We start from the raw sequence: 243,793 nt of genomic DNA, 5'->3' as shown, positions 1-243,793 counted from the left end.
ACGTAAACAACTCCGATAAACCGATGGCTTAAGTATAAATCGTACTGTTTTTTTTGCCCTATACTGATATTTACTGTCAGCCTTTGTTCTTATCTATAATAATATAACAAGGAGATAACAAAGAGAAAATATTATTTTGTTGGTTTGTACCATAAAGGCTGCGAAAAACACTGTTGGAAATTAACACTCTTCCCGAGTAATATAAGACATATACGTATATATTTTATCCTATTATGTGCAGTAGTTCCCACGTGACGCTGGTGACACCGCGGGAAATCGGCTAGTCTACAATAATATTAAACACATGTAATTTGATCGTAATAATTACTAAAATGACTAATTCTGCTGTAAGTATTAATATCAAAGCCTCGTTTGGGTTTAAATAAATCGCTCCTGCTTATACCTGGCGCCATACACGATAAACAAAGCGAACGGCCGACAGGCAATCGGTCCACGACGAACAACCGAGGAGATAAAAACCGTTTGGTAGCCCATCGACCTGGTTCAGTCAACAGCCAACCACCGTCGCGAGTCGTGATGTGAACAATGCACATGACCAAAGTTCCCAGTTTATTCCTAGTGCTATTGTGTTGTAAACTTAGTGCGTCCATCAAGGTCCCAATCGATTGGGATGAGAGTGCAAAAAGTGAAGTGAAAGACAATCGAAATGAGGAACCACCGGTGGGTCCCTTACGGGCTACGAGTCCCCACGTCACGAGACAACCTAGTAAGAAAATCAAAGTTGAGTATTTTGAATATCCTGCCGAGAAACCTATGTTCGCTTCCGACATAGCAGAATTTCATGGAGTCCAGAACCCTAAACAACATTATAAGTCGTATCCTATCGTCCCGTATACCTTAAAACAGAAACCTGTTTTCGGTGTTCATCAAATGCTTGTTAAAAGCACACCAGTTTTTGACCAATTTCAAGATTATGTACACCAAAATGAAGAATTAAAATTCAAAAACTATTTAAAACCTACAGCAATTAACTATGAAGTGTTTCATCCATACACAGCAGAAATGCCAGCATTGAAAGCAATATATAAGGATCCAGTGCTTATGAAAATAAAAGACGATTTGCAAGGCGCTAAAAAAAGGTTGCAAGCCTATGAAGAAGAAACTGCAAAACCTAATATTGCAGAAGATGAATATTTAGAGACACCGGAGGAAACAGACGTCAAACTATTACCACAAAAAAATATACCGGTGCAATACGAGATTCACAAGCCTGAAAGACGACCGCTATATTACAAACTTCCATATCGAGATGCTACTAGGGAACATGTACTTAACCAAAGATTAAAACACCCTTTCAATCAGTTTGCAAAAGTAAGACCTCTCCACTACCATCCCGTAAAGAATCACATAAATCAATTGAGACAGCAACATGCTTTAAAATACGATGACGAACGCAATGAGTATCCACAAGTAACAAAATCTGAAAACTTCGGTGAACCACCCGAAGGTTATGACATCTACGAAAAGGGCAAACAGAAATACACGCAACTTCGAGATAATCTCGACGAATCTGTCAACAGGATTGTACAACAAAATCGAGAAAAAACTTTCCAAAACTTAGAACTCCAAAAACCAGAGCCTGAAAGTGAGGATGAGCCAGATGAGTTTATACCTGTTAAGAATTATGCTCAAGTGAGAAAAACTGAAACTTATAGGCATTTGCCCAAACAAGCTGCTTATGATGATGCTGAAACTTACGAGGAAATCAGGAATGCTCCTAGACTTAGAGAGGCTGTGAAAAGTACTAAAGCGCAAACGGTGTATAGTGAAGAGGGATATGAAGACTCAGCTTACGATCACGCTGGGGAACAAAAACATGCTTCCGATCATGAAGGTCACGGTGGTTTTCTTAAAGAACATCAAAACAGCGGTGGATTATACAAAATTCCATCTGTCTCTCAAAAATACAAAGATGGCGCAGGATCAGAGTTCAGGGATAATGTGGAACACGGAAAAAAGTGGAAAAACGATAATGAGGATACTGATGAAGAAATAGAGGAAGAAGACTATTCTGAAGATGATCAAGAAGAGAATGTTGATGCGCATATACGCGAGCGTCATGGTCCTGAACTAGGTAATCGAAACAAAAGGCAACACGCCTCTGAAGCTGATGTTGATGATAACAGGGATATTAATAGTAAGAACAGTGCTGATCAGGATAACAGCAATGGTGATAATAGTGACGACAGTGATAACGGTAGTGATAAGGACAGTGAAAATCAAAAGATCAAACAAGCCAGCGCACCACTTCCACAAGAAAATTCTACTAACGACCAACACGAAGTCGGTAAGAGAGAAATCAATTTTAAAGTACCAGAAATAAATATAAATTCAACGTTATCATTTGAAAATGATATGATGAAACTTTTAAAAGTAATAGAAGGACCAAAAAAGGAGAATATCCAAGAAAAATATCCCTATTACAATAAACGTTTAAAAGGCATTAATAAAAATTCTCCTCTTAGGTATGCAGAAAATTTGAAATTCATTCCGAAAAAATCTGACGGAGGAACTGAATTTTATGATTCTCGGTCTAAAATAGAATGTTCCGAAGTAGATGAAGAAGTGGATCCAATACCTGAAAAATTAAAAAATGGCGAAAACCCTACAGACGAAGATGAAGATGAAAATGAGGACGATGATAAAAAATCTGATACAAAATCAGGAAAAAGCGATGATATTGCAAAAAAACAACCCCGTTTAAAAGGTCTAGGGGATAAAATTGACTGCTTTAAAGCCAAATATTTTGGAGAAAATCCTTTAGATAGTCCGTTTTTCCAAGAGGAAAAAATTGCTAATCCAAAACCAATTTTGAAACCTCGCCTCCCTACATACAAAATTGGTAAAGTAAAAGGAGACACTCAACTTTCAGGTCAAGAATCCAAATTAAATCATGTTATTAATCCATCTGAAAAAATCCAAAACATTGAAAAAACCGATATTTTTGTACTCTTGGATAAAATAAGGAGTAAGCGGGTAAACAAAACAGACGATAATTCGAAAGATTCCTCAAAGACACCTCAAAGCGGCATAACTGAAGATGATAAAAATTCTAATGTTTACACCGATATATTGAAAAACATTCAACATTCACTTGCACACTTAAACAATAGCAAAGATAGTTCTAATACGACCTACGACTTCTTCCAAAATGAGGAAGAAGTTACAACGTTGCCTCCTAAATTAAGGAAGAAAAGGGCGACACCTTTTGTTTATGAACCATATAAAATTATAAGGGACAGCCAGGTTCAAGACTCAAAGAAAACTACAACAACTAGTAATATTAGTCCCTTAATAAAGCAATTGCAGTCCAGTAAAGTTGCGGAACGAGTTTCTCGATCAAACAAAGATGATAAACAAGCTAAACAAAAATCGAATAGCCGCACGTACGTAGATATCGGCAAAAAAGATAGAGCCAAACCTGCTCGAAACGAAAATGAACCTTCTGATGCAACTTTTATCGATGTTAGTGTAGATAATCGTAGAGGCGAACCGAAATACGAACTAAGGCCTAGTAATCACAAACCAGAATATACACCTGTAGAAAATAAACGGTCGATGTCAGCAGATGCATATAAATCACAAACAACCACAGAAAAAAAGAAAGAAACGACTACTCAAAAACCTTTAAGAGGTAGACAGCGTTTCAGGATAACTCAAACTACTGCAGCCCCTTACTATGATGTTACTCAATTCATACCTAAAACCAGGGATATCCAAAACGTTGCTGCTTCAAATTCTGTTAAGAAAACAAGTGTTGCGCCTGAGAAAGCAGATGACCTAGCACATACTGAAGATTACTCAGGTGAAGATTATGACGACGAGGACGAAGAAGAAGATGATGAAGAAGACATTACAGTTACAATACCAACTACTACAACCACAACCACAACAACAACAACAACAACTCCCAAACCATCATTCAGAAGAAGAACAAAAATAGAAAGAACTAAAGAGAAAACTGCAACTGAAAAAGAACCGGAACACACCACTGAAATGCAACGCCTAAAGTTAGTAACTAGATTCCGTAACTATAAACCTGAAGAACATACTGAAGCTCAAGAAGTAAAACTACGACCTCAAATTAAGCATGATGAAATCACTGTACCTAAATACACAGAAAAGAAGAAGAAAACTCAAACCAGCACCTTAGTAACTGACACAAAGAAATATGGTGAAGATGATCAAGATGATATGAAAAAAGAAGTAGATGCTTTAATTGGAATAAAGCAAAATATGGACGAGTATATGCCAATGTATGAAAAGGAAAACCACACAAATCGATCCAAAAAGTATAAAAAAAGTGAAATGGAAGAAGATTATGAAAATGATAATGACAATGATAATGATCGTGGTAATGATAACGATGATGACGATGAAGAAGAGACTGATGAAGATTATGAGCGTGAAATAGATGATGAGGATGAAGATGATTTCGAGGAAGATGAAAATGACGATGAAGAAGACCAAAAGCACAAAAAACCTGAAATAGTTACACTACAAAGTACCACACCAGAACCTACGAAACGAACACTGATCAGAACAACTGACGCTCCTCCATCTACGACTTCAACACCCGTTCGAACTACCACAACAGTTAGAACCACAACTCCTGTTAGTCCATCGCGCCGTGTAATGTTAGGTCACAGGCCAATCATAACCAGGAAAAAGATTGAAATTCACAATGAGTTGCCAGTCAATAAGTCTTCTCCACATGTAACACAATTTAAAGAGGATATCAAAGAAGTGGAAATAATAAAAGAAATACCAATGACAAAACAGAAACATGATACCAATATTATGTCCGTATTAGACTTATATAAAGATGAAGAATTAGCAAAAGCCATTAATAATTTAGGAGATGTTGAAATATTCAGAGAAAACTTAGATATTGATGGAGGTCCGAAACACGGTGGTAACTATAGAAAAGCTACAAAAGAAGACTTACGACTGCTTAAACCCACAGAAAGTAGTACAGATGCAGAGACCTCTCAGAGTAAGAGCACAAAACACGTTGAATTAGAAGATTACCGACCTACAAGACTGCACGGAGGCAACTTAAAATCACTGAGCGATATAAATCGCTCAACAACCAGTGGCCGAAGCTCTAAACTCGTAGAATTGAGTGAACCTCCAACAAGAGGTATGCATGGCGGCAATCTAAAATATGAAACTAAAAGACGTGGTAACAGAAAGAGCGAGAAATTAATAGAAATTGATGACGAACATGACGAAGATCATTCGTCACAACAAGACGATGGTTACAAACCTCATAATGCTGGAAGGGAAAAACTTCATGGTGGAAATTACAAAAGTGCTAAATTAGTAACGCCACAAGATACTGATGATGATATTAGAGTAAAAAGTTTATCGAAAACTACCAGGGGTAGTGCCGCTGAACTTTTGAACAGTTTTGCTCAAGCCGTGCCCATACTAACGTCTACGCCCGGTTACATTCTAGATCCCAGTAAAAGAATGTACTACTATGTCGATAAATAACTATTCTGAATTTTAACTTGCAATCCGTCCATAGAACAAAAGATGACAATCTAAGTTGCTTTGAAACTGTTTCGTAGGATGTTGAAATTAGTGATACCTAATATCTAAATTCAGTGATACATTGGTTAAAAAATGTGTTCGCTATTCATTTGAAATTTTTTGTAGTTGCAATTTATAGACAAATACATGAAGCAAGTTTATATAACTTTATTACTTAATGGGCCGTAGGAAATTGAATTGTTATAATGTAATTGTAATCAGTGTGTTATGAACGGCCATTCATTGATTGATTGCTGCAGAGTTTGTATGTGTTAATTTTATGCTCACAATGTTTTTGATCCATTTATTTAATTTAGTATATTGTAAGAAACGACGTTTGTATAAGTGGCAAGTCTACCCAGTTAAACTATTGCACTTCTGTTTATTGTCAACTAAAAATAATAGAATTTTAAATTGTATTTAAAATCCTTTTCAAACTTTTGTAATTGCATTGTATAAATAGATATTTTATGTAATTAATTAGTTTAGGTCACAATCGCGGGTAAAATATAAGCAAAACTAAATTATTGTTATAGTGTCGTAAGATGGCGATCGGATATTTTCGAAAGTAATTAGTCTATTGTAATAGAAAGTGCCACATTACGTATCGACTAGAGTCGAAAGCGATCGATTGAATTATCAAAATCTATATTATTCGCTATTGTTAACTGTACTGTGATAGATGTAATTGTTAATGTTTTTATAACGAAGAGAACTTATTTATAAACCTGTTAATTTTATAAATAAAGTTTGCTCTAAAATTGAATTTGTTTTTTTTTTCTCATATCTAGATATACTGCCATAAATCATGTTTCAGTTCAAGTCACCATACTGTACACATTAATCGAGAAATTAGTCGTTTCTCTCAGAAGGTAAGAGCACTAGTTCAAATTGTTACCAAAGCGACTCAGTTTTCAAATACGAACCAGTTACAAGTATTGGCAAACACACGGAATCGATTTCCGCAGACCATTTTAGCGCATTTGTTAGCAACCTGACCAGTGAACTACTTGGAACTCGCCACAACTAATTTTCGAACATGACAAATTATGAAATAGCCAATAATGCATTGGGTAAATGTTCTATTAAAGTTATTATCACACAATGAGCTGTTTGAGTGCACATCTGGGTTAGGTGGGGTGTCCCAACACACTTTTTGTCCAAGTGTTACAGAAGCTGTGAAACAAGTGAGATATCTTCACGTAGATCGTTCAACTTTGGCGCGGCTTTCACTTTTGAAGCCACTTAACTGGATCAGTTCGGTTAAATGTTTTGTTAACTTTAATCTTTATAAAAGTTTATGACTTGCGTTCTAAGAGATTTTAGATCTTACTGGAGCATCCAAGAGTAAAACAAAAAAAAAACGCGACAGTAAAGTACTTTTAATTTTTTATTCATAGGCAAGTCTTTGAAAACTTAAAACTAACATAAAAAACTTAACCTATAAATAATCTTAACATAAATTAAATAAATTACAAAATAATAATTTAACAATAAATATTAACAATTTACATTGTAACTTTGTTTTGGTTTCGTTCGATAATGAAAGTTTACAATATTGCGGAACTTAGGCTAGTCTACATCTAAATGGGGAATAAGACAAGCAGTCGAGACCGATAACGTGTTGAATGGCTGATGCAATCTTAATACTCCCCTTAGGGAGCATGGTATTGTAAGCGATACCTTCAAAGATATAAGATAGTAGGCACACGGTGAATTCACAAAGATCAAGATAAAACAAAACTATTCCATTCTAGAAAGTTCATGATTCTTATCAATATGATAATCTCTCTTTTAAAAACTTCGCATTGATCAGACAAACTTGCAGTATCAAACATTACATCAGCAGAAAAATCGTCTCAATTGCTCGTTCTAACTTAATTAATTCAAATGATACTCTACATAACTCATTAATTAGAACATGAATAATTGCATCATTTACACTTCATTCAACTATTCATTATACTGATAAGATCACCGTAATTAATATTTACAATGTTACATCATTTTATTTATGTTTTTCTTCTACCGCTCATGTTTATTTGGCTATCTCGAGAGGGAGGGTGATTGATAGGTTTCCATTCAGATTCTGCACTCGGTATAAAGCTAGGTTCAATGTCCTCTCTATCTATAGACTCATCAGTTTCAATTTCTTTGTCTTCATCAAAGAAGTCTATTATTGGATGATAGTTGTAGTTAATACGTTTACCATTAGCTGTAAATTGCTGTTCATTATTATTAATAGGTTCTCTTGCTTTGTGGACCGTTGTACTCTTTTCTGTTGTGTGTGCTGTAAGCTTTGGAGTAATGGTAACTCTTGGCTTCTGAGTGTTTACTGATGTTGCTTGTCCAATATCTGGTTCCTCATAATCGTTGATTTCTTCTACTGTATCTGCACTACTGTTTGGGTATGATTCGACAGTTTGGGACCCTGATGACACTAGGTCGTCCGGTCCTCCAGATATCTTCTTTCTAATAGGTCTGCGTGTTGGTAAACTGGTCCTGCCCGGCGTATTTCTTTTGAACTGGCTGCCAGGCAATTTGAATTTAGGCGATGAGTCTTTGATAAAGTTGAATGATGACCCGGCCGATGGTGTTGGTGGTTCCAGGTAACTGGGTAAAGTGACTTCATCAAAGTTTGTTGAAGTTGGGTTTCTAGCAGAGGGTGGTCGTTTGACATGCCTCACAGAGCTAGCTTGGTTAAAAGAGTCTGGGAAATATGAATTTCCATACGAGTCAATGGGATTTGGAGGCACCGAGTCCTCGTTGTCGTTTTGTTTGCTGAAAGGACTACCAGATATTAAATTGTGATTATCCGTAAATGGAGGGAAGGATTCGAGAGGTTTCTTGTGAGTGAAAGGAGGCGCTTTTATTTTTGGTTTCTGTATAGTTGACTGGACGTTTTCAAATGCATGATTTCCAGTCTCTGAAGACAAATCTTCCCCAGGGAAGTGTTCTGAGGAGGTTTCATGGAGTCTGTGGCCGAGCGGCGGGAATGACACGCTGTAGCCTTCAATGTGACAGGAACAGCATGTTGGTACCTGAAATGATAAGTATATTTTAATATTAAGCCTCTGAATGGTATTTACGATCAGTCAGAGGATGTTGCAAGTATTCTAAGATACTACAAAGAGCTACTTAGACTTCCAAAAGTTGATAGTTTGTGTACCTTGAAAATATCCATGTGAAGACCATTTTGCTGATCCCAAGTGAGCAGCCGATGATAGTTATAAACTTGGACGCATTTCGACTTGAAGTTGTCCGTCAAGTACGTGCATGATTCCTTCGGTTTCCTACAATGTGCCAAATTAAATTTACCAATAACGAATACAATGAGACCGTAATTTTTATTATATTCTTAAAGCAATCACTAGAAATCTGCCCAAATAATAAACCTAGACTGTCAAGTGATTCTTACAAAATGGTTTACTTTGTCAGACTTAAATTGCATGTCGTAAACGGCTATACTAATATTGATTACAATCTAGAGCTAAATAACTATATTCTTGCAAGATGTCGACTTGTTGCTGAAATAATTGACATCCGCTTGGTTATTTTGATTTATAGTTTTGTAAGTGTAATTTAATAACAGCCTTTGATCATAATATTGCATAACAAACTAATGGTTTTTAATATTGATGAAATAACTCTGCATGTTTGGACTTCATTATTATATCAGTGTTTTTTTTTTGTGTCTGGCAATCAATGCATCATTTATATCTATTTATTTTTTTAAAGCTTACTTGCTCAAACTGCAATGATTAAGATATATCCATATCTGCGTTAGTGTGGACCCTCACAGACTTGTTATAACTAGAATTCAACCATGTTCCATATCCTTAATTTGTCCTTTAAGGGTTGACTCCTTCTAATCGTCGGACGTAATAAGCTTTTTCAAAAACCATGCGGCTACTCTCAGTCCCCCTAAAGTTTTGTTCTATCAGTACGCTACTTACAAACACTTCTCCAGCCTCAACGTCTGCGTATGTTCGCCTGTGTTCACGATGTACTTCCACTGCCCTGAGGTGGCTCTGGCACGCTGTGGTCGAGCATACTTCACGGTGCTGGGGCACATGAACCCTGCTTCACCGGCTCCGGCAAAGTCACGGTTGGCTGTGTCCCCTCGTCTGATTGGTAGAGAAATAGGAGTATTATACGTAAGTGTGTTTGATAAAACTACATTGTAACTAAATATCGTCCCGACTTAGTGACTTTTCGCTCTACGGGGATGATAGGCTATTACAGTTATGGATTTGGCAGCCAATTTGTCATAATCTTAAATTTTACCAAAAAATCACATTTGGTTTAACTTGTGTTAAGAGAAAGCCAGATTTGAATATGTTTCCTCTAAGCCTAATTGTAGAAGTTTGAAAGTTGATACAACGTTAAGACAGATATAATCCTAAAATATCACAAGCCAGCTTTTGATTACTAAACCCAAAAACTGAACAAGGAAAGTAATATTAGGTTCACTTTAGTATCCTTCATTTAGGGGATAAATAAACTCATTTTTTTATTACCTGTTAGAAACAAGATAATGCTGTTCATTGTATTTGGCTTCTTGTGCCGCAGTGACTCCATCAATGACTCCTTCTCCTGGATCCTTGTAGTCAGCGAGCAGTGCTGCTGCAGCTGCCTTGTTGCGTCTTATTGATTGCACGATTGCTTCACTGGAATAGGATTTAGATATTTTGTTACTATCGAAAAACCATTCTTCATATTCATATAGGAAGACAATTAGCCAAAATAGAATGGTAGAATAGTCTAGTCGTATGTTACAGGATAGTAGAAGTATTAGTTTTAAATTAAGTTCGAGGAGTAGTATTTTGGTAGGATGTGTTTCAACTTTCAAGGGCAAAGTCTTTAAGTACACCAACTTGTATACAGCGAAATATAGTATTACTTAGATGATAAATAATAAATTAAAAAACAAATCACAAGATTAAACAGTTAGTCTCCCTCAGAATCCGTTATGCAAATCCATCTTCAAGGTTGATTCGTTCCGATTCGATAGCAGACTCAAGACCGCAAACGAAATTGAATATCAAAGAAAAACAAAAGAGCATCTCTACTATTATTACGTAAAATTTACTCATTATGTAAACAGAAAAACATGTGTTCAAAAGTGAATAGATAATCGGCGAACATTACTTTTTGGTGAAGACAATGAAGACATTAAAATGTCATAACAGTATCGAGCCAGTGTAATTTGAGTACAAATAGATCACATACGAAAAACAAACAATAGAATAGTAGATAATTATGAAGCCCTTACAAATGTATCTAAACTGATGAGAAAAGCTGATAAGGATATAAACAGTAATGAGGGAGATCTGCCTGAAGCAAATGACGATAAAATGCTCATAATGAAAACAAGAGATTTAGACTTTTCAGTAAATCACACCACATACACAAAAGAAACGGTCACGCATATCGTTTAGCGAAATTCACATGACATTCGCAAACCGACTAACCCGCGAGAATCACTTTCGCTAGCACATTACTCTTGCTTTCTATACAATCCTGGTTATACAACGAAATATCAGTGGTCAAAAAACCTGTTTCGAGAAAATTTTCGGCGCCTACGATCTTTTGAGCTGATGGATTTTTGATTTTATGTCATTCTGAGTGATGGAATGGATCCTGTTTTAAGATTTCTCTAGAACTGCGCCAATTATTGTCTTATTTATAGAGTGACATGAAGCATACATGTTATTACGTAAGTAAATTCAAGTACAGCATTAGAAGTTACAAGGAAATCTCCAAACATCAAAATTATTTTGTTTTTCTTTTTTCTTATCTGAATCACGTATTTCAATTTTTCATAAAAAATTTTTTGTTAATGTGAGATACATAAACATCAACTGATAAGTTGCCAAAAGATTTCGCAGCCTTCTTTAAATTCTTTACTTACGTTGGATAATCTTCAGAATGCAGACATAAGGTATTGGTAAACAGTTCACATTTATTTGGATCTGCAGCAGACGTAGGTAACTTTCTTGCAGGTATTGGTCTTCTCTTAGGTAAAGACTGTGGAGTGGGTGAGGCTGGCTCAGGAGTTGTGCGACGAATCAAAGATGGGGGCTTCGGTTGGTAAGTACCACGACGGAATGCAGAACCTAGAATTAAGAAATAAGCAATCTTGAAACTTTGTTGTAGAGAAAATATGAATGAAAATGTTTTTGAAAATGACCTAAAAATCTACTCTCTTCTGATAATGTTACAACATTAAGCCCAAGTGGTTTATAAGTACAAGTTGCGTGACGCGAGACGAGTTCAAAGATCAGACCAATTTTCTGACGAATCACGTCTTGCGCAATGTAACACGTTGGTAAAAAGTTAATTTCCTTTTTTATTTTCACATTCTTTTGCTTTTTCGTCATTCGGATATTTGTTGGTTATATCATTGACTTGATTTGTGACAACTTGGTCAGCTATATTTGATACGAAATCGGGTTTGTCAAGTTTATTATAAACATCTTTGTCCTACATCCTACGACTAAACAGTGTCAGTGTTGTTTTAACTGTTTCAAAGAGAAACTTGGTAACTTGATATCTCACCTTTCCTATCGGTGTATCTATTCAACGCTCTCAGCTTCTCAGCTACTGGCAAGTCTTGGGCTAGCGTCTGGTTGGTAGACTCTGCCGTCAGGTCCAAGGTCACATTGTCTGACCTTGACACGCTTGATGATGTAGTCCTTGTCACTGATATTGAAGTTGTAGGTTCGGGGGTCGTAGTGGATGATGTTGTTATATTCCGCTGAAATAGAGGTTGATAATAGAATTAATTTCAATTTTGGGGAGTATTACTATGATAGTTTAGTAGGATAGTTTGTGAATATTAGTTCTATTTGTGCTGCAACTTATTGCTCTTAAGAATTTGTGTAATTTTAAGACAATGTTGGTCGGTTGATTGTACGATATCTTATAAATTGATTAACCTGAAAAGTTTATTCTTGCAGTAACTGTATTCATTGTACTGTTTGATGAAAATCGAACGAATTTTTATTAACCACTTTACTTACATCATCATTTTTATTCGTAACATTACTATCTTTTTGTATTGTGGTCTTAATTCTCCTATTTAAATCTCCAGTGTATTTGTTAGTGTGATTCCTCGGGAATATCCTACGATTCCTTATAGGTTGGGGTTCGGTTCCCATGTCAAACGGTTCATCATCTAATTCCGAGGCTTCTGTAAATGATCGTCTGAGTAACTGTGGTTTGGCTGGTTCATAAGGCAGTCGGACTTCCCTTGGTTCCTTCCCTGATCTGACAGCTCTTCGTATTAAATTGGCCATGTCTAACAGTATTGGGAGCATAAGGTCTGTTGTGTTGTCACTGTTACTGAACATTGATCTCACCTGGAAACAGCAAAATGTTTTTATGTATTTTTTTGTGAATTTTGACTTTGTTTACAATTAGTAATGGAAGAATTCAAGTATGAATGAAATGAGAAATAATGACAACTTTGATCAAGTATTAAGGTAAAAGAAACAAAACAGCAGACCAAGGAAAGAACCGAATGACAATAAATTGAAAAAAGATATGTGTTAAGTGTAGTAAGAATCGTAGGAATACTACGAAGTGTAAGTATAAATAGTACGTAAAAATTATAACACAAATAATTGTATTATCTAAGAGTAATACCAGTTCAGTTAATGAACAAAGTATTCTAAAACTGAATAGGTACAACAAACTGAAATTCCCATATTAAAATCAAAACAAACCATTTGACATTGCAGCTGATTATTTTATGTCTAATTGTTTAGGTCACACTGTTGTACGCTACAACGTGGTAGCTGCATTTAAGGCCTTACAATGGCCATTTCACGGCCATGAGAAGACCTAGTTCCAGTTTTGTGGGATACTCATTCTTTTGAGATACCTATCATGTGCATTATGGCTTAGATTGTTTGATAGTGTAACAGTGGCTTGTACGAGAATGGGATTTAGAGATACTTTTCTGTTACTTATTTTTTGTTGTTTTTTTATCCGACTGTCAAGAAGGTTTAGATGTGTTGTTATTTGCTGTGGATACTCGATCTTAAAATAGATCAAAGTTTGTAAAATATACAACTCTGCAGAAAGTAAACGTTCGGTTCGAAAATAACATCGCATATAAAATGCAGGACTAATTAAGGTGACATTTTATGTAAAGACAGGCAAGAAGAGTACCGCCGGTACCCAAGAGAAACCGCGGGAAATAGCTGGTCCTATATAAATCTGTCTTGCAACTATATTGCTTACCTACGCTGATCTTAATACACTTTAATTTACAATCTCCGATCAAAAGCGATAAAATCGTTTGTGGTTTTAATAAATTAATTATTAACGATTGAACTAAATGCAAAGTTTATGTTTAATGATTCGCATAATGTGAACAAAAAAAAATTATCGTCACCTTTATTGCCAATAATTAAAATCACTTTCCCCACAAATATCCAGGTAATTGCGATTTGCACTGCATTTCATGGAGATTGCTTTGGACAGCAATTTTTTTATAAATTATTTACATAAGATTTTAAAATCTCTGCTCATACAATAATGATTTATGGCGTTTATTAATATACATATTAACCTAATGAATGTGTATCTTATCTCAGCTGAATCCGGTTAGACTGAAAGCCGACCCCAACATAGTTTGGGAAAAAGGCTCGGAGGATGATGATGAATGTGTATCTGACAGGCGCTTCTTGTCTTAAAAAACTTAGGCTATAATTTCTGTGTTTAAAACTCAAATGCGTCTTATTATTTTGCCTGTTCTCACTCAGAAAATTTATAGTAATTTCCGACTTTTTTAAATTTCGTCCTTCACCGTTATTTTTACAGATACTTATATAGACAGTACATGCATTGAATGCAGCATAAAACATTATACAATTATTATTTAAATAAACGATACATCATCCTACATCAAACAACATACTTAGGTACGATAGTTCACTACATTTAACCTTTACAAACATAAAAACCAGTAAACTACACTGCTACAGATACAACACCATAGAGCGAAAGTTTTGACGTAAGTGACGTAAGCTGATCGAAAACGAAAGTCATCGGACATTGAGAGATAGCTCGATGTGTCCACTGGACACTATTACGATTGTTATTTCACTGTAGATATTATATGGTTTTATTTTAATGTGTCTATGTGTTTTTTATGCTGTAGAAATAGCGCATTGACTTCTTGCATGTACCTAGTAAAGGAGGTGTTGTTCATGTAGTTGATTGCCAGTTTTTGTGCGTCCAACTTTTTGAAACCGTGCAACCTTGTGAACCGTTGGACTGCTATTCATCTTTCATCATTATCATCATCTTTGATCATCTTGATATTTGATGATTTTGATCTTTGATCATGATCTTTGGAAACAAATTGTGTGGTAGTAATGCAATCTTTTATTAGAACATAGCTGTGTGAACCTCACCCTTATGAGACTGAACGCCAAAAAGAGTGGTCAGAATACCAAACGACCGAAAAATTAAAAAATTGTCTGACCCAAGAATTTTACTCACGGCCTTAAAACGAAAGAGTTGGTTCCTCAAAAAGGTAATTTATCAGCAAGTGCCAAACCTTGACATAGAAGAAAACAAACAATGATATCCGACAGGAACCACGAGACATGCAAACATACAGACACGATTTCCTGACTATATGGCACGCGACCGTGGTTCCGACACGCATCACCGTATGATAATCACTAGTTTATATACATGATAATATTGTGGGTCGAAGACATTTTACTTGGCTTTTCCAAGTAAAAAACCATACCTTGAATCCGAAAAAAAATTGAACGAAATTAAAGAACGCTTAAACAAGCAAGATATTTGTACAGTCAGAGAAATTAGCTACTCTCCCTACATGTATTAACGCAATGAGGTCTGTAAAGATTACCTATAAGCAATCAACCAATTCTAGTACCCACACCCACAGATAACAGATTCTACCGTGAACGCATAGCAAATAATTTAATGTAGTAAGGTTTATCAAAGTGTGACAAAACCAATCAATCAGTTTTTACTGAACTAAGGTCGGTCGATACACCATCTCGGCGAATATCGATTTGTCTGGAAATTATTGTTGCGTCACTGCACGGGTTCTCAGGTCAGTTATCGTAAAAGCCTCACTAAATCAATATTTGCGATGTAGAACTCATAGTAAATATATAAAAAATAGTAACGTTTGGTTGATATACTTAAATAGTAACCTTTAGTTAATACAAGAGCTTGTGCAAAATTCTTCACATGATATTCACATATTTTCTACCACGCCTTTGACCTCGAAAATATTTTCGCGACAAAAGTGAAAACTACAATTAGTGCCCGCATGCCTCATTATACAGTCATCACAAGTCCTCATGTTTGTTTTAGACATTCCCATATAATTTGTTTTAGTGTAACAAAGTGGAAAGAAAGCTTAATAAAAACAGAATTCCTTCTTTGTGGCACGGAGTAGGAAATAAAGTAAAAATGGTACTATGACAATTGACTTATGAATAGAATAGAATTTTTTTATTTTGATTTTTATGAGCACTTACGTACCTGCTAGGCTAGCCCTTTAGCTATGTAGTAACTTGTGTAATTTAAATTAATTTAATTTCATTAAAGATAATATTATATACCTAGAACTCATCCTATAAGGAGGAGAAAGAAAACCGAAGGGTGTGTGATGAAACTCTACTGAAAATATACCTTGGACTGATCAGAATTACAGCCAGGCTTTTCATTATCCGGATGTATGAAGATTTTCTTCTTCAATGTAGGGGAAACAGCAGGGAACAGGCAATTGATAAACATACAATTTTATTTCTTTTGCCCCTTTATAGAGTTAGTCTTTTTGCACCGCTTGTAATAACGACTGCAAGTGAATGTATAATTGCTAAGAGATTTCCTGTGGAAAGCAACGTTACAATGGCGTTAGCCCATGTAAGTATTGATTGTATTGAATGATTATATTGTCAAGTATACAATCATGAACAGTTGCAAAAACAATAATTTCCCTTTTGCAAAATGAGTATAAACTAATCAACAAATATTTTTCGATTTTTATGATTGTTTGCTTGCATCGTTAAGGCTCTAAAGTTGAAATTGCTTTTTTATTCACTATCGGAAACTTAAACTATCCGCATGGCCTATATTTTATGTGGTACTGGAATTAATTTCCACGAGAAGCGGAAAATTTATCTTATTACTGTTCAATGGTTTCTTTCAATTTAATTACAAAAGTTACTTTATAACTATTTCATTTTAACAGCTATCTACACTCATATCGGTGTATAAATCAGCCACCATTATAACCATAAGATGTCCTCAATATTTTCTACATCTCGCGGCACAAAGATGCAGTTTCTGCTACATATTCATAGACAAACGTTAGAATACTTGAGAGCCACTCAAGTGCATCGGATCGGATGCCGAGCTGCGCCCGCGCCGATTTGAAAGCGCTGCACTGTTTTTGATAAATTAATCATTGTCAGACAAGGATAAGATTAGAACATTTTTGTTGAATATCTGTTGTTTTTCATCACAGTTATTTTCTTAGTTTCGTGTTCACTCTCTCGTTGTAATGTATTTTAGTTTGTCTCGGATTTTGGATATGATAAACTAACAACAATTAGTCAAAGTAAATGCTATCTTCAAACTTATATCATAACTGCCTTGTCTATCACAGGAAGAGGAAAATAAAATCCATATTAAATTATTACCTACTATTTATTACCAGTTAAAACGTTTATACCAAATAAACTTGGTCTCAGTGAAAGTCTGACGTTTAAATGACCAACATTACGTTAGTTACCTCATAAGTATGTGATAGACTTGACATTTAGTTACGTTGTTTAATGATATTCTAACTGTGACCTATGTTGGCCTCGCTCGGGGGCAATTTCAAGATACCTTTTCCTGTACAATCTTTGAGTACTAAGAGAGAGTGTGTAACCTACTCACTATATACTTAGGTACACAAATATGTTTACTATATACGTAATAGCAGTACACTTTGATAGCTAAGGAAGGAACACTTTTGCTTTCATAATTGAACAGTATGTAAGGAGAGCAGTACTGAAAGATACTGTTAAAGCAAGCCATGTAAACAAATAAGTATATATTAGGTTTTAAACAAACCATTTTAATTCATTCTTCATCAAAAATTCTGCCATTGACCCACTTTGTATGTCAAACTTTAATCAATTAAGTCCTGCAAGGGCATCAACATGACACATTTAATCAATCTATCGAAACGGAATAGAGAAAAGAAAGAATTACGGAGAAGATAAAAAGGACCCATGCGAATATAATAGGCAAGATTTATCTGGACGTAATTTTCTTTTCAATACCAGGAAAATTGCAGGCAACAACCAGCTCAAAATAAACGGACCGCCACCACCACAGTAACACTAAAGATTTCTTTACAAAAGGGTCTCAAACAAACCAGTTCACGACTCAATCGCTTCACGGTACAATTAGTAAATAAAAGAAAATGGCGACACACAATGTTGACACCTGCCGTTTGATAATTGTGTGGACAATTGATTTTAGTATTACAGCACTTTGCAAGAAATCAGGTATTTAGCGAAATTTGGCTCGTGACCCCAGAATTCTGAGAGGTCTTTGTAGATAAATTGCTGAAAGAACTTGAAGTTGAAGTTAACTGATTTTATATTTAACAAAGAAAACTATCTTCTCTTCTCTATATGAGAAGGGATCTGTGCCCTGCAGTGGGACAAACAAGGCTGATAATAGTGATGAAATCAATGACCCATAAGATTAACAAGTATGGCTTGTTTTGAAAACCATAGTTTTCAAAATAGATTATAATGTATGGTAAAAGCTATTTCATCAAGCTATTCAGCTAAAAAAACATCATTAATTTAGACAACATCTCTTAATTAAAACAAAGAAAGTATTTTACAACAATGAAGACAACTCATACACTACGACGCTGCGTGAAAATTACACTGCACCACAAAAAAAATGACCCAGTTCCGTTATATTGGAGATCGAATGAAATCTCTTTATGAACGATTACGATACTTTAGCAAGAACAATGAGATAGCATGTTTGTAAGTATAATAGTAATTAATCGATCGGTAAAAAGTTAACAAGTGAAATGGGTAATACTTCATCAGAAACTACAAAGTTTCATATACATTTTTCTTTCGATTTTAAGTAGTTGTTTTATTTATTTGTGTGACACTCAATGCTTTGAAGTAGTTTCACGGTGGTGATTTAGAAAAAAAAGAGTTTGGTTTTTTCATTAATCATAGAAGAAGACACAATGACAAGAAATAGCGTGGATTAACCACGTTATTTAAGGAAGCATATGTAACGCACCACTATTATGAAAAGATTATGAAATGAAAGATTCAATGCAGTTTATGCAGATAAGTTGCATAAAGATAATATAATTAATTACGTAAGCTTGCATCTACTATCAAAGCGTCTGCATAGCAGAAAGTTTCGCAATCCAATCAAAATATTAATAATATTTCCAAAACAATACTTCCGTGAATCAAACAAATTGCAAATTACTTAAGCCACAAAACCGCGTGCTTAATATTTATTTACTTTCGTTTACATAGTTCTGCGGAATTTTCGGTTTTACAAGCCAGAATGCAATTCTGCTATACCATTCTAAAAGAATTTGGATAATCTACGTTTTATATTTACACTTTTGAGTTTTAAATCATGAACCAAAGCATTTTTTTTCATTAAAAACAAATGAAACTCGATTTTACTACGACTTCACAGACACACCAGGAAAATCAATCGCAGCAAACGCATATCCGCAAAAACATCGCTTGAACGCAGTATGTCTATACAATTAGTTTTAGACATAACGTTGGTTCACAAGACGCAATTACAACACGCTTGCACCAGAGAAACGGAAAAGTAAAAACTTAATAATTGTGCGAACCAATTCTCTCACCGTATTGTGTCGTAAATAATAATGTGGAGCATTTTTGTTTGGCCGCGAGTGTATTGCCGGGGAAACGGTTAAAGTTCCTGCACATTGAAGACTTTTAGTCGGCCGAAAGTTGCCTCGATGGTTGGAAAAAATCGTGAATTCAATCAATGTTTTTAATCGGTCTGATACCGGCTAAATACCTGATCGTTGTTATGTGCGTATTACCATTCATTTTCATACCGATTTATGCACCGAACAAACTGTCGGCCGATTTAAAGTTTGCAGTGTGTGCAGTTACTCGTAGACTTTTGAACAACTATGTAAAACAATGGTGTAACTTTGGCAAAAAGTAGTGTTTAATTAAATGCAGTTCTGTTGAACTGTATGGCTTGTTATCTTAATAAACGTGGTGTTTTCTTGTGAGAGCGATATGATGCTTCGTAGCTTGTTAAGCGGCTTTTAGATACATTGTTTAGGGTAAAACTTCCTTGTATTAATAGAGAAATCACGGGCGGTTTAAACTGTGGCTATCATCTGAAAGTTATCGAGGTACTCAAATTTCCAAAAGGAACGTTATTTATGGAGAAATTGTTTAACGAATAAGTTTTTAATGATACTTAGAACGTTAACACATTAGCAGATTTTCCTAGCGACATCTCCCGGTTTGTACGGGCAGTATCACTCATGTACGCTTAACATTACCACCGAGACAACATATTTTTCCCGCTCAGAAGGTCACTCGTATACCTACGAGCAACAAAAATCCGTAAGTCCGAAAGCGCTGTCATCCATAAGTAACAATTACAAAAAATATCGAAAAATACAAATTAGGGGGCATCTAAGTCTCCCCAACGTTGTCATGACAACATCAACCCAAACATCCCAGTTATCTGGGAAAGTCCATTGACAAGAACATCGACATACAGTGACAAGCCAGAATGGGCGATAAACAGGTGAATGGGCCGTGCCGTGTCAACACTAATGATATGGGCACTTTCTTCTGACTATATGGGCAAATATTACTTTCAGTTGCTACTTTATGCGAAGTTTTGTTTGTTTGTGAAATGTAGGAGAAATGGGTCAACGTTCTTACTCTATGCAAATGTTATATAGGTGAATAGTTTGTATGTATGTCTGTTTGTTTGCTTACATAGAGTTTGCAGAAAGTAATGGTCCTATTTGAGAAAATATTATGTTAGGTTAGCCCATTTATCGAGGGTGGCTGAAGGCATTCGTTCCCACCAGACACAAGTGAAACGGCTAAGGGAGGATAGAAATAAATGATACATAGTCATCCATCTACGCATGGTTTACCTTACCATGGAAGATATACCCGTTGCACTGTTAAGTTTTACTGAGCTAATTATGGTGTAAATGTAACGAATGTAGCAATATATTACTATGAATTTTTATATGTTCAAATAGCAGTGGATTTACGGTTGTCTTCGAAGAACTTAGTACTAAACCTAACTGGGCTAGTAATATTAAGTCCAAATTAAAAGCCTATTGAGATGAAGATAGGAAGATAGTGGGTACAACAGTAGCCTACAAGCTTCTGAATGCTTTAATAGATTTTGATACTCATCTAAATCACCCTGTTCGTGGGATACTTATCATATTGTAAAGCTAAACAATAAAAGATTTTCTCAAACGATAGATTTGTAATGTTTTGGTCAATGACATGAAATGGACTTCACCTCAAAAATGGTTAGATAATAATTACGATTGTTACGTTATGATCGGACTAGATACAAAAATATATGAACTATGCTAATGCATTGGAAACATGCATAAACTCTAAACTGTATAATGTTAGTATTAGTTCTAATTTATAGTATTTTTGACATCGAGGAGGAAATGAGATTGTAATTAATTTGCATATTTCTTATTTCTTAGCTAACCACTTTTATTTGCAACATCATGTAAACAGAAATACAAAACAAAATTACTTAACTAAAGGCAATGATTTCTCTAAATAACAACTTCACTGATATGAAATGGCTATGCTACAATTTATTAACTTTAAAGACTGCAAAGTCCACAGATCACATCAAGTAGATCAATATAGCACAGAGTAAGATCAAAAGACTCAATAATACCTCAGACTTTTCATAATTCCCAGATCTTCGATACTCTAAAATCAACCTTAACCAGTTTACACAATGTTCATTCTCACCTGTGCAAGATTCAGCGGTGCTCTCCCAGGCGGCGTACTGACTTGACTCGTCACTAGCGAAGCTAGTGCCACTCTCTGGTTCCCTGACATCGCTCTGATAATGGGCAGGATCTGAGCAAACTTGCCCACATGGTCCTTCCTCTCCAAGGCTTTAATCACCGCATCCTTTATCATACCATCCTTAGCCCTTATCTTATGAGAAGACTTATAATTCTTCACTAAAGTTCTTCTTGGTGAACTTTCATATTCTTCCAAGACATCTGTAGACCTGTCTTCGAAAGAATCCAGGTTGTATTGCGGTCTGTGTGAGTTCGTCACTCCAGTCGGCTTCACTATCCTAACAGGCGGTTTCACTACAGTCTGGTACTGCCTCGACTCTTGAGCAATCATCACTTCATCTGGATCACTGAATTCGAAGTCTCTCAAATCATCTTCAGCTTTCATACGCGTTACAAGTGCAACTACAAGAAGTAATCTTATAAGCCGCGCCATTTTTTGTATTTTAAAAAATTAATTAATTATAAGTTATTTAATAGTTAATTATAGTTTCATTAACACTTTACACGAACACATTGTTTTTTTGTCAGTTTTCGTGTTTTGCACAGCGATGCGCGCACACTACTCTCCGCGGTTCGGCGTCAAATGGGCGCAAACGCATGGTCCGCACACACGCACACAGACGTACTCTCTCATCTCGTATTTACAGGTGTCGGATAATACCGGAACTGACTTTCACCGCGGTGGGTCGTCTCTGGTCATCTGATAAGTCTCTCTTATCATCGCACAAAGGATTATTCGGTATTCGTACTACAATTACAGATTATGTCTGTCATTTTCACCTTTTCATTGGTGGTTTATTAGGTAACATAATAACAGTTTGTTGAGTTTTTTGTTCGTTAATACATTGGTAATGATGACAATGCAAATATTAGTGTGTTCAAGCTTTCACAGATCGGAAGTTATATTGTTACGAAAGCTATCGATTGGTCTATTGTTACTCAGAAAATTATCCCAGTGAATTCATGTCAGAGTAACTTCTACCATAACTCAGTGGTATAAAGTTCAATTTTCAGTGCACAGTGGTATGCAAAATAAGTTGGTCATAATTAGATAATAGTTAAAATATTCATCAAGAGATATTTAATACGTAAGATTATAGTTATGAGAAGTATAATAAGTTACCTATTTCATTACATTACTTCAAGTAATATCTAAGTAAGTGAAAGCGTTTATATTTAACCCTGAAAATGATGTTAGAAGATCAGATTTAACACATCCAACCTCAAGATTTTCCCAAACCATTCGTTTTTAGTGTTAAAAAATCATTTTACAGTTTGTAGTTTTAACAGTTTATAGTTTGTAGTGAGTAATGAACATAAATTATAAATAACGGGCAAATTATAGGGAGATAATATTATGAGAATTGCTTCGCTCTGTTTGTTTGCGTGCAGACTGTTAACAGAGTAACTGTGAGCTACGATTACCTAGTATTGACTTGATTTCAACTCGAAGACCTACTACAGTTAAACTGAACTATTAGTCTGTACATACACCGGAAAGTTTATACAATACATCCCCGAAATATTGTGCACCTCCTCTAAATTTGTCATTATAAAACTGCAAAGTTTATTTGATCGCGATAATCTCATTAACGACTGGTCCAATTGGAATACATCATTAATTGCTAGATAGCCTATTTATCGAGTAAGATATAGGCTACATTAAAACTGAATTCCTGAAGTATTTTACGCAGACACTGGCAGTCGAAAAATACTGCCTCCAAAACATGCAAATATTTCTTGCGATGTTTCTTTAGCAGAAGATCAAAACCGCAGGAATGACTAGTAAATTCATTTCACAATAGCTATCTAATACCTTGTACATGTTTAGCACAATATTGTCTCCGCTATAAGGAAAGAAGGAAACAATTGCAGTATTAGTGCTTGCGGTGTGGCGCGCTTGTTACTTTCTTTGTGATTGAAGCTTTGTTGTGCGTAACTGAATGCGATTTATACAGGGGAAGGAATTATTCGCAATTTTTTCCTTGTTTCTTCCTAGTATCTTTTCATTCTTATTTGAAATCATACCGTCGCATCTGGGATTGGTGGCCAGAGAGATCTTTCATATGAACCTTGACTTTTTCCTAAGTATGTTTTGGCCAGCTTCCATTAATCAGCAATTGAGTTGATATCACTGTATTTATCATAGAGCCTATCTAACATTTTCAACCCAATTACCGGACAGATACTTAATTCTTCTTATGTCATTAAGTCCTTACGTCTGTTAGTAAAACAGTTGACGCCTAAAGATGTTCCATCCATTACGCGCTGCGAGACGAGAGCAGACAAGTTCTCAATTTTTTAGTCAGGCGCTTGGACCTAATTGATATCTAGGCAATCTAAACCATCAACAGGTAACCTACTTGTTGCCTGTATAATAACTATGTATATACTTTTAATCATGTTCGACAATTTTACAAATTAACGAAAGATAAACGCGTTTTAGGTAATGATCAGAGAATTATCACTTTTCCATTCGCCGTTATAATGTTTCAGTTATAACATTTATTTAAGTAGGAACTCTAAAAAATATTAATGTTTTAAAATTGAAATAGGTAGTATTTCCCCGTCATCCTGTATATCATCCTGTATAACAAAGGACATCAAACAAACGCGTTAAGCAACGCTGCGTCTGCGCAGGTTGCGGTCGAACGAAAGTACAAGACGATTACACTTGCGTGCAATATCATTACCGCAGCATAGACAAACGTTTGACTATCTGCTGCACGATGGTAGTAACCACGGAGGAAGGAAAGATGAGTGGAGATGCCATAAGGAAGGTAGGACTTGTACCTTCTTGTAGGTCAAGTAACGTAACGTAGTCGTGAAAGTACTCGAAAAATTTGGTCTTGATGGGTTGGTGATTTTATTTTGAAAATAATGGGCGGGTTTAATAGATGGCGTTTAAGAGCTGTCACGTATATAGAACATGTACTAGGAGCTAGTAAGGTTCCTCGTCCTCGAATACAGACATTTTGGCGCGCTACTAGAAGATTTTGCGTTATGAGAAATCAACTAGTTTGTTCTCCATGGTAGCGCCCATTGTTAATGTCTACGTGCAGTGGGATGGGTGAGGTGGTCCTTATAAATGCACTGAGGTGTACTTTCCCTTTTAGAACTGCTTTAAGGTATTTTTGGGCTGTCGTAGTGGCAGAGGAGAATATTGTTAGAGAATCAGGGATTTTGACATGGAGGTACCTATGAAATCAACATTCTGGATTAAGGAACGAGATGATCAAATTCAATGTATTTCTTCAGTGTCAATTATTTTCTTAAATTTACTCGAATGTTATCTACCCATGAAATAACCTTGTAGTTCGGAGAGCTAACGAGATATCCATATAATATTAAGGTTGTCTCCTTTGCATACCTAATAAATGTCTGAACATCTAGGATCTGCTGATTGCGATAATCTACTGCTCCATAATAATATTTTAAAGAATTAAGCATGGTTGCCTATTTGTTTATATATAAACATAAATGTATACATATGTATCTCTATAAAGGCAACTTCCTGAAAGTGCATGTATTTATTAAATCAGTTCATTAGTTGCATAGCTTTTAACGAACTAGCACTCAGGTAAAGGTAAAGGATAGTTTAAAAATAAATGTCATTTTAAATTTTTCAATACATTTTAATATTTATTTATAATAAAATAATTCTTTTTAAAACTTAAAATACAATCAGATCTTACTAAAACCAATACTATCATACAATCATACAATTTTTGAGACTAGACAGCAATTATCTGGAATAGAGAAACATAGATAAAACTGTGAGTAAATAACATAAAATATAACATGTTATATAACACTCGGTATATGTATAAACTCTGATATTTACAAGCTCTCTTCAATTTATGTAGCACCATTGTGATCCAACTATAAAACTCTTGATACTTGTTTTAAAGAAATCCAAAAATATACTTTATCTAAATAAACCCTTGAAATATTACTGGATATAGGAATCTATCCTATTTATAAATAAAAATCATATTATTTACTTCCTTGTGATCTACACATATTTTTACAATATCTGAATAAACTTACACATGCAAAGACTTCATGTCTTTAGAAAAGGTTTTTAAAATCAATATTTTGGAATGTTTTTGAGTTAAAACAAGTTTAATGAAGCCTGTATCAAATGCGGGGTCTGCATACCTATAAACCTAACACAATCATATTCAACATACAAAACAGTTATTTATTTACAAAATAATTCATATGAAAACCACGGCATACATTAATATAAAAATACTGTTATAAATTAACAAAATTATTTACAATTTCATATAAACATAGTTGTCAAGTTACGTAATTTCAGTAAGTATGAAATTCAAACTTGTTATGTCATGTTTCCACACTAGTGCAAAATTACAGTGTTTTGTCAAATCAGTGCTAATGTTTGGCGAATTAAGCCTAATATAAACACACTAATTAATTACATTTCAGTCAAGTTTTACTGAATAAGTAGGACTGTGACATTTTGTAGGCACAACTTAGCCTTCTTAGCTCGAAACACAAGAATCTTCACATTGCACTATATCAAGTATCAAAACTAAGAAATCGTTCTATTCTAGACTGTATAAAAAAATAAAGCTATCATCATTTACTTACTCCTGACTTAACACAATCGCAAATCGTATACAGTATCCATATACATAGCCAAAGCGATTATCGTCTCTCACTTTAACTTACTACCAACAAGGCTAAGTTATGCCTTCACTCTCCTCTCATCATATTTTCGTCACGTGACAGAGTTGTCCCCATTGGTGGAGCTTTTGAAATACGAATTCCAATATCTCACTACCTCCGCCTAGGTGACGTTTAAATGTCACATTCGAATTCCGAAACCCTCTTATTTCTGCCATCAGGTGCCATTTGGAAGTGGTTGTCCCTATCCCTAGTCCCAACTCTCGGGAAGCCATTAAAGCTGTTCCTACTGACTAACGGGTTCTCCCTCTCCCGTTCTCTCTCTCGATGGAAACTGGAAGTGGAAAGCTTCCCGTCCTTACGTTCGGTGAAGTTCGTGTCGGTGAAATTTTCTTTGGGGAAATTCCTTTCGTTGAATTCGCCGTCGGAGAAGTTTCTGTCGTTGAAGGGAACGTCCCTGATGCCGAAGCCTCCCATGCGTGGAGTGCCTATGCCGAACTTGTTGCGGAGCTCCTCGTCACGGAAGTTGAAGGCGCGGTTCTCGAACTTGGCAGGACCGGTGGTGAGTCTAGAATATAGTAACATCATTAAGCACTATGCTTTATACATCCTTGTTTAGTATAAGTTGTTGTTTAGATTACAATATTAGGTTACATATGTAATGGTGTAAGTAAATAACGGTCTTAAAAACCATCATTCACCAACACCACCACTCAACTCACTCTCTAAAGCAGCGCCTCTCCCGATCATACTCCGCCGACAGGCCTTCATCGTCATTAATAATGGCTGACGGATCACTGTAGACGGAGGACTCTTGGTAGAAGGAGTCGAGATCGACATAGTTCCCCTCGCTGGGCTCGTTGTGGAGTAGCGTGGCGAGGGTCGCCTTGAGGGCGGCGAAGGTGGGGCGCTGTGCAGGGTCGGCGTGCCAGCAGGCGTGCATGGCGCGGTACAGAGCCGGCGCGCAGTGCGGCGGCCGCTCCAGCCGATAGCCCTCCGTCACTGCGCCCAGCACCTCGCGCCCTGACATCGCCGCGTATGGCGTCGAACCTGGGAGTATAGAGGACATGGTTGTAGTGCATGATTGTGAATTTATATTAGTGTATTAGTATTTTGTTTAGTCATATTTAGTCGACGAATAGGGGACACGAATGAATGGTCAATTTAACCGACTTAAGAAAAGAAGAAAAGTGTCAGTTTAGCCTATGTAATCACGCACAATTATTTCCCGTTAAGCCAAATCGATTTTATGCCTTTTTCAGCATAGGTATCGCTTGTCAGATTCGGAAAAAGGTATTATGAGAGGCAGTAACTTTTTAATGGTAACATTAAAGTATATGGAGAATTCCGACTCTGTTGTTTATTGTGACTAAGTACTATAAAAAAAGTCAATGCGAAAATTCTTTTCAATCTTTAAAACATAAATCTAAGTCAAAATTTGCAACCATTGACTTAGAAATTATACCAAAGACTGGGGAGCCTAAATTAAAACTACAGAATGGAAACTCACCAAGCGTTACAATCTCCCACAGCAGTATCCCGAAGGCCCAGACATCAGTGTGATGACTGCACACACTATACAGCAGTGCTTCGGGCGCCATCCACCGCACGGGCAGCGCGGCGCGAGGCGCGCGGGCGGGGGCGCCGGCTGCGGCCGAGCGAGACATGCCGAAGTCGGCGATCTTGCACAGCTTGTTGTGGTCTACTAGGACGTTACGGGCTGCTAGGTCGCGGTGCACGATCTGGATAATATAAGGACTTTTTAGGGACCTGCCTTTGGCTTTGCAAGGCAGAATTAAAGGTTATCTGCATTACAGAAAAATTGGACCAGTGCGATTAACGTGTTATGCATAGGATGGTCGTTGCAACATAACTTGGCATGTGTATTAAATAAGATGATAATGACAACGATAGCGCACATAATGATGACAAACACGACGGTAAAGAACATTATGATGGTAAATGATAAAGATAATAACAATGGCGACGATGGTGATGATCTTATTTACTGCGGCAAAGAGTAGTCATACCCTAGTCAAAGTGTACACAAATAAAAACGAAACTCACCCCTTTGGACGCAATATAATCCATCCCCCTGGCCACGCAGTAGGCGAATACAGTAAGATCTCTGGACGTCAACGCTCCACTGCCACTGAAGCGGTCAGGCCTCGACCGTCGCTCGCGCAGGTACGTCAGCAGCTTGCCGCACATCACGTACTCCATTATCAGGAGATAGGGCTCTGAAAACAACCGCAAATTATGGTAACTTTTGTGTTAAATGGAGAGATTTAAATGTTTGAGCAACGAATGAGGAGCTAGAATAGGCCTAAATAGGCTCCCAGGTCAAAAGATCAAACTTTATATAAGTTTGTTGTTTTTATACATCGCTGGTGCGAAGGTTACAAGAATTCTTTTATGAACTGAACAAAATGTATTACCCTCCTGCTCAAAATGTTCAATGTTGAAATTTGCCTCAACAATATAGGCATGTAATTATTAAAGATACATACCTACATATTTATAACTCAATGCCTTGTTGAAAACTTGCTTACTTTATTGAGCTACATTTAATAAATATCTTCAAAGACTAGATCTAAAATACTTAAAAATTACCTTGTTCTGTGCAACAGGCAAGTAACGTCACAACGTTAGGATGTGTTCCTATCTTCTGCATAATGTATATTTCGTGCAGCAATTCTTGTTTCTCTTTCTGTGAGGCAGTTTCTTTGATGCTCTTAACTGCTACCAGCCGAGTAAGACCATCATGGCCATTTAAGTCGTCTGCTTCTGCTTTCCATACCTGAAAAGAAAAGGATGAATATACTTTCTAGTTTTACCTTATGACTTCATTTTTAATCTAAAGGCCTTGCAATCTGATAATATCGTACCTGTCCAAAGTTTCCTTGGCCAAGCAAAGTCTGAAGTCGTAGTTTATTTCTTGGGAACTCCCATTTCTGATCAGGCTTCGTCGGTGTCGGCAGCGGAGGCCTAGCTACAGGCGTAATAGGAGACTCCTTCTTGATATCTCCATCTTCGAAGTAACCCTCGTACTCCGTATCTATTTCTTTGGTCTTCTTATTTAATATACTTCTAAGAACGAAAGCTACTATTGCTGCTACTGGTAAAAATCCTAAACCAGCCAACACGTACGATGCTGTGTATGTCTTTTCTGCTTCAATGACCACTTCCTCATTTTGTGATGAAGGGTCTTCGATTTCTTCACCATCAGTTCTATTAACAGTCTTGTGACTTTTGTTTGTAGTGCTTGGCACAAACACTGGTTTGGAACTTGATTCTGATGATGTTCGTGAAGTCACTACAAATGTTTTGAACGATGGTGTTGTAGCTGGAGCCAAAGTTGATGTGTAAGCGCTGGAATAAGCTGCTGTTGATTGTGTGGTGGGTACTGAGGATTCTATAGTCTTCTCAGTAGGCGGTAGCGTCGGTACTGGAGTCGTAGTTGTTGTCGTCGTAGTAGTAGTCGTAGGTCGCCTTCTCCTATGTTTGTTAGTTCTCGTCGAATTCGTCGCGTTCTCAATATTTCTCTGTCGGAATAAACTCGCTAATCTGTCGGATATCTTCGACTCAGTTTCATTTCTGACAAACGTTTGATTCTTGCTTGATAATTCACTGGCTACAGGAGACGCTGTGACAGGGCTAGAATTTGGATTTTCTGTAGTGGTCGTTCTTATTCGAATTATATGTTTAGGCCTGAAGCTTGTAGGTGGTACTGTAATAGTTTCTGTATCATTAATAAGAATAGCTTTCGGTATGGTACCATTATTTGTGTCAGGAATATCAGCAATGGTGCTGTTGTCTTCGTCTTTTAGAGCACCATCTGTTTTATTAGATCCTTTCATAGATGAAGTTATTGATACTGATGTTACTACCGCTGTATAAACTGAAGTCGATGCCTTTTCAGTCGTTGTAGCATTTATTACTAGAGTGGTAAGCACTGGAGTAAGTTCAGTACTCGCAGCTGTTACTCTGAGTGGCCGCCTTCGTATATTAGAGTAGTTTCTTGTAAAGTTCCTAGGTGCGGGAACACTTGTTTTGTTTGATATGCTATCTCTCGTTGAATTATTAACTGTTGGTTTAGGTGGTATATTATTGGTTGTGGTGCTGTTAGTTTTATTGCCATCTTTACTTTTGTCAATGATGCTAGGCGTTGAATATGGAATGATTGGTTCAGTAACATTCAATTGCGCAACATTCTGTGGTTTCGTTGTCGTTGGTACTGTAGTTGAAAATTTTCTATATGCATTAACTAACCCGACGTGTCGTGCAGGGGCAGGCCCTTTTACTGTGTTTCTAATTTTATTTTTCTCGATAAAATTTTTAACGACAGAAACATCCATATCTTCATTAATTTCTTCTTCATCTACGCTGGTATTCTTATATTTTTCTGTGGCTGAATACCTAGAATTGAATTTTCTTTTCTCCAATGGAGCTACAATAAAATTTACTGATTTGGTCGATGCCGATAATGTTGGTGAGTTGGTTAAGTTATCGCTTATGGCTTGTCCTCCCAATTTTTGACCAAAATATTTGAATGGTGCCATTTCTTCAACGGGTAACTCAGTTTCAAGTGGTCTAAAATGATTGTAAATCTCATCCGTCATAAATAGAGTACGATTTTCTTTTTCATTCTCTACTTTTACTAACTTTGTGCTCTTACTGTCAGTGCTGTTGGCTATTACGTTGGTTTCAGATTTTTCTTCTGATTCCGTTTGAATTGTTTTGACCGACGTTTCTTCTTTGGATATTTCGCTGGTTTGTGTTGTAGTTTCAACCTTAGTACTATTGTCTTTAGCATCACTGACCGACCCATTAATATTTGTGTTCTGTGTCACATTTTCTGGGTCTGAATAATTAAGTAAATACAGGCCATGGTTCGATTCGTCGACTTGGAATTCTTCTTCAGGGTCTAATTCAATATCTTTGTCAAGGTTTTCAAATTTTTCAGGTGGGACATAAACTATGCTACTTGCAGTTACCTCAACTCGTTCAGGTATTGTTACAGACTTATTGATTCCCTCTCGTCTTCGGTTATTTATAAACCCACCTCTACTTTTATTATCTTGGAACACCCTGGGTACGAAGATGTGTCGTATTTCATGTGGCTTTACTTCTTGTCTGATTTCCTTCGATCCGTCGGAAGCCACAAGTTTGATTGTGGGTGCTGGTTCGTTGCTCGAGTTGTCAAACGTTATCCTCTTCACTGTAGAGCTGTTTGAGTCTCGAACTTCTAACTGGGCAAATGTAGTGTTGGATCTGAAACGCAAAATAAGGAAAATGTAAGTATGTACCTACGTTTAATGTTACGATACAATCCTATGAAATGTAATTTGAAAATCTTTTCATAATTTATCTAAAGCATAACTGAAATAACAATCTCTCTTAAATTTTTTTAAAATAATATAGTTTTTTTTTTTCAAATCATATAGCCTTAATACATCTAATACAAAACCGTCCACATTTGTGCGAACATTCATCAATCTGCCATTCTGATTCTAGCCTTATACAGACTAAACTAACCCACTTCTCAGTCCCTTCACCTAGAGACAATACATACTTGTTAGCCTTATGTGCTAATGACGATAGCGTATTGATATGCGTCGCCAGTCTTTCGTTGAGAAGCTGTCGCCTTCTCGCAGCGAGTAATGAGAGTAGTTGCGAATCCCTTGTGGCGTTTGCACTGCTTTGCGTCGTCGTTCGCCGACCACCACCTGCAATGGATACGGAATTTTGCATTAGTGTCGTGTTTGGAGTTTTTGATTGGAAAGTAGGTTCATTTTGTTAGGGGGCAATTAAAAGGGTGCTGTTTTAATCTAGATTTAATTACATCACAATGGATTCCTGATTCTTGAGAAGACGTCTTTCATACCTTTGAAATTCAGGAAGAGAACAACGATCATAGTTTCATGAGTTAAAACAACAGAACATAAAACAATACATAATTTCCTAAAAAACTAAACAACAGCCTATCAACAACAATATCCTAAAACCTTCATCACTATATGATTACATCAAGCCATCAAGCGACATCCGACCACAATTACTGATGACCATAAACGACAGATCGCATGATGACCACAATACAAATAATTGCATGTAATCAACTGCCTTTGGGACGGCAAACCTTCACCTACTAACTAAGACTTGCAATCTAGAGGAAGAAAACGATTTAGAAATTAAAAATGACAATATGTCATTTGAGGGCTAACACTGTGAATATGAAATATGACATTGACCCTTTTCAATTAAAAAAAAACCCTTTTCAAAGAACTCTGAACATTTCTCACTGATCAATCTCGCTGAATCCATTTAAGACTCTTGAAACATGAAGTTTTCTTAAACCATGAACCAGAACTTCCAAAACCACGTTCGGTTTTCTTTTTTTGAAATTCTCAAGAACACAGTCGAAACCGAACAGTACAGTTAAAATTGTAATATATAGCTCCATTGGAATCCATAGAATATGAAAACGCAACTAACAATAGGTGTGCATCAACAGAAGGTATTGTAGATGCAGTGCAACCGATTGTGAATGTAAGTACCTAAGTACACTCGCATTCCGCTAATCATGTTTTGCAAGAAGCTCTGGAGAGCTATTTGCCTTTGGAGGATAAAAGCATTGCGATCTCTATGATATTTTCAACAACATCTATTTTTTATCGTTAAAATCTACTTGTTTGCCTCTAATAGACTCCTATAATTGGTCAATATTGACATAACTCTCTTATTAAGGACTAACTTAGTTTTTATGATAATCAGCTAGAAAACGTAGATTTTTATTGCATCTTTCTAACAATTTAATTCATATTGTATCAGTTAATATGCTTAGTGTTGGGAAGACACACTAAATATGTCTTTACATTATAATTTACTTAACCTCTCTACCTTATTCCTCTTTTTCAAGCACTGTTCTCCTTCAAAGACCCTGCCAAAGCTCTCACGTACGTTCTTCAAAAGCCCCATTGTGCTAAGTACACATGTTCGTCAATGTCATCACCAGCATTAAGCCTACTCTCACGGCGCGCGCATTAAGACAATAAGTGTAACGTAACACATCGGACCTTGACACGGCGGGGAGAAAGTATCGTGTGTGATCCGCTTTAGGGTGATTGTTTGTATTTGTATTGTGGACTGGTTCAGATAGTGGTAATTTAGGTATCGGTTCATAACTAAGAGAAGTCTGTTTTTTTTCCAAGATTCTTGTCTGAGTAAGGTCTTGGATCAGAACTTATTGGGCAAAAATCTAGTGCTAGATCTAATAGTCGTCCTGGCGAAGCATGGGAGTTGAGTTATGCTTTTACTAGTTATATCTACATATATCTTTACCTACACCGCCGATATAATTATGATCTATTTTCGTGTAAGGTATAAGAAAAGCTTAGATTTCACTCTAAGTAAAGATAGGCAGATCGTTTAATTTAGACAAAGCATATCCACTAGCCTACCTCAATAAGTTGGCTATAAAATCCTGAAAGTTTTTTAAATCGGTCTAGCAGTTTCGAGATCAGCGCGATCAAACAAGCAATAAAACCAACTCTTCAGCTTCATAATTAAATAGTATAGATTCACGTTGACCTCATCGTTCAATAATTTTCAATGGAAACATAACATTTCTTATCTGTTTGTTATTGATTGACGTAAAAAGCTGAGCGCAGTGCGAACGAGTTTAACTGACCACACGCTAGAGAAACCGTTCGGGTAATTACTGAGCAGTTATTGATAAATTATCAATCTATTTTATGAGCAGTAATGTAGACAATGATGTCGGATTTAACCCTCTGCAACTGACGTGGTCAAATTTTTACAATTCAACTGAGGTGGTAGTACATGAGACACCACTTCAACTGCAAATATTTTTGTAAAATTAAACTATACAGCTAACTTATTGACATTTATTAAATTTATAGCCTATTTTAAATGTTAAATTAACTTGGAATAAAAAAAACAAAACGTACTTTCAAAATTAAACAACTTTTATTTACTTATGTCAAATCAGTCTGAAAAATTCTACTTAATCATTTATTAACTAAAAAAAGTAACAAAATCAACTTTTTCAAATTTACATTACATATTTTAAAAGTTCACAATAATATGAATCAGTGTTGAAAAAATGAGATACATTCGTTGGTCAAATTATAAACTAGAGTGATTCAAAGTCACACCTTTTTTTGGCAATTATCACACAGTGGCTTAGAGAACTGAAGGCAAATTGGCTTCGAACAATCACAGCAACGATACTTAGTTTGTCTTTTTATTTAAGTTGGAAAAATATTAAAAAAAAAAATTGTCACTCAGTGGAACAAATCGAACTGCCGGAGATGGAGGGACCCCCCATCCATGCCTAAAACTCTTCTTCACGTGAAATGGCGTCATCTTCATCGCGTTCGGTTTCAGGCTCGAAACTTGGATCTACATCTTTATCATCAATATCTCTACCTCTTCTCTACCTCTACCGAACACTCAAGGCATCGTAACTTTCCTGTTACATTTAGTTCAATATTTCCCCTTCATGACTCTGGAGAGTTCCAGCCGATGTTCTTTTACGAGCAGAAGTCCCTGGTTTAGGGTTGTTGCTTGAGATGTCCATCTCAAAACTTGTTAGGTACGTAACACTAGTTAGCTTGGTATTCAAGTTAATTGATTAGTAATTAAAGTATTAATGTAATATTTATGAAAATTGGAAAATAACACGAAATAATGAATCACTTAAACTAGTTTACTGATGTGGTAGTTTAGGAGACACTAAGAAGATATAACTATTTGACTGAGGTGGTAGTCTCGTGGAAACTTACTTTGACGCTGACGTGGTAGTCCCGTGGACACTTTTCTTCCTCCACGCTAAAATAAGCTCACTGTGACCACCTCCCGCACACTGACCGACGCGCGAGCCCTTTATAGGAAGGTACTCAAAGAGCTGGCGCACGAATTTGAAAAATGACGGCAAAAAACTATATTTTGTATTTTGCGGTGTCTGTGGGACTACTACGTCAGCTGCAGAGGGTTAATAGTGAATCGTAGAAATAGATATATTGCAATTTTTTCTAACATTTATATAGTATCTAAATGCTTATGGTATAAAATTTACTACATAGCTTTACCGATTGCAAACCAAAAGGTTTATAAATAAACAAAGCAGTACAATAAACATATCGCGCATATTTATAAAATAATAATAAAAAAATAACAAAAGCAAAGAACCCAATAAAATGCATTAACACACCACTTGCATAAGGTTATGTAAACATCGTGCGAACACGCGGGTTTGCCCGTAATCTCACGGTTTTTCAGACACACGTTCTTTAGTTTACTTGTTTCTGTCACGATAGTGTGTGGTACAAGTTACAAGTCATAAGCTTGAAGCGGTAATTACTATTTACTAGCTACGTATCCATCTTAAAATTTTTGATATTATAGAAAAAAACATTAAGATCGACTATAGTATCGGGTCACTATTTTGTCATGACAATTTCCTCCGTTTTCTCAATGGGTCCCAGCTGTCATTTGAACATCTTCGACAGTTGTTATGGGCAGTCAGAAGCTAGAAAGCCTGACATTCAATCTTACGAAGCGGTATCGGGTTGCCTAGGTACATGGATTGAGACCGTCAGATAGGCGTTTCCTTTAAAATACTGGAACTCAGCTATACCTACTGAAAACAGACTCCAAAATATTCGGGAAAAAGTTAGGCTGAACCGCGAATTTCCTCCTCCTCATACCATATGCTATAGATAGGATAACGGTGCAACTCCGATCCGTTGGCAGACCGGTTCCCTGCGGTCGCAGCTACCGTACACCTATTAGTTGCGAAGCCATTGCGTAACAGTGGACTACTGGAAATGTAGGAAATGTGGTATGTTTATGGTTGTGGAAAGGTGCTTAGAAGTCAATACAATAGCAGTCCTTTTGGTAGAAGCACAGTAACAGCCCTTTTTGGTAGAAGGGACATCAACAAATGATTTCCCTTCCGATGTACCTACAGTATCAATCTTTCACTAACTAAAAGCCATCTTCCCTTTTGGAGAAACTAAGAAGAAGAAGCTAAAGCTAAGATTCATCTTTTTCTGAAGAATTTCATTTCGAAGCACAGTAGGTGCTAAATTCACATGTGGCTCTTTTGGAAGTGTATTGAATTTTGAAGTCTACTATGTGAGAATTTGGACCCCACCAACCTTCGTAGGCAGAGTCAATTGCAACACCTGTATTACACAAATGTAATACTCGCATAAAATTAACACTAATCCTATACAATTACTTTCAAATGACTACATTAAAGTGTCAAAGAAAGTGTTACAATAATCACAGATTACTGAGACCGAGTTATAATATCGCAGTTGGATTACAATATAATCAAACAATTAAACTCAATGGCTAATGATTTCCACTAACACGCGATGTCTAACGTAACTTTAGTGTGTCAAGGTTCTAGTAGTGGAAACAATTAATTACTGATAACAGTTAGGTTATAATTTTAATTTTAATTGCGATGAGGTTTTTAATTAGGTAGATTATTAATATTTTTAAAGAGCTTAGTTTATTTGCTCGTCGGTGTAACTCTTTCTGAAAGGGTCCTTGCCAGTTGTCCGTTTCTTTGGGTTCTAAGAAAGAAGTGTAACCCCTACTAAACGCAACCTATTCTGATTTTGGCTTTGCCTTTATTTCCCAAAACGTCTTGCAAAATCTGAGAAATTTTATGACCATTTACTGTATGTCATCATCTGCCTAACGTTTTCCTAGTAGTCCTGCTAGTCTTAACCGATCCAGATACACCACTGTTTTACAAGGAGCTTCTGCCTTTCTGACCTCCCCAAAGCAATCTCTCTAGGTAAGACTGATTGTCAGACATACTGGCTTTTGACAACCCGTAACGACTTCCAAAGATGTGCAAATGACACTTCAATATCTCAAGAACCCTTACCTACACAGGCCTAAATGCCAAAAGACCACAAACAACAACGAAGTATTGGCTAAACCCCGTTCTAAGATCTAATAGTTTCACAATGAGTTCGCAGACTGGTACCTACTCATAGGGTCCGAGGCTGGGAAAATTTACCTTTCGTAACGTAGCGCTAAAATGTTGCTTTCGTATTGATCTGTGAAATGTAAGAAGTACTTCGTTTTAAATACGTGCGTATTGTAATTAAGTTGCTGTTTGGTAAGTACCTAATATATGTTTTTTTTTTGTTTCTTTTCAAACAACGATCACAAAGATCAGGAATCATGATGACATTTCATATGCTCGCTATTTCGCAGCTTATCTTATATATTTGACCCAAGAATGCACGTTATCATCTGTCTAGCGTTTTCCTAGTAGTCCTGCTAGTCTAAACCGATCCAGATACATTATTATTACCCTCGTATTCCCCTTAAACTTAAGGGGAAAATTTACAAGAGTATGGTCAGGCCTGCTGTCTTGTATGGATCAGAGTGCTGGCCCACAAAAGCGACGAATGAAAGACAATTGCATGCGGCAGAGATGAGAATGTTAAGAGGTATGTGTGGAGTTACGCGAATGGATAGAGTGAGGAATGAGTATATAAGAGGAAGTTTGAAAGTAGCGCCGGTATCAGAAAAACTGCGTGGAAACCGGCTGTCGTGGTATGGGCATGTGATGCGGAGGGATGAGAGTCATGTTGTGAGGAAGGTGATGAGTATGAACGTGGACGGATATAGTGGAAGAGGAAGACCAAAGAAACGATGGATGGATTGTGTGAAAGTAGATATGGTAAGAAAGAATGTTACTTGTGAGATGACGGCAGATAGAAGAGTATGGAAGAAGAAAACATGCTGCGCCGACCCCAAATAAAATTGGGATAAGGGCAGGAGGATGATGATGATGATGATGAATGCACGTTCATAAATCTTTGTATACTTAACCAAAAAATAACATCATAAAATAAACTATAACCATACCAATAAGTTCCAAAATTAATCAACACCAAAATGACACTACCTACTTCCAAATTCTTGCATCTCCAAAATTGGTAAAGCAACATTTTAGCGCTCCATATAAGTTGGTCAGTTAGCTCGTCTAACGTAGAATCCTAGTTATGTGCCTTTCTAGTCCACTCTAGTTTACCTATGCCAAATGTCTAAAGTGTATGGTCAACCACTTTAATGTCCTAATCAGATCGAACGGTTCTATTTTGAGCTAGGATAGATTTATAGCCTAACAGTTCTGAATGTGACTGTTTCTGATCTCTTACAACTGAAATTCATACTTAGAGGTATATCATTGATCATAAAATTAACGGTACTTATATTGTGTATATTAACACGAACTACTCCCCCGTGGGAACCACTGAACGTAACCGGATAAAAGTTTGTCTATAGACTTTATCATTAAGTGGGGTATGTGACACCGAAATATTTTTCTTAAGGCGAGGAATTGGTCAACAATAATTCCATAACCGGCACGCGCATCTAAGGCGCCAAAAGGGGTCGGAGCGTCTGAGCGGGGCGAGGATAACAATACGCGCGCTAGCTTATAACTAAAAGTCGTAAGCGGTAAAATGGTTTTGTAATTTTATTATTTAGAAATGATAATTTGATAAAAATTCCTTCTACAATTTTAAAGAGTAAGTATATACTCAACTACTAAAAAAGTTAAGCGGTCCCGTTGGCCCATAATATGTGAATCTCTTTTTAAAAAGAGGTATGTTTGATATATTTTTCTCTGTTATAAAAGTTACCTAATCATGTTTCTATTTCTAACAAAATAAGGTTTATATCATGAACTTTTAGGTAACCAAGTTGTATTTTGATCCGTTTTGTATTTACTGAGAAAAATTGAGATTCTTGGCGCCAAAAATTCCAATTCGTCCTCTTAAGTCGGACCAGTAGTTCCGCATAGAGAATCAACCAAAACCTCTAGAGCTGTTCACCTCATAAGGTATAATAACATGGGATTTAATCACTATTGCCGTAATACAGGATGTACTAAAGGTTTTATTGGCAAATAGCATGACTGTTTCATTAAGATAATGTTAATTCTAAACCCGCTTAACTTCCTCTGCATCCTTCATCCTTCCTTTGATTTCTACGGTTTCTCTTCAGCTTCAGAAATATATATTTACCATTGTGAAACTTAGGAACCATAATGAATAATTGTTAATTTTACATCCTGTGAATTAAAATAGAATAAGTTTTTAAAAACAGAAACACAGCTTGAAATGAAAAAAATATTGCAAATTAATTTTCGTACCTCTGAAGAACTCCTTGAGCATATTTCTATCACAGATTAGAAAAACAAACTTTAGCTTAGATATTTGCAAGTCTCCCAAAATTAGGTAAGATTTCGTTATCCCTCTAAGGGCTGATTTTTCAAGAGCCAGATAAAACGTCAAGTAGCTAACTGATCAATAACTTTATCTGATTCTTTAACGAACCAATAAAGAGTTTCAATTTTTCAAAGCATAGTTACCAGTCAGTTTACTACCTGACCTTTTTTTGTGACTAGCTTCACACTACATCTGTGTGAGCGAGACGCGCTTATGAACATTTACAGATCTAAGAAAGAGACAAACAATTTTCAACTTAATGACAGCGGTTGTCACATTTTAGAGGGAATCATAACATAACCTTAAACTTTGACGACTCGTCTTCGTGTTAATATTTATTTTCCGTTCGAATTTATTGTTTGCTTTTTGTGTGTTGTGTGTAATCATGGAAAATATCGTAAAACGTGAACGTTCCACGAATTTTAACAAAAGCGAAATAAGATTATTGACTGAATTGGTGGCAAAACACCGTACTATAATTGAAAATAAGCAGACAGACGCCGTAACCAATAAAGAAAAGGAAGCAGCGTGGATAAAAATCAGTTCATTATTTAATGCGGCTACGGGATTTACAGCGAGGAGTACCAAGAGCCTGAAGCTTAAATATGAAGGCATAAAAAAGGAAACCAAAAAAACATTGGCCAAACATCGGCAAGAGCTGTACAAAACTGGTGGCGGGCCCTCTTCAGCCCCAGAGGTTACAGATATACAGGAGAGGGTTATCGCGATATGTTCGAATATCAATGGGCTGGATGCTCGAAATGACAGCGACAAAATTCCAGGTATGAAGTCAAATATTTTAAAATATTTTTGTTGATGTTACCATGGGAATTGATATAGTGTTTATGAAAACAAAAGTAATAACGCACTACATTTATCTTTAGCATCTTTCTAAGCAGTTTGTGTATTGTTGTTTTTTTCAGAACCTTTAGAACTGGAAGAGACTGCTAAAGTTGACCCGCTATCGTTGCCACTGCAATCATTAGAAAATAATTTAGTAATTGTACCATGTGATGACGATATTCCGTGTACTTTAGGTAAAATATCTAATTCAATAATAATAAATAACTTTAGAAAATAACTAAACATGTGCTGTAATTAATCTCTGGCTGCAGAATGGAAAAGAATAAATGTTTGATTTTTACTCATATCCTTGATAGATTTATGATCACATGATGGCCACTGATTTTTTTACAGAATGTTCAACCTATATATATTTATTTAATGTAAAATGAAAAACAAGGACCTGAATATATTTTTTTGTTTTAGATCAAGAAGAGTTTTGCCCGCAACAGGATTTAAAGGAGAAAGTTAACAGTGAAATTGGAAATGGTATTTTAATTTATTGAAAAAAAAGTACATAGTATAATAGTGTAATAAAATATAATAGTAAATTAATTTGTTTTCAGACAAGGCCTTTGATGACTTTCAATCTATAGAGATACAGGATATGGAAGTGGATCAAACTGAAAAAGGTATGTCTTTATCAATTTTCCAGTTCATTTATTTACATTGTATAAAATAACATTAATTAAAACTTATCATTATTTTCAGAGAATAAGTGGTCTTCATGGAAGCCAAAGGCTTTAAAACTAAGATTAGTCCATACTTGAAAAGTAATCAAAAAATTACTAAAGTTGGAGTGACTGCAAAACTGGACCATTTAACTGAATCTCGCTTAGAGCTAGTGAAGCTCCAGAAGGAAATTGCCATAAAAGAGCATGAGTTTGTCAAACAGGCACACTTATTAAAAATGCAGAACCTGCATAATGATGAAAGAAGGAAGCAGGAAATGCATGAAGTACTATTAAGTAAGCTCCGTACTGGTGTAAATTATGGAACAAGTCCTTTAGAAATAATAAATAAAGATTTATAAAATGTTTTTTTTTCATTTACCTATTCAACAAAACAAGGATCTCTTTAGTCTTTGACCATTTTTATTGTAATGTGTGTGTTTAGTTCCAATAAATTAATTTTTTATCACTACAAACCCAGACTGTTAAATTCTAATAATCCTATTCAAAAGCAGTGAATACCTCACCACAAATTATTTGATTATAACAATATGATTACTGTAAAGTGGAGGTATAATAAAAGAACACATTGTAGTTATAAAATTGTGTTTATTAATATATCATTACTAGTTGATTAGACTTTCAAAATATTCTAACATAGAGTCCCTTGTACTATTGTGTTGGTGTCCTGGCTGGTCAGCAATGAGAGTTTCAAATTGTGGTTGTTGTGGTATGTGGACTTCAGGATCCACAGGTGGTTCGCTTTCATTTCTAATTCTTGCAAGATTATGTAAAATTGCTGTTGCTACAATAATGTCTTGAGCGAGAGGGATTCGGCACCGCATTCCTATACTTAACACAGGAAATCTCCTTTTCCAAACCCCGAAACATCTCTCAATTACATTTCGAGTACGAATATGAGACTCATTATATAGTCTTTCGGCTTCTGTTCGAGGATCACTTAACGGAGTTAGTAAATAATGATTTAAGAAATAACCACTGTCACCTAGGACCAGTCCATTCTGAAATCTATTAGTATCAAACTGAAACTTTGCTGCAGAGTTTGAGAATATCAAACTGTCATGTGTTGAACCTGGCCATCGTGTTACTATATCTTCAAATTTTAAGTCGCTAGTACACATAGCTTGCACATTCAATGAGAAGAAACCTTTTCGATTTCTGTAGTCTTCTGCAGTATTGCCACCTGGTGAAATTATCTTGATGTGAGTACAATCCAATGCCGCTATAACCCTCGGAAATCGGGCAATATTAAAAAATCCTTCCTGTACTAATAATATTTCTTCTCTGTTAGCTGGCAATGTAACAAATTCCTGGCGAAGAGAGGCAATTGCTTCAGTAACTTTTCTTATAATTTTGCTCGCAGTTGAGTTGTGTATTCCAGCAAAATCACCTATCGTAATGTAGAAACTACCACACGCATAGAACCGCAAAGTCAGAAGTAATTGTTGTAAAGCTGGAACAGAATTGTTTCTGAAAAATAAAAAAATAATATATAGGTATCTTTCAATGTTACCTAGATCGTAGTCAATATACAAAAATCTCGTTTTTATTATTTATATAGAAAATAATTCTTACCTGTTTGTTACGTTGGCGATTTTACTTTCAATGAGGGTTAATAAAAATTGCACAGTACTTTTTTCGAGACGAAATCTCCTATGAAATTTCTTATCATCCCATAGAGACATATTATCAGGTCTCTCTCTAATAACTCTTTCTCTTCTCTCTGACTCTAAATAATTTAGCACTATATCATCTTCCTCGATTGTTTCGTCGTCGATAGAATCAAAAATATCCATTATTTTATAATTTAGGAAGCAAGAACACAAGTATAACCTACAAAAACGAACGCGCGTGATTGCAGAAATGACAAAATATCTGAGTTATCTGACCGTTAGCGCGCTACCTGGCCCGTAAAGGGCCAGATAAATTTATCGGCTGGATAGAGAGTTTACCTGACCGTTAGGGCCTATCTGTCAATTGAAAAATTGAGATTCTCGCTAACTGTGGAATAAACCTTATCTTTCCCTTTATCTGACCATTGAAAAATCGGCCCTTAAAAACTGATAAAAAGTAGGCGTGCCTACTAATGAAACGAACCACGCAACATTGGGCCAACACTTGGCTCCAACTCAGCCCAACATATTGGGTACATATTCCCAGCATAATTGTTCGCGAGTTCTCACAGAAGTTACACTGCATTGCATACCTTTTTCCTCGGTTTGGCAAAAACCTCGCAATATATACCATTGCATATAATACGCATTGTGTGCACAAAGAAACTTATTACAATTATATTTGGTAATGTGTGGTATGCCTTAATTGTTATCATTGCAATTGAGTGTTACAAACTTTTTGCTTCGAAATCTGGTTGGAGAAATTGTGGGAACAATGTTAGAAAAGTACAAGAAAGTGATGTATTTGTGACACATAGGAATTTTAATTAATTACTTGTGCGTAAGCAACAGTCACACGGGTCGGTAGATCATGCATAAGGTTTACCTTTCAAGCTTAGATCATTGAGCTTTGCAGCAAATTAATGGTCTTTTGAATATGATGATTTATTTTTTAATATATCTCCAACAGACACTGCTTGGTGCAATAAAAACGCTGTTGATAAAGAAAAATTTTAAAACAGATTTCCTATTTTTCGGTACTTAACAAAATACTAACTTCTTGAAAGCCTGCAAGTCACAAGTAGAGCGTACTGCAACTCACACAGAAAAGCACACACACACATACAAACCATGTCTATAGTGCGTAGAGTAAAGAATAAAACGCACTATAATAGAGAAGTAAGTACCTATTCTAGCTTACAATCGCACGGTAGTAGGTGGTCTGTTCGCACCGTTAAACTAGGGAAGGGAAAGCATCGATAGAAATTAGCAATGTAATTGTCGATATATTTAGTTTGCCTTTAAATGGGCAACCAATAATTAAACAATTAACTTTCTTTTGTAGTAATTTTCTGATATAAAGTAATTAAAACTGGCCTTTTATGGTGGCCAGGTGAAAATACAAAACCATTTAATTTTTAGGTGGACTTTAAAGTGGTTTTCCAGATTAATCTTCGATATTATTTATTTATTTATTTAAGGACAACCTTACATAATTACATTTTGTAGATTAGCCTTAATTAAAGGCTGCCACGGTATGCATTAAATTCAAATCTCTCTTTTTATATGTTGGTCTATCAATTTCCAAAAATAAACTATTAAAACCGTGTTGAACAAGCAATGCTAGAAATAAAGAAAGAAAAACTAATTCAAAATCTATTTGTATGGAGTTTCTTGCCAGCTCTACTCCATGCGGCCAACTTTTTGGAACCGTGCAACTAGACATTTCATAGGTAGGATTTTGCGCTGAATCTCAACTATTCATTAATCAAATTGATACAACGAGCGGCTACATAATATTTTTCACTATTTTATCGATATGACAATTTCACATCTCTATTAGCACCTGCATCTACCCGCGAGCAGTGACCGGCAATGGGGTCGCGTATGCACCCAGTCCACCGTCTGCGCGTACGCATATGTGCAAACATTACTGTCACTTTATAATGTGGCTTGGATTTAGTTTATTGTATTAGAGTTATAGTTTCTTTGAGTTATGAGGTTGGTTTAGAAAATTGAAATATGGAAATATTTATCGTAAAAGTCGTATTATAAGCAGCATGGTTTATTACTTAAGTTTAGTGCAATAGGTACTATTAAATGTTGCGTTAAAACATGATAACTAAGTTTGATAGAAACTTCTTAAGCATCTTTGTATAGATACTGAGTTATCTACTAACACTTGGCAGCATCGGGCTAGAAATTGATCCCGCAATGTGATTGGGATAAAAGATACGCACTTACTCATGTAAATAAAATGTAAATACTTAGTGTTGCCCCACATACCACTTTCTATTGTCTCAAATTCATTCTAAATTATTTGCTATGTTTTGTAGCGACAAATCGCCAAGGACATTTTGAATTCTTCAAACTTCTTACATCAAAAATAACTAATCTAATGTCATTCAAACCAGTATCCAATCTCTTTAGCGAAAACAGGACGCCATTAAGAGTTGCGCCACGAATCTCAGGCAAACCACATAGCATGAAATTAAAAATTTACAAAAGGCCACTCGATTCGGCCTGGATTCGCAGGTTGAAACTCAGTCTAGTGCTAAGTTTAGCTAATATTGCGATATTCGTTTGAGGAAAGGCTGTTTTCTATTTTCAGTAGAGGGATTTAGGGCTTAAGGCTCTAGATATAGCAAGGACGGTCATAGGTTATTATTTATCTAGGTGTGGGCAGAAGTTCCCCCGGGACGCGGGTAAAAGCTCTGGCGAAAGCTAGTAAAGTATATTTGGAGTCCTATGGCTGCGGTAAAAATAAATTACCATAACAAAAGTCGAAATCTTTTTAGCTTAATTAAAACCTCACTTAAAATAAAAAAAATTGATAGAAAAATGGCACATAAAAAATCTTTACCACTGAGATGTAACAAATAAAATCAAAGGAGAAATAAAAAAATAATTGACATACCGATCCAATTGCCATTTAATTCTCCAGCAATAATCGATATAGATTCCATTTTGTATCCACAATGGGTTGGAAATAGTTTAATTCTTAGATAATCCATTATTAACCTCATTTTCAAATTCTTCAATAGCCGAGAATGTGATTGAATTGTATTGACCATTAGTGTTATGTATTCCAGCGGCCATTTTGATAGCCTTTTGTGAAGCTCGCTGTTCAGTAATTAGAGTTATGTAAATAGTATTTTATATAAGTCTAGCTTAGTTTTTTTCGTCTTTTGTTGAGTAGACGTGAAAGCGTAACTATTATGTGTATGTTGTTATAATAGTGTTTAACTTCTTCGGTATAATTACTACGTTATTATAAAAATAAGTAGTACCTAGACGGCTAGTGTTTTAAAGAATTAGGCATCAAATAATTTCACTCAATATTGCGCTTTGCTATAATATCAATATTCCATCTGTGTTAATATTATAACAGGGTAGGGGTTTTTAAAGGCTATTTGTACACATAATTACTTGAGCAGCAGTTCCAAAATTTCTCACTGGTGAAAAGCTGCATTCTCCCAGAGTTTGTTTTCCTTTCATAGAACACGAGCGACTACGCGGGCATAAACTAACATGCTGCAAACTTAAATCATTATAATTAACCAAGTCTAGCTCACGTTAAGTTCGTGCAAATTGCCGTGAAGCGACCGAGCCGATTACTGGCGAAAGTCGAATAATTAATCATTGTTCTAGATTTTATCTTTATTAATTGGAAGTGGTTTAGAACAGGTAACAGTTTACTTTGTTGGTAATATTACTCAATAATATATGAGGTAAAGTTTTCTTGTAAGTGGGGAAAAGAATTAACAGTCATTAGTTATGCCATAATTCTGGTTTCGGGCAAATAAGGAAACATTTTAAATTTACAATGTAGGCTTCTTAGGACGAATAAATTATAAATTTTATACGGCAATTTTTTTTCACGTGTATCTAATTTGGACATAACATTTCCTCAACTTGATCTATCCATTGACCAAAGTATTTTTGCCTTATTATGTAGATCTTTGTTCTAACTTTCCGCAAACAAAAATATTGAAGTTGTATTTCCCCAGCATCGGTATTTTACCAAGCCCCTTTGATCTTTCAAATAACATTATAATAATACATCTCTCAATATATAAATCCAACATTAACATAGCATTGTATGTCGTAACACATAATGTATGTAAATACTCAGGCTTTATTCCCCAGCCTACAAACTGCCTATTGATACATGCGCGCGCGCAGCATAACAACACTTTAACATTATAATCTAGTGCAGGGAAAAATGGACAGTTCTCAGAAAAGCTACATTCATAAATGTTTGTTGTTTTCCTCGTCTGTGATTGAAATAGATATCAATGTATCTTTTTGTAACGCAGAAACTTACAAAAAAAAACTACAGAAAAAAATTGAGAATGTGTTGGGTTTTTAATGAAATCGTCCGCCTAAGTTTTACTTTGAGCGTCGTTTGAATCTTTTACTTCGTTTCATATTGGGTCAAATAATACTTTTATAAGATCATCTTGATAATCAAAGTAACTTTATCTCTTCATTATTAAGTTGTATAGATAGTATAGATAATGCAAGATACTTTAACCTAACTATGCAACTATAAGATGTATGCACATTTTGCATGGCGTGCGTGCATAACAGTGACCTCAACAAATAACTATTTAAGTATTTACCGATCGTGCACTCGTGAACTAAACAAGACCCGCTATAAATACGGATGCTGGAATTCTACCTAACAGTTCAGAGTACGACAAAATAGTTTACGAGGTCCATGATGTCAGATTTTAGATATGACCACAGGAATAGCTGAAACCTTATGTCATGGTGTTTGATTTATTAGACGATTGGTTATTGGTCAGGAGAAATATACATAAGAGATATAAGACGTCACTGATATTATTGAAGCTACATCATCAGACTTCTATCTGGATGTAAGTTAAGACTTCACAACAAACCCTAGAAAAAACTGAGGCAATTTAGATGAGATTTAGCATGGACACAGATATCTGTGATCTACAGAAAAATTATAGTCAGAAAGATCGTTTACATCAAATAGGTGAAAGTGCATCTTCAGTACTCACCAGAAACCGCGGAAAATATCTAGTCACCACAACAGTAATGGTTGATTATGATTACAATCATTACCTCAAACTCATTTTGAAAGCTCATGACGTAATAAACAATGGTGGTCTATCTAATTGTATCTAAGCTTTCATCGTTGCGGATACGTAAGACAATTAGAGAGCTAGACTGATTAATTAACTAAACTAAATTGATAATTCCATCTTCATTAAGTTTCGCGCGATGTAGCAGTCTTAAAATATTATATTCCTTCTGGTTACCTCTAAAAGAGAATTCAATTACCCATCTATCTGTTTCTTTGCTTACCAGAAATTGAACTTTAATAGCATTACTTAATTACGGCTAATGCTCAAATTCTATCTCTAAGTAAATCAACAGATCAAGATATATAAGCAGAACAACAGATAGATTTTTTATTGAAATCCACCATAAGACAGATTCAGGAAGACTGTGACTTGATCCATTAACCATCGTCGTAACTGCTCACTTCATCCATCTTTGACCGATATCCCCCATCGCAATACCAAGGAGTTCCAACAATTTTATCGCCTGCAATCCCAGTATCATTAACAACATAAATTAAGTTGAACTAACAAATAAATTAGGCTTCAGACAATTAAATTGCTTCTACAATCGCAAGTTGGAGTCGTGCCTTATCTGGCTTTAGTTCACCTGTTGGTTGAACGCCTACTGATATTGTACGAAGGAATTTGTTGTGCCTATTATTGTGTAATAGTATATTACTGAACGATATTTTACTTAGACATTCACAGTATTTAGTGAACCATGAACCTCCATTTCACATTTCTATGTCAAATTGTTGGTGAGTAGTAAATTCTTGGAGATAAATGAATGAATCATTCAAAGACAAAGTCAAAAAATTTCAATTTTTATCAGCGGTAGTGATCATCAACATCTGTTTAAGTAGGAGGTTCAAATCTTTTCTAGAACCATTTGCAGCATACCTAATAAGACTCCGAACAATTGACCAGACGCGAACGAAGACTATGATAACAATGAGACGAAGCTTTACACAATCCATCTAGTGCAAGATAATGCTATGTCAGAAAATACAAAGAAACCTTAGGTACTTCACCAATAATAAAAAAGACCAAAATGATGGAATTCATTCTAAAACACTTGAAACGGCTACAAAAGTAGAATCTTCTGATGACTGTCATTTGGCATTACCTGAAACAAAAGAAATTATCATAAATAAACAACACAAGCAACAGGAGAAAGTGTACACTAGAAGCCATACAGAGACAGTCATAACATTTTACTTAAATAGAAGTGTATGAATGAGTGGCGTACTTTCCCGACGAAAGTTGTCGTCTAGAATATTTGCTAAATGATGTCGTAAGTATGAGGTAATATTTATATTTGGTAAGCTGCGGTTATGAGAATTAGCTTCATAAGTGCTAGTTACGTTATGATGCAGAAGTTTGTGTATATTATCCGCGTTCCTTGCTGCAAGGAATCTTATGATAGGATTCTTTACTTAAATGTTAACGAAAACCAGAATGCGCTTGATGTAGTACCTGCTTTTGATAAAGACAGGCTGATATTCATAGTTGGTAAATTGGAGGCATTTAATAAAGCTATTTATATTACAGTGTATACGATGAATACCGGCTCTAAAATCCTTACCCTCTATAACGTAGCTGCAATTAATTAAACAAAAGAAGCTAGTAGTTACACACAAATTACCTTTGCCCCAAACACGCCTATGAACGCAATCCATTTATCAGATATTACCAAAGCAGTAGGACGTGACATTTAGCTCCCAACACAGGCCCGCCCCTACAATAATTAACGATTACCAATATTGATATTGCACCTACTAATAATTATTTAATTTTAGATGCATATGATGATAGTAATAAATGTGAAACAATAGGTGCTCTTGCTAAATGTCATGTTAGTTAACATTTCAATGATAGTAGGTGTGATGTTTTTGACATTTCTAACTTTGAAGCTAAAATAAATATTGTTTAAAGAATAAGAAAGGTAGATAAAGGTCCTTGAAAATACAGATCCTAATTATACAAAGCCTAACATTAGGATAGGTACAGAAAACTTAAGTTTAACTGAGGATAAAGCTTACTATCAATTGCAGCAATTATTGTTTCTGTTAAGACTTTAACAGCTGCTTCAGACAACACCGATCCATCTTCATGGGCAAATATATATAAATGAAACCTTATACAAACATGTGAATATTTCTTACAGATTGAAATCTAGACGTCTTTGATTTATTACACCTCATCTTTTTTCAATCTGTGTACAAAACATGAGTTTTTCAACACATGGCTATGTAGTATCATTATTCATTTCTATGTGATTGTTATCTCATGGATATTGTCTTCCATAATGTTTAACATAATTGATACTACTTCAATAATATGTTCCATAAAAACCATATTTGGTATTGATGAAGCAACAATAGATAATGTACCATATCTATGACACGTTTACGATGCATATACAGCCATTAAATTCCATATTCGGATTTCGTAGTAAGCTACAAACCTTTTAGAGTACGGTCCCATCCTAGATAAGAAAAGTCAACGGCGGGAAGCAATCATCTAGTAAAGACCAACACGTATCCCGCCCTTTACAAAGTAGCTCACGTCCGCCTATCAGATAAAGTTCAATCAATCCCTTCAAATTTTAGTCAAGGATTATAGAACGTGTAATCAGAATAAGTATAGTGGTATCCTGTATTATAAGGAATATCACCATATCCATATGTGACCAGAACATAAGCGATAGCAAGCCAAATTTGTTAATTTAAAAGCTCTAATAAGCTTTGGAATACTTTCAAAAGTCAGCGAGACCTCTTTTGAGAGTAATTTTCATTGTATGTTATAGAAATGAACAAAATCATTAAAATAAATCATAATATCATCATAATATGAGTTAAAAGACACCCATTGACAGAGAGCAGGGAATTTATCAATTCTGACTAAAGATTTATTAGGTGATAAAGATTCAACTAACAATAAGCATTTCCTCATGCCACAAACTCATAACGTTAAACATATTGTTAATGTTAACACCTAAATGACATGCGCATAATATCGTAGTTATATTCAAGGTATTTCTCTAATAAATCATAATGACCATTGGTGATTGGGGAATAACAGTAGATAATGATTTAAGAGCTGTATGTATGGGTGGTAACGGAAGTGCAAAGTTTAAACAAATTATTATTGTAGTAATAGGTGTTATAGCAGACTTAGTAGATGATGGTAATAATGAGGAAGCAAATAATGTGGCTGCAAAGGCCTGAGAAAATTTTATATATCTCCAAAGCAAGGGCGGTCGGGGAAAACAACTATAAATTTTCTGCTAATGTAACATTTCATCTATTTAAATTACGTTAAAAAGAATCCTTGAAAGCATGTGTTAATGATTGAACTACTTATTGATGAAATGGAACCATTACTTAACCTTCTTAACAAGGTGATTAAAATTAATGACCAGCCTCAAAAAAATGGTGTAAAAGCGCCTGAAGCTACAATCAAGGAACTACTTAGTGATCACAGCAATGATTTGTCTGAATCATAAAGGATGGTTGGCTTGAAAGCGCTAATTTCAAGAACTCTTGATTCGATTTGAAAAAATCTCAGTCTCCTTTGTAAATGGGCTATCATCATCATTTACCAAAGCAATGGGCACATAAATATTTTCCTACAGTTCTCACGGACGAAACCACGAGCGGAAGCTAGTCCCATATAATTATCTACCAACTGATTGCTAATTGATTTCATCAAGCATTGGTAATGAGATTATCTCAACATGATCTACAAACATTAGAACATTAAGTTAAGGCCGTTTGGAATTTACGCGCGAGTGAATTTGATGATTGATTCGTTATGATCATGCCCTTACTGGTTTTGATAACGATGATGAAGATGAGCTAAAATATTGGTCTTTATCTGTATAAATATACAGGGTTATAGGTAAAACACTAACAACCTCTCAGGACCATATTACTAATATCATAAACTAAAACTTTTGTTCTATGACTTTTACGGCCAGTTTCTTCATCAAAAGTTAAAGTTAAAGTAATGTCTAAAGTTAAAGTAACGGTCAAATTCGTTTTTTCAAGGCTAAAATGACAGCAAAATTCATAGAAAAATTTAATTTAACCGTTACTTTAACTTTAGACATTACTTTGACTTTTACTTTGGCTTTAACTTTTGATGAAGAAACTGGCTGTTAATAATTCTCAGATTTTAGTTCATCAAAATTTTCACACAAAAATTAAAATATTTAAAGTGTACGTTCTAAAAGTTACGAAGTCTATGCGAAGCACAGTAAACAGTAGTACAAAAGACAGCGGAGGGAAGCAGGGAGCGGGGCTCTAGCGTTTGACCTATTTACGAGCGGCCGTCAGTCGTTTTTATGCGCCCGCGTCGCATCATACGTGTCCTTGTAGGGAAATTCGGTGGTGCGAATTTAATTATCTTTACAGTATGGCGTATCGATATTCAAATTTCGAGTACACGGAAATGGTGCGAACGCTGGCTAAGTGTGATGACAATGTTTCGGAAGCCTGTCGCCAATACGCCATACGATTCCCAAACATCCCTACACCTAGCTGAGTAACAATGCTAGCCGCCACACAGCGGTTACGAGATTACGGGCAATTCCGGCATGCCATCATGGATCTTGCATTCATTCTGATAATCTCGACTCGTCCGCACACTCTAAGGTCGACTAATAGTGCAGTCATTGAAGCATTATTGCTACGATTTTTTTTACTGTGAACCGATTTGCATGAAATTTTGGAATTAGGTTCATCTTACCCTTAACTTCAAAAGTGAATATGATTTGAACTCCGCCACCCCCCCTGGGGGTGGTTGCCACCCCTTCTTTGGGGTGAATATTTTTTTTGCAAAATAACCTCGGATATCGATAGAAGACCTAATTTTAAGCAAAAGTTGTCTTTAAAGTTTAAAAAAAAATCCAATACTTTTCAAGTTATTGGCAATTGAAAATTCGCAATTCTTTCACGTTTTTCATCGGTTTTTTGCAAATATCTCCAAAAATATAAGTTTTATCGAAAATGTATGAAGAACAAAATTGTAGCAGGTAAAACAACGAACAATTTGTTTTTTTTATAAAATGTCCTAAGTGCAATATTAAGCTAGATATTAAAGATCAAAGCCGTTTTTTATTTTGTCTGAAATTTAATCGTTGTGTTCAATGCCATGTAGCGGCAAGCAGATGCATTTTATACATTCTAATACAAATGGGTTTTGTAGTGCTTTAAATAAGCTTTAAGATGAGCACTATTAAAAGTCTTTTGCACGTAAAATAACTGAGCTGTATTGCAAATAAGGGGAGCATCTTATATTTTTTCTTTTAAATCAATGGGTTTCATAAGTGCCATTTCCACCAAAATTAAAATTAATCGTATTCCGCCTAGGATTAACTTTATTATGAAGTGTTTGATAGATAGTATCAGTTTGGCTGCTTCAGGACAGATATTTTTCAAAAAAGTCACGATTAACGAAAAGAACAAAATTTCTAATTAAAGAAAAACCCACTTGTTTTTCATAATATCTCAAAAATTACGACAGATACGTATAAAAGTGTACTGATAAAAAAATTAGGTATTTTTCTGACAAACAATTTGGTTTGTTTGTTTTTTCTGTCAAACAAAAATTGACGGAGATATGATTGTTTAAAGAGCGCGTGGCAGCGCAATCACAGCCTCTCTTAAGCCCTTTAACTCTTCACCGTTTTAGAAAAAAGTTCTTTACTATATATTGCAATGATGGATGTTGTAGCTCTCTTAATTACTTTTACAGTGGTTTTTTATAAATTGTGATAGCATGAAAATTGAAGGAGTTACGGTCAAAAACTTGTCATATTTTTTTCTACTTAGTAACTGAAAACTTCGGAGTGTCAATATTTGGAGCAATGTGAAAGTAGGCAGTATAATAAAGAGTCACAACTATTGTAATGTGTATATATGTCACCGGAAAATAATAAAACTCGTAAATTGATCAACTTACTAAAATAATAGATGGCATAAACTACGTCGATTAAATTTCAGACAAAATAAAAAAGGGCTTTGATCTTTAATATCTAGCTTAATATCGCACTTAGAACACTTTATAAAAAAACAGATTGTTCGTTGTTTTACCTGCTACAATTTTGTTCTTTATACATTTTCGATAAAACGTATATTTTTGGAGATATTTGCAAAAAACCGATGAAAAACGTGAAAGAATTGCGAATTTTCAATTGCCAATAACTTGAAAAGTATTGGATTTTTTTTTAAACTTTAAAGACAACTTTTGCTTAAAATTAGGTCTTCTATCGATATCCGAGGTTATTTTGCAAAAAAAATATTCACCCCAAAGAAGGGGTGGCAACCACCCCCAGGGGGGGTGGCGGAGTTCAAATCATATTCACTTTTGAAGTTAAGGGTAAGATGAACCTAATTCCAAAATTTCATGCAAATCGGTTCACAGTAAAAAAATTCGGAGGTTAGACCGTATTTTTCGCTTCAATGACTGCACTATAATCACTCGACTGGTCTCGATCGGGCCTTTTGTTGGTGAAGAAATGATAGGGGCGTGCTTATCACTATAACAAAATAGAGTTGAAATGTGTTAGATAGACCAATGAAATCTTGTAGGTTTGTTTTTGGCAAATGTATTATGTTTTATAAAAAGTCATAGAACAAAAGTTGTAGTTTATGACGTTAGTAATACAGTCCTGCAAGGTTGTTAGTGATTTACCAATAACCCTGTATAAATCAGCTGTATTATTCAATGTAAAACTGAAGAAAATGTAGAACCGGTTTTCCTGTTTAAGTACTCCCCTAATGTACTCTCCTTATGTACTCGCCCTATATACTTCCTTATAAAGCTCCCTATGTACTCCCTTATCCTTACATATATTATATACTTCCTCCTTATATACTTCCATATATACTCCATATATACTTCATATATGTACTTCCATATATACCTCCTTATGTACTCCCTTATATACTCCCTTATATACTTCCATATATACCTCCTTATATACTTCCTTATATATATATCCTTATATACTTCTCTTATTATTACATATATGCTCCATATACTTCCTTATGTTTTCCTCTTATGTTCCTTTTATACCTCCTTAATGAAATTAAATCAAGATCAAGCATGATCCCAATAAAATATTTTTACAATACAACTTTATCTTAAATCTACTACCATACACCTACTGTACTCCCCCCTCTTACACTATACCCTCCTTATGTACTTCCATATATACCTCCTTATATACTTCCTTATATACTCCCTTATATACTTCCTTATCTACTTCCATATATACCTCCTTATATACTTCCTTATGTAATCCCCTTATGTACTTCTCTTGTGTACTACCCTTATATGCTCCCCTTATATACTTCCTTATGTTTTCCTCTTATGTTTTTCCTTTTATACCTCCTTAATGAAATTAAATCAAGATCAAAATATGATTATTGACAAGCCAATAAAATATGTTTACTTCTACAATTTACAATACAACTTTATCGTACTGCTTATATAAGTAACAAAAATACAAATAAAACCTCTTTCTCACGGCTATTAAGATTTATATCAAAATTGTGTCCATTCAATTGTATTGGTAAATAGCATAAAAAATGTTCTGTTCATTTATTTGGATATCAGCCGCGGCTGGTTTTTTTTATAGTAAACAAGCCGAATTGAACTGGCTAGTAAATCACAGATACCCATGAGTATTTTTTTTTGCTTCTTTATAACTTTGTAGTAAACAAGACGACTATTTAAATATACACATACGAAGTACATGCAGGCAGAAAAATAGGGAATTTATAGAAACACGTAGAGACATCAATACAGAGAAATTGCAATGAGACAGACTCGTTGTGATGTGAAGAAGATGGTGACATGTCATGTCAACGCTGCTTAGTAACTAAAGAAATAATAGCCTTCGCTCATAAATTCTTTCTCAAGAAGCTTTCCCACTATGTTATTTGTGATCAATTAATCACTGTAAACCAATTAACCGATGCAATTAAATATCTCACACGCCCCAATTATGATTCCAGTCATTTATCAGAAGCGTAACATGCCTCCAGGCTGTGTCGGATACGCAAAAGATATAAATCTTTTATCCGTCATTAATTCCGGCAGGTTGGCAATATGTAAGCAATAAACTTTAGTACACAATTGTTAATTTCTTAAGCTGCAGCTTTAAAGTGATTTAAGTGGGCTCTGCGAATATTAAATCAGGATAAAGGCCTTTGCTTCACCGACCCTTTGCATGGTGGAATTGATTTCATGAATGAACCAACTTCAATGTCATTGTCATTTCGTCCCATCATTATTGAAAAGGGAGATTCCGCCGGTTTTGTTGCGATCTTGCCATCTATAAGCACCTTCTCTTTGTAAACTTAAAATACGCGAAATATTCAGTTAATTATCTACTCCTATTTTAACAATAATTATCAGCGTAGCTTGGGGTTTTGCAATTAGTCCTATCAATCCCACGGCATTTTATAACTTGATCCATTGTTTGTTTATAACTTCATTAATAAAGCACAGTCATTATTAAGCTATTCTTTTAAATACCAATTTAAATTAGGCTTATTGTTTGGAAGAATTCAAGTCACGAAGATGAACTTCTGAATGATAAAATTTAATAATAGTGTATGTCATTGAACTTCAATTGATGCGCCTATAATGGATCTTTTAATTATAATGAATCTTTAGCTATAGTTAAAGGTCAGTTCAATAAATTACGGCTGATTAAGGCCTAACAATGGAACTGTACGTTGTATTGCAATCAATCAATTTATTTCCTGACAAAATTATAGCAGCGAAGCTTATATGATCACTGATTATTCTTTCGATACATTCGTATTTAAAATATGCAACGTTAATAAATCTGTAGGTACTTCATACTTAATCAATTCTAGATGAGATGTAATAAAATATTACAGATTTCCTTTCAACTAACTTTGATATAAAACTGTATTATCTTTTCTTTCAATGAGTCTTAGCTTTTCTCTATAGAACATGGTAGTAACCAGTGTACTCGTAGAATCAGTTAACCTTTTCTTATTTGTTTATGTAAATAAAAACTATTTAACTTTAAAAATGTTTATGTATGTAGGCACTTTATATTATACAGAATTATCCAGTATTCACATGATGACCAAGTTAATCGCCACGCGGACATCAAGGCTGAGTCAATTTTATAACAAAGTCGGCTCCCTTTGTTGTCGTTACTGATTATATACTATTGTCGCGGTTATTAAAAACAGAACCGTTCATAGTAATTGAATATAATAGTATGTTATTTTTGTTATAAGCTTTGTTGAGGATTGTTCATACAATTGATTATTTTCTGAATTATTTATTTATGTTTTAGTCAATATTTTTGGACCTCTAATGTAGTATCTAGCTTCTGCCGAAGTTTCAATGAACTACTTTTCGTGCTACGTGAAAACAAGCCTATAATATGTTGTCTTGGCGAACAAGCAAAACTAATTTATGTTTAAAAAAAAACATAAATCCGCTGAAAATATGAAAAAAGAACACTTATGTAACTAACTGTTTCCTATAATTTACTCAATTACAGCAATGACAACATTCGTCTTTCATATTGTTATTCAACAATACGAGTAGGAACTAAAAATAAAAAATAACAAAAGCAGTTGCAAGTTAATTTAGCAATTACCATCATCGCTGACATTAATCAAGCAGTATTTCTGTCACAAACAGACAAACAGACGTCACATCATGTTAGTATGTGCATAATAATCGCAATTATTATTTATTATCACATTATTATTTATTATTACACACACTATTGTGATTTACGGAAATGGACAATTGGTCACGCGATCCTTTTTCTGTAATATTTCCGATGTTTTGACGTTTTGTAAAGTGACATGTAGATAATTTAGTTTTTCCACGGTTTGAAAAACTACCCATTTGGAAATGGTAGGCACTATACCTGCCAAAACTACAAAAAAAATAATACTTATAATTTTTCGAAAGTGATATTTACTTTTTGAAAGGACATTGTTCCGGCTCCATACATGTTCTGCCTAAGAACCGTTCGAATGGAAAGTGACTTCTATACACTCTTAAAATTATATGGAATCCTATGAAATAAGTTTTCACGAACGGACACTTCAGGAAACTAAAATAATTACGAAAAAAGTTAATAATTTGAGGGTCTAAATAAAAAATAACCAAGCTTGCGTGAAATATCAGAGTAGTATTATATTATCAAACTACACTATACAAAATATCAACAATACTATGTACAGCTCTATATGTTCTCTTCAAGATCTAGGAAAGACTACTTTACTAGATACTAGGAAAAGAGATAGTACCTAGTCAAGTTTAAGATAATTCTTTGACAATGATCATTTTATAAAGTTGCATTTTCTGTCTGTCCCTATGAATGCTTTAGATCTTTAAAACTACGCAATGGATTTGGGTGCGATTTTTTTTAATAGATAGAGTAGGTCAAGAGGGAGGTTTACACCAAGGTTTTACATTGCCACCGTGCGAAGACGGGGCGTGTGACTAGTTTTCATAAATGCTTAGGTTTGTGATAAAACGCATAAGTATCCAAAATGGAAGAGTTCCATTCACCACAATTCATAAAATATCGATATTATTACGATGGAGAATTATTTATTTAAATGATTGTTACTACTTTTATATTAGACAGTTACCTAGCTATCTACATGCCATAAGGCGGGAATCGAACCCGCGGTCTATTACCAAGACGGCACAGATCATACTAAAAATGTCATTACCACACAAAATAATTTAACAGTTAAAGTAAGGTTTACCAATAACAATGAAAGAGGTTTTCGAGGACGTGCAATAAAAACAATATTTATATTCAATTAAAGGTTTTTAATCATCAATATTTCTCAATAATATATTATCTAAGAACTGAGCAGGGGGTTCAATTGAATTTTGGTATTTCGCCCAGCTTAAATACCAGATAATAGTTATTATGTGGGCACAACAGCCCACTGTTCTACGCCCAACGATACAATTGCAACAGTAATGCCTGATGGCAGGAGCTTCTAACAAAGTACACAATTGCGTCCAACAGTGCATTGCATCTTATGCTCGACTGCTTCAGACTAACACGTCGTCCATACAAGGTCATGAGCTTAAAGGCTCGAGCAGACCGGATGCGTATGCGTAACCACGCGCGTAGTCACGCGCGTAGTTACGGCGTAACCATGAGTTGTAATGTATGGAAATGTATGAGACAGGCCACACCGCTTGCGTAATGACGGGCGTGTCTACGTTACGCAAGCGGTGTGGCCTGTCTCATACATTTCCATACATTACAACTCATGGTTACGCCGTAACTACGCGCGTGACTACGCGCGTGGTTACGCATACGCATCCGGTCTGCTCGAGCCTTTAACCTGTAATAAATAAATACAGTAAAACATTAGTAAATGTCAAGTAACTTGCAATTGTGGCAATTGATTTGAAAACTATTCAAATATTCTTATCAAAATTAGAAAAACACTTTCGTAGACCACTTACCATACGGGGAACAGTCCATTGTTGTATGCAACGAAGTATATCTTCGTTTTCTAATGCCAAAGAACCTCCAGCAGATCCACAATTTATACAATATACTATATTCTCCATCCATTGTTGTTATTATAATACAACTAAATTCGATCACAGACAGAGCAATATCCGAAAATGCCAGGAAAATCCAGTCCTTTACACACAGCCGAGTCTACCAAGTACGCAATCTAATCGGAGTCCGTAATCAAGCCAAAGTTGTTAGAATAAAACCATGAAACGCATAGAAAATCACAAAAAAAAAACGTTAGTCGCAAAGCAATCAAACTGACTTCTGGCAAACTGACTGAAGTACACCAGTGTTGCCAATTACGAAAACTATAATCCTACTCGAATGCCAAGCTAGAAATTCGCGATTTCGCTTAAAACATATAGAATACTAGTTTTTTTTCTAGCTAGTCAGTTTAGGTATTTAAATGAATAAAGTGTTACCAACTAATTTTAATAACCGACTTCGGAAAGGAGGTCCTCAGTTCGATCCGTATTTACCGAAATCGCGAAAACTTCCGAAACTGGCAGCACTGGCTAACGGAAACATTTTATAAGGCATCAATAATTGTGACCCAACTTTTTATTTGGAATTTATTTATTTGAAGTGTCCGTGGAAAACTAAAATATGTTTCAAACAATATAAAAATAAATGAAAATTATAGTATAATTTATATTCACATCGGTTCTTAGGCCAAAATTGGACAATGTCCTTTATAAAATAATATGAAGGGATTACAATATATGTATAATTTACGCATACAAAAATAAAATTATGCAACTCCATATTTCAATGCAATTTAATATCAAAAACACGTACAGCAAATAAAATGAAATCGCCTTCAAAATTGAAAGTACATAAAATTACACAGTAAACGCAAAAACAGATAAACAGTAGTTACACTAAAACTATAATAAATAAATTATAGTATGCGTATGTCTGTTCATTGTATGCACAGTGGTCATTACATAGTCAAAGTGTTAAATTATATACAAGAGGTGTAGTTATGACTTTTTGGTTCTAAGTTTTGTAATCTTAATCTTATATGTGATGAGATTACAGATCGTAGATACAGATTTTGATGAATATAATTAAATTTAACATGGTAGCCTTTCTTGCGTTCTTTCGACCTTGGTTTTATTACTGGCCATGGTTCCAGTTTCATTTCAGTTACATTTTCTAAATATTCGTACACACTTTGATAGCTCGTCTCTAATCTTTGAAACGAGTATAGTATTAGATTACTAGTCATATTTTTGGGAGTTAGATTATTTTTTAATTATGCAAAGTATCTGCTGTTTTTTAAATAGCGAAATTCCCCGCGCGTTGAACTCTTTTGTATGAAACCACGCTCGTGCCCGCTTAAGGCAATTTCAGGTTTAACGCTTAGATACGTATATTTGAAAAGTACACTTTTCAGTTAGCCCATGTCCATCCACATACTAAACCGGCATACAATCCAGATATTTCTCACACACACTATCACATATGAACATCAGTTTCCATAGCTGACAATAGCAGGACTTAATGAGTGCGTTGTCTTGTGAGAACTGATCGAGGATAAGCTGTCTGACTGTCCATTGTGGATTGTAAGCTGCTTGAAGAATTTGTGTTATACATAGTAATTCGTTTTATGATGCGTGGTGGTTTATGATTGTTGCTAGTTTTAGAACTCAAAGTTTTCTTCTCGAAAAGGATTGTTATTTACCGCAGCCTTGGTTCATACAGGGCTTAAGATGAACTTTAGTCAGTAAGAGTCTGACACCCCTCACGCTGCACCCACAGCTAGAGGGGTCATTTGATAATGCACTACCAAAAAAACGTTAATTATTATCATATTTTTGTAGGTAAACCTGATTTTGGAATTCTTCGGAAATGCAAACGCACCAACCATTTTTGCGAACGTAATATTTTCTCAGTCTAACTTGACATCTTAAAATCTATGCTAAAAACTGCTTACAAAATAAAATAGCAATTTATTTAACTGACAGCAACAAAGAATAGAGATCAAAATCTGCAACAGCAGTGCGTAAGTTACTCAACAATTGTATAAAAACAATACAGTTTTAATCTTTGTATCTCACTAGCTAAGCCGCGCGGTTTCACCCAACAGTAGATGCCCCTACGCCGAATCACCAGGGTTTCACTAGCCCCTAATTTAATATAGAGTATGATTTAATAAGAGGATAAAACAGATACAAACGATACAGAAGATACAAACTTGATAAAAAAGAATCTTTTTACGGCCAATTTCATCATAATCATTAAACTGTAAATTATTTATTACATTGGAAATCATTTTAATAGATTTGAATATGAAATTTTCCGACTAAAAGGAAGCAAAAAGCTTGCTCGAAGGATTAGCACGTACAAACAAACAAACAAAATCTTCATAATTTTACACAGATATCAGAATGTTTAGAGCAGTCGACCTCACCTCGACCCGATCTAACAATACTAAGTGAAGTTAGGCCAGTATCGCGCCATCTAGATGTTAACCAAATTATATAAGTTATTCAACAGTTCACATAAACTATGTAATGAAACAAATGTCGAAGTAGCCTTGTTTGTTGTAAAACAAGTTACATTAGAAGTAAAACTAAACTAAAATAATATTATGTATATGTATTAAAGCACAAATTACGTAATCTTACGCCTACGTCTTTAGTCGATTATACTCTCTAACGTAATTGGCTGTAAAAAAGTCTAGTTTTATCCCCCTACAGAACCTGTGTCCAATGAAGTTAATTTCAAGCAACTAAGTCAAAGTTTTCATTTCAAATAGATCTACAACAGATGCCTAAGCGCATTTTGTATTTAGACTTCTCGTGATATAGCCAATAGTCACATTTGAAGTTAGTACTAAGCTAGTTGCAAAATGAAACTCAGAAATAATAGTTACCTTTAAGTATTACAGCCAATAATTATTTGTTAAAAAAATAACCAGCCTCATTATCTTACGTCCGAGATAATCATAATCTCAGTTTAACCTACTATCAAACAAAGAAGTATCGCTAACCTTGCGTTACTGACAGACAAAGCTATGAATACATAAACATGCAACCGCCTCTATTTACATACACTGCAGGCCAAATAAAAAGGAGCAGCGCTCTTGAAGAGATTATACATTTGAGGCACACACGCTGTTGACACGCATGTAATACCTAAGCACCTTTTCAAAAAATATCATTCGATACATATAGGTATACCTTTTTATAATGTGTTATGTTACCCATTTACTACACGAACCTAACTAACTTATTATGAAAATGTGTAAATTAAAAATGCAATTAGTTTTCAATGTATTTGGAATTTACCTGTATAAAATTGACAAGTGAAATTAAAATACTGATCCAAAATTGAATATTTTCAACAATTATTAGAAAAGAAATTGAACATTTGTCAAAATTGAACATTTTGGATTCGTATTTTACAGCTAAGTACTAAAAATGTCAATCACATATCGAATTACCCACGGAACTTGGGATATTTTCCCCTTTATTATTTTTGTAAATGTGAAAGTCTGATAATAAATACTTCTACTATTTAAACATAAATATTGTATGTATCTATCAGTAGGATATTAGGCACTAAACTGTACACTCTCAGCCCAAAAAAATGTCGCCTAACAGCTAAACATCAACAGCACTACAACCAAATCTACAATCTCCCTAAGCATAGGCTTACAGCATATGCAAATAAACTGTCACACAGATTGAAATGTCGATTATCAGCAGCGGTCGACATTGAGAACTGAACGAACACACATGATCGATCATTTTGATATACTGTACACCCTATTATATGGTAATTCTGAAGTATGTTGTATGATATTGTTGGATTGTATGATAGGAAGGTGATGAAAGAACAATTTAGAGAAACAAGTTGAAGTATATGATGATAACATGTGTAAAAAGCATTGGGTGATGATGAGATACAAAAAAAAATAAGAGCGCGCTCTAAAAATTTAGTCGGTCGATAGCCGATTTTGCTCATAAATCTGTATGAAGATGAATGGATGCAAACACGTAACAAGATTAAGTATTTGTTCGTTATTAGGCCGACTAAAAACTGATTGAATTCACGATTTTCAAAAAAAAATCCTACCAAGAGCCTATTAAATAGTCTGTAGTATGCACGCAGGCTAAATGGTTTGCGCTTTTATAATAGCCTGAAACGAAAAGCTTTAAATTTCGCTGATAGAAATTCATTCAGAACCGTTTCTTTATTGCGTACCTATATAATTTAACTTACTACTTCTGAAAAGGTCTGAAAAATTTGCAAAATAATGTACCCACTTAAGGATTCCTTGTCCGAAAAATGCCAAATTTGAATTCAATATCTAAGATCTTATATTCTCATACATTACTCAAGTTTATAAAGTTAGTAATCTTCATTAATCTTATTACAAACCGTAATAATTCCGTAACACCAGATCATTGCGTAGCCTTAATACTAAAAGGCCCATATTAATAACTATCGGACATTAACGACCTCCGATGAATAGTTTCAATGAGCTTAACCTGTAAATGGTGAGAGCAATATTATTTGAACGTTGCTCAAGTTGTTACGATATTCAAATGTTATTACTAGCTGTGAACATTCATTTGCCTAGCCTTTTCCCAAATAAATATGTTGGGGCCAGCTTCCAGTGTGACTGGATGCAGCTGAGTACCAGTGTTTTACAAGGAGCGACTTTCTATCTGACCTCCTCAACCCGGGCAAGCCAGTACTCCTAGGTAAGATTGGTTGTCCTACTTTCTGGCCTACCCGTAAATACTGCCAAAGATGTTTAAATGAAAGCCGGAACCAAGTTCCGTGCCTTCTGCAACACGGAAGAATTTGTTATGACAAGATGGTCACCTATCCGCGAACTGACAGCGTCAAGCGTTGTCTCACTTTTGTGATTAATCTATCCGGGTGGCTTCGATCTATCCACGAGCTCAAGTTGTTATAATATTCAAATGGTGTGTTTAACAAGCTGTGAACAGTATTATGGTAATATTGTATGTACTATAACAAGTGGTAAGATTTGGGCGGAGTGTTATGATATATTGATGACATGACAATACCTTTATATTGTGTACTTATAAGCCCTTTGTATAGAAGATACCAGTGTAACATGGATTAGTGATCAAGGTTGGTATAGTGGCCTTGAACATTGCTACGGATAGGAATCTATGGGATTTTTGGCTTATTGTGTTCATGGGATTTTGCGCTTCAGTTGATAAGCATTTATTAAATAATGTGCTGGTTGAATAAATAGGTAGGTGCTTAAGAGGACGAATTGGAATTTTTGGCGCCAAGGATGTCAATTTTTCTCAGTAAATACAAAACGGATCAAAATACAACTTGCTTACCTGAAAGTTCATGATATAAACCTTATTTTGTTAGTTGTAGAAACATGATTAGGTAACTTTTATAACAGAGAAAAATATATCAAACATACCTCTTTTTAAAAAGAGATTCACATATTATGGGCAAACGGGACCGATTAAAGCCTCTTAACTTTTTTAGTAGTTGAGTATATACATACTCTTTAAAATTGTAGAAGGATTTTTTATCAAATTATCATTTCTAAATAATAAAATTACAAAACCATTTTGTCGCTTACGACTTTTAGTTATAAGCTAGCGCGCGTATTGTTATCCTCGCCCCGCTCAGACGCTCCGACCCCTTTTGGCGCCTTAGATGCGCGTGCCGGTTATGGAATTATTGTTGACCAATTCCTCGCCTTAATGAAGTTCTCTTGCGTAATTGATGGAAACGAATTATACAGTTTAATTACTTAACAAAAAACTTGAAACATTTTATTTGTAAAAGTTATTTTATAATTTAAAAAAGGAAGGAAACATACACCCATGTAATCCCACATAAATATAACTCATGTCACATAATATCTCCATTAAGAAACAAGTTGTAATTAAACTTACATAACATAAATCATATAATTTTGTAACATTATGTAAACAGATCAAATGGTCTCGGTACATCTTAAACCTGATACATAAAACTTACTAATTGGTCAACTTACAATTAAAAATACCACACCTCTTTATAAAGTAGGTTGCCATTAATATTAGCAAGTTTTTTTATTGCGCTAAGCACATAAAATACAAACACCCAATTGAGTCTTTTTTAGGAAGACGTTTAAAAACTACCGATCCTATTTGAAAAGTTATTTCTTTTGAGTGGTCAATAGACTAATTATCGAGAAAGGATTAGGCTACCTTTATATAAGTCATTCATCATTTCCCGAGCCTTTTTCCAACTATGATGGGGTCGGCTTCAAGACTAACCGGATGCCGCTGAGTACCAGTGCTTTCGAAGTAATTCCCACGGGACGCTGGCGAAACACTGTCGGAAATTTGTGTTTAATATACCTAATTAGCAATTTGATTATACCCAGAGATCGACATTTTACTGATACTTATTTTACCTATATAGATAAGTGAGTTCCGAATACGCAATGTAAGACAGAAGTAATGTACTAAGTAATTAGCATACTGGTTGAACTTTAAGTTCTGTATTGAGATAGTTAGCTACTGGACGTTGAATTTCAATTCAAATTAGCTGTTTTATAGGTCAACATCCTCAAAACTGTGTCAGTAGGTCGAAGTTTTGAGATAGTTTATGTAAAGAAGTTAATTACTTTGCGAATAAAATACGTACTTAAAAAGACTATCTTAATACCCAAAGAATATTGATTGTTTTAATGCGTATACGCCGGACCCAGCCCGTTGGTAAATAGGTACGTTCTAAAAACCGATCGGGTAATCCTACTAATATTATAAACGCGAAAGTTTGTATGTATGGATGTATGGGTGTTTGTTACTCTTTCACGCAAAAACTACTGAATGGATTTTAATGAAACTTTACAATAATATAGCTTATACATCAGAATAACACATAGGCTACAATTTGTAAACATATTGTTCGAAATACTAAACCTGCGCAGACGAAGTCGCGGGCACCAGCTAGTAATAAAATATATGTTCCTAATACAATATCGAATCAACCTCTAATGTTTAATTACCAACCTTGCAATCACAGCCATTTCTTCATAGGACCTCTCAAAACTAAATTACATCCAATATTGTGACAGGACGAAATGTCACATCAGTAGAACTATTGCAGTAACTTGTGATGCAAATAAATCAAGTTATCTTTCATCCAATCGATATCGATCCGAAAGCAAACAGGTTACTATTTAGACTAGTAACTTCTTAGGTATGCACTTTACTAATCTTAGGACCTTATAGATCTTGTGTAACTATCTCGTTGGTCTAGTTGTCGCTGTATGTATGTACGAGACCTCGCGGTCTATTCTCGGTTTGGACCGAAATAGAAGGTTTTTGAAACTTCAACAAAGCATTTCAAAGGCTGGAAGTTGGCGATTGATACCTACAACCGTGCATTGAAGATCACGTCAATGTCCGGTTTTCTCTCCGGTCGTGTCGGATTGCCGTCCCATCGGGCTATGACAGTGAAGTAGTGAGTGCACCTGTATCTGCGCAAATGCTTGTGCAGTGTAATATGTCTTGTACAGCTAGCCGATCTCCTCGTACGAGACAGTGAGCTAGGACGCCGTTATGATTATCAGATCTTGTATCGATATTACGCAGGTTCTAAACAGCCGTCAGCGGCGACAAACAACTATAAAATAGATCACAAATACAGGTTTGATATCATTGGCAAACATTGGTCTATAAATTGCAAAATCTTTATGATATTATTGTGCAAATCTACTTAAGTTTAAGTTGAAGTATTGCAGTAAATATTTAGCTTAAAGCTATAAAATATTTGTCATATTTTATAGCAGCTATTTACTAAATTCCTGTTCTAGATCCAAATAAGTATAAAGTTACTTGCTGGAAAGACAAGTAATATTTAAAGGAGCGAGATCCTTCTTCCTTTTATTAAAAAAATCTTTGCCCATTAATCACACAACTTGACTATCATTCAACTATTTCCATTAGAAATAAAATTGACCAATCACAAAACACAAAAATTACAATCACTTACAATAAAACCCATAACAACATGCAGTAGTAATCGAATAACAATCGATTGACCGTTGCAACACTCGATGCGGCTCGCGATCGGTATAACGATGTAATCGATATCCCCTTGAACCGAGTAGATGCGAGTACTCGAAATAATCGCTCACATCCTTAGCTTTGTATGGGCTAATGTTTGATTGTTTTATTATTGGGTGTGAAATATACGTATAATTTTTATCTGTTAGATTATTCGATTATTGTTTCGATTTTGCAAAAGCAGCCATTTAATTGGTAGTTTCGTTAGCTATAAATAAGTTATTTATTGAAGAAAATAAAGGAAGTTCATGTTTAGCAAGATATCAAAAGTTCACTCTCGTGTGAAAAAAAGCAACCAAGTACCATTCTAACTTAAAAGATTCGGTAAAAGGGAAGCCTATTTGAATAAAACAATAACAAAAACTCAAGAGATCGTAAAATTTTAACATTTGTAACAATTATACCTTTATCATAAACCAGTAACTTTTATAGTTCATAAACCTATTGTGGCAGAAACAATAACATTTGTTATAACCAATGATAAAGAAATGAGGTCTACAACGATAAAACGTATCGTATAGAAAACTTATATGAAAAATTCCAGGTGGCTAAAATAAAACGTACAATTAATTTTAAAACAAAATGCTAATTCTTTAATTTTGTTTTGTTGTGTTTGTTTGTAATGGATAAACTCGAAAACTAAACTACTGAACCGATTTTCAATATTCTTAATCAGGTACTATTGTACTACTCTTCCTAAGTAATGTAGATTTTATTTTGTCCAGGTTCGGTCAGTAGTTCCCACGGAACGCAGGTAAAACCGCGGTAAAACGGCTAGTCCTATAGAAAACTTGTATAAAAAAATCCAGGCCTAAATTAATAATTAGGAACCAATTAAAACAGTGCTAATAATATAATATAATAATATGCTTATTTGCCTTCCTAATAGGTCAGTCGTAATTAACATAAACCCATCATCACCATAGATGGTATCACATAATAGTTATAGGAAGCATATTGTTTTAAATATTTGTCTTATAGCAGCCGAAGTTGTGAGAATTCTTGAATTAATTCATTTTTATCTAAATGTTATGCGTGGGTGCTACATGTTTTTATATAACGGGTCATTAATACATTGCATTAATAATGACAAGGCTTTTTTAATATAAATTCGAACGAAAACATAGCCTTTTTGACAGTAGCGGCGTAAGGGGGGGGCGGAGGGGGCGGTCCGCCCCGGGTGCCACGTCTAAGGGGGTGCCATCTCGGTCGGCACATATCTGCATGACCAGGATGGCACGGGCAGAAGGGACAAGTCACTGAGGGTGCCATTCTAATCTGCAAAGCCTAGGTTCACTAAATGCACGATATTCAAACAAAACCACAACAGTGCATGCGCGAGACGTCGAGGCAACACTGAGAGGCGTGACACAGTCCGGCTGTCACCGCTCTCTTTCTTGTTTATTTTTGTTCTGTTTCCTGATTACTTAAATTAATTCCTCAAACTTAGAAAAAAACTTCTTCTGCGTTTACTTCTTGAGTCCTCAATCTAACAAAAAGTTAAAGCACCGAAGTAGCAAAAACAACTGACGCTCTACGCTGACGATTTCTAAGTTGTTTAGGAAGTGGAGGACTTTTGTGTACCAAAACTCAAAAATTTCGCGCTCGCTGCGCTCGCGGCTTTTCCACTTTACGCCTGTTTCTTTTAAACTCTTTAAGGGACTTTACTGTTCTAAAATTCAAAAATTTCGCGCTCGCTACGCTCGCGGCTTTTTCACTGGACACTGGTTTTTTAGAAACATCTTTGAGTTATTTTAAGTCTCAAAATTCAAATGGCACGGGATCGCTTCGCTAGGGCTTTATAAGTTTGCAGTGATCTGTCTCCGGTTTCTACACGATTTTTAAGTACTTTAATTTACAATTTTAGCCCGTGATTATATTTTGTCGTTTTTTTGGGGAAGGGTGCTCAATAGGTAGTACGCCCCGGGTGCCACCAGATGCTACGCCGCCACTGCTTCTTGAATTAAAAACCAAAACCAAGTCTTATAAATTATTTCGGGTGCTTTAGGTATTGTATTCCTTTATTTAATAAAATAAAGACGCTCATATGAATTGACTAGTAATTTTTTAAATTCTTTAAAATCCCAATTGTTTTAGAAGTCGGCGGAGCATGTTTTCTTCTATCCTCTATTATCACCCACCCTTATAAGTAACACTCTCTAACTTTTTTTTAAATTCTTAATACACTTTGAAATGTTATTAATCTTTTATCGCTGCGTGGGCACATTTATTCATAAGAAAGATAAAGTAGCGATGTAACAGGTCAATATGACGCAATCAAAGCAGCCTCTTTGACCCGTGTGCAAACCATTAATGATTCAGAAACTGAACACCAAACCACACTGCCATAAAACTAATCGCCTTATATGGGCAGCTTCGATACTTAATATTACACTTAATTTATAGTTGACATCATTTTGCACGCATTCGTTTTCCTATAGATCTAGTTTGTACATAAGACTTGCATGGGACTTTCCTAAAGAGTAGTCTGATAATGCTTATTAAGATTGCGTGTGCGTTATTGAAATTAGACTAATTAAATGAGCATTTTTCACGTCAAAGTATATTGGACAGCAAACTTGACTACGCTAAATTATGATACCTACCCATTTAGTATTAAAATTATTAAAATATTTCGTTAATATTTTATGACAATACTTAAAAGCCCCCACTTGTTATCAATTGGCATTTTTAAAAAGTTGCCATTCCATTCGTTTCGTCGGCTTCTATACATTCTATTAGTATTTAGATGATACCTTTCTAGGAAAACACCTTCACAACCTCTACTTAAGTTAATACTTTTATTTACTCAACTCTATTTTAAGTGAAATTTTACTAACTTAAGAATTTTCTAGACTTAAAACCAAAACAATTTTCCTCAACGTTCCATATTCCAGCATTCTTGGAAAGCCGCCAGCCACGTCTCATATGATCGACACACGTATAAATCTGTTGAATGCGCGTACGCATCTACGCGCCGTTCTCACATAGCGATCGATCTTGAACGTGTGGTCGTCCGTCATGCTTGCTGGTGGTCGGTCAATGGAATTGTATGTTGTTATTATCAATGAGCTTTGGGCTTTGTTGGGTACTTAAGTTTATTCAGGGCAATGAATCGAGGTTCTTACTTACTACTGCGTATGAGAAAATACTGATTCTCTGTTTGAGTTGAATGAAAATATGCTGATTAATAGAATGTTTGGTCGCAGAGTATAATATGAAATGTTACCTTAACTTTGCCCAGCAGTGGGACGATAAATAGGCTGTAACTAACTAACTAACTAACTAACCTTAACTTTACCTTTATTTCGAACTTACAGAATAAATGCTAGCTGGAATTTAAACTCCTCCTAGCTAATTTTGACTTTAGCAAACATGGCGATAATTAATTATACACACACACCCTTTGCTGGAATGTCTGCTAATGCCAAACTTGATGGCTAACCATTATTAGGTATTTCAGCACGTATGTATATAAATAAATGGTATTAACATCGTGGTATTTTTTCAGGAGTGCCCACTAACTTTCTAACCTAATTTTTTATTCTAAGAAATATGTAAAACGATAGTTTTTCTTCTATAGAATCAACATAAAAAACTCAACTAGTATTAGTTACGGCTAACAGCAAGCGACTGGACATAAAGGCCGGTCCACACGGACATAGCGAGTGGGCCACGCGAGTTAGTGGAGCGATGCAACGACTGCAATCATGTGGGACAGCTTTCATACACAACGTAGACTATGAAGTTGGTAAAATTTTACCAACCACTTACTGATAGTTAGAGAGGTCTAATTAGCAAGTTATATAATTACAATACAATGTTCTTTCACCCCAAATTGCAAGAACTAGGTAAGTTTATTTCGCCGACTTTCCAAATAGGAGTAGACACTCAATTTGGATGGTTTTAAGCTCTTCTTTTATACATATAGGCAAACGAGCGAACGGGTCGCCTGATTGAACTCGAAAATTGCTGCCCGTAAAAGATTTTTAAGAACTATTCAGAAGCTTCGGAGTCCTTGGGGTAAATATACAAAGGAAGATAAAAAATATAATTATTATATTATTTTTTATGAAATAAACTAACTCAAAATACAAAGCAAAAAGGAAGTCAAATCGTCTACTACAGTGTGGTGGAGGGTCCATATTCCTCCGCTTCGCATTAGCCCCGACGTACTGAGACTCTTTACGTATTCATTACTCTAAATGACCTTGCATTAGCTTTCATGGTTTGACATTAAGTATTAATAGCTTACTTCTTACGATTCATATTCGCTTGGCTTTCACAATAGTTTTCTTGTAACTCATTGTTTCAATTGAAGGGTTTAGTTAGAACAGCTATACCCTCATCCGCTGTCTCACTGAGTAGACACGGACTCCCTGTATGTATGGGTTATAAATATCGAAGATGTTCTTAAAGGTAAGAAAACTTCGATAGCGCGATGCAGAACACAATTGTCCGAAGATGGGATTTTGAGGGGCGTCTTTTGTTAAATCACCCCCTTTGTAACAACCAGTTTAGTTTTACAACGGCTACAGATATTTTTTGCACCCTGCTGTATTCTTTTGAGCTATTATTACCATTACATGTTACCGCTCCCAAAAAAAATATGCAAGTATTCATAAAAGCGCAGGGATTATTAAAGTTCTTACCATAATACTTTGAATGCGAAAGTAACTGTCTGTTTACTATCACGCTTTCAGGCCAAAACCTCTGATAGTCTAAATCTTGATAAAGAACATAAGCTAGTAATTTACTTATAGGTACTTCAACTCAGGCAATGGTCATAGATTTTTGATATTAAAAACATAAATCTTTAATATTCGGAGCAAAGATAATCGATCCAGGTGGGGTTTCGCGGGCGGGGCGGACCTTGGGTGCGAGTGCGGGGCTGCCGTGCAGACGATGTCCCACCTAATCGCATTTCCACTGTGCCCTGAAACCTGCTCGCGGGAGGACTTAATGAGCGCATCCGGCCGTGCTCTCGCTGTAGCGGCATATTGGGCTGACATAGTGTAGTCTCAATATATGACATGTCATCGACTCGAAAGAAGAAGAAGAAGAATATTCGTTTATTAATACTCTCATTCAATCGCTCTTATTAAAATTGTCTCAAGCACAATGTATGCGTGGGCGCACTGAATGCATGTGTTCAATTTCATGGTCCAAATAATAGCAGCATTCACTGGAACCGGATATAATGGAGACAATTGGAGCCACATATCAATTCATGCATTATATGTGTTGATGTATTTAGTTAGCTGTCACTTTTAAATAGCAGCTCGAAGTCTAGAAGTTGGCGGTGTTACACCCCCCTAGGATGGCCCGTGCAGCCGACTTCCCAGAATGCTACTGCATTTTGGGAATTCGTCGAGTAGCAGTCGTAACAATTCCACATCAGAGGCTGTCTGGTGGATTTGAGCTATCTCTTAGGACCAGCTTTAGGTGATTAAACTTTTTTTTAGGTGATTAAACCTGCAGCTCACTAGACTTGTATTTGATAATAAAAATACAAGATTATGGATGGAGCTAAATAACAGCCAGGGTTATTTAAAAATCTATGGGTTTTACCCGTATAAATAGAAAATATAAACTGAAAAGGAACGAATATGTTGAAAGAATTTAGCTATTTTCCTAGTATTATCCTATTTAATTAGCTATTTACTTATTATCCTATTTTGCGCCTAATATGAAACATATCACAGTTGTATCCATAAGCGTTAAGCCATTCACCTCGCTTCACAACTCAAAAAGTCTTTGTTCACCAATAAGGATAAAAACGAAACTTTTGTTATTCAGAAAATCATAATTTGTTCAGTTATGGTAATATGAAGTCTCACAGACTTTCACTTATTTACCATCACTTTTACATAAGCACCACTTACTTGAGCATTGCATATTCAACCCTATTGTGTTAAATTAGGTTACTTTTTGAATGCTGTGTTGAGTCGCTTACCTGCAAAAAAGAGATGGTTATTAGATTAATTAAGATTGCAATTGCACTTTTTGTTAATGTATTAAAACGATTAAAATTTAATGCGAAACTTGACGGAACAATCAAGTGCATATAATCGTTAAAGAATGTGATTGTGGTTACGAGTTTAAGTACGTAGGTATTTTTTATTGGCTATAAAGCCGAAGAGGTAATGTATTTTTAATCTCTCTACTTACCTAATTTAAATAACAAACTGCCTAATAAAAACTATTTCTAAGTAATTGTTCATTGACACCAGCAGCCAAATGGTCTGAAAAACCTTGCTTATCAAATTATGTACCTAACAGGATTTTGTAATAGGATATTTCAGACTGCTAACTCAGTTTGCTTTATTGGGACGGTTTTGCAGACATGTAATCATCCTAATAAATCTTTGTTTTAACCGCAAAAAAGCATGACTGAAATATTTGGAATTGCAGCTCCTTAATTCAGATTTTTGCAAGAACCTATATACGTTGCCAAAAATTAACATTTTTGGAATCGCAACTCATATTGTTGTCACAATTGACGGACAGACAAAATAACAAAGCGTAGCATGTTATAATATCAGTGCATCGCGCGCGTACTAATGAGCGACGATGAATGACGCAAGCGTGCGTGTGCGCATATGAAATGTACGCACTAATGCAATCGCTCTAGAAGAGACTGGATATGGCATGGTTAAGTTTTTGTAGATGTTTAGAAAAGTTGGAAAAGAACATAATTTTCTAAGAAGAAATTAAGTTGTGAGATCACGCGATAACTCGTTTCACTGTAAATCTAAATATGACATAATATTTTTTATATGGTTCAGGTACGTTATCTACTTATCTAACTGAACTCTGATTTTATGATGTAGGTTGTTAACGAGTTTTTTTAAATTATTAAGTCAATCAGGTCTAAAATCCGCATTTTCGTCGTAAAGAAATCGATTTTCAAATATTACACATCTTATTATTAATGTATGTATGTATTGGCTACTAGCTTGTAAATAGTAATGATTAAAACATAACACGTACGATTTTTTTTAGGTACAAGAACTACCTTCCTGTAAAGCAACATTTTTAGGCAATTTGTTCAATAAAAAACTTCCTAAAAATAGATTGGCAAACCTATTAAGCCATTTACGAAGCCTTTGATATTTTTTCTACAGTAAAGTAATCAATAAAAAATATGATATTATTGAAGTAAAAAATACCATTCTTTTCATAGTTTTTTATGAAGCATTTCACCAATACCAAATTATAATGCAAATGTCGTGGGCTTTATTTTCTAAAGTATAAGGTTGAAAATCGTGTAACACGATTGCTAGTTCAACGGTAAGGTTCGGCATGTTGCAATATGGACGACAAGTAGCCTATTGCGTATACGCATGCGTTTTCCAAACCGAAGTAAAGATAGGGCTGCACCTGCAAGGGATTTTGTGCCTTATCTTAAACCTGTTAAGGTATATTTTGTAATGTTTTTAAGTGAAAATTTTAATGACACTTGTACGTTTTTCTCGACAGTTATTGTTTATGAAATAAGATTTGTATGGAACGTGAGTTTCTTTTTGTCTTATGAAAGTTTTGTTCCGGTCATAACAATAAGTACTTTACTGAGAAAAGAATATTATGGGGATACTTACAAGACTTGTTTTTGTAATGCTCTCGATTTCTTACTACCATATTCTTAACAAAATAATATAAGATTCTGATTCAACAAAGGGCAATGAAGAAATTATCGTTTTCCAAAAAAATTAAACTTCTGTACCTAACTGTCCTGTACACTCACGCACAACTGTCGAAACACCACAATAGTCATGTGGTAATCATTAGTGGTGATTGGCCAACCGGGGATTAACGCACGGTCAATGTGTTGACAAATGAATGGTTTTATTGCGACTACCGAATTGAATTACTGTTGTGTACGCCTTTAATTGGTGTAGCACGATTTAATTAGTAGGTGGTAATGATTGATTAGGGGGTTTTGCTATAGAGAATATATTTTAAAGCATGGTCATATTCAGTGGACTGTATTAGGCCATCATCTCATTAGGCCTAGCCTTTTCCCAACTTTGTTGGAGTCAGGTGCCAGCCGGATGCAGCTGCGTACTACCAGTGTTTATAAGGAGTGACTCACACAGTTACCCGGCAACCCAATACCCCTTGGTATGATAAGACTTATTTGACTGATTTATTTGGTGGATTAAGCCATCCATTGAACAAAATATGTTGGAGCAAGCGTGTTCAAGCAGTCATTTATTTATTTAAATTTGATAATTTCACTAAGTAAACATTCCATGATCTCATGACCGGAGAACAACAAATAAGTATTGAAACAAAATGCAAAAAAGACAAACATGAACCAAACAGGGTCAGTCTAAGTGAACCGTGCCGTCTTGTTTACGTCCGATGGTCCAGAAACCTACTAATGACTATACATGTTACTATACATACATGTACTTAGATACTTTGTGAGACATGTGTGCTGGATTCTATGGACCCAGAATGCTAAGCCGGATTTTGTAAGGCTAAGAGAATCTTTAAAGTAGGGCTTTCAACAGATGAGACGAGAAAAGACAATGCAAATGCGCTTTTTATCTTTTTTCTGGAGGTGGTAAGAGATGAATGGACTAAGAGTCTTAAGGTTGGTTGTGATGACATTTGTTGAAAAACTGCTTAATAAAACCAAACCTTGGAAGAGCTTTGCCTAACACAAAATGAACGTCAGTTTACTACCACTCCCATTTCGTAATGAAACGTGCAAACCTAAACCAATAAAACGTCACCTAGTACGTAAAGTTCAGTCACAATAATACGTGAAGGCATCGCCCATCTAACTGTGACACAAAATTAACACTTCCATCATGCATATCGTGGTAACTATTACAAAAGGCGCGACACGTTGCATGTTAAGTACGCATTATTTTATGACGAGCTACTAGACATTGCGTAATGGAGTGGGTGCTTTGCGAAATGGTCGCGTTATCGGGAGTAAGCGAGCCTTATTTGAGGATAGGAATTGAATCCTGTGTCCTAGATTGTTTAAGGTTAATGAAGTGATTATGATTAATAGCAAAAACGATGTTTACATCGATTACAGAGCTGAAGAAATATAGAAGGAAAGTAGGGTCTAAGTAACTTGTCTTAAGTTCTAATCTCAATTCCTAATAAATAATACATTATCTCGAGACAGTCGAAATCAGAGTAAGGATTTCTCAACACAACACAGGACAAGTTAAAGTTTATAAAGTAAACAAAACAGATACCAAAAGTATTTTCTCCATCCTTCACCTTCAAGCCAGTTATTCTGGGAAGTAAATTAATTTCGACCTCGCGGCCTCAACCCTAGGTCAAGCTATAAATACTCGCTAAATATATTACGCCTTAAACGAAAACTGAAGGTACAGCCAATGTCACGGGATTATGAAATACTCGCACATGTTATACAACGGTTCAAGTGTTCATGTCATTAATTTGACACATAGTGTAAAGTGGGACTTTGATTTGTTTAGAACTAAAACATAATGCTGTCGATCGAAGTCTTCGACCAATCCAATATATTGGTAAAATCAGGGGCATCTTATCTTATCTTTTGGTGCCTCTTCATTCCTGAAGGTTGGCCATAACCATTTTGTACTCTTCGCTATCCTTGAAGACGATTCTGCATGCCGGTCCAACTTAAAGGGGTGTCTTAATTTTTTTTAACAACAAGCGTGGGAATCAAACAGATGCAACTGCATTTAAAGCGTAGTCATCAAATAATTCAAATCACGGAGAGAACCTCAATAAGGCAAATCAACTTCTAAAATCAGAATTAAAATCCACTTGAACCATTGTCAATACTAAAACAACTACAATAGCAATTATCAAAATGGGATTAGATAACGCCGCAAGCGGTTAACCAGTTCCCAGGAATAATCCTCGACCGTTAATCAGAGCTAAGTAAGAAATCGTGTCTGAAAGACTAGCTCAGACAGAGACTCATCAATATGCATTAGTTTAGAAAGCTGACTAATGAATAGTCACCATTCTACTTGTTCACAATTTTGCGGATGATTGGCGTGTTTGACTTAATTTTTGTTAAGTCATTGGAGGAAAGGTTGAATTTGAAGAAAGAGGTTCTGTTATACAATCGTAAATAGTTGTTAATGACGTCAAATGGTCATCATGAGCTTCTGTTGTGGGTATTATGAATTAGGATACAGGATTTCCTATATCTATCTCGATAGTTGGATAGCAAAGGTACTGCATTATAAACTATTACTCAATTTTATGTCCATTAAACTGAAAAAAAAAAAAAACTGAAAACCAAATATAGTAAGTCGAAATAATTTTGTCAACCATTTAGGGGCAAGGTAAAATTAGAACTTCATGTAGAATATTGATGTAATAAAGTTACGGCAACCTCGTTTCTTAATCATGATTGATTTGTGTGCAAGTTGATGGAAATCTATTTAGCCTATCATTTATCACCAGCGAGTCGCGCCAAAGCTGCGTGTTTAACAATTTCTTGCTCTGTTTCAAAACAATTTGCATTTGCTTCATTATTAAAGCCTTTCCATTTTTTGTTTACTATGTGTTCATCAGTACGAAGGACTTTTCTTACATTCACTCTATTTATGTTATGAAATAACTTTGTATTTGCTTCTATAACACCTACTTCAGTGAAGCAATTGTCTAAAGTCTAATATCCAATTTCAGCCTGTCTAAATTCTAACGTTACGCATAATTTCATACAAACCGGTTTAGCATTACCCGCATTACGAGTATTGTTGGCTAGAAACAGGTAAACGTGTGATTTATTCAATTTGTTGGAATTTGGATAACAAGTAGGACCTGCGTAAGAAATGTTGACAAGTCACGTAATTGTGATTGGATTCCGAAATTCTAGCATTCCTTTAGCCTGGGGTCAGACAGTCTGACGTCGGCAGCTAGCTTCGCATGCCAAGCAAAAACAACTATAGTCAGCAATTTAGCATAATATTTGCGTATGACAGAATTACTCCTACAAGACAACATAGTTTCATTATATTCTTATTCTTCTTTATCAAACATTTAAATATAACTAAAGATGTTTTATCAATTGATTCGACAATTTGTTCATGTTAGATACTTAACTGATTAAGATACTACCTCGCAACCTCGCTAAAGCTACCACAACAAAACAATAGTATTCTTTAAACAGGTTCCTTTACATTATCTCATCCATCATTGATTACCTGTTACTGACATTGAATTAATTACAATGTTTGCCTTTCACTTCTGTTGTCAAAACTATCATCGGAATAAACAATTGTGATCGCCATGACATAATTACTTGAGAACAAAGCTTCGAATTGTGCGCGAACGCATAGATCCTATCGGTACTAGACAAATATTTATGAACATACTCGCCCATTCAATAGAATTCAGCTATTGTTTATAAACAATAAGATTCTGTTCTCGCTTAATTTATAAACAGTACTTAGTTTGTAAGCTTCATTAAATCTAGTAGGTAATTAGGGTTATATTTTGATATTTCGTGTGATATTTAAAGTGAAGTGACGGCTGATGGGTCTCATAATGTTAAACACTAAAGTGTTCGTATTACAGATGACCCATCACGCATTCTTGGTTAAGATCTAGGCACGAAATGTGAACAAGTAATATAATGTTCACGTTAATATCTGTGACCGTACCAACTCCAACAGTCGATTAGTGATTTAGGACACCTGTAGATCAGTTAAGGATATGTTAGCTGGTTTATTATCATCTGCATCACCATCACCCTAATCGACAGATACCGCATTGGTCATAACTATGATCGGCAATAGGTTGGTGGTTTGAATCAAATCTATATCGATATCTTCAAAATCATTTTTATGAATAATTTTATCACATTTATCGAAAAACGATTACATATTTGGAACATTCCATGTATAATAATTAATTAGCTAAAGCTCACAGCAGGCATTAGAGTATGCCGCAATATTCCGAGATAGGCGTGCTCTCGCATTCCGCGCGAGCTTAGTGGTTAGCCTACACTGCAGCTGCTCCTAACTGTTACACTTCATCTAGTTATTCTGATTTGGCTTATCTTACTTCTATTATAGCTGTAGGCGATACTGCATTAATAAACTCGTTATATTTTTCATTTATTTTCAAAATATTTATGAGGAAGCGAGTTACATCAATTTTATTCAAAAGTTTAGCATGACTACTCAAATATAAACCACCATTTGATACCAAATTACAAAGAAACAAAGTGCTTAAGAAAACTAAGATTTCTCTATCAACGGTAGCTTGCACTTGAATCAATATTATAATCTGTATTTAACTTGATTTACATAATCATTGGAAGAAATAACCGTAACACAAGGTAGGGCTTATCTACGGTATGCGGTACTTGAACTGCACTTGTCTATCTATAGAAAGGACACGGGACCAGTACTATCGAGGTCACATATGGACACTGCCAATCTAACGTGTTTAATATTTAAATGGTCACTGTAAATCTAGCAACTGTCCTTTGCGTTCTCATATCTATCAATCCTTCCAGGATTTCATTTTCTTCATGATTATATTTTTCATTGAATATTCAAGACGCAACAAATGCAAAGTTTGGTCTAGACACACGTGTATAATGTAGACTTATTTAAACAACTGTATCTACAAGTGATCGTCTACAACTTTGTTCTACATTCATTATTTACACGTTCCAATTGGTAGTGTTTCAATAACATGTATTATTTTTTTCTGTTCTTCTTCACAATCTACGTACAATACAAACACAATTTGTTTGATCATTGTATGCACTTTTTGTCATTTTCGGTGTCACTACTTGAACCACAAGCTACTCCAAATGTAGGTTAAACAAACAAATGATGGTTAGCTATGATCTATTCTGTAGCAGGTCTCGCGATACCAATTTTGGTTAACCCTTAATTTGAAAATGTATCTTTTCAGATACAACAACTTTTAAAAAATCTGTAACATAAAATAATTGTATTTTTTTGAATCGATCGATTTAATTATAAAGTTTGACTCATTACATCACAAGGAAAAGTAAGTCTATTGCATTTTCAACAACTGGACATCCCTATTTACGTCAACCTGAAAAAATGACGGACACGAAGAGCAACAAAGCTGTAAGTTTTATTGATTTTTATTATTATTTATATGTGATTATGTCAGGTTCTTACTATTTTATGTGTGTAACGTAATATACTAACGATTTAGCTGAAATTATGGCATAGAAATGTATTTACCGAGCCATGACACGTTGTCAAACCTAAATGTATCTTTAAAGATACTTTGCTCAAATGTCGACTATACGACATTGTATCTTAAAAGACACATTGCCAAAAGTTAACCTATTATCACACGTTTAATTTCTAGTAATGTTTACATAAAAAAAATATTAACTACACGCATGTGAGACCCTACAGCATGTAAGGTTCCGTAGGATAAAATTATTTTTTATTTCGATTTTTTTTGCATAATTTTTGACATAATTTCATATAAACAGTTCAGTGTTCAGTTTGCTTGGGTTTGGTTTGGTTGCATGTGCAATTTTTTTATTCGTAGGTATTACAACGAGCAAGATCGAAGCACATTCTAGCGTTGATTCCTGCAGGAAATGCACGATCGGACGACAGTGCCACAACAGACAATGAGGAAGATAACACATCTTTGCCAGTTTATGGAATACAACACGATTCTTATAGTAGGTCCTCAACACCTTCACTGGATTCGGATAAAATGTAATGTGAGATTATGTCTAACTAAACAACGGAACTGTTTTTTTCGATTTTCATGTAAAAAAATAAAATTTCTTACCAATGAACTATTTTATTTTATAACCCCGATTTGGTAATGTATCCTTTTGGATACACTATCGAAAAACTATACATTCCTCCGTATTTGGCAATGTGTAAAATAAGATACATATTATTTCAGCGCAATTACTGAAAAAAACATTTTTATAATATTTTTCTCTATTTCCTTATACCCCAAATAATTAGACTACAGTATTTTTTTAATAAAAATTTATAAAGGTTATGCTTGCCAAATTAAGGGTTAACCACCAAAAAACTAGGTAATAACCAAGTGCTAAAGGTTATATTGCAACATCATTGTGCTTAATAAACTTAACACAGTTCTGTCTGTTCTGCTTATGCTATTAAGTTTTTGTGTTTGCAAGAAATGATTTATGACAATCCACAAATTATTATGTATCTTGAATATTCGTCCAATCATAGTTATTATTTGGCCATCAAAATTAATTTAAACGTATAATATTTGGAATTTGGGTTAGCATCGATTATGGATTTATCTGATGACAATGGTCCTTGACGAAACTTTGGTACCTTCACGTGATCAAACTGAAAGTCAACATTTTTATAGGATTAATCAAATCAACCTAATCAAAAATTACTCGAAGCCGAATCCAAAGCTCTTGCTTACCAAGATGAAGTAATTCACGATTCCACAGACATGACAGATAGCCTGACAAATCTCGTTACAATAATATCAGTTGGTGGGTAGATGAGTAATGTACCAGTTACCGAACATTGTAGGAAACCCTAAATCAATGCTGATCGTGGGATGATGACGAATGAGCTTGCTTTAGGATTCGTTTCCTAAATCTTGTTGTAGTACGTAATCCTGTTCTAATTTTAGGTTTGCTTAATCAGTTTCAAATAATGGCTTAATCAATTTAAACTTAGAACATAGAGATCTCATGATGTAAGAACAGATTTTTATGATGTGTTTGCTTGACCCCACAGAAATATCACCTACCTCCTATCTCTACCTACTGACAAGACCTCTGAAAATCGAACACAGTTAGTACGATTTATGATAAAAATAAGAATATGTGCTAGAAATTCCATAAGTATTAATCAGATTTTTCTTAAGCTCGATGGGAAGCCCAAACCACAAGCAGTTTACCAGAAACCTTTAAAACATACAAGCAATTGTAGAATTTTCCTTACAAAGCCTAAACTAATAGCAAAATAATTTACCTCAACTAGAAAACCTGTAGATACAAACTTGTCAAGGGGTGTTGTGACGTTAACTTGAAAGGTGTTGACCTCAGCAACGTTTGTTCTTCCGTCGCCGTAAGAAACTTGTTGTGAGGTAATAACGACGTTCTAATGGATTAGTTTGTCACTTCAAAAGGATTTTGCTTGGTTACAGAAATCTGAGGTTAATGTAACTTTGAGTTCTCTTGCCAAAGATTAGGATGTGTCAAGAGTTTGCCTAATGGATTCAAGTGAGTGAGTGAATTTTGTACCTCACCATATTCTTCATCGTTTCTGTAGTAGCTTTTTTGTGTCTTCAAGTTTTTTTCAAATAGAACTCCTTAGCATTAAGGACCTCGTGCTGTTTTGGCTGATCAAGCATTATCGTGGAAATCTCAGAATGGATTGACACCCGCACCATTAAGCACAACCGTGTTTGATTCAAGACCATTTCATAAGGACAGGACCATAGATTTATCAACTACTGCAAGTATGATTAATTCTCTATTAATAGTCCAACCGTCACTATTCCAATATTTAACCTTTATCGATATATAGTCCTCATAAATCGAGATCAGGTCGGCCTACAATGTCACGATACTGTCTGTTTCCCGGCAAAAAGCTAGCTTGGCCTTATATGGCTGACAAACTATATCTAGACCGCCACGCCTTGACGCCGATCTAGAAAATAAACAACTTATTATGCAATTGATATGGAACTAGTAAATTAAAAATAAATGTACAGGAACCCCGAGGGCTTAAAAAGGAAATAAACTTTATTTCTGAAGTCTCTCAATGTTTCTTTTTGAATATCTCGTAACTTATGATCCTTTGACGAATTTTCACATAATATGACCAAATGCCATTCATATCATATTTTATCAAAAATGAAAACATCTTAAGTGATTTTTTGTCAACGAATTGAAATACTCCCTACACTATTTTAGGAATTCGGTTAAAAATACATACATTGTATTCACGTTAAACATATTTTATCAACTTTTTTAAGTCAGTCTAAAATGTTTTCGTCCATCTATCTATTGTTTTAATTTGTTACTCAATGACATGTAACGCCTTGACGGTACAATTGTCTGAGGCAATCCATCAATCAATGAATCGATTCAGATCAATCATACGTACTGCCGGAAATAGGACTGCTCTATTGTATTGTAATAAGTCCTGATGTGGCCTAATCATCGCCCAAAAGTGTATGCTATTAACACGTTTTGATTGTAGTATATATTGTAAAATATGAATCTTATTCTGTTCTTTTAAGTCTAAATATAAAGAAATAATTTTGTTTAAAGAGAAATAAATAATTTGTACGTATGTAAGGAATAAACTTAAAAACTACGAGACAAATATAAAAAATATTAAACCATTAGATTGCTACATGTTTCACTCTGGTGCGGGAAGTACCAAGTTCCCGGTATGAAAACAATAATGTACCAACACAACTTTTACTACACTATTCTTTCATAAGAATTTCATTAATACGTAGACGTATTCTTGTGACGTGTCGGGCGAAAATAAATATTTTCGCTTCGTAAATATTGAGCGAGTATATTGTCTCCGTCGCCATATTGGGACAAGACCTCGGCTGTGTTTGCTGCGTCATACGAAACGTATGAATTATGTTTTATGTGCATACTGCATGTACACAATATGTTATATACCTATACGTCATATATATTTACTAGAAATACTCTATTTAATTTCAGGATTATTTTTTTATTTCGTTTTTGCAAACATATTTAACATAAATTCTCATCTCATTAAAGTAAGCAAAGCGATTTTCCTTTTCACTCATATCAACATAGTGTGAATGGTCGAACGATAAGCATTAGTTACCTACCAAAATGTGAAATTAAAAGTGCAATATAGTTTTTCTTTTCTTCTAGTAAACATTATTTTTATTTCTGACGCAACATGACCGTCATGTTGAACGCATAACTTAGATTAGAATGCATCTGGTGACTGACCTTACTTATAAAATAATTACACTGAGTGACTAAACCACCATAATAAGCGTAGTCAATTAGTCACTCTATTATCTAATACACGTTAGTTATTATAATGTTGAAGCGCGAAAAGTAAATCATGTATTGTTTCTTAGTATTGTTTGAATTCCCACATCATACTAACATTCCCACATTAGTTAGACTTACATAGACTCATAATATACACTTTCCTTTTGGTTATTATTCAGCTAAAATCCATGGGTTTTGTTAATTATCTATTAGATTAAAGCTTGACTTGGAACAAATTATTAATATTGTATGGAGTTAAATTATCTGTTGTTTTATGGTATTGTTTGTTTCGCCTTTTCATAGCCTTTTCAAAAATACGCAGGGAGTGGTAAAAGATGATTATTTTGGGAGTTTTTAGTTTAGTACTTTCTAATATATTGTCTGGTTATTTCAACCCTTCTTTATAGTTTCTATACATTTATATTTTTGAAATTTCTTATAGTCCAAGTATTTATTGCTGAAAATTAAAGTTACGTGAGAAAAATATCGCATGATAACAGATGCGAAAAATTCCTCTTATTTTAACATAAACATATGGACGGAAACAATAAATCTAGACACGAATAAAAACTATAATGGTTCAATACTGAATGGCATCCCAATGATATCATCATCAGGTGAACGAACTTTAAGTTCAATACTTAGAAGACGCAATATTTTTGTGTTAGGACTTTCGTAATTATTAGTGATCTTTGTCCTGTGTTTATTCTATGCTTATGGTCTATTTGTTTTATGTATTTCTTCTTCCTTTTATTTTATTTTTGCACCTAGGAGTGGTTTGAGAATTTTAACTTTAAACTTTAGTTAGGTTCTTCAGATTTTCCTAAGTTATTAGTACCAAGAATCCAAGGAATTTAGAAACCTAATTGCACTGATGATGTATATAGATTAAACCTAAAATCAAACCAAAGGCCTGTGTACCGTGGTATAAAAGCGGATGTTGAGTATAACAGTGAAAAATAAATGACAATGAAAAAAGCTTCTTCTGATCGTACTTATATCCGTTGTATCCAAGATTTATTGAACAAAACATAACTGACATTTCAGAAGGTCAACTCCCTGTAGAACCCGTTACTTCACCTCAATTAATCACCGACCATAAACTTGTAATTTGATACATTTATTTAAATCGTAAGATTTATGCAAAAAACTGGAACTTTCTTGTTTCTCATACAGTAAATTTTTATAAGGTCAAAGCCCGAGCAGTGTTTTTGTTTATAATAATAAATACTTTCCGATCGGAATTACTAAGAAGTCAAAAAGCTACGTTTTGAAATATCCAATGAATTCAAAGAAACAATGAATAATTTCCCGATCAACGATAGGTGTAATTATGAGAATTTGTGTGAAATCCACCTTAAGGTAAAATCTCCAATTAACAGTATTTCAGAATGGTTTAATTTCCGGCTACCTACACTTTGAGTTATTGCATCATTCAGTGAAGTCATTTACCTAATTTTCTTATTGTGATAGCAAAAAAAATATATCCTATCTCATTTCCTACATCATCCAGTCTATTTGATCTCTCTTCATCTTTATTTTCTTTTTTAACTTCATCATAACATACCTACGCCTTTAAGAATAAAACAATTCCTTATACCTCTAAATATTACGACCACACTTCTCTAATCATCTCACGGCTGTCCACACCGTTCATTAAACATTGATCAGCCATCACTAAGATAATCACAGTTTTTCCACACGTCACGACTCCGCATTACTGATCAGTTAACTTGTCAGTATGTAGATTACCATCTACGGAGAGTTAAAGTTCAACGATAGCTGTTATTATGTTACGAAACTCATGTCAGAGGTTAATGCCATACAATACTAAAGGATATGGTTGGTGTTAGGAACTGTATTTTATGTTTATAATGGTAGGTGGTGTTATATCATGTGTAATTTAAAATGAATATGAGAAGCATACGTAAATCACAGTAAAGACTAAGGTACAATTCTGATTAAATAACAGAACAGTCTTTCTCTGTGTGAGAGGAATCGGATCGCTGCACTGCTGGACTTTGCCCCACAGTGAAAAAAACCCTAATGATGATAAATAGAACAGTAATTAAGATTGCCTATGTACTTCCCCTCTATCTAGGTAGTCAGATTAACAGTCGCTTCTTGTAAAACGCATACTTAACTGTATCCAATGAGACTAGTAGCAGACCAAAACATAGTTGGATAAAGGCTAGGTAGATGATGATATAAATACCCAACTTTTCCTCAATATTTCATGAGTGATTTACTATCACCAACTAAAACTTTAATACAATACGGAACCAACAATTCTATTACATAACAATCGTTCTACTACAATCAGTTTATAGTCATTTTCTCCATATAAAACATGACTCCCACACGTTATACCCATTAATAGCAATACTATATGGGTGTAATTGGACCATAAAAACAAGAGAAAGTGCATCCTACCTTTCAAGATATACCGTATCTCGTATTGAACGATATGGATTGTTTTAAATGTCAGTGAGATACGTAGAAAGTTAAACTTTAAACATCCTTTTGAAAATGTTGTTATGTAAAGTTTCATTTGCACTGTTAAGTGGATGTTTCTGCGAATCATCTGTCGATGAATTGTAAATGTAAATATTTTCGGATGTATCTTCCTTGTGAATATATCTGTAATTTCAAGGGGAGTTTTAGTTTTTCTCACTCTATCTCCTCTTTTCAAATTGTTTAGAAAGAGTAACGTAATAATGAAATAACGAGTAATGAATCTTAGTTTATTCTAAACTTACCGTTAGATATAACATGTAGTTAATTTACTAATTACAATATCTTACCAAACAAATATTATAAAAAAAGCTTTTGATTACCTATGCAATTTTAATGCTCTAATTTGCATGTTTCAGATACGTGAAGCATACATTATTCTGTTATAAAAATAATCATTACATATCTAAATAAACTAATCTCTCAATGTTTTGAAATCGTTATACATGCATAGATTAAGATAATCTACTAATATTTGTGGCAATATGCAACTTCATTGACTCACCGAACATTAGGTTAATGACCTGAATTCTTTCGGTATTTACAAATCAAATTAAATCATTTCCTGATTTCAGCATATTTATGGATGCTGATGATTCAATAAATAAATAAAATTAGGTTTATTGTGCATAATATTACGTATAGCGATTATAATTTTGGAATCTTTGTAAAAAACTGTTACATATCTTATGTTGGCAATCAAAGATATCGTAACTTCACACCTGTAATTTGAGAAGTTATGTACAGGAAATCTGTAATTTGAAATATAGAACCAAATCAATCCATGTAGCACAGACTACGAAATGGCGCTTAGGTGAAAGATACTTAGTTCTTCCTTATACATTAAGTAGGTTATACTATAAGATTTTATGCGTGGAAAATGAAATCTATATAGGTACGAGTATATAAAAGAAAGTCGTGTTAGTTACTCCACTTATAACTCGAGAACGGCTGAACCGATTTAGCTGAAAATTGGCAGGGAGGTAGTTTAGAGCCAAGAGAAGGACATAGGATAGTCACCATCCGGTGACGGGAAGCAGTTATCTCGGGACGCGGGTGAAACCGCGGGCGGAAAGCTAGTAACATATAAAGGGCTATATCTTACGACAGTAAAAACCAGTCAGCCAGCCAGTAAGACCAGTCTAACCAAGGGGTATCGGGTTGCCCGGGTTACTGGGTTGAGGAGGTCAGATAGGCAGTCGCTTCTTGTAAAACACTGGTACTCAGCTGAATCCGGTTAGACTGGAAGCCGACCCCAACGTGATTGGGAAAAGGCTCGGAGGATGATGATGGATCTTACGACAGTAAAAAAAAACACTGACCAAAATACATTCAAACACCAACACAAATCCGTCAATCACGTTGGAATGTATTCTCAACAAAAAGTACACCACACAAGTACGTGACCTATTTACAAAACGTGCACCCAATAACCACTCCTATTACTAAAGGAATAAAGCCTTTATCAGCCTGTATGGGTCTGGTCAAACGGTTAGAAAGCAGTTGTCCTTGGAAGTAAAAGTTATCCAGTGAAAGTGGTCGGCTTAACAATGTATATGTTTTATAATGCAACAAATTCCATTGTATGATATGGTTGTTTAAGGGGCGTTGGTCCGTATCCGTTTATGAAGATGTATAGATACATTCTTCTTCTGAGTTGATGGCAATCAACTTTGAGTATCAGATGGCCAGAATTTCGTCACTCAAACAGCATTGTCAGTGGTGGCCCATAGGGCTTCAATTGTGCAGGAATTGGGGCTCATTAAATAGCAGAGAAGATTCCGCAATGTTTGTGGTGAGATACTTGTAATATGATATAATATTCTTTATAGTGAAACCGAACAAGTATGTTTGTTGGTTTGCTTGAATTCCCAGAGATCAATGGACCGATGGGCAGGCCATATTGCTCGCAGAGCAGATGGCAGATGGGGCCGAAAAGTGACGTCCACCAACAAGGTGGACAGACGACCTTATAAAGGTCGCCGGAAGACGCTGGATGCAGGTCGCTTCCAACAGGTATCTGTGGAGATCAAAGGGGGAGGCCTATGTTCAGCAGTGGACGTCCTATGCCTGAGATGATGATGATGAATGGACCGATCTGAAAAATTCAGTGTTAGATGGCCCATTTGTAAGGAAGGCTATAATTGACTTTTTAGTTCCAACCGGACGCGGGTGAAACCACTAGCGGAACTCAGCGACTTTTTTAAAACGTATATTTCATATCTAACCTATCAAAATGATGTTCCCAATTAACTTCAATCACAACATAACAAAAAACTACAATCTACCAAAACAATAGTAACATAACATGCAATGTTTGAGGAAGAAACTCCATCCGGCGCGCGCGCAGCTAAACGTTCCGCGTATAAAAACTATCAGTTAATTAAACAAACGCTGTTATATCCAGCCCTTTGTTTAGACAACATTAGGAAACTTGAGTTTTTTTTGGATTTTTTTATTATTTTCCGCATATTTTTGATTGTGATAGGAATTTATTAGAATAGGTACTATGATATTAAAATTATACTTTTTGTAGCCAGTAATCTAAATATGTAGGTAGGTGTATTTTTTAAATCATTTTTCAAAAAAAAAATGATAAAAGAGAAGACTTAATTTTAAGAAACCATTTTGATTTTTGGACACGGAAATCAATTTTACCGAACCTATAATAAACTGCATATGTATATGTACGGAAAATAGCCCGTAAATAACTATAAGTGAACATCCAAACATCCTCGTACCAAAAGCCTTGGAACCTCATAAAAGAAACATGACTTCCTATAGAAGTTTCCCTAAAAGACATACAAAAAGAATAATAATTTATACCTTTCGTGAATGATATGTATAAGTAATGTGACCTAGAAATACTGTAAACACGATATAAGGAAGATACATGTTTGTCTTGTCGGCTTTTTGTACGAAACTGCTAGCCTTATTTGGGTGGTGTGATGTACGGTGTATGTGGGATTGTAGGAAGATGTTCATTTGTTTTGTTATTAAGTGGATAGTGGATTAAACCCATGGCCATATAAACCTATAATTGTATATGCTAAAAGCTTCAAGCTAAAAGTACTACTTTTACGTCCTTTAGGTAATGCATATGCAATACATAATTTTCTGTAAGAATAAAATGAGTTATGAATATACCTATTAGCCAATAGTAAAGGATGTAATAGAAATATTAGTTTTAATCAAATGTGCCAATATCCGTTTGTTTTACAATATGTTTAATGCATTAAATATTTAATTCATATACATAAATTCATTTTAAACTTAAATACATTGTGTTATTTTAGAATCATACATATAGGTAAGCACTTTGTAAATTTAATTGTGACCAGATTTAATCTACAGTATTACCTAATGAATATCATCGGTAATCAATTAATTATCTTATGTAATTTCATATTTATTTAGAAGCTGTATTTAAATATCATAAAAGCGATAGCTCACGCTTAATTATCAAGTTCCGTTTAAAAACCCCATAAATCACTGTCTATTACATAAGAATCAATTAATAAACTAATACCAATTAAGAATCAATTAATACTATATGAGAGAAGTGTTAATAAGCCAACCTACTTTCTCACAAACTATTAATTTAAGAGTTCCCGCAAACTTAAGACTAAACAGTCGGCCGACAATTGACCCGAAAGTTAGCAATTTTTTTAAAGAAAATTTTGATTCCATTCTAAGTTTTCAGTCGGTGTGATACCGGCTTCATACCTGATCTTTGTAATGTGCTTACTACTATTCATCTTCATACTGATTAATAAGACCAAACAAACTATCGGCCGACTAAAAGTTTGCTTTGTGCTGGTACTCTAAAAGCCCCATAAAACTCACATGAGCTTTCTTACCGACAAATTGCCCAACTGTTTACTTAAACTTTTACTGCGGAAGTTATTATGTAAGTTCCTATAAAACTTGTTAATTACTCTCGGTCCAATAATATTGTAATGTCCACATGATGTTTGTCGTAGATCAATTTATTGATAGACATGTATAATTGAAACTGATTTGAATTTCATTTGTGTGAAGTTGGTTTTAGATGACTTTTAATTTACAAGTTAATTATGCAATGATTTTCTATCAAAGTACTTAGGCTTAAACTCCTTTCTATAGAAGAAGGTAGATATAGCATTATATAAATTACTTCATTCCTACTTTCTGAAATGTAGGATCCCTAATCCTGATCCCACACTGAATAGAAAACTAGAAAACTTTTATCGTAACACTTAAGGCATCAAATGTTCTTATAAAAATGCTATTGCCACTTCTGCAGCCTACTTGACATTTATCACTGTCAAAAACCACTTATCTTCAGACCTATTTCTGCCAATTTATCGAACAAAAGAAAATAGCCCTCAAGCGTCATTTGTTTCTAACCATCTTCACCGCACCTTACATTGCTCAATGGTTCGTTTATCGGCACCATCATTACACCATGGGTTTTGGCGCCATGGTTATATAAGCAATGTAAAGCCACTCCTAGATATTATCTAGAATGATCCCATTGACCTATGTCGCGATAAATGCTTGAAAAATTGTTAAGACATGACTTCCAAAGGGCTTGATTTGTTTTCTGCTTAGTGTGATTAATTGGTTGCCTTTTCCAATCGTTTAAGCAATACAATAATGTACAAATCCTATTTAGGTATTTTATGTAACTACATACACTGCTCAAAATATAAACAAATCCCTAATAAATAACGCAATTTATTTAATGGTCACGAAGTCAAATAAATTAGATTTTAGTTCCCAAAAATCGTTCTTTATCCTCAAGTTTTTATGCATGCTCAAGCTTAAACTAATGATTTATTAAAACGAATGCCTTACGATATATAAATCGGACAGAATAATAACGCATGCAAAAAGTGAAGGAACAATGTCGAGGACAATGCTATGTTGTCTCAAATATCATCATTAATCAATGCCTTGAAGACCCACATAACTAGTGTGTGGCATCCGCCTTATGACATTAGTTAAATATATTCATTTGTTTATCTATGTTGTGTATGACATGAGATCAAACATTTATCTCATTTAGGAGTTCTTGGAATCACGTCCTGTGCAAGTTCTGTGCCTTTAGTCTCCGGAATGCCCGATTCTTATAGCCAGCCTTGCAGGATGGGGCATAAAATACTTAGCATACCTATATGTATATAGCACTTATGCAGAGCAAGATAATACAAACTTCTTGCTATTTTTTTAACAAGTTACATTAGATTTAGACCTTCATCAAGATAACTGAGTTACCCCTTAAAGACTGATAAGCTTAACTAATCTACATGAATACTCTATAGGTACATTTCGTTAGGTCTCATCCTCTCTATAATCCATAGTTTCATCACAATAAAGGATCGTCATAGGTCAGCACAGTGTACACCGATTGTATCGATACGAGCTAATCGATTAGGCACACTGCGTGCATCGATTCGCCGCGCCTAGTGCACGTCACTATAATGTTGGATCCATGGAGAACAAAATGACTAGCGGAGATATCATAACGCAATCTCCTGAGAAAGTAGAAGGACAAGAAACGTTGCTGACTCCGCCTTTACACGCCAGCTATGAAACCCGCTCATTATTTTATACATAAAATCTCCAATCAATCAAGAACAATTTTCGACAGATTGGTTTTGATTTGACAAGGAATCCGAAGGTCTCGTTAGTTGTAGTAACTGATCACGCCTACCTTACGTTGCTTGACCTACAAGAAGGCATCTTCCTTATGGCATCTCCGCTATCTTTCTTTCCTCCGTGTGCAAGTTACTATATTGTTGGATTGTAGTACAAGTTTCCTTTATTATTTTTAAATTCGAATATGTTATGCGTTGAATCGATTTGCGTGTCAGTTGGAATTTTACTGTGCGCGTTATTATTTTTATTTATTAACCATTATTTAAATGAAGGAATGAGTAAATGATAGGCATGAAAAGCATTCTTTTATAGCAATTGATAATCGATTAGTCCGAAGAATTTGTAAATTTTCTCCCACGCGTATTTTTAATCACAAAAAGAAAGCCAGCACTTTAAATTTCGACACCTTCTAAATTAAAAATAATGAATCGATATTCGCTTTACATTCGATTCGACCTCAACTCGTAATCGATATAATTAATTGTATTGTAGCCACACTATTATTTCAGGATAGCAAAGGCGATCAATTAATATGGAACTCGTTCAATTAATCAAACATAACTGACCAATTTGTCTCATTTATCTTGTCTGTAACAAAGGGGAACCATGAAATCAATTCTGATATTAAATGTATCGAGGACTATTATAATTTTATAACCTTAGGCCGTACGTGCTTAAAATATTGACAGGCTTGTTATTTTTCATCTCCTTATTATGCAGACTAAAGATTAATAAAATAATATTAGTTTATTGAAAACGATATCAATGTAGAATTGATAAAACGAGAATGTTATACTGTCGCATTGTGTGCAAGACTTGCTCAAGAAACACATCCGTTCTCAGCAGTTAAAACAACTGTAAGAATGTTTGGTTGGCTTTAATTAAATAAATGAACAAAGATACCGTTACAAAATATCTCTATTTGCAGTCACTATCTACTAATATTATTTTAAAACACAGCATTCTCAAGCCACTTAAATCTATCAATTTTGAAATTCTATCACTTAAAATATCTTTCAAAGGACTACAGGCCAAACTGGGTCATCAGAACAAAAAAAGGCAAATTAATAATAACATAATAATTCTGCCACACCTCTATAATTTTATATTGAGGCAATAATCGGCAGTATTTCGTTCACTCCAATTATTTCTTTATCTTAAAAATTAATGTAACAATACAGTAATTTTGACAATTCCAATAATTGTATCTTAGATCTACCAATAGTTGTCAGTTGATTGGTACTATCTAACTAGCTTCACATTATCTAGAATTGTACAGTTCAATTGCTATCAAAACTGTTGTAATATTGAGCAATAGCACTAATAACGAAAAATAATACAATAGTTATTGGTAGGTACTCTCATTATGTTACACTTGCTACAATAGGTACCATGTCCGCTACAATACCTAGTTCCTTAGCTTGTAAAACAATTTATATGTTGATGTGCCCTTTGAAAGCTGAACGAGACAAAGAAGGCGTTGATGTCACCCTAGTTACAAGAACGAAATAAGATAAACATTCATTTGTTTTAAAACTCATAAAACTTGCAATTGCAAAACTGAATGACGGAACACTAAAATTCTTCGAAGAAACCAAACCAAGGTAGTCATGAGATATGAAGTCATGGATCTATAAATAGAATTTTCTCATAAAGATCTTCTACCTTAAAGAACTTTCAAATAGCTACTGATCACGTCCAATTTCATGGTAGTAGATTTACGATAAAGATTAAGTATTATATCATGGGCAGTCATTACGAAGCTTACAATCCATCATCATTATTTCAACCATGGGAACTGACTTTCCCATGGGTTTGCCGTGTTATTATAAATCAGATAACGCTTTTTTAAGCAATTTATTTTCTATCAGTTTTTGTTTTCTTTAATGATGCTTTGTGCTTCTGTACACTTCCTTATTATGATTTCTTTCTACTCAGATTCAGATGTGTTGTGTTATAACATCGTACAAATGATAACACTTGTAGTTTCATGTTTTCAGATATAATCAGCATGCGAATGCAATCGAGGTGCACTTTTGTTTATTGCTCTCTGCTTGCCCATTTCAAATTCCTATCCGTACGACTAAAATTCATTTCTGAGCCTAAGACCTCCGACCCGTTGCCTTATCTTAGATTACTGCATTCATCTCCCTCAAACCATACAATTTCTGACAGTTAATTTAATTTCAAATACTGCATCAACTTGCCCTCATACCTTTTCAGATATTTGCAATACAAGGAAGAAACCCATAACACTAAAGTGTAGAAACCCAATTATTGCTTGGATAAGGTCAGTTATTCAGTACGAAGTAACTTCGGTACTAGCGAATATTTTGAAACAGGCAATTTCAAGCTATCATGAAGATACAGTTAAAGTCAATGATAGCATAACTGTTGCCACAGAACACATAGCTACAGAAGAACCACTACATTATACCGATGCTAATGTAGATAGACACAAAAAGGTATGTGACAATGCGGAAATGGAACAGACAGAACTACTTATGGCTTTAAGTGTTTACCAATACTGTAATTTCGTTTAGGCCCAGCAATTTGAGATTTCTATTCGTACCAAATCAATTTGATCCAGATTTTCAATATGTGACATAACGTACAGAATTTTTGTAACATGAGGTATAACAACCGTTAGCCATTTTCGAGTTTAGAAAGCCTCTTCGAGTCTTTTGCATCAACATCCATTGCCAACACCAATTCAGTTGTCAAGAGTAGCAATTTAGCCAACCTTTGTCATGATCTTTTATTGTTATATTCTTATATCAAAGAAACGATATTAAACATTATGATAATATCAACAATGAGCTTACTGTTTCGTTTTATAGTCTGACATAACTGTGTTCTACCGAAATGCTATTACGTGATCGAGTTTGCAATTTGATATGATCGCGTGCTACTGCTGTAGTTAGGTATACGTAAACTTTCATCATATTTGATTCCATACTACTATTAGACTAAACATAAGACAGGTATATTAATGTTGGGAGCACTTGTTGCTTCACTTTGATGGAGTGCCTTAGTTACAGCATTTGATGAAAGGTGAAAGGTAGGCAATGATCTTCTAATAAGATCTTATCAGATTTAGAGTAACATGATTAATTAGCTAGTTTACTGGCACGGGGGTAATAAATGTTATTTTATGTCGTGAAGAATTTGAATACTTTGAGCTGGAAATCTCTTCAATTCATAAATATAATTCAGCGAAACAGATAGCAACGAGAATCTAGTAAGACTAAAAACGAAGAATCAACACAAAGTGACTTCAATTGCAAAGGTTTAGTACCTTATTATAAAACTTCCTATCTCAGCCCTACAAAGAGTAATGGCAAACGTGACGACGATACGCGACGAGCTAAAAGGTTTTCTATATGATTTATTGAACGACAATATTGAGTGCACCACTCAAAACTGGATCTATAGGAAGAACACTTTCACTCCTGCTTGTACTTGGAGGAATGTGATTACAGTGTTATACAACTCTGTATTGACCTATGACAGCAGATTTGAAAGCCCTAAGGAACCTAAGGGCTTTTGTAGGTAAGTATAGGTTTGATTTTATTGGTTACATCACTCCGTATGAATACAGTTGTAGATATCCATACAGGCTTTGCTCAACAGGTGATTTCAATAACCAAATATGACAGATAGATAAGGATAAAGTTTTGATAGTCATGCCAAGAAATAGCTTGGGAAAGGAATATAGAATTTGTGTGATAAAAAAACGTTTGGCTTACGCAACTAGAAGGACAAAGATATTATACACCCATTTACTTTTATCATGCAAAAGTAAAAGGTGTTGCTGTATAAATACCTATAACAATAATTATTATTTAGGAATGCATTCGAATCCGGTCTATTAACACAAACGTGATGCAATTGAGTACACAAGACATGAGCTCCGTATAGAAACTGCTGACGTATTTCCCCGCATGTTTGAATTCAGTTCGAATTTCCAGCTGTTACAACTGCGGCCCCTTACACTTAGAACACCAAGTAATATTGAGAAAGAGAAATTCATTCAAAATATAAAGCATAATTCAGTTTAGATCCTACAGATATTGGTAGAGAAGTAACAAATGTAAAACTGTAACGGCAACGCTAATAACATTGATAAATCATATGTTCACGACTACATAGTTTATTGTGATAACAATTATTATGGAGAGCCTACTTACTTGTACTACCTTGAGCCTCTGAACCTTAAAAGGATCAAAGACGTGACGGCTATCCCATGTATACTTACAAAATCATTTGCCATACACCTTGCGTAAGCGAATTAACTGGCCTTTTGTGGTTCCCTATTAAATTCAATATTTCACAAACTGCGCCCAGCGATCATCACGTAGATCTAACATTTTGTGCGATGGACTTGTTGCATCATAAACCTGTAGGTTTGTGTCTAAGATTATCTGTGGAGCCTTATTGGTGTTGTGGATGAGAAGATGAAACCAGCTGGCTATTTCATATATTGTCAATTATAGTACTGTAATGTTAAAAATCTTATGTCTATGTCTAGTTTGAAGTACCTAAGTGCCATATGCTTTAAATTCCATTACAAAATAGCCCCAAGATATCTACGCTAATAAATAATTCTCAGTCGTAAAATGTTCCACCTAGTTGATTTTCTACTACTTATCGTAATTTCTACTATCATCATTCATCAGTATGATACCACTTACAGCCTCACCATCAATCCCAACCACGTTGCTAGGATTTCAACACTAACATTTAAGTTAATTTGCGACTTTATTGTCCATGTAATAGGGCTTATTATCGCTAATAAATAACAATGAAGAAAATGGCTATTGTGTTTTAACGCCATCGATCATAAGTATGCTTCAAATGGAGTCTAATGGACCTGCTGCAATGAGATACGTCTTGAATAGCGATAAAACGTTGCATTGGAACTATTACTTATGGAGACAGATCAAGGACTTTGTGGTTGCTTTATGATTCTTATATGGCATGGGAAATAAAACTACTGTGACAAAACATGTTGGAATCATTTTGAAGATAAGGTGTGAAATATGAGCTTTGAATTCGAATGTTTTCGTTTCGTGTCCCAGTTGCTGACAGTTAATTTACCAACACTCTTCCTCTTAATATTGTTATTTCTCCACCATAACTTACCCTTTCCTTGAATGTTGTGAACAACTCATCATCATAATACATAACGCTTCATCTATCCTGCTTGATTCACTAGATCGCATCACCAAATAGCTCCATCATCATCACAATTCTCTGGACTCATTGCTTTCAACATTACACCATCTCGAACAAATCCAGTAGCAACAACAACAAAATGTATTGCACCATTAGATAGCACCATTAGCATGCTATGTTCTCAATCTGTAATAACATGTGCGATGTTATTGTCATTCTCTATTACTGTAATGATGGCAGTTGCCGCATCATTGGCCCACTTGATTGACATGTAGCATTCGTTGCGAAATCCCCCTTTTATTGTGAGTTTTTAAATGTTTCATAATGGCTCTTGGCCTTCGGAGTTGATAAATGGGATTAGTTAGCACTATAATCATAACTGAAATGGGTGACGGATTTCGACTAATCGTAGCAAATCTTTGCGGTTTCATCGATTTTGTGAATTGAAAGTTTTTTTCAACCTTCCAATAAATAAACCCAATGCCCAAATGAGCCCAATAATTTAAACTTAAAAGCATCTTCTATATGAATCAGAAAAAATGAATTTGTCTGCGGTAAGGGACGTTAATTCCACAAAATAAATGCAATAATATAAACCCATTGCGATTTCAATTAGCAAAAATCTTTTCACATTTCAAAGAGTCTCATTACTGACTCATTATACAATTCCAAAAACAAACCAGAAGCCACCTGGTAGATTACTGTCGGCTGCAGACAAGTAAAGGGCCGAAATGCCAGGATCGTGCGCGGGCGCAACGGTACGCGGACTTTCGAACCGCTATGTACTAGCTGTATATCTGCCTGTTTATGTACACTCGTAGGATGTCTGATATCTTAGCAGTTATGATTTGATGCCATTATGCAGATGAATAGTGTGAATGCAAGACCTTAATCATTTTGTAGATATGAATATTAAAATCTTAAATTCATACACAATGATGACATTCTTTGCCCTCGCGTGTTATAAAATAAAATACCTGCATAATCCATTCAATTTCTGATTTCTAATCATGTGGTAAGTTTTGCAAGACAAAAAAATATATGCAAAACTTGTTTTCGTGAACTTTACTGGCATCGCGGTCAAAATTAATCAAGTCCAACTTCTTTGGTCTTCATATTTAAAACTCGTTTCCGACAATGCAGATGCCATTTAAGAAAAATGCTTCTTGTCGAATGTCACTGTCAATTTCAGAATCAAGGAGAAGTTCGCATTGGCGAAATTATCGAGAACGCAGCTGAGTATTATACAAAATGCATTCATTTCAAAGAACATCTCGGATCGGAAACTTTCTCTCAAAGTTACAGTATTACGGAGTGGTGTTTTTGATGATTCCCGGAATCTTTATCTTCCAAATAACTGTCGTATATCCTAACCTTGTCGAGATGCTGCAAGTTGGTGTCATAAAACAGTTGGTTCATCTCTGCTTAATAACGTTCTGCTTCGTAAATGTTGTTGGTAACATGATTTTCAGTATGATAATGGACTCAAATTTAAAGAAGCCAGTGTATGGTGAGGGAACTTATTGCGAATACTGTCGGATGGCGAGGCCAGCGAAGAGTTGGCATTGCATGAGGTGCAATGCTTGCATCTTAAAGAGAGATCATCACTGCGCTTTCCTCTCTCGCTGCATCGGACTCAACAACCAGAGATACTTCATCCTATTCCTCGGTCACATCTTGTTATCGATGATCTATGCTACCTATTACAACTACTACTTCGTGACAATGAAGTTTGAAAACGATGGCTGGCTACTATCAGCGTTCCGCATCCTGAATCCTATGATAAGGTTCGTTATACCAGAACCTATGGGCGTCAAGGACTTGTATGTGTTCTACTTATTCTTGAACATGGGTCTAATAGTTTGGTCTGGTAGCTTGTTCTTCTATCATACAAGAAATATTGTGATGGGGGTGTCCTCTTACGAGTCTAAGTTCCCTGAGCTAATGGACTCTTCGAAGTGGAAGGATAATATGTTAAGAGTATTTGGTACTAGATGGTACCTGGCAATAGTATGGCCGATGTGCGAGAGTCCGTTACCAGATGACGATAAAGACCCTTGATGGGATATTGTATTAGGTATAGTTAATTGTAAATATTTATTCACATTAAAGAGTTAAGTTAATTCATGTTATCTTTCTTCAAATACCCCGTTAACCATTAACCCAATTTAACCAAATTTTGAACACCAAAAGCAGCAGCCAGTACAAAACTGGTAGCTTGATACAATCTTGAGACAACTTACTTCACAGTCCGCATTCTTGGCAGTTTCAAACCTGATGCGATAGAGATCTGCCAGGATACGATTCTGTTTATCATGATAGGTTCGAATGGCAGTGTTCAGGGTGTTGGGAGCATTCGACCGTTACGTAAGCGATAAAGCGGAGACTGAATGCTAATGTCCAGGAAGTGGGCTTGGCTGTGGTACTATGATAAATGCATGCAGTTAGGAGTGGATACGAATCGTTTGAATGCGTGCTTTACATAAAAATTTGGTTATACGAGTTTTAGTTTCGAAGTTAGTTTTAAATCTGGCTACTGTGTTTTTTTTTTATATCGAATGATTTTGTGATTCTAAGAACTGATTTCATTCAATACGTGTATGCAAACTGATTTATGTATTTGTTGTTAAAGCTTTAACAATTAAAAACAAAACAATTTGCTAAAAAGCAGAAGAATTTAATTTAACTCAAATAATAAATAAAACATTTGCGTCTTCTAATAAATCAATTTATAAAACTACTCCCACCCAAAATTAAACAGCAAAACTAACGGTAATTAAAAGCCTAATCAACGAAATACATGGAAGTGCACTACAATTCGACGCATGCGCTGTGGCGATGCGCACGCGACGCCGCCGGTCACCGTTACGCGGAACCCGTTACCACATACTCCTTTATGTTCGACGTAATGTTCTGATTGGTGGATAAAGATTCAACATAAGACAGTTGATAAAATACAGTTTTGTCTCCAGAAGCTAGTGATTTAGATCTCAAATTATTATCTATTACTAAGAAATTTCAATATCTATGAGCTTAATTACTAGGGCAGCTAAATTGGTAGTAGATAAGTCATAGCTTGATTTAATAATGTTGATAAGTGGTACTCCCAACCTTCTTCCTAAAAAGGTTATGTTATCAATGTACAAATTACAAATCTAGCTTTATACTTAATTGTAGGTACGAGTATGAACTCATTGTAAAACCCTTTAACAACTTTTCGGGATTGCATGCTCCGCTCCTAAATTATTATTTAATCTTCTACTTTATTGGTGATTCCACCCTTCACAAAATCCTTACTCATCTAAATTCAAACCATCTACACAATGCACCAAAAATATAGATGTCATCAAATGAACTTCACCTAATTCCTCATTCACGATATGACACAGCAATCAGCCATCTCTTGAACACAGCAGTGCAGTTGCAACACGCACACGGTCTGATGACAATCCGTCATCTTTATAGAGAGATCACGAGCCTAAGTAGGGCGAGGCGAGTGATGATGATGTAGTGGTGATTGTAAATGGGGATATGTTTATGAGTGGTGATTTGGAAGGTGTAGGTAGAGGAAGGAATGGTGTCGATAACTGTTTTAAAGTTGATTTACTCCCAAGAATTGCTTTACAGCCAGCTATTCAGCGATAAAAGAGAATAAACGAAAATAGGTTAGCTACCACGGTGGTCATAATAAAGTAACAGATTTATATTCCTTATTCACTGAGAATAATTTACACTTGTCCAATTTATATACCTACTCAATCGTCTGTACGTACCTACTCAATATTTCCTTGATAGCGCATGAGTAATCAAGATTATCAACTTTAAAAGCTCACTTAAGCCTAAGTACAACATATACTTGAGAAAAACCAGCCAATAATCCGAACACACCTCATTACATACAGGATAGAAATCGCACGGAAACATTCAATATTATCGTACTCGAATCAACCGCAGCACAACTTTATAACGGAGACTATAAAATGACTCACAGTACATTATCACCGTACAAATGTATGCGATCGGAGTCTTGTGCAACCGCAGCTGTAAGTTTGTCAACAGTTATGATATTGCTGCCTGCTTTCGCTTCGGCTCATGTAATTTATGCACTATAATATTATGTATGAACATGTGTTAAATAACATGGAAGGCTCGATTTTCTAATTTTATTGCATCTATCAACCACCTGGCTTAGGCAGTAGGAACAAGTTCTCTCTGAATGAAACCAAAGGATGATAGTTCAACAAATAGCCTTTGGCAGGTTCCTAAGCCATTGGTCTATTGTCTGAATGAAAACTGGTTAGCCTGTCATTAGTAGGCGGAGAGTCGAACCTGTTATAACTTATGCACTATCACGATTCCAATAAATATTATACTGTGCATTCTGTTGATTTCTCAGCCCCATTCACGCCTATGTGTTTCTGTAGGTTTATGATTTTATTTCACCTTTAGAGGTTGTCATGCTTACAATACTTGCTCAAGACAATATCATTAGATATGAAAGGGAAATTAAAATACAATCATTATACAAATGAGCCTCATAGAAACGATAAAGTAATGAAGATAGGGTCTTTCTACCACTCTTCAAGATGAAGTTATAATGAGTCCTAATAGGAAAGAGTTAAGTACCTATAAAAAGTGTGTTTACGTCGAAATGATTGTAAGTAGCTCCAATGATGATGATAGTTAGAAAAGAAATGAAGAAGCTGTGATAAAAGCGCCAATGAGGATATGGCTAGGAAAGTGGCGAATGTAAAAATGTTAGTTGAGAAAAACTAAACAAATATTATGATGGCCATGCACATGACAGTGTACATACAAGACAAAATAAACAAGCTAACTTATTCAAACACGGCTAGAATCCGGGGTTAATGAGAACTGCTCTTGACACTCAAAAACACATCTTTGCACAAAACCAAATTGTACGTAATAACCACGTTTTTGCAGCACGATTTTGAGCAAAAGTTCAAAGGGCTAGTGAAGGGAGTGTTCAAGGAAAAACGAACGGTAACTCGTTGTTAGTACTTAATGTAATATGTGATAATAAAACGGAACGCAATTAGTATGTTATCGTGAATTATATGTTCTGTTATGTTTTATGACAGGTATTGAATTGGTGTGATTTTGTGAACGTGTTAGTTAGTGGTCACACGGAGTAAATAATCGTTTAAAGTTTGACCTACAAAATTGTTTGAAGTTTTATAGCTTACGGTTGAATACTGCACTAGATAACGCAGAATGAACTATTATGGAGAATGAGTGTAAATGCTAACAGGAAAATGAGACTGAATAAACATGCGGTTAACGTTTTGTGGAAAGTTAGGCTTACAACACTACCTACTGCCTACTATTTAAACTATCACAAAAAATAAATTGAGCATGGAATAAAAAAGAGACTCTAGAAATATATCTGGCGTAACTCTGTTGCTTAGCGGGAAAAAGTTCTTCAAAAATTGAGTTCCAAATAACAACATTTAACAAATCAATGAACATTTCTCAGATAAAACTCATTGATAATACATATTTGTGACGTCATTACTATCCTCCGATTGGCGTCTGCGGCCAATCGATCGATTTCGACAGCCATTATGAAACAATCGATTTCCGATCAACAATAGATCGAGCGATTATGTCAGCGAGATGAGTTTTTGATTCGATACAAATCGTCTGTCAAAATCTGTTAGATAACTTCTCTTTTTCGTGCAAAGATTTGTACGACCTAGTAATTTTGTAATAAAGCGTAACGCAGTAATTTCAGAAAATATTTTTTTCCCAAAAAGTTTCGAAAACAGGAATCTGATGCGGCCCGTTTGCATCAGTTCTTAGTTCACTTTTTTCACAAGAAACGAGTTAAATAATCGTTTGGAATCGTGAACTATCATTAATGCAACACTATTGGTGCATTGCCAATGATTAACTAGAGTATTAAATTGCTGCTTCTTTAATAGAGAGGTGAAGAAAATATTTCTTACGGTGTTATCCTCCATGTATAGAAATTACGCTTACTGCCTTCTTAGTTAGATATTTGTGATGTAACTGCTGCTTACCTGAAAAAAAAAAAAATGTATTGTTAGTTTTTTAACCAACGTACAAATCAGATAGATAAATGAGATACACAAACAGATTTAAAAATTCGTTCCGATATCGTAAGTGAACTAAGTCTAGTTCAATTCGAGAACTAATAACTACGACCGATCAAAATTAACTTTCGCAAATCACCTGTACCTTGAAAATTGATCAGATTTCAGACCCCAGGTTTCATAATGCGACAGCCGGAAAATACCGGTAATACACCTAAACGAAAACCGTAAAATTATTCCTTCCAAATTAAATATTATGAAACCTAATCATATTTTTACAATAACTTGAGTGGCGTTTAAAATAAAGTAGTTTACGTAAGCACTCTGTGGGAACAAATTTTCATCGAAAAATAGAATTAATATTTTCTTATAGATAACAACATAATGGGACAATAGACAAAATTGTGCGCAGACGCCGCCGCCGTGGAGTCGGCCTTAATAGTTCACTGAAGCGAAAGAATTTCATTGATTGATCATCTGTGACTGTTTTTCTGTTATTGCTTTTAGGCATTTAATCGAGTACTATAGAGGTATTATTGTTTTTTTTTTTTTCAATAAAGTAGTGAAGACCATTTGTTTGACCTGGATTGCCTTTGACCTGCTATGAAAGATAGCATGGGGGACGCCAGAGAGGCGGAATCTAGTCTCAGATTTTAAATTTACTATGCAGAAGATACATACAGCTGGTGCATAGTAGTGTGATGTAAATATGTTTCAGCATACAATTACAAGAAAATTAAACTAGGTTTTGAGCTTAATTTTCTCGGAGACGCAGACAGAATTAAATTTTTGGCACATTTAAACTAAAACTGCAATCATGAGCGTAGTCTTAATTTAATTTCATAATTGTAACTAAACATTTGCACAATTAACGTAATTATTCGTCATTATCCAACTCAATGACAGTTTTAATTACATGATTAGTAAGTTAGCTCACAATTCTAGGAGCTGAGCTAATTACCTATATCACAGACTTGCGCTAATCTTACATTTACTGAATTACTAAAACTGACCTACCTCAATAGTCTAAGCACAATTAAAAAATATTTACTTTTCCAGTAAGGAAACAGAAAAAGAGGTAGACACAGGATTTGAGAAAACCGTCTCACTCTTTTTTTGCGATACCAAAAGTCATAAAAGAGAAAAAAAGTTAAAAAACATGCCTGGTTATTTGTTGAAAGGTTAAAGTCATAAAGTCAATAAATACTCTAAAATCTTAGCATGTTGTTAAATAAAACAGTCCCCTAACAATCAGTTAGGGAAAATAACAACATTAAAATCATTAAAATAGTTCTCAACATCTAAAAACCCAAGCTTTATATGCTACGACAGATACAATAAAAATATCAATCAGTCAAATCATTACATAAGTTTTTGTGATATCAATTCTATTATCGTTAATTCAATAAGCCACGAGGGTCAGGCTCGATAGCCGTGAATATTTTTTTGTCTTTATTAACTTTGACAATGATCATAAATAATGGCCGATACCTGCATAAAATAACAATGAAACATTCTTTATAATAAGTACTGGATCATAAGAATTAGATGGAATAAATTAGATAGGCAAGGTTCTGTTGAAAGAGTCAACTTCAAAGGTACAAACAAAGTTATTTGAGAGACAAGACCTGTGTTAGTAATCGTTCTGTTCTGTGGAACAATTTCTAAATAGCTTCACTCATACAGCATTTAATTAACGTTACTAAATCCTATTCATACAAGTAAAAAGGAAAGAAAGTAGATAAAGATTTCATCAACTTCTTTAAAACATCCGCAACCAAAACTGAAAGTTCGCAATATCCTTATTATTCATACCTCCAGTCTTATTCATCAACCTTTTTATTTCTTTACAAACCCAGCCTTGCTTTGTTCACAACAAAATTAATTATAGTGACGCAACGGCTTTCACTAACGTGGATTATGTTAATACTGATTATAATGTTAACGTTAATTATGATAAATAATGTAAACAGGTCATCTTGGCTGCAGCACTCATTGAATTGAATGCAATCATTGAAGCTTATATGGCACAGTTGTGACGTGGAGGACCTTATGTGTCAGAAGACGCTACATAGGTTATTGATGGTGGATTTAATATGGGACAACTTGTTTGGTGGTTATAGAATTATAATGGGGACTGTTTTGAAGGTCCAAACCATAATTCCTTTAACTTAGAAACAAGTTGTTAAATATATAGACAGAAGATGCCTGTAAATATGAAAACGATGTTAGCACTTGCAGAGTAAAAAACACAAGTTTTTTGGTATCATCATGTAAATCTTGTTGCTCTGGCAACTAAACAAAAAAACTGTCAGCCATCTACTTGGTAATTACTTTTCTGACAAAAAACCTATTTTTCACAAAATCATTTTCTAACCCAACACATTACGGACACAAAAAGCTCCAAACGGACCAAAATTCGTCGAAATCAAAAATGCAAACGAGCCGTGTCGAAAATGACATCAAACACACTACCGAATTGACAATAACACAATAGATTACGTAAGTTTAACCTGATACCGTAACTAGGCCTGGTCAAGCCGATGGTCGGTAACCAACCGTGACCGAACGGTAAAGGAATGATGCTGCAGGTTTATACTGATCGGTAAAAATGTATGAAGCGGAACGAGCAAGGTTGATGCAGAAATAGATTGAGGAATGGGAGACGTTGCTTTAAAGTATTTTGATGTAATTGCGATATGGTCTAATGGAGATGGTCTTGATATAGGTGGTCGTGTTGATTAATGGTAAACTATTTTCAAGCTTGATTGACCCCACGCGGTGTAGTCATTTTAACTTTTTGCAAATAGGAGCACATTAATGGAAATGTGATGATGATGATGATGATGATGATGTCCTCCTAGCCGATTATCGGCTACGGCGGCTGTTCTCATGTAAGGAGATTAGCCAACTACGCAGGACATATTATAGTGCACGAGCATTTGCGCAGACACAGGTGCACTCACTATTCCTTAACTCTCATAGCCCGATGGGACGGTAATCCGACACGACCGGAGAGAGATCAGGCGCAGGACCGACATTTACGTGCTCTCCGATGCACGGGTGTATCAATCACCAGCTTCCAGGCTCCGGGCTGCTTTGTGAAAGTCTTCTAAAACCCACAAAGCGATTTCGGCCCGACTCGGGAATCGAACCCGAGACCTCGTGCTCAGCAGCCGCACTTGCGACAGCTAGACCAACGAGGCAGTAAATGCAATTAATCATGCAAAGAGGAAATGTAATTAATCATGGACTACCTACACCACAATCAAAAGTGTAAAGTAATTAATATCCTATGAATCATGAATAATTGAATTGAGGACCGGTTATAAAATTTGCAAAGCGGGGAAATGTCAAATGTGGGGATTCTGATTATTCAACCAATCAATTAGTCAACTTGCAATTTTGAATAGATTTTTCCCAACTTAAGAATTAGCCTAATACTTTGTCCTTTCGATAATGTACAATGTGTGTACTAGGTGTGTTCAACACTGTTCTAGAATTGAGCTAACTTAGAATTGCCCTGTCCAGTAAAATCTATTGAATCTGTTGAATAATAGATGGTCACATACAACAACATTGGACTCGTAATTGGCAAAACTCAAACCAAGGAAATCAATACTGTTAACGTTGATCACGCACAGAAGGTATTTGGCGTGCATCCATGCACTCATATGTAATGCCTGATGCAGCTGCCTGAATTTCCTGCAGCCTTCCATTGAAGCAATCATGATTAGAATCTGTTTGCTGAGGTAAAATTCCCTTAGTGTATTTTTCCTTTGCAAGCGTTATTTCATTATGATGTGCCAAGCACGCAAATAAAAACCTGGAACCCTTCATTAGAAGGGTTCTGTAGTTTCTTATGATGTGTCCTAAATTCTTGTAAAAGCAATGCAAAAATCCTTTTCAAGGGAATAGTATCACCAAAACCGTATTTGGAAAATCTGCCAATACGTCTTTGCAATTCATCTCTTCAAGCCCCTTAACTATGACATTATCATCACCATGGATACAATGATAGGCGTGTATGAATCACTCAACCACATATTCACAGTCGTTAAGTAGAATTTTCGCTAATTATACATTCAGAGTTAACAAATCGTTATACAACGCGGAAGTATTGGGTCGTGACGGCTGTTCGTGACTCCAATGAGTGTCATAGCTAGTTTATATGGAACGCCCAGACTGGCCCGTCCCCTGGAGTCCTAGTGATTGGAATTAACCTGTGATTTATGGGTTCGATTAAATGATATAGTAGATATATCTATGATATACAAATTGCTTGTCGCTCAAGTACACCTGAACCTGTTCCTATTGTTTCTTTGGTCGATAAAACTAGCTTGTTATGTTGTGGTGTGTCCATTTCCATGGGAATGTATGAAGCCCAATCAAAGTTCAAAAATTAATCAATGAGAATATGTGGTAATAAGAAAAGTCGTAAATAAACAAACCATATAGGTAACCATATAGGTAAAGTAACAGCCTATGTGAGGACAGCAGTGCTTAAGATTGTGATTTCCGTCACGTCGATAATCCCTGAAGGCAGAACGTTAGAGATTTCCAAAGGACAACTTACAGACAGATTCAAACTTCTTTTTGATTATAAAGTTCGAATTTGTCAATGTTTCCTTGAGGCACTTAGTGAAGCATTTAACTCATTCACAAAAGATTTTTCTCAATTCAGATCAATTGCAGTAGAAGCAGCTTAACGTTAATTGAACTTACCCTGCAGCAATTCATGTCATGTTATCCATAAGAACCTTATCGTTAAAATCATTAACATAAGGAACCACATTATTTATTTCCTTAAATTGTTTAATCTCGACATCCTAAGGCACGGTCTTTAAATCAAAATCAGCATTCCATTCATAAAATAAGATCATAATAACTTAAACGCTTGAGGCAACAGTAAAGAATTGCTTGATATATTATTTGGACGTATTATAATGCAGGGGCGTTTTAATTGCTTCTTTATTATTAAAAATAATCGTTTGTATTATACATTTTTTGCGACCAAACAATTAAGTCATGGTACATGTAACTCGTATGTGGGTGATGTTTGTTTTCAATGCCATGGCCAGAAAAAATCTATGGAATTATTTGAATGGAGACTTCGCCAAAGATGATATGATAAAATATTAATTCGGTTTTTTGAACCAGGAAGGATTAAGACTGATGTTGAGCTATTGTGTTACCTGACGTTTATAATAGTCTTTCATAACGCTTAAATCAAAGATGAATCGAAGACTGAACGAATAATAATTTAAACTCTTATTCAGTTTGGTCCAAAAACTTGCGCTGAAGTTTTTACAAATCATCTTCTGCTAATTCCCTTTGACTTGACTACGATATACATAGTTACAAAATTTTAAGTAGGTACATAATCCACTTTCAAATAAATGTCAACGGCGACTTATAATTTTCTATCCATAACCTTTTGTGTCGGATACATGGCATTTGACGTAAAGTTTCCTCAACTGTGCTCAGACGAAGCAAACCGATGATTGATGATTGATGAACCGATGATGTAAATTAAGGCACGTGCGATTCAGATGACATACCACACGTTCTTGAAGCACGTGCTATATTTATACTTTGAACTGGTTACACAACTCCAAAAGTTTCGGTGAATGTAGTGCAAAAGGTACCTATAATTCTAAAAAATTGCCTGGCTAGAAAGAGGCAGGTTTTTTGTAGGTATAGACTCGGTCATCTTTGAATCGTATCTATTCATTGAGACATCTTATTAATCGGGAGATATGTATCTCTAGAAATATTGTACCTTTTTCTGCAACAGTAGATGAAGTATTCAATACATCTGAACCTGGTATTATTTAGAAAAAATCATAAAACACATGTTAAACAACGTGTTAAAGAAAAAAGCATAGAGATGCTCCAACACATATAGGTACCTAAGTACTATTAACATCATTAAATAACTTGAAGGTACAAAAACTATTGATTAGCTCTCGATAGCTTACCGTCATGAACATCACGACGCGAAATAAAAACATAATTTAACATGTGTTAAAACACGTGTTTTGATAAGTAAGGATGTTAAAGTAATACTAGTTTTTTATGATTTTATTGCAGATTAATAATAAAGCACAAAAAGCTAAAGAAGCAATGGGTAAAACTAGCAAAACCGATATTGTTTAGCAAACCTTCAAAATGTTGCTAGGTTGCTTGTTGCTAGACTGCTTAATTTTACTGGAACCAACAGGAACATAAGAAGGAACATAACAGGAACATAAGCTATCTGCACGATGACAATTTCCAACAAGTTACCCAACAAGTTCTACAATGAGACAAGAATTAGTTTTGACAATTGCTCATATTGTAAAACATAAGTCTAGAATTGTTGATTGAAGACGTCTCAGTATCATGAGCGTTGAAATACCTACCTCTGATAAGATCACATTAAGGAAACTACATTATTCTTACCATTCAAAACAATCCAAAAAACGTTTTGACATTTCAAAGTATGTATATCCTAACAAAAACTACAACCAAATGATTTCTCGGAACGATCCTTTTGTAACTTAAGCTGATGTAAAAGCTAAAAATATAAATGTCTATATGTTTTGGGATGGACCTCGTACATTGCTCTTTTGGATTTATCGAAGCTGTCCCCTTTTTTCAATAACTAACACCATATTTGCCAACAGGGTCTTTAGCAACTATAAGCAAGATTACCTATGTTTCCCAAAAATGAAGATCCCATTCTATTCGTGTCTTTGGCAATAGATCTCATTCTACAGGTACATGTCTCTAGTGACAAATATTCAGCCAGCATTAAACACCAAACAAATAAATGGCAACGTTTGTCACACAAGCTCAAGTTGAGAGCAAACTTAATGATCTCCTAGCGTGATGCTCAAACGACTGTAAAAACATTTCTATTGTAAGATACCGGCAGATTTGCTGCTTGATTGATGGCATTATTAAGGATACGCTCATTAGCTGTCAATGCTCTAAGCTAGCTAGAAAAAGATTGATAAATGAGGTTTGCTAATATCGGCTCATCTCTAATATGCTTAAATTTTATTTATCCATTTAATGAAAATGGAATATGGAATATATTTTTTTAAACTGTTTCTTAAGAAACCATTGTACCTAATCGTTTTATAGAACTTTGAACTCGTAATTCAGCAAAAAGTGTTTTATTCTAAGCAATTTAAGCGACTTGGACTGTGAAGAGAATTAGTGTTCACGTTGCTTGAAGATGCGCTCAATGCAGCAAAAAAACGGAAATGTAAATTACATCTAATTTACATCTTCTGCTACTACCGACTCTGCTGCTGTCAAAGCGACAAACCAAATAAAAAAAAAGTACTTTAGTATTTCAATATCAGACAGTGCAACAATACAAATATCCAGCAAACGAAAGTTTAACATCAGCAACTGATTCTATCCGTATTCAATTCAAATGATCCGTAGAAAATCGATAAATTACACCTACTCTTGAACAAAAACATTGACAAATCGTACCAAGAGTGCAACGTTTGAGCAGAACTAAATGTCACTTCTTCTGGTATCAATATTGAATATTCGTTTTGAAATGAAAAAGCGAAAGTAACTGGCTTGCGGAGTGTGGGGTAAAGTAATATGCATAATATTAGCATACCGAACGAACGGACGAACACCTCTGACGTCATGTCAACTCATAACATAGTATTAAGTGCGTTGAACGATCGAAATATTTTGAAATCGATGACGATCGTGAACAAAATTAAATTGAGAGTAGAACAATATAATAATATGCCATATAAGAAAGATTTTCTCAAATTACCGTGAAGAATAAAAATGTTTAGAATTGACGCATTGCGTGTCATTCAAAACGAGTTTCCCTTCCACCAGGTTTTGAATACCTAATTCAACATAAGGCACCAAGGTACACCTTAGGGTCGAAAAACAAAAAGGTGAAAGAACTCCAAGGTTATGGAGATTCAAATCAGGTTTTAAGTAGAAATTAAAACGCATTAAACCTTTTAATCATTTATTTACTGGAAGTCTTGTAAAAATCAAATAAGTAATGCACTCGGTTCCACTGCAGAAAATGCTGTGGATATACTTAACTACTTACAAAAAAGTTTAATAATTTTTATTAGTACAATTATGCATTTGTTTGTTGATAATGAAACCATAAATAACGTTTAATTTCTTCTAAGTGGAAGAAAAAAGCTATGTTTTTGTATTTCAATAACCTTGAGTTATCAAAATAAACGTAGTTTTGTTTATTAGCAAATTATCAATCCATTTTTTTACAACACAGTTTAACAATCTCCAAACATTCTTACTATTATTATCAGTCACTATGGAATCACATAGGCAGCTGTACAAACAGTTTGTATACTTAGTCATTAAATTTTACGTCGCACCCGGTTACCTTTAGCTCGAATGCACAAACTGCACTGTTGTAAAACTTTATTTCTAATGTTGGATAACAGTTCCCCATCCACAGCAATTTTTTGTAAGTTATTAAAAGAAGATGTTATTCTATCTTTTAATTCATCAACCGTTTTAACAGGTTTTGAGTATACTTCCTTTTTAATATGACCCCACAAGAAGAACTCTATTGGTGTGAGGTCGTAAGATCTAGCTGGCCACCGAATTGGTCCATAACGGCCAATCCACTGCTGACCGAACATTTCCGACAACCGCTCCTTTGCAGGCACCACCGAGTGTGCTGGTGTTCCATCTAGTTGGTACCACAGCTGCTTGTATGCATCTAGCGAAATCTCCTTCACATAGTCCGAAACGGGTCCGTTCAGAAGCTCTAAAAACTTCTCACCATTTAAATTGCCATCAATGAAAACCGGACCAATTATTGTGTTTCTATGAATGCCGGCCCAAACGTTGGCAACAAATCTGGACGGGAGCGAAGTCTCCTCTTCTAGTTGCGGATCCACCTCGTTCCAAAAGCTACGACTTTGTTTGCTCCATAAGCGATTTTTGGTAAAAATGCTTTCACCCGTCCACATCACGTTAAACAAGAATTCCGAATTCTCCAACTGTTTGGTGTGAAGCCAGTGACAAAAGTTTTCCCTGATTGGTTTGTCGTGAGGTAATAAGTCTTGCGCTTTCTTAACTTTGTTCGGTTTCTTTTCATTCCGTTTCAGAACATTTGAAATAGTTTTGTGAGGAAGACGAAAATGTAAACCCGCCTTACGCAAACTACACGTCGGGTTGCGTTCAAAATACTTCAAAATCTTTTCCTCTCTGATCACGTTCACACGTGATGGAGGAGCACTATCAATACTACCAATTTGTGGGATTATGGATTTGTTTTCTCGCAGCCTCTGGACAGCATTGAAAATAGTGCGCACGTCGGCTGGACATTTTCGGGTGTCTCCATACCTCACACGGTAGGTTCTTAGAGCCAAAGCGCCGTTACATTGACACTCCCCATAAATTAACACCATGTCCGTGTACTCCGAAGCTGTGTAATTGTAACGCGGCATTTTAGGAAACTAAAACAAATCTAATATCGCACAATACCGTGGACATGTATTCATTGAAAACACGAGCGGCGGTGGAATATCATAACAGCGCATAACAAAATGTTTGTAAACAGCACACAAGCGTTCACGTGAAGCGTCACGGGATAACACCAACACACTGACCTGCCGGCTCTAGCCTTCTCCTGTCTAAATAACGAAACAACTTTCATCTCTTTCGCACTAACAAATTTTTTACATTAAAACGAGTGCAAAGAAATATCTGCACGCGCTATTTTCTAACCTAACAATGATAACACGCTTTGTGACCCTTAGACTTAAGGTGTAATTTCAATTGGATCAAGTAAAGTAATAATTTGGCGAATGTTTTGAAGGGGTGGGCTGGCAACGTGTCGTTTTTGGGGACAGTCGTCAAATGATAAGTGAAAAATAAATTCCTTTGACTAAACTACTGGATATATTCAAATGTTTTTTTTTTTTTTATTTAGACCTAGAATGTGTAGAAGTATGCGAAGTTTAATTTGTTGTCGTATTGTCATACACACTTCATATCCATTTCTTCAAAAGGTAATTTCAGACTCAATCCTACGTTGCTCATCTATCGTGTAGTTATCACCTAATGGATGTTTTGACTGTACCTGTAAAATGACACGAATACAAGTTACCTATGTCTTATATTATATTCAATATTCACATGACCAAATCGAGTTAAACTAGTAGGAAGCGTAATAAAATGAGGTTGCATAACAATCACACTGATTAGATAATCAGCAACGAAAATAGTGTAGATAGATAAAAAAAAATAGAAGAAAATCCTGATAGGCTACATGTAAACGACTTCTTAGTGTCACTTGTCAGAATTGTAAAAAATAATACCGATAACTTGTAAAGCAAGATTTTTGACAACCCTAACGCTCTGAGACACACAAAGCTAGAACTTCCAGTAATTAATTAAGGCATAAGGCAGAACACGTGAAGGCAGCAAGCAATCAAATGTGTCCGACTGGTCAAATAATTACATAGGTACAAGATACAATAATTGTTTAATTAAGTTATGTGCGTCATGTTTGTGACTCACCTCCATCTTTGTAGCTTAGAGGATTATGGTATCTGCATCTTAGGGGATTTACCTAATCCCTTTTTGGAAACGCCATAAGCCACACCATTATACCATAAAATACCAATAACATAAAAAATATATACCATAAACAATTTATGGTATAAAATGACGTAGGTACGTATTAATGAAAAAAAGAAACAATATTTCAACTTTCCGATACGAATCAACAAAGCTGCCTTGTTTATACAAATCTACTCTAATACGTATTAGGTACTTATAAAGCTGCCGACGAGTTTAATTGTTTGCTCCGTTTTGTAAAGATCTTTCAGCATTAGATAGCTACCCATTTATTGAGGCAGGCCAAAGTTACTATTTCATGAAGCCGCGGAGTAATTTCCAATACTGCTAGTTTGACTATAGATATATTAAGGAATATATTATATTAAGGAAACCTTACCTGCTACTGGCATAGTAAACACCAAAAACTTTCCGAGGTAAGGTCTCCTAAGTAACACTTGTGTTCGCTTCGTCCTATCTCATCTAAACTATACATATTATTTGTCAAATGTAGGCCAAGCAACGGAGGTAAACACACCAAATCAAGCGGAAACCTCAAGACTAAAGGCTGTGAATGAATTTCCTCTGCGACCACGTCGCTGCCTCTAAACAAATAACGACCTTTTCTATCGCTAATACTTGAGGTCACTGTATGAATAGCCTTTGATTTTCATTGTTTGGTTCGACATCTTAATATGTTACTTTGTTTTCAGCTTCTGCTTTAATTACGCTAAAAATTTTGTGTATAAGGTCACCAATTTAAACTGTATCTCTGCTAATAGTTTCTCCATTGAATTAAGTCCTATTAATTATGAAGAAATATACACAAAAAATTGAGTCCCAACCTAAATTCACTTATAATATTGATGGAGTAGGTAATAGAGCAAATAATTTTCTTGTGTGTCAAATAATTATTCAGTAGTTGTTTCGTTTATAGACCTCGAACGGATCGAAATTCTGGACTTCTACTAACAACCATAAAATAGTAACCACGATTTCTTTTAAAATTACAAATAAATATAAACTAGTATTTCTTTCAATATTACAAGGACTAACAAAAAAGTTTACTAACGGTATAACTTTAATGACCAAATGCATCTTTGCCAGTTGAAACCACAAGTCTTATGCAACAGAAACGTTTAGAAACGGAACAACGGTTTCGCATTAGAGAATACTGTCAAGTTATGTAGTACATAATGTAATACAAACAGACATTTTCATATATTTTAGTATGGACATTGAATTCGTTTCATCTGCAAATCGAGAGTCATTAGAGCACTTAACCTTTTATGCTTCTAAAAAGGTGACTTAATGTTCTTTTTTTTTCAGATGAGAAATCATTAAATTACCACCTCTGCTGTGGGTGCATTGAAAGGGTTTTTTACTGACTAAATCCCACTTTTGTTCCTTTCGCAGTCTTACAAACCCTGAAGATTTAACGTTATAACTAAATATTTACATCTGGCTACTTTTGTCGATGACGTACCTGGAACAAACAAAAGTACTTATTCGTTTTTTTGTTACAACTTAATTATTATAATTACAATCTTCATCTAATTAATAGTTACTACAAATAGCATCCATTGTAAAACTTCTATAGCTTTGCTTGAATAAATTCCGGCATTTGCGAATTAAGTCTTTAATACAAATCGTGGGAATATCTGGCTGTTTGTCTATGACTGTTTAAGCTTTATCTATTAAGCCAAGGCTGAAAAATGTTAAGTACCCACATAACTCTTCAGAACAATTGTGAATGAAAATAGTTCTGTTATCTAACAGTCTATTAACTTCAATCAAGGTTTTTTGAACAATAGTAGTTGTATAGACATTTGTTTCTTTATTTACAATGTTAATGTAATTGTTAATGTCAACAGAACTTATTTGTGGTCTGTAGTCTGTTCACGAAACTTAAATGGAGCATGGAATAAATTGCATACGAATTCTGCAGCAATTTTATGCAACGAATTAACCTTCTAGTTTGCTTGACTGGCAAAAAATCTCATTCGGACACATCAAAAATACCTGATGATATCAGGGTTTTTGATAAGAGTATTTTAATGATTTAATATATTCGAATTACTATACACACAAGAGATTATTATTCTATAATATTCAAAAGTGCGTTCTCATTCACATAAGTTTTTTTTTGGTAATAATATTTCAATTAACATAATTATTTGTATTCATGTATGCCATTTGAAAAATAATTGATTACATAATATTTGCTTATTAGTTTCATTTAAAATCTTACATACCGAGATATAAAATAATATAATTTGTACGTGGATCATATTTAACCATTTTCTTTATGAAAATTAATCCAAGTCGCACCATACTAGTAAATTCGGAGAACACTGAATTAGAAATATCTTGCAAGATGCGAACACAAGTACAGCGGTTGCCTTGACAATACAATTATAAATTAATATTCATACGATACTCTGATCAGTATTCTCATAGCGTGATCAAACTCATTCTGAACACTATTATAATAACAGACGAACAGACGGATTTTATTGGCCTTCAGAACGCATGCTTTTTGCTACCAGACTCTTCGAAAATTAGTTTTTACACCACTAATTATGAACGTCGTGATGCCGTCATTACGGGTTGAGAAGATTCGCTTTTTGTTTGTTTTGACGTGAAAGATGTTCCTCGAAATATAAGTTCAACGGTTGCTTAAGTTTAGTCTTTCAAAGTAAGCTTCTTTTATTTTTATGTTTGTGTCACCGCCCACCTAAATTCGCCCAACCTGCACAGATTGGATAACCGAAGTAACTATTTCAACATAAAGGGTGTTTCAAGGGTCATCGCGTCAGCTGTTATTTATTTCTAAAGCATTGCAGGTGTTTCACAGCTGTTTGTTCTATTACTTTAAACCTCCGTGCCTTATCTGTACCGTCTATTTTATCGTTTTCACGCAACAAACTGAAAAAGCGATGTTTAATTAACCAAGTCACCTTGAAAATGAAACAATGATGATCAGAAATACCTTAATTGAAAACTGTTGAGCAAAATAAAAACGCTTAAGCCCAACGTCAAATCTATCCAAAACGATTTAGCAATCAAATCATTCCGTATCAGAATCGGTTTTTACGAGCGTAAAACTATTTATTTAAAGAAGACTGATGGAGCAACGTCAAGCAAAGCCTGTGACTAAATGAACCGAATACAGATTAACTAACTGAGGAAATAATACCGGAACATTATTTCGGAATAAACTCAGCAACTGATGATGGCGCAAATCTAGATCGACAATTGGAAGTAGTTCTTTTATTCTCCAATTAGTAATGTTATGGGTCACCTAAGTGCTAATCTTATTAACACGCTATCTCTCTTGCAAACTATCAAGGTTTTTTGGAAATAATATTACTAATACGGTGTTCAGTGGACGACCAAATAAACGGTAGATGGATGGTTTGAAAGACGATATGACTTAAAAGATTTCCACTTATGAAATGACATCGAAAGCGAACATTAGGTGGATGTTGAGAGTTACCACAAGAAAGCAGAAAATAATAATATATATTGATACATTTCTGCCTATACAAAATAAATGAATCAATTGCGATGACTAAGTTACCCGAATCACAGGAAATTAACTCTACAATAACAAGTTTAAGAGGCGATATATGGCGATATGAAACTAAAGAATGAAATGAGAAATGCTAATTATCCGCAAAAAGCTTATAAGGACTTGAGTCAAATGTTTATTTATGAGCTATGGAGAAAGATTAAACACAATTCCATAGATGAGGTGTTTATGGAATGAATGATTTCTTTACATATGTATTTAACAATGCTTGGATCTTCTTTATTGCTTAATTATATTATGTCTCATCTTGAATTGGTACATTTACTTCATCACTAAATCTTGTCTTCAAAACTTATTCTGTTATTTTACTTGCATATTTATTTGCTAATATTCTTATTTCATTAATATCTTATCTTACTAAATTATTATCGAATATTTACATCATTAACGATGTTAATAGACTGTTGCATTCAAGTGATCTACTTTAAAGATATCACAATCACATTTAGATGAGTCTTATTTAAATGATTCTAAAAGTAGACCAGTTCAATAATAGATTAGTTTATGCAAAACCAATTTCATAGTGTTACAGTAACATTTATTTATAAAAAGAGCGTTAAATTGTTTTCCAAATCGGTCTCATTAAATTCGGACACATTTTGCTGCGGTGATTTGAAATGGAGGCAGTGATTTTTGCAAACTACCTGAGAGCCTGTTTTGTATGCCCATCAGGGTCTGACATCACTATAGGTTCAATTTTAAACTAAATTGAAAATGTGTGTACCCTAATCTTCATTCTATTGACATCATAATTCCAAGATGGGACTGATAGCCCTAGCTTTAAACTCAGCATGATCTTACATTAATTTGTAATTTTTGCCTCCTCAAAAACTGGAGTACTTAATGAGATTAGGATTCTGGCTTATTAAGAATTCGTCCTAAGCTGCTATATCCTGAGATGATTGACATGCAGTTTTTACATATCTTTTGGTTATAAAGAAGTTGCAAAAAGTTGCGCAGTAGTTGCAAAAGGTAATGATTCCTCTACATTTGAGTTTGATATAGGTACGTGTTAATGTTTTTGAACTAAAGTCAGTCAAGAGCTGGCATACTAAAGATGCTATCAACAATAAATGTTTTGATGTCTTTGTAGTCGTAACTCACAGAATGCCAAGATTGCTAGGTCATGCGCCTACGCCGCATATCGTAAGGTATTGTGTGCAGGCTCTTTGACATACATTCGAGCTCAGGTATGTTATACATTAGGTATATATTTTATACAAATATTGACAATAACACAAGCACCATGGAGAACAAAAGGCGAGGACAAACCTTACATTGTATTTCTATGTGAAAAGAGAAAGAGATGATGTTAAAAATGAATGATCTTCGGTAACGGATGATGAGTTAAATGTGAAAATACTGTCCGAATTTTTTTTTGGCCAACTGTATCACATAATTAGCACGTAACTATATACCTACAACGGAACCAACCTCCAAAAACTCTGTACAAGCATAATTTTCCTCGCTCACATCATATCCTTCTAGTAAATCATAATTAAAACATCCTCACACGATTTCATGCGGTAGCAGTTCTTCAAAAAAATATATCTTCATTTTTTGCACGATAACGGAAATCCAAAATAAATGTTTAACACACGAATGCCTACGTTTAAATATGAAAAACTCGTTAATTGCTTAGTTATAAACTTATGAAAAAATCGTTTAAAAACATAATGTAGAAAAAAGTCCAAACATCACGGGTACATTTATTTAATTCGTGACCAAGTGATAATTAAAATCTGTTTTAATTGTTTTGTTTACTGTCGACACTTTCAAGCTCATAAAAGACGCAATTTTATTAGAGTGCAATGCGCTTGGAAAACAATTACAGGTTACAGTCACATTTATGACAGAAAACATTCTTATTCATGCTTTCAGGTTTACCAAACGATCATTTTAATGTATTAGATAGGATATCTGAACAAATCTTAAGCTTTATAAACATCAGCGTAATTGTGCAATATTTTGACACTCATAGACAACACATTGAACTATAACAAACAGCACTACTCTTTCCAAAACAATGATTCCAAAATTTCTCTGAGACCACACAGCGACATTGAGTCAAGTCTCGCTCCAACAGAAAGCTTCATATTTCCTGACACGTTGACCCGACTCGTGCGCACACGCTTGACAATTGCATGCGCACGATTCTTCTCATGCTCAAGTTTATTGCGACCTCCTCCATGTGGGTATATGGCACTTATTTTTATGTTTTATTCAGGCTTTGAGCTTTGGCTGTCTGGACAACTGTCTGTTTCTCACAATCTGTCTTCAAAGAGTTTTTAGTCTCACATTGCTGTACACACTGGATCTACAACATCGTTTTAAATGGAAAGTTCACTTGTCAGTCATTTTAGTAATTAACACGTCGCACATTATGGCACAGGAATGCGGATATTTCATAAAGGACATAAAGAAAAACAGTTTTTTATGACCGCAGGGGTAATTTCTAGATTATAAACAATGGAAGAAAAAAAGGCAATCAATCCTTTTTTTCTCTGTAACACGCAATGTTTTCTTCCAGTTCATTGAACCAAAATTATCTTCTCAGCCTTTTTTGCTTCCCATTAATCTTAGAGTACATCACAAACACCGACTGAGAAATTGAAAAGATTGAAACGTCCATAATATCTAAGAAAACAATTACTTTTAAGGTCACTGACTCTAGTAATTGCAGCCACAGCATGCAAAATTAAAGGCTAAACAAAACAGAAATTATGTTTCGTAATTATGCTAACGTCTTGTGATTTCATGTTTTCCTACATTTCGTGTGACCACAGAGTAACATCGTGATGCAGTGGGTCGACGCGAAATAAACGTAGGTGAGGTGTCCTTACTCCTAAAATTATGAAGTTTATTCAGTGCGATAAGGTTTTATGAGGCACGAAACAGATGTTCGGATCGAAGTGTTTATTCAATATAATATGCTTAAGTGCAGCTTGGTGAGAAGAGTATTAAGCTGTTGGATGGTGACAATTTATAGTGATTTCTGTTTTTTTTTCGCGTTGTTAATGGAAAGTCAGTTTGCCTTGAGATGAGAGAGAATATTTCTGATTATTTTCTCATCTGTCGAGCTTGCATGTGTTTCCTTATTGCTTTAAACATAAACCGTGTAAATTAAACTGACCAATATCGAATTATATAAGGTATTCAGCGTTGAAGTCTTGATTATTAAGCCCTACCTTACGTCTATATCACAGATCATTTACATCTAATTGCTACTCATCTGTCATCACGCATGATATAGACAAGTAAATTACGCCCACGTGGGTCAAGGTTCGATGCCGGTGCGGGTCAAAACGTAGGTGATCAAGCAATTAATATTAAACGTTTACCTGTTTGTATGATCGTGATGAGTTTATTGTTAAAAATCGCTTCCTTATACTTAATTAGTCGGTAGTAAAGTGTTAAAAGATGAGTTAATGTTGAAGTTGTGATACTGGATAATTATTTTTATTTTTTACACTGTAACTACAAAAACTGTTTTACACGACTCTGGTTAATAGTCGGAAAACTAACCATGAATAATACAGTTCACGTTCCATCAGCAAATTAAATAAAAATCTATCCTCAAGTAACATAAAACCCAGCAAACATTTGCTCAGAAAATAAAGCTAGAATTCCCATAAAACTAATGTGTGCCAAATGCAATCTCCATAATAAAAATCTAGCTTATATTTTCCTCGTCCAATCCTTGCAAAGATCTGATGGATCATGTAACTCTGCCCTCCACGTGTCTTGAACAAACAGACAGACACGACCTCTACTATTCAAAGAAACTAACGTAATCTTTGTAAATATTGACTCAAGTATGTATAAAGTAAGGTACACTATGCATACTTGGTTCTACAAGGATCAAAGATTTCCGCTGGTGGTACATTTGTTTTTCACATACCTTGTGAACTTGTGACTAGCCGAACTGGTACGTGTATGGAAGTTACACTATACGAATAGTAGGTTGATGAATTTGATAATGAATGATCATGTCATAGAAATATTTTCATAAAATATTCAAAAGTTGCCAGGTAATATTCCAGAACCCAAGATATTTCTAGACTTTTCTTGTAGCTCTGGTGCTGACGTATGGACCTCGTGAATCCAGGGCTTGTAAAAAATCTGATATTGCAACCAGCCTTGAGTAAGCATAGTGATTGATTCTCGTAAATTCTCTGCATGAGAAGAGGCAGTGCAATAGAGCAATAAGTAGGGCATTACTGCAGATACCAGAGACACTTAGTTTTTTACACCTCTTTAACAAGTATTGTAGAAGATTTCACACAACCACCCACTGGATTGAGGTGGCCTCATTAGACATGAAGGAGCGCCGTTACCATCCCAAAGATCTTCGGCAATGAGTTATAGACTGGAATGTCTTCTTTAAGCAGTTGGAATTATCCTATACTAGCATCTAAAATATATCTTCACTCACATCTCCCACCATTCACCATGCATTATTTTCCATATTAGCAGCTTACAGATTCCTCTATAATCTTCCTCATAACGTCCCTCATCTTATTTACTACGAAACATTTCTGCATATTTCGACAAACCAAATTCTTATTTAACTTCTAAGAACGCGTCAAATTATTTCTAAGTAAAAACTATTGTGTGGTTCATAGAAATCGTGCCGCCCATACGCCACTGTTTTATATGCACGACGAATTAATCTTTGACGATACCTCAGAATATATAGTAGCTGTATTTTTAGACTTTGAGCGATTGTCATGGTATGTGAGTATTAACAGTTTATGGGTGTTTAGGAATTGTAAGGTCATTGTATTTGTAAGCATCTTTAAATTCCAGCTTAAGCAATTGTGTACGTATTCTGTGCAAATATTACCTATTTAAAATAACAGTAAGAACAAAGTCACAGTAATCAACATTTCAGCAGTAGTTTTGAATACATTATGACGTAAATTAGAGTAAATTCCAACGATACGCAATGTTTCTAGAACCTGCGCGGGCGCAGCCCACAAAGCAAGTTATGAGCAGAAGGTCAACATTAAAGAAGCCGTTTTAGAACTGATATAAAGTATGTATTGATTTCGTGGTAAAATGACCATACCATGTGTTAAACATGACCATACTCCATCAAAGCAAAAGCCCACTTCGAACTCTGTTAAAACAGACAAGGTCCTAAGTATGTACTGCAAATGTTCTTTCGCTGACATCAATCCAATAAATTCCATACGGCATTCATATACAGAGCTGCAATTAGCCATGTTTGTTCAGTGCAGAACCGAAGATTGTACCAACTAGAACTTCTTAATCTATCTTTGCATCATACAGACAAACACGACGGCCTCCGCCAACCGGACAAACCACTTTCATCTTTACAGAACACTTTTAATTAATTACGTCCAACTGATAGCTCTATGAATCGATAGACGGAGGATATGTGTAAAAATGTAGCGGTTTCAATGAGCATTAGTATGGTTTTAATATTATTTTTATATTTGTGTGGTAATTTGTTTATGTAGTTATATAGGGGGTTCGGTGAGGTGATTCACTTGTTTTTTTGCGGGCTTAATTATTTTTAATTTAAGTTATAATCGAACATTATTATGATTAAGATTGCTTCTAAGGTTCTACATCATGTCTATAGTAGGTAGGTTTACAATGTCAGTTTTGGCACTCTCATTCATAAATTCGAGGAAAACATTACAGTTAATTTTGTAGACGCGTAATAATTTTAAAGAAGGCTTGCTAATTTTTTATCCTGTATTTAGAAATTAACTTTTGGGAAATTTGTTATTTAAATATTTTACTACATGCGTGTTTTATCTTATTTATGTCTAAGATTTTTTAGCAAAATTTCTGACATGTGCTATTTCTGTATAAAAATGGTATCCTTGACCTATTGTGATAACCTGTTTTTTTTTATGACGAAACTGTTTGACATCATAATCAACAGGATTTTAGATTTTTTATCAAATAAAATGATGGTGTCAACAGAGACAAAATACATGATAAAAAATATTTATGAATATACCTACTGATTTATTCATCAAGAATCAAGAGGAAACTTCTAGTAGGTCGGTAAATATAAATCTTTTAGTATCTAGAGTCCTAACAAGAACAGGATGACAATACGTCACTTACTGCTGAAATATACAAGTCGTGTTAGGTAGGTAATTAACTCCTTATAAACCTACACTATTTATAACTCATGAACAGCTTAAGTTTGGCTTAAAATTGGTGGGAAAGAAAAAATAAAAAATAAAATAAAAAATTTGAAATTCGAAGTAGTTCTTTCAGGACGCAGATGAAATCGTGGGCTTGCTTGCTAGTTATTATTTAAATACAGTTTTACCTAACACGGTATAATAACAGCTGATCACAGTTTACCTCTAGACGTTTCCACATACGATGGATAAAGAGAAAATGCCTTCAAATTAAATGCAATCAATTATAAACTCTATTTTAAGGAACTTAGCGTCTAAAAACACATAATAAAACCTTACATAACCAATGTTAATTTTCAACAATTTAAATTGATTAATTGACAACATGAAGACGATTAAACATGTCTTCGTATATTCAGTGATTAATTTATAAATTTAATCAAACATTCAATCAATTCAACAAGATAATCAGTTTCTATTATCTACATCATTTTGTCAAAGACAGCTATGTTATGTCAACTACATAGGTGTATACTTAAACGTTTGTGTTTTAAAGACACAATTTTGACCTCAATTTCAGCATTCTAGATAAAGATAATGACATATCTTAAATGTCAATAATCATTTTGCATTAATTGTATCATTATTCAACAGTTCATCAAAACCCATAAACCAATACCAAAACATATAAAACAATATATAAATTTTACTGCAGCCATTATAAAATGTGTCCCACTTTCTTTTACACAGATCCTGAAACCCAGCACTTTTATCTGACATCATAACAACAACATTCCAATTTAAAAACGGAACAAAATAATGTATGTTTACAATTTGCGAGTCGCTGGCGCCAGTAACTCGACCCGGCACTTTCTCCCGAGAAAGTAAAAGTGACCAGTCCACTCGAATATCGCACTGTTTCATACTATTTAGTGTAACTCCTTCAGTGTTGGATAACATGTACGTTATCTAAGTATTATGTGCGGTTATTTATTGATATTTTACGTAATTCACAGACGGTTTAGAATGCATGTGTGTTGGAGGTTATTATTATTTTTGTTCCCATTTAGTTGAGAAGCTGCATTTTGGTTTAATATCTCAATTTCAAATTATGTTTTTATGTTGTTTTGGAATTCGATTTTTTAGTAATACTTAACTGTTTACAGCTATTTAGGTACCTACTATATTTTGATGTGAAATGTGTCATCGTAGTAACTGTTCTTATTTAACCGTTAATCAACAAATATCCGTTTTATGACAATATTTACATAATCAATTCAATTTATTGTATACAAACAGAAAGGCAATAATACTTTCACAGCTATGATTAAAACAGAAGGAAATTATTTGAAAGATCAACACAACAAATATTGAATTATGTATCTGCACGTACAGGCAATAAATAGGTAATATTATGACATCTGAAACTTCTCTCAATATGAGATAAATCGAAGTTTAAGCCTTAAAGGTTGAGCGATTCATGTCAGTCCCGATAAGTAGTAAATTAAAGAGTAATTAGCAATAACAATAAACAACAAACAAGACAATAGCTACTCGTAAGGACAGTGGCGGAATGCCGTCAATGTGAACAGGTCGCGTCCGAAACCCGGTAGTGAACGAGGCTTTACGAAACTTGTATTTTTTTACATAAATTACTTAAACACTATGCTATAAAGGAAGATTTTTATTTACTTTAGTATACAACAGAGACTTACAGTATAAGTTAGCATTTATTATCACCACTTTGAACCCGTTAATAAACTACATATTTACATTTATTTACTTAAAAATAAGTCAAAATCTAATATGAAACAATAATTTGAAGATTCAGTCACAAATTAATATCTTGCACTGCATAAGGGTTAAAACTGCTAGGAGTTAAAATTGGTATTCAATTGACTCATTACTAAATTAGCAGAATTAACCCCCAGGTCAGGAATAGGGGTTTTCAACTCCCCTTCAAATCAATGACCTGTTTATCATTTATTTATTACTAAAACAATACTAAAACTTTGCAACTAAAACACCAATAAATTAGGTAAACATGAGATCCAGTGAGTCACTTCCCTCAGACACTAACTACTCGTATATTTTACGACTTCCGTTCTAAGACGTGAATAGTGTTATATCTACATACAAACGGAAACTACAAAGTTTTTATGAAAATCTTTTGGTATTACTAAGTGGTGCTTTGTTTATGTAACCTTAGTAATATCACAAAATACATAGGTACAGAAGTCAATCTACATACAAAGCGCGTTCGAGTCACGCAGACAAAGGTGTCTATGTGTGCGTGTTCACAGACGCGCTGTCTCAAAACAACTCAAAACAGTGCGAGCGCGGCTGCCGCTTTCTTGAGATAAGCGCGTCACACAAAGGTAGATAAATGTGCACGCGTTGTGATACCTACCTAACTGTAATTTGACTGTAATATTTTTAATTTTAATAACAAAAGAAAAAGTAATAATGGAGCAACAAAATTCGTATTATAATTGAACAAGTGGACGGTTGTTTTATACAACAATGAACAGTGAATTGTCGTTTTTTAGCCTGCCGTATTACCTATACTATGTACCTACTTATTTTCTCATATTTCGATGGTTCGTTTAATAAACGCAGTAGGTAGGTACAGTTAGGTGGGTAGGTAAGCGCCCCGGGGAGGCCTCTGGCCCAATGCCGTAATAAGTTTTGCTAGTGTCGACCCAGGCGAACCTGCCTACCTACCCTCAAAGATTATTGCTAGTAGGAGTTGATAATTTTTGTGATCATGGCGAGACTATGTTGTAAGGTAGACGAAATAAAACTCGCACATCACGTTTTCTGTAGGTAGAAGCAAGCTTAGATCAGGGACTGTACGGTAGACCGCACATCAGTGGTAACTGTCATGCACCTTAACTCAATAATAATAAGTACGATTTTCCAATGAAACTGTTACCACTGACCTGACGTTGACTGTACCAACCCATTACATACAAAAATATTTTTTTCACAAGTAAAGAGTAGGGTAAGTATATATGTATGAATAACAAAATTATAAATTGCGGTTTCTGAAAAACGGTATCTCGTTCAAACGAATTTCCGTTGAAAGTGTTTATTAACCTCTTGTATGCCACATTAAATATTTTATTATTATTGGTTTATATTTCATTTTTCCTGTTTTATTCTCAACAATACATCAAATAATTAGATACGAGTACCACTACCACGTTAGTTTTATGCGCATAAAACAGTTGACAACCCTAGCGCGACCGCCGAGTTTAGGCATGAAAAGTGAAGTACATACATGAGATTGACTTCTGTACCTATGTATTTTGTGGTAATATTATAAATGCTTGAATAGCTTCTTAAGTCTTACGGTCTTCACTTAAACGATAGGTACAATGTAGGTATGGATATCCTATTTTCCTATTATTTTAAATCCTGCATATTTCAGTACGAATGAAACCACATAAATTAGCGAGTAGGCTTTAATTTAATTATACATTAACTGTATAAGTACCTTTGAGTTACTAGCTGCATAAATATTAAATAACGCATTTCATCACACTTTAACTAGGTAGATAAATATTAATGAACATAAGTAAACTTACATTGGCTTTCCTCATTCACGTGTTATCTCTCTTACATAACCATACCTATGGGAAAGCGATCCGATTTCAACCATAATCTCGATTTATAACTCCATACTTATATTTTCTCAAATATGAACTGCCGTTAAGAAACCAGCTAATAAAACTCAGTTAATTGAACACGTCGCCATTACAAAATATGCATTCTCGTAAAAAAGTACAATCGCGCACAAGCCCATTAATTAATCAAATATGCTAAAATGGCCGCTTGACGAGCCGAGTAGTAAAAAGTGATGATTTTTATACACGATTCAGTCACGACATGCTCTTTGTATGTGGTTAAACGCGTTAATTCTATAGGAACTAATTTTCAGCAAAAAATGCTCGACCAAAATATTATTTGTGCAAAAACAAACTTTAAACTCATGTCATTAAATTATTATTCTCTTCTATGAAATCGCAGTTCTGAGTACCCTTTGCTATTTCATTTATAAGTAAGTATTTAAGTTTCTATTACGAAGGTATCAGTTTTCTATAAAACACAAAGAGCCTATCAATATCAACAAACGTTTCTTTAAAAACAATGACACAATCAAATCACGATAAAAACGTGAAACGCGGAATAAACGCGTAATAATAGAAATATGAATACTAGTACAATCAGACATTAACACTTGACAATTGTTTGAAAAACCACCATATCGTTATGTAATTACGGTACAATTTTAATTGACACGCCCCGGGAAAGCAATGTTCGTGTCTTACAAATACGGCATTCAATTAGGCGTGCGCCGGCGCTTTTCCCGAGCTAACTTCGGCTTTCTAGCGGCCCGTGCGTGACGACCAACGAAACGACAAACATACAGCTATCCCTTTCCTCCCCATAGCGTTACCTCCCTCTTAAGTAGTAGAAGTTTGCACGTACATGTAGTTTTCATAAGACCATAACTGTATAGACCATTAAAGGCCCCATTGAAGTTGTTTGAAGTTATCAATGCAGTTAAATCGGTTTGTTTGTCACGTACTTACATCTAAGTTCTTGGGACATGTTTATAAAACTTGTGGCTTGAGAATACTGCTATAGAAGCAGACAATGTTTTTTTTTTAAACTGATAACACTTATGTTACAATATCTCTTTTGAACTTCAACACTGCCTAGCGAAAAACCCGAACCACTCAACCCAATTACCACGTTTGAAAAGATCCTGAAATATATTTTCTTGTGCCATTTTTACGCGTGAAAACAGCACTAACATATTGTACAATCCACTATCCATACAGTTTACATAACAATTAGGATAAGGGCAGCACAGACAAACCAAACAACAGAACAACCGTTAAATGAAAATAATGGCGCGAACACTAGCCACATTTATAACAATCAAGCGTGTAAATCAGAAGACAATAGCGAACGACATTGTGCCTGCCTTGACCTGCCAGTGCCTCCGCCCCTAATCACCAGTCGTTACTTAATGAGAGACGATTCACTTACATAATGGGATAGGCATTTAGACCTAGGAATTTTAAGTCTGATGGATCTTAAAGTGCCTTAGCACATTTTGTAGGATCGAATAATCTTAGAGAGAAACGTAGGACTTAATTTTGCATGCATACGTTTAGCCAGATTTGGCACGTTAGTCCATAAACGAGCAAAGAGTATAGAGATTCTAGTAGGAATAGATTGAATAACTATATTACTGACGCTGGAGGTAAAGAAAAAAGGAAAAATGAAGTATAACCCTGTGGGCAATGACAATGATTAGAAGACCTTTTCAATCCAAGATAAGAATTTTTCCTTCGATATGATAAATAGCACAAAACAATAGGATCTTCTTGAATTGCAATAAAATAATCTGTTTTACTGTCAATATTATTTAATTGTCCTGTTATTTAGAACTTTGACAAATGAAGAATTTATATCCCAGCTTCTTCAAACAGACATGGACGACTTGAACTAGACTGTCGTTTAGCCTACTAATGAGACTTGCAACATTGACATGACCCGATCAATCGTTAGCTCTGACATTACAAAATCGTGATCAAGCAAATCACTACATAATTGTAACGTATGTAAACGTGATTTTATTTAATAACAACTCACATATTACAATGAAATAACTACAGCTTTAAAATAAACATCATTTACTGCAACGACCGCTAGCCTCTTCGCTTTTCCGCTATACAACCTCGGTGATAAAATCTTTGAAATACAAAGTTATCTCTACTGACAATGTAACTCTTATTACGCAAACATAAAGACCATAGTCGATTGTTTAATTTCGTCGAAAAGTTTGTAACTGCGCGCTGTGGATTGGACTTCACTGTATACATAAATCCTATGTTTGAACGGCAAACTTCACAACTTAGTTTTAGTACTAAATAATTTTAACATTAAAATTGGTATGCGTCTAATTTTCTGCTTTATTTTGAAATTCATAAGATTGATATTCGTTTGGAATATTTTAATTAGTTTCCAAAAAACCGTTCCCTTGAGGTACCTTGGCATTACGTCGATGTCTTGTGAAATTTTACAACCAACACAGAAATATTTAACATATCAATTTAAGTGAAAATGAATAGTTTATGTTTAACATAACCATACTTTATACTAAGCAGCATAGACTTGTTTCATGGCTTAATCGTATCCATCAATCTACAGCCTTCAACCATGATATTATTCTTAGCATTACTTATAAAGTTAATGTTTAGAACTGCAAGTAACCTGAAACGAGAAACTGCAGAACCTAATACGAAAGGGTAATCGATATCTTGACTTCGAGATCAGGAACTTTCTCGTTCTGAGTTCCCTTTCTCCCTTTCTCTGCGGGAATCCCAAATTCAATTTCTAAACGCTAGACAATCACCTTATTACTAACAGTTATATCTTGTTTTACTATCATTGATCAATTATCCTTTCACAAAGCTACATTATATCCGTTCAGTACAATTATTTCACTTCCCATATCGTTGGAAGTACTACATGGTATAATGACTATGGCCTCACCATGTTTGACCCTATCGGCTATAGCAACAGTTATTAATAATTCGCTACATATTAATTACAATGACCGCTTGACTGTTAAATTGTTAATCGTACTTTTAAGGATTTGTGTAATACCATTACAATCGATGAATTGAGTTGAGTAATTAAATTCATGTATTTAATTGACTAACTTATGCTTTTCTTCTATAACGATTTTCACAGGATTTATGGAATCTCGTTAAGGCTAGGGAACCCAAACGCGTGGTTTTGTTATTAGAAAGGGGCTTTCTACCTTGTCAGTGGTCGAACTGGCGTCCACATCTACAAGCCAAATTATTCTTCATCGTTTATCTTAAGAACGAAATACTTTTCAGTCAAGCATTACACACTTATTTATATTTATGTTGTTAAAACGATTTAATGAAACACCCAACCAATTCGATTCAGTCAAACACAAGAATTGTTCTCCTTATTCTATCACCCCGATACGGTCAACCTCTGTGGTTTCATTCGATAGGTCTCAAACAAGACAGACTGTAATACGATTCCTATTCGATTTTGCAAGTAAATCTAGAGCAATGCATATAATTACTATTTTAGAATTAGAATTCTCAAGTCGTCGGTCAGATCCGGGTTTTTGCAATGATTTTTATGGAGACTGGTCTTAATTTAGTGCTTATTTCAATTGTTGTTTTGATCTTACCAAGTTCTTATTTATATGTAAATGTAAATAGCTGTCTTCATGCGATCTAAATGTTGGTAAATCTTTGTCATTAATTTTAATCTACCAAACCACATGTTTGATAAGCATAGTGAATCTTAAGATAGGTAAATATTTAACCTGAGTTCTTAGACAAGGGCCTCCCTAATGACTGTCGCCAGGTCTTCGGCTTGTTGCAGCTAATCTTTCTGGCTGCCTGCAATCTAATTCTGATGATTGATAAATATTTATCTGACGCTTCATCTAGACCAGAAAACAAACACACAAGGAAGCAAGCAGTTTTGCAAGCAAATGCAACACCCGTTACGGACGAAACGAAAACATTTGAAATGTACCCAGCAATTGTGGAAATCACCACGCTAGACGATTTTCACGCACACGAGTTCTATCCCTTATATAAGCCTGGTTATGTAAATGTTATATCATTAAATAAACCGCAATTAGTTGATACAAGTAATTTGTTTTTTATGTAATATAATAATGAAGTATAACACCATGGTAATTGTTATGGTGGAAAGTTATTAGATGGAGCGGTAATGGTGAGGTTAGAGGGTAACCTACTGAACTGTACCTGTTTGATAGCTTTTGGTTTGGTGGTAATAGTCACATGTAGGAGATTAATGTAAGTAAGTTACCTTATGATGCAATATTAGAAAATTGTATGGAAGAGTTATGAGTACTAATGTAAAAGAAACTTTATGTGACCCTGTTATGGTATTGATCTCCTAATTCTACAAAGATCTTCATAGACTTTTTCATTATTTAAAAATTTTGATCAGCCGATAGTTTGATCGGACTCAATGTGATAGATCAGTTACCAGGCGGTATTAGGCCGGCTAAAAATAATGATTCGATTCAAGATTGTCTTCAAACAGAAGAAAACAGTTTATGTCAGCCAACTAACGACCGAAAGTTTAATCAGCAGGGAATCTCATTCTTTACTGTTTTAATATTTTGTTACAATGAAATTAATTACCTTGTACGGAGCATTTCTTGTTAGTTAAATATTTTTATTACAATGTTCCGGAAATCAAGGCTTTGCAGTAGAACTAAATTCCAACTACTTACGAACAATAAATAATGATTGTTTACATTTTTCATACAAAATTAAGTTGTATGTAATTCCTGGATTTCTAAGAATGTCAATGAAATAGAATAATCCATAAAATTAGTTGTATTTCCTATAAATAATAAAGTAATTAATAGAAACGCACTACTACGTACAGACTTTGCATTATTTATGAAATCATTGGCTCTTGCTGGACATTTTTCTATTGAAACAATTTCCGCGGAAAATGTCATTGAAGGTCCCTGGTATTTCAAAGAATGTGCATTGTATCGGAAAGCCTGGTTTACAATTACAATGCTACAATACCAGAGAATGACCTGATAACTAAAATACCTCCATAAATGAAACTTTACAAGAAACAATATCACACAATCATATTTATTATAAGAAATATGTTGTATAGTAAATAAATTAATATAATGATAAGAATTTATAAATAGCAGCAATCAATAAAATAACTCAATAAAAAACAAATGACGATCCTGAGCAGATAAAAAAACTAAAGAATCCCAATGCCTACAATAACACAGTTCTAAAATTAACAAAGGAGAATAACAAACTTAATTGAAAAACATATCACAAGGAATCTTAGAACTTCGTCGTTGCGTAGTAGATTAAAATAACAATGTTAATAAAATCAATACTAGGAATGTTTTGAATGAATAACAAAACGAAATATTTGATGTAGGAGGTGTTAAAGATACTGATTCAACCTCGACCATTGTAAAAATTAGACATGTATAGACACATTTGGATGAAAATCGTGCCCCATATTTAAATTCAATCCAAACAGGTAGACAATGAAAACGCGCGTAGTCTGAGAATGTGTTTACGGTATAAAATAATATTGCGCAGTCGAATTTTCGTATAATTTTATTGATATTGACGAATCATCATAATATTGTTGATGAAATCGCTAAACTAGAAACTGAGTTGTTTGATGCACGTGACGATAAATATTTTGCTTTCTAAGCTGTAGAAAATGTTTATGTATTTACCTACGTTGAACGTGAAGTATGAGGCAGTTGAAATTGTAAAAGTTTGATCTTATAACTCAATGTTTGACAACTTGCAATTACAACGAATTTCGTTTAAAGAGAGTCATCATGTCATCTTCGTAGCCTTTTCATAACTATGTTAGCGTCGACTTCCAGTAGAGAGTAAGGAATTATTATTGAATCAGAAACATGTTCTGGGTCCATTATAGCATCAAGGATTTTATTTTGACTATCTTCTATTTCCTCTCTTCTCTTACATAATATTTTTCTACCCATTTTCCTCATAGAACTTTATTACACTGCGCAGTTTGACCATGAATATAAAATGTGTTATCAACGAATTTCCAAGAATCATCTGCCTACGTTATTTGTTAATGACTTCAATATATTTTTTTGATGATGGAAGATTTTGATCACCCTTAAGTTTCTAGGCTTTTGTATTCTACTTAACACCTTTCACCTAGTATTCTTCTTCAGACCATTCCTTCCATTTCACCCTATCCTTCATGACCAAGATCTATTTCTTCCGCAAGATTGAATGGATCTGCAACTCCGAAAGAATCAGTTCAGCCATTTTTGACTACGATATGGTCAATTATTTATAATGTTTTTAAAATTACCCCTTTACCAAACATGAATGCATGTATAATCCACTCGATTGAGTTTACTGCACAGCTCAGCGAGAGTGAAGTCACCGAAGCGTCGCAGGCGCATGTTTTAATAACATTCTTCGTGCGATTTATATTGTTCGCGAGTTTCTTCTTGATGGCTCGCTTTGACGATGTGTGGTTAAGTAAAAGTTGTCTCGAAATTAGTTTTATTGCATTTACTTACCTACTTTCAAAACAATTCATATTAAATAATATTTTTCTTCATTTACACCTTCTCAGTCTGTCAGTCTGGTGTAGGATATTTTCGCCTTATCACTTGATGTCGCTTGTTAAATTCCTCTCGTCAAATTCAGAGTAAGTGGCCCAATATGGAACCATCAATATAAGAAACAAAATTGATTCACAAGTTCCTTAGTTCAAACTTACACAATAGATTGTAATACCGATGCTTCAAGTTCTTAGTGTAGGTATTCTAAGTACGAGTTAAGTTTACACAGCTCCCACGCGCGTAACCTTGTCGTATTTAATTTTATATTATTAAGTAGGAGGTGAACTTGAAACTTTAGGCTACGCTAAATGCTTGGCGTTACTACCATTATTTACTTAATTGATTAAGGAACATCTGTGTAACTTGACGTAACTTAAGAGCGCGGAAACGTTTGAAGATATCCGCACTCTGTAAGGAATCGTGCAAATAAAGTGTTAAGTGATTTACAGAAACGGTTTTTAAGTGGTTGAGCTTGGGAAGGAAAAACGACCCATTATTACATTAAATTGTCTATGGAAGACAGTTTATTAAATACTATGCTGAAGTTTAAAGGCACACCACTTCAACATTTTAGTTATGTTATATTTTAAGTAGGTACCTGTCGGAACAACTAAAAGAAAAGAGTGAACAATTGCTGAAAGCTACGTCCGATTGCCAAAACACCGAGGCTGAATCTTTAAACAGATATCATTGAAACTGACAAAAGAGAAAACGTGAAACCAGCTATTAAACTTGTTTCCTACGTACATATGAACAGACTTTTTTCACACAAACATCATCCAATGAACCGAGTGAGACAGGAGGCTCGTCGGCAGGACGAGGATATTACCACATAACAATTGAACGCGTTTGTAATCGAAACCGCGGCATTCACGTTAATTGCAACAATGTGCTCATGTAACATACCCGTAACTTCACCCACCCACGTCAAACAATACAATAACAACCTTATCACAACACCTCAAAGTTCGGATTACCGTAACAAGTTATTCAATATGTATTTAGTAAGTTTTGCGCAACACACATGTTTAAAATCAAGCAGCGTGCGCATAGCGGAACGCATTCTATTTTAGGGCTCACCTCTATTTTTCTTAACCTTAATTTGACGTGCATAAGGTCTATTATCGCGTAGTTTTTGTTACCAATACGTCACACTGTCAATTAGGTGTACCGTAAAGTAACAATGAAAAATGTGGGGTTATGTAATTAAGCGTAGTGATAACAGACACTGATTGAATCGTTCGGTCGGGTCAGTAATCGGACAGTGACAGGCAATTTGTATTGTAGTTACAGACATATCGAATTACAGTAGCTGTGAATAAGTAGTTCGCTATTATTAAGTACGAGCTCAGATACATTATGTTGAATGCAACAATGCTGTAAGGAACAATAGATATATAAGAACTTTGTCTTGAATTATTTTAGAGCACTTAAATGAACTAAAGGCATCGACGATTGAAATTTTAGGACGATTGACGTTGATTGAGGGCAAAAACATCTATTCGATAACAGTTATAATATTCTATGAGGTCCTCATGAAAGAAACGCTACGAACTCGGAAGACTGATTTAGACATGTAGGTAAAGAGTAGTCTTTCAGTTATTGTTCCCACTTTGACCTGATCCTCATTCTGGTGGGTACTCATCTCCTTCACAAAATCCTATCCTCATGTATTTCAACAGTGATTATAACCTTCGTCCACTTTCAAAGGTTTCTTCACGCAACGGTACCAACGTTTACATTAACACACGGCTAAACACAGGAGCGGATGCAGGCGCTAATATATTCTCAACCATTCATATACTATGTTACGCTATTTAATTATTATTATTAAATCTTTTAGTTCAGAATCAGAACTTTATTATAGTAGGTAATTTCAGATTCAGGTGGTATTCTTTATAAATATTTCAATCTGGTCCTAATTACAACAGTGGTCAAACAATACTGGTAAAAAAAAAGATAAGCACAGTGCCGAGTTTCAAAATTACTACAATGCGTTTTTCATTGAACAAGTTTGAACTTTCAGTATTTTAGGAAATAAAATGATTTCCAGGAAAATTGACAAAACTCTTCAAAATAACAATCACAATCAATAATCAAATTGGTCTAACAATCTAGCCAACATAACCCATGACTATTGTCTAACACAAAACACAAAAACAAAACTATAAAACAAAAACGAAAACAATGTTGTGGGTAAAGCAATCTATATCTAACGCGTTTAAACCGCAGTTGCATTATCAGGCAAAAATCCCACAAAACGCGTGGTAAAAATTCAATGGCCGTCATACAATGCTGTACCTATGTACCTACAGAGGCTGTATAGAGGCCAGTGAAAACGGTCCCATACATACACACAGTCATACAGTCATACAAACACATTATTGTTACAAAGAGGAATTTCCGCTTTCCATTGTTTTGGACATTTAGCAGGAAGCTGATGCTCCACGTTTTGTATGATTGGCTTGTATTATTGGTGTTTGATTGTCTGATAGCACGCAATGGCCAGTGATAGGTGTACTTTATACGGTAGAAGTATGGAAGTTGGGGAAAGGCGAAAGTTTCCATATCACAAGGTCCTATAGTGGAAGAGAGTTCAATTTGTTAATCTAAAAGATCCCGTGTTTCCATGTGAAATTATCTAAGCTATTTGACGCCTTATGCATGTGGAGTACTTCGCGTTTTATTCATACATTTTACCTATACTGAAGTCACTAGGAAGCCAACTACAGAAAAGAAAAGCAGCCGAAGAACTGTATAACATATTTCCCTAGTTGTCCCTTGAGGTTAAATCAGTGTTATGTCATGAATGAAAATTGTCGTGAATTTTATGAATGGGAAGTCTTAAGTTAATAGTGAGAGCACTAGGATGTTATTGTATAATAGTGAAAAGATTACACGGTAAGTGGAATACGTCATCGTAAGCAACTATGTAACAGAATGAATCATCTTTGGTCATTTGATTCATTGTATAGTATGAGATTTACTTAACTGTGTACATAAAGTAACTTTAAAAAAATGCCCTTAAATCAGAAGATGAAGCTCATTAAAAGTACCAGAGAAACGATGAGAAAAAACTTTATTTAGCTTCTGAAAATTTTGGAAGAAGCGACCACATAAATATTTGAAACATCAATACACATGTATTGATGTTTCAAATATTTATATTTCAAATAGGTACATAAAGTACAAGGAGTAATAAAGTTTAATCACATACCTAGATATTAAAGTCTAAGCTAGTGTAAGAGACACGACCACAAATCCTCACAAGACCTATGATTTCCACTCCTTACTAGTTAAAACCAATAAACAAGAACAATAGTCAATTCACGACGAATGAATATGAGAAATAAACCAAATTAAATGAACAATAACATTGCAACAAGAGTAACACTGTCAACATGAGTTTTAGAACACTCTTCAAATCTAAACATGATGGGCTAAACCATTCAGAATACTTTGCAGGAAAGATAAGCAAGTAAATAATTACAACGGTTTGCTGCTTCAACAATACCCAGGACAAAATAAAGTAATCCGGCTTTCAAAAAATATCCCCATAACTTCTGAACATCAAGGCAAATCTAACGGTAATTTCTGTAAGCTATATCATCTTGAATCTAATACTATGGGCCTTTCACATCAGCGTTATGCAGACAGAATTCCGTTTCCCGTTATGTAATCTAAGTTTTAATCTAACTTTTTGTGCAACTTCAAAGCTGAACGCAATAGGAAGATTGGCTTCCTAAGAATCTATATGAGAAATGACTCCTGCGTTTTATTTAAATAAGTAAGTTAAAATGATAAAATGTGCCTTACTGATTGGCATTTATCGAAGATCGAAAAATCAATCAAAATAACCTTAGTAATTGAAACATGTCGTTAGAATATTGAAAAGTTGAAAGCGTTTCACAAATCGACTGATCTACGGAGGCCATCTTTCTAACAATACTTCTTGATTGATCCAATGAAAAGTTGCAACACTCTTCATTGTTTAACATTGAAAGAAAATCAGTGACAAGCACAAGGATTCTATGGTATTTATCAATAATAAAATATGCATTCATTGACGGGTTAACATGACCATCAGTACCATGGCGAATTGTTAAAAATCATGTATGATTTGAACTTGAATTCTTACGGGTCAAATGAAAATCGTGTATCGATATTGCGTAAAAGTCATAGTTATTTGTAATCGATACTGCATTACAATCAGTTTGAAGTATTAGTTTACGAAATGGCTAGTTGATAGGCGTTGGGTCGCAGTTCAGTGGCTGTCACTTAACCTTATTATAATAACTACTTCGAAATTACGACTGAATCACGATTTCAAGAGCTAGTTAGCAATGAAAATAAACACAATCAAATTTCAAACTGCGTAAGTGCGTAATTTCAATATTATAATTCTCAAGAATAGTTGTTCATTAGAAGAGACGCATTTTGGTGGTAGAGGAACAAGGTTTTGGCTTTTGTTAATTATCACTGCGGCTTCTTATAATGAGAAATACTCTTACGAGCGTACTGTTTCACTAAGTATCAGTGAATTTGTAAACCTTTTTTATTTCATTGCATTTTGCAATAGTACAGTAGATACAGTATAACCATAGAGTAATTTAGGTACATTTAACCACATAAAAGCTATTAGGAGAACTCATATTAGAAGTGGGTACAATCTAACATAATGTTATGCACAGTTTTATTGCTCGGTGACCGTGTGTCGAGGCTATCTGATCTACTAGTCTACTACCTGTATTAGCAATGTCGACAATATTGTTGTTTGTTTGTTGACAAATGTTGGTGTTAGATCAAGGTTCTTAGACATCATTAAAAACCCGCCCATGAAAGTTCTAGAAAAGGAGACTGCAAACATCTCGAAAGAAAATTAAAGAATCATATGAAAGCGAGCCTAATTAAAGTTTTATTTCACCCAGTACTTGATTTGCTACTGCTATAAAAATATAGGTATCACATTTTTATAGTATTTTAAGACTAAATATTACAGTAGAAACACCTATCATCCCAATCCCATCTTGCAATATTGCCATTCGCAAATTCAAACCACAAGACATTTTCTATGCAGTTATTAAACTACAAAGGTCTTTCATGTATCATAAACTGTTCTAAAATTGAATATCCACAATTTATGGGTACAGATTTAATCAGTAGCCTGGATGTTTCGTCATGTCTCCTGACATTTAGACGCCCTAGAGCGATGGAGCAGCGTGTTCCACGACGCATCCAAATGCAAGGGGTCACAGGAACTAATGGTAAGGTCTTCATCCTTCAGCTTATGTTAGGTTCCCAGGAAATACTAATAATAGTGCTCTGGTGTAATTGGTTGCAGTAGTTCGTTTTGCAGTTTTATTGAATAAATAAGCATTTATAAGGTCCTTGTGTATTTTGCTCTAAAATGAAAGAATTTTGAAAATCTATGAGTATTTTGAGCATGCGTTTGCTCTCAAACTGTAAATGGAAATGCAAAACCTACACGAAACATAAACTTTCATAGCCTATTTGTATGAAACATTACATAACCCGAAGACAGGCATAGTCTTAGTGGAACAGTGAAGAAGTACCTATGTGTACGTTACGCTTTGTGATGCAAATGAATGGTTCGCACGGCTTGCGCAAGAGTCGACAGCCGCGGAAGGTCGATGCCTCTGTTCGTCATTCACTCGCTAGGATTCTTCTGTTTATTTACCGTTTTATTTTATAACGTTTACTACGTAGTCCTTATCCGGTGATTATAATTATCAATTTATAGCCCTACATATTCCTGACCTGACTCAAGATCAGCACAGGTGTCATAATATGTGATTCAAATTGATGCTTACGTTAAAATAATATATTTAACATCGTTCTACAATTAACTGTATGGAAATCTGCAATACCTATGTCGAAACAATATAGAATCAAAAACGTTTTAAGATTTATATAGTTACTTAAATTTTTGTTAAATTACAGACTTCAAAATATGAAGCGACCTTACCTCCGAAGCAAGCTAATCGTTTGGATCGTTTCCACCCAGATTAATTTATTGACAATTAACTAATCATTTGAAGTTAATTAACTATGTATTAAAATGCGTCGGAATTAAAACAATTGACTCATGAGCAATTAGATAAACTTAGATTAGTTTCTAGAAAAGGATGAGTTTCCCTTTTATTAACTTAAATATCGAGAAATTATGATTATTGCCCATTATTTACCTAAATGAATTTTACGAATGGGACCCTGAACTTAGGTATTAATTTTCGTTGGAAACCGAAATGCCGGTTTGGGACAGCCAGGTCCTGACTGAAAGGCTAGCCTCCCATTTGATGGGAAATTCTTGGCGACATATTTTCCTAAACTCATTTTTTCTGAGAGTGAAACGTAAATCAACAACCATAAAAAGAAGATACTAGAAGATTTATTTATTACAAGGGACATTATGAAATAAATTCTAGGTGAATTATGACACTATTATCGAACTACCGAATGCCGGTGCCGGCTCAGAGCTCAATATGGTTTATAAACCGTAAAACCGGTTTATTATTTGGCCTCTCCGTATGCATTTTTGTGCACATGATACTGACTCGCGAATATTTTAATAGTTGACTTCATAATTCCACGAAGTGTTTTGGCGTTAGATTTGTATGCGAAAATGAACCTTATATCTTAATATTTCTACTTAATGATTTGTTTGATAATACTGTCTGGATATGAAAAAAAATAGTGAGTGTTCCTCTCTGTCCAGCTATTAAAAAATCGTTCAAAGGAGCTACTTAGGTTGTTAGCTATAATTAGGGATATCAGACTGTCAGGTAGTCACAAAAAAATAATAGGTAATCATATCTCATAAACATACTCGCTGATTAGCCACAGAACACTTCCAACAGAGTTGAATAGAAAAGTATGGGGGATGACTTTCCTTTCCCCAGTGGGACAAATCAAGATAAAATAAAGAAATCATAAACAAATGTGTATGGATAGGTAAGTTAATTAGCTGTTGACTGGATAAAAAATATATCTCACAAACATAATTATAAAACTAGAATATCTAAATAAACCTACCGCTACTCGGTAGTGAAACTGTCATCGTTCATAACTTTCCAATTCGTTTATATTTTCTATATGTATTAATGATGTTAACGGTAGTTGTGAATGCCTAGAGATGTCACCAATCAATTGAATTAGTGTTTCTCTCACTCCAGTGTTATGCTTAAATTAGTAGGTATAGGTATATGCGCATTTCATAACCCTTCTCATAGGTTCATGAATGTATCTAATTTGATATAACGTCGGTAAGTAAAATAATTGATCATTAACTTTCGCAATAGTTAAATAAGTATACTACAGGCACGCAGAATAAGCAGTGCGTATAAAATTGAAAATGCTTAATTAGTCATACGCTTCAAAATACGTAGGCTGCGCTTGCGCAGGCTGAGAAAAAACGTTACATGCCATTAGGAAATAAGTAAACATTTTAACTCAGCAAATAGGTAGCTGAAGTTTGTACCTAGGTGTATACCCAATTGTATTGTGTTCACGTAGGAAGGTAGCTTCTTCAGTAAGTAACAACAACAATGCAGCATTAAACTACCCACATTGCAGAGAAATCGCGGCTCGAACCCTTCACTTGCAGCTAGTAGATAAGCAAGTACTTACTAGGCTGCAGTCATAGGTTATACAAACAGCCGCACGGCCTCTAACATTCTTCACATAAATTAACTACCGTTACAATATTTATTATTGTTCATAATGTCAACAAAGTTCATAACATCCTTGATATTAATAAGTTTTTTCCTTACCTGGTATGGGACCTTTGGAGTCCCTCCTCTGGTCATTCTCTTCATTCCTCAGGCTTCCAGCTTCGTCATCAGACACTTCATCCTCACACCTGGTCTCACGCACAGCCAGTAGGAAAGCGCACACACACACAAACGTAATCCTCATAAACTCCCTCATCTTCATCGTTATATCGTGAGTAGAACGTCAATAAAACCCATTTTCGATCAGCGATCGATTAAAACTTGACATTAAAACAAACAGTCACATTTTCGTTTGTTGCAACTGGTTAAACTGATCCAATGACAGACGTGGAAAACGATGTTGATTTACGGTACATAACACGGACACTTAACATCACTTTATACGAGCACAGTAACACTAAATAAAAAGAGAAAATATTGAAATGAATACAAAACAATCGTAATTTTTCGGATCGATTATGTTCTTAATTTGAAACGTAAATACGCGCGTCACTCAATGTCGGCTGCGATGGTACTGGCGCGCTGGTCGGCGGAGATCGGCGCGGCCCCCACCTGCGCGCGCGCTCGCTCGGCGGACGCGGCATCGGGGACCAACACTAACTGTAGCTGAGGTTTCTACAGATACCTTATCAGAGAGAACAGCTCCGCGTAATTAATGTCACCTTTTGTGGTCAGGTACCGTTGTCGGCGCCTAATTAGTGGTCGATGCACTTGATGCAACCAATTTGCACTATCTAGCAATGTTTACATTTCTGCTTTCTCATCAATAATGCGTTAAATTAATTAGGTTTGAACTTAACTACATGTGCAATACCTACTCAAATTGATTTATTTTCTTTTATGTAAAAAAAAATCGGAAGCGAAAATAAAATGAGCACCATTGAAATTTTGTGCACCACTTCATGATTCTAGAAAGAGGGTTTCTATAATTATAAAATTAACCATTACTTACAGATGATTTGCGGACAATAGTCCACAATTATTTTAGCAGGAATAAGACTGAACACACACACACTGACGGGATTTATCTATACTAATATTATAAAGAGGACAACTTTGTTTGGTTGTAATGGATAAACTCAAAAACTACTGGACCGATTTTAAATATTCTTTCACCATTAGAAAGCTATATTATCTGCGAATAACAAAGGCTACATTTTATCCCGGTGCGGGCAGTAGCTCCCACGGGACGCTGATGAAACCGCGGGAAAACGGCTAGTCTCTCAATAACAATAGAAAATCACTAGCTGAGATTTTGTGATTGTTTACTGAAGAAAACTTTTAATATAATTTTATTAATTTTGCTCTTCGCGGTCGTTAGTAAATAGACTCATTTTTATATGATAATGTTAACAACATAAAACTAACTATTTAGTAATCTGTGATAAAATTACGAACTCTCCTTAGTTCATGATTTGCCAAGCCTCGAGAGAAAAACTAAAGTAAAGCATACAGATTTATAACGATATTTTTACGGCCAAGTATGACTTGCTTGCGAAAGAAACAGTTTTTTCACGACGACGATTTTCACAAGAATATTTTAATCTCCGAATTTGATCATCTTTCAAAATCAGCTCAACACTTTTGCAGTGAAAGCATAACAAACTAACACACTTTCGCTTTTATGTTATTACTTATTAGTTCGGATTTCTAATCTGGATCATCTCATTAACCTGCATTTTGTTGCCTAATATGTAACCATTTAAACCATTTAAACCCACACACATGTAATGTACACGCTTTACAAACTTGTTACACTAGTTTTGACCATGTTCCTACAGAAAATGAGAAAAAAATCGAGAGCTTTCTCCACACCTTCGATAGCTCAGTTGGTAGAGCGGTGGACTGTAGAGGTAAAGCACTGGTATCCATAGGTCGCTGGTTCAAATCCGGCTCGAAGGAATCTTTTGATTTTGTTGTAATTTTTTTTATGCGCTAAAAGAAATTAAGGCAATTTACATAGACAAACCCGTTTTACTGTTATTATTTAAAACCGCAGAACACCTGCTTACGTATCTATCATCATTATAATTTTAAAGGAAAAAAAAAATATGCAAGTACGACAGCGCCATCTATTTTCAACAATGGATAGAGTCCAGATATGCTCTTGAGAAAATTAATATCTGTCACTAAAATATGTGAAATAGAGTGAAAGTGGGATGGTTCATTGGATCACTAAAATATAAACATTTTTACATTTTTGTTTATTTTAATCTGTCCTAGATTCTTGAATGAAATACTGTATTAACATGCAACACTTTTTGTTAAAAATAAATATGTATAGGAGATTCACAATACTAACAGAATTAATAAAATTGAATTATTAACTTTTTTAAGTACATTTTTTACTCTATTTATATTCTTCTAATATTGCATCTTGTGTTGCATTCTTCTTCTAATGTTTCATCATCCTTGCGTTATCAATATCAAGCAAAAACGGAGCAAGTAGTTTAAATTCAAATGTTTCTCCAAAAAAACTTTAAGGCAACCAATAATATGTTTCATACTAGCTTCTGCCAGCGGTTTCACCCGCATCCCGTGGGAACTACTTCCCGTACCGGGATAAAAAGTAGCCTATAGCCTTCCTCGATAAATGGGCTATCTAACACTGAAAGAAATTTTCAAATCGGACTAGTAGTTCCTGAGATTAGCGCGTTCAAACAAACAAAGAAACTCTTCAGCTTTATAATATTAGTATAGATTATAAGTACAAATGAAAATATCACAACTCATGTCTGATATTGACTTAGGTAAAGTATCCACATCATTTTATTTCAATTTCCTACTTGTCATTGCATTCACCTTAATCTTTCAGTTTTGGCTAATTGGTGGGCCATCAAACACAAATCAAAAATTTTTGCTTTTGCAACAAAACTGCTCGCAGTCGATTTACCACAATTTAGTTAGGATTATTTTTCTTAAACTTATTCTAAACTATTTTAATACTATCTATCAATTTCTTTGCCTAAGCTAACTCCACTATCTTTTTTACTCTTAATCAAATGCTTTATCAATAGTTTCATGCGTTCCAACTTTCTCCGCAGCTGCTTCTTTCCTTGCCGCATAAGGTTCAGTCTTTTTTTTCTGTTTTCTGCAATTATTTCTAGTCTGTGGACCTTGTATTTGAGTTTTATTACCTCTTCAGAGTCTGTTGGTTGTATGTCTATGGGTTGGACGCGAGATATTGTTGGCTCTGGTTCTTGACATGGCTAAAATCAAAAACATATAAGTTAAGAATGGCAACGGCAGTTAAGTAATGTCAAACTTCCTACTTTACACAGCACAAAGCTTATTAACGTAAATAGGTTTAGGGTTTATACAGTTATTATGTCTATTACACTACCTACTACCACATAGTTGTACTGAGACAAAACTACCCCTATGAGGATACCCGATAACCAAAAATTCATAGGTGAACTCACAGATATATTAATAGCCGGCACAGCGTCTACCGCCAGTCGTCTTAGTCCACTCTCCGTCAAGTAAAAGTCCTTAGCTTCGAAATGTTCAGAACAAACTGCACTAGACGCAGTGGAACTCCATTCCTCTTCTCTATTCACTGCTAACTCCCACTGCTTCCTTCTTTCCTTATCCCGGGGAAACCTTCAACGTAATTCACACAACTATGAAGGTTTTAATTCAACTTTGTCGAAAACAAAATAAGTTTGGTGATGCTTACCTGTGGAACGTAATTCCATCTTTATCTTTTGATATCTTTGCCGACGTGTTCTTGCAATTAGCTACAGCGCAGCTTACCATTGTATTTCAACATTTAGGCCTTCGTGTTTGGGTATAATTCCAAAATATTTTAATAAATGTTCTTTTCCAACAAGCCGGAATGGCTGCTGAATGCAAAACGAAAATAAACAAATCTGTCGCGTTCCAATATAAAATCACAATTTTAAGCATTAATCTTAGCAAGATTTCCATTGATTTGTACCCATAGTATGGTCTATTAATGCTTAAAATATCATTATTTTCTTTGTGATGGCAAGTACCGTCAACAGTGACCGTCAATGTTTATTTGGCATTGGCACTTTTGGCAGAAATGGCATAATAAAATGTTACCAAGATTAAAATACTGAAAATACCTTATTCAATTTTCTAAACGTTAGACTCTGGTGGGATAAGCAGAGATCGAGGGTCATAATTTTATTCTAAAATTACATCAGTTGCTTGTTTGATATGCAGAATGTTAAACTTGATATTGGTTGTTATTTAATTGTATTAGTTTATCTATTCAGAGACTAGACAGAGTAGTTAGCGGAAAGCAATCGTGTGTGCAATATCCAGTCTGCATCAATAATACGAATTCTACGAGTTGGTCTGAGTTGGGACATTATATTATTACATTGGTCATGCATTTGTTTGCCAATCAATCAATTCACCACATATTTACCTACGTTTGTCCGGTATGTTATTACGTAGCTCTGTAATTAAATAGAAAATTATTTATGCCGAACCCTAAAAAACGTGTGTCTCTCCAAATACAAATATGTTTTTTAAAAGACAGTTTTTTACAATGATTGGCATGTCACATTTTTCCTATCTCTTATTCAGAACATAATTATGGGGTGCCGCACGGTTTGTGATAGCTTCATTATTTTTTCAATATGGGGTTCTGTCATGGTGTGGCGTTAACGCCCACATTTAGCGGGTATAATAGAGACATCTAAATTATCGGTTTGGAATACAATGTAATACGACTGTGCTGTTGCTATTACTTACTAGTGTTGGGATATGCCGTTAAGAAATAATTCCAGTATCGATAATTCATTTATTTCATTTAGGTTTTGTCAACTTTAGGAAGTCATTAGATTTGTCAATATAACTACTATACAACCTTACTTGTCATACCTACATTTAATAAGCACTACAAACAATTAAATATTGTGCAGTAGATTTCTTAATTGTGTGAGTAGGTAGTAAGTAGGTTAGATGTTATACGTCTCTTTTGCTTTTATTTGAATCTAATAAAAATACTAAATAATCCGACTTGTTTCTGAGGAAATAAGCAATTGATAAACTGTTGAACAACATTGAGTTTCTATGACAACTTGTTAAAGGATGTCCTAAAAATAGAAGGAAACACAGGCTACCATTAAGACAATTTTAAATTCAGGTAATTCTAAGTCCTTAAAAATAGATGGGGTCACCAAAGATGGGGAATACCAACAATCATACAAAAAACTCTAACCCCACAGAAAAAAATAGTGATTTTCTCTACTACGTAGTTGCAGGGGTCGAGGGTTAACTACACCACTGAAGCAGTATAAGTATCAGCCACAAATCAATTCAACTTCACTTTGGTAAAATTCATCACATCGTCAAAATGAATTCAATACTTCAGAATCTAGAAGACCCAAACCGGCCTTTCTTAGGTCCTAATTACTGGATCATAAAGAACATGGGTCTATTGTTACCCAAAAATTTGCTGGCTAAAATCCTTTACATCATATTACATGAAATAGTCGCGTTTTTTGTAATAACTCAGTATATGGAGTTGTACGTTATAAGAACAGATCTGGATCTCGTGTTGACTAATATGAAGATTTCAATGTTAAGCGTCGTCTGTATCGTGAAAGTGCATAGCTTCATTTTCTGGCAGAAACACTGGCATGATGTCTTGGACTACGTCACAGCAGCTGATAAGTTCGAAAGACAAAGCGATGATCCTATCAAGAGCAGAATTGTTGAGACATACACAAGATACTGCCGTCGTCTCACATACTTCTACTGGGTTTTGGTTTTTACAACATTCCTAACTACAACTGGCACGCCTCTCATGAGATATCTTTCGTCGTCCACTTTTAGGCAAAATATGCGAAATGGAACTGAACCGTTTCCGCACATCTTTAGCTCCTGGATGCCTATAGATAAATATCATTCACCTGGTTGTTGGATTACAGTACTGTGGCATACACTGTTATGTGCTTACGGGGCTGCTATTATGGCGGCTTATGATACATGCATCGTAGTCATCATGGTGTTCTTTGGAGGGAAACTGGACCTGCTGCGAGAGAGATGCAAGCAAATGTTTGGCCCGTCTACGATCAGTGACAGACAGTGCGAAGAAGTGGTGCGGCAGCTTCATGGGATACATGTCATGATGTTGAAGTAAGTAGCTTAAGATTTTGATAGATTTTGGATAAGATTGGATTCACATCCCTTTTGGTCCTTTGGAATTTGATTGGATTGCACTGATTTAACTAGTGAATGAATAATATTTCAACGCTATATCTGGTTGTACCTATTTAACAAAGAGATATATGTTTTACCTAAGTGCGAGACATTGAAATCAAAATGTTTCCTTAGATTATACGTTCATCGTTTAATGTTGATTTGTGGTACAGTACAACACCTAATACAATGTCGTTGTTGTTGAAATCTCGCTAAATATTGATGTTACCTTTATTCCATAAGATCAAGCATCGCCTGGTTTAATTGTTAATGAAAAACAAGGTGTATTCGCTGGTCAGATCTCGCCTGAAGTTATTATTTGAGTATTACATTTCAATACGGGTTTAAATTCATACGTACCTAATACATACGTAAGAGTAAATCCAAACAGATAAACTGGTGGCAATTTCCATGTCTGTCGTTGTTCCACACCAGAAGTTTTGCCTGCCTGGCTGGCTGGCACGTTTTTCAAGCAGATCCATTGCATTGGATTCGATCGACATTGATCTAGACATATGGCTAAACCATACTAGTGTTCATTCATTTTTATATTAGTAGGGAGATTGACCTTTTTCATCCCAAAAAGAGAACAACTAACTTTAATTACAATAGTTGAAAGAAGATATTTTCCCAATACAGTTCCCTGATTCTTTTATGCATAAAGTTCGCGTGACCAATTTCAGAAATCAAGCACGTAACTACGTCCCTTGAAAATGTGTAACAACTTAATAAACTTAGGTATATGGTCAAGTAAATCAAAATAGTTTAAAACTTAACGAGCTACACTATTACCCTGCCCAGGTTTCAATATCTAGAAAATCGTTACATACCTATTCATCAAACATAGCCTCCTGTAGTCAAGAACATAACAAAAATCAACATCACATCTTTGTTCTTTTGAATTGTATTTTCTTTTTCATTGAAGGATTATCCGCCGCAGATATTATTTGTAAGTAGTAATAATCAAACTGCATCATATAGTGTTCATAAACATACGGACACTCCTTTCTAATTTTATGAAAACACAACATTTCTCATACGTTTTTCCTCATTAAATCTTCATCATCATCATCTCAGCCATAGGACGTCCACTGCTGAACATAGGCCTCCCCCTTAGATCTCCACAGATACCTGTTGGAGGCGACCTGCATCCAGCGTCTTCCGACGACCTTTATAAAATCGTCTGTCCACCTTGTTGATGGACAGACGTATTAAAACTTATATTGTTATAAATAATGTAGTTTCAAAAGCTATCAATAACAATTTACACATGAATTTAAACGTTTTTAGCCATCATATCACTTATTTTTGTACGGTTATCTTATGAAAAGTGGAACCTTGCCAATACTCGTACGGAATGGTACCTACAAAAGCCAATCTTAGTGATCATTATTTAAGCTGTTAACAACTCACACATCTCTTTATTATTATTCTTTATTGCACTCTAGAATTAATTAAATGCACAAAGAACAAAGACAGTTTATGTACAATCCTCTTCCATTGAATACCAAAAAAGAAAATTTGGAAGCTCGTTGGTACCTACGTCCAGATTTTCAGTGTCTTACAGTGCCTTCTTAGCTAAAGGTCACCAATCCAGACCTTTTGGCTCCATTGGCAACTGCCTTCTAAGAGTCTTAAGATAAATAAAATGCTTCGAAAAAAATCGTGGAATTTATTGTATGAAACTTATGTCTATTTTCGTTTTGCACGACTTATCGGTTGATATTGAGGTAAAAACTTCAGTGAAGCAGGAATTTTCTTTTATGTTTTAGTACCTACTTTAACATAATGAAATCTAAAACTCCACAATAAACCAATCTGTCTAGTAAAGTTTCGTACTTAATACTAAGTAGAGTACCTACCTACCTACTTACCAGCTACGCATCAACTCTACTTTTTGGTGCGTAGAAATTCTTTTCGCTAGGTTAAGCATACATTATGTTCTAATTGCATAATTAACATAGTAATTAGCAAATATATCACAAATATTTGGAACTTATTTACTCAAAAAACATCGTTATAAACAATTTCGTGTCAAAAACTGAGCTTCTGTACGTTCCAAATTTTATCGATAAAATATTTTACGCGCGCAACCACTAGGAAGCAAAGACCAACATGATACAGCCAAACTGCCTAAAACAAAACAATAATTATTTTGAATGCCCCTAATAGTAAATAACTGTAATAATATTTTTGTTTCAGGTATTCAAGATTATTTAATTCGCTGTTATCACCTGTCATGTTCTTTTACATGGTTATGTGCTCGCTAATGCTTTGTGCGAGTGCCTATCAACTTACTGTAAGTTTTATACAGTATTTTTTTAGAGGGAATGTAAATACTTAATTAATTTAAAGCTGTGCCCTATTATCGGCCAATTAGTGGAGAAAAATAATGAAGATACTTTATTGTGTGTGAAGATATTAATATATATTAATTTATCGATGTATATAAGTACCTACCTAGGTATCTATTTCTATTTTTTTTCCAGTCTGCACAAAATGCTGCACAGAAGCTATTGATGGCAGAATATCTAATTTTTGGAATTGCACAACTTTTCGTATTCTGCTGGCACAGCAACGATGTCTTGATCAAAGTTAGTGAAATTATCTTACAAACTTCTGTTGGCTTAAAGATGCAAACTTAATTTTGGTCCAAAGTTCTTGCTTCATTAAATATTTAATTTCAGAATGAAAACATGACGTCAGGGCCCTTTGAAAGCAACTGGTTTCTAGCAAACTATAGACAAAGAAAAGACGTGTTAACTCTATCGGGACAGCTTTGCATTAAAAACATTTTTACTGCGGGGCCCTTCGCCAACCTCACTTTGCCGACCTTCATCAATGTAAGTTGTCACAGGGTGTGTCTACATTGCCGTATGTGGGCTTAGTATAAGATTTATCGAGTAGGTAGGTACCTAGTCTGTCACTGGTTGGATTTTACTCTCAGTTGCTTTCGCATTTGGGTATGCCTGCTGTATCATTGTTAGACATGGTTACCTAGGTATTAGGTACTAGAACTCACTTATATTTTTCTATGTGCATACTTCTTCTTGACTTCTGAACATTTAAAATTGTCGACGTTTTCATAACAAAATGGCCGTTATTTAGGTATCAATATCAAACTGTAAACAACTTCAAAAAAAGACAGCGCCATGAAAAGCCCTATGCCGGAGTTCTCCCGCCACTAATTCTCAAATGTGCACATACCCTAACAGGCATTGTAGGCGTGACAACGTAACTGCAGCAAATGTCTTATTATTTTATTAAACATGCATGCATAGGGTTAAATGGAAAATCAGGAAGTACTAAAAATGTTATAGATACGTAACACGTAAAGTAGTAGATATAGGTACTAAAGGTGACTTAACCTTTTGAACGCCAATGTCGGCTATAGCCGACATGAGCAAGCGTGCCCTGTGCGCCAACGACGGCTATACTCGACAAAAAACAGGTCGCAGAAAAATACAAAATAAACCTATTAAATCATTACTTTTATGTATTTTTTAGTAGATATTTAATTAAGATTTTCGGGCTTGGCGTACAGGGCATAGGAATACCGATATGGCGTGGCGGTGAAAAGGTTAATAAAAGTTGGTTTTGATTAAATTTTGCACTAGGTAATTAAAGTTTCTAAGTCGCGCTTTTTATTTATTTCCAGATACTGAAAGGAGCTTACAGTTATTACACACTGCTGAGAAAATAGTTTTCTTTTATAGGCGCATTTTTACTGTAGGCACTTAGTAAATTGGAATTTGAAAATGGTAGAATAACAATATTGTCATTCATCGGTATTGGAAAAATAATAAAAAATATTACAAAACAATTCGTTTTAGTCATTTACCTACCCTATAGAATCTGCAATGTCCAGCAATAGCTGTTTCCGTTGTTTATCCGTTTTTAACTGCCTCATCCTGCCATCCGCTCCTCAAAAATCAGTCCTATGAAGTAAATTAGCCATTCATTTATGAAACAAAATTAGCTTTAAACTTGGCTAAGATACCTATTAAATGCATATTTTGCAAAGTATAACTGAAAGTTCATACAGCGCCATCTAGTTGTTTACTCAGGTAGTGCCAGCTAACAGAGGCTTATCCAATTCGGTAGTAAAAAATTGTAGCGAAATAGAAAACTGATTTAAATCCCACATTTTAATGTAAAGAATTACAATTTATTTACTTTTTCATTTATAAATTATTTTGTATTTTACGATCCTTCAACCCATTTCGTGCAGAAAACTTGTAACCCGCCCGGGAAATTAAAAAAAAACAAAGGCTGTCTTTCTCTTTCACGGGAAGCTCTTTCTTTTGATTTCTTTCTTTACACTTACGAGCTTTGAGTTAATAATATAGGTAGAAGTTTAATTAAAATAAACATATATACAAATAAACCAAGTATTGAGTGATCACGTACAGTTTAGGAGTAAATATAACACGATTGGCCGCGGCTAGAGTTCAATAAACTTCGATCTCCGACAGGCCTTTTAGAAATGTCATTATTGGATTTTATTGTGAATGTTTTGTGATTCCACCGCAAATATCTGTGAGTACTGGTGTTCGAAGTCGTGTTGCTATGGAAAATCAAAATCCTCCGGAGAGAGTGGTTCCGGTGCAATATGGTCGAGGATCAAGAGCCTTTCGTCAGTTTAAGAATCCACCTCAGCCGCACATGTGTATACAGGACACTATTAAGGGCACGACGGAGAAACTGTACATTAATGTGTTGGGATGGCAGAAAATAGCGAATCCGAAACAGTATTCCGATCCTATTCCTTTGTACGGTGGAATGCAGGTTAGTTTTTCATTAATATTTCCGACTACTAGTCATTAGTGTCTGCTATCGGCTTAACAGCGGGTTTCATCGCTCTAGTTTCATAATGAGACTTGTTATTTACTAATTATAGTGAGAAGTTTACTTAATCCTATTTAAAATGACTGAAGAAACTCATAATTCCTACTGTAGGTTCCTTGTGTTATTTGATTTGTTTATTAATTAATTTAACATTCATTATCTGTTTGAACTATTGATCCCAATATTGAGAATACATCTTATTATAGTTGAAATCAGTGTAAACAAAAATATTATGATCCTAAAATATTTTAACATAGATAAAAAGAAAGTTCATTATCAAAGTGTCTTCATCGTACATTTTGGTGACCTAGGAATATAAAATAAAAATCAAAAACGGTTCTGGGTTTTTATTTTTATTTTTTTCGCATTAAGTTTTATGTGTGGGATGTGAATTCCAGGTGCCGCAAAACTACGGACCCAACGCTGGCAGGCCTCCGATGATTGTATTTGCGGTGATGGTCAACCCAGATATACTCAAAGCCAATGGCAAAAATGCTACCAGCCCAACGGTAATCATTTGCATAACTTATTATAAGCATCCATGGAGTTTCATGCATGTTATTTTCCATAAGGTTCAATGACTTGGAGTGGGCATATCATTTTTTGGGCCTACTGACAGGTTTAAATATTTTGCATTCTAAAAATATTCAATTCAAAAGTGCCTGGCTGTGTTACATTTTTTAATAGATTTTTTTTTTCAGAAAATTATTTGAAATAATGGCTCTACTTTACCTAGGACTTCTTTTCTGCTGCTATAATCTCTATTTCTTTCAACCTATCTATGTTTTATTCATATTGTGCATTTAAGAAGTTAATAACTTACTTAAAAATGAAAAACAAAAAAAATTACAAATGAATAAAAATAACTTCTATTGTTGACAAGATTTGAATGGGTATGATAACTTTAGAAAAGTTAACATCCAGTTTATTCCACAATTTTATACAGTATTTCTTTATGAGAATAACAATGAAAAATAATGACAGTTTTCTTTTATCTATTCACTTTACTCCGTAGTAGCCTTTGTATGATTTTATAAAGCATTCTTTATCTAGATTGAACTCCATTATCTAGTGGAAAGTTGTTTGTTTGTTTTATAATGGAATGGTTTCTGATTGATATGATTAGCTTCTTATCAAGCCATGTCAACACAAGTTGTATGGGTTTGCACTTCAGTACACACTACAGCTGTTTATGTGCTATTAAATTGTTTCATGTTGTAGGTAAACTTTTACATCCAATATAAACGTAATTTAGTACAAAGAATGACTAGAGTTTTACAAAGAAGATAGCCTAGTTTTAGATTTTCAGGCATTTTCCACCTTTCTGTCCGGTTGGACTAGCGTTTGCTAGGAATGCTAATTTATCTAAAATTTAAATTTACATAGTACTTTAATAAAATTCCAGGACCGGGAAGCCCTAGTAAGTCTCCTCTGTGACTTTGTGGAGGCCATGAACCCGGGGCTTGTGTTGGCAAGGAACCCTGTCATCATGAAGGATCGAGACCTGGCCGGGGAGCTGAAGGATGTGTGGCTTGCTGTCCAGAACAAGAGGGAACGAGAAAAGGGCATGAACCAGGATGTTATGTATAAGGTATGTATAATGTTTAAGTTATTTTACACGTATTCAGATACTTTAACATGTGTTATACCAGTGTTAGTACAGGGTTACCCCATCCATTGTTTTATGTTTATTTACGTCATGTCAAATCTATGTTTTCAGGTCTATGACATAGATGGTATTGGTGAAGATAATATAAATGAAGATGACAACAGTCCTATGAAGCAAAGTGGGTCTCCGAACAGAGGGCCGAATGGTGATAAGAAGCCTGTCAAGTCTTCTAAGCAGATTCTTCTAAATGCTGGTCAAAAGTCAGAGTTTGATTCTGGCATGAACAACTGTCAAATAAACCAGAGCCATGCCAACAGAGATAATAAAACCGGCAACACTCCCGATACGACTTACTGCACGCCGGTGTACGGACAGATTGTATCCACTCGAGAAAACCATAATCAAATCAATGACATCCAACAAAAGTTCTCCTCAAACGAAATGAAACCTTCAAGCTCCTTCAGGAAAGACTGGAATCCAATGCACGGCAAAACAACAGAGGGCTGGGACGAATTCTCAAAACGTAACATATCGACGATAAAAAACGACGAAAAGAAACGATGTGTGAAAGATAAATCTAAGATTAGCAATGGTAAATCTCACTACGATTTCTTCCCGTATTTTGACAATAAATCGGCGAACGAAACGGACGGACCCGAAGAAGACAGTATGAACAAAGAACAAAATTCGATCGATGAAAATTCTAAAATAATTATAGACCCAATGCAGAAACTAGTTCTGCATTCGACTGATAAGAATATATGTGATAATAACACAAGTGCTCTCAGCTCAATAAGCTCATAAAATAAGCTTTTACATTTTGTATGGCAGTTGATGTTGAATTATGTAATCGCTTGTGTGTCTATGTTGTCTCCTTAGTCACACACATTCGTAATTGGTTTTGGTTTGACGGAACTGCAATCCGTTTGTATGTTCTCGAGTCACAAGGAAACCGATTGCAAGAGTGTTATGCCAGGGCGAAATGTTAACCTAGCAATAGCAATTTAGGCGGAGCAATATTATAACTATTATTTTATGATGTTTTAACAAATATTAATGTTTGAGTATGAGATATGTATGCATGCCTTGCATTTGATGAGTTTCGTTAGTTTTTTAGGTCACATAAAAACCAGTCCAGCCAAAATTATTGTCTGTCACACATTTTACAGTAGTTAGTGTAAAGTTTTTAGAAAATCGCAACTCAATGGTGCATGAAAAGTGTAAATGTTTTTTATCACCTAAAGTAATTTATATTTATGGATCAGCTATGTTTCGTCTCTACCACTTCTTTTTCAATTTGGCAGACTATTGTAACATTATACTGTACCTGCACTACTGGCCGATAGAAGACATCAAAGGCCAGTTGAGTAATGCATGGTGGTAAACATGGAGGTTTGTCGGAAGTGGGTTCGAACCCAACATGAGCAATATGGAGTATACAACATGCTTTCGTGTGTGAGTGCGTTTTATATGGTTGTGTATTATCTAATGTTGTTCAACGAGCGTTGCGTTGGTTCAAACTAGGCCGATCGATGTTACAAAAGACTGATTTATCTTTGGCGCAAACTAACTCTAGGTATGCGCAGATTCCCTAACAAAGTTTTCAAGCATGTCTGATGTGAAAGGAAATTAGATAAACGATAGAGAACGATCAAGGTTATTTATACATATATTAGCCTAATTTGAACAAACAAACAATTCTATAATATTGATAATTTTTATATAATGCTATATTTTTCATTGTTGCCAATTTACTATATTTAAATCCTGAGCTTGTTACACTTTACAATCACTGAAGGGAAAGTCGAAGATATTGTTCCCGCGGCCAACTATTTGTTGCGAGAGAGTGAAGGATCAGTAACATTAGTGGAACTTGGGGTCACACATATGAACAAAACTATTTTTATGCACCTCACATCCCTCTAATGTTACCTAGAATGAAAAGAATTCGAAGAGTGTTTGGAATAAAGGATGGAGTGGTTTATTAAATAATATTATTTTCGAAATTCAATTTAAAGAGTTAAAATTTTGTTCATATTATTAAAATATTTAAATTCTCAAAGTGACCAATAACAAGCAAAATATTTTGCTTGTTTTATCTCTGTCTATTGATCTCAGAATTCATTAATAGATTTTCTTTTCACGATGAATGCCCGTAGGCGTTACCCAACACTGCCAAATGATGCTTCATAAACTCGACACTAGACGGAATAAGTAACATCGACAACATGACGAACAAAAGCGCACACCAACATTCCCATCAATCTAGATTCTAGAAATATGTAATTACAAAACGATGTGAAGTTACGAACAAACTACATGTCTAAAGGCGCGTACGCACGTACGAACTCGAACATAGCGAACACAAACACCAGACCCGAACATTTGGTTTGTACGTATGGACGGCATATTCGAACACGAACGCAAACATAGTTCGAGTCGAGTTCGCGAACAACAGTCGTGAACTCTATCTTAGTAGCCATGACAGCGCCGTTGGAAGTGGTCGATTGTGAAGTTATTAAAGCGCTTCGAACATCGTCCATACAGAACACACTACAAGGATCGCCGCGAACATGTTTGACGAACAGAGTGTTCGATGTTCGATAGTGGTACGCACGTGCGAACCAAGTTGTTGCATATCATGTAACGCAACAAATTTGTTCGTACGTGCGTACGCGGCTTTAGCGCTCGCTTTGTCACAATCATTAAGACTGATCTTTTCGGATTTGCAGTTGAGTAAATATTTTTAGTCATAATGTAGTAAAACAATTTCACTGAACAAATTATATCAGATACTTAGTTTAACAATTGTTTAAACATTATTTCTGTAAGATAGACCTGCCAGTCCCGATAGTATTGTATACTAGATTGATTGTGGTCTGTGCGCTGTTTTATTGAAATCTATCTATCGTGGTTTTATCTCAAATTCGATGTCACTTATGCATGTCCTATAACTTTGTTTAACTTTACACAATAAACATTCTCGTCTTGAATATATACTAGTGAGGAATTCGCAATTAAAGTAGATTTTATATGGTTGGTTAGTCAGTAACATAATTCAGTCTGTAGGTACATAATAAGTCATGACCTTTGTGCAATCCCTTGGTTCTTTTTTATTATTTAAAGTTTTATTTTACTAGTTATCATGTATATTTTTATAGGCTGACCAGAGGTAAAGATCTCATACCCTTTGATGCCAGCAGCAAGCAGTTGAATATCTTATCCTTTTACTATCTAAAATGTTCTACAATGCTTTACTGCTCATTTTAAGTCTCCACAAACTTTTGAGGTATATACTGCTGTTAAATATGATGTAAGTATCGATTAAATTGATGCTATTATTCGATTTTTAGAACGAATATCCAATGCCGTCAGCAGTGTATCGCAAATAATTTAATTGTAACAACACAGGATCTTTTGATAAACGTTGAGTTACTATTGCCTATAACTTGTTTGTGAATAGAAATAGCAGAAATGTGTGAAAAGGAATCGATACACTTCATTTCTTGTAAAAAGGTATTCCAGTTTTTAGAATAAATTCTCACTGTTCTAGTGGTGCTGTGTTGGCATTATTTATCAGAAGATGGTAATGATAGACTTGAATAATTTTCTTGACTCAACATTTATTGAAAGCTCTCCACTTCAGATCAATGAAATTGCATTTATTAACAAAAGATTTTCTTGTATATTTTTTATGTGCTACATTTACATTTAGTTTGGTATTTTATAAAGTATTCCTTTTAACATTATTCATAGTTTTTAGATAGGTACAATCATTATTGTAGTATTTTTTGTATGTGCCCTAGGTACGTAGTTATGCTATACCCAATGTTCCTTTGATATAAATTATATTAATTTGTATTGAATTGTATCATCAGACATGTATATTTTAAATTTAGTCTTTATTTTGTTATGTTTATTGGTGTACCTTATATAAAGTGAATTTCACTTATGATATAAAGAATTTTGATTGTTTTTCCCATGATTTTGTTTGATTTTTCAGTGGATACAATGATTCGATTTTATGTAATTGAAATGCTAATCTTATTGTAATACTGTGTACAATCATTACAATACCTATGTGCTTATCAGGATTTCTAAACTCATATTTAATTTATTTCTACCCATCAAAAATTCAGGACAAGTGATTGTGCTGTGAGTGAAATTCATTTTATTTCACATTTCTGGGTTGTAAGTCCCAAAAATATCTATTAGTAGAAATAAAGCTGTTATAAATAAAATAATACAATTCATGTTAAAAATATTCTGAACTATGTGAAGTTTTAGTAACTATGGAATAGATGTATTTTTTGATTTTATAAAGTAATAAATCTGTAAGTTTATAAATATTGTACCTACCTAATATAATGGAATTTAATAACAGATCTCTTGTTTACAGTATTTAAAATTACATGTCATTTACAAGACTGGTTGAAGTTGTTTTTTATTTAAATCATTATGTATGCAGTGCAAAGTTTATTGAGAAAAACAACATAAATAATAATCAACAATTTTACTTTATTTGTTTTTGCTACTAACAATAATAAACACTTAATTTTAATTTCTTTGAACTTAACACTATTAACGCTTGGACATTTTAATTAATATTCTTGTGATGAGGCATTTGTGTTCTGATGACCTTTCATTTGAGTCTTCTTTGGCAATAGGTGTCGATTGATGTGTGGCATAACTCCACCCTCTGAGATAGTTACTCCTGCTAACATTTTGTTCAGTTCATCATCATTGCGGACAGCCAGAAGAATGTGGCGAGGTGAGATTCTGGACAAATACGAGTGACAATGATTAGTCATGGTAGGTACCTACTGTTATTAGTGAACTTGAATCAGTTTTCTCAAATGTTAGCTAACATAATATTCCCTTAGATAAATCAATAAGTGACTTCAATAAATTAGTGCAATGGCTTGCAGTCTGTGCATGATTTAAAATAATGCACTGTTGGAAAGCAACACTCTTCCAAAAAGTAACATGGGCTAAATTTTATCCCCATACTTGCAGGAGTTCCCACAGGACACGCGTGAAACCACGGGAAACGGTTAGTAACATAATTTCAGAGGAAGGTAGTTAGATATCTTACCTGGATCTGTTATTGTCGTCAGCTGCATTGGCAGACAACTCTAATAACTCGGATGCTAGGTAGTCAAGCACTGCAGCCATGTACACTGCTGCGCCCCCGCCGATACGTGGAGCATAGTTGCCATTTTTGAGAATCCTGTGGATCCTGCCAACAGGTAAGGTTATTCCTGCTCGACGACTGCGAGATTTGGGCTTTGCTCTCAGTCTAGAGGGACTTTCTTCTGCAAAATAAAAAGGCTCTTATGAAATTTTAATATTCTGCACAAAAATAGCATTTTTTTACTTGTTTTTGTGGGAAGGTAGGAAATCATCAATCTTTCGTGGGCTTGGAATCATTAATGCGAAAGAGTTTAGAAGTCTTGTCTACTAAAACCCAGCCATGTCTTCATGGGCTTTGTATTCCAGATTTCCAGTACTGCGACAACTATTTCGAACAAACCCATAGACTTTCAATGGCAGAAATACGAGGTCCGTGAGCTGATATAATATAATTACTCTTGCTACTCACCAATTTCTTTAATAGGCATGTTTTAAATCGAACTTTGAATATTAGATGTCGTAACAAATAAAATTTCACTTAGTTTTCCAAAAAATTAAACGTAATTTCAAATTCAAATCAACAACGTTACCGATTTTGTGCAAGTCTAAAAATTTAATCGTTGACAGACAGAGACAGATGTTTCAAGTTCGCGGGAAATTCTACGTTCGGATATTCATATATTTAAAATGTGCACAGCCGAAAAGTGTTTTTCAAGAAAACTTAAGTGTTTATTAAGTAATGAGTACCTTTTATTATATAGAAACAACTAGCCGAATTTCCTTGGGTACACTTGCGTTTCTTGGGAACTACTGTCCGTACAGAGATATTAGTATAGCTTATGTTACCCGAAGAGAGTATAGCTTTCCAACAAGGAAATAATTTTTCAAATTGATTCAGTAATTTAGGAGCCTTTGGGGTACAAACAAATAACAAAAAAGTTTATTTTTATTATACCTAGTATACATTACTTTTTTTACTAATCCGTGAGGAGTTCAAATTGCACTCACACATATTAGATACTATATGAAGTATTAATTAAATATGATGGTATTCAATAATCTCAAATCTGCATTTAATCTGAGACTTTCTTTCCAATAATGAAATTGGGGACTTGGAGACAGTTTCCGTACGGCTTTCAGCCGCGTACGCACGTACGAACAAATTTGTTGCGTTACATGATATGCAACAACTTGGTTCGCACGTGTGTACCACTATCGAACATCGAACACTCTGTTCGTCAAACATGTTCGCGGCGATCCTTGTAGTGTGTTCTGTATGGACGGTGTTCGAAGCGCTTTAATAACTTCACAATCGACCACTTCCAACGGCGCCGTCATGGCTACTAAGATAGAGTTCACGACTGTTGTTCGCGAACTCGACTCGAACTATGTTTGCGTTCGTGTTCGAATATGCCGTCCATACGTACGAACCAAATGTTCGGGTCTGGTGTTTGTGTTCGCTATGTTCGTGTTCGTACGTGCGTACGCGCCTTTCCGTGTTGAACATTGACAAACGTGACAGATGACAATGACAGTGGTGAGTGGTCAGTCAGTGTCATTCAAGGTGTATAAAACGTTTTGTTTGGGATTGGGATTGAATTTGCATTTAATTTTGCAGTGATTTCGTTCGCGTGCCCGTGTCGGCTTAAAGCCCTTCTGAAAGTATTTCGTGATTTCATTTTATAATAAGTACATGTGAATTAACAGTTTACAAAAAGTTAAAGTATTAAATACTCAGAACTTTAAGTTTGTGCTAATTTAACCAAAACAGTGTTTAGTTTTTATAGGTTAAGTATTGATTATAAGAGAAAATGAATAACAGCAGGCCGTGGAATCGAGGTAATCGTGATCGTAATATGAGACGAGGGTTTAGGGGTGGCCGCGGGGGCAACAGAGGATGGTCAGGTAACCACAGAGGCTTCAAGCCGCACATGGGGAACTTCGATGGTCAGGGTGGTGGCCCAAAATATCAAAACAATTACTCAGGAAAGAAGGGCGTCTGGGTAAAGAGAGATACCCCTGGAAAGAGATTGTCTGAAGAAGATATTGGTGTCACAGAATATATAAGTAAACTGCCAGGATTCAATGGAATTATTAAATCCAGGTATGGTTTTGTTTTTCATACTCACATAGTTGTATTCACATTGCTATCAACTCTCTCTCAATATCTTTTAGTTCATGTTTTATAATAAAATCCTTAAAAATAATGGTAATGCGATATTAGTTTATTTCATTATTACCTTTGCTTTTGCAGTAATAGGGAACACCAGGCAAACTGTTAATATACATCTTTGTCATATAATTTCATTGTAAATGATATAAAAAAATATTTTGGAACATAAATTAAACCTAATCAAAATCTCCACCAGGTATTCAGATTTCCAAGTATCAGAAATAAATGAGCAAGGTGAGATAGCCCAACTGACATGCTTGAAGGCACCGCCCGCTCCTGAAGAGGAAGCCGTCGTTGAGGATGAGTACCTGCTCCTCACAAAGTACAACTTGGAGATACTGCCCACTGAGACGTGGGATAAGATCAATAACTTGGCAGTCAGTAAAGATCCTGAACCGGACTGCGTTGAGGTATTGTGCCTTATTCATCATCATCCTCTTGCGCGTATACTGATTTTATTACCATTGTGCTTAATGGCAACCATTATATCATAACTCTATATTAGTAGCTTATGAGATATGGTAGCAAATGAAGTAAAACATATGTTTAAAGCAAATCAAATAATCACGAAAAATTAAAACGTCAAGTAAAATAAAAGAATTGGTATCTATTAAGGAATATAATATGGTGCTCTAAACGGTTTGAGTAACCTAGTATTTAAGTTGTTAACAGAGTAGTACTTGTAAACAAATTAATAATCTTAAATGGAAACTTGAGGTATAATTTATTTGAAAGTTTTGTTTTTAGATTGACATGGAGGGTGTAACTAAGGAGCAGAGAACTAAAATCCATGATGCAGTCAAAAAGGCATTCGGAGACAGTATAGTTGGCAGCACCGTCAATATTGAAGACAAGAAGTTGATGAGATTCCAGAAGTTTAAGAAAGGAGGTAAGATTCAATTAAATCAAAATGCATTTATTACAAGTAGGTTGAAAAACAGCACTTTTCATATACATCACAGCAAAAGGCCCTCATGTTATTGCTGTAAAGAAAAAGTGGTGAGACAAACTCCCCACTAACAAATGTCTGTCAGATTTGAAGAATCTTAGTACAAAATTATATCATTCACATATTAGAAACAGAATAAAGTCTGAATAATTCAAATCTATAGAAAGATACTGTCAATACAATAATATTTGATTTTTTTCTAAAGTGCGCATAGACAACAGAGTGAAGTGGATGTGGCCAGCAGAGTATGTGCATTTCATAGTGCACAAGGAGAATTGTGACACCATGGATGCAGCTGTACGGATTGCTGAGCGAATAGGAGTGCAGTGAGTATCATATTCTTAAAAAAAATATTATATGCAACAGTAGCTTATAATAATTGTTACCTCCTTAACCATTTCGTAAGTTGAATATAGTTGCAAAGCTGTTTCTCACATATAGAAGAGACTGTTTGTTTGACCTCCATAATTGAGGTATTATTAAAATCACTCCACATGGAGTTGCCAAAGGTAGGTAGGCGAGGCTCCTTCGCGTTAAAAAAAAAATAATGGGTGAAGGTAACGTTCCTCGTCCCGCGAACACCCACATTTTGGCGACGTTACTCTCTCAGATTTTAGAGATTTTGCGTTACGACATCTCCAATAAGCATTTTGTCCTCCATAGAGAAAACTGACTGATCCTAACTTGACGTTTCTTCTTTGCAGCGTGAAGCCATCAATGCTCGGCTATGCTGGTACAAAAGACCGTCGCGCGAAGACGTCGCAATGGTTCAGTGCTCGTCGACTGGACCCCAACCGGTTTGTGGCAGCCACGCGGTTCCTGAAGGACATACACGTTGGCAACTTCTGCTTTAAGGATTATAATCTTAAGCTGGGAATGTTGCAAGGAAACAGGTGGGTTTAGAAATAAGTGTGAATGTACATCCATATTGTCGTTGTATGCGTTAACTCGGGAGAGCTCAGTAGTGGCCGAGTTGGCGAGTTACACAAAAAAGTCTGGATGACCCACTGTCTTGAGACAAATTATTGTTGTAAGCTAATGTATTTTTGGATAATGCTGTTGTAAAACTACATATACTAACTGCCTAAACATAGAAAACTTCAAACTTTACCAAACTCAACTAAAATGACATTAGAATAATAATCCAAAATGCTTTGTGTTTTCCTAAACCTTTTCTTTGGTAATCTGTTCTTTCCCAATCAAATAACAATTTCAAATGAGGCACAAACACTTACCATACACTTTAGCAGACTAAACTAAAGCCTATGATCATACAAAGATTGCTTTCAGATTCCGTATCGCTCTCCGCAACGTGACAGCTTCAGATGACGTAGTGGATGCTGCGTGTAAGCATCTGCAGGAACATGGGTTCATCAATTACTATGGTCTTCAGCGATTTGGGTCCAGGGTCGATACCCCGACGTATAATATTGGCTTGAAGCTGTTGCAAGGGAATTTTAAAGAGGTGGGTTCTTTATGAATGTAAAAACAATGTGTAGTAAGTTGAGAAAATGAACTTTGTTATTTATTAGTTGCATCGTAGATAAGTAAGAAGTATATCCAATGAGAAAAATGCAATTTAGTGGCATTAGAGCAGATGTAATATGATTAAAATATTTTATTGTTTGTATAAATGAAAAAACAGTAGAGCACTATTACGATTTATGTTTTGATAGACGTACCAACAAATGTATTTCCTATTGAGTTTGAAAAAAATTATATCTACTTACTTAGAATGTGATGTTACTACATTCTCATATTAAAGACTAGATTAGCTTTTGTCAGCGGTTTCATTCGCATCTGGGAACCTTTGCATGAGAACCTGGATAAAAATTGCCGTAGTCTATATCCTTCTTCGGTAAATGGGCTATCTAACACTGAGAGAATTTTTTAAAAATTATATCGTACTGATATAATTTTAAGATAATTAATTGATTCCTGAGATTAGTGCGTTCAAACAAATAATGAAACTTCTGTTTTAAAATATTATTATAGATTTGTTGTATGTTTAATTGCAGGCCATCGACATGATCCTCGAATATCGTGCGGGTCCACTAGAAGAAGCCCTCCAGCTATACGCCAGCGCCGGCGCCGCCGCCGCCGCCCGCGTGCTGCCGCGCCGCGCCGCGCACAGTGAGGCGCGGCTGCTGCGAGCGCTGGCCGCCGCGCCTAGAGACCTGCTGGGGGCACTGGGGAAGGTAGCTAGCTCATTAATTATCAGCATGTTGAAGCATCAAGTGTCTTGCCTTATTTTGATGCTCTGATAGCAAGTTTTGAGACCATAAAAAACGAACTGACTAATGAAGGTGCGATAACAAAAAATCTTCTAAGAAATAGGCGCGCCAAAATGCGATTAAGCGGGAGCCGAGGAACCCAGAGCTCCGTCCTTTTACATCTTCTTTGGGCCCGACCTTCTTTTGTTATGCCAAAAATCGTTGACAGATATTTCAAAAATCCCAAACACACTAGTTCACTGGTAACACCGCTCAGATCATTGTGATACGAATTTAACCTAAAAATAGGCACCTGACCTGTATTATGCCATCTCCAGTCATCTTTTCTTATTCCATGGTTGAAACTTAAATAAGTAGCTAACTGCTAACAAATAACTTTATAACTATTTCCCAAACTGAGTAGACCAAAATCCCTTGTTTGTGTACTAACCACCAATAAAAACTCACTATAATATGATAAATAAATAATTGATTTTAATAGCAACCATTAATTTTACCTCTTATTATATTCCAGCTGGCCCGCAACACCCGTCTCCTGTACTTACACTCGTTCCAGTCTCTAGTGTGGAACCGCAGCGTTTCCGAAAGATTGCTGCGCTTCGGTCTCAAGCCGGCGGTCGGCGACCTCGTGCCACTCGTAAAAGTTGATAGGGACGGTACGGTATACACATTACACTACTTAATAATCAGGTTTTTACTGTCACTCTCCTAGTGCTCAGATGTGGACAGGAGAGATCAAAGGAAGAATATGCTAAATATTCTATTTGAGATTCTTTATGTATTTAATAGTGTTTCATATGCACTCACAGCTAGCCTGAAACACGCAGCTGAAATTGATCTAATCTAAACTCAACAAACTCAATTTAACATTACTAACTTCAAATTCGCAGTATAATTTGAAACATATCTAATTGTAACAACAACTATTTACAGACGAATTCGAAGACGAAGAATCAGATTCCGAAGAAAATCAAACAGACGAAAATCAATCAGAAAATAATCAAAACGATAATAACGACACGAGCACAGAACAAACAAAACAAGATGGCGACGATAAAGCAAAGGACGCAACCGACACAGAAAGTAATCAAGTCAAAGATAATAAACAAAAACATGAAGAGAAACCTAAAATACCAGTGAAGGTATTAACGCAAGAAGATGTAGATAGTGGCAAATATACTGTATTTGATATTGTAATGCCACTTCCAGGGTATTCTGTGGATTATCCGCCCAATATGAAGGATTTTTATGAGGAAGAGCTGAAGAAAGTTGGTCTGACGTTGGAGATGAGGCATAAAATTAAGTAAGTGCATCCTTAATTCAAAGATTTTTTATTTAATCTTTTTATTTATTTATTTGATTAACGCGGTTTTAAAAGCCAATTCATAAATCGGAAGCCAATTTTTAATCTTCATTACATCTGAATCAGTTCACCCATTTTGCTGTTTAAAAACAATAATTAGTAGACTCACCACACACCACTAGGCACACAGACATTCCGTTTCTACATACATATTCATGAGAAAGTGTCTAAATCAATTTTTGTTCGTTTCCAGGAGCTACAGCATGTCAGGCGCGTACCGGCACATCTGCGTGGTGCCGCGCGATGTGACGTGGCGCTGCGTGAGGTACTCGCAGCCCAGCGCCGACCTACTGCTATCGGACTTGGAGATGATGAGGCAGGAGACGCTGTCGGGGATCATTGAAGGTATGGACTAATATCTTTTAAGCCTCATCTTATAGGATTTTATCCCAAACATCGACAATATAAACGTCAGTTGTCTCAAAGCAACTGTTTACTATGAATTGTCACATTCAACGTTCATAGTAAACAGTTATTTTTTAGAAAAACGTACGTTTATATTGTCCGTGAATTTAGACCTTGCTTGCATTCTTGCTGTGTAACAATAGCCACGCTAGATGTAGCATACACACTATTGTGTAGACTTAAAAGAAATTGATACATTTAGCATGCAGTACGCACACTTCTGATTGTTTGTGTAACTGATTATTTAATCTAAAATATTTAGTGATAAACCTTCAACTGTAGCTAAATTAGAATGCAAGTTTTATGCATATACGTGTATGTAACGTGTATAACATAGTCATGTCCTTCTGATATATTGTTTTCCTTTATTACAGACGGCAAATACAAAGCCCTACTCCTAACACTGACGCTTCCAGCGAGTTGCTACGCCACAATGGCATTACGGGAGCTCCTCAAAGTTGACACATCCAGTGACAGCCAGGCTTCACAGAACAACTACCACAAAACACCCAGTTCTACGGAAACCAGTGACAGTGGGGACAAATCCAAGATGGAAACCGAGAGTGGGGACAAATCCAAGGCAGAGTCCGAAAGTGGGGATAAAATGAAAGAGGAGTCTGGGGAGAAACGGAAAATAGACAGTGAGACTGTAGATGCCAAGAAACAGAAAGTAGATGAATAAAAGATTTTTATTTTATTTATTGAAGTTGTTTTATTTGGGTTTCTTTGGTGGTTGCTGGTTTAGGTGTAGAGGGTTGACCTGTGAAAGAGATAAGAGAAGTTAGTAATTGGTATTGTTTGTCCACATAAAAGTCATAGAATTTTACATTAGATTACTTTTAAGATTGAAGTGGTGTGTATGTTGTGTGTTATAAATCCTTCATAACTAACTAATATTATAAATGTGAAAGTAACTCTGCCTGTCTTTCTGTCTTTTCTTCACGCCTAAACAACTGAACCGATTTGTGTGAAATTTCATATAGACATAGTTTTGAAATTGAGAAAGGACATAGGATAGTTTTTATTACAAAAAAATATAAAAAATAAAATTTATTCCGGACATATAGCGCCATCTATTGGTCAAACCAAAAATCTGCCGGAAGTCACTATTCCACACGAACGAAGTCGCGGGCAATAGCTAGTTAGTCATCATATTTCGTCTTTATAAGAATCTGGGTAAATAATAGTTATTTGTTATTCAAAAGTGCAAAGTTGTTTTTCTAAAATCTTTGGACTTGAAACTCGAAAATTACTAACGCAAAAGAAGGAAATGGCGCGCTTTTGGCAAATTAAGAAGTTGTATCTATTAAAGTTTATTTATTAAAAAACTCAGTTTAAAAATAAAATAAGGTTGAAAATCGATCTAAGAACAATTATATAAATTACTCAATTAGTTGAATCATTATTTTAAGCAGAAGTTTATTTGTTTAATATGCATTTGTTAAAAAAGTCTTATCAAGATTGTCACAAATCGAGCATTACACAAGAAGTTCTATTCTAAATTCAAATTAGTTTGTTGCTGTAGCCGAGAGGATAAAAATGGCTTTTGCATTCAGATATCAAAAAGTAAAATTACTCTTTCCGAGTTGGTGGGATTAAAAAGATTTTTTAACATTTGGGGTTGATTTAATCAACTGGAATGAAGTGCCTAAATATTGTTTGTGCTTTCGTGTATTTTTGTGCTTAAATAAGTTTTAATAGTTCGGTCAACCGGTTATAACCGAACTACTATACGACATCGGTACCGTGAAATATGATTACCAGTGTTATGGAGTGGTGATCCTCAGTTCCCAGCGCCCAGTGAGTACCTAACAATTAATTATTTTATTTCTAAGCCTGTAGTTTAGAAAGACCACAGAATACCTACTTAATTGTTTGTTTGGTAAGTTAGCAACGGACGCGGCGGCGTCCCCGGCGGCACGGAAGTCAAAACCGAAACTCAATTATATTAGTGTAGGTACCAATATCAATATATCAATAATATGAATTCTGAAGAATATTTATTAAATGACCAATGCAACTTTTCTAAGTTTGTAGGTATGGTACCTATGTACCTACTTTCTAAGTAGGTATCTTGGACACCAATGACTGTGTTTCGGATGGCACGTTAAACTGTACCTCCCGGCTGTCTTCGGCAGTCGTAATAGGTAGTCTTACCAAGTAACCAGTCTTACCAAGGGTATTGGGTTGCCCGGGTAACTGCCAGGAGGTCGGGCAGCAGTCGCTCCTTGTGAAACACTGGTACTCAGCCAAATCCGGTTAGACTAGAAGCCAATCCCCAAATAGTTGATGGGAAAATTCTCGGAAGATGAAGAGATAGTGACTATCAATAATGTGAATTCTGAATATTCCTTACGTGTGTGTGAAATGGTGCAGTAGGTCTCGTGGTCGGCCAGCTCGCGCATGCGCGGCGGCGTGGGCGCGCAGCTCGCCGGGCGTGGGGAACGAGCGCGGGCACCACGAACATTTGTGCGGCTTGTTCTGTAGCAAAATAGTTATACTAATATAGAATCTTCAGACAAACGATATCATGAAAGATGTAGGAAGCGTAAATAAATAAGGCTGTAAATACGGTAGTTAGTACATAGGTGTCGTACGTGAGAAAGTATGGAGAATACATCAAAAAGTACATAGGGATAGTACTGGTAGAATATAAATTATGGACGAAAGTATACCGAGGAATAAGCACATAGGGAAGGATATAGATAGGGGCGGTAAAAATTAGTACCTAGTTCATATGGCCATACATAAAGGACTACACAAAAGGTATATAAAAAGTAAAATTAAGTATGACGTCACAATAAACCCATTATCATTATATCCTTCTCTGAAGCTAGGGTATGGATAGACACCAGCACCGCTTCTATCTAACTTGAATCGTGGTGCAGAGGAAACAAATCTTTACTATTCTTATATAAATAATAGTTATTCTCTAGGTAGGAACTAACCTTTGTATGTGTCATGCGATGATAGTACAGGTTGGAGCTAGCTGTGAAGCATTTGCCACATTCAGGACATTTGTGAGGCTTTTCACCTGCGGCAAATGAAAGGCAATTAGCGATTTTTATTAACTGTTGACAGTTTACTTATTTTGTTAAGAGTAAAGCACTTAGATGGAAGCCATGGACTCTGACTCGGGCTGAGGGCTGTACGCTGACTGGCCGTCCATCCATCTAGCGATGATAGTCGCGTGTCTGCAGTATTTTGTGCTCCACGCGCTTCTCGAAGAGCAGTAAGCAACGCCTAGCTACGTGGCCCTACAGGGCCGAAACATGCTGGGCTACGTGATCGCTCAAAAGTTTTGCTGTTGCTCTATTACACTAACAACCACAGTAGGAAAGGTCATTTGATGATTTGTCATCTCAAAAAAAGAAGTTCATTTAGCACAGTGTGAAATTGAAAATTTTATCGAATCAAAACAGTTTCAGTTAACTTTGGAATTTAATAGATAAGTATGCTAATTGCGTTGGGTGAGACAAAATGGTTGGTCTTGGTGGCCTAGTGGGTAAAGGACCAACCTCTCAAGTATGAGAGCGCGGGTTCGATCCCAGGTCAGGCAAGTACCAATGCAACTTTTCTAAGATTGTATGTACTTTCTAAGTATATCTTAGACACCATTGGCTGTGTTTCGGATGGCACGTTAAACTGTAGGTCCCGGCTGTCATTGAACATCCTTGGCAGTCGTTACGGGTGGTCAGAAGCCAGTAAGTCTGACACCAGTCTAACCAAGCGGTATCGGGTTGCCCGGGCAACTGGGTTGAGGAGGTCAGATAGGCAGTCGCTTCTTGTAAAGCACTGGTACTCAGCTGAATCCCGTTAGACTGGAAGCCAGCCCCAACATGATTGGGAAAAGGCTCGGAGGATGAGACAAAATGGCAACCGCGACACCGTTTACGAGAGCTAGCATCTTCAGATCCTAAAGCGAGGTTCTCAAGGCTAAGTCTAGGAGTACCAACCCACCTGTATGTATTCTCCGATGCGTGTTCAATGAGCTTGATGTGCTGAACCCTTTGTTGCAAACGTTGCAGATGTGAGGTTTTTCACCTAGAACAATATTGTCGAATCATGAATAGGGTCTGCAGGATTCTAGGAGCTGCACGATTATGAAGCACATCCATCTGTAACTAGGTTATGTAATAGGATCACAGTGCACCATGACTGTCGTTCGCGTGCCAGAAATTGTAGGTATCCTGGCAACCATTCACACCGTTAGAGGCAGCCCCCCCATCCAAAATAATGAAATGGTTTGCAGGCACTTTTAATGCTAATAATCATTGCAAAAGTCTGTAGAACGAGAACCGATCAATAACCGGACACATCAGTCGAGGCTATGACCAACATTGCTGACTATTTAGGAGACCTATACCTGTATGCGTCCTCATATGCCTCTTCAGCAGCGAGGGTCGGTCAAAGGTCTTCAAGCACACCTGACAGGGCAGTATGTTCTTCATGGTGGCAGCTTTCTGTGGCAAGCAGTAGCTGTCCTTACTGCACACCATTGTGGTTCTCTCGTACAACTTGACTAGGTGGTTGTTCAGCCCTTCAAGAAACTTGAAGTCAATGATGTTTAACATCTTGTTCGGCTTTCTTCCTTTTGTTGATAAGTCTAGAGGTTCTGTTTGCACTTCCATTTTAATTTAATTTGTGTTCTAAAGTTTAATTCACATGTTTTTAGCTTTGATTGGTTTGTCGACGGCCATTGAAGCAGTAGAGCTCGATGGAGTTAATGGCTATTCAAAAACGTGTACCTATGTAAATTGGAACAAGCAATGATTTAATTGACTATAATTGGAACTGCTAGATTAAAATTTCTTAGATATTCACTCGGCTAATTAAAATATTGAACCATCTCGTTATGTATTATTGTACCATCTTCCAAAATCACGCCAAATTAACTGATTTCCACTTGAATTTTCACAGGTAACTGTCATAATTTCCCGTGGGCCGTCCTATAAATACGTGAAGGGCTGACGTATACAAATGACAGGGTGATATTAGTGTATTAGATTGTATAACAGTTGTGTCGATGATCGTTTCGAAGTATTGTGGTGTCGCCAACAATAAGTTTTGTAGAGCACGGGACACTAATCGACGTGATTGGGCGGTTTTTTTGTATTCGCAAAGAAGGGTGGAAATGTTGGATGTGGCATCAGATTCTTCTTTACTTTAAGCCGTATAGTGTTAGGTTACTCTTACTGTAACGGGTTTATGGGTAAGTTTACCATATATCATCCATAAAAAGTTGCATCGCTTCTCCATAATACCACCGTTCTTCACTTATTTGGATAATGTGCGGATCGACGTCGTATGTTTCATCCCACTCATGGTTCAAACGATGCATCCTTCTTCCTTGTACTTAAAATCAAAAGGAAACATCACAGTCTTCGCTTATACAGTTCTATTGTAGTTTCTTTCAAAAGACCTGCTTTTATTATAGCTTTTATTTTTATCTATTTCTGGAAAATTATTTAAATTTTCCAGAAATTAACTTTCCAAAAAACATGGGGTTTTGTATGAGTAAACGCTTGTTTCTTCCTTTGAAGAACATTCCATTTAATTACTTTACAAGATACCTCATCAAAATTTTCCAACATTGATGAAAAGTATTGAAGAAAACGTAATCGCCTATAAAGGTGACGCTGCAAAGCTTTAGATTTCCTCGCTTTGTGCGACTAAACGCAAGGAAAGCGTACACAAATATTTACGAGTCGTCGCATTGTGGCGTACGCTGTCAATCACGCCTTTATATGCTTTACAATAACTGGGACCTTCAGGTTGGGATACTGAAAGTATCATACAATCATCATCTTCTTTATTGGAGAGCTGTGGATCCCTTAACATTTACACCCTTATATTTCTTGTGTTAATAATTGTACTTTCTTTCTTCTTTCTACAAAAGTGTGTAGGAATTTCTCCTAAGTATTTCTTAACAAACATCTGGAACACATTTTACCATATTTGATGGACATAATATTTGAAGGGATCATAAAGATAATTGTCATTTGGCAAAAATACATTGTTAATATTGTATATCCTTACGGACATGGACTTACATTACAGACATGTACCTACCTTGAGTATATTACTGTACTGGGTCACCTTCATTTATTATCAAAATCTCTATCCATTCCCTTGGTAAAAACATATTTTTGTGACCTAGGCGTGAAGTTACGGTGACCTATTAGACATATTGAAATATTTTCTAATACCACACTATTCTTTTGAAATAACAACAACCATAGTACGAGCATAGCTTTCTAATCAGGCTAAATGGTTTCATTATAGTAAAACCAATAGGTACTGGCGTAGGAAGTGACGTAGCATTTGATGCCATTGTACACCATAAAGCTAGTCGATTATTTTAATAAGCTTCGCAACTGGGTTAACTTTTAGGGGTAATCGATTGATCGGTATTCGGTATATTGCTTTTGTTCAATCAATTCATTGTGTTATGAGCAATCGTATTAGCAAGCAAGGTGGTAGCTTGGTTGTGAAACGTCGATTAGTTTATTAAGTAAGTGCTTTTAAGGTTGTTCTCGGTTAAGGAAAATAATTCGACCATAGCATTTTTCTTATGTTGTGGAGCGAGTTAGCGAAATAATGAGGACTGGCCTATGAGGCGTCTTTCTTGACCAAATCTCCTTAATGATTAAGCGATTGGTGATTTTCAATATGTATTGTACCTATAGTTGCTGTCTAAAACGGTAAAGAACCAATTTGATGATGCTTTTATTTAACGATTTTTTCATTGAAGTCATCATCCTCCGAGCCCTTTTCCCAACTACATATGTTGGGGTCGGCTTCCAGTCTAACCGGATGTAGCTGGGTACCAGTGCTTTACAAGGAGCGACTGCCCTATCTGACACCCAGGAAACCCAATACCCCTTTTTTTACCGACCTCAAAAATCATCAAATGACCCCTCCCGCTGTGGGTTAGCAGCGGTGAGGGAGTGTCAGACTCTTACTGACTAAAAACCGTCGTGTTCCGTCATAGGCCTTTTATGTACCAGGACCGCGGTATCTCTTTCGAACAACCCGCAGCCCCGGCAGGCCTTGGCCCTGCTGGGCCCCGCTGGGGTTGCTGACATCTCTTTGAGGAGCGCGTGGAACAACGCGCGCCGTCGACACGGGTCTGTCGTCTAAGCAGACAGAGGGACGATGAGCCACCCGAACTCACCGCCCACAGACCCACGACAACGGTGGCCGGGAGTCATCTCGCGACACCCGGCACCCATGGTGTCTACCTGGTCCAGCACGGCGGCCGGGATGAGAGGTGCGAACTCTCTGGCGTTCCGCCTCCTCCTTCTCGAGCATGACCGCTTCGCAGAAGGAGGCGACGGCATCCCATTCCCTCTCGCCGCCGAACCCAACAATACCCCTTGGTTAGACTTTCATTAAATGCTTGATTATTCTAATGTTCTGACTATGCATACTTAGGTACTTATTTATACAGCAAGCATACACACCGTTTATAAGAAAAAATCATAACTCATTGAGTGAGCTGCAGATTTAATTACCTACCTAACAAGACTTAGTATCAGAGAGATAGAAGAAAATATCCATCACTATGTTAATTGAAAGTGTAAATTGAGTTTTTTTTATATTTATTGAGTAATCATAAAAACTGCCTACAGCTCATAGATTCAAACGTTTAAAAATTGTGTAAGTAAGTACTTGATAAATCAAAATAAGCCGATCTCCATGAAGTAAAAAATACCATCGTCCCTATAGATTCAGTAAGATAAGCACTGAGATCAGCGTACACGGCTCCGAGTAACGCGGGGAACAATCGAACAGTTTTATTTTCTTCTATTGTTATTTTAGCAAGAAAATTCTCGAAAGCTATTCAAATTCTGCTTTGCCTCTTATTCAAACACCCTCACAAATCCGATTTACTCGCAACTTGTTAAGACTGCCTTGTTTCACTTCTACCTTACTTTTTATTTATTTTTCATCTATTCAGAGGTAAAAGGAAACTTTTATTTGTCCTATACCTATAGTACCTATCGTAAGTATATATATGTGTATTTTGTATCTTACGAGGGTATTTTTCTTTCTGTATTTAGGTCAGGATTTGTTCGCAAGATTTACTGCCAATAAATGTATTGAGGTTATTTGTGTATATCGTTGTTGTGGCCAGTGGGCAATTTTGTTCAGTTCCTCAGGCATACTAATAAGACATTGATTGATGGGTAGGTAAAGTAATCCTACAATGTTTTAGGTTTAACTGATGCTGGGGTTTATTTGAGATGATGACAATTCATCTTAGCGTATTGCTTTCAATTATTGCAAGATGAAACTATCTAGCTAGATACTTAGATATAAAACTATCCAAATTAATATTCATGTCTAATTACAATTTAATTATTGAAAACACTTTGATTATTCCGTTACTATTTGTAATTACATTTTAAACACAATACAATTAGAACGAAACCACCAAACTTACATTGCATTGTATCGCAGCTCTATAAAGCTGGCAGTACAAAGTGGGCAAAAATAAAAAAAAAAAGCTCAAAATTTGTTGCTAATTAGTTGCCAAATAATCGTTTTTTTTGCTTTTGCCGATTTCGAGAAATCGTCAACAATGCTAGCTTCACCATAAGCTGGCATGGATTATAAGATAAAAGTCATCATCATCCTCCGAGCCTTTTTCCCAAACTCTTTTGGGGTCGGCTTCCAGTCTAACCGGATTCAGCTGAGTACCAGTGCTTTACAAGAAGCGACTGCCTATCTGACCTCCTCAACCCAGTTACCTGGGCAACCCGATACCCCTTGGCTAGACTGGTGTCAGACTTACTGGCTTCTGACTACCCGTAACGACTGCCAAGGATGTTCAATGACAGCCGGGACCTACAGTTTAACGTGCCATCCGAAACACAGTCATTGGTGTCTAAGATATACTTAGAAAGTACATACAATCTTAGAAAAGATGCATTGGTACTTGCCTGACCTGGAATCGAACCCGCGCCCTCATACTCGAGAGGTTGGTTCTTTGCCCACTAGGCCACCACGACTCCTGATTATAAGATAAAAGTAAAGGTAAAATAAACAAAATCACTACAAATTTGTTGCTAATTTGTTGCTGTATAACCAAAATAAAGAGGTGCAAAAATTTTTTTTTTTCAAATAGAAAATTTTTATTTGCTTTGCGCGCTTGAATGTCAATTGTTTCATGAAAAAAATATGAAATAAATTTGTTGCTCATCACATAACTGTTCCTTGTCACTTAGAGAACCAGCAACTAAATAGACACCCGACGATCGGGTGTCTTGAACTTCGGTGACTAACAAACCGGCCATGCTAGCTTGAATGTCGATTTTTCCGGTGAAAAACGTTGAAATGAATTTGTTGCTCGTCACAGAGGTGATTAATGTCTCTCAGAGAACCAGCAACTAAATAGACACCCGACGATCGGGTGTCTTGAACTTCGGTGACTAACAAACCGGCCATGCTGGCTTGAATGTCGATTTTTCCGGTGAAAAACGTTGAAATGAATTTGTTGCTCGTCACAGAGGTGATTTATGTCTCTCAGAGAACCAGCAACTAAATTGACACCCGACGATCGGGTGTCTTGAACTTCGGTGACTAACAAACCGGCCATGCTGGCTTGAATGTCGATTTTTCCGGTGAAAAACGGGGAAATAAATTTGTTGCTCTCCGTAGAACTGTTAGGCATCGATCGGAGAACCAGCAACTAAATAAACATCCAATCACCAAGTCTCCTTTAAGCTAATGATTTATCAAACAGGCTATGTTTCCTTGAATTGGTGACTAGTATTCAGTATTAATATTTTTTTATTTTTCAATTTTATATTTTTTTCGCTTTTTTTTTAATTCTATTTTTCTAAGCCATCCTTGAGCGCTAATAAGCAAAAAAAAAATTATCGAAATCGGATGACCCTAAAAGGCCATTCCTGTAACTTCCCGCTAGATACATTAAGCGTTCGAATGTTGCCGTTTGTTGCGATGTTTTTGAGCTCGTCAATTTATGAGAGCTCAACAATTTGACTTGTGTCTTATTTTGAGCTCTCTTATTTATTTAGTTGCTGGTTCTCTAAGTGACATTAATCACCTCTGTGACGAGCAACAAATTCATTTCAAAGTTTTTCACCGGAAAAATCGACATTCAAGCTAGCATGGCCGGTTTGTTAGTCACCGAAGTTCAAGACACCCGATCGTCGGGTGTCTATTTAGTTGCTGGTTCTCTGAGAGACATTAATCACCTCTGTGACGAGCAACAAATTCATTTCAACGTTTTTCACCGGAAAAATCGACATTCAAGCTAGCATGGCCGGTTTGTTAGTCACCGAAGTTCAAGACACCCGATCGTCGGGTGTCTATTTAGTTGCTGGTTCTCTAAGTGACAAGGAACAGTTCTGTGATGAGCAACAAATTTATTTCATATTTTTTTCATGAAACAATTGACATTCAAGCGCGCAAAGCAAATAAAAATCTTCTATTTGAAAAAAAAAAAATTTTTGCACCTCAAATTTATTTTGGTTATACAGCAACAAATTAGCAACAAATTTGTAGTGATTTTGTTTATTTTACCTTTACTTTTATCTTATAATCCATGCCAGCTTATGGTGAAGCTAGCATTGTTGACGATTTCTCGAAATCGGCAAAAGCAAAAAAATCGATTATTTGGCAACTAATTAGCAACAAATTAGCAACAAATTTTGAGCTTTTTTTTTAATTTTTGCCCACTTTGTACTGCCAGCTTTATAGAGCTTTGTATCGCGTTCGTATTGTATTTGTAGCCCTAAGTAAGTTACAGAATTTAGATTTTTACACGGCTACTTCAGCTACTTGGCAAAGAATTTGCGTTCACCTATACTCTACGCAGTTATGGAATGGCGGCGCTAATATGTTTTATCCTCGAATTAAGATAGGTATACTTTACATCAAACTAAAAAGACCGCACCCACACAATGTTTCGTGGCAAAATATTCCATTCCCTAACAGACTACAAAGAAAATCCCCCAAAAACCCCGAAACTAAAATAGAGAGGTAATAAACGGTCTCATACTACCCTCGTTTCAAATATAAAACTAAGAAACAAAAGGTTCCCACAATATTTTCGTCAAATTACGCGCTGTATCGATCCTGGCGAGCGTCTGTTGCATAAATGCATTAGTCTGAAGATAGGCACCTCGCACTATTGAGTGGCAAGTCATGAGCGGTAGCGGTGACAAGAGCGGGAGCGGATGGCGTTGAAATTAACTGAAGGAACAAGTGAATGAAACTGTGTGTTTGTGGGATGAATTGTAATAAAAATTGATTTGATGCAGATAGAAATGTGACGCGTCATGCTGCGTACTGCATTGTGGATATCATTTTACTTAATATGTATTATTAAATAGGGCCACTATTACGAAGATAGAAAAGTGACTTTCATGCTTTTTACACGATTTTCAGCCTTTTAGCATCAGTTTATGAGAAACCTTTGAAGAAAATCGAAGTTAAGTTTATACTGCAGCCTTTGTTTTTAAAATTTAATATCAGTAAGCCTTACCTTCTCTTCTATGTTACTAAGGATGCTTCAATGATCTTAAAGTATGGTCTACTTTTTGTCTACACGCTTACATTCTGCAATTTCCATTTTCTAATAAATGCTCCGCTTAAATAACTTTATAATTATGAAAACTTCTTTGACTGTACGTTTTTTCACAGTATCTCCTGTATTCCTTTCATGATATTTCTGTACCAAAACACATAACATTAATTCATGCCTTTGTCTTTGTATCTAAATCGCTGATTTCTTTCCACTTGGACCAGCCGTGGTCCTCGACGTCCTCCCTAAATTTATTCTTAATAAAGCGCGGAGCGACCGTCCGATGTATTTTTTGATATCTCTCGCTTTGCGATGAAAGCTTGCAATCTACCGGTGTTTTTCTTTGGGGATTGCGTTTGTTCAGCGTTTTGATCACGTACTGATGGCGATCCTAACCTATCGGCGAAAGTAATTTTTTACTGCGTTTGATGTTTGCTTTTGATGTTGTTTTGTTTTAGTTTTAAGCTTTTGGTTACGTGATCAATTTATTTCTTAATATAGATTGGCCTTGTTGGTGGGTACTTAACTTAGGTTCTGGTGTTTTGTGTGTATTTTTCATAATGTTGCAATATTCAGTTGCAAAATAAATGTAATACAGTAATGTGTTAGATATTTGTTACATTGTGTTCTGTCTAGAAACCGTTTCGTTGTCAACGTTCGTCGATGGGATGATTAAGAGTCACATGATATTGATACTTTCGAAATAGTTGGAGACAGCTTATTATGATCCTATGGTCTAGGTTGTTTGGTTAGGAAAATCTCCTCGGGCATCAGTCTTCAGAGATTTGAGATTGTCAAAAGGCCTATCAATGAAGGGATATGGCTTCAGGCAAGTACCAATGCAACTTTTCTAAGTTAGTATGTACTTTCTAAGTATATCTTAGACACCAATGACTGTGTTTCGGATGGCACGTTAAACTGTAGGTCCCGGCTGTCATTGAACATCCTTGGCAGTCGGTACGGGTAGTCAGAAGCCAGTAAGTCTGACACCAGTCTAACCAAGGGGTATCGGGTTGCCCGGGTTACTGGGTTGAGGAGGTCAGATAGGCAGTCGCTTCTTGTAAAGCACTGGTACTCCGCTAAATCTGGTTAGACTGGAAGCCGACCCCAACATGATTGGGAAAAGGCTCGGAGGATGATGACACTAATACTTGAAACAGTTCGTAGTCAATCAAGCCCCGTAGACCAAACTCAAAATCAAATGTCGAACTCCAGGTTGACCTGCCTAACATATGCTTACCTAAATTCTGATTATTGATAACTCGGTCTCTGTTTAATCATTCGAGATTTGAATAACTGAAAATTTTCCATTGCTTGCTTATTGGTTGGATACTTTCAGCTAGTTATATCATCCAACTAGAAGCTATCTAGGACCAAAATCAGAGTAAGACAAACTTGAACATTATCAACGTTGCCAGAATAAACAGCTTCATAGAATATACCTTTCAGAGAGCCGATGTTAGCGGAAAACTAATTCAGGAGTATTCAGGACTAAGATAACTTTACTTAAAATATACAGTCCAAGTTCTGCGGTAAAAACGTGGAGGTTCCAAGATGGCTGGGCGTGGCTGCCGGTGGGCGGGCGGATGGGCGGGGCTGCCCAACTGTGTCAAGTGTTTTTAGATGGATTATTTTTCTTTGATGGCTCTTACTGAGAAAGCTCTTCGTAGTAATGGAGTGGGCTATATATACTGTATACTTGTGTGTAGGTCCTCCTGGCTTTAATATCGCCAGTGTATTTTATTAAAGTTGGTTTTAGCTGGATTAAAGTATTTTATTTTGAGACGTTTCGAGGACCGAGTTGTTTGTCATCGTCTTCACAATAGTGTTGTAGGTAGATGTTTACTCAAATAAATGAATGCTTTAGTGCTTTTGGTAAAACAACACATTATATTAATGTGCTGATGATCTTAGACATAATAGTATAAAGTAAAATGTTTGCTAATGTATCTTTACCAATATCATCATGTGCCTCAGGCAGGCCCATGGCACAATTTATTTGGGCTTGACTGAATACATCCTTCTAACCATGTATTTTGAATAGTCCAGTTTTCGTTTTCTTTTCTTAAAATAAGTATTTAAGCAGTTTTATACTCTGTACATAAATAATTATCTACTTCACCAAGATGGCTAAAATTTAAGAAATACACAGCTTCGCATGTGTAAAGAATCACATCTTTTTAAATCGTGCCAAGTTGCATTCCATGTAAGCTGCTTTTAATTCATTTCAACAGTAATAACAAAAGACAATTCTTTACTGTATAATCATCATCGTCTGCCTGAAACCCATAAAAAACTCGATACCGAAGACAAATTAAACAAAAGACACGACAAAACACAAATGCATTTATAAAGTACATACCCATAAGTAAGTAAAAACCACATTTCATTTTCCCAGCGTGCTGTGACACGGTATATCACACAATTTCTCAGAAACAAACCGCTCCCCCGCGTAATTCTTTCAATTTCATCATGTATATTTAAATGAGTTTGTATTACAGGACGTCTGTAAGAGCCCCGCGCTTTAATATGTACGGAGACACTCTTATTATCTTGCTAGGAACTGTTTCCATTGTTATACGGTATGGTAACTAAACTCTTTTGCAAAAAAGCGGGCAACTATGCGAAATCTAAGTTTTAAGGACTTTACTTGTATTTCAAAGGGTTTACTATCATCAAAAGGGTTAGCCAAGCATGAGTGGGAGTGTATTCTAAATTTGAATTTTGTAGAATTGCTAAGAAACTGGTTAAACGTTAAAAGGCAAAGCAGGATTAAATCGAATAGTCAATCATTTTCATAAAATTTTATTTTATAAGTACCAGAGCACCAACATATTTCACATAACACATAAGAAGTCTAATTCATAGTACATAATATAATAACTTCATAACTGGCAGCAATAGCTATAATTTTCTCTGTGCTAAACAACTTGTCTTAACACTTTGAAATGAAGATCATCACCAATCTCAAAATCACGTACCGTACAAACAATGGGCCCGCTCCCTCGCCGGTGTCGCAGTGAATTTTTTCCAATTTCGTCTCGTCGACGTGTCGGGAAAAATCCTCTTTTGATTTATATTTTAATTCACAGGCTCATTTCAATTTATTGCGAGCCGATAGCTTCTCGTACATTTGTACCTGTCTAATGTTATATACATGCTAATGTTGTACACTGATGTACTTAAGTGGAGCTCAAAGGAATTCTAAATTGGTTTTGTTTTGCTACGTTTTCATATCTACGTAGTACGAACTTTCAAATGGGACATGTTGGAGAGGACAGCAAATAATAATGCAGTTTCGATGGGTTGATATTATTTAGTTAGGTAATTATTGTTTGTAGACATTAAGTCACATATATTTAGCTATATAATGAGTCAAATAATATGGACATTACTTTAAATTAGACATAATTATTAATTTTCGACGCGTCCAAGAATTTAATAAGTAGTACGTGATAACTACTGCACGTAACTGCAAATTAACATGAAACACTTTTAACTTACCGTGCCATCAAAAAACACCTTCAGTACAAGCCTTTCGAACAAGGCAACACAAATGATTGCCACGTAGAGTTTGTGCCACCGTGCACCGTCACAACGGGGCACTAATATCGTCGCTAAGTGCTGGCCGGCTTTGATCCCGCGATATTGACTCCCCTGCATCTCATTGACACTCAACACACGGGACGAGTTTTCTTTATCACAACAGTTTCTTTTTCACAGGAAAGTGAAAGACTGCAATATTTCGTAGTTTCTAATAAAAGTTAATCATATTGTTTTCGCAGTGAATAAACATTTCTTTTCAGCCTAACGTCTGCAAACTGCGCTAATACGCCCGTATAACTGCAAAAATATGAACATAACTTGTTTTGTTTGGAGTGAGATAATTCAATGAAACAACAGTCGTTTGTTTCTAGTGTAATGGCTATAGTTCACTACTGTACAATGTTAGGTTAGGACTAGGACCTTTCCCTAACTCATTCAGTTAACAAAATCAATGCAAGTAGGTACTACAATATTTCGAATTTTGTAACATCAAAGATATGACTTTGGCTATTCGGTAAATAGCTATCAGAACTGCTTTGAACTTTAGATCATTTATTTCATTAAGCAAAATGAAAACAAAGACAGAATGTGTTTTGAAAAACTGACTAACACTAAATAATAAGTACATAGGCACTATAAAACCTTTCCAAAAATAAGTGTCACGTCACAATTCTTAACAGGAAATCACCACAAGCACAATATTTTTAAGATCACTTAAATGTACAAAGAAATGTTAACTAATAACGGAGTTAATAAATCGCCTAGTGTAGTACCGCGCTGGGAGGTCCTCGAATCACCCCCGATGTCCCTAGAAAATATTTAAATGAAGATCATCTGTTACTTGCGAAGCTTTTTGCTAACGCCATCTTGTCCCCTTTCGTAATGTTGTTGTAAAATAAAGTATTTCTACTTATTTTACGCTATAAAGTCCCTGTAATGTCTTTGGGTTTAGGTGAAGTTTTGTATTATGATGTTCACGTACTTCTACTATTATTGTTTTGAAGATGTTAAAGGAGTGCGTAAACTGTTATGTAGAAAAATATTTTGTTCCTCCTTCTAAAATTAGTCGGGTTTTAGTGTCTAAACACACTATGCCGAACGTACGCGACCGAAGTTCCGCGGCTGATTTTACGTTCCAACGTAATCGCCTGATATGACACACCATAAGCGCCGAACTTACGCGGCAGAAGTTCAGTTGCGCAATTTTGTGTGTAAGTATATTCTGTGTTCGACTTCGGTCGCGTATAATGTGTGTTCTACAGAATACGTTGCCGCCGAATTTCCGCTGAACTTACGCCCGACTGAAGTTCGGCTGTACGCTATAACGCAACGTAATTTCGGCATAATGTGTCGCCAGTAATTCAAATAGCATTGCAGGCGTAATCATGCCGAACTTCCGTCGCGTATTCTCGGCATAGTGTGTTTAGACACTAACAGTGATGCTGACTTTCGGCGCCGACAGCTACGGACGTAGTTTGTCTGAGCACCGCCTGCATTGATAATAATTAATTAAGCTAGTCGTCATTCAAAAACGCTTCATAGAGTTTCACAAATTTTCGGCCGTCGGCGCAGATAATCAGCGCGCAGTCAAATCTGTAAAATCAGCCTGAATGTTTTCTGAATGTGATTAAATTAATTGAAAGAGAAAAACTAGAGGTATTTTTCAGAATAGTGTGCTGTGCTGTCAATGCACCAATGCGAATAAAGTCCAAAGTAGAAAATATGTTGTGATATATTCTAGCTATGTGTCATGATATTATATGTGTGTGTTTGTAGGTAAGTTTAAGTATACTCGGTTATAGGGATAAAAGAATAAAAAGTAAAATCATGTTCATGCAACTTTAAATTTTATTGACAACATGTGTGAGTATTCCATAACCAGTTTTTAGAAGTCTAACTTGACAATCCTCTCTCTATTTATTGAAATCAGAGTTTTAGTAAAATTAAAAGTATCCAATACCGGCGACACGAAAATCAATCCCTTGTCACAATCATTTTACTTTATTTTTGGTAACAACACACGTCCTAGCCATTTATTTGTTCCATTGACAAAGTTTTTCGAAAGGTGATTAATTTTAAAACAAAAATGTGATGCATTTTGAAACATAAACAAAAAAGGAACGTTGTACATACATAACTTACTTCTAAATTACCTGTTGGATATGTCGTTTTTCTGTGTCTGATTTCAACTTTGAAACTTAAATCTGGGAATAAAGGAACATGACATAATTTACTACTAAATTAATTGTTGGATATGTCGTTTTTCTAGCTGTGACAATATACATTTGAAACTTAAATCTAATTCGTTCTGAAAATAACACTCTGAATAAAAAAGAAACAAAACTTAACTACTAAACTGTCTTGCTGACTACTTAAAGGAAACTGCTTAACTCTAACTTATGTCTATTTACATACGGTATATAAGTAATAAAACTTCCACGTTGATATTTGCTTCGCAACGGAAAAGTGTTAATTTTGTGACGTGTCTTGAATCAATCACAGGAGCGGAAGAAATTGTGTACTGATGTTTGTAACCATGACTAATGCACTAGTTAACGGAAATAATCTGAAACAAAGAAAATCCATGTCAATAAACGTATAGAAGAAATTGGGCGCTGATTTGGGACTATGAAACTGGCCATGAAAAAATTAAGTATTTAAAAAGTCTTCCCATGTCTATCCTTATCCGAATCACATTAGCAAGTAACAAAGAATAATATCTCCTATCTGACCGCAACATAAGACAGCTTCCAATCATAGATTTAGGATCCCAAACGAGACCAAAACGCAGCCACGTTATGAGCCATCGTACACATCACGCGAATGAAAGCAACAAAATTTAAATTTCCAAAAAAACACTGATCAAATCAAAATCAAGGAACACCTATTTTACCGACATTTAGTTTAAGAAAGCAGGATATTTACTCACAAAAGTTACAATCACTCAAAGGCAAATCTTAAGTATTGTTCTACATCTATACTTCCAACAAAATAAAATCATACTCACAGAAAAAGTATCTTGATATTTTAATATAAAGTTAGGCGCGTTCCGCTGCTTGAAGCTCGCGCCGAGCCTCGGCAGCCGCGCTGGCCAGGCGGTGCGGGCGGGCGACGTCGACCGACGTCGGCGACCGCGGCATTGGACGCGCTGTGCCCTGCCGCCGTTGCCACGACCAGGTCCATGCCAAGGCTCCTGGCTGCCGACGTAATCATGATTAACTTCTTGTATAGGCACCGCTAATTATAGAACTATAGAAAATCAATTGCGTCTCGCGTGGATCCGCGCACATGCATACATGGATAAAGAAGAGGTAGTTCGTCATGATTAAAGACTGGCCACAAACAGCGACCGATACAGCAAGATGGAAAGCTACGAGCTAAGAGGATTTTGCCCAGCATAAGCTAAATAAAAATAAAAGAGGTACAAGTAAATTACGTTCAATAACTATAGGGAAAATTTCTGATTCCCGTTGATGATGTTTGAAGAAAATGGAAAAAGCAGCCCAAGATGCACTTCCACGTGTGATGATGATAAATCACAGTAGACTATAGGCTACAAAATTGTGTCGGTAACTAAAGTGAGCACGTGGTCAAGCCACCACGTGGTTCGACTAAGCTTCAATTTTGACTAAAAGACCTTCAAGTCATAGAAACTAGGAAATCCATAGATAAAGACTACATAAGAATTAATATGTATGGAAACTTACCATACCGCTACAGGTCACAGAATGCGGGCACCCTGGCTCACTGAAAAATAATAAAACACGTGTTAATACTATGCAAAAATTGTAAAAAATACACCGCGATTTATTCTCTAAATTCTAACCCGATGACATTGTATCCATAGTCAGTGCTACAAAATTAATGAAGAAATTAGTCGGCCACGTGGTCAAAATTTTTGCAAAAAATCTCCCAACTAAATGAACACTAGTGTAGATAGAAATACCTAAAATATGAAGGTAAAAACCAGTTATAAGATGACTCCATCCTAAAGCACTGGTCGTCTTCAACCACCATGTGGTGACACGCTCCACAAAATGGCGTCCACCAAATGAAAAACTGAATTTAATAAATAATCGTAGCAGTAAATAGAAGACACCAAATAAAAATATAGAAAAATCATGAAAAAGAAAAGATTTGAAAAAAGTATTAAAATTAAAATATAAATAATTAAAAGCAATTACTCACGTCCCGCTGCGACACCCAAATGCAAAGAGTGCATGCGCGTGCGCCCATTTATAGCCTCATTATTGACCACTCATAGCAATAACGGAGTAACTGAATATTACGAAAAAATATTCACCAAATTATTTTACCGATATTATTCCTAAATAATTTATTATATATTCTTTTAAAACTTACTATTCTGTATTGCACACACTATTTATAAATACAGAAACATTTTGGTGAAGATGATGTGCCAAGAATTCTTACAGGAAATCTATTGTAAGAGAGAAAAATAATAATACAGCGCAACTTTAAAAGATGATAGTTCAATTCAACAAACCCTTAATACAGATGAAATAAACTAAACATATACTGCAAACTAAAATAAACATAATACATATCGAATAACATATACCACATATTATTATAAGCTATACAAAATAAGTAGTCGCATTTTATCTTTGTCATTTTATATTATTGTCCGAAGAAAAGTATTATGGAATGTTTCAGCTGCTCAGTTTATTTCAGCATCTGTCATTCTGATAATACGCGACTGACAGGTGATTGTTTTTCACGATGACGTACAATGGAATTGATGTGGACAGTGGTTATGATAAATGCATGGTAAAAAACATATGTAGGCTATGTACTCGACGATAAAAATGCTATAACATACCTCTTCTATTTTTTTAAAGCTAGTTACGACAGTGAAAATATTATTAGTATCGGTCTTAATATCTCCTCTAGAAATTATAACTACGGAAGGTACTTTATTTTAGTTACACACGTAGGTTTTGCTTTATATAAATAAAAATATAATGCATTCATCCAAAAACAAGTCGTAAAAAAATTAAAAGAAAGAATTTAAGGTTTTGACTACAAGAAACATGAAATGGCTTGTGCATGTGTCAGTAACATGAAACTTACTTTTCAAAACTAAGTTTATTCGATATAAGAGCTGACCGATTTTTATGGTTTTTATTTTTTAGATTATTTTCGTAAAGTAAGTAAAGTAAAGTAATCTTTATTGTTTTTAATCTTAGTTTAAAGTTAGTAATTTTTCGTTTCCAAATAGTAGAAATCGCAAGCGAAGGTTAATTAGTAAATAAAATGCAGTTACTCCGTTGTTATTAGTAACTGTGTCGAAGCAAAGACACGTTTTTTTAGATATACCCTCAAAAAAGCTTTTTTAGCCATTTTCTAGAACATTCGATTCGTTATTTGAATTGAAAGGTTTTTTTTCTTTGTTGCGTATTTTATTACTATCATCTACTACCCTCATTTTTATGAAATTACATAATTATTTAAAGGATATAATGATAATTTTGTTCTTTTTAACACGCTTTTATTAGGTCGACCTAATTAATTACGACGAAATTAATTCATCCATCTTCAGAGGAATGAACTGGAACATCTTATCATAGCCGTGTTAGGATTTTTTTGAAAAGTCTTGCAGTGATTTTTACGTGCATTCATGAAAGCGTGTGTTTTTATGTAAAAAACTATTATTTTTTCTTAGATATTAGCCAGATAGGTACCTAATTAAGTCTTTATACTGTTTGTGAATAATAATATACAGAAGTACGAGGTACAGAACTGAGCTTAAAAACATCAAATCGTTCTACATTTGGTGTTTTTAAGCTTTGTTCAGTAAAATTTTAATCTAGTGTATTTGGGATGGCTGTTAAAATCTATGACAAACTCCAAAACTATAAGAAGAATATCTCTTCATTATATGTTTTTAAACTAAAACTGAAAGAATTTCTGCTATCATCATCTTCCGAGCCTTTTCCCAACTATGTTGGGGTCGGCTTCCAGTCTAACCGGATTTAGCTGAGTACCAGTGCTTTACAAGAAGCAACTGCCTATCTGACCTCAGCCCCGGATCTTCAATTTTTTTTAGGCGGGGCAAAAACTGAAAAATGCCGCCCCGCCTACCCAGCTACTTATGTTTATTTTCACCAACGAAAGACACTTTTTTGGTAGGTAAATGACTTAAAAAAGTGTCCAAATCATTGTAGGCTCAAACTGTTGGCCAGGTTTAAGTTATGAAAGTCGAGACAGAATAATGCAATTAAGTATTGTAAAAATTTGCGCGCTACTTTCGTTCGCGCAAATTTTTTAATTTTGGGACACAAAAAGTTAATACATTTTAAAAAGCGCTGTAAAGTAACAAGCAGTCGGTAGCGCAAACTTTTTTTGTTTTTGAGGACTCCATAAATAATATTTTTTGCTACATTTGACTTATAAAAGGTAATACAGCGTGGATTTGAGTCATGGAGTTATGAAAGTAACGTATGTATAATATAGCGCGAGCGAAGCGAGCGCGAAATGTTTGAGCTTACGACACAATAATAAGTGACTAAGTACATTGTGAAGCCACGAACTTTTTAAACTTATTTGTTTGATGAGTCACAAATTAAACTGGGAATTATGTACAAATAAAAAGAAACCGTGATTAGAGCGAGTGCCATTTGTGTTCGTTGATTCGGTGCGTCAATAAAAATGATAGACCATCAGAAAGACAACATTGTCTTTTAGCCGCGAGCGTAGCGAGCGAGAATTTTTTCACTTAGTTGGAGGATGTTAAAACTGAAAAATAATCAAAATGATCAATTAAACAAAGCGAAGGCGACTTTTTTAGAAACTTTGCTTGTCAGTATCATGATACAATGGAACTTCCTTGTCAAACGGGTGTAATTTCATCGAAATTTCCTGGTGGTGGGGCGTCCCGCGGCGCCCCTGAGACCAAGGCGCCCGGGTTATTCGCACATCCTGCACCATAGGTTAAGACGGCCCTGTAGGTAACTATTATGGTATTATTAGGATTTAAAATCAGGCAGCCGCCTGATTTTGCCGCCCCCTGAATTTGCCGCCCGGGGCATGGGCCCCGGCTTGCCCCCCCCTAGATCCGGGGCTGTCTGACCTCCTCGACCCAGTTACCCGGGCAACCCAATACCCCTTGGTTAGACTGACAGGTGTCATTCTGACTACCCGTAACGACTGTCAGGGATGTTCAATGACAGCCAGGAGAATTTCAAAAGAATTTTCAAAAAAATTCAAAAGAATTTCTGCTATGGTATGGTATGGTTCTTCTTAGTAACCAAATATAACGAATTTAGCTCTTGTGACTTTAAAATCGTGTGAGTGTTATGTAATGTGGCTATGTGAAAAAAAAAAACTAAAATTTGAAAACTGAAAAAATATTCAGAAAGTTTATTCAGAAGCGAAATCTAGTAGAGCACTTGGCAACAAGATCGCATTTTTTCCAACATTGTAGGTAAATGACATCGTGCTCATTGATTTTGGTTAAAAAAAGTGTTACTTTAACAAGACTTAAACCTTACAGTGCTTTGTATTGAATCGTAGTTTTGAAAGCTATTTCAGTTCTCCATCAAATTAGAGCATTTATATTCTTCAAGTAATGAAGAAGACGATCAATACAACGTAGATAAATGTAGGTACCTTTGTGGGGCTCCGAATAACTTTATCTAAAACTACCCTCTCAAAATAAAACTTGGTAGAGAGAACCATTCTTTACAGATAAAATATATTCCGAGAACATCTACCTAAACCACTAAATCAAAGTACATAGTGTACTATATAAAGTACATAAATCGTCGGCCATGTTGGTTTGGTAAATTTAATAATCCTGGGAGCTCGTCCTTAGTAAAGACAAATGTCCACCCACCACCCTGTTGGGAAAATATTACATAAGTTTCGAGGAAAAACGGCGAGGGGGAGGGGCGAGGGGCGTGGTGTCGCCACGCCTCGCTGAGTGGGAGGAGCTTAGGAAATCTATATGGAAACTCGGTGTGGTCCAAGATGTGGTCGTTTTATTAAATGAACGTAAATAATTTGGTCTGAGTGCTGGCATGGGGGTAGTTATGAGTTTGTTTGTGCAGCTTGTAATGTACCTGTGCGAGCACTCAAGTACTTGTAGAACTTGAGTGCTCTTTCACACTGCACACTTTGCACTTTCATTAGATGTCCTTTTTAAGCTTAAGTAAATGAGATGAATCTCAAGTATTAGATTTTCTACATAATGATTCTACGTACCTTATTGTTAATTGATTGGTTCCTTGCTAGCAGGGTAGATTGTCAAAATAGTTATCGTTTTCGACATAGAATGCAAGTACCATGCTACTATGGTCAGTCAACGAGCTATTTTCATAACTTCGATTGAACTTTGAGGTGAAATAAATCCAAAGGAAGAAAAATAAACTAAAATCGACATAATTTTCTGTATCTGTAATGAGTAATGACGTTATGTATGATGATGAATGTTCATGCACCTACGTTACGAAGTAATTTTTTATAATAAGTAACTTTTTCAAGTAGGTTTGAACTATGTTAGTATTAGATATGGATACAATGGTAACGATTTAGTCATCAACTACAGTGAGATCGCGGATTCAACATCACACTGATACTAAATAAGGTATTATAACATGTTTGCATCATTTCCCTTATAAACTTGAAGCATTTATGTTATCATCGCAAAAATCGGAACAAAACAACTCGATCGAATTAATGAGATTACCATAACTAAGCAATTTCCATTAGTACACTCTAAACAAAACGTTATTTCTACAGAAACCGGACGCTTTGTACAAATTGCCCCAAATAGGGAGAAAAATAAAAGAAAAAACAACAAATTAATGAGCCCCGCTAACTTCCCGCAGCCGGGATGAAGGGACCACACAAATGCAAATTTTTCAACAACTAAACATTTTTCGGTACGATTCCAAAAAAGAATTGGGTACACTTGCGGTGAAAATAAAATGGGCAGACAAAAAAAATCTTGTTAGATTGAATCGTTAGCTTTAGAATTTCTCATTAATATTTGAAAATATTACATGAGAATTGAGATAATTTGGTGACCTAAACCACATTTTTATCTCGATTGTATTTTAAACAAATCTAGGTACCTAATACATACTTACGTATTTTTTTTATCTCAGATTTAAACACTGAAATAAGTAAGTATATCTACGATCGAAAACTCCTTATCAAATATATAATTTTCATTGGTTTTCTTTACGATAAAAATTAACGAAAATCAAAAACAAAAATCTATGTTCGAAACGATTTCGCAGCGTCCAATTTATCTGATCGCCAGCGTACCGCAGGCTCGCATCTGGCGCTCAATTTAAAACAAAAAGGTAACAGCCAGGAACTTTGGGAAAAAGGACAATCTCCACCCACTTCCTGTTGTTTGTCTCTGGTACACACATATTTTTTAACTAAGTGCCTATTTTGAATAAAAATGCGTCTCCCTTAACCGTTAAAATGTAGCGAGCGGTGCCTGAAGATTTATGTCGCTAGGTTCTCTTTATTTTACAGATAACGCTATTGTAGGTACGTAATTTTGGCCGCTAGTGTAATATGTGGGGGTCGTTTACAAGCTCCGGAGTAATTGAAAAGAATGTGGAATTGTGGTGGTTTGGGAGTTCTATTAATTTATAGGAATGTTACATGTTTATATTAATGTTCGTCATTTGAGAAAAGCTAGGTACTTATTTTAGTAAGCTTTTTAAAATTAGGTAAAATGTCGAATTTTCTCTATTATTTATCAATTACTATATCAGAATTATTCATTTGTTGATTAATTATTTTAATTTTTTTCAGCTGCAACCCTCTAGTGCCGTGCTCGAAACCAACGATATCTTAAAAAAAACTGCTACCGTCATAAATTAACTTCTTTTATGTGAAGTGCTTAGTGTAAGTAGTGTAAAAAGTGTGTGTTTGTGAGTGTGAGTGTAGTGTCTAAAAACTTTAACATGCAGAAAGACAGAAACAACAAAAAGACAGCAACCATCCGAGGTGGAGGTTATGGCAGAAGAGGTAAGTTGCACATTTTCTCACTGTTTTTTTATACCGTAGCAAGAATTCTTTTACTTTTTTAACCTTAAAACTCACAATGCTTTTATCTTCATTACATTTCCTTCATCCGGAGTATTGCAAGTTCAACTGGTTTTAATTTATTTTTAATTACTTAATGCATTTTTTTATATCACATGAGTGGTAACCAGCTCTAAAATAAATAGGTTCAAGTTATAATGTCAGCCGTTAGTTTGTTTTGATAGGATCTTAAAACGGTATGGAATTGAATGGTAGTGAGTTCATTACGAAGGTTGGTAGAAACTTTGATTGAAATTAATATTTTTTCCTAACATCGGACCAACCTTTAATGTAAACAGTTGAGCACTATTTTGTTAAATTCTTATAAAATGTTCGTTCGCTTTCTTTTACCCCCCTATGGTGTTTATTAAAACCTTACCTTCAAAAATCTAAACAGCAAGCTAAACAAACATCGAAAGTTCCCAACAAAACAGTAAGTTTGAACCTACACCATAGTTCCACATAACTGCATCAGGTTGTTACCGATCATCGGCGCGGGCGCATCGCTCGTGATCGCCGATCTTTACCGATCGCTACTCGATAATCGCGCACACTGTGCAAACAGTCGCTTTCATGTTCACGAATTTTTGCAATCGATTTTGTGTACAGGTCGTTGTATTTTTGCCGTCGGATAAGTCCAAAGAATACTACTAACATAAACCCTTGAAACGACTTTTGTGAATTGCTTCATCGTAGGTACCTGCCCATGAGAACATTAAATTGGTAATTTGTACAATTATAAAACATCTCCCATAACGGGCCTGCTGGAAGAGATTTCTTATGAAATAAGCTGTACTTTTGTACAATTTTTTCTATTTTTCTTCTTGTCTGTATTCCCTGTGTAACTGTGTACATAAACTGTTAAATAATTAAATAACCATATTACCACTTCAACTTGCAGTGAAATGCATGTGATACATCCAAACCCTGGTTAAGAAGTTATTCGACTAGAATCAGCCTCCTAACATTGATAATTCGAAAGTCAAAGTCAAAGTCAAAGTCAAAATCATTTATTAAAATAGGCTAATACGATTAGCACTTTTTAACGTCAAAATTTTACAATGACAGCACCCCCAAAACGCCCCCCTTTCACCACTTCCTAGTGTTATGGCTGGAAAGAAGAAGTGGTGAAGAACAAACTTCCCAGCAACACAGCTGTCTATTACAATTTAATTATTATTAATTTATTTTACAATTATACAATTCTATTTTATCAATTATTAATTTAAAACACCGAAAAATACAAAAAATAAAGCACTTTTGTTCCACTTCAGAGCTGCCATCTGCGTTTATCTGTGAAATAATCATTAACATTATAATATGCCTTTTTAACAAGAATTTCTTTGATTTTGTTTACTAAAAGCCGACTCAACGAATGGATGTGAAGTCTAAGCCTACCTAAATGCTGTGTAAAAGTTACTTGATTACGAGAGTTAATTTCAAAAATTGCAACTTGTAATTCTAAAGGAATCACTCGTCGGATGCTAATTGGAAAGCAAGAGAGTTTTAGAATGAGCCTCGCAAAAGCCCGTCGGGAATCATGGTCTCTTAACTTTATATTATTACTATACTACATTTACAGTGTAAGAGCCGCCGTACACGGACTGCTTCAAGCAGTTGAGACCGACTGCTTAAAGCCGCGACCGCGCAGTGAACTATAGTCATTCATTCGCTGCCGTACACACGACTGCTCGAGCAGTCGCGACCGCTTCAAGCCGTCAACTGCATGATGAAATTCCATCGTGCCGTCGACCGCTCGCGAGCGGTTGCGAGGCATACACCGACTGCTCGAGCCGTTGACTGCGCTAGAGCAGTCGACAGCTCTCCGACTTCCCTCTCCCCCCCGCCCTTTGCGGCCTCGCGGCGTCTGTTTTCTCATTTGACTGCTCGAGCAGTTGGGTCGTAGCTCGAGCAGTCAACAACCGACAGCTCAAGCAGTCGACGCCGACCGCTCGAGCGGTCCGTGTATTTCACTCAGCCGCTAACTGCTCGAGCAGTCCGTGTACGGCGGCCCTAAGTTAGCTTACTACTTGCTGGCAAAAAAACATCGTCCTATAAGTAAATGAGCGTGGGATCGCGGTGTTGCGCGTGCGACGGTCGGACGCCTCGGGCGCTGGCCACACAACCTTCTATTACTGGCTTCTCACTCAACCGCTTAGATTCCGCACTAGGGTTACTGGTCTGCTCTATATCCTGGATTAGAATCTAGGAATTTGTTTTTGAAACAGTCTTTCATTTGAGACAAAAACTATCCCGAGTTGTGTTGTCTTTTTGCTATTAAATAATAATAGACGCCAATCACACTTGCATCGTAAAATTGCGAACTTTGCCAAAAAGATTGCTACTAGTCAGGACCTTTCCAGTTCGGTCATAGAGAAAATAATCAATTTTGAAAAGCAGATTCTAAAAAGTCCAGGACAGAATCAAGTCATTTATTTATTTAGACCTCTAGAAGCTATTATGAATGACAACCGACTAGTCTAGCTATTTCACCATATATTGAACACACACATTGAATATTGCGTAGCAGTTGCGTGTAGGTATAGCCAAAGTGTTTTAATCATACTTGAGCTTATGAAGTAATTGTATGTGTACTTGCCTCATAATTTTCCGAGGTTACTTTAAAAGTGGCAGCCCTACAAACGCAAATACTGAACCAGCAATGCGAATTGGTGGTGCTTACATCGGTCAGAGGTCAGGTCATGCTCACTACTGCTTCTAACTCCAAACCTACCTATGAGAGATCTTCATCAGCTGAGACTTCAGAGGCTGTTCAAAAGGTGTTTCTATGATTGTCGGTTGGGTAAAGTGGCATTGTACGATGGCAAAGGTCAGTGAAACGTAGGTATTTGCCTACCTACATGCATTTCCGAGGAAAGTTACGATAGAAAAGTTTGTTTGGTGGTTAGGAATCGTGTCAGTGATTGGTTCATGAAAAGATTATTTGAGATATAATTTATGAGTTTAATATGGTCATAAAATATAGGTTAAATTAATGTCTTTGACATAAACTGATTTTGCAACTTTTGTTGTTGCATATCTTGTGATTGATCATCATTCATGATGCCCTGAGTATGCTTATTACATTTCTATCTAAATCAAGGTGACGGTAATCAGAATCCTTTGGAAGTTTAGACTGATGTACCTTCTTAGTTCCTAGCCCTTTTCTAGACTAACGCCATGAATTAAAATTGTCTAAAGAGTAAAAACGTTTCAATAAGGAAGCTATAACTAGCTCCTTGTAGTTAACTTATTTTGTTAATAATGACTGGAAAAAAGCTTTATGTTCGTCTTTCGTGACCGACGCCGTTTCAACAAGGAATTGTAATTTGTAGTGAATTATGACGTCATTTATTGCCCTTGTCGTTAGCTGGTGTTGCCAGGTACAGTATTTACTAAGTGCCTTTTCTTATAATAGATGAGTCTGTAGTTAAGTATCTCTGTTCTGTTCTCATAAGGTAACCGCTACAGAAAGTAATTTGTAAATATTTATTAATTTCTTGAAAGCCGACGGATAATATTGAAATTTTGCAGATCTTGTCAAAAGTAGAAGTACTGCGAGCTTAATTGGAGTATGGATCTACAAACTAAGATTGTATAATGTATAATGTTTCTTAGCAAAAAGTTAACATTAACAACACATCTACATTTTTATCACATTTTTACTTAACTACAATTTAATATTATGCATATGCGTTTTCTCAACTTCCATCCCTCATACATAGATACCAAAATGCGTCGCAAACACATAAAGAGAACAGTTAATTCCTTCACTTGCAATAATAGTACATATAAGCTTTACACTCCAAAAGAGTTTATAATTTAGTTCTCCTGCCCATAGCTATCTCATTTGACGATTCATCATCATTATCATCATCTTCCTGTCCTGTTCATTTGACGATTGCAAGCTACAGTCCATATAGCTAAAGTCCCTACATACAAAATTCAAAGTCTTGATTGTGTCAACGCAAGACGCAATCACACTGACGATAGCGTGCGCATAACTTGAGCTCCATAAACAGTCGCCCCAAGTTAACAAAAACCCACAATTAAAAATGTTTCATATCTAATTAGCTACATTGTTAACAATAAGTAAGCTTAGTTCGTGTACAACGTACATTAATATTGTGAAAGTCACAAACATGGTATTCGCGTGAACACTTCGTGGGTTTGTGTCAAAAGTTCTGAATAAAATGGCTGTAGAAGTTATGTGTGTTTGTCACTATAATGTTGGACAAACAAATGTTAAATTAAAAAGTTTGAAGTTTATTTGTTTGACACAAAGCTCGTTACAATTGTTTTTGTTTATAGGCAAGTCATAATCGTAACACAGAAGTTATATGTGAGAGGGTCTTTATAATTAAAGTCAGCACACAGTTATGTATTATGTACGACTGTGAAAAACATAAGCACCTATTTAGTTTAATACTTTTACCTTAATACTTTTTTGTCACTTTGTTGGCTTCATGAGCTCTACAAGATAAAGGGATACCTACCTATACATGATATCTTGATGTTAGGTAAAGCATGTTCTTACTGGCTTGCGAAAGGTAGTCTTCGCAGGTTTATGTAAGTATGTAATGTAATACTCTACAGAATTTTTCCTTTTTCTTGAAAATTTTTTCGTGAAATGGAAACTCTATTAATTTTTCAATACAATATTTTCATATTACACATCAAAATTCTCAATTTTCAATACGAAACCAACATGCGTGCATCACACAGATTGGACATCACAACATGACCTGACATTACTTTACAACGTTAGCCAAAACCACCAAACTGTTTGTTAAACAACAATGCACCTTACGCCCTTGTATTAAGGACTAAGTGAAGTAAAGTTGGTGGTATATATAAGGTGGTTTATCATAACCCTATATTTGCTGGTGACATATCCAAATGTTGATGCACTAGTGCGGAAAATGACATGTCACGGTGCTCGTGTGACGTCATATTAACACCTCGAAGCTGACACGAGAGGTAGGTATTAGCTTTTAGCATTTTTATTCACACTTTTTGGTTTGTCTCTGACTGGTGTGAGATTTTAATTTGGGTAGGGTTAACGTATGTATTTTTGGTTTTTGATTTATTTCAAGTAGGTACATACTTCTGGATGTTAAAGCTATTGGGCGGGATAAGCTGATTAATAAATTACTTTGTTCCGACCTCTTAACTTGTGTAAAGTATTTAGAGCACCTGGCTAAAAAGGAATTCTTCAAATGAAACTGTGTGACCAGACAAACAAACTTCTTTCGTTTGGGTAATTAATGTAAAAAAAAACTAATGATTTAAAAAAAAATCCTCCTTTCACTAGTAGGCATTTCGTAGAAGAATTTTTCTAAAATGCAGCAATTACCAATCGAAATAGAATCCGCAACTTATTAGTGCGGTTTGAAGCATCAAAGCCATTGTGCAATCCTTATAAAGGAAGTCGTCCTTTATTTTCTGGCGTACATGTAAGGGAATAGTAACAAGAAATCGGAATCGGCATATTTAACCTTACAATAATATTGTAATAGAGGCAATAATTGTATCTATATGCATCTAACTACTACCTAAGTATGTCCAACAAATACTGAAAACAATACACTAAACAAGCAAAACTCAAATCTTTATTAATATTAAATAAGAATTACTTCCATTAAAGTCAACCAAACAATCGTAAAAGTAATAAAATATTTGCAGATTCCATGCAAAAATATTCAAAGCTGAGGTAAGGCCGCCATATTATTTTGATACACAATGCGACACGCACGCCGCCTGGCGGTGGCTCGTACTCACACGTTTGACAGCATCCCCAAGATGGCGGCCGGAGAAAGCGCGGGAAGACACCGCGCAACCACAGTGCAACAGAACTGCATTCCACCACAAAACCAATAAACATTCACACTTAGAACACTTGGCGGAGCACCGACACCGGCCGACACCGCGGCTCACCCCGGCTCGCGAGTAATCAGGCTGACTAAGCATGTCCAATCAAGTGACATATTACTAATTACGATGACGGAGCTATGCCTTCCCCGGCAGCGGATCGTCGAATGAAAACCTCCACCATGTTGTTACTGAATTTTATACTCCATCCCAGTCAGCAGAGCCTCCAAGTTTGCCTCCTTCAAATTCGTTATGCATACAGCACCAAGGGCTGTTGAATACCGTTCGCGTTTATTTATGAACAGGCAAACTTCTGGTGGCTGGTGGGACGTACGAAATACGTTATAGGCTCGCCTCCCCCGAGTGCCGGCCACCGGCGCCGCACACACCACCAACAATGCATGCGATCACTGAAAAAGGGCTTTTTATGTATTCAACTTCACAACTCTGTAGCTCATCTGCAAGTCGTATTATGGACCTAATTAACAAGTTAATATGGGCGATCCGGGGCCGCCGCGTCTGCGCACACCGCCTGGATTCCATTCAGGATTCACAAATTTGAATGTCGAACTGGAATTCAGGTTCATTCGAATAGCGCGAAGCCTTTGTGATTTCGGAATACACGAAAATTTAAATTCACCTGCGCAGAAAATGTTTAAAAGTTGTCCGGAGCAGCCGCGTGCGTTTTGAAGCTCCCGCGATTGCGACTTTGCAATGGTAAGGAGCGTTCAGAAATTCCGCCCCGCCCGACACCCCCATCACAAAGTATAATGATATCGTCGCCGGCGTTATTATGGCAGTCGTCATAAATATTTCATAGATGTAGCAGGGGCAGTAATGACCGAGTGACCGGCGATCGCCGCTGGTCGCCATCTTAGCTCGCACATTACACCCAGGCCGGCAGAGCGCGACTCATTTCTCCGAGATGTTATGATACTTACCAGTCATTGACAGTCTCTGCTTCACTTAACAACGGAAACGTATTGTATTGGAATTCAGTTCTGCAGTTCCTGTATTTCGTTGCAAAACTTGTTCCTCTGTAATAAGATTCAGACTTACATACATAACTATAAGCTTGTACAGAATTACATAATATCAAACTGGTTGTGAGTCAGGTTTGTATCTCGTAAATACAAATATGGTGAGTTAAGAACCTACGCATAAGGCCACTATATTTCCACACCCAAACAAAGAATTCTTTCATGAAGATAATGTCATACTAACTCCTCTATAGACCCATTTTAAAAGAACGAAGCCAAATGCTCCACCTATCTTACCTGTATCAAAATCAATGTTACCGATTTTTGCAAAGTAACTTTGTTATTCTCAATAGCCGTCCGGGGATATGGCACGTGCGGCCCCCAGACGGCGTGAAGGTGGCTAATTACCTCGTCCTCAGCCGGACACCGGCGTCCTTTGATCACCAGCCTTTGATCGGCCGACGACACTACCTAAAGGTATTTTGCTTAGGAGTTGAGCGGACATTGGAGATTAAGTTGGCTGTGAGTTTGATGGGATAAAGTAGTTGGTGAAAGCATTTTATGACAATGATTGGTGACACAGTCATTGAAAAGTTCATTGTCGCTAATTAGCAACAAGCAGGACAAACTTTTTTTATCTTAATTATACTTTAGTTAACTTATAATACTTTGTCAAAGTTATATAAAACAAAAGATACAAATATTTTCAGTCGTCCCTCATGATGGCTGTGTTTACTGAGCGCAATGTCCGTTTCGCAACACAGTGTATCGCCCACCGAGTTCTACCGATCTCCTTTGACTGAAAACTTGTTAGAGGTCCGTATTAAAATTCAAAAACGACGCACGAAACTCAGTCCCGATTCCTGAAAACATTATTCAGGGGATTTGAATAATGATTTTGTTTTAGTCCGTACTCACACCTCTCGTTTAATGTATGCGAGAAGATTGGAGCCCCCAAACTTCCTAACGCGATTTTTGGTCGGACTTAAATGGTTTTCAAACTTAATTTTGTGGGCACTCGGCTTTTTGGTCGCGAAATGTGTTTATGCAAGAATCCCTTTATGAACAAAGCTGTTGTAATTTACTGCGTTTATACTTACAAAGTGTGGAAGGATTGGGCGTGACACTTGTGTGATGAAGTGCAGTTTGGAAAGTCTTTGTTTCAGGCCTGTTTTGTTTTAAATGGAATTTTGGATAATGAATCAATGTTTTGTTATTAGAAAATTTGGAAATGCTCTTTTAAAATATCATAATTTATTGTTCTTCTTCTTTCTCGTTAAAAGGTAATTTTGCAATTCGGTTCACACCTTGGTCACTCCTTGAAAATATATCATTGTAAGTATCGAGATCTACAAAATATTCCATAGACTGCCTGGTTTCAATCGAAAACAAACTTGAGTCCTTATAACAGCATAATTGAGTCCGTAATCAGAAATTTAAAATTCGTTATCAACTTCAATAACGGAGTGCTACCAAGAACTTGAGGATTTTCATTTTTCATTAAGAGCCAGACGTCCAAACGAGCTCATAAGTGCTCCGTGCCTTCAGCCAGCATTCAAAGTAATCTAACAAAAAAAGAACTCGCCATATTTTATTCAAATTCGGCGTCGCGAACAGTTGAAGCGAAAAAAATATGAATATGATTTCCTTACGCACTTTAGTGAAGTTGCCTCGCGCCAAATGAAGCATATTTCGAGCCATAACACTCGCATTATTCAGAATAAAAAAACTTCGTAAAGTCTGCTATTCACGGTGCGACTTATGTATTTGTGCAAAATTGTTTAAAATACGCAACCGGAATTTGGAAAGAATGAAAGTAGTTTTCAAACAGATTTAAGTTAAAATAAATACTAGCATCAGGTATACCTATTAGGTTAATTGGTTTAGAGTATATTTAAAAAAAAATCACTCTAAAGTTTCTATGGAAGAAAGATGATTATTTAGATGGAGAAAATTGCTTAAAGGAAAGCGTATATCTTTTATCTATTTCAATAGAAGAAGTTTAACTTCAGTTTTCTCCACCTCTTTCCTAACCGCTTAGTGTTTTAGTAGTAAACGTCCTGTCTTGTGTTTATTTTGTCGAAAATCTGCAGAGCAAAACGCATAGTGAACAGCTCGCTCTATTCAAAGTAAGTCTTAAGAACAGTTGAAGAGGGAAGCGCCTTAACTTTTTATATACATTTTGTTCGCTAAATGAACTGAAACTGTGTTCCACAGATGCTAAGAAAACTTATTTTTTGGGTTAAGTGTAGCTGGGAAATGAACCCTCTGTTTTTTACAGTTATTTTCTGAGAGTAACTTCAGACTTTTTATTTGGTGCATTGATGCTCTGGCTGTCTATTTAATGTTAAGAAATGTATTAATTAATTAGAGAATTGCAATACTTCACTCATATAGGTACACATTCCTTAACTTGAATTTAGATATTTTTTTAAATACATTGAATAGCATAGCATATCAATCCGCCAATTTAGTGGAAAACCATTTCGCTAATATGGTGTTATGCGCGAATATGGTAGGTATTATGTAAGTTGCAAATATATAAAGTTATCTACTATTTTAATACCTATAGTTACAAAAGTAAATATAATTTATTTCTAAACTGAATGCAAAAGTGTACCTACTGCACCAATTGTTTAAATTAAAACACACAGACATTGTTTTTTCGTCGCCCTAACCTTCATGTAAATTGTAAGTATTCCGCGGGGAGTTCTGCTCACCCCGCGATAGCTTAGCGATATGACGAGATAAGGAAGATGTTATGTTATTATTTATTCTAGTGTTATGCTTAATGGGAAGTTTTGTGTCGTATTTCGCCACGTAGCTAGTTAATTCAGTAAAGTCATTTTCTGGATTAAGTATCTGTGAAATTAAATCTATTTACAAATCACTAGAGCACGCTCATGATATTTAGTCAGATGTTCTTTATTTCATATTTAGCTTTGTAATAAATTTTTTCTGTTATGATTGGGGTGATTTTTTTTTTATATTCAATCACAGTTTTAAGACAGTTCAACACACACGTCCATCATATACAAACCTACCCATTTATGTAATTTCAATATGCAGCATGGAAGGACTCATTCCTGATAACAAAAATAATGTAATTAAAACAAAGAAAGAAGTGAAGCAAATGAAATTATTCGAGAACAAACCTGCCCTCATTTGGAATACAAACGATCCCCCGTTTCTGTCAATGCTTGACTTTTTCGAAAGCCTCTCAAATCTGCAAGACAAACAACTGACGGTAGATGAATAAACGCTCACGGAGTCTACCGAGGACCCTCGTATACAAGGATTTATTGAAATCTTCATGTTGAAAGTTAGAAAATCAATTGTGATGAATTTTCCAAAAAAAAGGACCATTTTCTATATTTGATCGTTATTTATTCGTTTTCTTATTTCAAGTCCCAATACGTAAAATCATCACAATGTTTTTATGTTGCCTTTTTCATGATTTGAATACACGTGGAAGATTTTTTTCCCATTCTCTAATCCAGTATTCATTATCCGAACCGATCAAAACATGTTTATTCTCGGAATTGTATTCGATCAGGCAGCACGTCTTGAAAATTTTCCACACACCGTCTCCAATATCTGGGCTCAATCAGTGGAACTTGGATTTTTACACGTTTCTTATTCATAGACATTACTTATGCATGCAGCAAGCGAAAATATTACAGCATTTTAATGAAAGAAATATTAATTTTGAGGCAAAGTTTTCTTTGCGGTCGCGACGGGCGGAATTAAGTTTGGTCTGAGAGAGTTGGCGACCCCCCCAGGTTCTAAATATGCTTCGCTGGCTTTTAGTTGGGGTTTTCAACCGTTCGTTAAGACCTACATTTTATTATTTGAGTAAATAAATTAAAGGGCGTAAAAATGCGCCGTCTGCTGGACGCTTGTTAGAAATGGAATTGCATTGGGAATGCAGAATGGAATGAAATTAAATGTGGTTTATATTTTTTTAAGAATAATGTTTAGGTATGTGGGAGGATATCTTTGATAGTTGAGGTTTGTGTTTAATATGATAGTGATATGTATACAGATAGATAAGTAGATAGAGATTGGGCAATTATACTGATACTATACTTATTACAATGAGCACTCGAATTGAAAGGACAAAGACACTTAATTTTACAAACTTCATGTATTTTTATTGCTGTTCAACCCCTCAACTAAGAGTTATAAAAATAAAATACATATTTGATAAAACTGATTCTTCACGCTGTAAAATTAAATCAAGCATCAGAATCAAAACAAACGCTTGTTCACAGACACCATTATTTTGACTTTTCAAGTACTCATTACGATTCCTTCACAAAATTATGCCATACATCTCTGAAATTCGAGACCATTGAAATATAGACTTTAATCAAATTGTAATAAAAGCTGGTTTATCGAAATTGGTGGGGTAATACTTGTGGTACACTTAGAGTAAGTGATTTCTCTCAGTTTAGTCATAAAAATGTTAATGCTGCAAAAACAAATAGCGCTTAATGTATGCTGAGGGGAACTGAATTAATAGGGACCGTCTACTCACTATTTTGCTACATTTCTGTTTTGACTGCACTTGAAGGAGGTTGATCTGTGAATTGTAACCTCTTTCGTTGTTATGAACTTAATTGCTTCACTGTTCATGTATTTTAGTTTGTACGCACATGCACCTATGGTGGCCTAGTGGGCAAAGAACCAACCTCTCGAGTATGAGGGCGCGGGTTCGATTCCAGGTCAGGCAAGTACCAATGCAACTTTTCTAAGTTTGTATGTACTTTCTAAGTATATCTTAGACACCAATGACTGTGTTTCGGATGGCACGTTAAACTGTAGGTCCCGGCTGTCATTGAACATCCTTGGCAGTCGTTAGGGTAGTCAGAAGCCAGTAAGTCTGACACCAGTCTAACCAAGGGGTATTGTTTTGCCCGGGTAACTGGGTTGAGGAGGTCAGGCAGGGCAGTCGCTCCTTGTAAAGCACTGGTACTCAGCTACATCCGGTTAGACTGGAAGCCGACCCCAACATAGTTTGGGAAAAAGGCTCGGAGGATGGACGCACATGCACATTGTTTTGCACAAAGAAATTTTGCTGCGTTCTAAACTTAAAAGATTTATTTGCCTTTTCTTGTGTTGCCGAAATGAAAAAAAAAAGTTCATTAAATACAGAGAAAAATGCTGCATATATTTTTCTAGGCCTAATTAAGACTTCAGTATTGGTATATACCCGCGTAAACAACAATTAATGAAAATATCAAATACCCCAGCCAAAAACTTAATGACGTTGCGTATCTTTCTATATTTACTTTATCTTTATTATATTTCATCCCCCTAAGGGTGGAAAATAGGTAGTCAAGGTAAGATATACTTCATAAGTAGGTGGCTCCCAGGAATTGATTATCGTCGGCCGATAACAGGCCACTGCGGCCCCCAAAACCGTTATTTTGGCGGGAAAATGATGGATGGACCAGGAAAATTTCGAGGATAAATCTACTGGAAATAAATAGAGTACAACTTGTGTTGTGTTGGTAGATTGGGATACGTATAGTTATATGTTTTGTCTATATATTTTTATTACTAGCTTCTGCCCGCGACTTCGTACGCGGATCCTGTCCCTTATGCCAGCGACTACGGGGTCAGCAAAATCAAAGATCTGAAGCGTCTGATATTGAATTTTAAGGGCCCGTTGACTTGAAAACAACGGAATACGCATTAGAAACGTTCCATATATTTAATTTCTATACTTCAACGGCAGAAACACAGCAGACTAAACAAAACGCTGAGAACTGAACCGCAATAGACGCGACCATAGGGATAAAAGTAGTGATTCTAATTAGTCCGCATTTAAGTTGTGTGTGGCAAAAATATTACACGTATTATTACGTACAAAAACATTAAATAGATGACAAAGTCGTGGTGACTTAGTGGAAGTCGTGGTAGTTTAGTGGGTAGAGAACCAATCTGTCAAGTATGAGCGTGCGTCTTTGATTCCAGGTCTGGCAAGTACCTGCCAATGCAACTTTTCTAAGTTCGTATGTAGGTACTTTCTACGTATATTTTGGATACCAATGACCGTTATTTGGAAGGCATGTTAAACTGTAGGTTCCGGCTGTCATTGAACATTCTTGGCAGTCGTTATGGGTAGTCAGACCAGTAAGTCTGACCAGTTTTACCAAGGGGTGTTGGGTTGAGCGGGTAACCGGGTTGTGGAGGTCAGATAGGCAGTCGCTCCTTGTAAAACACTGGTACTCAGTTGCATAGTGACTGGAAGTCGACTCTAACATAATTGGGACAAAGGCTATTGAGATAATAACGACAATAATAATGAGATATAAGCACCGCAGGACATCTGAGGCAGATGACGGGGAGTAGCTACCCCGCGGGGCTATACAACATGTAACTTAATTAACGCACATCCTGAAATTAGTTTGTTCAGAATCGTTTACTGAATCGATTTATATAATTTTTAATATAGGTAATTTTTTATCCCAAAAATAATTAAACCTAAGGAAATTATTGTCATACTAACCCTGTACAGTCAAAACAAATTCAAATAGACCGTAACTCAAAGTAATAAGACTTCGTGTATTGTCGGCTTTTTCCGTAGTTTCGTTATGTTGTGTCGAGTCGAGCGGCGCGCGGCGCGATATTTGCGTGCGTAGTAGTATGACCAAAAAGTTCTCCAAGAATTGGTATAACTAATTTAGTAAATAACAATGCATATACATGTTAAATTAAAAATTCAGTGTATGTATTATGATTATAACATAATATTCTAATTGGGGTGTCTGAGGGTGTGCGTTAATTACGTTACATGTTGTATATACTGAGTTCTCCAGGGAGAGTATACTGTCCCCCATCTCCGGCCGGTCGGAGTGAACCATGACGGGGGTAGGTCTCACGCCTCTGGCTTGGCTTGGCCGTCCAGAGTGGAGTCGCTAGAGCAGGGTTACCTAGTAGCCCTGCTCGGAGGATAGGTACGCACCACGACGCCGTGGTAAGTGACCCACACGGAGCATGTAATCTGCGTTTAAAATCCGCCGAGGTATTCTCACACTGCAGCCGCTCATGTCCCTGTTGCCCTCTTGTTGCTATTCAGTGACTGATTCCCGGGGGCCCAGTAAGTGAGCTGGCGAAGTCTCCACCTGCAATTTTTACATGTATCTAATACATTGTCATCGGCAGGTGTCATAGTTCCCGTAGTTTCCCCATTCCTAGTCCATTAGCATCCCATCACAATAGCCCAAGTAGTTTTCATCCACAGTTAGCAATGGTATAGCACAGAACCGGGGATTGTCTTTTTTTTAACGACGTCCACCGGGGATTGTCCTTGGGTTCATTTCTATAGTGTATAAAGGGATAATCGTCGGTTTTGGGTCACCATACCTATTTCATAACATTCGTTTCTATACATTTCAAGTGTAGTAGTCGTGGTGGCCTAGTGGGTAAAGGACCAACCTCTCAAGTATGAGGGCGCGGGTTCGATCCCAGGTCAGGCAAGTACCAATGCAACTTTTCTAAGTTTGTATGTACTTTCTAAGTATATCTTAGACACCAGTGACTGTGTTTCGGATGGCACGTTAAACTGTAGGTCCAGGCTGTCATTGAACATCCTTGGCAGTCGTTACGGGTAGTCAGAAGCCAGTAAGTCTGACACCAGTCTAACCAAGGGGTATCGGGTTGCCCGGGTAACTGGGTTGAGGAGGTCAGATAGGCAGTCGCTTCTTGTAAAGCACTGGTACTCAGCTGAATCCGGTTAGACTGGAAGCCGACCCCAACATAGTTTGGGAAAAAGGCTCGGAGGATGATGACATTTCAAGTGTAGTATTGCTCTTGAAGTTCCACATCAGGTGTTCCAGATCTTCGATGTATATACGTCAATAGAGAGTGCTCATTAGATTGAACCACTTTTGCAAAAACGTCATATCTTTATATGCTATAGTCTAGCTGGGCTCCTGGGGTTCCACATCAGGTGTTTTACATCTTCAATTTTTATAAGTCAACAGAGAGTGCTTATCAGATTGAACAACTTTTGCTAAAACGTCACACCTCTATATGCTAGTCTAGCTGGGCCCCTAGAGTTCCACATCAGGTGTTTTAGATCTTCAATTTGTATAAGTCAATAGAAAGTGCTTATCAAGTTGAACAACTTTTGCTAAAACGTCATACCTGTATATGGTACAGAGAAGCTGGGCTCTTGGGGTTCCACATCAGGTGTTCCAGATCTTAAAATTTATTATCTCAGCTGAAAATGCTCATCACATGAAACAATTTTTGCTATGGCACCATTTTTGTATCTCTTATAGTTTTGTTGGTCTGTTGGTGTTCTGCATCAGGTCTTCAAGTTTCGAAGATAAATTATAGCCTATATGTTGACCAGGCTTAATACTGATACAACAAAGAAAAAATCATTGAAATCCGTCCAGTAGTTCCGAAGATTAGCGTGTACAAACAAACAGACATACAGACATACAGACATACAGACATACAGACAGAATTTTTTTTTTGGATTTGTGCTCCATTACTGTTTCTAAACCCCACCCAATTATTATTTTTTTAATATATTCAATGTACAGACACAGTTTTTTTACAGATTTATTATATGTATAGATTTAACCTTTTTCAGTAGGTAGGTAGTATTTTTTTTTTCTATTTATTCAAACGTTTGTTATTATCAACTCATTTGTTTTTTTTTACCATTAAGTACATTTAACAGTAATTAAATACAATCGCTTTATTATATGTCTCTCTTCATAATATATGAGACTGATTTTTCTTCATGTGGAGGCATAGGAAATTCACCTTTTTATTATATTTGAAACAGCCAGATATTTTTCTTTAATAAAATTACCACAAATCATTACGAGAAATCTAAGAAAATATGTGGCAAATATTTTCCTGCAAGGCTCATGTACTAACGACCGCAGCGCCATCTGCGATATGGCCGGTGCGCAATATGATGGATTTGCTACAGAAAATATTCGACCAAATTATTATAATGAATTCTTACTGAACATCTAGCTATGTTTGTTATTTTGTTTTGAGTGTTTTGCTTGTTTCAAAATTGTATATTTGTGAGCGGTTATTGAGTATTGAATTTTTCCTATTTCGAATACTCGATTTTAAATATAATTATTCGTAAAATGTCAAAGTAACAATCGAACTTAAAAATAGGATGCCAGAAGTAGCTGTTTTTTTTAATATGAAATAGTTGCACTACTTTTTATAAAATCCACTTCAATCAACAAAGTTGACAGAGTAGAGAATATTAAGCTACTTCGGAAATAGCATTTAGAAGAGGGAAAACTCTCTATCAGTACCTACATCACCGGATTAAACATATCAAACAATACTCTAAACGTAAACAAAGAAATGAATTTTGACTTCACAAAAGCCGGAAAACCCTTTTATTTAGCGTGAAAAATAAACAGTAAGTTAATAAAACACAACCCACTTGGAATCTATTATACCGCGGCTTGGAGGGTTTTTATTAATTCGGGAAAATATTCTTTTATAAAAGGGGTGATTTTCATCTACCTGCACCTGTGGTCTTGTTTAGGTTTTTTTGAGGTCCCCGCAGATATATTGCTTTGTTTAAAAATATGAGGCGTTTTGTGTTAGGAAAAGTAAAGGATGTTAGATATTTCCTTGACGTAATAATGAAAAAATATTAAAATTTACATAAGCAGAGAAAATATGTTTTGATCAGGTAATGAACCTCGTTATATCGTACCGTACCTCGTTATAAAGATACCATTCGTAATCATATTTGTTCATCTGTGATCACTTACTGTTTTTCCAAAGATTTTATTTCCAAGACCGTACACTGATATTGCTATATCAGTGATATATTATGAAAAGGAACATTTCTGACGTGAATGTTGATTACAAGTTATTATTACTTAAACGATGTCTGCATAAAACTGTGATATATACTAATTTCAGTATCTTCTAGTTTACAACGTCTGAACCTTAGTCAGTTTCTAATATCCTTAAAGTAAATAAAGCTTTGAAGCGTATCAGCTATATGATTCGCAGTAAATAGCATGTATCCACAAAGCCGACACTCAGGCTTTTGTTCGTGACACGGTTTCTTTTCTTTATCGTCTCTTGTCATAGACTTAGGAATAGCATAGAGAAGGACATATTGAATATTTGAAAAGTATGCCTTAAAATGTTAGTGTGTTATTTTCTGGTGTTCTTATTCTGCATACGTAGGTATTGAGGTAAATATTTTCAGCCCAGGTGTTTTTTTTTTTTTTTTAACGTGAAACTTTTAGCTTTACAATTTATTTTATTTATTGCTGTATTATCTTGTCTATTATAATATCATTAGTAAGACACCTAAGTCTTTCATTCTTTTCAGAATGTGAGCTCAAAAAGAATTGTGCCATTTTTTTTCTATTCTACGTATCAGTGTTGCCACATTATCCCTCGTCCCGCGTGTGACGGAGTGCCCTCGTCATGTAAGCTATGTGCATAAATTTCGTGGAGAGTTGTGACATGGCAACCCCGCCACCTTTGTGACGTCAAGAGCTTTCGTCTGACGGATCTGAAGAGTGTTGCTAGATGCGATTTATTACTTTTTTATTCTGTTTTGGTGGTGTTTACGATTGAAGGCGTGGCTTTTATTAGTGGCCTGGTGTCTACTGCGTAAGTCATTGACTTGAAAACTAGGTCGAAGGAGATTACTGAAATACTGAAAATATACACCCCCAGCAGCAATTCATATAATTGATATCTAAGTACAAACATACATCGTGACCGGTTTAGCTATTTCATACAACACGTAATACTCACATGAGTGATGTTTTCGAATTTGATTATTATGGATAGATTTTCTGATACATACATTTTTAAAGTCAATACAGGTTAGCTGTAAACACATTCTTTCGTCCCTTTAATAAATTCTCGATTCTCTAAAGTTAACACAAAGAGAAAACAAAGCGCACAAGGACACGTTCTTTTCAGACTTGATTGACGTTTGTTTGATTTTGGAACGCGGACAAAAACGAACACTACGTCACATTTCGGCCAGTGTTCCTCGTAAATCAAAGAGGTCCTATATAACGTTATTTTTTCCTTATTAAAGCGAAGGCAACGGGTTTAAAGGTGAAATAAAAACTTTTTTCTTACTTTTATGGCGTGAGAAAAAAGGGCAGGTGGATGTGGAGGGCCGATATTAAAATGTTTCATGTAAATTTCAGTCGTTCAACGCGCTATATTTCAGGAGATGTTCTGTCTGTCTGCAAATTTGGTATTCATAGACGGCTTTTAGTTTAATATTGGGGTTAAAGCGACTTCCTCAGTTTATTTTTGTGAGTTCACTTTAATCTTTTTTAATTTGAATATGAATCTGTCTACATGCCCCCACCGTTATATCAACTTTTTGAAAAGTTAGTGGTGTGACTGCAGAGATCCTAAAAGTTAGTGAATTTAGTTCGTTCTAATAAAAAAGGTAGGTATACAACTGTGTGCTCCATGGTCAAAATGTATTGTGTGGCAAGCTCAGTCCAAATAATATCAATATCAATTGAAACCTAATTGGAAGCCTTAAAAACAGTCCTTTTTAATACAGAAATTAAGATGCCAGGATCAATCAAAGAGTTTTCAGTCAAGTTTGCAAAACGTCACGGAAATGTACTTAGGTACAAATTATTTTACGCCAAGCTTTTGAAAAGATAAACAAATAAAAGTGAGGAAGTCTGAAAATGAGTTAACAGTGGAGATTAATAGGTGAGGTTTTTATTAATACCGAGAGGTTTATGAAACACTGAAGGGTCGGTCCGAGCAAGAAGTTTACAGGTACGGATTGCAGAAATATTATATTAAAGTATATATTAAACTGCAGCTTAAATACATAGACATTTAACATATCTTAAGTTAAATCTCTTTGATAAATAAGAATGAAGAAGATTAGGTATAATTTACTTTACAAAAGATTGGTCGCAATTTCATTTTGAAGATACGCAGAAATAATATAACGGTCTTGTGTCAAAAGGAGACGAGTTAAAAAAATTGCACCTCAAACCTTAAGAACAAAATTCTGGAAATCGTAAGATATTGGTTGTTTCGGCAATTAGTATTTTTAAAACATGCTGTGATTTTAACAGCAAACAAATGAAATAAATCTGACTACTTCACACCAACAAGAGTCCACTTCAAATCCATCTCTGCAAATTAAGCCGTTGAGTCCCTCAGTTTGTTTTGATTGTATTAATTAAAAGTGGATCCCTCAGAGCTCAAGATTAACACCTCTCTTTCTTCGGCTCGTCCATATTCATGTACCGTTCGTTAAGAACTAAGGGTCGTCGCCATATTTACATACCTTTACGATTTTGACGCAGCATTCTTTTCGTTGTATGAAGTTATTTTCCGCTTTAAAATGCAGGGTTGAAGGGCTGTGTGGTTTTTCTTTTTCTTGTATGACTGTATTTTGCGAATCAGGAAGAATGAATTTTGGAATAAGAATGAATTGAAAACTGTATTAGAAACTGTATTATTTAGAAGACGAAAAATGCTGCACTGATTACAAATAAATTAGGATAAGGGGCAGTTTTAAAAAAATACTTTTCTACAAAAAAATCAAAAGAATCGTAATGGGATGTAGGTACCTAATATTTACATGGGTCATAGCAATACATAATAATATTATGTTTATTTAATTACTGTTACAAAATCACCTAACTTGCTACAAAACTTAATAAACACAAACAATTTAATCCACAAACGAAAGCCTACATTTCCACCAGTAATAGACAATCAATTGGAGCTGTTTATGCATGGTATCCATTCGCACACCATCATAATCCCATAGCCCACCATAGAGACATAAACCGTGGGCCGCCATAAAACCTTATAGGCTACATCTTCTCTATGGAATTAAATTGAGTAGGTACGAGGTTATTTTGTTACAGCATATAAGGGAAAATAAAAATATTAGATGGGAACGTTAGTAGAATTATTTCAGTGTATTTACTGAAATTGGGAAATGTTTCTGAAAGTAGACAGAAAACAGTCAAGTTCCTTAAAATGTACATATGATCAATATTCGCACCTTATTTGTGACGACTTTTGTTTCGATGAATAGAAATATCTTTTTATTTTGTAACCTGGTGTATTATTTGAAATCTCAAATTAGTTTTATTTTCTGATGGTTATATTTTACTTATTTTCGATAAACAGTACGAAGATAAATGAGCAATCAACAAATATTGGAAAAGAGCCCAGTAAGGGTGCTAACAGCTATGTTCCCATAAGACGTATAAGATGGTGTTGAGGCTACATAGAATATGTTACAAGTTCATGATACCTTTGCGATATCGCAACATATTTTTTTATATTTCTATAGAAAAATGGTTGCAGTATCATTAAATTTAATATTCGTCCATTGATAAAGTTTATCATCGATCGCTGATTAACACAGAATGGTGCTCCGGGGAGATCATACTAATTCTTTTGCCACAACTCGCGGCTACTAAGAAACCTTATCCGAACAATCGAAAAACATCTGTCCGTATATTTTTACTCGACATACCTAAAACGAAGGTTCGAATAAAAACGGGCCACTTAAAGCCCAAAGAATATCACTCAATGCTCGCTATATTTTTCAAAGCTTCTCTTCACATTCTGTTTTTATCCTACTTGACTCTTAATGTGGTGAATTCATACATGAACAATCGCTATCCCGAGTGTTCTTGGGTTGTAGGGGGTAAGGGGGGTGAAGGGGCGTTTTTCCTTCTTTTACAGCATTTGGGGGGTGGATGGTGGTTGGAAGATGGGGAGGTGTCGGCTACAGTCGACCCGCCCGGATGTCTTTAAGGCGCGGTCATCCCGGGTCGAATTGCGTCACGACTTTGTCTCAATGTGGTTGACCGATTTAATGTTAGAGCTTCCCGCTGGGTTTACTTTTAGAGGTTTTTGATTCGAGTGTTTGAGCAGCTGCTGTACTAAGATATTGCCACTAAACTTAGCTGAGAGTACTATAAAACTGAGACCGCATGGCTGTGATGCTTACTGTATCTTGGTATCTACATATAGGTATTCATAAAATACTAGAAGAATTCTATATGATAACAGAGAAGTTAACATTATTTTTAAGATCATGTTAATGTACCGAAGCAGTTGCAGCACACAAAACTATAACTTTCAAAATTAAAAGAAAACAGCTAAGTAAATGTTTCAGTCTTAGGAAACCAACACTAGCATACTAGCCAGCAATCTTTTCAGTGATTCCGAAAGCAACATGAACGTAAACAGCAACTAAGCTATAAAACACGAACAAGCTCCAAAGTAAACAAAGTAAGCTTTCTTGGCAGAGTGAGTAACTTTGTGTTACATAGTGCAGTATATACTTGATGTTTAAACTAAGAGCCATTGTATACAGAGCTTGGAACTGACTCGTAAGTTAGTAGGTAGTACTTGCTTATGTAGTTTATTGTATGTAAGTAGGTGTAATGGAGTTGTTTTAGTAGCTGTTTTAAGTTGTGAGTAAGCTCGGTGGTGTAAATGTCGAAACAACTGCGACGAAACTTTTCAGATTCCTCTGCAGGGGTTCGGAATTTGACCTCATAAACAGTTGTCTATGATTATTTTCTAGGATAAGATCTAACTAAAAACCTAAACGCAAGCTTATAATTGTTAGTCAGAAAAAGCTAGCTACGTTCCTGCAATGAAGGAGTTAGGTATCTCGTTGTTCGTAACTAGCAGAAATAACAAAATTCATGACTTTCACAACAGCGGAAGTCTTTTGCCTAGAAAACTTAAATCGCTGCTTGGAAATGGCGACACACTATAAAACAAGCCTCTATCCAATAGATGTAACTCCTCCAACCCTTAGCCACTTTTTATTACCCAACAATGTCCTGACCACATTACTAAAATTAAACCTAAACATTGTCCAACAAACTGGTTCAGCGACATTAACCACAAGTTGTGACCATAAAATTAATTAACTAGAGTCCACTTTAACCGGAGTGACCAATTACATTAACTGGCGATATAAAAGTACTATGATAATGTGGGTGGAGTCTGTGATTCGGAGAGGTCACCGCATCTCAATGAGATGGGGTGCTCACCGGGATAACGCGGTATGTGGAAATAATATTATTGGGTATTAGTTATGGGTAAACTAATAGTGCTATTCTTTTGAGGATTGAGTAGTGTTGATTGTGTCTTTCGTAGTGTAATATAGTTTGTAAAAAACTGGTGTCTTTGATAAAAAAAGTTTTTGAACGGATTTAGATTACATTATAATAATATATGTGTTTTCAATTATTGTGGTAAAATGAAATACACAAACAGATACGATATTAATTAAAACAAGAGCAGAAATGCTAATTATTTCTTGCGCTTATTATGTGTGTAACATATCTCAAGAATGTAATAAGCTAAAAAAACAACGCTTATCGTCACAAAATCATCCCCAAAAATGTCGTTTACCAGGTTTTCATTCTACTGCGTAGTATTTCGAGCGACTCCAGCGCTGGTAGGTAAGCCGGCGGGTAAGTGTCATGAATAGTCATGGAAAAACCGCGGCGTTTCATTACACGGCCAACGTTTATTTTAACTTTACGCTTTCCAGAAATACCGCACTTCTGCAAGGTATTTGATTTTTGTCAGCGGAAAATTAAAGGGAAAATGTTTTTCTTTTGGTTTTCCGTTTGTCTTCGGTTTTTTCTTAAAAGGATCGTTATTAGATTAACTTTTTTAAGAACAAAAATATGATTCAATTTTATAATGTACATAGACTTTTAAACATTGAAACAAAAGATAGCAATACTACGTTACAGATTTTTCTTATAAATGTAGCTACATTTATTGATCTGTTTTTAGTAAGGCGTTACTCAAAGTCGGTTTATAAGCAGCTGAAAACTTGGCCTACCGTGTTGGCCGATTGTAGCACAACTTTACAAACTTAGTCAGACTATTTTCCGACAGTGTTTGACGTGTTTTTCACACAGTTTCTGTGCCAAATAACAAAGTTGGTCCCAACACATCAATCCTTCTAAAATCACAAACTATTCCGCGCAGTCGGCATTCGTAGAACACGCTATTCAAATGGGGATGAAAATACAGGGGATGATGCACGGGGGATGAAAGCAGCAAAAACCCGAGGCCCTCACCTCATTACCATAGTCTGTGGCAACTTCGCGAGGGATGTTAGAAGCAAGACTTTGAAGAAAATTGCAAAATATACTCATTTAAAATATAAAGTCTTTTTAAATCTTTACGCTAGCGTGGATTTTCAGGTAAATAGCAATATTTTGTTTATCATAACAGAGGAAAAACATATAATAACTTCTAAGTATGTTGGAGCCCATATCCAAAAACTTTGCATATCTGCTACTCATTTTATGTACCTAGACACATTTTCTTTAAACTTTTATTTTTAAATTATTTTCTATTTGTGATTATTTTAAGACATCTGCGACCAACATGGTTTCCTTCTTGGTTGCTTTCTTAGAATTACGAAAAACCTTAGCAAATTCACCATTGCCAGCAAACCCAAACCATTTACCACATCCCCAAAACTCACTGCAACAATATCTCCTCCAAACTTCGCTATATACTCGTACCTTCTCAGTAAAAAGCATCTTCTCTGCCGAAGACAGGCCACTTGTCATAAACTAACGCCATGATAAATCGACACAGGCGACATCTCGCGCCTGTTACTTATTGTACCCTTACCAACTTTGTAAACGTGGTCACACAACTAGAAATCAAGGGAAACTCAACCTTATAGCTAAAAGAATAAGGTTGAAGGGGGTTTGTGGTGGTTGAAGGTGATGATGGTAAAATGTGCAACGTTAAGGGTGATCCGTTGGTGAGTCGGCAGTAATGGCCGCGGTTATGTGGTCTTTATGATAAATACAGTATTTAATTATGTCTGTTAGTAAGATGTTTTGGGATTATGTTTGTTCTTTGTTCGAACATTGTTTTGATGTCATTCTTAAACATTTTCTAATACAAATTAATATTAACATCCTAGAGGTAAAAGATGTAACAACGATTCAGAAATGGACATCACTTAGGTACCTCCTGTGGTGTTATAGGAACGAGAATTTTAATAAACCTTTTTCAAAGGAGGTGATTATTCATTTTAATGTTTTCGTAGTGAGAGAAACTGAAATTTACGTTCACAAAAACTAATTAAAACGGCCATTATGAAATAAATCTCCCGACATTAATATTAAACTTGCCTCAAACGGCTGCACACGTTTTTGTTCCCAAATAAAACTAAACAAACGAATTTATTCGTAGCTGATTACAATTCCGATCAGTACAATATTAATATCAAATAAACAAAAACGGAATCACAGCTCAGTCCATTCGTCACAGCGGCAAAGCAATCCATCTCCGTACATTTCGCCAGACCATTATTTAGTTCCGCCGTTCGCCGCTAGATGGCTCTTTACCTAATTTATTATGCATACTGATGACCCGCTGTAATGAGGCCCAGGCTTTATTCCAGAGGTTTTCCTAAAGAAAATTTGGCAACACAAGTTTGTTAGATTAAGCGAAAGAATGGCTTGATAAGAACGGATGCTTTTTGGTAGAATGGTTTGTTGGTGATTAAGTTTTACGTTTTAATTTGCTTACGAGGGGTAAGAATGTTTGAGATTTGCGATTGCAAGTGTTAATTTTATTTTTTAGCGATCAGGGCAGGAAATAAGTTCAATTATGTACCTATCTTATTGTTCAATTATTTTTGCTCTTTCCTTGTTCTAAACCACATTGTTTGTGCAGGTATCCGAGGGACACCTACCAGAGAGCTGTAAAGGCGTTTATGGGTAAGTTTTTTTTTTTAAATTATTATCTAGTAAATCTATGTAGCTATCTACCTCTACGAATATGTACTTGTGTACTAAAAAAATACGCTTCTGAAAATATTTTCCTCTAAAAATTTTCCACTCATAAAGCATGTTCTAAGAAAATAAACGCCTGACATATCCCATAAAAATGTAAATAATAAAACATCATTATCGTTCATGCGTTAACATTGAGTCTCTTTGACAAACGGCGGGGGATGTTGCCAGAGCAAACACTCGGCCGGACACGGGGTGGCCATAAATAAAAAACAAAAATATTTACACGTCAATAGATTCGGATGGCCGTTCAAAGTATTGCAGCGATATCAATTTTATACGAACCTTTTTACTTTAAGATGGTAATGAGTTGTAGTGAGCCGAATGATGTAAACTAAACAGAGGGGATAAAGGGACGTTTAAAATAGTTTACGAATGCTCTATGGGTGTATATTTATTTTAGAGGAGAACGCTTCTGTATAAATTGAGAAAGGGATTTCATTTCAGAAATGTAAGTAGCTTACATTTGAAAAAAACTAACATCTTTATATGTACTTAGATACTTCTCAGGCATTAAGTTGAAAATGAGATTACATACAGATAGTATGTTAATAAGGTTTATTAATAAATTTAATACTATAAACTTTTAATTAAAAGATTCTATTAGGATAATCAAATGTCCAGAATACTGATGTGGGCAGATGCCAATGATGTAGTCTTTTAAATGCATTGCCAGTCGTAACGATTATGTGCCTACGTCAAGTTATGCGTTGTTACATCATTACTTATCTATAATATAATAATATCTAGTATAATAAATAGCTATGATCTTAAAAATGCAATGCAATGCGAGTCATGAAAACAGACATTTATTTTTCCTCACAGCAGACGTTTTCTGAAACATAATTTATTTACCCTAACATCCCTAAGAACACACAAAATAACCAGAATAAACAAAACCACAACAATACGAGTCAATACTTGATAAATTACACGAGTGCCCAGAGCCAATCCATCTTGTTTCCAAATTAGAGAAACACTCAGTCCCCTGCGTTACGTATGCACCCTGCCACTGGCCACCGTCCAGGGTACTGAAATAAAAGAAAATTTATACCAACCGTTATATTTTATTGTTATTACCTTATTCTTTTTATTTTATCAATTTTTCCTTCGGCCATTTATTGATAAAACTCGCCAGGGGAATGAGGCGTCTATTCGGGGAATATAAAAGGGTTGGGATGTGTTTCATTTGCATGGATTACTTCAAGTGGATGTATTGTTTCGGTAGTCGTGAAATATTGCTTTCAGATAAACGTGCTTACTTAGCCGGATTAAGAGATAGCCCTTATTTTCTTTGTTTTTCTTTCTCGTTGTCTTATAATTGTGATTTGTTAAGTATATTTTATTCGGCATGGCCGATCCGATTGACATCATGACTTTCTTTCCTAAAAGAAGAGGAAGAAATAAACTTTTTGCAAAGTTTTTTTTTGATCGCCAGTAAAAATTCAAAGAAGCGCTTTCTCTTTAGAAACCTAACGATCATTGTTAATTTAAATGTTAAACGTACGTTTTAGGATTCATAGTTTTAAAGCATGTTTTTAACAATTTATCGTATCGCAATCAGAAATGCCGATTCATCTCTATAATTACCCCCTCCAGGTTTAAATCTGTCTGGGTGCAACAAAACCCGCGGCAAGTATTGACAGCCAGTTAATTACCACTAATTAACAGTCCCCCGCTCTGCACCCTGGCAACACTCAACTAATCCTATTTCTTATCTTTTACACGCTAATGTCTTACCATTTGCATTCGGTTACTCGCAAAATGCTGGAGAAATATAAGGTGGTTTTAAAGTGTTGCTAGCGTGCAAATTTTACCCAGAATATAGGATATCTATCTATCTCACTGTCACCTGATGACGTATTTTAGTAATGTAAGAATCTCACTGCGTTTTGGAGTATTAAAAAATAACTAATAAAGCTTCTTCACTCGCAAATTCGAACTACCTATGCTTTATTTTTTATTTACCCGCCAAACATTGTTTTACTGAAAAATGAAAAGTGCGTTGTGTATCACAATTTGTTGCGTAACTTCTTGTTACGTTGTTTTTTGATTACTAAAAATTACTATGTTAATATACAAAAATATATTTAATTTAACAAAGTAAAAGGAAAACCCAACCCCTTAGCGGGTAACCCGCAAACAAATTAAGAGGATTTAACAAAAAAAGCTTACATTTGGTAGAACCGAAGCCATGCTAATTGCGGCAGGGAGTCGCTGTTGATATGGTAATGTACAGCGCCCTCTCGTGCCAAGTAGACGAACTAACCAGTGCAGAAGAATAACGGAGATTATTAAGGATTGTGAAGTAATGAATGCAAGCTGTGTGATTTTCGTGATAAAGATTCGTTCAGTGACGTTGTTTTCACCTTAAAGAACTACAGTCGAAAGTTTCTTTAATGAAAAGTATTAAGGTCTAAATAGGATGAAACAATCGGATTAGAATTAGGAAAACTTAGGTAGGCAGGTGAAATAACTTGTATATTCCAAAATATTATTTCTGCAATAGTTCAAAAACGTTACTGTTAGTTTAATACTTAGTTTTTACGTAGTCTTGACTTAGTTTTTTTAGTTAATGCTTTGTAGTCTATTCTCTAACATCATTATGTACGATACCTACCTGCTGTTTCGGGTACAGCCAAAAGAAAACCCATTTTATCTCCCTAAATAGGAATAAAATGGCAAGGACCTCAAAAAATTCCCAAGTTATAAATAGAACACATTAGACATCAGATTTTTACTTTTAATTATTTTGTCCATTATTCAAATGAGGGAAACGTATCAATTCGCGCGAAGTAACTTTTCAATTTTCGGAACGATGCAGAATATATTACCAAAGCGTCAAGATGGAAATTAATAAATGGGAAAATTAAAAACGGACCAACCTGAGGGACGGACAAACAGAAAGTTTTAAAAATTACTTTAATATATTCGAGAAATTAGAAAAATGGCCGCGTGAACCGACGGACGCCACTCAGCCTGAAGTTTGAACAGTGTTCAGGTTTTAAATTAAAATGGGATATTGAGTATCAGAATAAATAATACAGAAGTATCTTCTGGTGTAAATGTTTTGGTATCGTTGAGTCAATATTACTGAAAGACGCTTTATGTTTGAAAACAAGGTTAATTTTAGAACGAAACTCAAATCACTACCTCATAATTATAAGATTCATCCTACGGTACGAAAACTGCTGAAGAGCATTATTTTAATCTGTTTTTGTTACGAGTATTGTACCTTAGAAATTTTATCTCTTATATCTGGATGCCGAGTTTAGAACCGAGTTAGCAGTACCTAAGTATTTACAAAAAAAGTAATTAACAATTCTGAAGGCTCGCTTTTTGGTAATCAAAACCCACAATCAGCTGTTCAAAAATGATGCCAGTTAACAGACCTAAGACGTAAATCCATCAGAGCGTGTCAGCCATAACGGATAGTCGAAACATACCGACTGTTTTATATTCACGCCGAGTGCCACCACTAAACTGGATGGCCATAACCGTAGATTAAGAATACTTAACCGTTTACTGTGCTATCGAGCACTATTGTTCGAAATTCCTTCGTTTGTGGGCAGAATTACTGTGATTAGTTCGCTTTGAATGATACAATTGGGAGGTTATTGATACAAAGGTTGGCATCTGTGGTGGCACGTTCATCAGATGAAGGTTAAAAGCCTTTCTTCGTTACATCTATTTCTGAGTCAGAATGATGTTTTTTTCTGCTCACGTCTTTTTGCTGCTTAGGTCTTATAGGGTTTTTTTGCTGCTTAGGTCTTATAGGGTGTTAAGGTTTTGTTCGAAGTACATTATGGTTTCCTGGAGCCGTCGGCGACGGTGACAAAGTTTAGGTTTTGACACCGAGAAACTTTCTTGAGCAAGTTAGAGAGGCGGTCACTCAGCAATTAGCTGCTGCCATTTAGACTGGAAGACGACCCCATTATAGATGAAAAAATGCTGGGCAGATCGATGTTACTTTCCCCATGAATTCAACAAATCCAAAGAACCGTATAAAAATTCTTCTTCCTCAAGCTGTATTCCTACTCCTTACCACAAAACCAACAATACCAACGAACCAATTAGAGGCAACACCTAACTATAAGTCTTACTAATTAATTTGCGAGTTTTTGTGTAATATCATAACATTCAGTTGTCAATAGCAGCCGGGTCCCACCGCTCACCGGTCGGCGCATACATTTGCATATGATTTCATATCCAGTGAATAGGGGAATAAAATTAGACGCACATGGCGAGCTTTTTTAAAACCCTTGTTTTTACCTTTTTTCGTATCTGTTTCGCTTTTCAACGGTCACTTGTTTTCAGTTTTTTGGACACTATTTTGGATTTTTTTTTTCAGTACAGATCAGTACATAACCTTCTGTATTTATGTATTTTTTGTAACTTAAAATACTTTTGTAATAGTTAGGAGTATGTGTTTAGGCTATCATAATATTTGGTACATCGGTTGATGTAAATTACATGAAACACAGTTAGGAATTACATATTACCTACCTACTTAATTCAGTTAAGTTAGTCTAGATACTATTTACAGATTAAAAAAAATAGTGTTTTTAATCAAAACATAATTAGTATTTAATAATGATGGATATACCTACATGTTATATTTACGTATAGATGCGGATAGATTATCATAAAATGCATAGTAATAAAAACCCTAGTTTAATGTCGCTATCCGACGTTAGATGGCGCTAAACATAATTTATTCATATCTAATTATTAATACTATTATTTAACTATTAAAAACATTTGACGACTTTTTCTCAGTTGCTTTTATTTTGACGCGTATTTTACAAAATGTATTAACAGGTGGAATAAACTATAATTAGTGTTTTCCGCTACAATACAACAATTAATAACTACAAACCTTCTCAATTGTTTAAAGCTTTTCTTTTTAAGTCTGTTTTCAGATAATTATAATAACCGTTTTGTAATAATAACCTAATTTGTTCCCAACATTCCACAATCAGTACCTGCCACGTCACTGTATGACGTCACAATCGCGTGTATTTGAACAAATACCGTACAAACACAATGTTTAACACTCGCAGCTAATACAAGCAAATTTATTCGTCATAGTACGCCACACAATGAATAATTAATCTTCAGGAATTCTTATACACTACTGTGGAGCTTTGCGCTTGCGGTTCAGCTAGGCTTTACGTGAAGGAAGGAAATCTTTTGTGAAACCATAATGTTGCGTTTAAATACAACGATGAAAATGTAGATAAGTAATATGTATGTATGTTACTAACTTAAAATTTGGGGTGACATTTTGAGAGATATCGCGGTGCATTTTCGTTGTAGTCAAGTTTCCCAATATCTTATTTACAGTAATGGCTAAAAAGATGTTTTTACTAACGGATCAACTCTCTAAACTACAATAGAAAAGTAATTAGCATTTCTGACGTCCGCATTCACTTAATATTTCGCCAACACTAAAATACTGCGGAAACTAATATCTCGAGTCCATCTAATCTCCCCAAATCGGCAATCGGCTAAAATACCACAGGGTCTAGTCATGGTGACCGTAAAAAAATCCCCATTGGTTCCCATCGATGGGCCAGCATATGGGCATTTCGTTTCCTCATGCATATTTATAGTTCGACCCCTCGGCTCCATCGCTGAGTAACGAACGGACAAACGAACGAACGTTAGCTTTTGTTGACATGTTACCGATATCTTCTCGTTTGCTTGTGATTGCGATCTTTGGATCCGAATCGAGGCAGTATTCGTATATTTTGGAGGGATATTCGGTTCAGTCAGTAGTGTATGTAGATCTTTTTGGTTGAATATTCATTGATGGAGCAGTGTATAGAAAGCTCTACATTCTGTTATCTTTACTAGTATTATAAATGCGAAAGTAACTCTGTTTACCTACTTGGTTGTCTACCTGTCTGTTTTCTCCCCAAAACTACTGAACAGATTTGATATTTGGTACACAGTCTGAGAGAGGAAATGGGACAAAAATTACTTCTGACCCAATGAAACCGTTCAGAATAGCCAGATTTAGATCTAGTTCCAGACATACAAGGTAAATAAACCGGCCAAGTGCGAGTCGGACTCGCGCACCGAGGGTTCCGTACAAATCCTGTATAGCTAAAAAGTGAGTCTCGCGCCAACCGTTCAATTTAGAACAATCATAGTTATGGTAATTTCGTGAGAGTCAAAATAGTTAATATTTTTTATTTTATAATATAACTAAAATAGTAGGCCAGTACCTTGTAAAAGTTATTTTATTAAAGTTATACAACATCCCACCCAAAACATAAATGTGAAAGGCTGCCAAGTTCGATAATATGGGAATGCTTCGCCTATAAAAGAAGTGAGATCTGAATAAGTACCAAGTTCCATACACATACCTCAGTTAAAAATTGTTACTTTTTAATGATGTTACTTGGCAAGTTTTCACACACCTTGTTATACACCTACTGAAAGCAATGAATCAAGTATATAATTTTCTATTAAAACTTGCCAAGTCAACATCATTAAAAAGTAACTATTTTTAACTGAGGTATGTGTATGGAACTTGGTACTTATTCAGATCTCACTTCTTTTATAGGCGAAGCATTCCCATATTATCGAACTTGGCAGCCTTTCACGTTTATGTTTTGGGTGGGATTTCATTTATTTTTGTCATCCTCCGAGCCTTTTTCCCAAACTACGTTGGGGTTGGCTTCCAGTCTAACCGGATGTAGCTGAGTACCAGTGCTTTACAAGGAGCGACTGCCCTATCTGACCCCCTCAACCCAGTTACCCGGGCAACCCAATACCCCTTGGTTAGACTGGTGTCAGACTTACTGGGTTCTGACTACCCGTAACGACTGCCAAGGATGTTCAATGACAGCCGGGACCTACAGTTTAACGTGCCATCCGAAACACAGTCATTGGCGTCTAAGATATACTTAGAAAGTACATACAAACTTAGAAAAGTTGCATTGGTACTTGCCTGACCTGGAATCGAACCCGCACCCTCATACTCTTTGCCCACTAGGCCACCACGATTTCATTTATTTTTGTAAGGTTGTTTATTTTATTTTTTACTTATGATTAAACTTGTTAAGGAAATGTCTCATTTACACTACTTACAGTCTTTCACATTTTTTTTTTGGGTGGGATTTCATTTATTTTTGTAAGGTTGTTTATTTTATTTTTTTCTTATGATGAAGTTAGTTAAAGAAATGTCTCATTTATACTACCTTTCAGATTTTTGAATATGCACTATGCTTCTTACTAAGAAATGAACTAGATTAACTAAATGGACTAGATTTACCAACTGACTGACATGACATGTTATCATATATTATGTTCGTGGATCAAAGTTACACATTCGTTATTTTCGAAAGTGACTCACACTTGGCCGTTTTCAGATTTTTACATTACTTTGACTAAATACAAACCTTTGTAACGAATTTCAGATCGGTACGACCATTCGAAGATATATTATATAAATATAGATAAATTTAGTTCGTTTTAGTTCCTTAGGGGTATAAGTTTACACCGGGTATAAAACACCTTCATTATTTTGAAACTGACTCACACTTGGCCATTTTCAGATTTTTCCCTTTACCTTGACATAAAGACCTACCTCCATGCCAAATTTCAAGTCAATACGACCATTGGAAGTGGTCTAGGTTTTTGATGAGTGAGTCAGTCAGTGAGTATATAGTAAAAATAGCGATTTTCTGACGTCAATATCTCAAGACCTACAATAGGTATATTAATGAAATTTTGTATTTTAGATAAGTGAGGGGGTCTCAACAGATACTAGAAATTTCATATGCGTAAATAAAATAGATTTTGAGTTATAGGGGGGTCGAATTTGGCCCGAAATGGTTCGTGTAATATAACCCACGGCCGGTGTGTCGCTTATTTTTTGCTCGAACTTGGCGGACACACTGCCGTGTGTCTAGATATACAACATTTTATAGTCATCATTCAGAAATCAGAAATCTGATTGAAAATAACTAATTATGTCTTAAAGGTTATTGGGCATATCTGGCCCGCTTTGTAAAAAGTGGCGGACATGAATCAAAGTAGTTTTAAATTGTGGAGAATGGTATGACGTTTCTTTGAATATAAATATTTTATTAAAATTCCATGGAGACGAATGTCCAGGGTCGTTTGAAAAATATAAAAGACAGGCAGTTTCGGAGGATTGTACAGGTTGCAATGCTAGTTTTTATTGTTAAAGACTTTTCATAAAGAAGGAAGATGCCAAATCGGATGACCAGGATCTGATGAGGATCTGGAAACCCTGAGAAATCGAGGGTAACTCTTGAATATTGTAGGCACGCATCGAGTCAAAACCAGACATGTGAGTGTATTTTTGAGGGTACTGGTAAACAGTGAAGGTTTGGAGCAGATTTGATTATGGAGACTACAGAGAGTCGAGGGAACTCCTGAACGGTATGTTGCAACTACCACGTGTTTGGGCTTATTTTATTCGTAGGTATTGGCGAAGACTTTCCACATAGATAGGTTTGACTGCCATTGTGGGATCGATAGCAAAGATCAGATATAGTTATGGGAACTCCTTTACAATTTATAACGTAACCTTGTGTTGGAGCTTATTTTATTTTAGGTGATGAGAATTCACTACTAATGGGATCTTTTATTTTTATACTTTAAGAAATGATTTCTCAAATCCGATCCATTATTAATGAGGAAAATATTTGATGTTTACACCTGATTTTCTCTAGATTCCCATGGTTCACATTGATGCGACTAATGCCATAGTAAATCAAAGCCTTTATCATTATACTGTGCTATATTTCGTTCGTATCCGCCGTGGGTATGGTTTCCATACTAAGGTGCCCAATGGCCTTTGAATGATTTAAAATTTTTCACAGTTTAGAGGCAATTATATTTAGGAAGTGTTTGATATGAATTTCAACTTTAATATCTCTACGCGTTCATGTGAAAAAGGGTAAGTAGTAAGTTTATAATTATTAAAAAAATATTTTATGTCATGTAAGCGCAAAATAATATTTTATGTAATTTCAAATTTATCATTTTCGCAATTTTTCCTTTATCTGTGCTATATAACGTTGCTTCGTGCCGAATTTCAAGATTCTGAGTTCACGGGAAGTACCTTGTAGGTTTTGGTTCCCTAGCGTGTAACGGAAATTCGTCTAAGGTGTCGGTATAACTGCTGTATCTTTTGATCGCGTTAACTTAGAAGTTTGATTTTTTCACTGCCTAAAGGGACAATAGACCTAGGTATTTGGTATAAATTTCAATTTGATACCTTTATTCGTTCGTGAGAAATAAGGTAGTAAGTTTCATTTTATTAAAATCTTTTTTTTTATGTTATATAACTAAAAAAATGAGATTTTCGTAATTTTTCCTATATTTGCATTATATGACAATGCTTCATGCCAAATTTCAAGACTCTGAGTTTACGGGAAGTAGCCTGTAGGTTTTGATTCCTTTGCGAGTGTCGAAAATTTGTTGAAAATATCGACATAATCGGCTGTATCTTTGGATTGGCTTGGCTAAGATGTTTGATATTTTCACAGCTTAAAGGGACAACAGACCTGAGCATTTCATGTGAATTTCATCTTGATACGTCCACGCGTTCTTGAGATAAAGGGTCTTGACAGACAGACATACAGACGGACAACAAAGTGATCCTATAAGGGTTCCGTTTTTTCCTTTTGAGGTACGGAACCCTAAAAATGACTAATAATTGCGATAATGAAGAATATTTTTTTTCTTAAAAAGTTTTCTTTGCCAAAACAACACAAACAAGCAAGGTAACTATTGTGTCTCAAGTTCTAATAGGACGAGAGATATTTTTAACCGACGGAGTTTTGAATGGAGACCAATTGTATTGAATAAAAGAACCTTGAAGGTTAACACAAACTTGTATATGGGTTAATAGATCACACGAGACGATACCATCAGAAGGTGACTCACGATAAACTATATTGTTTGGGAACTTTAAACTTGTTTCCGTTTTTTTGAAAACTGGGAAGTTTTTTTGGGAATATTGTTGTTCAACAAAAGAACAGTTTGGTTCTATATTTGAACTACTTGATGGCATCCTTTGATAAGTACCAGTTTAAAATCAACAATAAGTACCAGCCTTTGATATTACTAGATTAAAATTAATGATAAGTACGAGATAAAAGTTACATACATTCATAATTAGAAACAGACTTTTTCTACACATTAATATCGTAGAAGCCATTGATTTTGTTATAAGAAAGCACTGGCAAAACCTTTACGATCGCGCCATTTCACTATTTCTTGAATTGAAGATAAATATAGCAAAAATGATAATCACTGTTACTATACTACACTTGTTTTACTATAGGCACTAACAATAAAGAAATTAGCCTCCAACTATTTATAAATGCAAAAATACCAAAAAATAACCTTACCAAAAAACCATGGCGTCCATAATAACCGTAATAGGTGGTGACCCATAAACCGTGGTATGGCGGCAAACACTGGTTATTATACACCATTACCGTATAATAGAGGACGCCGATATCCATGGTGGACGTCACGGTGGTTAATTACCAGCTTTTGTACTAACTGGGGCACTTGCTTGTGGGTTTTTGGAGTATTTTTGAGGATTGTTAGATATTTTGTTTTGGGTTTGTATGGGTTGTAGAAGGTGATCCTCTTGTCTCAGTGTCGGATAAGGATTCCTTTTCTTCATGGCCTTTTTATTTTCTCTTCCATGAGTTATCAGTTACTCACAAACATAAGAGGAAGTTCATAGCTCCATTAATCATCATCAATCTCAAAAGATATCCTTAGAATTGTTTTAGGTATTCTAAAATTACAGTGAATAGATAATTTTGCCATGATTATCTTTTTTCATCCCCATTTCAAACGAGTCAAACATTTTCCATCACAGTGTTCAGAATAAGATAGTTATCTAAGTAAGATATCGAACAGTTTAACAATACCAAAAACAATAAGTATATCAATGAGAACACCCTTCTAATACGAGCCCAGTTTTTCACGGCTAACTTGAGGTACTAACAAATTCGGGTAATGTTCTAAGGTGAAACAGTTTCTGCATGCGTTCATTAACTGGCTGCTATTTACTTAATATCGGGTGACGGTTTGCCGTGACCAAATGGAATAATGTTGTAGTTTTTATTTATTAATTACACGTCGTTTGTTGAGTGGTAGTGGGAAGGTAGCTACTGGTTATTTGTGTTTCAGGTGTATTAAGTCTCTTGGCTGAGTATGTTTACCTATAGTAAATCAAGTTATAACGTCTTATAACAAAGGTCCATACGTAAAAAGTAATTTTGGCACGATCTAAAGTTAAGAGACAGAAAAGTATGTCAGGAAGGTATATTAACTACCAATGATATTGACTGTAAAGATATTTTTAGCAAGTCATAAAATGTTCCTTATTCCCCTTTAGTACCTAGACCGTTAACTATATGTTTACACACCTCAGTCTGCAGATACACATAGCTTAAAACACATCAAATCAAAAACTCCACTTAAAAATCTAGGCAATTTTCACCCACTTATCTTTCAATATCCTTCCATTTTCCTTAAGTATTCAAAACGCGCTTATTATAACACAAATCACTCACCTCTGACTAGACATCGAACAACTTGCGAACTAGTTGAGCACTTACATTTCCTGGCTTGTCATACGTCTAGAGGTGCCCTATAAATATACCCCGGAGCTTAACTATTGATAGTTTATTTATATGCTAATGTTTATGATAAAAACTATGAAGCTGTCCGCTACTTGTTTGTGGTTATTAATTTGTGGCCTGTGTTTTATTAGCTTGTAAATGGCTGGGAGATGTGTTGATTTGAATAACTCGGTATTAATATGTAGTTTGTTTGGTATGCAATGGAATACTGGAATGGCGTAGCAATCTTTGCTTTCGAAGAATTTGGTAAATAACGGAATGAAGAACGGAATGGTTTTGGCCAATAATTTATTATTTAGTATGATCTGTTTAGAAAATCTCTGCATTTTAAATGTACAGTACGTTTAAAAATGTATTAAGTTTGTTTTCTCGTTTGTATTATTTCAGAATTCATATTTTCTTGGTCCTTCTTTCGGTCTTAATTTCCACTCCCACGACTAGTACATGGAATCTTATTTAATGAAAGTACCAAATGCGACCGCTATCTTCACCCATGGCGCGTAATCCATGGCGTATCGGTTATCTTATCACATATAGTTTTATGGAGAATTTGTTCGTAATTAGTTCCATGTATATTAAGTAGGGACGTGATACGCATCTAAAGGGGACGATAGGGTCTGTCTTATATTGTCGTCTTTCCAACTCTTAGAATATAATTGTTGGCAATTATAGACGATATCTGTATGTAAATACTGCCTATTTATGTTGGTAAAACTGTTATTTATTATTGAATTGTATTACGCAGTTAACCCTTACAAGTTGACCAGTTTAGTTTCTCATCTGCAGGATTTTGGCAAGGGAACTCTTCACCAAAACTAACAGAGACGATATTTTTGGATTGTTTATTTTTGTTGTAATTCTGTTTTTTAATCTATGTGCCAATTGTATATGGCTGTGGGCGTAACGTAGTTTCGCTTCGCTTTGCAGACTTTTTCGGCCATATTTCCTGACTAGAATATACAGAAGTAACTTTGTCATATACTAAAAGGGCCTACTTTCAGCACTATCATTAAAAACAATAATTTAACGAGCAACTGCAGCGCAACTATCAGTACACACGATTGCGACAGGCGTCACATACCCTGCGCAAACGCATAATTACGTCGGAAGGAAGTGCGTCCCCCGCGATGGAGCGATACATAGCATTAGCATAGCATTTACATAATGCCAGCTAAGCGCCCACAGCTTTTGATATTTTTAACCGACTGTCTTTCGAAACGGTTACGGTTATGGGCCGTGAACTAATTTTGAATGGGAGCCTTTTGAACATGGGAGGAATTTTGAAATAAGCCTACCTACCTACTTTGTAAGGTAGTTTGTCCATATAGGAGATCATACTCAGGTGTGCAGCATGTTTCAGTTTCTTCACTAGGATTAGTTTGATCCTTGGGCAAGCTAAATATAAGGTCGTCTTGAATTATCTAGAAGATCGACTAAACTTTTTAGATATTGGGACCAGTAAGTAGTTCATAGTTAACTACGCAATTTAATATACTACTTCTAACGTCATACTCATTTCTGTAACTTTAACTAAACACATATTTTGTTTGTCCTTTTTCGTCTATCATCTGCGTTTTACAGGCTATTTATTATTACACAGTCAAAGCATTATACAGAGCTTAGTTTATTAATAAAAATGACATGTATTTCTAAAAATGATTGAAAAACCCATCAAACGACACGCATATTAAGTGAAAATAGCCATAATAAATACTTAAGATGCGCGTCCACGATGCGTGGGCGCATGACATCCAATATGGCGGCTAGCTTCATTCTCAGGACATCACACATGCCTTGAATTTGTGATGAAGCATGTGGGCTACATGGAGTTTACCGTTCTTTGTGACCACTCGTAATGTGTACGTACTTACAAGTGTTATTAGCCTTTTGTCCAGTAGTTTTTAAAGCTAACTTAGCCTATAAAAGTCAAGATAAGAAAAAATATTACAGAAGTGTTTTGTAGGTTTAAAAGTAGAAGTACGCTAAATAACTTTGCAAATTCAGGAGTTATCCATTTGACATATCGGTGTTCAGTCCATAGTTTTGACCATTGTGTAGTCAATAGCAGCAAACTTTGGACAAGCAAAAATTCTTGACCACTATCTGTGCGAACAAAAATACGCAAAGAGTCAAATAGTTAATTTCAGAATAGATGAAGCAATCATTGTTCTGGTTTGCGCAAAAATATTTCTGTCTATAAAAACCTAGTATTTACACAAACAAGAAAAGAAAAGTAGTTAAGTAAGAGATTAGTCTGTTTACAGTAACGAGAGAAATTACTCTTAAATGCAATACTACCATATTTATTTTCAAATAATTAATCCATCTTATAGGTGATAGTTTAATTAAGGGTGATATTTTATTTCTGAAGTTGATCGATAACAATCGCACAAGAGAATATACTAGCAAATAAATCTATAATAATATTACAAAGAGGTTTGTTTGTTTCTACCCTGAAGGCTCCGAAACTACAGAACCGATTTGAAAAATTCTTTCACTGTTGGAAAGCTACACTCTTCCCGAATAATAAAGGCTAATTTTATCCTGATACGGGCAGTAGTTTCTACGGGACGCGGGTGAAACCGCGGTGAAACGGTTAGTTTACTATAAAATTGCGATTACTTTAGTTCTATAATGAATGCGTTTTCGCGAAAGTTATAAGTATGTTTTATTAGTTTTGTTACGCATCAAGTGTGGAACACGACTGTGCGAGAGTAATATACTATCATTGTTTATTATGATTTACTATCAATACTTGGTACCAATAAGTTATTTTAATAAAGTCTAGGCTGATTTGCCTGATAGCTTAATCTCGTATTAATAAACTTTCCATTCAATTATATTATTGTTTACGTATGTTTTTCATAGATCGGGTTAATAAGATTTATTTTTTACTACTTACACTTTTTTTTATTTAACTGTGTTATAATGATGATGCTATAAATTAACAGATTTTACCTACGGTAAAATATTTTATTGTTAGGTATAACTGAATATTGTAGTTGTTCTTGCTGTCTAAGATTGTAGAGAATATTATATTTTTTAACGGTGTAATGCCAGTTTTAATAGAAAATTCGATATACAACTGGTTAATATTATTTTTTGTAAACTTAAGACCATACTGGACGACCTGCAACGAGAGGCCATGGAGTCGGGATTAAAAATTAACACCCGGAAGACCCAGGAAATGAGGTGCGGAGTGACGTGCTCATTACCGTTGCTTATCGGCACAGAGGGAGTGGAGAGGGTCCACAAGTTCACCTACCTCGGGAGTGTTGTGTCGGAAACAGGAGGGACCGAGGAGGACATCACGTCGAGGATCGCCAAAGGGAGAGCAACCTTCGCACAGCTCCGTCCTGTGTGGCAATCACGGAAGTTGACCAGGAGAGTTAAGCTCAAAATATTCCGGTCCAATGTCAAAACCGTATTGCTGTACGGATGCGAAACATGGAAGGCCACAAAAGACATCTCGCGTAAGCTCCAGGTCTTCGTCAATCGCTGCCTTCGTCGTATTCTCGGTATATACTGGCCCGAGAAAATCTCCAACATAGAACTGTGGGAACGCTGCGGGGAGACACCGATCGACCAGCAGATCAAACGCCGCAAGTGGAACTGGATCGGCCACACGCTCCGAAGGGACCCCGATCACATCCCGAGGCAAGCCCTAGACTGGAATCCCCAAGGGAAGCGGAAACGTGGCCGCCCTAAACAATCCTGGCGGCGGACGATCATTGCAGAGGCGGCGGCTATAGGCAGAACGTGGAGCGAAATAAAGCGCGAAGCTCAAGACCGAACGCGATGGCGGAGCACTGTGGATGCCCTCTGCCCCATCTAGGGGACATAGGACTCTAAGTCAAGTAAGTCAAGTAAGACCATAGCTGATAAAGGAAATACATAAAACCTGCGTAGGTATATTAGCAAACGTAAAGGAAGAGGTTTTCCAGTGTTGCCATTCGTGAACGTCTATTAGCTGTCATTAATGTTGCCACAACACTATCGGTGTCGTAAAAGTGTGCTTATTAATATTGATGAATGTTGGTTCAGCTACGCCTGTATTTTTTTTGTTTTTCCGCTAAAAATACAAGTAATATGTCTATGATTAAGGAGTAATTATATTTTAAATAAATATCTTATTGGAAAGTGTTTTTTTCTCTTTTAATTACTTCGTACATGACCAAATTTAGACCATATTATGATATAGCTAACTAATGAATGAATAAACTAAGAAAATTATTAATGGTGTGCTCCATTAATCGTTAATTAAGTCTAGAACAATTTGTTTCACTTACCGTCTTATGCAGCTGCGTTTAGACCAAAATACATTACTATCTACATGTATATTACAAAACTAGTGTTACATCTCCCGTTTCACAAAAGCAGACATACAAGAAAAACTGCAAAAAAAAATTATTGCCGTATACTGAAATCTAATTTGTCATGCGTTATGATTTTGAAAAGCAGTAGAATAATTAATAAGTGTATAGTGTAGCCCAGTTTTTATGCAATGGCAACTCAGCCGGGGTATTTCAAGATGTGCTCTAGTTTTTTGCGTCTAGTGTTATATACTGGTTTTGTACAAACTGTTGATTGGTTTCATAATTAATGAGAGCTAACTGGATTTTGAATATCGATTGTTTTGCGAAGAAACTAAGCTTTATTGTAACTGAATTGCGGATTTTATTGGGAAAGCCTGTGTTTAGGTTTGATAATTTTATGTGACAAAAAACACATAAAATCTGTTCTGGCTAGTTCCACTATTAATGTAAACACAAGTTGAAGTGTTATGCCAGATCGTAGATCATTTCATAAAAACGTTACAGTTAGAAAATAATATCCACTTATAATAACACTGAAGAGAATTCTTTAGTTGAAAAACAAAATATTTATTTATATCTTTAACCCTAAATTAGAACAGCAAACAGAATCACCCATGCAAAAATAATAAAGTAATTTCAAAATTATGACCGTAACATTCCCATGTCCACCATAATATCGAACTTATTATCGTCATAACCCCATTGTTATATGGGAGGAAGTGACGTCACGTTAGCCGGCCAATCAGGGGCCGCGACCACCGGAAGTGGCGTACTGGGGTGGTGACAATCTGATTGTGACCCCCGGGTGGGACAAGGGGTCACTCGTAAGTGATTTTGGCAATTAGAACAAAAGTAGTTTTATTAATTAATATGAGTAATTAGCTACAAACCCTAGACGACGATCAACGTCGCTAATCCCTTGTGACAGATTAATTCATAATTAGTATTTGGTAGGCAAAACAATAATAAGCGTGAAATGAGTATATTTTTATTGTTTTTGATCACGCGCGTTTTGTTGCTAAATGTAAACAATTTGTATTTTACGCGATGTACGCTCGTGTAAGCGAATAATTTATTAAATACCTATCATGAATTTGTAATTAATGATTTTTGTGTAGTAGCTACAATTAACTGAAAGTATTTGAATCTACAGCTCAACAATTTATTTGTCCGTGTCAAGGCAAAACGCGAGATTCAATTTCAACTTCTAAAAACAATTTTTTTTTTCAAATCTACATTGTTCGTTTTTAATTAAGCTTTGCATGGATAGGTTTTTGTACCTAAAAAAAATATTATACCTTTCCGTAGATAAGAAACTCTGAATATTCCTGCACGTTTACAGTTAAAAGTGTTCTGATTCTTCAGATTTCATGAAGTTATTCTAAACAAATTCAAAGTTACATGCTTAATAATCACGATTTGTTAAAAATACAGTTTCGGTCATCTTTGAAAATACTAACTGTCGAGCTTACCGCAGTTGCCATAAGACAACCGAAAATTTTCAGCTTACATCAATAAGCACCTCTGAAAATAGTCAAAAGTACCTGTCGGTACGTAAAATAATAATACGTAGGTACATATAATAATAGTCGTAGTGAGCAGAAACAATAGTACGCGACGAATAGAATAGAAACGCGACGGGTTTGCTATCGGCGTCGTGTTATTTCACGGCGGCGTGTGCAAATACTCGGGCCGCCGCAATTATACGTACTCATATCACAGATTATGATTTTAAAGACGAGGAGACAGGTGACAGAAGTGTTAGGGAAATCTTTGAGCTTTCTTTCGATTTTTTACTTCTATTTTTAATCGATTTAATCGTTTGTATTTTCTTATATTGCGGTAGATTTGTTTATGTTCTACGGGAAATGCTTTAGTTAATCTTTGTAAATGTGAACCGACCTCCGTCGCTTCAAAAAAAAACACCTAAAGTAGTTTGCGTTTAAGGGTTCCAGTAGAGTTCAAAAAATTATCAGGTGAAGATGAGCATACTTATGATACAAATGAAGAAGTTAATGCTAAAGTATCAACTGCAACACAGCTACTACTGAAATATGTAGATATTACATGTTTTCATCGAACAATCAAAATGAATAAGAAGACACAGCAAAACAAGCCAGATATTCAATCTAAAACAATAAGAACATCCCATCTGCATATGTAAATATTCTTTGCGTATAGTTGGCGCAGGTCGGCTATGATTCGGCAGGCTTCATGCGATTACCACGACACCTGGCGGCGTTCCCATGGAATATATAATTTGGCCAGTGATGCAGCACGGATTGCCCGGGCCCGTTTAATTGTATTCGCCGAAACACCCGGATTTATTATTGACATACTTATAGATATATGTGTCGTTGGAAAATAATGGAATTCCGATTTTAAAGTGGAGGTTTGATTTGCATTGTTTTGGGCGGTTTTTCGAAGGACTCCAGGTGTTGTGTTTTGAGGTTGAAAATATTTAAATTGTTTGATGTTTATTTTTGGGCATAACTGTCTCGTGTTTGTGAACTACAGTCCATAAAGAAAGCTTGTTTTCTATAGCTGAATCTCTTCAGATAATATATTATTATTATAGAAAAATTAAGCTGATCTATCAAGTGGAATAGCTGGACAGTGGGATTCATATTTTTAAGACAAGCATTGAACACACAGTTTTTTGCCATTCAAGAAATCGAAACTTAACATAATTTCAGAATCTCATTTTTTTCACTTCTGCAAAAGTATGAAAATAAGCTCGTATTTCCCCAAATAGGATAATATCATAACATAGCTAAACACAGCTATTAACTCCAGTTCTTCGCCGTGTCATTTCACGCATGGACTTGCACTAAAGACAGCAGTGCTGGCTGCTGCAGCCACTTCACTGCGAGGTCACTGGTTTAGTGCACTCCATTATACACGCCACTTGCATCCGATAAAGAATCGCGAAAGAAAGGGGGTTATAATATAAAAAAATGCGTTTTCTGTTGTTTTTTTGGAAAAGGCTATAGTTTAATGTGAAGTCTTAAGGCTTACGTTATTAATTTGTCCTTATAATATAACTTCTAGTGACTGACATCATGATCGCAAATACATATTTAAATATATGATGCAGGCCTTGTATGCATGCTATGGGAATCGAGTTATAGCTATTTATTTATTTATTGGCGTACCAACAGCATTACAAACAAATTGAAACGCTACCTAGTCGAGGATCAAACAATAATTGCTTTTACACAAAAAAATATTAGTAAAGCAAAAATATCATCATCATCATTTATCATTTATCTCAATTTTATTTGATGTCGGAGCAGCATGGTTTTTCCAAAGCAAAAATATCCTAGCTTTCTAAATAAAATAAGGGCCCGCATACATGTCACTTCTATATATACCTAGTACCAACTAACGTAGGTGTACATATACACGGCAAGTGTATGTACATACGTACACACTACATAATAGTGTGTACGGGTGGTTATTTTGGTTCATTTCACGCATCGCGACGCACACAAATCGACGCGAACAATGCAGCGTGTATATGTTTACCGACCTTAAATATCTAGCTATTTACCGACGCAATTAGGTATAAACTGGTCGTTTTCATAATGATATTGTGGAAAATATTATTTATTATTTTTCAAGAGAGATATGATATTTCAGTTTATAAAAGACAGTAAACGGTTTTTTTATAAACTCTTATCAAAGACTACAACTTGATAAACTGATAAATATTTTGGCTCATAATTGAAAATGTGTTGTAAATGCAAATAATAATATGTAAATGCAGTTCTTAAAACTGCCATAAGTATATTTCAAGAAAACTGTTCAACTCAAAAGATTTATCCACAAAGAGAGCACATAAAGTAACAAAGATAAAACATTTATATAAAACTTCTTACAGGTAAAATACTTATACATCTTAGCGGGGAAACAGGTGAAGTTTCAGCGCCCAAGTAAAATAAGTAACTTAAGTTGTGTTTAAGTAAGCACACGGCACCCAGTCGGATCACTCGCTCTAAGTAGAATTTACGACGTACTTACATATCTGTAACTTTAAGTTATGTCGCAGAGAAAATGTTCCTGAAAGATTTTTAGAAACTAAAAATATGTACTGCTTTTTAAAAGAAAGGTGTTTGTAATTATTAACACACCAACATCATTATTATAATTGATAAAATATGCTGACATTTATACACCATAAAGTATGGAAATAACTCGCATCGCTTAAATGCATAACGATACAGTTTATTTGTGCAACGATGCAACATCAATGATTGATTACATTCCGACATTATAACATGATAATCACCATGAAAATATTCCAATAATTCAATTCAACGCAAATAAAAGTATGAATAAATAAATGCTTAAACAAAAACCGCTTGCTTCGCGTAATTTGTAAATATATCAGTCTATCATCATGATAAATGATACTAATCGACCATTTAGAATAATTACGGTGTATGAATGAAAGGCTAAGCATGCGACTGTGGGAACATCACCACTACCGCCAATGAAAAAGCTGTTAAAACTTCAAACAATGATAATGTGCCTCATGTATTATTTATGGCACTCCGCATTAATGAACCAAGGTCATTTGAATTCATTTCCTTCGGTAATACAGACGTACGCTTTCACACTCACATTGTTACGTCATACTACTAACGTGTTTCATTTAGGCAAATTATTTTATTTACGTATTTACCGTTATTTAGCGGGTGAGTTTTGAGCGAACCATATCAGTTCCGCTACTCGGTACTAGATGGCGTTGGCGGTAGCGAAGTTAAGTAAGGAAGTTTGGTGGTCGTTTTTACGCGAAACACGTAAAGCGGTTCGTAGACGTTTTAATAAAAGTTTGTTTCGTGTTTATTTTAGGCCGGCGCTTGTCTGGCGGCCAGACTTACAACAGTTTTAAATTTAAATAATTATAATGCATTCGTTTATTGTGAATGAATCGGCACGGGAGTGTTCGCGAGACGGCTTTATGTTTATTTGGGTGTCGTCGCATATTACGATCGATTATTTTGTCGTAAACTTGTAAATGTTCTGTAAACTGCTGTGAGTTTTCTTTTTAGGTTTTATTCACGCCCCGTAAAATGTTCAAAATCATAATAGGGTCATTTCACCTGTTGGCGACCATTTAGTGCAGTTGGCAAGTTTGACGGCGATAATAAAAATGCTCCAGCACTCATTTCCATGTCAAATTTGTGTAATGTATTCCTTATATACTCTATTTTAAGATTAACTTTCAGTTGTATAAGAAATATCTTACGTTTTCTATTTAAATCGATAAACCTCAGAATTAGGCGTTTTACCCAGTTTGCGTCCACAAAATCCAATTCGCGTCCACCCATGGTCCAGTTCGCGTCCAGCGGCTTTGAAAAGGAATATAGGGGTGAAATTGTTAAGAATTAATAAAGAAAGATTGTATTTGAACAATTTCTTTATTTAACAATACACTTAATTATTAAAAATCAACATTATCATCATTTAAAATTCACTTTACAAAATAAAAATAATTCTTCTCAACATTGGTTTAAGTAACTTAAAATTAGGCAATTAATTTTGAAACTTGAAGAATAAACAGTAATCAATTCTGTTAATTTTACTCTAAATCACAGGGAATGCTTAAGATCCGCCTTGATTATACTAAGTTTTTGGCCATATTATTTTTTTTTTATTAGCCTATGCTGTCCCACTGCTGGGCAAAGGCCTCCTCCATAGCCTTCCATTTTTCTCTGTCCATCGCTATTTGTGGCCAGTCCGAGAGGAAGCTGTCCAAGTCTTCTCTCCAGCGTTTTCTTAGTCTCCCTCTCGGTCACCTTCCATCCTCAGGGATCCAGTGTGTGGTGATGTTGGCCCACTTGTCCGGGTGCATTCGACTTCAACTTTGCAGACTTATTGCCCAAATCTACTATGCCCGGATCTTGGACCGGATAATGGTGTTGCGTAGGTATCCGGTCACTAAGCCGTATGCTGAGCAGGCTACGCTCCATGCTCCTTTGGCATACTTTTAGCCTGGACTTTTGAGATTCTGTCAAAGACCAAGTCTGAGCGCCGTAGGTTAGGATGGGCAGAATACACATGACTAGTTTCCGCTTCAGACATAAAGGGAGTTCTCCCTTCATGGAACAGTAGCTCTTCCAGGCGTTTTCGATCCGTAGATCGATTTCCTTTCATATTAAATTAACAAAACAATTTAATAATTTTGTGTAAACATACAACTAAAAGAATTGTTGAGTCAATAAATTATCAGACAAGGTAGCATATTCTTTGCATATTTTTTATCGATTTATTCTTCTCTCGAATAACATTTAACGCTTTATTTAAATCTTCTTCTGTGTATGTTGTCTTTTCCTTCTTTTTTCCTGTATCGGAAGAACTTATCTTAAATGAAATTACTTATATCAGTTGATAATTTAATTATAACCACGTATATATCTTAATAAAAAAATGTACTGTTTAATATATTAATATTAAACAGTATGTTTTAATTATTTTTTATAAGCAAGTATTTAACGAAAACAGTGGACGCAATTTGGTTCATTATTATAGAGGATAGTTTTAGTTCGCGTCCATTGTGGACGCAAAGTGGAAGTTTCGTAAAATTCGATGTAGTAATTCGCGTCCACCTTATTTTACTCGTTAAATATAAAAAAACATTACCAAATTCATAATAAACATTATACTTTTATTCATCATTAAACTGTAGAAATAGCTATCTATCCTAAAATTCACATAAAACAATATAAAACTTACCATCAAACACGCCGCTGCACACTAATTTTTATCTAAAATTCTGCGTGTTTTCGCTTTCTTGTTGAAGAGCCTAGACTAATTATTTTTTCTAAAAGGATTGGTTGGACGCACAGAACGTTTGTCTATCTGTGCGTGCCTCTTATACATTAACGTATTAGCGGTAATGACTTTTCGTTTGATTAGTGTGTTAATTGACTTGTTTTCGAGGATTTTTAAAAGGAGATCGGCAAAATGGACGCGAACTGGGCTATGGACGCGAACAGGCGAAATGACCCTATTTCAATAAGTTCTGAAGAAAGACTTTAACGTGTATATTGCACTAAGTTACTTTATTTTGCACATTTAGAGATTGAGTAACATTGTTTTATTCAACCTTCTTTTATTTCACTTTCATAGCTTTTTTAGCTATGATAAATAAATACTACCTATCTATTTATTTTATTGCATAATTCGTTCTCATTTTAAATCGCTCACAATTTATATACGAATATGCTTTCCAGAATTATAGCCTAATACCGACTGAAAAACATTATCTAATTTCATAAAGTCAAATACGTTTTTGTTTAGTAGTTTCGGAGATAGTTTCATCTGTTCCCTGGAGCACGATAAGGTAAATAATTAATTAAAAATAGAAAATATCTCATCCTCCGAGCCTTTTCCCAAACTATGTTGGGGTCGGCTTCCAGTCTAACCGGATTCAGCTGAGTACCAGTGCTTTACAAGAAGCGACTGCCTATCTGACCTCCTCAACCCAGTTACCCGGGCAACCCGATACCCCTTGGATAGACTGGTGTCAGACTTACTGGCTTCTGACTACCCGTAACGACTGCCAAGGATGTTCAATGACAGCCGGGACCTACAGTTTAACGTGCCATCCGAAACACAGTCATTGGTGTCTAAGATATACTTAGAAAGTACATACAAACTTAGAAAAGTTGCATTGGTACTTGCCTGGCCTGGAATCGAACCCGCGCCCTCATACTCGAGAGGTTGGTTCTTTGCCCACTAGACCACCACGACTTTTTTCCCACTAGACCACCACGACTTTTTTAAAAATAGAAAATATCTATAATTAATTAATAAGTTATCATTGATGTGTGTTTTCCTCGCAATCAATTAGGTACGGAACTGACAAAACAACTCGCGCAAACTTCAAATACCAGCAAAATAACCTACGTGATTACAAATGACTCAATTAATATCATAACAGGCTCCATCACCACTCATTAAAATGTTTGGCGTTTGATTCCGTAAAATACCCATTACTTAAATGGATATATTAACCGGAAAATCCTATGATTAACGTTACACTTAATTATTAAAAGCTATAAAGAAGCGTCTCTAAAAAAAATTGTTACGCTTTTACATCTCTGGCTAAACCAATACAGATTAATTTCAGTGTGAAGATATAGAACTGTATTTATTTTGTTCGAGTAAAAAAAGTTCCTTTAAAAAAAGCAACTTTTCTCAGACTGGAGAACATCGCGGGAAAAAGACCTCTCTTACTTAAGTTATAAGTAATACATAACAATCGTTATAAAAGAACATTCATATTGAGCCAATATTTAAAAAAATATTCACGAAACCTTATCTAAATGGATACCTGAATACCTAACCCTGTACAAAACTGTCAACAAAAAGTAGAAAAACTTAATTTTCTGTCACAAACAGAAACCAAAAGTCAGTCGTTTAAAAATAATATATTTACAACCCTTAGAAAGACAGTGGATTCATATCTTGCATGACAAACGCTATCAGGTACCTACATTCATGTTCCTCGCATTTCCCGTAACGCACACATGCGCACACTCGTACACAACACACAAACTCATACACACACACAGAGAAAACTACACATGTGTGCAATTTTCCATCTCTATACTGTCTGGATTGTCACAGTGTGCGTGAGTTCTTTCTCTTTTTCTCGTATAGGTGTGTCTTTGTCGCTTGCTATAGTTATGTCGCGTGGTGTTCGTCGGTCCATTATTGTATGTTTAGCGTTTGCTTTTTGTAAATATTTATTGCTCGTATCTGATTTACGTAGTTCTAAATGATTGGTGATAGATACAGCTTTATTTATTGTTATAAATAATTTTGTTTGTATGTTTATGTAAATGTACCTATTACAAATATTTTTGTATATTATACGTTTGTAGTAAGTACTGCTTAGCTACTGTAAAGATACTTACAACTATTTGTGTCCTTATTTTATCTGCGTAAAGTAAGTTTAAAGCTTTAAAATCGGAGTTATCAATAACAAATTAAACAATTAAAACCACCATTTAATACATTGATAAGCAGCAATTATGGCAACTTCCAGTAGTCAATAGTTTAAACATAAATAACGATCAATCGACCAATAAATATCTCTGTATGATCAGTTAATTGAACATTTATCAATATCACCAATCACTGGTAACTTGTATTCAATAAAACAATATTTAAATATACTGATAAATTGATTTTCAAGTAATTATCAGTTGAACTGTTTTCAGGTGATTTTGCAAACAATATTAATGTTCTTATGATTGAATAATTAAATTGTATTCTAATTGTCTGTGTTTTTCCAATAGGATTATGTTAATGTCTTTTAGTGTAAGTTATAGCATTTTTTCCCAATCATTTGCATGTTAACAGCCTTAATTTCATAATTAACAGAGACAACAATGAGACACAAACAATTATGTACAGTGATAACCTCATTAGTGTAAACAAGTAAACAGTAGCTCATTCACCGAGATTACTCAACGTAGCAGAATGAGACATAAAACAGTTTAAGGGAATCCATATTAAGCGACACCTTTAAGAAAAAAACTAGAAACCATGTTCCCATGTTGGGTACCAAACGACTTATCTTCAATGACCAATCATACAGAATAGATTCACTTCCATACACTTAGTAGTGCTAAGTCTGGCCTAGGGAGGGGGGAGGGGGGGCAGTGGGCGGCGCCGCGCATGCGTCTCGTTGCCAAGACGACGGCACGTAGCTTGTTACATGTGTGCGTGAGTGTACCGACACACTCGTCCTACGTAGCGATAGATCGTATTTAATAATAGCTAAACAAGTAGAATTTCTATATTTGATTTTGTTAGTTCAGTTTTGTAGATCTGTCTTTTGAGGCTGGAGTTTTGCTGGAGTTTAGAGGGTAGTTTAGGTTCAGTTTATATCTGTAGATTGTTGTTTCAGCCAATGCTTTTGGAAGGTTATTGTCCTCTTTTCCGATCTCTAAATTAGTACCTCTGCCTTATTTCAGGTAGTTAAGTCCTTCAATATTAATTGTTGATATCATTCTATTGTTTGTGATAAGTATTGCCTATTCCTTAAGTTATTCAATTTCCAATTAAACCAATACTTACGCCAAAAACATTCTTACATTTGGTAAACATCCTGTGACGTCACGAGCTTTTCATTTTATCGCGAACGCATCATACCCGTACTCCTGTACCGCATTCCACGCACACACCGGCGCGCGCCTGTGTGCGTGCGACGTGACACACGCACACAGGCGCAGCTCGCTTACGCCCCACACTGCGTACTATATCTACAACTATGTTTGTACTTCCAACACTCTTTACTTCTACTCGAAAACTCCTTCGAGACCTGAAAAGAAATTTTACAAGGGCGCCTTTTTCTTTTGAAGGCGAACCTTTGGCTGTAAAACGGGGGCTCTTAACCGTTATAAAGGGATGTATTGATAGTTAGCGGTTCCTTTGTAGTTGGCATCTCGCGGGACGCTCCCGTAAACATAAAAAAACATATAGTTGCTTTATCCTAAGTGCGTACTTTATTTTAAGTGTCTGCTTTGGGCGCGAAGTTTTTGCTTGAATATTTTACGTGTGATAGTCATTAGGCGGAATGTTAGGTATAACGACAGCCTTGACCCAGTCTGCGTCTTTATATTCCGGAAAATCAGGTTGTTATTCAGAATGGAACCACTTCTCAATATTATGTAGGTGCTATGAATACTTGTTTACTTAACATACGGTGTCTTAGATTATCTGGGTATGCAGATTTTAGAGTGCGAAGGCTATCGGGTCCATAATCTTTATGCTGCGGAAATTGCCAGAATAGTAAAAACTGATA

General features: G+C 35.5%; 12 protein-coding genes, 2 long non-coding RNA genes and 1 other non-coding gene across 18 annotated transcripts; 8 read left to right on the top strand and 7 right to left on the bottom strand.

Moving 5' to 3' along the window:
- The first annotated feature begins 510 nt into the window (after positions 1-510).
- LOC110370442 (dentin sialophosphoprotein) lies at positions 511-6,284 on the top strand. Its single transcript, XM_049847224.2, has one exon. The coding sequence runs from the start codon at positions 547-549 to the stop codon at positions 5,518-5,520; it is 4,974 nt and encodes a 1,657-aa protein (XP_049703181.2). The 5' UTR covers positions 511-546; the 3' UTR covers positions 5,521-6,284.
- Positions 6,285-6,945: 661 nt separating this feature from the next.
- Nt1 (Neurotrophin 1) lies at positions 6,946-22,298 on the bottom strand. Of its 2 annotated transcripts, XM_021326366.3 has the most exons (8): positions 21,642-22,298; positions 12,585-12,923; positions 12,121-12,319; positions 11,474-11,678; positions 10,080-10,229; positions 9,516-9,686; positions 8,729-8,852; positions 6,946-8,600 (listed from the first exon to the last, which is right to left on the bottom strand). In XM_021326366.3, exons 1-8 carry the CDS (start codon positions 22,131-22,133, stop codon positions 7,572-7,574), a joined length of 2,709 nt encoding a protein of 902 aa, XP_021182041.3. In that variant the 5' UTR covers positions 22,134-22,298; the 3' UTR covers positions 6,946-7,571. The 2 variants fall into 2 exon arrangements, with proteins under 2 accessions (XP_021182041.3, XP_049703190.2); XM_049847233.2 differs by lacking the exon at positions 12,585-12,923.
- Positions 22,299-25,314: 3,016 nt separating this feature from the next.
- LOC110370444 (cyclin-dependent kinase 12) lies at positions 25,315-142,805 on the bottom strand. The gene is made up of 8 exons (XM_064034200.1): positions 142,264-142,805; positions 31,929-32,082; positions 29,242-31,627; positions 28,967-29,153; positions 28,421-28,593; positions 27,864-28,095; positions 27,076-27,403; positions 25,315-26,921 (listed from the first exon to the last, which is right to left on the bottom strand). The coding sequence occupies exons 1-8, from the start codon at positions 142,424-142,426 to the stop codon at positions 26,528-26,530; spliced, it is 4,017 nt and encodes a 1,338-aa protein (XP_063890270.1). The 5' UTR covers positions 142,427-142,805; the 3' UTR covers positions 25,315-26,527.
- LOC135116843 (uncharacterized) lies at positions 39,679-41,530 on the top strand. The gene is made up of 5 exons (XM_064034429.1): positions 39,679-40,430; positions 40,572-40,685; positions 40,918-40,980; positions 41,058-41,123; positions 41,203-41,530. Exons 1-5 carry the CDS (start codon positions 40,034-40,036, stop codon positions 41,259-41,261), a joined length of 699 nt encoding a protein of 232 aa, XP_063890499.1. The 5' UTR covers positions 39,679-40,033; the 3' UTR covers positions 41,262-41,530.
- LOC135116844 (putative nuclease HARBI1) lies at positions 41,752-43,246 on the bottom strand. Its single transcript, XM_064034430.1, has 2 exons — positions 42,759-43,246; positions 41,752-42,653 (listed from the first exon to the last, which is right to left on the bottom strand). Exons 1-2 carry the CDS (start codon positions 42,977-42,979, stop codon positions 41,789-41,791), a joined length of 1,086 nt encoding a protein of 361 aa, XP_063890500.1. The 5' UTR covers positions 42,980-43,246; the 3' UTR covers positions 41,752-41,788.
- LOC126055244 (uncharacterized) lies at positions 80,420-81,565 on the top strand. Its single transcript, XR_007511342.2, has 2 exons — positions 80,420-80,630; positions 81,070-81,565. It is a non-coding gene; the product is annotated as an uncharacterized LOC126055244 (long non-coding RNA).
- LOC126056000 (probable palmitoyltransferase ZDHHC24) lies at positions 98,967-99,996 on the top strand. Its single transcript, XM_049847283.2, has one exon. The coding sequence runs from the start codon at positions 99,125-99,127 to the stop codon at positions 99,932-99,934; it is 810 nt and encodes a 269-aa protein (XP_049703240.2). The 5' UTR covers positions 98,967-99,124; the 3' UTR covers positions 99,935-99,996.
- Positions 142,806-144,038: 1,233 nt separating the features above from the next.
- Trnay-gua (transfer RNA tyrosine (anticodon GUA)) lies at positions 144,039-144,126 on the top strand. The gene is given in 2 exon segments: positions 144,039-144,075; positions 144,091-144,126. It is a non-coding gene; the product is annotated as a tRNA-Tyr (tRNA).
- Positions 144,127-144,407: 281 nt separating this feature from the next.
- LOC110377946 (THAP domain-containing protein 1) lies at positions 144,408-146,161 on the bottom strand. The gene is made up of 3 exons (XM_021337002.3): positions 145,904-146,161; positions 145,647-145,827; positions 144,408-145,433 (listed from the first exon to the last, which is right to left on the bottom strand). The coding sequence occupies exons 1-3, from the start codon at positions 145,981-145,983 to the stop codon at positions 145,170-145,172; spliced, it is 525 nt and encodes a 174-aa protein (XP_021192677.2). The 5' UTR covers positions 145,984-146,161; the 3' UTR covers positions 144,408-145,169.
- Positions 146,162-147,546: 1,385 nt separating this feature from the next.
- LOC110377954 (odorant receptor 49b) lies at positions 147,547-152,206 on the top strand. The gene is made up of 5 exons (XM_049847275.2): positions 147,547-148,341; positions 150,607-150,703; positions 150,894-150,998; positions 151,092-151,247; positions 152,063-152,206. The coding sequence occupies exons 1-5, from the start codon at positions 147,557-147,559 to the stop codon at positions 152,105-152,107; spliced, it is 1,188 nt and encodes a 395-aa protein (XP_049703232.2). The 5' UTR covers positions 147,547-147,556; the 3' UTR covers positions 152,108-152,206.
- A 451-nt stretch (positions 152,207-152,657) lies between these two features.
- LOC126055996 (uncharacterized) lies at positions 152,658-159,291 on the top strand. Its single transcript, XM_049847273.2, has 4 exons — positions 152,658-153,192; positions 153,651-153,761; positions 154,658-154,843; positions 154,973-159,291. The coding sequence occupies exons 1-4, from the start codon at positions 152,974-152,976 to the stop codon at positions 155,663-155,665; spliced, it is 1,209 nt and encodes a 402-aa protein (XP_049703230.2). The 5' UTR covers positions 152,658-152,973; the 3' UTR covers positions 155,666-159,291.
- Positions 159,292-159,359: 68 nt separating this feature from the next.
- LOC110377947 (histone H2A, sperm) lies at positions 159,360-160,628 on the bottom strand. Its single transcript, XM_021337004.3, has 3 exons — positions 160,464-160,628; positions 159,957-160,176; positions 159,360-159,640 (listed from the first exon to the last, which is right to left on the bottom strand). The coding sequence occupies exons 1-3, from the start codon at positions 160,480-160,482 to the stop codon at positions 159,463-159,465; spliced, it is 417 nt and encodes a 138-aa protein (XP_021192679.2). The 5' UTR covers positions 160,483-160,628; the 3' UTR covers positions 159,360-159,462.
- A 904-nt stretch (positions 160,629-161,532) lies between these two features.
- On the top strand, positions 161,533-167,819 carry LOC110377952 (pseudouridylate synthase 7 homolog). The gene is made up of 11 exons (XM_064034088.1): positions 161,533-162,098; positions 162,364-162,577; positions 162,915-163,056; positions 163,322-163,442; positions 163,821-164,009; positions 164,407-164,581; positions 165,135-165,314; positions 165,865-166,006; positions 166,284-166,653; positions 166,907-167,058; positions 167,493-167,819. The coding sequence occupies exons 1-11, from the start codon at positions 161,806-161,808 to the stop codon at positions 167,798-167,800; spliced, it is 2,286 nt and encodes a 761-aa protein (XP_063890158.1). The 5' UTR covers positions 161,533-161,805; the 3' UTR covers positions 167,801-167,819.
- Positions 167,820-167,827: 8 nt separating this feature from the next.
- Positions 167,828-171,749, bottom strand: LOC110377953 (zinc finger protein 879). The gene is made up of 5 exons (XM_064034090.1): positions 171,485-171,749; positions 171,079-171,162; positions 170,067-170,152; positions 169,475-169,599; positions 167,828-167,878 (listed from the first exon to the last, which is right to left on the bottom strand). Exons 1-5 carry the CDS (start codon positions 171,747-171,749, stop codon positions 167,860-167,862), a joined length of 579 nt encoding a protein of 192 aa, XP_063890160.1. The 3' UTR covers positions 167,828-167,859.
- Positions 171,750-184,051: 12,302 nt separating this feature from the next.
- LOC110377959 (uncharacterized) lies at positions 184,052-198,092 on the bottom strand. Of its 3 annotated transcripts, none has more exons than XR_007511769.2 (4): positions 198,074-198,092; positions 185,929-185,968; positions 185,229-185,418; positions 184,052-184,787 (listed from the first exon to the last, which is right to left on the bottom strand). It is a non-coding gene; the product is annotated as an uncharacterized LOC110377959 (long non-coding RNA). The 3 variants fall into 3 exon arrangements; XR_002429633.3 differs by lacking the exon at positions 198,074-198,092 and adding an exon at positions 186,410-186,476; XR_002429634.3 differs by lacking the exon at positions 198,074-198,092 and adding an exon at positions 186,406-186,424.
- Between the last annotated feature and the right edge of the window lie 45,701 nt (positions 198,093-243,793).

The sequence above is a fragment of the Helicoverpa armigera genome, chromosome 4, assembly GCF_030705265.1.
Source record: "Helicoverpa armigera isolate CAAS_96S chromosome 4, ASM3070526v1, whole genome shotgun sequence".
Taxonomy (NCBI): domain Eukaryota; kingdom Metazoa; phylum Arthropoda; class Insecta; order Lepidoptera; family Noctuidae; genus Helicoverpa; species Helicoverpa armigera.
Note: the sequence above shows the minus strand (reverse complement) of the source record. Positions and strands in the feature narration are given on the sequence as shown.

Bases quoted from the DNA above. Each gene is read 5' to 3' on its own strand.
- LOC110377946 (XM_021337002.3), bottom strand. From the start codon at position 145,983: ATGGTAAGCTGCGCTGTAGCTAATTGCAAGAACACGTCGGCAAAGATA. The intron at 145,828-145,903 runs GTAAGCATCACC...ATTACGTTGAAG, and splicing joins GATGGAATTACGTTCCACAG to GTTTCCCCGGGATAAGGAAA. The intron at 145,434-145,646 runs GTGAGTTCACCT...TTTTGATTTTAG, and splicing joins TGCCGGCTATTAATATATCT to CCATGTCAAGAACCAGAGCC.
- LOC126055996 (XM_049847273.2), top strand. From the start codon at position 152,974: ATGGAAAATCAAAATCCTCCGGAGAGAGTGGTTCCGGTGCAATATGGT. The intron at 153,762-154,657 runs GTAATCATTTGC...ATAAAATTCCAG, and splicing joins AAAATGCTACCAGCCCAACG to GACCGGGAAGCCCTAGTAAG. The intron at 154,844-154,972 runs GTATGTATAATG...CTATGTTTTCAG, and splicing joins ACCAGGATGTTATGTATAAG to GTCTATGACATAGATGGTAT.
- LOC110377947 (XM_021337004.3), bottom strand. The intron at 159,641-159,956 runs GTAAGATATCTA...GTATTTGTCCAG, and splicing joins GACGACAATAACAGATCCAG to AATCTCACCTCGCCACATTC.
- LOC110377952 (XM_064034088.1), top strand. From the start codon at position 161,806: ATGAATAACAGCAGGCCGTGGAATCGAGGTAATCGTGATCGTAATATG. The intron at 162,578-162,914 runs GTATTGTGCCTT...TTTTGTTTTTAG, and splicing joins CTGAACCGGACTGCGTTGAG to ATTGACATGGAGGGTGTAAC. The intron at 166,654-166,906 runs GTAAGTGCATCC...GTTCGTTTCCAG, and splicing joins GAGATGAGGCATAAAATTAA to GAGCTACAGCATGTCAGGCG.
- LOC110377953 (XM_064034090.1), bottom strand. From the start codon at position 171,749: ATGGAAGTGCAAACAGAACCTCTAGACTTATCAACAAAAGGAAGAAAG. The intron at 171,163-171,484 runs GTATAGGTCTCC...ATATTGTTCTAG, and splicing joins GCATATGAGGACGCATACAG to GTGAAAAACCTCACATCTGC. The intron at 169,600-170,066 runs GTTAGTTCCTAC...ATTTTGCTACAG, and splicing joins ATCGCATGACACATACAAAG to AACAAGCCGCACAAATGTTC.
- LOC135116843 (XM_064034429.1), top strand. From the start codon at position 40,034: ATGGAAAATATCGTAAAACGTGAACGTTCCACGAATTTTAACAAAAGC. The intron at 40,686-40,917 runs GTAAAATATCTA...TTTTTGTTTTAG, and splicing joins CGATATTCCGTGTACTTTAG to ATCAAGAAGAGTTTTGCCCG. The intron at 40,981-41,057 runs GTATTTTAATTT...ATTTGTTTTCAG, and splicing joins TAACAGTGAAATTGGAAATG to ACAAGGCCTTTGATGACTTT.
- LOC110370442 (XM_049847224.2), top strand. From the start codon at position 547: ATGCACATGACCAAAGTTCCCAGTTTATTCCTAGTGCTATTGTGTTGT.
- Nt1 (XM_021326366.3), bottom strand. From the start codon at position 22,133: ATGGCGCGGCTTATAAGATTACTTCTTGTAGTTGCACTTGTAACGCGT. The intron at 11,679-12,120 runs GTGAGATATCAA...TCTTAATTCTAG, and splicing joins TAGATACACCGATAGGAAAG to GTTCTGCATTCCGTCGTGGT. The intron at 8,853-9,515 runs GTAAGTAGCGTA...GGCACATTGTAG, and splicing joins TTGAGGCTGGAGAAGTGTTT to GAAACCGAAGGAATCATGCA.
- LOC126056000 (XM_049847283.2), top strand. From the start codon at position 99,125: ATGCATTCATTTCAAAGAACATCTCGGATCGGAAACTTTCTCTCAAAG.
- LOC110377954 (XM_049847275.2), top strand. From the start codon at position 147,557: ATGAATTCAATACTTCAGAATCTAGAAGACCCAAACCGGCCTTTCTTA. The intron at 148,342-150,606 runs GTAAGTAGCTTA...TTTTTGTTTCAG, and splicing joins ATACATGTCATGATGTTGAA to GTATTCAAGATTATTTAATT. The intron at 151,248-152,062 runs GTAAGTTGTCAC...ATTTATTTCCAG, and splicing joins CTTTGCCGACCTTCATCAAT to ATACTGAAAGGAGCTTACAG.
- LOC135116844 (XM_064034430.1), bottom strand. From the start codon at position 42,979: ATGGATATTTTTGATTCTATCGACGACGAAACAATCGAGGAAGATGAT. The intron at 42,654-42,758 runs GTAAGAATTATT...TTTATTTTTCAG, and splicing joins ATCGCCAACGTAACAAACAG to AAACAATTCTGTTCCAGCTT.
- LOC110370444 (XM_064034200.1), bottom strand. From the start codon at position 142,426: ATGAAGATGAGGGAGTTTATGAGGATTACGTTTGTGTGTGTGTGCGCT. The intron at 28,096-28,420 runs GTGAGTTTCGTT...TATATTATCCAG, and splicing joins ATTATATTGCGTCCAAAGGG to ATCGTGCACCGCGACCTAGC. The intron at 27,404-27,863 runs GTGAGTTTCCAT...CTATACTCCCAG, and splicing joins GTGGGAGATTGTAACGCTTG to GTTCGACGCCATACGCGGCG.